We start from the raw sequence: 288,358 nt of genomic DNA, 5'->3' as shown, positions 1-288,358 counted from the left end.
TACCAATGAGCAGGAAGAAAACGTAATTTTTCAACTTGTACCTGCATACTCTACGTCTCTTTCCCAAAATGGGTAAATCGCTCCAACAGCTTTATTATCTGTACTTCAAATCTAACTTCCAATTATTTATTTTAATATGTATGAAAAATATTTTTGCTTTTATTTATTGAGATATAACTCACGTACTATGAAGACTTCCCTTGTAAAATGTACAAATAAGTGTTTTTAAAGTTATTCAAAAGTCTGTTCAATCAGCACCTCAAAAGGAAATCCAGTCTTTAGCAGTCATTTCCCATCCTTCCTTCCTTCCTGCTCATCTCCTGGGAAACCCTAATCCACTTTTTGTTTTAACAGATTTGCCTATTCTGGACATTTCAGAACGATTAAATGGAATAACACAATAGTGGCCTTTTGCATCTGGCTTCTTTCATAAGCATGTTGACAGAATGTTTTCAGGGTTTATCAATACTGTAGCATGCATCAATACTTTTATTTTTATTAATGAATAGCATTTCATTGATTTGATTTATCATACTTTGTTTATTCCTCAGTTGACCATTTGGATTGTGTCTACTTATGGGGCTATTACAAAATACTGCCATTAGGAATATTCATGTACATGTTTTGTGTAGATATATGTTTCCAATTTTCTTGGATATATACATAGGAGTGGAATTGTTAGACTATCTGTTAACTGTACATTTCAAATTTTGAGGAATTATCCAGCTATTTTCCAAAGTGGCTGCATATTTTTACATTTCTACCAGCAGTTTATTGGGGTTCTAATTTCTCCAAACCTGTCAACACTTGCTATTTTCTGTGGTTTTGATTATCATCATACTAATGGGTATGAAAGTAGTATCTCACTGTGGTTTTGATTTGCATTTCCCTGATGAATATTTATGTTGTGTACCCTTTGCAAGCCCTTAGTAGCCAGTTGTGTATATTTCTTGGATGAATGTCTATTCAAATTCTTTGTCCGTTTTTTGGCTATATTATTTCTGTTTTCATTATTGAGTTGTAAGAGGTTTGTAGAAATATATTTGGATCTGTCTATCCAGCTACCTTTCTAATTTTCAGATATTTTCCCTTGTACTCTAGGTTTAATTTTCAATTTTTGGATGGTGTCCTTTGCAGCACACATGTATTTAATTTAGATTTGGTCCAATGTATCTATTTTTTTCCTTTGGTTGCTTGTGCTTCAGGTGTCACATCTAATAAACCATTCCCTAATCCAAGATCACAAAGATGTAAATGTATGTTTTCTACTATGAGTTTTCCATTGTCAACTTTTAGCTATTTGACCCACTTTATTTGGAATTAATTTTTGTACATGTGTGGAGGTAGGAGGTCAAACTTCATTTTTCTGGATGTGAATCCAGCTTTCCCAGAACTGTTTGTTAAAAGAAAATTATTTCCCTGTTGAATTGTTTTGACAGCCTTGCTAAACATGAGTTGCCAAAAAATAGATGGTTTATTTCTGAACTTCAAATTCTATTCCACATGTTTATCCTTATGGTAGTATTACACAGTCTTGATTAACATAGCTTAGAGTACGTTTTGTAACCAGGAAGTATATATTCTCTTACCTTGTTCTTTTTTCAAAAATCTTTTGGCTATTCTGAGACCCTTTCATTTCCATATGAATTTTAAGATCAGCCTGTCAATCCCTTGAGAGATGCCAGCTGGAAATATGATTGTGATTATGTTGAATCACATATGATAAATTTGGCATGTATTACCCTCTTAACAACATTATATCTTCCTATCCATGAAAATAGAGTGTCTCCATTTATGTAAGTTGTCTTCAATATTTTCCAATGATGATTTGTAGTTTCAGTATACAAGTTTTATACTTCTGTTGTTCAATTTATCAATAAACAGTTTATTCCATCTGATATTATTGTAAATGGAATTGTCTCTTAATTTCAGTTTTGAATTGTTTCTTGCTAATGTATAGAAATACCATTGATTTTTGTTTACTGACTCTGTATTCTGCCATGTGTCCCAACTCATTTAATAGCTCTAATAGTATTTTTTAATGTCTTAGAATTTTTTAGATATAATACCTTGCCATCTGCAAACAAACATTCCTTTACTTCTTCTTTTCCTATATGGACATCACTTATTATTTTTTTCTTGCTTAATAGCCCTAGCTACAGCCTTCAGTATTATGTTAAATACAGTGGTGAGTGTGGGCTTCTCTGTACCATTTCTCATCTTAGAATGATAATGTTCACTTTTCACCATTAATTATATAGTGGTTATCTTTTTAAGAGATGCTTCTTGTTTGTTTGAGGAAGTTTCCATCGATTTCTAATTTGTTGAGTGGTTTTGTCATGAAAGGCTTTTGTCAAATGCATTTTCTACATCTCTTTGGATGATCATGTGAAGGTATTTGTTCTTTATTCTATTAAGGTGATGTCGCCTTGATTATTTTTTGTATGTTGCATTCTTGGAATAAATCCTTCTTGGTCATGGTGTATCATCCTTTTGATTTGTTGCCAGATTCTAATTGCTAGTATTTTATTGAAAATTTTTGTGTCTGTATTCACAACGAGTGTTCATCTGCAGTTTTCTTTTATCATGAGTTTTTTGTTTGGTTTTAGTAGCAGGGTAATAATGACCTCATAGAACATACTGAGAAGTGTTTTTCGGATTTCTGTTTCTTCCTGAGTTCATTTTGACCATTTGTATTTTCCTAGAAATTTGTACTTTTCATCTGGGCTATTTAATTTGTTAGCATAAATTTTTTTAGTATTCCCCTTACAATCCTTTTATTTCTATAAAGTTGATTGTAATAGCTTCTCTTCTTCATTTTAGTAATTTAAATCATTTCTCCTTTTCTTAGTCTGGCTAAAGGTTTTCCAATTTTGTTGCTCTTTTAGATAAACCAACCTTGCTTTTGCTGATTTTATCTACTTTTAAAGTTTTATTGGTTCCAGCTCTAATGTTTATCATTTCCTACGTTCTATTTGCTTTGGTTTTAGTTTGCTCTTTGTAGAGATTTTTTTTTTTTTTTTTTTTTTTTTTTATGCATGTGCTTGTTTATGTGTATGTGTGGGTTTAATTTTACAAACGGTATTGTTTTACAGATTTTTTCTTTTGTTTATTTGATAAACTCAACTTTATCTTTTAAAAACCTGTGGAAATCCACTCTGAATGTTATATATTTAATAGTGAATAAATATGCCACATTATAGATAACTCCTTGTAGCAATGTACCTCCTTGTGTATTTTCCTTTACAGGTCCTTGAGATAACTTCTTAGAGATAAAAGGATTCCTAGAGTGTGATTTGGATAACTGTCATTAGTAGGCCCTGATGGCTTTCCCCTTCTGTACCAGTTTGCATTCCTACCAGAAGTGCATTTGAATTCCTGTTTCCTCATGTCCTGGCTAACAATTGAATTTTACATTATTTTATCATATGCTATTTTAATTTCTTAATTTTGGCATTATCAAGATTGTAGAATCTCATTCTTAGTTTAATTTGTATTTCTTAAAATATTATTACAGATGAATCATTCATATGATCATTAGCCTTCAGATTTCTTAACCTCGGAGTTTCTGTTTTTATTCCTTTTCTTATTTTCATATAGTTTGTTATCTTGGTCTGCTGTATCAAGAATAATGAACATTTTTAATTTTTATTTCATGTTAGTTTCAAACACTGAGATATCGTCTCTAAATTTGTCATCCCATACTTTACTATGTCTATGGTGTTGTTGCATTAAACACTTCAAATTTGGTGTAAAGTCATCATTCCTCCCCTTGCTTAAAAGATTATGCCATTTCCTCTAATTATAAAGATGTTTTTCTAGTTTTTCTTTTGTAATTCATGTAGTTCTACATCTTTAATTTTTGGTATATGGTATGAGATATCTAACTTTATTTTTTCTTATATTGTCATCCAAGTTTTTTTAAAACAAAACATTAAAAATATCTTGCATTATTTCACTGATTTGTTAATGCTACTTGTGTAATATAACTACTATTTAGTGTACATCAGTCTGTTTCTGAGATACCTAGTCTGTTCCACTGATTTATTTTATGTACCTTTCAGTGACAGCACCACATGGTGAGGTGAGGTTACTGGTCTGTATATATTATATCATCAGATGGGACAAGTACTCCCTCTTTATTTCTCTTTTCAATTATCTTAACTATTTGTAGATCATGATTCTTTCAAAATAGTTGCATTTGGTTTCTAAACTATTCAATAAAATTTTAATAAAACATCATAAGATGATTAGTTTATAGATTAGTTAGATATTGCAATGTTTGCAATGATAGGCCAAATCATCTACTACTGTGACATATCTTCCTTTTTATTCAAGTCTTTCATGTGTTTTAGCAGAGATTTTAATACATGTATAAGTATTTATACACATATAAAATTGAGTCATGTTTTGATATTTTTCTACAATTTTCTATTATATATTTTCTATTACTCGTATACAGTTATGAGTAACTGTATCTGAAAAACATGTCCCTGCTAGCCATTTTTAAAACTCAGTGTTCAAAAGTAACAATGGCATAAAATGTAAGCTCCACAGGTAATTCTCATATAAATTATGTACCAAGATGATAGAAAATAGACTTGTATTTTCAGCCAAGATGTAGAAATATGAGAATTGCAACAATCCAAGCACAAGATTTTTTTTTTTTTGCAATGGTGAATATCACTACTGTGTAGAAAATCTTAAAAGATTATTTGAAGTAACTTAATAACATTTCATTTTAACTCATGGTTGTGTCATGAAATTACATCGTCTTTACTCATATTGCATTCTTCAAATAGGTGATAAGTTTTTTTTTTTAAATGAGACATTGAATCCATGAGTATTCAAAGAAAGTGAAAAGATACCTATAAGATTAGAAAGATAGAAAGAAAGATACCTATAAGACACCTATTAGACTGACATATTCATAAGAATGCAGAATGGTTATGCATTGCAGTGTTAATAATACAGTGAGTGGTCACTGATAAAATTGAATTAGATAACTGATACAAAGTTATATGCCTAACAACTGATTTTTCTTTTAGTTCTGAATATATACATCCTTCACTGCCTATACCCTACAACTTATTTTTACCTTTTATACTTACACTTACACCTATACCTCGCTTACAACTATATCTACATTTATGAAGAATAGTGTTCAGGAAATAACAGATTATTGGAGAATCTGGAAAAGGTGAAAAAGGAAGATCCAGGGAAAATACATTTTCTATGCCATGATCCCCTAGCTAAGTTTTCATTACTGAACTTTGTACAAAGCTTACTGTGTGTAACTGAAGAAATCAAAAAGAGGAAGAGCTGCAATCTTGGCTAAAATTTGATCCTAAGAACTTGAAAGTGGAATAAAAACTATATGCAACCTATAAATTGCCACTTTAAATTCTTCAGTGTATTTCACATAGAATACGATCATTATGCAGGCTATTTAATTACTCTTGAAAAACTATTGGAAGGGATATTTATTTCTGTAAAAATAAGGAAAAAATTATCGTCTGCAGCAAAAATGTTTGAGACCTAGTAATGTATATTGTAGACAGTCTTGAATCTCATTATCTTTAATTTGGAGAAATGTTTCTTTTGTAAATACCATTTAGTCTGTGCCTGACCTGCATCTATTTCTTGTCTGTGTGGATATATATGCATTCTGGTTCAGAAGGTGACTCACAAGAAATCAAATACCAAGAATTCTGAAGTTGCAGGACGGATGAGCAGAAATGGCTTTGATATCCTACTGGGGCATTGATTATTAAAAGGAAATGAGCTGGATTTAGAGAGATTTCCCTGTACTGTCATACTGATGCATCACATGTGTTATCTAAGATGGAATGATGTGGACTTTGACAAACATATTAATATGTGATTTTTTGGTTCAATTTGACTTTAAACATTTGTTTAAAATTTACTATGTTCCATATATTATGTAAAACACTTTATATGGATTGCTTCACTTAATCAAGACAACAACCATAAGATACAGTTATTTTTAATATTCTCCTTTTAAGTATGAGGAGTATTTAAGTGAATTTTTCTCAAGTGCTGGCAGCTGGCTAGTGGTAGAATAGGATTTAAAACCAGGCAGTTAATTTACAAAAACTGTGCTCACGTACAATATGCAGATTCATTTTTTCCTGATTTGATTGTATTATTGTAACCAGAACATGGCCACTCTCCATGGGTAATGGTGCTTCCACTAACAGCAGCATATATGTGCCAATTAATTTAGAAGGAGGCAGATCTTGTTACAAGAAACAAGACTGATTAGACTAGATAAAAATAGTTGAAGAAATAATTTTATTATGAAAATTTATAAAATATAGCTTGCTTTCTTTCCTTCTTTCTTTTATTCTTTCTTTCATCTTTATTTTTTAATTAAAGGAAAATAAGGCAATTGAATGGAGATGCCAGGTACCTTAGTAAAAATAAGTGAATAAATAAATACCATATAATATAATAAAGCCCCATATAGACATTTTCCAGGTTCAAATATTATCAGCATTTAACAATCTAGTTTCACCTATATAAACCCTGACTCATTCTCCCTCACCCCTATTGTTTTGTTTTTTTGTTTGTTTTTGAGACGGAGTCTTGCTCTTGCCACCCAGGCTGGAGTGCAGTGACATGGTTTCAACTCACTGCAACCTCTGCCTCCTGGGTTCAAGTGATTCTCCTGCCTTAACCTCCTGAGTAGCTGGGATTACAGGTGCCTGCCACCATCCCCGGCTAATTTTTATACTTTTAGTAGAGACGGGGTTTCACCACGTTGGCCAGGCTGATCTCGACCTCAGGTGATCCGCATGCCTCAGCCTCCCAAAGTGCTGAGATTACAGGTGTGAGCCACCGTGCCTGGCCGCTGATTGTATTTTTTAAAGCAATTCCCTGATGTTACATAATTACTTCAATAAATGTTTCAGTGTATACTTCTAGAAGATAAATACTCCCTCCTTTTAAACATTACAATACTACAGTCATTATACCTAAAACAATTTCTTAATCTCATCAAATACATAATCAGTTTCAAATTCATCTAATTGGTTCATTTTTTAAAAACTGGTTTGCTTACATCACAATGCAAATCCAAGAAGAAATGTATTCTTTTTCCTTTGGCTCATTGTCTCTGAGGTAGGTTCCAAGAAGCCTAAGGATGCTGAGGACACACATGGGTTGTGGGAATAAAATGCCATCTACCCAATCAAGATACCTTACGGGCAGGGCAGGGAAAGGTTTTTAAGAGTTTCAGGAGACTGTGGGTGTCAAATGGAGTCCAGCATAGTAATGAATTTGTAGTTAATTACTTTGAGAAATCTTATGCTGTTATTTCTGTATTTTGATGAACACTAGCAAATGTGGCAGCCAAGTGTTGATGAAGTTTTGGGCCATGGGAAAGGGAAGTCTCTGTCTATCATTGAGTAAAAAGGTTAAAGGTATCAGAAACTCAGGGATAGTAAAAAGTAATATTAGTAAGAGTACTGGGATACTAGCCCAAGGTAGAATTTTGGTAGTCACGTGGCATGGTATATACAAACAATACTTGAAATTATGTGAATGCACATACATGAGTGTACATGCCCTCATGTAAGGACTCAGTGAGGGATAATATAGAGAAGGACAAAACACGAAGAGTTAGGGAATGGAGAGCTCTCATGCCTGGTTGTTAAAGAAACATCACTTATCTGAGCATGTCTTGGAAGCCTGAATACATATAGGCACACCCTTTGGAAAGATGGTAATCAAGGCAACTTTTTAGGTGTTGACAGAAGGCCACACACCTGGTCACACAGTGATAGGCCTTGAAGTATCTGTGAAGGGCTTAGGGTTTTGTTTTGTTTTGTTTTTAGACAAAGTCTTGCTTTTCTCCCCCAGGCTGGATTGTAATGGCGTGATCTTGGCTGACTGCAACCTCCACCTCCTGGGTTCAAGTGATTCTCCTGCCTTAGCCTCCCTAGTAGCTGGGATTACAGGTGCCTGCCACCACTCCACCACTCCTGACTAATTTTTGTATTTTTAGTAGAGACAGGATTTCACTATGTTGGCCAGGTTGGTCTTGAACTCCTGACCTCAGGTGATCTGCCCACCTCGGCCTCTCAAAGTGCTGGGATTACAGGTGTGAGCCACCGTGCCCGGCTGGGCTTTGGGTTATTTTTGCTCAACTACCTTGCTCAAAATTTCTCAAACAATATTGGACCCATTTTCCAGGTGTGTAAAATCACTAAATATGAGATGCATAATATTGGAGATGCATATATAATGTGATGTGTTAAATTACACCTCAATTACATTAAATACCAACACATTATAACAACAAAATAAAGCCTATATTAACAGTTTTCTTTTTCTACACTGACCTCAGTATGCTGACAGTTTTCTTGTCCGTCCATCATTTCCAGCACACCATGTTATAATGTTATAAGAATATTAATAAAGGAAGAAGAATGTGTGCTTTTTCCCAAGAGAGGCACATTTATAAAGATTTGAAATTACATTTTATTCATGTAGGTTGCATCAAAATTAGTGAGGTATTATTCATGATTTTAAAAATTGTAAGCCAATCTACTTTCCAGCAAAGACAAGTTGTTAAGTAAACTATGGAGCAACAACCTGATGGGACATTATGCATCAACAAACAGTGAGCATTTTGAAGACTCTGTAAGAAAACTGAAATGAAGATGTAAAACTTTTTTTTAGGGGGTTATAGGAATTTTTGCTTTATTCATTTTACTATTAATGTGCTATAATGTTCTCATAATTAATAGTTATTCAAAAATTAATAAACAGAAGATGAAACTGAATTAGTTTAAGAAATTATTTGTGAAAAAGAAACTTGTTCATTAAGTCTGTGAGTGGACATAATGAAACAGAATATGTTAATTTCAAGCTGAGTATAAACTGACTTGGCCTGAGTCAATAGCAGGCATAATTTTATGTGTTGTGTCTACAATGTATTAGTGAGATAATGGTAGCTATTTAAAGAAATGAGACAGAGACAATTCAAGGCAAAATGAACAATTAATTTAATCTAATAGAAAGTAATTTAAACTATCTGTTTTAAAAAGATTCCCCATTCACAACTTAATTTTTTTTTTTTTTTTTTTTGAGATAGAGTCTTGCTCTGTCGCCCAGGCTGGAGTGCAAAGGCACCATCTCGGCTCACTGCAACCTCCGCCTCCCAGGTTCAAGTGATTCTCCTGCCTCAGCCTCCTGAGTAGCTGGGATTACAGGCGCACACCACCACGCCTGGCTAATTTTTGTATTTTTAGTAGAGACAGGGTTTCACCATGTTGGTCAGGCTGGTCTCAAACTCCTGACCTAGTGATCCACCTGCCTCGGCCTTCCAAGGTGCTGGGATTACAGACGTGAGCCACCACACCTGGCCAGAAACTTAATTTTTTAATAAAACAAACTTTTTAAACATACTGCTTCCATGAATGCTACTTACATGTCAGATCTCACCTCCACAAAATCAATTTTTTACGTTATAAAAATCTAAAGTATAGACAAATATATTTTTTCCCAGTTTTTTAGATATAATTTTACACAGAAAAATTTTGAAGAAAGTACACAGATCTTTCCATTATTATATTTCCAATATTTCCATTATTATCTCCAACTTTTTTACTTTGTGTATGCTCTTTCTATGTATATATGTTTAATATTTTTTCAGAATACTGATACTATATGTTAGTATTTAATTAAAATATATTATGTCATATCTATATATAAATAATATAATTCAATTATATAACAAATATAATGTCTTCCCTCTATACATGTTTTCCAAAAATTAATATAATGTTTTTAATTGTATGCCATAATTAATTGCATAACATTAATATATCAAATAGTTAATATATTAATGATTATATTTTAGATATAATTTAGATTTCAACCAACCATAGATAAAAGTTTAGGGGACTACAAAAAAGGGAATGACTGCACCAAATATGTAAAGACTATTTTTCTTGTTATTTTTTAAAACAATACAGTTTAACAACTTTTACATAGAATTTACATTGTATTAGGTATTATATGTGATCTAGAGGTCATTTAAAATATAAGGGTGGATGGGCATAGATTATAGGCAAACACTATGCCATTTTATATAAGGAAATTAAGCATCTGTGAATTGTGGTATCCTCAAGTGGGGTCCTGAAACCAATGCCCTGCTGATACTGAGAGATTACTCTACATATATACATATACATATGTATGTGTGTGTGTGTTTTCCAGAATATTATTTCCAGAAGACCAAGAGGAGAGGAGAGAGTAATGAAAAAGTTGCAGCTAATATGCCTGGAAAACTCTTAATTTCTATTTCCTAAGATCAAGAACATTTTTTACACATATATATTACAATCATAGCATGGTTACCATGTAGAGTACACTTTGACAGTAATGAGGGATAATGAATTAAATATTGAAAATATTTTCCATAAAGCATTTTAAAATGTAAAGTATGATGATGTTGAAGAACAACAATGAAAAGAAGTATATACAATGGCTTTTTCAAAAAGAAGCAATAAGCCTATGGCTATGATGCACTAGCTGTATATAACAGATCAACCCTTCTTCAGAAGATTAATGGAAAGCTAGTTTTGAAAACAATAAATTTCTTGATGGTATCTTCAAGGTAGCTGGGATTTGAGAGGCCAAGATTTCAGAGAAAAGGAAAGCTCTCTGGGCAGCTAAACGTCCGTGGCTTCTCTTCTTAAAACATCCACAAAACCAACACTAACATAAGTTTAACTTCCTAATTTCAGCTCTTAGCAGTCTCTTTCTGCTGTCAAAATAGAAATTTGGAACTTACAGCACTCTCAGGCAGAGTATTTCCAGGCTTTCACTTGAGGTCCCTGAAAGATCACACTGTAAAACTGATGGTAAATCAGAAAGAAACTAGAACTTACAAAGCTTAAAACCAAGTTTGGTTGTAGAAAAATGATCCACTCTCACTTTAATTGCCTGCTAATACTTACAGAAAATTGCTGGAAAATGCATTATCTTTAATCTCTTATTTTTTAATACACAATGTTTAGGAACTGTTGGAAACAGATAATTGGTGCCATGAAGAAAAGTCAGCATGGAGACAAAGGATCTCTCAGCAAGGCAGTCTTTACTTTCTGCAGAAAGGGTGCCCTTCACAGATGGAACAATAGTGAGAGCACGTTTGAACAAAGGAAAAACAGACATATTTATCCCTTAAGCATTTTGGTCGTCCTTACTTCTGTGTCCTGCATCCATTGACTGGAACTGGACCTTATAGTCTTAAACTGATACCTGATTTGCTAACAACCTGAAACTTTCCTAAATAGGTAAGTGCAAACAAAGAAGGAGAGGAAGTTGCTTATGAAAGGTTTAAGGAAGCAATAACATTTCCAAATAAGGAAGAAGCATAAGCTATGAGCTAAGACTTACCTGGGCCTGTCTAGACATACCTGAGTAAGCCAAAGCAACTAACTGGGCTAAAGTGTAGGAACTGATAGTTGATAGAAGGCTTCAGAGTAAGAAGCTATTATTCCTAGTGTCTATTATTTTATTTTTAAACCAAAGTGAACTTTGAAGAGGAACTTTTCTACTTTCTATAGGAACCAATAAATTTACCTGGAAAACTAATGAACAAGAATAAGTTAAAACAGACAGTAAAAACAGATTTACAAGGTTTTTTTTTAATCTGATATATATTTTAAAGAAAACAACTGATAAATACGTTCAGAAAAATAAATGACAGGATGAAGAACTATAGAATTGAAAACTATGACAAATAAAATTATTAATGAAATATATATAGGATTAATAGCAGGTTATTTATAGTTAAAGAGAAGATTTGTATTCTGGAAAATAGGGCATTAGGACATATTCAAAGTAAGACATGGAGAAAAAAGAGTGAAAAAATATAATAATGACTATAATATCTTAGGTGGAATATACTGATAAGATTTCTTATCTGTTGATTGGATTCACACAAGGCAAAAAGAGAGATAACATTTGGGAGAGATTATGGTTAAGAATTTTTAAATCTGATAAAAGATATAAAGTCATAGATTCAATGAGCTGAAACAAAAAAAAAGGCAGGGTAATTACAAGGAATATCCTACTAAGGCATATCATAGTCAAATTGCTGAAAATAAAAAATATTGAAAAATTTTAGAACCATTTAAAAAAAAATGTCAGATTGCCTTCAAACGTGAACAAAGGACATAGAGCCAATTGTGTAATGAAAAGAGCATAAGCCACAGGAAATGAGATAAAGTCCGAAAAGAAAACAGTACGCATACAATTTAATGCCCAAATAATGTATTCTTCCAATTTAATGTGAAAAAGGCATTTTCAAATCAATAAAAGCTGATAGAATTTATTAGCAGAACTACATTAAAAGAGACATTAAAAAATATTTTTGAGGTGGGAAAAAATAGGATCCCAAATAGAAACAAATAATTACAGGAAGGAGGAAAAATAATGGGAAGGGTAAATAGAAAATGAATGTTTACTATTAAAAATAATACTCATGATGTTTTATGGGATTTGAAATACAAGTAAAATACAAATACTCTGATGGACTTGTGTTTTAGCCATGATCAAATAGATTGGAGGAGACTAAGGCCCCCACTGAAGACAGCTAGAAAAGCTGCATAAAATAGGTTTATTTGTCTGTTTTTAGTAATCTGTTTAAAGGCATCAACTTTGAGCTGGCAAGGCAGCCAGGAGTTGAGAGGCCATATCCTGGGGAGAAGTTTATTGAGACAAACCAACTTCCTGTATGCTAATGAAAATCTCTCAAGGCATTATCCAAATCTTATCACAGGCAAGATGGTAAGGAGCTAGGCATAGAGCATTGCTGAGAGATAGAGAAGCTAATAGAGCTTTAACCAACCTATGGAGTTGTGAGACAAAAAAAATTGCATTTTGGGGTTGCCAAAACAACCAGAATTTAGAAGGTCAAGATCTGATACAGAAGGCAACTGCAGACAAGTGAGAGCAATACTTAACATAGATTTTCTCCTTTAGTCATTTGTAATTAAGCTTCAAAGGCAAATGACAAAATAGCCAAACACAAAGGAGCTTAGAAAAAGAGAATAGTTTTTGGCAATCTCACAGTGCAAGGAAGACAGATATTTGAATTCAGAATTCAAAAAAAAAGAAGGGGCCCACAGAAACACTTGCTGGACTCCTGGAAGGTCACTTAGTAGGAGTAGGGGAAAACAGAAATAAATATGTTCTTTCAAAGGCTGCAGAGCAGCCTTGAATGAGCTAAATTTGTGGCTCCATTGAGATAATCTGCTGCTGTACTGCCATCTAGAGGGCAGAGTTAAGCTTTTCTGAAGGAAGATAACATGCACAGCCTCTAAAATGGATGGCATAAATGCAAATTAGCATTCAATTTAAAAATAAAACATAAAAATTATGCTTTAATTGCAAAAATAATCCCAATTGTATTGTTACTTGAATCTATGTTCCTTGCAATATGTCTTTGCTGTTCCTTCCATCAGGAGACAGAGGACATTTCCCCATCCGTTGTATCTAGGCAGACAATGGGTTGAGATGAGCTGTAATTTATATGAATATGCTGAAAGTGATCATGTATCAGTTCAGGGCTCAAGATTTGTATATTTCTCTCTCTTTCTCTTTCTCCCTCTCTGTCTCTCTGTTTTCGATTTCTATCACCACTACATGAATAGCCTGGGCTAACATATTAGAGAATGAGGGACGACATGGAAGACAGCTCAGAGCCCATTTGCTCTATCTGATCTATTCTAGACCAGTTTAAAGCTCATCTCAAACTTGTGAAAGGGTGAAGCCATGATTGATAGATACACCAACTTTATACCTAGCTGACTACAGATACGTAATGGAATCCAAATGAGATGAGAACTACAAGGAGTTGATTGGTAGATTCATGAGCAATAGGAGACACTCAGTTTTGGAGTTGCTTATAACACAGCAGTAGCTAACTGAAAAACTTATTAATAGAAATTAAGAGAAAAACCAGACATTAGAAACATACCTTTAAACGATCCAGTTATTGAAGATACTAGATATGGGCTTTACAACACCTGTGACTAATATATTCACTAACTTTCAGATTAAGAGCCAAGTTGTCAACAGAAAGAGCAGGAAAAGAGAATATAGTGGAAAACCAACTTTAAATGCAGAATGAAAATATTTCAATCTAGAATTCTACAGCCACTGAAAATATTTTTCCCAATTAAAGTTGAAATAAAAACATCTCTAAGGAATTTAAAAGGCACAAAAAAGAGAGAGATTATTACCTGTAGAACCTCACAAAATTTGAATAAAATGCTAATGGCAGAATACTTCAGTCACTAGGAAAACTTAAAAAAAATACCCTAAATTGCTCACCCCGCGATTGCAGAGAGAAGTGAATAGCAACAGAAATTGTAATATATGGATATAAATGAATAAATATGAAGTATACAAAAATTTAGAAATAATATTAGGTGATGAGTAAAATACATATAAAAATATATGTCAACAATTATACAGGCGAGGGACAAGTGGAGTTAAAGAAACCCCAAATTCAATAAATTCTTGGAACTAGATAAAATGAATACTTATAAATATCATGAGTAAAAGCAGGGGCCTCTATATAGACTTGATTCACACAAATAGTTGAGCAGAGAGTATTTTGAACAACTTTATGGCACTAAATATAAAAATACAGTCTAAATGGAAAACTTCATTTAAAAAGATAATTTATTAAAATCAACCCAAGATGAAATATAAAATCTGTATTACTGTATTTTTATTACTGTGGTTAAATTTATAACTGAGTCTTTTCTGCCAACAACGTGAGGTTGAGATGGTTTCACTGGTAAATATAGAGTTGTTTTCATTCCTTTTTGAATTGCCACTTTCGAAATTTATTTCTTGTGACAATTCTACAAGGTAGATTAACCCGTTTCACAAATTAGGAAACTGAGATTTAAAGAGTGTGTAAATAAAAGTTAGATTTCACTTTATCTAATAATAATAATTTAAAAAAGTTGCTCAAAGAAAACAGAAGTTTTTTCTCTTATGTGACCATGAATCTCAGTCATTTCATTCATAATATGGTATTCGTAATATTGCTTTTCTAAAAGATGGAGTTTTTGTCAGATGGTTTCTTAGGGATCAATAATTCTAGCTGGGAAGAAAAATCAAGTTAGGTTTGTAGTATATAACTTTGCAAATGTCTATTTTGTGTTGTATCATATGTTCAAACTTTTGGGGATTCTTGAGTTCTGTTTGTTTTGTTAAGCTAAAATTTTCTGTGAATTATCAGAAATTAGTTGTTTTCTGCATCTTTTACAGAAACAAGGAACTAAGCCTGAAGATTTTGTGTCCGAGATAGTATTATTAGTATACTTTGTCTCAATGAAAAGTTTACTCCATAATGAAGGCATGAAAGCATACATCCGTTCATTTATTTCACTCATTCAACAAGTATTTTGTGATCATCTACATTGTGATAGATATAGAGCAAACACCTAATTCATGCCATCATGAAGTTTGTCATGCACAGAAAAGGATAGTCATTACTAGAAAAAAAAAATGTTTTTTTTTTTTTTTTTTTTGAGACAGAGTCTCACTGTCACCCAGGCTGGAGTGCAGTGGCTCTCTTGGCTCACTGCAACCTCTGCCTACCGGGTTCAAGCAATTCTCCTGCTTCAGCCTCCAAAGTACCTGGGACTACAGGCATGCACCACCATGCCCAGCTAATTTTTTGTATTTTTATTAGAGACGGGGTTTCACCATGCTGGTCAGGCTGGTCTCCAACTTCTGACCTCGTGATCCGCCCCCCACCCGGCCCCGCCGCCTCTGCCTCCCAAAGTGCAGGGCTTACAGGCGTGAGCCACCGCACCAGGCCCATTAATCAAAATTTTTAAAGTAAATCCCTGTCTCTCAACACTGGTAAGTCCTCTGGAGAAGTGTTTCTCCACACTGGGACAGTGCTAGTGGGAAGGAAGGGCCTGATGTAGCCCAGGGGTCAAGAGAGCATTCACTTCGGCGGGGCGCCTGGCTCACACCTGTAATCCCAGCACTTTGGGAGGCCGAGGCAGGTGGATCACTTGAGGTCAGGAGTTTGAGACCAGCCTGGGCCAACATGGCAAAACCCCATCTCTACTAAAAACAGAAAAATTAGCTGGGTGTGATAGCGTCCAGCTGTAGTCCTAGCGACGCGGGAGGCTGAGGCAGGAGAATCACTTGAACTCTGGAGGTGGAGGTTGCAGTGAGCCGAGATCAGGCCACTGGGCTCCAGTCTGGGTGACAGAGCAAGACACCGTCTCAAAAAACAAACAAACAAAATGAGCATTCGCTGAAACACATCTTTGAAGTAAGATCTGAAGGAGCAGCTCACTCACTAGGCCAGGTGTGGAGGTTGTGGTGGGACAGTGTGGAGCAAAGGAGGAACTGTAGGCCGAAAGGAGCGGGATCTGCGCCGGAGGCACCGTGAACAGTAGAGTGACTGTGGCAAAGCAAACGCAGGGCCGGTGGTTCCCGAATGGGCGAGGGAATGGAAGAGGGTGTGCAAAGGGGCAACAGCGTGACTCCTCATGCTGCAGGTCTTGTCACGTATATCCACTGTGAAGAAACTGTTGTGATGATAAATTAGATGCAAATAATAATACCTTAGTGTTTAAAAGGAATACAAAGGGGGAGGGGAGTTCTTTTGTAAGGCGTATAGAGTAGTAGGCTTGCCACGTGAAGTTCTGGATATCTGCTTCACAACAATGTGAATATACTTAACACTACCGAATTGTACACTTAAAAATGACTCAAATGGCAAATTTTATGTTACTTTTTTAAAGTTACAATAAAAAATGACTGCAAAAAAGGAATGAAAATTCCATTTCCTGTATATTTCATATCACTGGTGATTCCATTACTTTTAAGTGAGGAAAATAGGTAATGTAAAATCATTTTGCTTTGTAATCTCTTAAAAATTAAAATATATAAAGTCTAAAGATATGAAAGAATTTAATAATTTGTGTCTCATATTTTAAATCATAAGCCAGAAAACCTAGAAAATTGAATGATATTATAACATTTTCTCTGTGTATATGCATGATAACTATTTTCTCTGTGTATATGCATGATAACTATTTTCTCTTTAGACATAGTAACTTCATATTTAAAAATAATTTGCAGGTTTCAAAGTGTATTTTATTATTTGGTTGTTGTTAGCTGTAATTGCTTTCTTCCAAAGGCAAATCCCAGCCTCTCCTAATCACACCAACATATAGCTTTGTCCTAGAGGGATATTTTTATTTATTTATTAGAGAGTTTTAAAATAGAATAGTAGTATTTCTTTCTTAGTTACTTATAATGATTGATTTTATATATGTGCTCCTCTTTTGTTTCATGTGCATGTGTTTTTTTCACGTTTAAAAGTTTTTTATATTTTACACATAATTTAAAATAATACATCTATTATGTTTCCTTAAAAAAATCAGTAAATTTATATCCAAGAAAAATAATAGAATTAACATATTTCCATATTTTTCTCATAAGATTATTTCCCATGCACTAACCAAATTTTAAATTTTTGATTCCATTTTAGCATATTCTTGCTCTTGTTATATATTTAAATATTGTCAAACTTATATTTATTATGTTTTCATCATATTCAAATGAAAGAAATTAGTGTTTAAATTTTAACTTACTTTCTTCTGTCTCCATGCTAATTTTTGTTATCATGCAATTTCTACACACATAAAATATATTCTAGGACCATATTATCTGTACTAAGAAAATATTTTCTATTCAGGAAAGCACTCACTGAAACACATCTTTGAATTAAGATCTGAAGGAGAAGGTTACTCACTGGGCCATTGGGAAGGTTGTGGTGGGACAGTATGGAGCAAAGGAGGAATTACGGGCCAAGAGGAGTAGGATCCTCACTGAGGAACTATGAGGGGCAGAGTGACTGTGGGAATGCCAATATAAATGGAAGGTCAATGGTTTGGGGATGGGCTAGGGGATTGGGGAGGGTGTGCAAAGGGGCAATAGCAATGAAGATCTCCAATTCCTTCAGATACATTGATTCTTCATTCTTCCATTTTGGAGGGCATAGAATCCCTTACAATATTTTCTTTAGGATGAGCTCATCAGAACAATATCCTCTGCATTCATAGATATAAATAATTCCTTGTTTAGCATTTAGATTTGATTGATTTGTTGTTTCATTGTGAAATTTGTGATTAACTGTTTTCTTCAAAATTCATAGGAAAATCCAATGTTTTTTATTGTTGAATACCACCAAAAGAATGACTGAAACAAGCCTGACTTTTTCCTCCACTGGGTGACTTAATATTTTCTCTTTTGCCTTTGATTTTCAAAAATTTTGTTACAAATAACTTTGTTATTCATTCAGTTTAAATAGTAAATTAATTTTTGACACATACAAATTATTTATATTTATGATATACAGCATATTATTTTTATATCTGTATACATTGTGAGGTAATCACTGAAATTAACATATTAATCAACTCATATACTTACTATTTTAAAACTTTTGTGGTGAAATCGTTTAGTTTAAATCTCCACTTTCACTTTCTGTGTGCGTTTTAAAACTTTATATTATGTATAACGTCAAATATACACAAAAGAAGAGAAATAATACAATGAATTTCATGTACCTACCACTCAGTTTCAAAAATTATCAACTCATAACCAATTTTATTTCCTACATAGCCCAGTTCACTTCTCTGCTTAATTCAATTTTTTTCTGAAGCAAGTCTTAAACATTGTATTACAAATATTTCAGCATGATTCTCTAAAAGACACTTTGGTTGGCTGCTTATATTAACAGTTGTTGGTGCAAAGCTAATAATCAAAAGCAATATTCTGCAGTTTTTTATTTTACCGTACTTATTGAAATTTAAAAGTTGATATTAAGTATTTGAATATTTAAGTGAAATATTGATAGTGATAACAAATGAAAATTATGGTGAATGTCAAAAATATATGTAAGTATGTGAATTGGATATTTTCATAGAATTTTAATTTTTCTCTGAATCATATGTTCTTAGAAAGATTTGAAATGTTCTTAAACACTATCAGATTTACCCTTTAAAAGTATACAAATCCATGGCCTGTAGTATATTCAGAGTTGTGCAGCCAACATCACTAATTTTACGTTAAATTCACCCTAATAGAAATCCCATACTCTTTAGTAGTCTCTCATTTATTTCCAGATTCCCCATCTCATAGCTTTCTGTCTCTGTAGATTTTCCTATTCTGAACATTCCAGAAAAATAAAATAATATAATATTTAGTCTTTTGATACTGGATTCTTTTACTTAACATGGTTTCAAGGTTCATCCATGTTGTAACCTGTATCAGGCAAAATTTTGCTGAATAATATTCTACTGTATGAATATACCACATTAAAAAAATCCATTCATCAATTGATACACACTTGTGTTCTTTCTACATTTTGGTTATTATGAATAATGTTGCTATGACCGTATCTGTGAACTTCAGCAGTTCGTGTCTTTCTAGGAATTTTTCTGTTTTATTTAGATTATTTAATTTGTTGGAGGATAGTTGCACCCTTTTGGAATTTTACATATCTGCAATATTGGCAGTTACTCCTAATTTTAGTAAGTTGAATTCTCTCTCTCTCTGTCTCTGTGTGCGTGTGTGTGTGTGTGTGTGTGTATGTATCAGTCTATCTAACGGTTTAACAGTTTTGTTGATCTTTTCAAAGAACTAACTTTTGGTTTCATTGATTTTCCCTATTGTTTTTCTAGTCTCGATTTTGTTTCCCTTATAATCTTTATTATTTCCTCACTTCTCCTTGCTGTGGGTTTAGTTTTCCTTATTTTTTAGTTTCTTAAAGTAGAAAAGTTGTTAATTTTAGAATGTTGCTCTTTTAAAAATATATTGGCATTTACTGCTATAAAATTTCCCTCTGAGCACTTCTTTAGATTCTTGCCATAAGTTTTGATATATTGTGAGATATTTTTTATTCATTTCATAACATTTTCTGATTTCCCTTGTAATTTCTTATTTAACCAATTGGTTATTTGGGACTGTGCTGTTAATTTTCAAATGCAGATATTCTGCTACTTAAGATACATCACCTCTTGATAAACCCATTGTAAATTGAAAATATTATAAGTTGAAAATGTATTCAGCACTCTGGTAAGCCCAATATAAAGTCTAAAAATTGTAAGTGGAACCATCGTAAGTTGGGGACAATTTGTATTTGAATTACCCAATTTTCCTTCTGCAATTAGTTTCTATTGTAATTCCACTGATGTCAGAGAACATTATTTTGTATAATTATTTTGTATAATTATTTTGTATAATCTGATATTTTTTCAAAAGCCTCAATAAATTAAAAAATATAAAATTATTCAAAATGTGTCTATCTTGGATATTTTTCCATGTGCAGTTAAGAATGTGTATTTCTGTTTCTGTTGAGTGGAGAGTTCTGCACATCTATTAGATCTAGTTGTTTTTTTTTAGTCTTTATTTACTTGTTAATCTTCTGCTTAGTTCGTTCTATAAAATCACAGTCTTTTAAAACCCTACTGAAAATTCTGAGTAAACTAAAATTAATTATACTAAAATCATACAACGTTTGTAGAAAAAATTATACCTTAAGAACAGAGAAGTAGCCAGAAATCAAAAATAAATATGAAATTACTGAAAAGGATACATAAAAAGAATGTAATTCTAGGTGAGTATGTTACTCTACCCATTTTATTTCCAGAGAATGTCAAAGTTATAAAATAAATACTGTTCCATCTGTAGCTGATAATCAAGAAAATGTCAGATTACCTACATGTTTTGCTTTCTGACCTTCTCAGCAATTGTTTGAGAGTGCCATCAATACATAATTTTTTTTTTGCTTTGCCTTATAGTAACACGCATTACTTAAAGCAGTTTTCAAAGTAGAACAATAGCTCCAAATTTGAATTTTAAAAACTTAGGTTGGTACTGCTTATTAGACATTGTTTTGAGCTGCAGTCTTAAGCTGTCTCAGGTTAGGTTTACCTTCAACTAAATTATTATTAATTGTCTGCCCTAATAACTTTATGATATTGATTTCATAATCAAGATTTTTGAATTAATCAGAAAGTAATTACCAAAGTGAATTCTGTGTGTGTATGTGTGTGTGTGTATGAATTTTGAGGAAAAATAAAGCCAAATAATATGGTCGTACTGACAACAGTTGACATCTTTTGAGGCTCACGATATTTTGGGGCCATTAAGTGAGTGTCTGGCATTTGATCAAACACTAAATCTTGACTTATTGTAGCAGGAACATTTTCTTAAGTTGAAGGATTTTGACAAGAGAAATGTCACCAAGAAGATTTTTTGTCTATAAGGTTTTATCTCAGATTTAGGTGACAGGTAAACCATTCACATATTCTCTGACTTAAAATGATCCTTTTTTTTTCTGATCTTCCACATCTACATAATTACATTTATGGAATATTAAATCATAATATTGGCAATGATAACTTCATCCCTAGTTCATGCAAAACATACTCAGGAATTCTATATAGTGCTCATATAATCAATTAATCACTATCTCTATTACAAGGCTCATTAACAACAAAACTAGAGAATTGTAGCAGTATTGTTTATTTACATAGGTAGTCAATCATTACTTATTAACACACACGTACAAGGACAACAGTTGGAGATGAAAATAGCTGATTACGGACAAGATCAGGAAGCTATGTCTTGGCATCCCAAATGTTTATATGAACTCTCTCTTATGGGAAATGTAGGTGCAATGAAGGGATTTAATTGAATATATTTTATTTGAAAAGTTCATGAAGTCTGAAATATGGATTAATAAACAGATTGATGAAGTAAGACCAGAGAAAGAAAGACTGGTAAGGAGAATGATGCTGTAATACAAAATTAATTTTAAAAAGAGATCATTTTATTCACTAGCATTTTAGCAATGTAGAAAGTGGAATGGATGGGAGGTTGGGTGGTTGATTTCTACATGGGAAGATGGGAATGAAGTCACTATGATGTGATATATTTTCCACTTATTTTTTTAATCTCTTAAGCTTCTTTCTTATCCCACTTCTTCCTTCTCCACGAAAGCTGACTTTTTAGAGAAAGTTCTTCCATTGCTATAGTCCTGTACCTGTAATAATCCTCTTTTCATGTATGAATGAATACAGGTGACAAGGTTTGGATGAAGGACTATATAAACACATATTTTATCTGGTTATCATGTATTCTCTAATTTATTTTAAAGTCAATGTTACAATAAATTTTGATATTTCTTAATAAATGGATTGGCCAAGTCATAATCTGGGCATTTCTTAATTCCTTTTCATTAGTAAGTTATAGTATAATTTGACTTCTTTTTTAAACAAATGGCACAATGAACAGATAATCATTCTTACGTATGTGTCTATGTGTGTTTCACCACAAAAGATTGTGCAGGGATTGGGGTGATGAGAAAGGGGGCATAGAGTTTCATAGTACTTAAAAGTACATGCTTCCTGAGTTTGAATCCTAGCTTCATATTTTACTAACTCTGACTTGAAGCAAGTTCTTTAATCTTTCCATACAGTAATTCTCTCATCTCAAAAAGATATAATACTAGTATCTGCAGAATTTTGTTATGAAGGTTAAATTTTTTAACTAAATTAACTAACTACACTAAACTAGCTAAATTAAATTAGTTAATATTTATAAAATACTTTAAATGTTTTTAATTGCTTTTTAAATAATTTTTAAGTAAAAGTGGAAAAGGCTCTTGGATTTCTTTTCCTAGCTGTATTGTGGAACAGATAATCATCTGCTGAAAAGACTCAAAAGCTAAGCAAAAGGAAAAAAGAAATATCTAACTATAAGTTATTGGCATAAAATTAATAATGTTCAGGAACTAAAACTAAATGACACAAGAAAATCTGAGAGCTAAACAAAGAATTAATGGTAGCTTTCACTAACCCCAATGACCATGAACTTTATTCATGACCTCTGAAAGCATGAGGAACTGAAGAAAAAACCTAGAGAAATAATCAGAATGGGAAGTTTAAAAGAAGACCACTACTAACATAAATAATAATGAATCAAATACTCTCATTAAAAAACAGATTATGAGGCAAGATGAAAACCCATAAGGCAGTTATTTTTTATTTATGAGAAACATTTAAAACAAAAGGCAAGAAAGGTTAAAAGTAAAATGATGTAAAAATATGCTAATCAGAAGGTAATGACAATATTATCTAAATAAAGGGGTTTATTATAAATTATTAAAAAGGTCACTGGGTTCAGAAGCAAACAATTGGAAACTTACCTGCATATCATGACATATGACAAAACATATAAGGTAAATATTATCAGAACTGCAAGGAGAAACTGGCAAATTCATAATAAGAGTGGGTAAATTAATGTATTTATCTATTTTCGTATTTACATATCTCCATTGGGATGTAGATTTCATAAAGCAGAGATTTCTTGTTTTATAGCTTGTGTGTATACTGTACTTAGAACGGTGTCAGGTTTCAGATAGATATTCAGAATATATCTCTTGCATTAATGAAATAATTTTCTTTTAATAGCAAAGAAAAATCTGTTGGGAAGGAAAGCAGCAGGACTGGATGATTTAAGTAAGTTTTAAGAACTGTCAAGGAGGAACAAAATTTAAATTTAATTTAAAAACTATTCTATAAAATAACAAGATTATAAAAATATTCTATATTGTATATACATATATTCATATATTATTGAAAAGAAAACTTCTTACACAAGTTTAAGAATTGAGGAGTATTTTCTAACGCACCAATTGAGACAAGAACATAATATAAAAGAAACAAGTCATGCTCATAAAGACTATATTACTGCCTTAATAAAAAGGAAGCATGCAATTAAATATAACATTTCAAAAATACTCATCAAAATTAAAAACATAGGGAACTTCCTTCAACTAGTATAGGGTATATTTTTTAAAATGTTGAAATATTAAAATTATTTTCTTTGTAATACTTAAATCCATATCACTAACCATGTAACTGCCCCATATCACTAACCATATTCAGAGTAAATGTCCTAAACATATCAATTAAAAGACAGAGATTCTCAAATAGCAAAGCATGCCTTTATGCTGTCAACAACAAAAACAAAAAGTTCTTACACAAAATGACATAAATGAGTTAAAAGACAGAAACACAAATGAAAAACACTAATAAAAATAAAGGTGGAATGGCTTTGTACATATCAAAACATTTCATTATAAAACATATTACCAGGAATGAAGAGACACATTCCATAAAGTGATCAATATAAGAGGACAGAACTTCAGAATTCATGAAATGAAAGCTAGTAGAAATGAAATAAAAAATAGAACAAGTTACAGTTCTGTTTGGAGGTTTCAACACCCCCTCTCATTAGTTGATAAAGCAAGTAGACGGCAGTCAGTAAAAATATTGAAAATAGTATAACACTGTGAACCAACTTGATCTAATTGCCATTTGCAGAAAATTCTACTATAATAAAGAAAATTTATTTTCTTTTTAAGTGTAAACAGAGCATTTACCAAGATAGACTGTACTTAGACACATAGTAACTTTTCAAAGATTGAAATCATATAGAGTATGTTCTCTGATTATAACATAATTAAATTGAAAGCCAATAAAGATATCTGGAAAGTTCTCAAATAATTTAAAAGTATATAAATAAAAAACTTATGACACATTGGTCAATGAATAAGTCAAAAGGGAATTTATAAAACATTGTGAATTGAATGTAATGAAAACACATCAAAATTTGTGGAATGCTGCTAAAACAGTGCTTAGAAGGAAATTCATAGCATTAGACACTTACATTAGAAAAGAAGAACTTTCTGAAATAAATGACCTAAGTTTCCACCTTAAAAAATTAGCAAACAAACCAGATTAAACTCAAAATAAATAGAAGAAAGGAAATAATGTAATAAAATCAGAAATTGGTGAAATTTTAAAAATGCAGCAAAAAAATAAAATCACTGACATCAAAACTAATTATTTGAATAAATCAGTTTAATTGAAAAACATCCATCCAAACTATTTAGGGAAATAAAATGGAAAACTAAAAATGCTCATAACTGTAATGACTAATATTTTAAATGGGTCAATTATTTCAAAGTTAATTTATATCTTTAATAAAATATCAATTCAAATTCTTTTTTTTTTTTTTTTTTGGTGTATATCTTTGTTAGCTGTTCCTAAAATGTATATAAAATGGTCATGGAACAAATGAACCAATGTGGGAGGTTATCGAGAGTTATTGGAGGAAAGACAGATAGTGATAAAAATGGGGGCACATATATTCGGGACTTCCTGAGTCTGTGTCATGTGTCATGGTCCTCACATTTGGTTCAGAATTAATGTCTTCAAATATTTTACAGAGTTTGGCTTTTTTTTGGTCAATATTGATTGGTGCCCAATGCCAGGCCTCAGAGAAAACTCAGGACCTCCTAAAAAGTCACCCTAAATCAGGATTGAGGTATTGACCTGCGCCCACTGAAACTTCCCAACTTCAACTATCTCTTTGGATGAAACTGGTAACTCCTCCTGAGCCCGGGACCTTTCGCTTGGTTGATGGTCCTCTGATTTATTCTGAGCTGGTTCTCTTCCACCAAGTTGTTGCTTAGGATCCTAATTTTGGTTCAGAGGTGCATTTTAAAGAGTCTTCTTCAGTGCCTTTTTCTCCCAAAATAAATCTCAATTGGCTCGTCTGTACATTTGCTTGAGAAACCAAGCTGTCACTTGTGTAAATGAATCAGAGACTGAGATTCTCAGTGCCACTACACTGAAACCCAGACTACATTTCAATTTCTCCCTTAAGGAAAAAAATGGGAAACAAATGATCTATGAATGAGGAAAGACGAGGAGAACAACTCTCTTAAAGGCCCTCTGTTTGGTTTGCTGGCCTCTCTCTCTGCAAGTGTTTGTAAATAGGAAAGTTCCAGGGCATGCCAAGTTTTCTAGGGCTCCAACTGGTTACATATTATGGTTTGTTCTTGTGTACAATTTAAACTGGCAAATTACATCAAGAAAAAATCAGAGCTCAAAAGTCAACCTGCAACTATAGAGTTCCTAACTTCTCTATTTCTCTATTTTCTTTTCTGCCTGCTTTAAATCTGCTGTTACTTTTCTACTGGTCTTGAGAGAAAAACCACTGTTTGTATCCAACTATGTTTTTTTTTTTGTTGTAAACTAGTGAGTTTGTATTGATATCTCATAGGATAGAGTTCTGAAGTAAAAACTATAGAATCTTTGTTTGTATATGTGTCAATGTGTGTTTATATGTGTTTATGTGCGTGTACCTATATTTTATTATGTGCTGTAGCTACAAGGAAGCAAATTGGATTAAAAACAAAGGAGGACTAGGCCAGGCACAGTGACTCATGCCTGTAATCCCAGCACTTTGAGAGGCCAAGGCAAGCGGATCACCCGAGGTGAGGGTCTGAGACCAGCCTGGCCAACATGGTGAAACCCCGTCTCCACTAAAACTACAATTAAATATTTTTCCAACACATGGCTGTGCTGCAGTCTCTGCGAATCTGCTGTGATTCTGGGGGCTGCCCAATTCATGAATATTTATAGACAAATATTTAAAAAATTAAAAAATTTATAGACAAAATAAAGGGTAATAACGTACAGAAATTGGCAGTCAGTTACAGAAACAGCTGGATTGGTTACAGGTTTGCATTTGCCTTATTTGAACACAATCTGAACACTTAGTCTATGAGTGGTTGAAGTATGGTTGCTGCGATAGGCCAATACTTAGTTATTGTTACAGGCTAATACTCGTGAATTAGGTATTCAATTTTGTCTGACTAATAAGCTAGGTTATAGTTCATCCACAAGTACTCAAATATAGAAATATGGAGTCCTCAGGCCGTATTTAGTTTGCTTTAACAGGTCAGATTGGTCAAATGTCAAGTTTAAATCCAGAATTTGTTAGTTTTCCACCTTGATGATCTGTTAAATGCTGTCAGTGGGATGTTGTAATTCCCCATTATTACTATGTAGCTGTATAAGTGTTTTCACAGGTCTAGATTTACTTGTTTTATGAGTCAGAGTGCTCCAAAGTTGAGTGTGTGTATATTTAGGATAGTTAAGTCTTTTTAATTGAACCTTTCATCATGATATAATGTCCTTCTTTGTACTTTATTGTTGTTGGTTTAAAGTCATTCTATCTGATATAAGAATAACAATCCCTTCTCTTTTTCCCCCTGTTTGCATAGTAGATCTTTCTGCAATCCTTTCTTTTGAGCTTATGTGTGTCATTACGTGTGAGATGTGTCTCTTGGAAACAGCAGATAGATCTTATTCTTTTTATCTAACTTGCCACTCTGTGCCTTTTAAGTGGGAGCATTTAGACCATTTATAGGCAAGGTTAATACTGATATGTGAGATTTTGATCCTATCATGTTTAGAACTCCTTTAAGAACCTCTTGAAAGGCAGGTCTAGTGGTAAAGAATTCCCTTAACACTTTCTTGCCTGAAAAAGACTTTATTTCTTCTTCACTTATGAAGCTTAGTTTGGCAGGATATGAAATTCTTATTTGGAATTTACTTCCTTTAAGAATGGTTAAAATGGGCCCCTAGTCTCTCTTGGCTTGTAAAGTTTATGTTGAGATGTGCAGATTAGCCTGATGGGGTTCCCTTTGTATGTGATCTGACCTTTTTCTCTAATCACCTTTAAGATATTTTTCTTTAGTGCTGATCTTGCATAGTCTGGTGACTATATGCCATGGTGATGTTCATTTTGTATAGTATCTCACATGTGTTCTCTGTATTTGTTGTATCTGAATGTCTACCTCTCTAGCAAGATTAGGGGAATTTTCTTGAATTATTCCCTCAAATATGTTTTCCATTTCAAATGTGTTTTACTATTTCTCCTTCTCTCTCAGGAATGTGATGATTTATACATTTGTTTGCTTTAGCTAATCCCATATTTATCAAAGTCTTTGTTTTTTTTTTTAAATTATTTTTTCTTATTTTTTGTCTAAATGGGTTCAATCTAAAGACTAGTCTTCAAGCTCTGAAGTTCTTTCTTCTGCTTGGTCCAGTCTATTGATAAAGTTTTCAATTGTATTTGAAATTCCTTAAGTGTATTCTTCAATTCCAGAAACTTTGATTGATTTCTTTTTAAGATGTTTATCTCTTCCTTCATTTCCTGGGTCACCTTAGAAGTTTCTTTGTGTCGATTTTCAACTTTGTCTTGGATCACAGTGAGTGTTTTTGTAATCCATGCTTGGAATTCTTTGTCATTTCTGAGTTTCCATTTTGGTTATTGTTGAAGAGCTAGTGTGACCCTTTGGTGCTGTTACTACATCTGGACTTTTTATGGTGCCAGAATTCTTGTGCTGTTTCCTTCTTATCTGCAGAGGTGGCATTTCTAATGTTTTGAATTATTTTCAGTTGGGTAGAATTGTTTTCTTTTTCTTTTCTTCCCTATACTATTATTATTATTATTATTTTTCTTTTCCCTTTTCTTCTCCACCTCCCTAGGAGGGGTAATTGCAGAGAATGCTGGGTAGGGTGATTTGGCTTTGCCTCTATAGCCCTATGCACTGCTGTCAGCAGGTTATATACTGGGCTGTGCAATTTGACCTACAAGCCAGTAGATGGTGCTTATAGGTAAGAGCAGGCTGCAGCCCATATGACTGGGTACGTATTTGACCTTTGTTTACTGGCAGAAGCTTTCTGTTGCCTCAGGCAATGAGCTGATTTTGAAATACTGAGTTGTCTGAGCTTTCTGCTCAGCTCCAGAAGGTTGGGGTCCATGGTGGGCAGGCTGGACACAGTGGGTCCACCTACAGGTCCCCCAAGTGATCTGTCCAGTGCTGAGAGAAAATTCAGTGTGTAGTCATCCTGCACCCAGAGATGTGCCTAGACATGGAGTTAGGAAACCTCCTCCACTCCAAGTTCTCTACACAGACAAGGGGGCTGCCTGAACTCCTTATCCAGGTAAGTGGGTGCTACAGATGCCTGGATATTCGCCTGGGCATGAGGTGGAGTGAGCCACCTTTCACCAGAATCTCTACACAGGAGGGGTGGGGTGGCTCAGGCTGCTGATCCAGGTGAGCTGGTGCTCTGAAAGCCTGGAGATATGTCTGGGCAGGTAGCAGAAAGGGCCTTGCTGCATCATGATCTATGTCCAGGAAGGGTGAGCTGGCTCAAGCTGCTGAACCAAAAGACCAGGTATTCTAATTGCCTGGAGATCTGCCTAGGAACAAAGCAGAGAAGACCTCCCTGTACCAGGATCTCTGCATAGGAAGGGTGGGGCAGGTCAGGGTGCTGCTCCAGGTGAGCTAGTGCTCTAAATGCCCAGTCTGCCTGGGCATAGAGCCGAGGGGGCCCACCTGCACCACGATCTCTGCACAGGGCAAGTGAGGTGACTAATGCTGCTGAACCAGGCAAGCAGATGCTCTGAATGCCTGGAGATATGCCTGAATGTGTAGCAGAGAGGGCCCTCCTGTACCAAGATCTCTGCAGAGGAATGGTGGGGCAGTTCAGGGTGTGCCTCCCCAGGGCTGGTGCTCTGGAGCCCATAAAGCAGAGAGGTTCTCATTACACCACAATCTCAGGGGAGCAGGTTAGGGAACCCAGTAATGGGTCATGCAGAATGGTTCCAGGTCATCAAAATGGCCCTGGCTACTAGTCTTGTCATCCAGAAGAAACTGCAGCTGTAGCAGCTCTCTTGCCACCCCAGGCCTGCCATTGGGGAGAATCTAATTCCAGCGCACTAGTGAGGTGCTTTCCACAGTTCTGATTGTGAAGGCCCTTATCCTACTCTAGAGCAGGCACTCCAATCTCTGGTCTGAAACTAAAATGCCTGTGTGGCCACGCCCCTGGGTCATCAAAGCATGGCTCATTTTGTATGCACCTAAATTAAAAATGGCATCGTGCTCTTTGTCCTAGGTCTGGGAAAATGTCTGCAGCTTTTCCTGGTGTGTTTCCCTCACAGCGTCCCCAAACTTCTCCCCAAGTAAGTTTCAGGGATTGGGAGAAATAAAGTGCTCTTGCTTGGCCTAGGTTGCTCGGATCCCCAGGGGAGAGCTGAGTCACAGACGGAGGGTATCTGCCTCTCTCATATATTGGAAATTCACTCATTTTTATCAGCTGGATGCTGTCACAGGGGATCTTTGCAGGCATTCTTCTCCCCAAGATCAGAGGTGTCTTTTATGATTCTGGTGAACTCCCATTTTCCTTCTTCAATTAAAGCCGGCAGAGTTGATCTTTATGCACTATCTTGCTATTTCCAAGTGGTCAAGGCAGGCTAAAAGCCTCTGATTCACCATCATAAAAAAGGAAAGAACTTTAAATGATGATTAGCTTTGCCTAATACTGTAGTTTTCATAAGTAATCTAGGTAAACTATTAAAAAAAGTAAGTTTATTAGGTAAATGTAATGGAATAAATGCTTATGAATGAACTTGCCATGTAATTTAAAATCTTAATGTTGTATTTTAAAATTGTATTACAGAAAAAGTTTTCGAAAAATTAATTATAAAAGGATTCTCATCTATAAAATGCTGATGTGACAGACAATTCAAGATTTCTTACTTCCTAGGTAGTCATAAAAATTTAAGGCTACTAAAAATAAAAATTCCAGTTAATATATAATTCTGCATATAAAGAACACCAAAGTAAGATGTGCTTTGAATAAAGAAAAAAATGATAAGAAAGACCAAAAATTTTGCTGTTATTAAAAGGAACATAATTTGTGTCTAATTCAAAGATTATTTAAAGGTTATTTGTGAAACAAGGTAAATGGAATCAGTAAATAAGAGAGTAGGATAGAAAGTTCTAGCTATAAAGAGGTATTTTTGGTAAGAAACATTCAAAGGAAAATAATTTTCTTTGATAAATAACCATGTATGGTAAGTTTTTGTCTTAAAATAAAATGACTTGTTATTTAAGAAAAAGGTATGATTAGGGCAAAACAGAAAGTCTAATCCTGTCATAAATGGTCTTTGTAATTCACAATAAGGTTCATAAGAAGAGAATTCACAAAAATTTTGTGTGTGATTAAGTTGGCTATTAAGTAAAAGAAATCATTTATAATTGTCTTTTTAGAAACTTGGCTTTAGTATTAAAAATATACTAATACAAAACTAAAGAATTGGTCAGAACAAGATTTTCTTAAGGTATTGATTTACTTTTAATAAAATTTCAAGAAATTTTAAATTTTTTAACTCTGTAATATTTCTTTTTGAAATTTCTCAGATTGAGATCTTAGAAATTCAGCTTTTGCTATATTCTACTGCTTCATCTCTTTTTCCTTTGAGAAGGTCTGGGATGGCAATTCTCCCCTTCAACTTTTGTTGGATCCTGTAACATTTTGTTTTTCCTTCAGTTCCAAATCTGTTTTTATGGCTGCCACTAAAATGTTTTATCTCCAAGGTTGTTTTTTTTTTTTCAAAAAACACAAAAAACAAAAAACAAAAAATATTTTCTTCCAGTATAATTTTGTATTCTTCGTTTTTCTTAATATGCCCAGAGGCCAGGGGCCCTCTAGAGGTTTGCAAAAACAAACAAACAAACAAACAAACAAACAAAACTCATAAAAGAGATTGGTTTGGCAGGGCACGGTGGCTTACTCCTGTAATCCCAGCACTTTGGGAGGCCGAGGCAGGTGGATCACGAGGTAAGGAGATCAAGACCATCCTACTCAACATTAGCCCGGCGTGGTGGCAAATGCCTGTAGTCCCAGCTACTCGGGAGGCTGAGGCAGGAGAATGGCCTGAACCTGGGAGGCAGAGCTTGCAGTGAGCCGAGATGGCGCCACTGGACTCCAGCCCGGGCGATAGAGCGAGACTGCATCTCAAAAAAAAAGAAAAAAAGAGATTGGTTAAGGAGAAGGCATACAGATTTGTTTGTTGTGTTTATGCAGGAGTTTCCAGAATAAAGACCCAAGATACAGAGGAAATTGTCCATTTTTATGCTTAAGTTCAATAAAATATGGACAGCCATGTAAAAATATGATCGAACAAAAGAGTATAATTTAATGCTAGTTAATTGTTTAGGGGAAACCCAGCAAGGTACGCCTGTCTAACTTCTTAACCCCCCAAGCAGGCATTTCCTTCCTTCTGGGTATTGGGATTTTATGGCCTACAGTTCAACAAAAAAGGTCAGATAATTTCTTTAGCGCCAGTTCTTACACAGAAGGGCGGAGGAAGGTTAAGCTTTATGGCTGGCTTTGAATAAAAGGAGTTCTGGATTCTAGGATCTGCCTTGGGAAAGAGAGAATCTAGTTTCTATGGCCAGCCTTGATGGAAAATGGGACTGACAGACAGAAAGGCAGGAGAAAGCCAGAGAAAAACTTTTATTTCTGAGGTTGCTTCTGAGGCTTTCATTTTAGGGTACTGTTTTCTTAGTCCCAACGTATGTGTAAAAGGTTCAATATAGCCAGGCAACTTCTCATGCTGATGCTAAGAGTCACACGTTTCCCTGCTCAAGGTCTCTATAAGGTCCTGTTCGCTCATAATCCTGGACACAATTTTCCTGTGTCTGATTTATTCAACTTCTCTCTTTGGTAGGTTTGACTCTCAGGTTATCCAAATGGGCTCCCCATAAGGAAACACAATCACTGCAGAAAGTATTTTTTTTTTTTTTAAATCTTTTTGGTACCTAGCCTAAGAAACAAAGATTTTATGCTTTATCAAAATAATTCCTGTCTTTTAAATTGGTTTTAAAAAATTACTTAAAAATCTAAACTTTTTAAAAGGGTCAACATTTTTGTATCTGTGTAACTTCCTATATCACTTTTGAAGTATTTTGATTATCACTGGTTAAATAAATGACTGTTATTTTATGATGATCTATGCTTCTATTTTGATAAAATTGTCCTAAGCCTTTTAACATATTTGAAAAATATGCTCAAAAGCAAATACCAAATTAAGTCTCTGACTTAGACTTATTGCCAGAGGCTTATCAAAACTATACAAATTATTCACCCCAAGGTTATAGAACTTTCTTACAGCTTCCCAGTAAGTCACAAATCCCACTAGCACCACCTCATCAATTGAGAGACTTTCTCCAGCTCCATTAAAAAAAAGGTCTTTATCAAATATTGTTGAGTAATCATTGTGCTGTTACATGGCATGGTTTTGACTTCTGGGTACACTGATCTCATCTAAAAGGGAGCACCAACTCCCACTGAATCTTAAACATCAATGCTAATACCTGGAACCAAACTCAAGTTAACCAAAGCCTCACTCTCATACCTGGGAAAACATAACAGTCAAAATAAACTGCTTTCATAGGATACTGAACCGGGCCTGTATACAATGACATAAATACTCAATAATTTTTCTTCTCTCTAATATAATTTATTTTTTGCCTTAATACTAGATAATTTAAATAATTATATTAAATGCTTGATAGTTTTAAATGTTTAACTCCCTGTGAGTTTCCTTTTCTTGCCATAGAGCTAGGCAGGGCTTTATGTCCTCGCTGTTTACAATGCTGTTAATTCTATATGTAGCTTACAAAATTGAGTGAAATAACAAAGATTATCTTTTTCTATCTGACATCTCCAAATTTAAAAACCATTTAAAATCCCACAGGGTTTGATCTGTTTTCATTGCTGATGCCCCGCTGGAAAACTATACAAGCATCTTTCCTCTAGGCCCAGGGGCTATCACAGAAGACAGGGGCGTGTGAGACTGAAAGGGTTGATTTTAAAAGATAAAATTAGTTTAAATCCTCCAAATCAATGATGGGCACACAAATGCCTAAATAGCTGGAAAAATGAGGAGCTTTGCCTCTTGGGCCATTATGTGGTCCCTTTTCCACCACCCCAAACATAAAGAATTTCCTGCTTCCTATAGAATCAAAAGAAAATTAATGAGAGGATATCAAGATACTGGTAACAAAGCCTCCTAGGTATACAGCTCCCAGTTGTGAGATTTATGGAGATATATGTATAACCTTTTTTTTTTTTTATATCAGACACCTTAGGACAAATTACTTAAAAGACTGCAAAAGGGATTATGACAAAAGTCTCTAAATTCCTTTCCATAAAAGGTTTTAACAATATGTTTGTGTTTTGTATAGCTAATTGCTACAACTCTGTAACTAAAACCAAGATTATAGCAGCTCCAGGTATAGAAGTTATAGATAAGTCAATTTTGTAACCTTGTCTTTGGCCTTTGGCTTTTGGCTTTTGTATTACTTAAAGAATTTTAAGGGTTGATGCCTGCCTGTCCATGTCCATTTCCATCTGGCCTAGAATATTTAAATTGGCTACAAGTCTTTTGACTCTAAGTCCATGATATAGAGGTCCCATTCTGAGGGAGAGGGTGGACCTGGGCAGGCAGCCATACCATCCTGGCAATGCTATGGGACAAAATACAAGTTTGGATATTGTTGTTCTTCTGGCAAATCTTGGCCAGTACGAGCAGATCATAAACCAAAAATAAGATTTTAAATCCCCCATCTGATTAAATCTATACCCCTATTGACCAAGGGGATTCCAAAGAAACCCTAAAACACACACAAACACACACACACACACACACACACACGAAACAAACTAGCTTAGGCCATGACAGGAAGAGGGGCTAGATCTACTTCATTGTATCCTCTCTCTTTTGGAGTTCAGACACAACTGACCAGCATTAACATTAAAATAGAGATCCAAGACTAACAGAACAGACTCTTCGTAGCAATAAGATGCCAACTGCAACATGACTGGTATAAATCACATGACAGGTAAGAGGCCCTAAAGGAAATCAGTGTTTTACCCCCAAATACGTTTCTTTGACATATATTGAAATGGCCCTGCAAAACTGTCTCTTGTAAAAAAAATTTGCATTCTGTAGATAATCCTCTTTTCTTTCCAGGTTTTTTCCTGATCCAGGAGAGATTTAACTAAGAGTTTGACACCTTTCAGTGCCTGATAAGAGACATTTACTATCTATTCCCTCTGAAGCCTGCTGCCTGGAGGCTTCATCTGTGTAACAAGAACCTTGGCTTTCAGGACCTCCCTTATCATAATCCCAAGAATCTGTTTTTTCAACTCTTTAGGTAAAGATTAATGCTGAACAATGTCCTGCCTTTCTGGGCTTAATCAATGTAAACCTTACATGTATTGCTTTAGGTCTTTGCCTTTAACTTCTGCCTCCCTAAAATGTACAAAATCAAGCTATAACCCAACCACCTTGGGTACATGTTCTCAGGATCTCCCAAGGCTGTGTCATGGGTCATGGTCTTCACATTTGGCTCAGAATAAATCTCTTCAAATTCTTTTTTTTAACGGAAAGACTAGGGTGTCAATAACAAAGAGTCTACATATAGGGACTCTTTATTACAATTAGGGTACTATAGAAAGTGGAAAAATGATAACACTTCAATAAATAATGTGCTGGGGCAATGAATATGCATATCCAAAAATTAACATGTGACTTTTACCTTGCATTAAACACAAAAATTTATCGCAAGTGGAGTGTAGATGTAAGTTTCAAAGCAACTATAATAGTTCTAGAAGAGAACATAGGAGACTATGTTTATGACTCCTATGGTTAAAATATGTATTAAAAAGGAAATAAATCATGCCTGCTATACAGACTGATAAATCAGAGTAGGTGATATTGTTTGGCTCTGTGTCCCCACCCAAATCTCATCTTGAATTGTAATCCCTGTAATCCCCAAGTGTCGAGGGAGGAACCTGGTGGGTGATGACTGGATCATGGGGGCAGTTTCCTCCGACTGTTCTTGTGATGGTGAGTGAGTTGTCATGAGATCTGATGGTTTTATAAGTGTTTGTGTTTGGCAGTTTCTCCGCCACATGCTCTGTCTCACCTGCTGCCATGTAAGATGTGCCTGCTTCCCCTTCCACCATGATTGTAAGTTTCCTGAGCCCCCCGCTCCTCCAGCCCTCTGGACCTGTGAGTCAATTAAATCTCTTTTCTTTATGAAGTATCCAGTCTCAGGCAGTTCTTTATAGCAGTGTGAGAAAAGACTAATACACTAGGATAAAATTAAGAACTTCAAAAGATTTCATTAGAAGGGTGAAAAGACAGCAAGATAGTGAAGAAAAAGATATCTTCTAGGCATAAATAAAAAATACAAAAAAACAAATTAATACAAAAATGACAAATGGATGGAGTTTTAAAAACCTAATTTATGTAGGAAGATATTTATAGCTAATAAATCAGATAAAACTAACTAGTTTAAGGAAATGGCAAATTAAAATCACATTATGATATCATTAGTCACATACAAGCATGACTACAATTACAAAGACTGGCTGAACCAAATATTGGTGAATAAGTGGAACACATACCAATTCACTGTTGGTAGGAATATAAATTGGTAAAACCAGTTTGAAGAAAATATTTGGCTTTATCTTATGCTGAATGTACATTTGCGCTTCTATGACCAGGAATTCTAATTTCAGGAATATGCCCAACAGAAATGTGTCTATGAAGATACATGTAAGAATGCTTATAAAAGCACTCTTCATAATAGTAAAAAAGTGAAAATAATCTAAATGAATGAAATAGTAGAATGGATAAACACACTGTACTATACATATACACACAGTATGTATTATTCAACAATGAAACTGAACTATAGATAATTAATAGCATAACCTATCTTACATATGATTTAAGCAAGAATAGCTAGCCACAACATCACACAAATTATATGACACCTGTTATTTAAAATTTTAAATCCATATTCTAACTTAAACAAAATAAGAGTAATTATTAATGAATCCTTAAATGATAAAACTGTAAGGAAAAGCAAAGAAATCATTACTATAAAAGACAAGATACTAGTAATATTTTGGGAGGAGGTAGGAAAAATGGAGTGATTTGAGAAGACCCAAGGAAGAATTATCTTGTTTTTTGCAGTGTTTTATAACTTGACTTAGGTTGGGGTACACTGGCACTTGTCTATGTAACACTTTAAATTGCATACACAATTTTCACTGCATTTTGTAGATTAATTAAAAATTTTGAGATGGGCACGGTGATTCATACCTGTAATCCTAGCACTTTGGGAGGCCGAGACAGGTGGATTGCCTGAGTTCAGGAGTTCAAGACCAGCCTGGGCAACATGGTGAAGCCCCGTCTCTAACAAAAATACAAAAAACTAGCCGGGCGTGGTGGTGCATGCCTGTAATCCCAGCTGCTCAGGAGGCTGAGGCAGGAGAATGGCTTAAACCCAGGAGGCAGAGGTTGCAGTGAGCCAAGATTGCACCACTGCACTCCATCCTGGGTGACAGAGCAAGACTCTGTCTCACCAAAAAAAAAAAAAAAAAAAAAAAAAAAAAAAAAAAAAAAAAAATTGAAAAATAAACTACAAGATACATTTTTAAAAATAAAATGATAAAAGCTGTATATTAGGAGTTTGTATAACTGTTAGATAACCACTGTCATTAGCTGGTAAATATTAAGGTGTCAGTATCCTATGACCCAATATTTTCTCATCAAGGTTTACACATCAGAGGAACTTGCTTATTTTCAATAGAAGCATGTACATTCATGTTAATAGCAGATCTCTCTAACAGCTCCTATTTAGAAGCAAGGAAATGCTTAGTGAAAAGAAGGTGATTAAATTACATTATATTTATAAAGTGGAACAACAGGGAGTGAAAGAAATATCTGTTGTTTTGTACACAAATCTCAAGAACGTAGTGTTGGGGCAGAAAGCTCAGTTCAGAGGCAGAGTAAACAGTATATTGTTCAGCAATACAAACATACATTGTGAAACCAAGGGAAAAAAACTGCCTCAGAAAGGAAAAGGAATTAAAATACCAAGGAACCTTAAAAAGATTTAAATTTGGATGAAATGAATGCTCTCTTTCTTAAAATGCATATATGAATTTGAGTTTTTTTTTTAACATTTTAAGCCAATATATAACATACGGCTTTTGTAGCATGTCAAGATTTAAACTGATCTTCTAAAAAATAATATTCCTAGGTCATCTAGCTATTTATCCCCTAATTGCTGGCCATTCTTTACATCTCATCACTAATAAATTACTTAGAAAATAACTTCATATATGTTTTACACATATACATATATCTACTATATATAGTAATAAGGTTGATTATATTTTGACAAATTAACAACTCAGTATTTTTTTCCAACTTGCTTTTAATGAGTTACTGTGCTCAATTATAATGATGAACTCTTTATTAAAAAGCCATTTTATATTGGGGAATAATTTTTCATATTTTTCTATTAATCTTGATGTCAGAATTATGGATGATAATTTAAGGAATCTGAAGGAAACAAGCAATAAATTATTCAGTGAGGCTTTTTATTTTCCCTTATGCATATTTTCAGCACCTGCAAACCATTGATTGGAATCAGTGGGGTACATGTTGTTCATGCAGTCAGAATAAAAGACAAGTGTTTTTATCAAAGGTAGCATGAAGGCCAGTGTTTTATCAAAGGCAGAGAATATTGAACTCTATGTCCACTGAGAAACTTGAGTAATCCTCCCCAGTAACTCAGCCAAGCATATTTGCTTGCATCATGACCTTTGTTTCACATTGTGTTTCCCATTCTCCCTTCATTCTTTTCTGGAGAGCAAATAAATATATTTATGACATACGTTTTCAAAATATGTATTTGGTAATTTGAAGTTGAAAATAGGGATGGAGGAGGATGATTCCTAAGTAGAGATGACATAAGAACTATTTCTGATTTGGTTTATTGCAGAATAACAAATTAGTAAATTATATTCTTTCTTAAATAGTTGCATTACTTACAGCATGTCAACCTGATACTGATATCTCATTTTTTATATTACTCGATTTTAAATCAAGTCCTTTAGAGTAAAACTTCAATCTCTTCTCAACACATATCCCCTAAATTTATCTCTCAATGACCACAAGCAAATTCTCTTGAGTGTTCAAGAAATGTTTGTATTATTTTTCAGCCTGTTGTCCTTGTGTTGCCCTATAACAACTAAAATGAGAATTTTATTTTTTGAACTCATAAAAACAGAACCTAATATAACTTTGAAATCACTCTGCTAATATAGGGATTTGTTGTGGTTGTTGGGCTTCTCTCTCTCTCTCTCTCTTTTTTAAGTTTTTTATTCTAGCTTCTACAAATCAAGATTTTTTAAAAAAAATATTAGTACACAAATTTTAGCCTCTTAGCCAGGCCACTAAGTTATGTAAATATTATTTCAAATATGTACTGGACTGTTTTGGTGTTTTGTCATCAAGATTTAGTTGACATGTAAGTTTTTGTGTGATCTTATTTTGAAAATAGTAGGTACTGAGAACAGAGACCTCTTATCAACATGGCTCTATACATTTATATTATGAAGTAACTTTTTAACGAAATAGAAATCACTATAAACTATAAATAGATAAATTTTAGTATATATTGATATATATAGAGTCACACATCTCTTAATAACAGAATTCTGTTCTGAGAAATGCATCATTAGGAGATTTAACTTTTGCAACATAAGGTGCACTTACACAAACCGAAATGGTGTTGCCTACTATATACCTAGGCTATGTGGAATGGCCTATTGCTCTCAGGCTACAAACCTATACATCATATTACTGTACAAAATACTGTATGTGATTGCAACACAATGGTAAGTAATTGTGAATCTAAACAAACATAGAAAGATACAGTAAAAATATAATATTATAATCCTATGGGACCACTATATTATATGCAGTCCAATATTGATCAAAATGTCACTATGTGGTGCATGACCATATATATATTATAAATGTGTGTAGGAGTGTGGCCTCAATAAACAAAAAATGAAACATATTAATTGGTCATGAAGAGAAAATAAGCAAAAAAATCATTCTTTGAAACAACACAGATGTAGGGGCCTTGCTGGACGCAGGTTCCAAGCTTAAAGGGGTAGAAGCACCTAATGGATAACCAGCACCAAAGTGTTTCCATGTAAGCCAGCCTCATTGTTTGAAGCCAGCAGCTGAGCTTGGGCTGGTCAACAAGGAAATAAAACTTGAACCATAGGTTTTATGGAGTTATAGCTGAAACACCATCCCATGCTTTGCCTTCAACTGAATTTAAAAAGAAAAGCTTTATTAAAACTGATTTAAACCATGAGGTCAATTCCATATCTGAATAATCTTCAGTTTTACTTTCCATTGCTTCTCAGGGCATAGGGAACTGCGGAAAGATACCAGGATCCAACCAAGCTGACATATCTAACAGTAAATACTCATCAGAAAGGTAGTCCTGTAGAATGGTCAATTGGCTGTAAATTTACTTTCCAGGAAAAGTTAAGAAAAATTACTTGCCTGCAAATTTGGTTCTAGGTAGAAGGAAAAAATCTCCCATAAATCTCTTGTAAGAATTTATAATCATAAATGGCCTTCATATGAGTTTGCACTCTAATATTGCCTGGGAGTCCAAATGCCTTAGTTCAAATATTAAGTTTGAACAAATATTTGTTTATCGTGTCTTTAAGTGTCTGCAAGATGCAAATAAAAATCTTCCCTGAGCCCAGAGTCAATCCAAGTTATGAGGAATTTGTAGAAATACATTTCCAAAGATTCTAAGCCTACAATCAAAACTCATACATCACACAAATAATGATGTGTCAATAAGTAAGTCTTGACAGATAACAGGCAATCAAATTAGACATCAAATGCTTCAAATGTCAGAGACAAAGTATAACACTAGTACATATAGGCCAGGCATGGTGGCTCATGCCTGTAATCCCAGCACTTTGGGAGGCCGAGGTGGGGATGTCACCTGAAGTCGGGAGTTCGAGACCAGCCTGGCCAACATGGTTAAACTCCATCTCTACTAAGAATACAAAAAATTAGCCAGGCGTGGTGGTTCACACCTGTAGTCCCAGCTACTCAAGAGGTTGAGGCGGGAGAATTGCTTGAACCTGGGCGGTGGAGGTTGCAGTGAGCTGAGATTTGGCCACTGCACTCCAGCCTGGGTGACAGAGTGAGGCTCAGTCTCAAAAGCAAACAAACAACAAACAAAAAATACTGCACATATGTAAATATGAACTATAAGTATATATAAGCAAAAGGAATACATATATGTATATATGAACAAAGATAAATATGTTAGTTAAAAAGGATTTGAGAAGAAATAATAAATTTTTTTTAAAATAGTAGAACTGATATTTAAAACTCATTAGATGTAGTTAAAAAGATATAGGCCAGGGGCGGTGGCTCATGCCTGTAATCTTAGCACTTTGGGAAGCCGAGGCAGTTGGATCATTTGAAGTCAGGAGTTCGAGACCAGCCTGACCAAAGTGATGAAACACCATCTCGACTGAAAATACAAAAACTAGCTGGGTGTGGTGATGCACGCCTGTAGTCTCAGCTACTTGGGATGCTGAGGCAGGATAATTGCTTGAACCTGCGAGGTGGAGGTTGCAGTGATCTGACATTGCACTCCAGCCTGGGTGAGATGGCGAGACTCCGTCTCAGGAAAAAAAAAAAAAAAAAAAAAAAAAAAGCAGACTATATGTGATGGTTAATACTGAGTGTCAACTTGATTGGATTGAAGGATGCAAAATATTGTTCCTGGGTGTGTTTACTGAGGGTGTTGCCAAAGGAGACTAACATTTGAGTCAGTAGACTAGGAGAGGCAGACCCACCCTCAATCTGGGGGCACTATCTAATCAGCTGCCGGCATGGCTAGGGTAAAAGTAGGCCGAGAAACATGGAAGAACTAGACTGGCTAAGTCGTCTGGCCTCCATCTTTCTCTTGTGCTGATGCTTTCTGCCCTCGAACATTGGACTCCAAGTTCTTCGGTTTGTGGACTCTTGGACCTAAACCAGTGGTTTGCCAGGGGCTCTTGGGTCTTCACCCTCAGACTGAAGGCTGCACTGTCGGCTTCCCTACTTTTGAGGTTTTGGGGCTTGGTCTGGCTTCCTTGCACCTCACCTTGCAGACAGCCTATTGTGGGACTTCACCTTGTGATCATGTGAGTCAATACTCCATAGTGAACTTCCTTTCATATATACATCAATCCTATTAGTGCTCTCTCTCTAGAGAACTCTGACTAATACAGATTTTGGTGCCTGGAGTGGTTCTAGGGGAATGGAGTTTTAAAGATGGAGTTCTTTAGTTAGTTTTGAGTTTCTGGCATTTGCTGCTTCATATGATTATGCCTCAAAATGCTAAGGACTCTACTTCTAATAATATGGAGAACACTGATAATCCTTGGCATGAACTGTTTAGACAGTTTTGCAAAATAAATGCATTTGATACTTTTGACTCACTGCTCATGAGAGGTAAGGAGTTTAGTGACTCTATATATAATATCTTTGACCATATATGGAGAACCAAGGTATATAATGAAGTTGTTGGTTGCTGCTAAGTTCACTAGATAAAGTGGTAAAAGAAAATGATGAACTCAGGAATTCTATCCCCCAAATCCAGAAGCACATACTGAGGCTCAAATCTTCTAAGATTTCCTTGAGTGACAGTCTTATCTCCTGTAGAGAAAGAGTTGAAAGTATAGAAAATCAGACACAAGCTCTTACCATGAGAATGGCTGCCCTGCAACTAAAGATTCATACACAGCCTTGCCAGTTGTCTACTGTTAAAGTGAGGGCATTGATTGAGAAAGAACGGGACCCTGCAACTTGGAATGGGGACATGTGGGAGGACCCCGATGAAACTGGGGGCACTGAGATCCTAAATTCTGATGAGCTTTTATTCTTTTGCCAGATAAAACTTCTAGCAGTGCACCCTGTTGTGCATTTTGCTTGGAAGGAGAAATGGCCGGATTCACAATTATATACTGATACATGAGCAATAGCCAATGGTTTGGCTGGATGGTCAGGGATTTGGAAGAAGCATGATTGGAAAATTGGTGGCAAAGAAATTTGGGGAAGAGGTATGTGGATGGAGCTCTCTAAGTGGTCACAAACTGTGAAGATATTCGTATCTCATGTGAGTGCTCACCAAAAGACGACCTCAGCAAAGGATGATTTTAATAATCAAGTGGTTAAGATGACTCGTTCTGTGAATACCACTCAGCCTCTTTCTCCAGCCACCCCTGTCATCACCCAATGGGCCCATGAACAAAGTGGGCATGGCGGCAGTGATGGAAGTTATCCATGGACTCAGCAACATGGACTTCCATTCACCAAGTCCTACCTGGCTATGCCCACTGCTGAATGCCCAGTTTGCCAGCAGCAGAGACCAATACTGAGCCCTAAATATGGCACCGTTCCTCGGAGTGATCAACCAGCTACTTGGTGGCAGGTTGATTATATTGGACTTCTTCCATCATGGAAAGGACAGTAGTTTGTTCTCACTGGAAGACACTCCAGATATGGGTTTGCCTATCCTGCATGTGATGCTTCTGCCGAGACTACCATTGTGGACATGTGGAATGCCTTATCCACTGTCATGGTATTCTATACAGCATTCTCTCTCACCAAGGCACTAACTTTACAGCTAGAGAAGTATAGCAGTGTACTCATGCTCATGGAATTCACTGGTCTTACCACGTTCCCCATCATCCTGGAGCAGCTGGATTGATAGAATGCTGGGATGGCCTTTTGAAGTCACAATTACAACACCAACTAGGTGACAATACTTTGTAGGGCTGGGGCAAAGTTCTCCAGAAGGCTGTATGCTCTGAATCAGCATCCAATATATGGGACTGTTTCTCCCATGGCCAGAATTCATGGGTCCAGGAATCGAGGGGTGGAAGTGAAGTGGCACCACTCACCATCACCTCCACTCATCATCACCCCTAGTGACCCATTAGCAAAATTTTTGCTTCCTGTTCCTGTGACATTATGTTCTGCTGGCCTAGAGGTCTTAGTTCCAGAGGGAAAGATGCTCCCAACAGGAAATACAACAATGATTCCATGAAACTGGAAGTTAAGATTGCCACCTGACCACTTTGGGATTCTCCTACTTCTAAGTCAACAAGGTAAGAAGGGAGTTACAGTGTTGGAAGGGGTGATTGACTTGGACTATCAAGATGAAATCAGTCTACTACTCCACAATAGAGGTAAGGAAGATTATGCTCGGAAAACAGGAGATCCCTTGGGGCATCTCTTAATATTACCATGCCCTGTGATTAAGGTCAATGGGAAACTAAAACAGCCCAATCCAGGAAGGACTACAAATGGCCCAGATCTTTTAGGAATGAAGGTTTTGGTCACTCCATCAGGTAAAAAGACCACAACTTGCTGAGGTGCTTGCTGAAGGTAAAAGGAATACAGAATGGGTAGTAGAAGAAGGTAGTCATCGATACCAGCTATGACCATGTGACCAGCTACAAAAATGAGTACTGTAATTATCATGAGTCTTTCCTTCTCGTTTTGTTAAGAACATGTTTGTGCATATACACACTTATACTAAAAAGCAACTTCATTTTATTTTCTTTCTTTTTCCTTTATTATGTGACATAAGATTTATGGAGTTCATATTAGCATTTAAGTGTTAACTTTATGTAATAACATTTGGGTTGGAGATTGGTGCATTTCTGGTTATATGAAGGATAGCTGTATTATGTTAGGTATAATTATAACCTTATTACTGTCTTTATTTGACGATTACATATGATTTCAGGAGATGTGTATGGATTCAAGTTGACTAGGGGTGGACTTATGATAGTTAATGTTTATGGGTTCAAGTTGACTGGGGTGGACTTGTGATGGTTAATATTGAGTGTCAACTTCATTGAATTGAAGGATGCAAAGTATTGTTACTGGGTGTGTTTGTGAGGGTGTTGCCAAAGGAGATTAACATTTGAGTCAGTAGACTACGAGAGGCAGACCCACCCTCAATCTTGGTGGGCATCACCTAATCAGCTGCCAGCATGGCTAGGATAGTAGGCAGAGGAACATGGAAGGACTAGACTGGCTAAGTCTTCTAGCCTCCATCTTTCTCCCATGCTGGATGATTCCTGCCCTCAAACATTGGACTCCAAGATCTTTGGCTTTTGGACTCTTGGACCTACACCAGTGGTTTGCAGGTGGCTCTCAGGTATTCAGCCACAGACTGAAGACTGCACTGTCGGCTTCCCTACTTTTGAGGTTTTGGGACTTGGACTGCTTCCTGGCTCCTCAGCTTGCAGATGGCTTATTGTGGGACTTCACCTTGTGATCGTGAGTCCATATTCCTTAATAAGCTCCCTTTCATATATGCATCTATCCTATTAGTCTTGTCCCTCTATAAAACCCTAATACACTATACATAGTTGAAGAGAGGATTTATGAACTAAAAGATAGAAATTAAAAATTTATCTAGAACAAAATACAAAGAAATGAATGTATGGAAAGCAAGGAAAAGAAGCTGATATAATAGAGGATAGAGTGGTAAGTTCAAAGTATATCCAATTTGTAGTTTTAGACTGAAGAGAAAAAAATAGGGGTGGTTCAATACGCAAAATTGGCAAATAATTTTTATGACCAATGAAAGACATCAATTTTGATTCAGAAAACTCAATAAATCCCAATCAGACTAAAAATATATTCACCCAAATATATGATGATTAAAAATGCTTAATATAGAAACAAAGAGAAAACCTTCAAAGGAACTAGAAAAGAATGTACAGATGATATATACAAATGAAAAAATTGAACTGATGTTATTCATCACAATGAAAGCCTAGTTCAAAATTTCTATAATATACTGACAGAAAATAATTTAGCCACCACACAACATATTTATATACAGAACAAATATATCTTTAAAGAATAAAGTGAAATATATAGTTTAGGGGAAACAAAACAAAATTTGGCACCAGTAAATTTTTATCAAAAGAAATTCCAAAAGATATGTTATATGCATAAATGTGATCTCAGACGTAATAAACCTCAAAGTCCCAGTGGACTTTCCTTAACAAGAGACCCTAGATATGACCCTTGAAAAGGGTTTTTGTTCAAATAAATTATAAAAAAACAACCCCCTTCACAACATACAAACAAGAATCTAAAAAGCAAATAAAGAAAAAGCCTATTAAAGTAAAATCCGCATTTTTCCAAATGTAACACCATAAAACATTTTTTTGTTAATCAGTCGTTGTTAATATCTCAGAGAATTCACTTTTGGGAATATGGACTATATTTTCTAATCAAAAGTTTTAAAAAGATTCCTAAACAAGAGCACGGACAAATGAGGGACATAGGAAAGATTAATAGACATGGAAGAAATTTATCTCAAAAAAAAGAAAAAGATTACCTTGGGCAGTATGGCCATTTTCACGATATTGAGTCTTCCTATCCATGAGCATGGTATGTTCTTCCATTTGTTTGTGTCCTCTTTTATTTCACTGAGCAGTGGTTTGTAGTTGTCCTTGAAGAGGTCCTTTACATCCCTTGTAAGTTGGATTCCTAGGTATTTCATTCTCTTTGAAGCAATTGTGAATGGAAGTTCATTCATGATTTGGCTCTCTGTTTGTCTGTTACTGGTGTATAAGAATGCTTGTGATTTTTGTACATTTATTTTGTATCCTGGGACTTTGCTGAAGTTTCTTATCAGCTTAAGGAGATTTTGGGCTGAAGCAATGGGGTTTTCTAAGTATACAATCATGTCATCTGCAAAGAGGGACAATTTGACTTCTTCTTTTCCTAACTGAATACCCTTGATTTCTTTCTCTTGCCTGATTGCCCTAGCCAGAACTTCCAACACTATGTTGAATAGGAGTGGTGAGAGAGGACATCCCTGTCTTGTGCCAGTTTTCAAAGGGAATGCTTCCAGTTTTTGCCCATTCAGTATGATATTGGCTGTGGGTTTGTCAAAAATAGCTTTTATTATTTTGAGATACATTCCATCAATACCAAATTTATTGAGAGTTTTTAGCATGAAGGGCTGTTGAATTTTGTCAAAGGCCTTTTCTGCATCTATTGAGATAATCATGTGGTTTTTGTCTTTGGTTCTGTTTATATGCTGAATTACGTTTATTGATTTGCGTATGTTGAACCAGCCTTGCATCCCAGGGATGAAGCCCACTTGATCATGGTGGATAAGCTTTTTGATGTGCTGCTGGATCCAGTTTGCCAGTATTTTATTGAGGAGTTTTGCATCGATATTCATCAGGGTATTGGTCTAAAATTCTCTTTTTTTGTTGTGTCTCTGCCAGGCTTTGGTATCAGGATGATGTTGGCCTCATAAAATGAGTTAGGGAGGATTCCCTCTTTTTCTATTGATTGGAATAGTTTCAGAAGGAATGGTACCAGCTCCTCCTTGTACCTCTGGTAGAATTCAGCTGTGAATCCATCTGGTCCTGGACTTTTTTTGGTTGGTAGGCTATTAATTTTTGCCTCAATTTCAGAGCCTGCTATTGGTCTACTCAGGAATTCAGCTTCTTCCTGGTTTAGTCTTGGGAGAGTGTAAGTGTCCAGGAAATTATCCATTTCTTTTAGATTTTCTAGTTTATTTGCGTAGAGGTGTTTATAGTATTCTCTGATGGTAGTTTGTATTTCTGTGGGATTGGTGGTGATATCCCCTTTATCATTTTTTATTGTGTCTATTTGATTCTTCTCTCTTTTCTTCTTTATTAGTCTTGCTAGCGGTCTATCAATTTTGTTGATCTTTTCAAAAAACCAACTCCTGGATTCATTGATTTTTTGGAGGGTTTTTTGTGTCTCTATCTCCTTCAGTTCTGCTCTGATCTTAGTTATTTCTTGCCTTCTGCTAGCTTTTGAATGTGTTTGCTCTTGCTTCTCTAGTTCTTTTAATTGTGATGTTAGAGTGTCAATTTTAGATCTTTCCTGCTTTCTCTTGTGGGCATTTAGTGCTATCAATTTCCCTCTACACACTGCTTTAAATGTGTCCCAGAGATTCTGGTATGTTGTATCTTTGTTCTCATTGGTTTCAAAGAACATCTTTATTTCTGCCTTCATTTCATTATATACCCAGTAGTTATTCAGGAGCAGGTTATTCAGTTTTCATGTAGTTGAGCGGTTTTGATCAATGCCATCCCCATCAAGCTACCAATGAGCTTCTTCACAGAATTGGAAAAAACTGCTTTAAAGTTTATATGGAACCAAAAAAGAGCCCGCATTGCCAAGACAATCCTAAGTCAAAAGAACAAAGCTGGAGGCATCATGCTACCTGACTTCAAACTATACTACAAGGCTACAGTAACCAAAACAGCATGGTACTGGTACCAAAACAGAGATATAGACCAATGGAACAGAACAGAGTCCTCAGAAATAATACCACACATCTACAGCCATCTGATCTTTGACAAACCTGAGAAAAACAAGAAATGGGGAAAGGATTCCCTATTTAATAAATGGTGCTGGGAAAATTGGCTAGCCATAAGTAGAAAGCTGAAACTGGATCCTTTCCTTACTCCTTATACAAAAATTAATTCAAGATGGATTAGAGACTTAAATTTGAGACCTAATACCATAGAAACCCTAGAAGAAAACCTAGGTCATGCCATTCAGGACATAGGCATGGGCAAGGACTTCATGTCTAAAACACCAAAAGCAATGGCAACAAAAGCCAAAATTGACAAATGGGATATAATTAAACTAAAGAGCTTCTGCATAGCAAAAGAAACTACCATCAGAGTGAACAGGCAACCTATAGAATGGGAAAAAATGTTTGCAATCTACTCATCAGACAAAGGGCTAATATCCAGAACCCACAAAGAACTCAAACAAATTTACAAGAAACAAAACAAACAACCCCATCAAAAAGTGGGCAAAGAATATGAACAGACACTTCTCAAAAGAGGACATTCATACAGCCAACAGACACATGAAAAAATGCTCATCATCACTGGCCATCAGAGAAATGCAAATCAAAACCACAATGAGATACCATCTCACACCAGTTAGAATGGCGATCATTCAAAAGTCAGGAAACAACAGGTGCTGGAGAGGATGTGGAGAAATAGGAACACTTTTACACTGTTGGTGGGATTGTAAACTAGTTCAACCATTATGGAAAACAGTATGGCGATTCCTTAAGGATCTAGAACTAGAAGTATCATATGACCCAGCCATCCCATTACCGGGTATATACCCAAAGGATTAAAAATCATGCTGCTATAAAGACACATGCACACGTAGGTTTATTGCGGCACTCTTCACAATAGCAAAGACTTGGAATCAACCCAAATGTCCATCAGTGACAGACTGGATTAAGAAAATGTGGCACATATACACCATGGAATACTATGCAGCCATAAAATAGGATGAGTTTGTGTCCTTTGTAGGGACATGGATGCAGCTGGAAACCATCATTCTCAGCAAACTATCACAAGAACAGAAAACCAAACACCGCATGTTCTCACTCATAGGTGGGAACTGAACAATGAGATCACTTGGACTGGGGAAGGGGAACATCACACACCAGGGCCTATCACGGGGAGTGGGGAGGGGAGAAGGATTGCACTGGCAGTTATACCTGATGTAAATGACGAGTTGATGGGTGCTGACGAGTTGATGGGTGCAGCACACCAACATGGCAGAAGTATACATATGTAACAAACCTGCACATTATGCACATGTACCCTAGAACTTAAAGTATAATAATAAAAAATAAAGAAAGAAAGAAAGAAAGAAAGAAAGAAAAAAGAACAATCCTGTGCTTCTAGATGGTGAGGATTATAATGACATAAATCCCACCCCACCATCAATGTAAACATTTAGTGTCAATCCAATAAAATCCCAACTGAGTTTTTATAGATTTTGGTTATTTGATTGACAAATTCATTTTGAGGTATATTTGGGTGAGAATAAACTTTTTTTTCTTAGGAAAACTGAATAAAATAATATTTATATTTTCAGATATAGCATTTCAGGGTTAAGAAGATTTGTATATTGTGGAAATCCTTACCAGATTATATAAGCACAGGGACTATGGGAACAAAATAAAAAGGTAGAGAAAAGCCATCCTTATATAAAATAATTTTACTTACAAAACAAATATATTTGACTTACAAATTAGTGGGAAGCAAATTAACAAATAATGCTCACAGTTTTTCATTAACTACGTATTTAAAAAATAACAGTGTATCCTGTCAAACATCATTCAACCAATAGCTATACATATTATTAAATACAAAGATATAATTTGTATTAAAATGATACAAAAATAGAAGTTAATATGGCTTATCAAGATAGGAAATTCAAGGTAGGAAAAAATAAATGGTAAAGGATTTATTGATATGCTTAATAATAATAAATTCATGCATTTTTCATGATTATAAACAATCAGAAAATGGCATATAAGGAAATAGATTATTATTACAAAAAGGACAAGAATATTTGTTGTTTAAATTCTTACAAACAGAACAAAAGTAACAATACAATTTACTAAAAATATTAGATTTAGACAAACCTACATTTATTTATCCACTTTCTACTTAGAAGTTAAATAAGCAATAAGTATTATTTTAGATTAACTTTGTGCTTCTGGGGTCTGATAAATTTAAAAGCAGATTTAAATTCTGTTTTCAAGTTCACCACTTAGTAGCTATATAAACTAATCTTTATTTTTTTGCATTCTAAAGGAATGGGGATAGAAAAAGGTAAAATCAGCAAGATGTTGCAATAGGAAGCCCTGATCCCTATCACTCCCCACTTACAGACACACTGATTCAACAACAAAGTATAGACAATTCCCTTTGTGGCAAATCCAGAAACTAGTTGAAAGGTTCACAAATCCAGCATGACTGTGAACCATTCACATTGAAACTGATGTAAGAGTTTAAGACACTTTCTCACCAAAAACCCTACTTTTGACACAGCACCAGTGATTAAGAAGAAACCCTCAGCTTCAGTTTTTCTCTGGGAAGAAATAGAAGGACAGGACCTTGCATACAGTGCTCTGAATTTTCTGGGGCCTTCTTGAGGCACATCCTTCTTCTTTGCCTATCTTGGAGTGCTGGAAGGACCTGGCATACTACAGATGCCCAGGGGCTACAAAGACTATGGTTTGAAATAGGAGGCTAGCACATGCTACAGTTTCACATTTCAGCTCAGCAGCTGTTTTCTATCTTGCTTATGTCAGAGCACCAACAGGACTAGCATATTCTAGATGCCTAGGGGCTACTGAAAAGAAACATGGTAGTCTGAACTAGCATGAAAGTTTGAGAGGCCCCCTAGAGTCCGTAGCTAGGCTGATTGGTGAGGGTCTTCACCTGCATGACAACAGTCCCCAAAGACTAAGAGAGGAAGTTCCTTAGCCTGATTTGTTATTGGTCTTTGTACTGGTAGACATCAACACAAGTAAAAGAAAGGAAAAAAAAGGAAATGAATAAACAGAATATGTTATAAACACACAAGATAAATCTTCAGAAATGAAAATATATAACTCACCTGAAAAAGAATCCAAAGCAACCATCATAAAAATGCTCAACAAGTTCAGGAGAACAATACATGAACAAAGAACATTTCAACAGAGACAAAAAATGCAACAAAGTAACAAACAAATCATGGAGCTGAATAATATAGTAACTGAACTAAAAATCCACTAGAGTGGTTCAAGAGCAGACTAGATAGGCAGAAGAAACCATTAATGAATTCAAAGTCAGGTCATAGAAAGTTATACAATCAGAGGAGCAAAACAAAAGAGGGAAAAAGGTAAAGAAAGCTTAAGGTACTTAAGGGGAAATCTCTGAACATACTAATATGTACATTATGAAAATCCTAGAAGGAAAACTAGAGAAAAAGAGGTAGAAAGCATATTCAAAGAAATAGTAGCCAAAACCTGAAAGCTGGGGAAGAAATGGACATTAAAATCCGGAAAGCTCAAAGTATCTCAAATAAGATGAACCCAAATAAATTCACCACGAGACACATTGTAATCAAATTGTTAAAAGCCAAAGAGACAATTTTTTAAAGCAGCAAGAGTAAAGCAACTCATTACATACAAGGAAACTTCCAGCAGATTTCTGTGCAGAAACATTGCAAGCAAGAAGGGAATATATTCAAAATGCTGAAAAGAAAAATGGCTAACCAAGAATATTATACACGGTAAACCCTTCCTTCAAAACTGAAAGATAAAGAATTTTCTGGACAAACACAAGTTGATGGAGTTTATTACTATTAGGACTACCTTACAAGAAATGCTAAAAAAAAGTTCTTCAAGTTGAAACGAAAGGATGGTAAACAGTAATAAGAAAGCACATAAAAGTATAAATCTTTCCAGTAAAGGTAAATATATAGACAAATATAGAACACTGCAGTGTTGTAACAATAATAGGCAAGTAATTTTAAAGCCTAATATAAAAGTTAAATGCAAAAATGTTTAAAAATAACTATGCAGTCATCTATCTGTTCCTGCAGTTTCTATATCTGTGCTTTCAACCAACTGCTGATTAAAAATACTTGGATAAAAAAGTAAAATTAACAATACAACACAATAAAAATAAAAACCAATAGGGTATAACAATTATTTACCTAGCATACACACAGTATTAGGCATTATAAGTGTTCTGGAGATGGCTTAAAGTATATGACAGGATGTGCATAGGTTATATACAAATACTATGTCATTTTTTAAAAAGGGACTTGAGCATATACAGATTTTAGTGTCTGTGAGGGATCCTACATATTGTAGTATATTTGAGTTTTTTGAGTTATGGGTATCCACCTTGTGGATACCAAGGTACAACTATAATTATACAAATATTTGATCAACACACAATATAAAATGGTACATTGTGATGTCAATAACATAAGGAATGTGTGTGAGGGGAAGAGAAATAAAAGCATAGGGATATTTTATGCAAGTTGTAACCAAAAGTGAGCAATGGTGGCTATATTTATGTAAAAAAAAAAGACTTAAAAACCTGTCACAAAAGACAATGAAGGGCATTATATAATGACAAAAAGATCAGTTCAATAGAAAGATATAACAATAATATATGTAACATATAATGTATATGCACTCAACGTCAGAGCACCTAAATATATACAGCAAATATTTATAGAACAGCAGGGAGAAATGGGCAGCACTATGACAATAGTGAGAGACTTCAGTTCCTCACTTTCCATAATGGATACAATATCCAGACAGAAAACCAATGAGTAAACTGTGTATTTACACAACACTATAGAACAAATGAAATTAACAGAGCTAAAGAATATTCCTCCCAACAGCCACAGAATGCATATTATTTTCTGCTACACACAGAACATTCTCTATTGTAGGTCACATGTTAGGACACCAAATAAGTCTTAACAAATTTAAGAAAACTGAAATCATACCAAATATTTTGTATCAAATGGAATAAAATCAGAAAGTATCTGCAGAAGGAAAATTGGAAAATTCACAAATATGTAGATGTTAAACAACACACTCTTAAACAGCAAATAAGTAAAAGGAAAAAACCAAAAGGGAAATTAGAAATCATCTTGAGATCAATGAAAATTAGAAACATTATACCAAAACTTACGGATGCAGCAAGGCAGTGTTAAGAGGAAAATTTGTAATTAAAAAAATGGCTACATTACCAAAAAAAGAGAACTCATTTAAACCACGCAATTTATACTTTAATGAACTAAATAAAATTAAACCAGCCCAAAGTTAGCAGGTGGAAAGAACTATACAGTTTAGAGCAGAAATAAACAAAACAGGGAATAGAAAAATAATAGAAAAAAATCAAGAAAGCTAAGGTTTTTTTTGAAAGGCTAAACAAAATTGACATGCCATTAAGCTATACTAACTTAGAAAAAAAGAGAGAAGACTTTAAATGAGAGGGTTATATAGAACTACTGTAGGCAATGGTGTGTCAAATGCACAATCTAGAAGCAATGTATATATCCCTAGAAACATAGAAACATTAGGAGACAGCAAATTTGAACAGGCCTATAACTAGTCATATGATAGAATCGGTACTCAAGACCTCTCAACAAAAAAATAAGCACAGGACTAAATGGCTTCACAAGTGAATTCTACTAAATATATAAAGAAGAATTAAGACTAATCCTTCTCAAACCTTCCAAAAAATTAAAGAGGAAGGAATACTTCCAAACTCATTACCAGCATTACCCTAATGTAAGCCAGCATTACCCTAAAATCAAAGCCACACAGAGACACTACAAGAAAACTACATGCCAATATTCTTGATAAACATGGATGCAAAAATCCTCAACAAAATATTATCAAACTAATTCAACGGCATATTATAAAAATGACACACCATGATCAAATGGGATTTATCCCTTGGATGCAAGGATGGCTCAACATAAGAAAATTAACGTACTGTACCACAAAAAAAGAATGGAGAATAAAAACTGCATGATCATCTCAACAGAGGCAGAAAAAACAATTTACCAACATCAATGCTTTCATGATAAAAACTATTGAAAAATTAAAAATAAAAGTAAGTTGCCTCCATATTTTAAGCCTATATTTAAAAATTCAACAGTTAACATCATATTCAATAGTGAAAAACTGAAAATGTTTCCTCTAACGTCAGAAACAAGACAAAGATGCCCACTCTTGTCTCTTCTATTCAACAAAGTACTGAAAGTCCTAGCCAGAAAAAATGAACAAAAGAAACAAATAAAAGGCATCCAAATCAGAATGGAAGGGGTAAAGTTATCTCTGTTTTCAGATGACATGATCTTACTTGAGGAAAATTCTAAATACTCCACAAATGAACTGTTAAAACTAGTAAATAAATTTAATAAAGCTGCAAGATATAAATCCACATACAAAATATTTTGTTTTTATACACTAAAAACAAACCAAAAGAAAATAATTTCACTTACAATGGCATCAAAAAGGATAAAATACTTGAGAATAAGTTTAACTAAGTAGGTAAAAGACTTATGGATTGAAAACTACAAAACATAAGGAAAGAAATTAAAGAAGACACAAATGAATGGAAAGACATCCCATGTTCATAGATGGAAGACTCAGTATTTTAAAAAGGCCATACTACACTAAGAGATTTATAGATTATTTTCAATCTCTATCAAAATTCCAGTAACATTTTTTACAGAAATGGAAAAATTATTCTGAAATTCATAGGGAACCACAGGAGACCTGAACAGACAAAACAATCTTGAGACAAAGTAAGAGTCATCACACTTCTTGATTTCAAAATATTTTATAAATGTCTAGTTATAAAAATAATACAGTACTGGCATAAAGATAGACATATAGACCAATAGAACAGGGTGGAGAGCCCACCCTGATCTTTGCAAAAATCAACTCAAAATTGATTCAAGACTTAAATGTAAGACATGAAACTGTAAAACTCCTAGAAGAAAACATAGCTAATAAACTTTATGAGATTGGGTTGGCAATGATTTATTGCATATGACACCAAAAGCATAGGCAACAGAAGAAAAAATGGGCAAATTGAAAAAATGGGATTGCATTGAACTAAGCATCTTCTACATAGCATGGGAAATAGTTAACGAAGTGAAAAGATGATTTACAGAATGGGAGAAAAATATTTCAAACTGTGTATCTGATAATGGATTAATATCCTATGTATATAAAGCTGTTTCAATTCAATACCAAAAAAATAATAACCTGATTAACAAATGGGTGAAAGACTTGAATAGTCATTTCTCCAATGAAGACAGATTGCCTACAGGTATATAAAAAGATGCTCCACATTGCTAATCATCAAGGATATGCAAATCAAAATCACAATGAGATTCCGCTTCACTTCTGTTAGGATGGTTATTACTGAAAAGAATAAAAGGTAACAAATGTTGGTGAGGATGTGGAGAAACTGAAAATATCGTATACTGTTGGTGGGAATATAAAATACTGTTATGGAGAACAATATGGAGGCTCCTGAAAAAAATAAAAGTAGAAATACCATATGATCCAGCAGTGTCACTTTCGAGTATTTATTCAAAATAATTGAAATTGATATCTTTAAGAGATATTTGCACTTTCATGTTTGCAGCAATATTCACAATAACCAAGATATGGAAACAACCCAAATGTTGATGAAGAGATGAGTGGAAAAAGAAAACATATATAAAGTGAAATGTTCCACTGTAAAAAAAGATGGAAATCCTGTCATGTGTAACAACATGGATAAATCTTGTGGCAATTAGGCTAAATGAAATAAGCCGATCTCCAAGGACAAACGCTGTATTACTCCACTTACATGAGGTATGTGAAAGAGTCAAACACCTAGAAGCAGAGAGCAGAATGGTGGTTGCAAGGGGTTGGAGGAAGGGAAAATAAGGAGTTGCTACTCAATGGGCATGAAATTTCAGTTACGCAACATGATTAACTTCTAGAGAACAGCTGTACAACATTGCATTGTGCCTATACTTAATAATACTCTATTATACACTTTAAAATTGTTAAGTGAGCAAATCTCATGTTAAATGTTCTGACTGCAATAAAAAATGAAGAAATGATAGAAAACATCCAAATTTTATTCTATTAGAAATTATGCAGAAATAATTCACTATGACACAAGAGTAAAAATGCAATTTTTATAAATGCAAATCTAAGTTATAAAATATAAAAATATAATTTTTAAATTCAATGGAAAATGTTTCTAAGATCACAGTGAAATGAGTAACTTTAGATATCCTAGCAGTAAAGTAAATGTGTATACATAATCTGTAGAGCTATTTGGTACTATCAAATAATTTATAATATGCCTACAGTTGACCCTACAATTCCATATTTATGAGTTTAAGACATTTCAATTTCAATGTATTTTAAGATAGATTTATTTTCAATAATGTGTATTGCCTTTTTGTAAGAGACGCAACTTCGGATACATGTAGAAATAATTACGGATCTGTGTATACACAGGTTAGTATAGAAACATTGTATTGTAAGACCTAGAGTTTCAAGTGCTGCCTTAACCTCTTAAGAGCCTCACAGCCCCCTCAGAGGCCTAATTATCAACTCCCCTCTTCTTACAATATATATAACCCTACCCAGTGAGAAAAGTTCTCCACCTGGCTAGTTTCTCTGTAAGTTAGACCAGCTGTACTCTACCTGTTCATCAACTTAGGCTCTATCTTCATGCCAGAATGTGGAATTATTCAAACAAAGCAATTACACCCTCCCGCAGGAACCAGAGAACACCCAAACTTGTTCCTATGAATACTGCCTCCCACAGTCCCTGCTTGTTCGCTGTGCTCCTGAGTGCAACCACTGTGTGGCCCTGAAGGGTGTGTGGTGTCCTCCTACCCCAGACTGTGAATATATGTGACTTATATGTTCCTGTCAATCTTTTTTGTCCAGTGCTGAGTGTTGTGTACTCTGTATCTCATATTATTTATGGTGGAAAGGGGATCTGTCTCTCAATAATGGGGTGAATAGGAGGCAATCAGAACAAATACACATTTCCTTCCTCTGTTAGCTGAAAGGACTTAGAATCAATGACGCCTTGGTAGCAAATAGCACAGCCAACACATAGATTTTGGCTTCTAATACTTCTCCAATAAAAGGAACTGGGGTTTTTTGGAGAAGTGATTGATTCTAGATCTGGGGCAAAAAATATACTCGATAAGCCCAGAGCATCCTTTGGTTCAGAAAGTAAGGAAGTGCTTTAAAACTCCACAATGATAGGGCTCCATCAAAGGATGTAGGAAACATCTATAAGAGCTTCCAGTGGTCAAAACTGAAACAATTTGAGCAACAAAATAAATATAGTAGTATTGGATTATAGACACAAAGTCTAAAATAAATATCTCTAAGTAAATATTAATATAAATAACCGGTTGATTAAATGAATGAATAAGAAGTACGTAAATAGGATGAACTGGCCAAATTTTCCATCTCCTGTGCAAAGGAATTTCAAATCATTTATGTAGACACTCAGCCCTCTCAGAAATGGTAAATAACTGACCTTGACTGTGGGCTGCCTATAGTGACATCCCTTCAAAAACACACTATGAACAAGGGCAAAAAAGAGTGTTTTTATGGTGGAGAAATCTGGAAAATAATGGACTCAGGTGATCAGGTAATATCAATAGTGATAAGGCATGTCCATAGTACAGATCAATAGTGATAAGGATAGTCCAGTGAGAATATCACTGTACTCTTCCTCACCACTAAAATCTAACCCCAGAAAGGAGCTTTACTTCTGTGACCTTTCTTTAAAAAATTCATCATCTCAGTATCATTGTGATAAAACCATAATACAAATCCAAATTGAGGGACTTTCTACAAAACTTCTGACCAGTATGCCTCAATGTCCAAGGTAATCAGAAAAAAGGAAAGACAGAAACTGATATCCTTGAGGGGCCTATGGAGATGTGATGACTAAATATACCATGGTATGCTAAATAAAATCCTGCGGGGGGAAGGACATGTGGTAAAAATGAAGAAAATTTAAATAAAGCATGGTCATTAGTAACAATAATGTATTCATATTAGTGAATTAGTTGTGTTGAATATACCATATCGTATTAGTCCATTCTCATGCTGCTAATAAAGACATACCTGTGACTGGGTAATTTATTAGGAAAAGAGGTTTAATTGACTTCCAGTTCAGCATGGCTGGGGAAGCTTCAGGAAACTTACAATCATGGTGGAAAGGAAAGCAAACATGTCCCTCTTTACATGGTGGCAGCAAGGAGAAGTGCCGAGCAAAAGAGGGGAAAGTCCCTTATAAAACCATCAGATCTCATGAGAACTCACTCACTATCACAAGAACAGCATGAGAGTAAGCACCCCCATGATTAAATTATCTCCACTGGGTCCCTCTCATGACACATGGGGATTATGAGAACTACGATTCAAGATGAGATTTAGGTGCGAACACAGCCAAACCACATCACCCTATTGTTAAGGTGTTAACAATAGGGGAAACTGGGTGTGGAAGCTCTATACAGTCTGCAACTTCTTTTGACATCTAAAACAATTCTAAAATAAAACGTTCATTTTAATTCCTGGTTTTGATATTGTACTGCAGCTATATAAGGTTGTCATTACTAAGAGAAGCTGGGTAAAGGACTCATAAGACTATGTACTCTTTTTGCAAGAATGAGTCTATAATTATTGTGGAATAAAAAGATGACAATATTGTGTCTAAAAAATGTATCTTTATTTTTCTAAAACAGTCTGTTAGGTGAACCCCTGCGTTATTGCCCATATTTGATCATTAACCTGTAGAAATGGCAGTTTGACATTCATCACATAATGGAACAATGTTTGAACAATGGAAGGAATCTGGAATTGGTAAGTTTGGAGCACCTCCTCCTTTGCTTAATTTAAATTGTGGAAACTTACAGAGGCTATGACACCAGGAAAGAAGCCTTTTCTTCTGGTCACTTTCTTCCTAAATCCGAGCTGGATTTTACCTGAACAGGTCTTAGACTTGCAGTCTATTCACTTGGGGTATGGCTCAGTCACTTTTAATCTTGATTGTCAGTTCATTTGGTTTTGAATTCTCTGTTTACTCTATTGCACTGCTCGAAGAACCCTGTAGCATTCTTTTGATCTGATACTATAGTGGCCTCAGGAAAGGCGGTGATTTTTCTGTGGCCCTATGTGCTGTCAAGGTACACAGAGAGAGTTCTGCTTCTCCTGTACCAAAATCTGGAGTGGGAAACTTTGCAGTTTGTCTCAACTGCTGTGTGACTAGCCCCAGTTGGGTCCTTGCTGTCTCACAGAACCTTTGGGAAATGGAGCATAACATTAACCTGAAATTTCTGGAAATGTCTACTCAATCTTTGTTTCTCTTCAATCTTTCCTCCTCCTCGCACCATTCTGAGGACATTTTATCTAAATATTTAATAATCTTACCTTTGATTTATAGAGTTTTTTTTTTCATGAATCCTCTCAGAGCCTAAGCTTTTGAAAATCACAATATATTTCTTTGTCACTGATAATTTACCTTCCTAAAGCAATAGCTACGGCATAGTTTATTTGCTGGAATGCAGTTGGATGGGGGCCAAGGGCAAAGAGTAACTAGAAATAGCAACGAATCCTATCATTCGGTGTTTCAGAATTGGACTGTGCTGTATTTCTTCTTCTAGCAAATATTGACATGGCAACAAGAAAGACTTGCTGCTATTCCAGATCTGTACTTTCTTTCTGGCTCCGCAGGCTCTCACCTCTGAAGCATACAACTCCATTTCTAGCTCTTCTCTGGGGGCTCAGTAAGTTTATTCTCATAATAAAACCCTAAAAAAAACCTACATTTGTCCTTTCTTCCTAAAATCTGACAACTTCTTTTGGTGGGCGGGGGGTAGCGTGGGAACCTTAATAAATATTTCAGAAGCGTTCTTCTTTGGGAGTGTTCTTAGCTAGTGTGTCGTGGGGGAGGCCCATCTTTCTGCCTGTGTAACATTAAAACAAAAATGAGTAAATTCTAGTCTCTTCCTTCTGTTATTTGGCCTTGATGAATTACTTTTCTTGAGGATCCAGCAAATATAGAATATTGATTCAGGTCATAAAGAAGTTGCTTCTAAGGCTTTCAAACCCACGAATTTTATCACATTTATCAGTCTGAATGTTTCATAAATTTTCTCTAAAATTGACTACAGACATTAATATTTCATTCAAACAGTTTGTTCAAAACACAGAATGCATTATTATTTTCTCTTCTAGATTTACTACTTTTATCAACAGATTTCAATACTTAAAAAATTATTAGTTAAATTTTCACAGCATTGTGGAAATATATGAATATTTATAATATGGATAAAATTACTGTGCCTCAATATTTATAGAGAAAATGCCTATGATATCCATGACAATGGTGAAATATTCCATCTGTGTATGATGCTGGTTAGATGACAGTGATTTTCCTAGTTGCAGTCCTTTGTCTTACTTTCCCCAGGCACTTCTTTGTTGGTTTAAGTTTATGTTCTTATAGTTGCTTCAAATTGGACTCACAGTAATGATACTCACTGAGTTCTTATGTGTTCAAAAAATATATATAGCATTTATACTTGGAAAACAACTTGGCTGTCTATAAAATACTTGGACCAACTTTATTTCTTTGAGAATCTTGAAGGTGTTATACCACCGTCTCTTAGAATTTAATGAAAAATGAAATTTGAGGTGAACATGATCTTTTCTCCTAGTTGCCTAAATTATTATTACTTTATTTCTGACAGTTTACATATTTATTATAATACATTCAGGGCAAATTATTCTGCATCAGTTTTCCTACCATATGGTATGCTCTTTGAGCATATAGATCTAAGGATTCTTTTAATATATTTAAAAATATTGATTTTGCTCTACTGTTTTGGCTTTCTTCTTAGGGACAAAGTATCTTCTGTGTGCCAGTTCCCCTGAGCCTGTCTTTTATATCTATCCCCATCTCCCTAGCAGTTTTAAACTCTTTTTCATATCATTTTGCATACTTTTTTATAGGTTTCATGTTGTATTTTTCACAGTGTGTGTTTTCCCTTGCATTCATTGTGATTTTTTTCCCCTTCTTTCTGGAATGGTTTTATTTCTACTACTTTCCTAAGTTTTGACAGTTTATCTTTTATCTTCTCCGGATGACCCATTATTTCTGTCCTGAATTTTAGCTCTTCCAACTTTTCTTCCTAAAGGCAATTGTCTTCTGAAATTTGTATATTCTGGAGAAAATATTTAGATCTAATTATATCTTCTGTATGGCATACTTTTAAAATAAAAAGTCTATTGTTATAAAGCTTTAAAAATATTTTGCTCGTTTTTTTCACATATTGCGTTTGTATTGATGCCGTGGCAGTTTCTATTTTATCACTGGCCACTGAAGACATTGAAATTGAATTTCCTGAGCTTGCCATTTCTATAAATGGTGGTTGCGCAGGAAAGCCTCATGGCCAGGTTGATCTTCCAAAAAGCTGGAAGCACTAAGTACAACTCAAGCACCAAGTACATTTCCTCTTCCCTTGACTAAATGAGGCACAGGAGGACCAGCACCAAGTACATTTCCTCTTCCCTTGACTAAATGAGGCACAGGAGGACCACTGGCACCAAACTTGCTTACTACAGTGCCAACACTGAAATAGCCCACCACATCAGAAGAATGCAATACCGGTGCTCAGATTTGCCTTCACTTTGATGATACTTTTCCACTCTCTGTACTTCTTGTCCTCGCTTGCTCTCAAGAGGATCCCCCAATCTAGTTACTTTTGGCAGGCTTTATGTGTGTTGCAAAATCTGTCGTTTTTATCTGTCTCCTAGTTTCACCATAAATGGTTTTCCAGGGTTTTCATTCTACATTCTGCTTTTGGATGATTTCTAGGCAGAGAATGAGAAATGCTGACTCATCCAGCTATGCTCCTACCATAAGTTCCAACATTGCTATTTTTAAATAGGAAAAGTTTGAATACACAGAAAAAAACATATATATAAAATGAAAATTTCCCACTCTGTAAAACTCATGTAGAGAAATACGTAAAGACATAATAAAATTAAGAGTGTATGTGTGGTAAAAGCTGGTTTCAAAATCTTTTCCATATGCCATGAAGTAAGCAAAGGTATAGAAAAAGTTTTGAGAGTTATATATAGAAAGCGTGAGGGAAGAAAAGATATGATACCTTTCCTCATCCATCATAAGGGTCACTGCAGACACTCACTATAACCAAAGACATGTTAACAAGAGAAAAGCATAACAAACTTTTAAAAACTACATTTTATATGACATGGGAGCCTTCAGAAATGAAGACCCAAAACCCCAAGAAAACTGTCTATTTTTTGGCTTAGGTTCTATGAGGAATGGACAGTCATGCAGAAATGTCATTGGACCAAAGGGTATAATCTAATGGTCATATACAGGAAACCCAGCAAGGCCTGTCTGGATTCTTCTTGGCCTCTCTGTGTAGCATTCCTTCCTCCTGCGTATGTCACAGGACCCCTCTGGAATAAGGGTCTTCAAGGGAGAAGGGAGAGAGTGACTTCTCTTGTTTTTACAGCTAGATTTGGGAGAGGGGTCCTAGTTCCACCTTGGGAAATGGAAATCTGGTTTCTATGTATTGCTTTGGGGAGAAAGAAGGGAAGGAAAGAGGAGGATGGGAGAAGGTCAGAGAGACCTTGCTTCTGAGGCTGTTGCTGAGGACTTATAATCTTCCATTCCAAGTACGTAGCATGTCAAAGCACTATACCCTCTGAGCCCCAACAAAGGCAATGATGATTTAATGAGTGTTTTTAATTACATTATTTTAGATTCTTCTGAATGATATAATTTTCAGAATTTTGCTTTGTTTTAAGAAAAACAAGTTATGATAATGCATTTTACAACAAATGCATTTTATGCAATTTTATTTATGGATATATTCTTATTTTTTTCCTTTATAATTTAGATTGTTACTGTTTTCTTCTGTTCATTTCAAGACAGCAATTTGTCACTCCAAATTTAGATTAACTTATATCTTCATCTAATCTTGGTGGTTTTTATGTTTCAATGCTTCCTCATTTTTTTCTTTTTTTTTTTGAGACAAGATCTCACTCTGTCACCCAGACTGGAGTGCTGTGGCATGACCTTAGCACACCACAACCTCTGCCTCCCAGTCTCAAGTGATTCTCCTGCCTCAACCTCCCGAGTAGCTAGGATTACAGGCGCGTGCCACTACTGCCTGGCTAATTTTTATATTTATAGTAGAGACGGGGTTTCATCATGTTTGCCAGGCTGGTCATGACCTCAAATGATCCACCCACCTTGGCCTCCCAAAGTGCTGGGATTACAGGCGTGAGCCACTGCGTGGCCCAATAGAAAAAGTTTTGAGAGTTATATATAGACAGCGTAAGGAAAGAAAAGATATGATACCTTTCCTCATCCATCATAAGGGTCGCTGCAGACACTCACTATAACCAAAGACATGTTAACAAGAGAAGAGCATAACAAACTTTTTTAACTAACATTTTACATGACATGGGAGCCTTCAGAAATGAAGACCCAAAAACCCAAGAAAACTGTCTATTTTTCTGCTTAGGTTCTATGAAGAATGGATAGTCATGCAGAAATGTCATTGGACCAAAGGGTATAATCTAATGGTCATATACAGGAAACCCAGCAAGGCCTGTCTGGATTCTTCTTGGCCTCTCTGTGTAGCATTCCTTCCTCCTGCATATGTCACAGGACCCCTCTGGAATGAAATTTTAATTCATAAATTTACCTTATTATAGATATTATTTATAATTAAATATCTCAGCATCATTTATTAGATTATGTTTGATTTTTCACATTCATTTGAAATACTATTTTTCCTACACATTATCAGTAGTTCTCAATTTTTTTCTCTGATGCAACTGTTTAATGATATTTATGCCATCACAAATGATATCGCACTGTAACCTGCTATGTACATAAGGCGATTCCCATATTTGCAATAATTGGAAGATGTACTTATTGCATCTTCATCTTTTTTTCCTCCAAGATCAGTGATGTACAATAGCTCAGAATCTATAAACCAGGTATTTATAGATTTTGTTTTGCCTTTGGTCTTTTTATTGTTTCTACATATTTAATAAAATATGGATATTACATTCTTTTGGAAGGTTTTTTTTTTTTTTTTGAGATGAGGTCTTGCTCTATCATTCAGGATGGAGTGCAGTGGCACAGTCACAGCTCACTACAACCTCAACCTTCTGGGTTCAAGTGTTTCTCCCACTTCAGCTCCCCCAGGTAGCTGGGACCACAGGCGCCACTATGCCTGGCTAATTTTTAATTTTGTAGAGACAATGTCTCCCTATGTTGCCCAGGCTGGTCTCGAACTCCTGGGCTCAGGTGATCCTCTTCTCTAGGCCTCCCAAAGTGCTGGATTTACAGGCATGAGCCATTGCACCTGGCCTAATTATGATAATTTTATGACATGTTGTCATATCTGACAGAGTGAGATATCCCTTTTGTATTTCTTCAAAATTTCATTGAACCCAAGTCTACAATTGTTTGGACAAGATTTGACATTCGAGAGATAATTCTTAATTTATTAAATAATTTGTCTGAACCATTAATGGCAAACCGATATTTTCAGAGTATTTCTTTTTTCTATTCAAGAATATTGGCCTAGTGCGGTGGCTCACGCCTGTAATCCCAGCACTTTGGGAGGCTGAGGTGTGCGGATCACGAGGTCAGGAGATCGAGACCATCCTGGCTAACATGGTAAAACCCCGTCTCTACTAAAAAATAAAAACAAATTAGCCGGGCATGGTGGCAGGCGCCTGTAGTCTCAGTTACTCGGGAGACTGAGGCAGAAGAATGGCATGAAGCCAGGAGGCAGAGCTTGCGGTGAGCCCAGATCATGCCACTGCACTGTAGCCTGGGCGACAGAGGGAGACTCTGTCTCATAATAAATAAAATAAAAATAAAATAAAAAAATAAGAATATTGGATGTATCTGCATTTTTCAAGCCTTCTTTTATGGCACTTAATAAAATTGTATAGTTTACATTATTTTCTTTGACATAATAGATATTTTATAATATAATGGGTTTTCAGATTTTCTTTTAAGAGAAACTTTCCTAAAAGTATTATAGACTGGACTTGAGAGGAGCATGACTAAAAATAGGGCAGAAAAAAATATTTCCACGATTACAATAACTCTAACATGAAATAGTAATGGGCTAAAAGTGAATAAAGAGTGGTAGTAAGGAAAAAATGGCATTTGTGAGCAGCGTTCAATTAATAAAATCAATAGGACATGGTGATTGTTGAGTGTGGAATGGAAGAAAGAGGCAAAGTCAACATCGATCCCTAAGTTGCTAGCAAAGTTCAGACCTAGGTTTCAGAAATAAAAACATTTCTTCAGAATAGGTTGGGTTTACAGTGTATGGTAGGGCTTGTAGGTGAAGATTTCGGTAGGTAATTAAATATATTATCATCCTATTGATCTTGGTTTAGACCTCAATGTCTTCATTTGTAAAATAAGGATGATTACAGTTACTTCATGGAGTTTGAGTGACGATGTGAAACACACTTCGGGTTTCACTTTTTCCTCCCTTCTCCTTTTGATGTAATTACTCAGCTACCTTTCAGCTGCAAAGACAAGAAACACAAGGGAATATCAAATTAAGTAGAATAGCCAGTTTGCCCGTCTGTCTCTTCAAAAACTGCAGCCTCTGACATAGACCAGTATGTATTGTATTTATATTTATCAAGCCAGTTCAAGCCAATTTATGTAACAACAATATGGACTCATTTTATTGCAGTATTTGACCATTTTTACTCATCCAGTAATTTTTTTTTTTTTTTTTTGAGACGGAGTCTTGCTCAGTCGCCCAGGCTGGAGTGCAGTGGCACGATCTCGGCTCGCTGTAAGCTCCGATTCCCGGGTTCACGCCATTCTCCCGCCTCAGCCTCCTGAGTGGCTGGGACTACAGGCGCCCGGGACTACAGCTACCACGCCCGGCTAATTTTTTTATATTTTTAGTAGAAACGGGGTTTCACTGTGTTAGCCAGGATCGTCTCGATCTCCTGACCTCGTGATCCACCCGCCTCGGCCTCCCAAAGTGCTGGGATTACAGGCGTGAGCCACCACACCCAGCCCATCCAGCAATTATTTGATTATCTTGAAATGGCGTTTGCAATAATAAAGTCCATATGAATGGTTTGTTTTGGAAAGTAAAATAGTTCTCAGCTGTGTGTACATGTAAATCTGAGCTACACTGTATTTTTTAAACAGGACTCATACCTTGTCATTTTAAAAGCCGCATTTCCACAGCAGCTTTATTTTCTTTCACAATGTTTATGTCTAACTCCTTCATTCTATCTAATTCCATAAAAAATAGTTTGCAAAAATTCATCATGGTCATCCAATTTAAATTTTTGTATGTGTGAACATAGACATTTTTCCTATCCTTAGTTTGTATGATTCTGTATGACTTGTGAATTATGTTCAGCTGTTGCTCCAGTGACAATATAAATAAAATCTTATTTTAAGTCTGAAAATTTGCAAAGAGAGAGAAAATTTAATATTGCCTCTCTAGAAATTGACATGATACAAGAATGTAATTGATCTTGGATACTTGAGATGAAGTATCCAATAAACCTTGGATAACATAGCTGACCCTGAGTTAGTCAAAAGAAACCACTATCTGTTCTCAGAAGTATCAATATACAATCATACCTTTTAATGCTTTTTATGTCTTAAGTGATCAAAATACAATTTTAGGCAGCAAATCATGGCAGCGGGAATTGGGACTCATATAAACAGAAATAAAGAGAGTATTATTTTTATATTTTTCAGGAGTTTGGAAATTCTGATATTTTTTACACTATTATAGAAAAATATACTTGAAATTTTGCTTTTAAATGTACTGGCTGCTATTTTAAAAAGCAGTGAAATGCATAACTTAAAATGCTATGATAATAATGATAGTAATAATAAAACCAAACCTAGTGAATCCATAGAGACACTATAGGGAAAAAAGACTTAGGGCATGCACAGTAATTAGAAACACAAAATGAGAATGAAAAATAATTCCAAAAATATCAAGACTCATAACAAATAGAAGGAAGCTAAAACCACTTAGTGAAGTACAGATGTCAGATCATATTAAACAAACATTTAAAAATAATATTTTCTCTCAACAATCAAAAACTATGTAGAAACTTGGAAAACAAAGATACAAAACAGTTAACTGCAGGAAAAATGCTATTTTTTATATAACAGGACAAAGGAAGCTGGTGTATACACATCAATAAAAGACCAAATAGATTTGAATCTGAAAAACATTAAAAATGAAAGAGGAGACAATTTTAATCAGTAAAAGGCTTCTCTTTCTCAAGAAGAGGAGCTTGTATTAACCCAACAACCTAAATTTGAAATCCATATAACAAAATTTTGCAGAAATCAAGATGAAGTAAATACATTTCATAAAAGAAAAAAGAAAGATAAAATTGCAAAAGATACAAATTACAAAGTAGTAACTTTGCGTCGTGTGTGCATGTGTATGTGTGTACACTTCTAACACACAAAATATACAAAAATGCTAATAAAATCTCAACAACAGAATCTCAAATTATTGCCAAAACAAATGACAAAAGGTAGTCAATGTTACCTGACCGCAAACCAGCTAAGGAAAAGAATTATCAAAATTGAAGTCATTTGGAAACCACCAACTACACGTAAATGCAATGCATAGGCTCTAAAGTGATAGTTGAAATTACAGATATACATTTACATACATATGTATTAATAAGTACTTATAAGTTTGTATTTATGCACTTTAGGCCTTTGGGCATCCTATCCCCAATGTGTATCTTTGGACATTTTACCCCCTAAAAAAATGTTGAAGTCTGCAAACAAAAAGATTTATCCGGAATTGCTGCCGTACTTGGCCAAAGTGGAGAGGGAATTAAAAGAAAATGAATGTTCAGTGCTTAATGCCAGTTAATGGATTAATCAAGAAACAAAGACCAACATATTCCCCATACAACAAGGGTTAGCACAAACCTCTCCTGTGGGGAAGAGTGAATAAATGGCTGGACAGTGGCCAAGAATTTTACCGTAATAGAATTCTTTCCATATGAGAACCTAACACCAAAGGAAAGAAGACTCCTTCACAAAAATTCACTGTTCATCATTGTTTTCTCTGCCCTTTATTAGCTCTGATCTTGCTATCTCTGCTTAGACTCAATTGTCATTTGGTTAGAGAACATTCTCAAGTATTATTTCAGGTAAGAAACATGGTGGTTCACTCTGAATCCTGCAGAATCCAAAGATAACTTTTGCTCAGAAAGATGAAGAATATCTAGACCACAGAGAGAATTGTTATATTGAGTAACTTTTCCTCTGTGGGTTTAAATAAATTTAGACATACACAAACACACATATGTAAAATATGAAGAAAATTATAAACTCCATGATAACTTGCAAATTTTTGCATATGAAACTAGTCCTATATTGAATTAGTTTCCTTCGTAATTAGCCTGGATAGAATTATACTTAAATAAGTCCTGATTTCTAGGGACAGTGACCCAGCATCCCATCCAGTTACTATCACTTGATAGCATCCCGATTTGGAGAACAAATTAAATGGTGACTCTAGATTTCTTTCTTCATTTCAGGAAAAGTGTTTTCTATTGCTTCTTTAAGTATTACTTCTATGATAAGAATTCCAGCTACTCACTTGCTAAATTCTCTTTATCTGACCTCTAAGTCTTTTTTATTTAATTTGCTCTAATGATAATCTGTATTTTGTGGGGTTTTGGTTATTTTAAGTTATTTCACTAGTGTATCAAGATTCAGTAACAGTCATAGTGCTTTTTGATTTTCTTATTGAAAAAATATTTTAATTTGTACTGCATTTTGACTCCTTCCTTTTTCTTTTTTGCTTTTAATATATTTCCTTTACCATTCTTATTTTTTTAATTAACTTTTATCTTTATAAAAATAAAATATTACTAAGAGGCTAATATTGTAAAACAATAGGTCCCTACTCTACCTCTCCTGAAAACCTAGGCCTGACACCCTGAGGCAATCATTTCAACTCTTATAGTATTTTTTCCTATTTGCATTTATATTTTTAAACAATACACCTGTACTATTTTGTGTTGCTTCATAAGTTGCTTGTGTGTGTGTGCTGTATACAGCTGTAGAATACAGTAATAAGGAGCATGGTGCTTTGAGCCAGGACTGCTTCAGTGCAAATCCCAGTGCCACCACTTACTTGATGTCTAATCCTGAACAAGTTATTTAACCAATTTGTCTGCAATTCCCTTATCTATAAATAAGAATGATAATATCACCTAATTCATGGTATTGATGGGAAAATTGCTTGTTATGTTCACCAATATATATTACTAACGCATTTTCTCTAGCTATTCTCCAATTTTTGAACTCTATTCTATGTGTTCCTTTCTCCTGTAATAGATAACAAAAATTCTGACACTATATGTTGTTTTTCAGGGATGTTTACTTTTATTCTTGTTAGAATGCTCCAGGAAACCACTGAGTTTATGCTTCACGCACCTGCTTTTCATCTTGAAAACAAAATGTGTTGGACAATTTTGTCTGCTGTTTTCTTCTTGGTTTCTTTTGGATTGACATTCCTCTACCACAATTTCAATAATATCTGGGGAGAGAGAAAAGATAAACATATGTTCTCAATCTTCCATATTCTGAATGCAATATAATTAAAAATTATTTCATATATACAGATAAATCTAAAATCATGACATATGATGTAGTATCTATAACATTTTTCTCAAGTGAAACAACATTGAATTGTTTTTCACAATCTCTCTTTCAAGAAAGTGGTGAGTCTGTACTTTTGACTGAATTATATATATGCAGTTTTCCCTGGAGGTGGTAAAGTTTTCTTGCCATCACTGCTCTAGACAGTTGTTAGAATAAGAAGAGAAGGGAGCTGGTGCAGTTGGATGGAAGCAGAGGGAAGAAAGAATGTCTAGGAGGAAGGTTAAATCAAGGATCTCAAAGTTGCATAAAAACGATAGCATTATTGCCTTTAAAATAGCATTGCCGGCTGGGGGGGGGTGGCTCACGCCTGTAATCCCAGCACTCTGGGAGGCCAAGGCAGGTGGATCATGAGGTCAGGAGATCAAGACCATCCTGGCTAACACAGTGAAATGCTGTTTAAAAAATTAGCAGAGCGTGGTGGCGGGCGCCAGTAGTCCCAGCTACTCAGGAGGCTGAGGCAGGAGAATGGCGTGAACCTGGGAGGTGGAGCTTGCAGTGAGCCTAGATTGTGCCACTGCACACTCCAGCCTGGGCAAAAGAGCGAGACTCCATCACAAAAAAAAAAAAAAAAAAAAAAAAAAAGCATTGCCAGGGCTAGGTGTGGTGGCTCATGCCTGTAATCCCAATCCCAGCACTTTGGGCTTCCCAGGCAGTCAGATCACCTGAGGTCAGCAGTTCGAGACCAACCTGGCCAACAAGGCAAAACCCCTCTCTACTAAAAAAACAAAAAAAATTTAGCTGGGCATGATGGCAGGTAACTGTAATCCCAGCTACTTGGGAGGCTGAGGCAGGAGAATTGCTTGAACGTGGGAGGCAGAGGTTGCAGTGAGCTGAGATCATGCCATTGTACTCCAACCTGGATGACAGAGTGAGACTCCGTCTCAAAATAATAGCATTGCCAGGACTAAGTTAGAAATAAAAGACAATATGCTAAGTGTAATTGAGTGATTCTAAATTAAAATTAGAAACAAGCAAATCATTGGTTAAACAGAAAAACATAGTGGTAAAAGGAAGATGAAAGTTAAAGTCACAAATTGAAGATGTAAGAAGCTTGGAAGATACATTGGGTTTTAGTCTAATGGGGATTTGGAAATGTATTTTACTTGATATTTTGTATTGTATAGAGCACCCTTGACATAAGTAACTCCATCTTACATTCCAAAAGGCACCTTGCATACAGATGTTTTGCCTAATCAATAAAGACTGCATCCAACCGAATAAGCATGTAATCAAGCATACTCTTCCACTATCAGTCCTCACCAGAGGCCTCTGGTCATAAAAAAAGCAGGACTTCACCAGCTTGGAACGGCCATCTTAACAGACATTGTTGTGCTGTCACTTGTAATAAGCACCTGGCTTCTACCACTGCTGAAGGCTCTGCCCACTTCAAAGACTCTTCCTTGCAAGACTGACAGATCACCTGGCCCAGACCAGGATATTTGTTTTGCTCAGATTGCTTTCTGTGGACTGGTTCATTAACCCTTTTTCCTATCCTTTTCCTCCTGATGTTAAATGTTACTTCATTTGTGATGGAATGTTTAATCTATAACATTTACACATTCATTAAGTATACTATTATGTTTGATTTGCAGTATTGACTGACTTGGGGAATGGCTTGAGCCTGTGTGCCCACGGCTTTGACTACTGAGTGAATGGGAAGTACGAAGATTTTCCTCCTTTAGAATTCCAGGTAGCTTATGGCTTTTATGATTGAGATAGCACGAATGAAAGTCTGACACTGTGGAAAGACACAAACATATGTGGACCTGATTACTTCTGACCTTGTATCGCTCATGATAAAGATGGAGAAAATGAAGGTATAATTTTAGCATTTTTCAGGAGTCACTCTGGAACAAGTTGTTGTTTCATCCCCATATTAAGTAAGAAACAAGTTAAATGATTTTCCAAAAAGAATGTTTTGTATTTGAATATAGGAGAGAATAAGAACATACGAGGCAGGTGGGTTAAAAAAACATGAAAAGCAAATATTGGCTTGGATTTTTATTTCCAATGAATCTTAATTCCAGAAAAATAAAAGGCAAAGCATTTATTGCATTGTAATGTGAGAGTAGAGCTTAAAGAGGGTGGGTGTCATTTACAACAGTCATGTTGTAAATTGAAGTCATAAGTCTTCATAAGCCCGTCACAGGACGGGCTCTGCTACTGGTGATTATTGAGGCCAATTAGTACTAGAATATGGATGTTTAATTTTAGTCATCTTATTTCTTTACCTATACACTATAATAAAATATTTTCACAAGGCAAGTGGAAAACCCAATCTGACAGCGATTTGTAAAGTTACTCTAGGGGAGAACAGAAGGTGAATTAGGGAACTAAATCCACATGTGGGGACTACTTTCCAGATTTCAAGACTCAGGGCAATTGCACTGAAATTCAAAAGAAGCCTGGCATGTGCGATTACAATCAAGATGAAACCAGTATAAGACTTCATGCACAATTTCCTGTTTGCCTGATAAAATTTGAAAATAAAATCAGTAGACAAACCATATATGACCATATTTTACATGCAATTAACGCTTTAGGGTTTTTAAAAAAGTATTTCTATCTAACCTGTGAGATAGTTCCCAGAAACAAACAAAACAACAGCAAATTTTAGGAAGAATAGGAACAGTCTCAAAGATTCAATAGAAACATTATTTAAAAACACAGAAAATACATGACAAGATTTATAAAATTTGCATATGTGAGAGACCAGCTAGATAGCAAAGTGAAAAAAGATATAGAATGGAGAGGAAACTAAGGCACAGTCACATTCTCAAGTCTAATTGAAATATTTATTGAAGAATCATTGTAAATCCAGAAATTTTGGATCATTGATATACTGGAAAAGTTATACACTATTCAAAATTTGCCACCAGATGTTGATCAGTTCTTCCCCAAACATGCTTATAAGATTGTATCCCTTATTGGGACTACCCTATCAATTGTTAATGATAATGGTAATATACTCCTCAACTGTTACTGCTACCATGACTATTGCCACTGCTGCTATTCACTCCCCTCTAATGCTTTTATTCCTTTTGCTGTGCGATACATTTGACATATATTACCTCTAATTTTATCATTAACCACTACACCCATGTAGACTTGTAATATTCTAGGCAATCTTTTACATGTTGTACATAGGCTAACTTATTTAGACATCACAAAAAGCCTATGAGGCAGAATCTGTCATTTTCCCCACTTTATAGAAGAAGAAACTTAAGGCACGGAAATTTCTTTGAATTGGCTCAATGGCACACAGATAAGAAGACAGATTATTTAGTATCACTACATTAAATCTAAGGTAACTGTCATAACATGAAACCGAAGACTCAGAGATGTGACTTGTCCAAAACCACACAACAAGCAAGATATCTTCTCAGGCTATTGTCCTGATATAAATGAGTTCATGCACAACAAGCAAGATATTTTCTCAGCCTATTGTCCTGATATAAATGAGTTCATGCAATCCAAATACTGAGATATCTGCATTAAACAGATCTTTGTTCTCCTCTTGGCTGTGATATTTCAGAGCTATGAGAGTTTTGTCAAGTTATGTGAACTTTCTAAGCCCTCATTTCTATTCTGTAGGTTAAGACATCAGTGCTTAGATTACAGAGTTAGGAAGAATAAATAAACTGTTATCTTTAAAACACTTACTACAGCACCTGGCAAAACATGTTTTTAACACATTCTACATCTCTTATCCCTTTCTTTTCTTGTCACCAGCCATGGGACCCAAGAAAATAAGAAGCAAAAGCATATGTCATATTCTGCTTCTTTGTTCGAAATGGGTGCAATTTTGCCACAAAGGCCTGGTTGGGGGAAAATATGAATAAAAAGCTTTTCCCTGAGATAGATATTTTTAAGTTAATTTTTTTAACTTGTCAGAAAAAAGTGTATCTCAATTTAGATGCAACCTTTAGACAGTGCTATTTATACAAATAATATCAGGCGTTCCAGAACAAATAACGTGACACCGATATCCATGATTATCATTAACCTTAATCAGACATGGCAAGCTTGGAAATTCTGTGACTCCAGGAAGACGTTCTCTGATTAGCTCTGCTCAGCAGTAGGTTTTCCTAGGCTGCACGTGAATAGCTCCATCCCCCATCAATGGGAAAGGGAAAGTCAGGAAATGTTATTTGTGAAAAATGGAAGTTTATGAATGGACTGGCCACAGTGTCTACATTAAACAAACATAGCACATTGATTGGGGTGGCTGTCAAGTAGTTTTGATGGATTATTTTTTTCTTCATTTTTCTTTGAGAAGGATATATTGGTTTAGCTCACTGCAAAGCATCTAAACACGCTTGTAGATAATTTCTTTCTTGTTAAAACAAACAGCCTTGCATGTTGTGGCCTATAGATCAACAACCATGGATTTCCCCAATAATTTATCCCAGAACCACCTATGGTTGGCGAGTAGCTTTATAAAAGAGATATAATGTCTGTTCTAAATAGATATACATTTAAACATTAATTTCAATCATTGGAAACTGAACTGAATAATGTATGTACCTAGTGACTGGAGGTGTTAAAAATAGTGACATGAGGAATTTCAAAATACTTAATTACTATTTTATTTGTGTAAAGAGTAGAATACCTTAGTAGGGAAGTACAGATGATCAGAATGAGCATGTCATTTGGAAAAAAATAAACAAGCAAACTGGGCTTTAAGTTAGAAGGCTTGGATTCTAATTCGTCATTGTAACTAATTTACTGTGTGAGCAAGTAACATTTGCTTGACAGGGTGCTCTAACCTTATTTGTAAATATCCTGTGGTTAAACTAGGTTATTTTCACCTCTAAGTTGTCCCTTCACGTCTGTGCTCTTACGAGTCTTTTATGTGAAGAAATGTTGATCTCCCAGAGAATGTGCATTTATTAATTAATAATTAAATAAGTTCTTCTTAGGTTTTGCTAGGTTCTCTGAAATGATGAAAAATTTTCCCTGATCCTTATTTTTTTCTATAAGAGATTGACCCTTTGACCCCTTGTAGATCTAATGCTCATTTTCTAGGAGAATAATTCATTGAGGACACAGAAATATAGTATAATTTGCCAAAGGAGAAAAAGAGAGAAAGAAAGAAAAGTGTGAAAAAATAAACTAAGCATACATAAGGGCTTCCAAAATATCTTTTTTATTTGTCAACTTTATCTTAGATCATTAAAGTAGGAATACAGGAAAAGGGAAAAGAAAGGCAGGCATATAGCTTTTTTGTTGTTTATGTTAATTATAGATTTTCTTTATGTTAATCATAGATTTTATTAATGTACCTCTGATAATGATATATGTATAAAGTATGTGTTTATATAAAATAACATTTGATGAATTACAAAGTGATTCAAAAATTCTAGAATATTTGTTCAAATAATGAAAATATAAAGAAGAAAATAAAAGTAAGCAGTATTTTGTTACATCAAAATTACCACAGTAACATTTTGTTGCATTTTCTTTCCTTCTTTAAATATAGGAATTGCATGCTACTTTAAAACTACTTAAACTCATTTTTTCCAGCACATTCTTTAAGAAAATTATTAATATTAGAAAAAATTAAAAAGTTGGAATAGAAAAAAAACAACATACTTTGATACACATTTTTAACAAAAATGAAAATATTAGGCATATAATGCCTTTTTGACTTAACAATATGACATCACATTTTCATATGAGTAAGCATTCATTAATATTATTGTTAGAAATGTACTCTATTTTATCATTGCAAAATGGATTCTATCCTCTTACTATGCTGATATATGGACTCTTCACAGTTCTAAAGATGAGACAACTTTGGCTCTGAGAGATTGTTTCGTGTGTTTTGCTGTTGTTATTTGTTGTATGTGACAAACACTCATGTAAGGAATTAAAATCATGTCTTACACTATATTCTCTGTGTTAATCCCTACTGAGATTCTGATGGCAAGACATTCATGCATTTTTAATGTACCTATGGTTTATATGTAAATGTCTTTATAGTTTTGCTAAATACAATTATGTCATAATATTGCTTATTTTAAAATGTGGCCATCGTTATTTTAAATTATTTTTGTTTTTATATTTTATTGCTTCATATTGCTAACTCCAAATCAATATTGATAATTGGATTATGTCCTCCCATACCTTTCTCCACTTTCATATAATTATGTATTGGTTATTTCATTTGATTTTAAATCAAGGAATATATCTTACATATACATTTCTACAGCTTGCTTCTCTCAATTCACAGTAGATCATGAACATTCTTCCCAGTAAGTTAATATGAATGTAGTAAATTCTATATCAGTTTGAAGTATAAAATTATTCTTCACTTAAGGAAGTTAACATATAGTTGGATAGTTTCAAGTTCATTCCTATACTCTAATAGATACTCTAACCATCACTTCATTTTGAACAAAGTGCTAGTTGGGGGAAAGTGTCTTATCATGGAGTTATATCAATCAGTGTTAGCTGGGATGTTTATAGAATTTGTCTTCTGGGAACTTTAAAGAGAGGTTAAATTTATTAGAGATTGGAAATGATTCCAAAGAGTATAACCTCGCGAGTTTAATTGTTGGAGAGCATGATGCACATGATTTTTGAAAAATCTAAACTAACAGGTAAAATAATGGTTGTTTAGACTATAGAGCTACTAAATATTGACCTGATTTGGAGGGAGTGGGGAACAAATTGTTGGCACATGGGTATTTTTGTCTTGAGGAAAAAAAACAGAGTTTCAAAAATACTATCTCACAAACACAATAAACAGTGGTAAAAAGCATATATTTTGTTTCTGGGCATATACTTAAAAGAATTGAAAGCAGGAAGTCAACGAAGTATTTGCACATCAATGTTTGTAGCAGCATTATTCACACACAATAGCTAAAATGTGGAAGTAACCTAATATCAACAAATGAATGGATAAGCAAAATATGATATATACATACAAGAAAATATTATTAAGCTTTGAAAAGGAAGGATATTTTGACACATAGTACAACATGGATGAAATTTGAAGACATTATGTTAAATAAAATAAGCCTGTCACAAACAGACAAATGCTGTATGATTCTCTTATGTGAGATATGTAGAAAGTAGTTTAATTCACAGAAACATAAAGTAAAATAGTGACTGTCAGGGGCTTCAGGGAAAGGACAAAAGTTTAATGGGTATAGAATTTCAGATTTTCAAAATGAAAAAGTTTTGGGAATCTGTTTCACAACAGTGTGAATGTACGTAAAATCTTGGAACAATACACTTAAAATGATTAAGATGGTCAATTCTGTTTGCCTCATTAAAATAATTTTTAAAAACCATAGCAGCAGAAAGCAAATCAATTTCTTTGAGCTGGTGAAGTTAGGGAGGGTTTGACTACCAAGGGGTCTGAAGGAATATCTTGGTTCTATTATGGTTATTCTTCCTCAGGTGTTTGGAAAAGCATATAGAATTGTCAGGCAAACACTGCATTTTACTGTATTTAACATATACTTTAATTTTAAGAAGTATAGGCACTGGAAAAAATATATTATTCTCGTGAATAAAATTACTTTATGAAATATGAGCATGGAAAAACAGTATTTTGAAATCAATATAGTTTGTGTTTTAATAAAAAGTTAAATGCTATGTTTGTATTTTTTTAATGTTTACATGTATCTTTGTAAAAGGAAAGAAAATAAAAGAAATTTAGGAGATTCTTTTCATTAGAAATGCATATTTCTTCTTATAGGTAGGCATATAGGTGGAATTAGTATACTAAAATTTATTTAACTATCTAGTTCTGATTGTTAGTTAATTTGATGCAATTATGTTGTCACTCCAAAAAAATACCTCCTATTAATATTAAATATAACCTTCTATACTTGTGTTTTTACTGACATGGTGTAAAGTCCTAAGAGTAGAGCAGTAGATATATAGTGTTATGCGATAGCTGTATCTTTTCTTTTCCCCTTTACTGAAGTATAATTGGTATAACAAAATCAACATATAATTGGAAATATGTGTATGCTTATGTAACCATCACCAGAATCCAGGTCATAAACCTATCACTTCCAAAAGTTTCCTTGGTCCCTTTGTTTTTTTTCTTTTGTGTGTGTTCAGTAAGGACCCCTCACATGAATTCTAATGGCAGGGTCCCCAGTATGCCCTACATTGGGCCAAGACCTACTTTCATTATCACTGTATTTTTTTGTTTATTCTCTGTTCTGTGGTATAAAGATATTGTTGAAAATGTAGAAATGGCTTGCAGCTATGGGTAAAAATGATGAGAAAAAGAGAAAGCATTAATGTTTAGCTATAGCACAGAAAGTCAAGATGTTGGACAAACTAGATAGAGGTGTAAGTGTAAAATATCTTATAGAAGAGTACAGTGTTGGAATGATCATTATATATGACCTGAAGAATCCAAAGGATAAACTGTTGAAGCTCTATGCTGAAAGTGACAAACAGAAGTTAGTGAAAAATAGAAAAACAAGGCATAAAATTAAAATGAAGATACTGATCTTGTATTGAAAGACTGGATTCATCATTTCCCAGTGAATATATGCAGCATATTGGTGCACTGATCATAAAACAAGCAAAGATCTATCATAAGGAACTGAAAATTGAAGGAGAATGTAAATATTCTACCAGTTGGTTGCAGAAATTTAAGATAAGATACAGTATTAAATATTTAAATTTTGTGATGATAAAGCCCCTGCAGGTGACAATTCAGCAAAGAAATTCATTGACAAGTTTTTCAAAGTCATCACTGATGAACATCCGATGGAAGAACAAGGCTATAATGCTGATGAAATATCACCTTTTTGGCATTACTGCCCCAGAAAGAAAGCTGATGAGACAGCCCCTACAGGAATTAAGAATGCCAAGGACAGAATAGCTGTTCTGGGATGTGCTAATGCAGCAGGCACACATAAGTGTAAACTTGCTGTAGGAGGCTAATGCTTGCATAGTCATTAATTTCAAGGAATGAATATCTCACAAGTCTATTATTGTGCTGGGAAAACATATAGATAACCAGAAACATCTTTTCTAACTGGTTTCACAAACGTTTTGTACCAGCAGCTTGTACCAGTGCTCACTGCAGGGAAGCTGGACTAGACAATGACTGCAAGATTTTTTTATTACTTGAAAACTATTCTTCTCATCTTCCAGCTGAAATTCTCATAAAAAATAATATGTATGCAAGTAATTTTCCCCAAAAGTGACTTTATTCCTTCAGCCATGTGACAAGGGTATCCTTAGATCAATAAGATAAAATATAAAACACTTTCTTGAACAGCACACTAGTAACACTGAACAGAGGCATGAGTACAGAAGGTAATCAAAAGGAGTTCAGTGCAAAGGATGCTATATGTGCTGTTGCCAGTGCTTGAAATACAGTGATTGAAGACGTAGCTGTGCATGCTTGGCACACCCACTAGCCTGACTTTGCTCAATGATGATAAAAACAAGGTCGTGACTTTAAAGGGTTCTGTATGTCAAGTCAGAAAAAAATAATTTTTAACCTCCTTACACATGCAAACATATACCTTCAGGGTCTGTAAATAAGCCAGAAGTGCATATTGAAGAATTTTTAAAGTTATTAATGAAGCTCCAGTTTTTCATTAATTTACTGGTGGTAAAATAGCCAAAATAATTCTGAATTAAGGTGATTGTGGTAACAGTGATGACAAAGATGATGTTAAATATTGTAGAAAAAATGCTGGAAAATATGGAAGTGACTTGGGAACCAGGTAACAGGCAGAAGTTGGAACAGTTTGGAGGGCTCAGACAAAGATAGAAAGATGTGGAAACATTTGGAACTTCCTAGAAATGTGTTGAATGGTTTTGACCAAAATGCTGATAGCGATGTCAGTAAAGAAATCCAGGCTGAAGTGGTCTCAGAGTAGATGATGAACTACATAATCAGAACTGGAGTAATGGCCACTCTTGCTATGCTTTAGCAGAGATACTGGTGGGATTTTGTCCCTGCCCTAGAGATCTGTGGAACTTTGAACTTGAAAGAGATGACCTAGGGTATCTGGCGGAAGAAATTTCTAAGCACCAAAGCCCTCAAGAGGAAGCAGAATATAAAAGTTTGGAAAATTTGTAGCCTGATGATGCAATAGAAAAGAAAAACCCATTTTCTGTGCAGAAATTCAAGCCTGCTGTAGGAATTTGAGTTAGTAGTGAGGGACAAAATGCTAATTTTCAAGACAATGGAGAAAATGCCTCGAGGGCATGTCAGAGACCTTAATGGCAGCCCCTCCCATCACAGGCCTGGAGGCCTAGGAAGGAAAAATGATTTCATGGCTTGGACCCCAGGTCCCCATGCTCTGTGCAGCTTGAGACGTGGTGCATGGCATCACAGATGCTTCAGCTCCAACCATGGCTAAAAGGTGCCAATGTGCAGCTTGGGTCATTGCTTCACAGGGTGCAAGCCCCAAGCCTTAGCAGCTTCCATGTGGTGTTGAGCCTGGGTGCAGAGAAGTCAAGAATTGATGTTTGGGAATCTCCACCTAGATTTCAGAGGATGTATGAAAATACCTGGATATCTAGGCAGAAGTTTGCTTCAGGAGTGGAGCCTTCATAGAGAACCTCTGCTAGGGCAATGTGGAATGGAAATGTGTGGTCAGAGCCCCTACACAGAGTCTCCATTGGGACACTGCCTAGTGGAGCTATGAGAAGAGACCCATCATCCTCCAGACCCTAGAATGGTAGATCCACTGACAACTTGTACCATGTGCCTGGAAAAGCTGCACACACTCAATGCTAGCCCATGGAAGCAGCTGGGAGGGTGGCTCTACCCCGCAAACCCATAGGGGTGAAGCTGCCCAAGGCTGTGAGAGCCCACCTGTTTCATCAGTGTGACCTGATGTGAGACATGGAATCAAAGGAGATCGTTTTAGAGCTTTAAGATTTGACTGCCCTGCTGCTTTTCAGACTTACATGGGGCCTGTAGCCCCTTCATTTTGGCCAATTTTTACCATTTGGAATACTGTACTCCATTGTATCTAGGAAGTAACTAATTTGCTTTTGATTTTACAGGCTTATAGGTGGAAGGGACTTGCCTTGTCACAGGTGAGACTTTGGACTTGAACTTTTGGGTTAATGCTGGAATGATTTAAGACTTTGAGGGACTGTTGGAAAGGCATGGTTATGTTATGAACTGTGAGGACATGAGATATGGGAGAGGCCATGGATGGAATGATATAGTGTGGCTGTGTCCCTACCCAAAATTTTATCCTGAATTGTAATCCCCATAATTCCCATTATCCCCACATATCAAGGGCAGGACCTGGTGGAGGCAATTCAATTATGAGATGGGTCAAATGGTATTTCTGCTTCTAGATTTTTGAGGAATCACCACACTGTCTTTCACAGTGGGTGAACTAAATTACATTCCCACCAACAGTGTAAAAGTGTTCCTTTTTCTCTGGAACCCCATCAGCATCTGTTGTTTCTCGACTTTTTAATAATTGCTATTGTGACTGGCATGAGATAGTATCTCATTGTGGTTTTGATTTGAATTACTCTAATGATCAGTGATGTTAAGCTTTTTTTCATATGTTTGTTGACTGCACGGATTTCTTCTTTTAAGAAATGTCTCTTCATATCCTTGCCCACTTTTTATGGGATTTTTTTTTTTATTATAAATTTGTTTAACTTCCTTCCTGGATATTATACCTTTGTCAGATGGATAGCTTGCAAAAATTTTCTCCCATTCTGTAGGTTGTCTGTTCACCCTGATGATAGTTTCTTTTGCTGTGCAGAAGTTCTTTATTTTAATTATATCCCATTTGTCAATTTTTGCTTTTGTTGCAATTACTTTTGGTGTTTTCTTCATGAAATCTTTGCCCATGCCTAAGTCCTGAATGGTATTGCCTAGATTTTTTTCTAAGGTTTTTATAGTTTTGGGTTTTACATTTAAGTCTTTAATACAGCTTGAGTTAATTTCTTATATAAGCTTTAAGTAAGGGGTCCAGTTTCAACTTCCTGCATATGGCTAGCTTTTATTCCCAGCACCATTTATGGAAAAGGCAATCTGTTCCCCATTGCTTGTTTTTGTCAGGTTTGTCAAAGGTCATAGTTGTAGGTGTGTTGTCTTAGTTCTGGGTTCTCGATTGTGTCATCGGTCTATGTGTCTGTTTTTTCACCAGTACCATCCTGTTTTGGTTACTGTAGCCTTCTAGTATAGTTTGAAGTCAGGTAGTGTGATGCCTCCAACTTTGTTCTTTTTACTTAGGATTGAATTGCCTATCGAGTCTCTTGTGGTTCCATGTAAATTTTAAAATACTTTTTTTTTCTGATTCTGTGAAGAGTGTCAATGGTAGTTTAATGTAATCTATAAATAACTTTGGGCATTATGGCTATTTTCATGATATTGATTTTTCCTATCCATAAGCATAAAATGTTTTTTCATTTGTTTGTGTCCTCTTTAATTTCCTTAAGGAATGGTTTGTAGTTCTCCTGGAAGAGGTCCTTCACTTCTCTTGTTAGCTGTATTCCTAGATATTTTATTCTCTTTGTGGCAATTGTGACTGGGAGATAATTCATAACAAATTATGAATTAGAAGCTCTCTGCTTGTCTGTTGTTGGTGTATAGGAATGCGTGTCATTTCTACATGTCGATTTTGTATTCTGAGACTTTGCTGAAGTTGCTTATCAGCTTAGGAAGGCTTTGGGTTGAGATGATGGGGTTTTGTAAATATAGGATCATGTCATCTGCAAACAAAGACAATTTGACTTCCTCTCTTCCTATATGAATACACTTTATTTTTTCTCTTGCCTGATAACCCTGAACAGAACTTCCAATACTATGTTGAATAAGAGTGGAGAGAGGGGGCATCCTTGTCTTCTGCTGGTTTTCAAGGGGAAAGATTCCAGCTTTTGCCCATTTGGTATGATATTGGCTGTGGGTTTGGGTTTATCAGATATGGCTCTTATTGTTTTGAGATATGTTCCTTCAATACCTATTTTATTGAGGGTTTTTTAACATGGAGGGATATTGAATTTTATTAAAGGCCTTTTCTGTATCTATTGAGATAATCATGTGGTTTTTGTCTTTAGTTCTGTTTATGTGATAAATTACATTTATTGATTTGCATATGTTGAACCAAACTTGCACCCCAAGGATGAATCCAACTTGATCATGGTGGATAAGCTTTTTGATGTGCTGCTGAATTCATTTTGCCAGTATTTTATTGAGGAAGATTTTTGCATCAGTGTTCCTCAGGGATATGGGTTTCTTTTTTGTTATTGTTGTTGTATTTCTGCCAGGTATTGGTAGGATGATTGTATCTCTGCCAGGTATTGGTAGGATGATTGTATCTCTGCCAGGTATTGGTAAGATGATGCTGGCCTCATAAAATGAGTTAGGGAAGAGTACTTCCTTTTCAATTGTTTGGAATAGTTTAAGTAGAAATTGTACCAGCCTCTCTTTGTACCTCTGGTAGAATTCAGCTGTAAATCCATCTAGTCCTGGGCTTTTTTGTTGTTGTTATTGGTAGGCTATTTAGTACTGACTCAATTTCAGAAATCCTTATTGATCTTTTTATGGATTCAGTTTCTTCCTGGTTCAGTCTCGGGAGGGTACATGGATCCAGGAATGTATTCATTTGTTCTGGATTTTCTAGTTTATGTACACAGAGGTGTTTATAGTATTCTGTGATGGTTATTTGTATTTCTGTGGGGTTAGTGGTGATATCCTCCTTATTTCTGATTGTGTCCATTTGATTCTTCTCTCTTTTCTTCTTTTTGATTCTAGCTAGCAGTCTATTTACTTAATTATTTTTTTCAAAAACCAGTTCCTGGATTCATTAATTTTTTTAAAGGGTTTTTCATATCTCTAGCTCCTTTGGTTATGCTCGATCTTGGTTATTTATTGTCTTCTAGCTTTGGAGTTTGTTTGCTCTTGGTTCTCTAGTTCTTTTAGTTGTGATGTTAGGTTGTTGACTTGAGATCTTTCCAGCTTTTTGGTGTGGTCGTATAGTCCTATAAATTTCCCTCTGAACACTGCCTTAGCTGCAACCCAGAAATTTTGGTATGTTGTCTGATTTGTTCTCATTTGTTTCAAAGAACTTCTTTATTTCTGTCTAAATTTCATTATTTACCCAGGGATCCCTTAGGAGCAGGTTATTCAATTTCCATGTAGTTTTGTGGTTTGAAGTATGTTTCTTAATCTTGAATTCTAATTTAATTGTGCTGTGGTCTGCAAAACTATTTGCTATGATTTCAGTTCTTTTGTATTTGCTGAGGAATGTTTTGCTTCCAATTAAGTGATCAATTTTAAAGTAAGTTTCGTGTGGCAATGAGAAGAACATATATCTGTTGTTTTGGGGTGGAGAGTTCTGTAGATATCTATCTGGTCCACTTGATCCAGAGCTCAGTTCAGGTCCTGAATATCTTTGTTAATCTTCTGTCTCGATAATCTGTCTAATATTGTCAGTGGGGTGTTAAAGTCTCCCACAATTATTGTGTAGGAGTCTTTTTGTAGGTCTCTAGAAACTTGTTTTATGAATCTATGTGCTCCTGTACTGGGTGCATATATATGTAGGATAGTTAGCTCATTTTAGAGAATTGAACCCTTTACTATTATGTAATTCCCTTCTTTGTCTTTTTTGATCTTTATTTGTTTAAAGCGTTGTGTCGTAAACTATGATTGCAACCCCTGCTTTTTTCTGTTTTCTTACTTGCTTGGCAAACATTCCTCCATCCTTTTATATTGAGGCAATGTGTGGCTTTGCATGTGAGATTTGTCTCTTGCAGACAGTACACTGATGGGGCTTGACTCTTTGTACAGCTTGCCATTCTGCGTCTTTTAATTGAGGCATCTGACCCATTTACATTTAAGGTTAATATTGTTATGTGTGAATGTGTGAATTTGATTCTCATTATGATGCTAGCTAGTTATTTTTCAGACTTGTTTATGTAGTTGCTTCGTGTTATCACTGGTCTGAGTACTTCGGTGTGTTTTTGTAGTGGCTGGTGGTTTTTCCTTTCCACATTTAGTGTTTTCATCAGGAGATCTTGCAGGGCAGGGCAGGGCAGGGCAAGGGGTGATGAATTCCCTCCGGGTTTGCTTGCCTGAAAAGGATCTTATTTCTCCCTCAGTTATGAAGCTTAGTTTGGCTGGGTACGAAATTCTGAGTTGGAAATTTTTAAGTTTAAGATTGTTGACTATGAGCCCCCAATCTCTTCCAGCTTGTAGGGTTTCCACTAAGAGGCTTGCTTTTAGTCTGATTGGATTCTCTTTGTAGGTGACCTGACCTTTCTCTCTGGCTGCCCTTAATGTTTTTTCTTTCAATTACATTTTGGATAATTTGAGAATTATATGTCTTGGGGTTGAACTTCTTGTGGAGTAAGTTACTGTGACTCTCTGGATTTCCTGAATTTGAATGTTAGTCTATCTTGCTATGTTGGGAAAGTTCTCCTGGATATCCTAAAGTATGTTTTTGTACTTGATTCTATTCTTCCCGTCCCTTTCAGGTACCCCAATAAGTCATTGGTTCAGTCTTTTTACATAATCTCATATTTCTCAAAGGTTTTGTTCCTTTTCATTCTTTTTTTCTGTATTCTTGTCTGCCTGTCTTATTTCTGAAAGTGTATTAGTCCGTTCTCATGCTACTATGGAGAAATATCCAAGACCTGGGAATTTACGAACAAAAGAGCTTGTATTGATTTACAGTTCTGTATAACTTTGAGGCCTCAGGAAACATACAATCATTGCAGAAGGCACCTCTTTACAGGGCAGCAGAAAAGAGAATGAGTGCCAGCAGAGGAAATGCCAGACGCTTATAAAACCATCACATCTCATGAGAACTCACTCACTATCATGAGAACAGCATGGGGGAAACAACACCCATGATTCAATTACCTCCCACCAGCTCCCTCGCATGACATATGTGGCTTATGGGGATTAAAATTCAAGATGAGATTTGGGTAGGGATATAGCCAAACCATATCATTCCACTCCTGGCCTCTTCCAAATCTCCTGTCCTCACATTTCAAAACACAGTCATTCCTTTCCAACAGTTCCTCAAAGTCCTAACTCTTTCTAGCATTAACCCAAAAGTCCAAGTCCAAAGTCTCATCTGAGACAAGAGAAGTCCCTTCCACCTATGAGCCTGTAAAATCAAAAGCAAGTTAGTTACTTCCTAGATACAATGGGGGTACTGAAGTTGGGTAAATACACCCATTCCAAATTGTAGAAATTGGCCAAAATGAAGGGGCTACAGGCCCCATGTAAGTCTGAAATCCAGTGGGACAGTCAGATCTTAAAGTTCTAAAATGATCTCCTTTGACTCCATGTCTCACATCCAGGTCACACTGTTGCAAGACAAGTGGTCTTTCATGGCTGTGAGCATTTCCGTCCTTGTGACTTTGAATGGTACAGCCCCCCTCCCAGCTGCTTTCACAGCTGGCATTGAGTGTCTGCGGCTCTTCTAGGCACATGGTGCAATCTGTTGGTGGATCTACCATTGTTGGGTCTGGAGAACAGTGGCCCTCTTTTCACAGTTCACTAGGCAATGCTCCAGTGAGAACTCTGTATGGGGGCTCTGACCCCATATTTCCCTTCTGCGCTACCCTAACAGAGGTTCTTCATGAGTGCTCTGCCCCTGTAGCAAACTTCTGCATGGACATCCAGGCATTTCCATACATCCTCTGAAATCGAGGTGGAGGTCCCCAGACCTCAATTCTTATATTCTGTGCACCTGCAGGCCCAACACTATGTGGAAACCACCAAGGCTTGGGACTTGCACCTTCTGAAGCAATGGCCTGAGCTGTACCTTGACCCCTTTTTGCCATGGCTAGAGTGGCTGGGATGCAGGACACCAAGTCCTGAGGGTGGACAGAGCAGGGAGGACCTGGACCCAGTCCAAGAAACCATTTTTCCCTCCTAGTCCTCCAGGCCTGTGATGGGAGCAGCTGCTGTAAACGTTTCTGACATTCCCTAGAGTCATTTCCCATTGTCTTGGAAATTAGCATTTGGCTCCTTGCTAATTATGCAAATTTCTGTAGCAAGTTTGTATTTCTCTCCAGAAAATGGGATTTTCTTTCCTACTGCATTGTTAGGCTGCAAATTTCCCAAACTTTTATGCTCTACTTCCTCTTGAATGTTTGCTGCTTAGAAATTCCCTCCACCAGATACCCTAAATCATCTCTCTTTAGTTCAAATTGTGTTGAGTTTGTTCTTACTTTTCTACTTTTAAAAAATACAGCATTAGGTGGCATATTTGAAGTTTTTTGTTTTGTTTTGTTTTACTTTTTTGCTATAGGCATTTATTACTAGAAACCTCCCTCTTAGTATTGCTTTTGCTGTATTCCAGAGGAGGTGTTTGTCTGTGTCATCTTGTAACTCACTGAGCTTCTCTAAAACATTATTTTGAATTTTTTTATTGGGCAATGGAGTGTTTTCTTTTTCTTTAGGTTGGTTGCTGCAAATTATTTATTTATTTATTTATTTGTTTATTTACTTATTTATTTTAATTGTATGTTTCTAATTCTTCATGTTCTTTGTAGCTTTGCTTTGGTTTATGCACATTTGGAGAAATAACCCACTCTTCCATTCTTTGTCAGCTGAGTTTAACAGGAAAAGACCTTTACCATTTAGCACTACTGGAAATTCTGGACCTTTCTTCCTAGCTGTCCTTGGTACCCAGACAGAGTGTCATTTATGTGGTGGAATTTCTGTGGTACCTGCCTTTATTTTTCACAAAAAAACTTTAGTAAATAAATATACAGTCTATTTATTCTAAAGAAATTTCTTAAAGGTGGACCCCAAATTGGTCAGGATATAGTTATGAAGGACTTTTTTTCATTCCATCCATCCTGAATTTTGTCCATCCCAAGGCTGGAACTTTGACTACATCTTTGTCTTGGAATCAAGAGCAAAAAACCATGGAAAAGATGCTGTGTCTTTTTTTTTTCTCATGATATCTAAAATAAATAGGTATTTATATTAAGGACTTTAACATTCAGATTACCGAATTTTATTTTAACATAGTTGGGTATAAAATAATTTATATAAATTTTCACCTTTCTCTTTCTATTTTTAGCTATGCTAAATCTAGGATCCATTGGTGAAACAATCACTGCCTTGGAATAGTTATTTTTCTTGAAAACCAGTAAGGATATGAGGTATTTCTGTGGGCTGAAATGTGTGCAAACAACAACTTAAGAGAGAGAGAGAGAAATTTATTGGTGAAAACATAGTCAAGATGAAAGAAAGCTGAAGGATTTTGAAGCACAAACTATTTGGAGTCATTAGAACCATGTTACCTCTCTTACAAATCTACTGATTTGTGTATTAATGTAGGACAGATTTCAATTTTATGCTTAGAGAATAGATAAGATCATATTTAAAATCCTTCAGACTTAGCAAAGAAGGCTAAATGGATGCAATGGCTTTAAACATCTTTAAATGGAAGGAGGCCATTCTGCAGTCACAGATGAGAATATTTTACCAAAGAATTAAGAATGTTCTAAAATGGATTAAGCATTGGACCAGGTAATGTAATGTGCTAAGTTTAAAGAAACATATAGTTGGCATGGCACGGTGGCTCATGCCTATAATCCCAGCACTTTGGGAGGCCAAGGTGGCTGGATCACCTGAGGTTGGGAGTTCAAGACCAGCCTGTCCAACATAGAGAAACCCTGTCTCTACTAAAAATACAAAATTAGCGGGGTGTGGTGGTGCATGCCTGTAATCCCAGCTATGTGGAGGCTGAGGCAGGAGAATCACTTGCACCCAGGAAGCAGAGGTTGCGGTGAGCTGAGATTGCACCATTGCACTCCAGCCTGGGCAACAAGAGTGAAACTCTGTCTCAAAAAAGAAAGAAGGAAAAGGAAGAAGCATATAGTTATTTGTCCAAGGATCATAAACTAGTCAACATCTATAGGCAATATTCTTAAAGAGCTCTCCCCACATAAGCCAATATGCTGTTATTAGTGGATAATATTTATTTTGCATGAAAGAGAGGACAGGGAAATTTATTGTTATGCTGCAGGAATACTTTGAGTTAAAGGTTATTAAAACAGAGACGCATGATTGGCTGTAAGTGCAATAACTATTATTACAGTGAATGTAACATTTATATTATAAGGGAAATTAATACAGAAAAGACAGAATCTCTAAGTGTGATGGGGATAGGAAATGTAAGAAAAAATATAAGAGAATGCTGAAAGAAAAAAGAGATTACAATCTTCTTTGACCCATTCTTCAAAAGTAGTTGTTAAAATTTTCTTATAAGATTTATTTACAAAATATGTATTTGTAAAGCAAAGGAGAATAAATAATTATATGCCGGGAATTTGCATCAAAATTGAGGCACAGCATGTCTAGAGAAATGGAATAGAAAAGAAAATAATATGTATCAGTTATATACGATCTGTTAGGCACACAGATATGTTTCATAATCATGCCATCTGATCTTAGAAAGATGGAAACTATTTTGAGGAAGTCATTAATATTTTACAGAAGCATTTGTTTATTTGTATTTTAAAAATGTTATTTTATTAAATTTGTAACATACAGGCCCACTGAACAGATCATATTTCTTTTATATATATGTGCAGTTTTAAGTGTGCACATACTGTAAGTAAATAATTGTGGTCTTTAAAATGATAGACAAACAGATTTAGCTTCTATTTTTCCTTAATATTAAGTGGTATCTAGCTTGATGTTTTCCATTCATCCTATCCAAATATCCCACTAGAATAGATATTAAATACAAAATAAAGAATAGGAAAAAGAAAATCAGTAACACCAAAACTAAGAGAAAATCTGAGAAACTGGGAGCCATATCCTCAATTTTCAGCTGAGTTAACTGAGTAAAAGCTACTGAAAAGGTATCTCATGAGATTAAGATGATATAATGAAACAATAATAACTAAGAATTTCCCCCAAATTAATATAAAACCAAAGCCACAGTTTCAGGAAGCTCGGAGATCATTAAGCAACAAAAGTGCCACATACACACAAAAATTATGCCTGTATGTATTACATTTAATCTTCAAAAAATCAGTGACATAAAAAAACTCTTGAAAGAAGCCAAAGTAGGGGAAACTTTACCTATAAAAAAGCAAAGATGAGAATTATATCTGACTTCTCAGAAACCATGCAAGTGAGAACAAAATGGAGTGAAATATTAAAATAAGAGGGGAAAAAACTAACAAATTATAATTCTTTACTCTGAAATTATGCTTCCAAAATGAAGAATAAATAAAACTTTTGTCAGACAAATAAAAATTGAGGGGAGTTTTAGCCAGTACATATGCCTCACAAGAAATGTTAAATGTTCTTTGGAGAGAAGAAAAATGATACAGGTCAGAAACCTGGATTTATGTAAAGAAAGAGCATTGGAAAAACAATTAGTGAAAATTAATAAAAGCATTTTATTTTTCTTATTGTTGATTGATCTAACATAAAATAGTTTGTTCAAAATATTAATAGCAACAACATATTGAAATATGCTTATTTACAAGTGAAGTGAATGACAACAATGATACAAGGAATGGAGGGAATTATTTTGTTAATATAAGGTACTCATAGTACCTGTGACGTGGTATAGTGTTACTTGAAAGTGGATTTGGATTAGTTATAAATGTTACAAACTCTAGGACAATCAGTAAAAAAAGTATAATTGGTATACTAGAAAATGAAATGCTATAAAATTCTCAATTCAAACCACAAAAGTCAGAAAAAGTGTAGAAGGCCAAAAGAGGACCAAACAACAAATAGAATGCAGTCTCCAATATGATAGATATTAATTTAACTAAATCAACAATAACTTCAAATGTCAATGGTCTAAATCGGCAATTAAAAGATAGAGATTGTCAGAGTGGATCCAAAAGCAAGTTCCAATTCTCCACTGTCTAGAAAAAAACTGATTTTAATATAAAGATACATATAGCCTAAAAGTAATAGAATATGTACCATACAAACACTAATTTAAAAAGGAGGAGGTAGCTATATTAATTTCAGACAGAGTAGACTTCGCTACCAGAAAAGTTTTAAGGACTAAAAAGAAACATTACATCATGATAAAGGGGTCAACACTCCAAGATGACACAGTAATTCTTAATGTTCATTCATCTAAAAATAAAATTTCAAAATATGTGAGGCAAAAACTGATAGAACCAAAGAAGATATAGATGAAGCCACTATTACGGTTGGAGATTTTAATACTCTTCTATCAGAAATGGACAGACAGCAGGAGAAAATCATAAGGACTTAGTTTAACTTAGCAGTACCACCAATTAACTGAATGTAATTGACATCTATAGACTATTTCATCTAACAACAGCGATTACAAATTTTTCTCAAGTTCTCATGAAATGTCCACGGAGATAGACCACATGCCAGGCCATTTACCCCAACAAAAGTAAGAAGAAAGGTAAGAGTAGAAGTCATATAATGTCTTCTCTGAGACAACAAAAGCAATTAAACCAGAAATCAGTAACAGAAAGACAGCTGATGCTTTAGACAAAATGCTTGTGTTCCTTGAAGATTTATATGTTGAGTTTTAACATCCAATGTGATGATATTAGAAAGTGGAGCTTTTGGGAAGCGATTGGGTCATGAGGGCAGAGCCATCAAATAGGATTAGTGTCCTTGTAAAAGAGACACAGAGAAGTCCCTTAACCTTTCTGCATGTGAGAATATGGCAAAAACATGATTGTTTATAAACCGGAAAGCTAGTTCTCACCAGATGCTGAATCTACCAGCTCCTTGATATTGGATTTCCCAACCTCCAGAACTGTGAAAAATAAACATTGTTTACAAGTCACTCAATATATGGTATTGTGTTAGGGCAGCTTACATGGATTAAGATAGTTAGAACATCCAAAATGCTTGGATATTAAATAACACACATCTAAATAACACAGGGGTCAAAAAAGAATCTCAAGAGAAATTTTCAAATATTTCGAACTAAACAGAAATGAAAATACAACTTATCACAATTTGTAGGATGCAGCAAAATGAGTGCTTCAAGGGATATTTATAGCATGAAATGCGTATTTCTGGAAATAAGAAGAAATAAGAAGATCTAAAATCAGTCATTGATCTTCCACCCTAAAAAGCTAGAAAAAGGAAAGCCAATTAAATCAAAAGTGGAAAAGAAAAATAAAAACTAGAACAAAAATCAATAAAATTAAGAGCAGGAAATCAATGGAGACCATCAACAAAACTCAAAGTGGTTGTTTGAAAAAATCAATAAGCCTTTAGTCACACTAAATAAGAATAAAAGACAAAAAACAATTGCTAATGTCAAAATTAAAGAAGGAACATCACCATAGATTCCATGAACATTAAACAAATAATAAAGAAATATATGAATAAATTGACGCCCTCAAATTTGATAATTTAAATGAAAAAGACCAATTACTTGAAAAGCACAATCTTCAAAAACGCATGAAAGAAGAAATACATAATCTGACTGGGCCTACATCCATTGAAGTATTTGAATCAATAATTAATAACCTTGCAAAAGAAAAAGTACCAAGCTCCAGTAAGTTCACTGGTGAATGCTATCAAACACTTAAGAAAGAAATTATACCAATTACCTACAATCTCTTCCAGAAGATAGAAGCAGAAAGAATACAGTTTGAATATCCCTTATCCAAAATGCTTGAAACCAGAAGTATTTTGGATTTCAGGTTTATAAATGTTTGCACATACAGTTGTTCCTTTGTATCTGTGAAAAATTGGATTTAAAGCCTCTCACAAATACCAAAATCCAAGGACTTTCAAGTTCCTTACATAAAATGATATAGTATTTGTTTATAACCTATGCACATGCTCTTATCTACTTTAAATTATCTCTGGATTACTTATAATACCTAATACAATGTAAATGTTACATAAATAGTTATTATTGTTTGGGAATAAGGACCACAAAAAGTCTGTATATCTTAATACAAACACAATCCTTCTTTGTTTTCAAATGTTTAATATTTCAAATATTGATCGAATTTGCAGATGTGGAACCCTTGGAATGCAGAGGTCAGCTGTACATAATGAGATATCTTGAAAATGGGACCCAAATCTAAACACAAAATTTATGTTTTATATATGCCTTGTACATATAGTCTGAAAGTAATTTTATACAACACTTTTAAGTAGTTTTTTACATGAAACAAAATTTGTGTACATTGAACAATCAGAAAGCAAAAGTGTCACTATGTCAGTTACCCATGTGGACAATCTGTGGTTGTCTGGCATCGCCATTATTCCTGACCTTATATAATTTATATGCTGCTGATAAGCAATAATTTTCTTACACTTATTCACCAATAAGCACTTAACAGTAGAAAAATAATGGCATAACATTAATACAGTGAAACAATAATGTGTTCATGGTAGTTACACAGCACAGTAGCATCATCAGAATACCTGTTTCGACTGTTAAAAACAATAGATAATGGCAGGCTTCAGGTCTCCAACCAAGATGCTGTACTTTGATTCAAAGACTGTACAATGTGTCTTTTTTAGGTGAGAAGAGCCTTCAGAAGCAGTTGAGGTACCAGAAAGGGGGTCCTCTAAGGGTGGCTTTTAAAAATGTTTCCGCCAGAATAATCTGCCTAACTTACATTTTTTAACTTTACAACTGTCTTTAATTATATATACTGACATGATTTCTTGTTCTGCTATGAATGCACACTGTTCCTATCCTTCAATAAGCCCATCACACATTTTTACCATGTCATCTTGTATTAGCCTGTTCTCACATTGTTTTAAGGAAATACCCAACACTGAGTAATCTATAAAGAATTATTAGAAGAAGAGAAATAAAAAAGATTAGAGCAGAAATAAATAAAATTGAGGCTTAAAAAAATACAAAAGATTAATGAAACAAAAAATTACCTTTTGAAAAGATAAACAAAATCAACAAATCTGGGGCCGGGCACGGTGGCTCATGCCTGTAATCCCAGCACTTTGGGAGGCTGAGGTGGGCGGATCACGAGGTCACGAGATCAAGACCAACCTGGGTAACACGGTGAAACCCCATCTCTACTAAAAATACAAAAAGTTAACCGGGCGTGGTGGTGGGCGCCAGTAGTCTCAGCTACTCAGGAGGCTGAGGCAGGAGAATGGCGTGAACCCGGGTGGTGGAGCTTGCAATGAGCTGAGATCGTGCCACTGCACTCCAGCCTGGGAGACAGAGTGAGACCCCATCTCAAAAAAATAATAAATAAATAAATAAATAAATAAATAAACAAACCTTTATCCAGATGAAAGAAACAAGATAAAACGCTCAAATAAATAAAATTAGGGATGAAAAAGGAGACATTACAACTGAACCATAGAAATGTAAAGGATCATTAAAGCCTATTATGCAGCCAGGCGTGGTGGCTCATGACTGTAATTTCAACACTTTGGGAGGCCAAGGCATGAAGATCGCTTGAGTCCAGGAGTTTGAAACTAGCCTGAGCAACATAGGGAGACTTGTGTCTCTACAAAAAATAATACAAATAAAAATTAGCCAGGCATGATGGTGCATGTCTATGGTCCTCGCTACTCGGGAGGCTAAGGTAGAAGGATTGCTTGGGCTCAGGAGGTCTGCAGCGAGCCAAGATTGCACCGCTGCACTCCAGCCTGGGCAATAGAGTAAGACTCTGTCTCAAAGAAAATAAATTTAAAAAAACAAAGACTATTATCAACAACTAACTATATGCCAATAAATTAAGAAATTTAGAATAAGTGAATAAATTCCTAGATACATAAAACCTACCAAGATTTAACCATGAAGAAATCCCAAACCTGAACAGACCAATAATAAGTAACAAAGATCAAAGCCATAATAAGAAAGTTCCCTTTGAAGAATAGTCCAGGACCTGATGGCTTCACTATTAAATTCTACCAAACATTTAAATAAGAACAGAGCTACAAAGTACTACATATCTGGGGAGTGAAATGTTTTCTTCGACTCAGAACTTTCCTGAACCTAGAGATGCTCTCAGCAATTACCACTCTTCCTACCAATGGTTTCATTGAAAGATCAAAAACAAGAAGTCTAAGTGCAGTTATTTCAACATTAAAAATAAGACTATGTAACACACCAAAAAACGTAAAATAGAAATAAATCCAGATTTATTTCATAAATAGCTGCTGGGTCAGTAACCTGCACAGCATTTCTGAAGGTCTTTCTTTTACATTATTGGTGCAGTGAATATTGGCACACTGTTTTCTTTTTTCTTTTGTTTTAGACAGAGTTTTTCACTCTTATTGCCTAGGCTGGAGTGCAATGATGTGATCTCAGCTCACTGCAAGCTCCGCCTCCCAGGTTCACGCGATTCTTCTGCCTCAGCCTCCCAAGTAGCTGGAATTACAGGTGCGCACCACCATGCCCAGCTAATTTTTGTATTTTTAGTAGAGACAGGGTTTCGCCATGTTGGCCAGGCTGGTCTTGAACACCCGCCTCGGCCTACCAAAGTGCTGGAATTATAGGCATGAGCCACTGTGCCCGGCCAGCACACTGATTTTTTAATGGCAATTCTAGATACATGTTTCCTTTGATTTAACAATTGCTCTTCTAGGAATTGAGAACTTGGTACAATGTAGGATATTACACTATTGTTTCAAAAGGGGTATATCATATATGTAAGCATTAGGCATATTTATAAATTATCTAAATACTAATACAAGGAAATGATCTGCTCTTACAAATGATTCTGTAAACTTTTTGATATAGAAATATTTTTGCAGTATATATATATTTTATATGCCTCTTTAAATTTATTTTTATTTTATCTATTTGTGTTCAATATATTTTGATACACACACACAGTGAAATAATTAATAAGGTCAAACACATTTCCATAGTTATCATCTTCCATAGCTATGTTTTATTGGTGTGTGGCAAGAGCACATAAAATCTACTCTTTTACCATATTTTTGGTACACAGTACATCATTATTAAATATAATCTTTATGCTGTATAGAAGATCACTAGATTTATTCATCCAACCTAACTGCAAATGTGTACCCTTTGACCTACTTCTCATTTCCTTTCCCTCTTTCCCCCTGGGAACCATTGTTTTACTCTGTTTCTATTTATTATAGTGTTAAATTTTATTTTTTAGATTCTGCATATAAGTGAGATCATACAGTATTTTTCCTTCTTTTGTTTGGCATGTTATCCTCCTAGGTTCATCCATGTTGTCACAAATGACAGTGCCTCCTTTTAAAAGGCTGAATAATATTTCACTTTGTGTGTGTGTGTGTGTGTGTGTGTGTGTGTGTATATATATATATATATATATCACAATTTATTTGTCCATTCATCTATTTATAGTCACTTAGGTTGTTTCCATATCTTATCTATTGGGAATAACGCTGCAATGAACCTAAACGCGCAGAAAATGGCTATGAGGTGCTGATTTCATTTCCTTTTGGTATACAACCAACAGAGGGATTGCTGGGTTACAAGGTAGTTTGTTTGCTTGTTGGTTTGTTTTTAAGAAATTCTGTACTGTTTTCTATAATGGTTCTACCAGTTTACATTCTCATTAACAGTGTATAGAGGTTCAATTTTCTCATAGTATATTTTTCGTGGAAAGATGTATGATATGGTTTCTAAAGAATGATCATCTGCATATACCTGTATCTATATATAATTCCATAGGCGTCTAAAGGCATGCATTATAAAATATTAACAGAATAATCTCTGAATATTAGACTTTATAATTATCCAAATTCCCCTTTATTTTCTAAAGGTAAACCTCTACTAATTTAATAATAAAATACAGTAAAGAAAAAGATGAATAGTTCTAAAAATTAGTTCCCAGGGGTGAGAATTACTGAGCAAAATAAAGAAACAAATTTGAGGTCATCAGTGGGAATCTCTGTTTTTTGCATGGCTTCTCAAGAGTAAGCCTGACTCCTTTTTGGTGGAATATCTCGTCCAAAATGCCTTCAGGAGTGAGTAACATTCATTTCTGAATTAACTTTCAGTTTTCTGGCAATTGTTTGTATCAGACTTAATTTTCAGTGTTTTAAGTCTTGTGTATTTACAGCATCAGTTGCAAAACTTCTTGGGCATGATCCAGTAATAAAAGCATGAAACTAGTCACAGGATGTGGTCAGGTATTAAAAACACACTATTCAGCTGACATACCTGTGTTTTAAGAACACTGTGGTCTCCAGAGCTATAACTCTGAGTGATTTATTTTCTTTCTCCTTTAATTTTCAGGTTTACAAACTGATGTTGGAACAGTTCCCTTGTATACCATTTATAGTAAGAAATCCTTTAAGGTTGAGCTTTTCTCTAGTTGGCCTCTGGGTAGTTAAGTTTTCCAAGAGAACAAGTTTGAGGGCAGATAAACACATTCACATGTTTAAACTTTACTTAACTTTCACTCTATCAGTGTATCTTCACTCTGCTTTAGTTCCCTCCCCCCGGGCTTACATTGCTTTTTTGGTAGAGTCAGGGTGCTATGGTTTGAACGTGTTCTCCAAAGATCATGTGTTGGAAACTTAATCTCCAGTGCAACAGTGTTGAGAGCCGGGATCTTTAAAAGGTGATTCGGTCATGAGGTCTTTGCCTTCATGGATGGATTAATGTTGTTATCACAAAGGTAGATTAGTTATAGTCATAATGGGTTCCTGACAACAGGATGAGTTTGCTGCCCTTCCTCTCTTCTCTCTCTTTCTCTCTCTTACTTGCTCTCACTTTTTCTGGTGTGCCCTCTTGTCCTTCCACCTTTCATCATGGCATGAGGCAGATTGTTGCCAGATACAGGCCACCTCAACCTTGGATTTCCCAGTGTCCGGAACTGTAGGAAATAAATCTCTGTTTCATACAAGTTACCCAGTCTCAGATATTTTGTTATAGCAAAGCAAAAGGGATTTGAGACAGAGGGAGACACTTTATTTTGTACATGAGTCTTTTATTATTCCTTCTCTTACACTGAGAATTATGTAATACTTTAGGTTGGCTAGCAATAGTATAACATGTTACAAATATTAAACTGTAAAAATTATAAGGGTTACTTTTGCTGAGTTATCATGGTAATGAAACAATAGAGATTTAAAAATATGCACATAATAACAATAAGAAGAATATGGCTAATATTGGTTAATGAGATTTCAAAGTGATTTCTAAAGGACGGAAATTATAAAATAGACTAGAAAAAAACTGGGCTGAGGCTGTGTGGACATAGATCTACCAATAAGTACATCTGAGAGGCTCTCATCTCAGAGTGATAGAGACAGGCAGATAGAAGCAACAAAGATGAGTTTCAAACTTCTAAAATTCGGTGTTAGTACTGGAATACAAAGCCAATGAAAGCTCAGACCACAATTCAAAACAAGTAATAACAATGGGAGAAAAAAATAAGACATATCTGATATTGTCCACATCTCTCTAAGAAGAATTCTAGAAAGAGAATGAGAATACACATGTAAACAAATTATACAAGTAATAACAGAAGATAATTTTCTTTAAGTGAAGACCCATGTTTCCAACAATTGAGTTGTATTAAGAAGTGACAGATGATGAAAAGGATGGAGTCGAAAGAACTTTAACAAAGACACACCCTCATAGAAGTGAAGAAAATCAGATTAAAAGAGCATTGTAAAAGTTTGTGGGAATAATATGTACAGACAGGCAGCCCTCATTACTAATGAATTCCATATTTTCACAATAACCTATTCACTGAAACTTATTTGTAACCCCCAAGTTAATACTCACGGTATTTCCTTGGCTATTCATGGCCATGCACAGAGTAGCAAAAAAATCTGAGTCACCATGCACACATTTCCAGCTCAGATGAAAAGGGTGATACACTGCCATCTTGTTTGGTCTCTCATCCTATAAATGAGCGTCCTTTGTTCAGTCTATTTAATGTCACAGTTTTCAAATGTGCATGCTTTTTGTTGGTAATTACACTGTTTAAAATGGCTCTTAGGCGTAGTGCTGAGGTACTGCCTAGTGTGCCTAAGTGTAAGAATTCAGTGACGTGCCTTATGGGGGAATATGCATATTTAGGTAAGGAATGAGTTATAGTGCTGTTGGCCATGAATGTGATGTTAACGACTCAACAATATATATTAAATAAGCTGACTTTAAATAAAAACACACATTTCCAAAAGGTTATGTATTGATTGATGAACATTTTGTGACCAGAAGCTCACAGAAACCTAACCTTGCATTTCCTCTAGTTGCAACTTTTCCATAGTCACCAGTTTAGTGTTTATAGTAATTTCGTAGAATGTAACTCCTGCAAATAACAAACATTGACTGCTTGTCACTCGAAAGGGACAGGCATTAGATCTTCTTTCTATACACTTGATAAATCAAAATGTTGAATACAAAAAGTTAGGTTGTACCTTGTATCTAGCTAAACTATTAGACAATTACGCACTCAGAATAAAGATTTTATTTTTCATTAAGTAATTGAAGATATATATATTAATTAAGTAGAAGAGAGATACAAGATCCAGAAAAATGAAGAACAAGGTCTGGAGTTAGAGACCAGCCTGGTCAATATGGTGAAACCTCATCTCCACAAAAATGCAAAAAGTAGCCGGGCATGGTGGTAGATGCCTGTAGTCCCAGCTACTCGGGAGGCTGAGGCAGGAGAAACTCTTGAACCCTGGAGGCGGAGGTTGTAGTGAGCCGAGGCTGGGCCACTGACCTCCAGCCTGGGAGACAGAGTGAGACTATGTCTTTAAAAAAAAAAAAAAAAAAAAAAAATGTGGCAGGAACAGAAAGTGTACTTAATCTCGATGCCGGGATACTCTTTTTCTATTAGTTTAGGGCTCATAAAATTAACGCCATAAAGAAATGTATAAATAAAAATTCTGATCCACTAAGGAGCTCTTAAATGTATTACACAAAGAACTATAATAAGAAAGATATAATTTATTAGAACACACTTTATAGTAGTCCACCTGACTTGGTTGTGATAGTAGATACTTGTTTTAACACTCTTCAATAAAAAAGTAAAATTTTATGTGTTGGACATTGAGAAGCAGAACCAGAGGAGAAAAAGTTAAGGAATAATGCAGGTATTTATATGTATGTGTGTGTGTATATAAATATTAAACTTAATAAATATAGGAGTATAGATATTATTTGATATTATTTAAACTTATAGAGCTAATCAATAGAATACATAGTTCCAAATGTAAGTACATATTCACATCCAGAGTCAAACACATGGGAATGTACATTTCCAAATACAAGTATTTTTAGGATAAGAGTCAGGGGAAAGAGAGGATAGTATAGGTGACCTAAGTTATATTGTATCACAAATGAAAGTTGATAGTTGATAGTACACAAAGAAAAGAAAACATGGAACAGAAATTAATGTTTTATATAGATGTGTATGTGTTCATATATTCTCAGATATATACACCAGATGAAGTTGAAAGTATATACTACGGGCAAAACAATTTTTAAAAAATAATATTTTTTCTTCCTTAATGGGGACTGGATATTAAGAGTGTTTGGGACATTGTTGTGAGGTTTGCTGTTTAAAATAAGCTCTTTGTCCTCTTTAACATGTTAGTATGGATCATCTGTCACAATTTAAAAATATGTGCTAAGGAGTCTTCTGCTTCTGTCCAAGTGAAGTAACAGAAAAATGATTTACCCTATTGCATTAAACAATTTTAAAAGTGGGAGAAAATGAGAAGGGAGAAGGCACAAATTACTGCTATTAAGAATGGCAAGGGTAGCATTTATTTTATAAAGATTATTAAAAACTTTATGAGATGGATAAATTTCTGGGAAGACACTAAGTAGCAAAGCTCAAGAAAATATAGGTAATATGGGTAGCACTATATTTAGTAAAGAATTTCAATCTTTAATTCAAAATCTTCCAGAAAGAAAGTTTTAGCCTCAGGTGGGCTCCCTTGGTTAATTCCACCAAACATTTAAGGAAGAAGCAATACCATTTCCACCAGAAAAATAAATTCCAACTGTGAGGCTGGAATTACCCTGATAAAAACAATATAATGAAAGAGAAATATACACACCAGTGTTCCTTGTGAAAATATACAAATACTTTTAAAAATATGTCAAATCAAATCCAACGATTGTAAGAGGTATAATGCATCATCATTAAGTGACTTCTATGCTTGGTTTACATTTGAAAAACAAGTAATACAAACAATATTCTTATCAATATTGATAGATTGAAATTTAAAAACAAAGATAATTAATTTGATCATCTTAATATGAACTAAAGAATGTTTGTAAAAACTCAGTATCGAAATCAAAATTGCTGTTCTTGATTAGGAAAAAATGCTATCATCAAATTAAGCACAGAAATAAACTTACTCAACTTGATCAAGGGCATGAATGGAAAGCTAACAGTAAAAGAATACTTAATCATAAAAGAACTGAATTCATCACCACTAAGATCAGGGAAAAAGCAAGGATGTCCAATCTCACCACTCGTAATCAAGATTGTTACACAGGATGTCCTAGGCTGTGCAATAAAAGAAGAAAAAAAACCCTATGTTTATATTTTTATAATTTATATTTTAAAAATGAGTTATAATTTAAATATTATCCAATTTACTTTTTTCTAGGAAATTTGGAATTATGAAACCAACATCACAATCCAATTTTAGAGTATTTTCATTATCCTAAAATATTTCTCAATTTAGTTTTTCTATGTATAGATTTGTCTTCTGGGGAAAATTCATATAAATAAAATCATACGATATGAGGTCTTTTTGTTTTGCTTCTTTCAATTAGTCAAAAAGCCTACATATGGTGGAATATTATCAGGTAATGAAAAAGGATGATGTATGTAGGCTTTTTGACTATTCTGAGTCCCTTGGAATTCCATATGATTTTTCTAATCAACTTGTCAATTACTATGAAGTTAGCTGGGATTCTGATAGGAATTGCACTGAATCTATAGATAAATTTGGGGAGTACTGTATCTGAATAGCCGAAAAATATTAAGTCTTCTGATACAAAAATATAAAATATATTTCCATTCATTTAGATCTTCAGTAATTTATTTCAGTAATATTTTGTAGTTTTGAAAGTATAAATTTTGTACTTTTTCATAAATTTATCTTTATGTATTTCATTCTTTTTGATGATGTATTTCTTCATTTTCTGATACTATAACAGAATACCACAGACTGGGTAATTAATTTTAAAAATAAATTAATTTCTCACAGTTCTAGAGGCTTGGGAGTCTAAAAGCATAGCATTGGCATCTGGTGAGGGTCATCTCATGGTGGAAGGTGAGAAGGTAAAAATTAGCATGTGAGAGAGAAAGTGTAAGTGGTGTACTCCCTTTTATTACAACCCACTTTCACAAAAACTAACCCTCTCTGGCAATAATGACATTAATCCATTCATCAGAGTTTTGTTCTTATGACTCAATCACCTCCTATTAAGTTCCACCTCCTAACACTATTGCATTGGGGATTACGTTTCCAACACATGAATTTAGGGGACACATTCAAATAAAATAGCAGATGTCATTGTAAATGGAACTTTTTTTTTTAGTGTTCTTTTTGGATTGTTCAAGTGTATAGGAAGAGTTGATTTTTGTATGTTAAACTTTTGCCTTGCTGAACGCCTTTATTAGTTTGAATAATTTTCTGATAAATTCCTTAAGTATTTTCTATGTTCAGTATTTGTCACCTGCAAATAAGGATAAACTTCTTCCTTTCCATTCTAATCCTTGCTTGCTTTCTCTTTCTCTCTCCCTTCCTTCCTTCCCTCCCTCGCTCCCTTTCTTTTTCTCTTTCTTTCTTTCTTTCTTTCTTTCTTTCTTTCTTTCTCTTTCTTTCTTTCTTTCTTTCTTTCTTTCTTTCTTTCTTTCTTTCTTTCTTTCTTTCTTTCTTTCTTTCTTCTTTCTTTCTTTCTTCTCTCTCTTTCTTTTTCTTTCTTTCTCTTTCTTTTTCTTTCTTTCTCTTTTTCTTTTTCTTTCTTCTTTCTCTGTCTCTCTTTGTCTCTCTTCTTTCTTTCTTTCTCTTTCTTCTTTCTTTCTTTCTTCTTTCTCTCTGTCTCTCTTTGCCTCTTTCTCTTTCTTTCTTTCTTTCTCCTTCTTTTGCTTCCTTTCCTTTCTCCTTCCTTCCTTCCTTCCTTCCTTCCTTTCTTTCTCTTCCTTCCTTTCTTTCTTTCTTTCTCTTTCTTTCTTTCTTTCTTTCTTTCTTTCTTTCTTTCTTTCTTTCTTTCTTTCTTTCTTCTCTCTCTCTCTCTCTCTCTTTCTCTCTCTCTCTCTCTCTTTCTTTCTTTCTTTCTTTCTTTCTTTCTTTCTTTCTTTCTTTCTCTCTCTTTCTTTCTTTCCTTTATTTCCTTTCTTTCTTCCAATTACCAATTTTTCTACACAGGACCTACAGCACACTGTTTAACTGACATGGTGAGAGTGGACACTCTTTTATTGTTCCTAATATTAAGGGGACAACATTCAGTCATTTACCATTAAGTATGATGTTAGCCGTGGGTTTTTTAGATTCTTGTTATTAGGTTTTTGACATTTCCATCTACTATTAGTTTTTCATGAAAGGGTTGTGGGTTTTTTAAAATGACTTTTCAGCACTTACTAAGATGATCATGCAATTTTTGGTTTCTATTCTATTTGTCTGATGCATCATATTCATTAATTTCCACACATTAAACCAGTCTTCAATTCTGGGATAAATACTGCTTGTCATGGTGTATAATTCTTTTTAAATGTTGCTTGGCTCAGCTTGCTACACTTTTGTTGAGGATTTTTGCATTTTTATTTGCAAGAAATATTGATCCATAGTTGACTTTTCTAGTATATCTGTGTCTAGTTCTGTCGTTAGGGTAATGCTAGACTCGTCAAAACACTTAGGAAGTGCTCTCTCCTTTTCTAGTTTTATAAAGTGTTTATTAAGAACATGTATTAATTCTTTATTGTTAGAACACACTATTGAAATCATGTTGGCTTGGGTTTTACCTTGTGTGCAGTATGTTGTTTACTAATTCAATTTCATCATTTGTTAGAAGTCTATTCAGATTGTCCATTTCTTCTTGAGATAGTTTTGAAGTTCGTGTATTTCTCTGAATTTGTTAATTTTATTTAAATTACCTAATTAGTTTGGCATATAATTATTAATCACATTCCTTTATAATTCTTTCTATTTCTGCAAAATTGGTAGTAATGTTCCCTTTTTTATCTCTGATGCTAATAATTTGAGTCTTTTCTTTTTTTATAGTTGATCTAGCTAAAAAAATTAGTGGTTTCAATCTTTCTAAAGAATGAGTTTTGGTTTATTGATTTTCTCTCTTTTTTAAAATTATGTTTCATTAATGTTTGCTGCCCTTTTATTACTTTCTTGTTTCCACTTGCTTAAGTTTGGTTTGAGCTTATTTTTCCACTGGCTTAAGGTGTTAGGCTATTTATTTCAGGGTTTTCTTCTTTCTTAATCTAAACATTTATAGCTATAAATTTCCAAGTACAAATGTTTTTGTATGATTGTAATGTACTTGTGTGTGTGTGTTTGTCTTGACTAAGTTTTGAGGCCCTGGTTGTATGCCAGTCAGTTCCTCTTTTTGCCTGCGCTGATTAAGGCCACACCCCCAGCCACTTTCTGTATTGGTCTCTTACACTCTGGGCCACTATACACTGGCACTAATCACCTAGGGCTTGGTACCAGACACCTAGAAACTGCTGTAGGCCCGCGAGTCCCCTGGAATTATTCACAACAGCCAATTCTAGGCCTGCTTACCCTGCCTCACCCATGCCTTCCTGTGGAAACCACAAAAAAGGGCTTGCCCACAGGTCACCTCATCTTGGTCTTCTGACTGACCCCAGTGCTTCCCCTGAGTGGCCCTGTATGGCATACTGTGGTCTCCCTAAGAAGCTTGTGAGTATAACAAAACTGCAAACACCTTTTTGGCTTCTTTCTCTTCATGTGCATCCAGCTTTCTCATACCTCACCCAAGATAATATGGTAAAAACAACTGGTGAAGCAAACAGGGTGTTTTGATCTTGGATGAAAGAGAAATACCACTAGATGGTGTCTGGATTTACTGAGAGGTGGAGGCAGCCTGGGAGCAACTGCTGCCTGCTGGTAAGCTTGCGCTTGAACCACTGCCACTGTGCATGATTTCATGTTTTGCCATCATTTCCAATCCTAAATTGTGGATCTCATAAACTGTGTTCTCCTTGAGTTTCTACAACCTAAGCACGTGTCTGCCTCCTCTCTTAGTCACTGCTTCCTGAGCCTCCAGAAGTGAAGGTTCCACATCGACAACTTCATTCTTCAAAAGCTCCCCCAAAAGGAGAGAAAAGGGACTAACCCCCTTGGACCTTATGATACCCCCCAGTCAGCAGAGTGGGCTGTGCCCCAAATAGCCAGGCATATCTGAACCAAATTCGAATTTCTTGTTGCCTGATGTAGTGTAGTAACAGCAGACTGCCCACAGGTTGCCTGGAAGTACCAAGAGTTGCATGAAACTGGCAAAGGAGCACCCTAACATGGGGTCCTTGAAAAACAATAGTGTGCTGTCGGGGCTGGTGGTTCCTCTGCTGTTGTTTACCTTGTATCCGATGGCTCTCCATCCCTATAGTCAGTGGCCTATTGGTACACACATCCATGGAAACTAGCAATTCAAAATTTTATGAAGCAGGAAAAGGAAAAAGATCATCTTATCCTTGCTCCCTGTTGGAAAATGTAAAAATCTAAGTCATTTTGCTCAGGCACTCCTTACTGTTGCAGCCTATCAACCACACTAAGAGCTTGTTATTGAGATCAAATGGCCTACAGGTTTTCTCTAGAAGACCTGGATGCTGGCATTTACTTCTCCTAGGTTGACAGGGATGCCTTAGAATGAGAATCAGCACTTTATGAGTAGACTTATGGGGACTACCAGGAGTAAGTGGTGAACATTGAAGGGATAAAACTGGTTTGGAACAGACAAAATATGTTTAAATTGGACAAAATATTTGAATAAAATGAAAGAAGACATATTGATGGCAAAAATGTGTTCCACAAGTCATTAGTCATTAGGGAAATTTACATTAAAACCACAATGTTATATCATTATAGAGAATAAACTGACTAAGGAAAAAGTGCTGACAATACTTAGTGCAGGCAAGAAAGTAGGATCACTGAAACTCATACACGTGACAGAAATAAAAAATTATACCATCTCTTGAAAGGCTGTTTGTCAGTTTGATAGAATCAGGGGTCTGTCTACTCATGCTTCTCCATTTTTAGGATCCTCATGAAAGATTTCGATATCTCACCTTGAATTGTAACAATCCCCACGTGTCAAGGGTGGGGCCAGGTGGAGATAATTGAATCATGGAGGTGGTTTCCCCCATACTGTTCTCCTCGTAGTGAATACATCTCACGAGATCTGATGGTTTTATAAATGGGAGTTCCCTGCACAAATTCTCTCTTGTCTGCCACCACGTAAGATGTTGGTTTTGCTCCTCCTTGCCTTCCACCTTGATTGTGAGGCCTCCCCAACCATGTGGAATTGTGAGTCAATTAAACCTCTTTCCTTTATAAATTACCCAGTTTCAGGTATGTCTTTATTAGCAGCATGAGAACAGACTAATACAGATTTCTTGATTTCTATAGGTATCTGAGCTTGAAAACTGATGGCCTAAAGTCACTCAACACTTCGGGCAATGTTGAGTGATCAAGGTAAGAGATTATATTTGGGTGTAGGCCAGTTTACAGCCAGCATCCTTGGATTGCTTTTTTATTTTTTTCCTGGAACTTCCTGTGGGTTAAACATGTATCTATAACTGTGGCTATAGATATAACTTTTATGTGAATAATGTATGTGTTAGAGGTGAGGGGCATTGTTAGTATGCAATAAAAAGATTGAAAGATAGGATTTTGGCTATGCTTATGAGGATTAGTGCATTGAGTAATTACAGATGTCACAATGATTTAGAATGAGTACAAAAATCAATGTTAGGCAAACTATTCCTCTGTAAACATTAAAATTCTGCTTTGATGTGATAACAATCCTTAATTAAGATGTTTGTAATCAACTTATTTAGTCATCTATAGTGAGTTAAGCTTAGCAAGGGCAACATGCAGTATGATTCACTGGGCTGTGAGAAAAATACTGTATTAGTACAATTTTTATTTAATTTTAACTTAAAAATAATAAGCACATTAAGTTAGGAAGCTTGCTGGTGAAGATTTGAGAGCTCCACAATCCAGAGCTGTTGATAACACCAGCAGGAGTCACAGGCTTACTACTGCTGAACTGAAGCATAGTAAAGTATACATGTGCTTTGCAAGATATAATTATGGATTTTATTATCTAGTGTTGACCCTCAAAAAATAGAAAAGTGGTTTAAATAGATTCCTACTATTGTGAAACACAAGAAAATGGCAGAGCTAATATGAGTAATGTGAAATGTTTATAACCCATATTAAGTCATAAAAACAATGGCAATCAAAATGCCTGATAACACATTAAGTCAAAAATTAAATTATGAAAGATATTATTTTACTGTATAAATTCACATTTATTTTTAGTGTTGATGACCTTGCCTTAGTTAACATTTTGACTAGAGTTAATATAAACATGGTAGAGATTGCTAGCTCTGCATCAAAGACTAGTATTATTCTGTAGTTTAAATTGTTGCTGAGAATACATTATAAGCCAAGAAATAGATTTCCAAGCCCACTTTGCCAATACAATATTAGCAAAACTGATGTATGATCCCTTTTGCCCAGGCCTAAAAAAGTCTTTTCTTCCACCTATTGGATGCAGTCAATGTCTAGGGTGGCCATGAAAGTCCTATGTTAGCTGGGGCTTCCACATGAATAGAGTTCTTTCCTCTCCTAGCCCCTTTCCCAGTACAATCTGATTTCATATGAACAATAAATAAACATGTATTTAGTAAGCCAATAAGATTTCAATGTTATCAATAACTTTTATATTTATTTTACCAAATATGTAGCTTGCATTAAATTATTTCATAATGAGATAATTTGTATAAGTTTTAAAATATAAGCACCTAACACATGATAATCAATATGTATTTATTTTCAGCAACATTTTAAGTCTAGATAAATTCCTCCAATGCTCTGCAAAATTTCCTTAAACAATGAGAAATGTGAAGAAACATATAGATAGAGTTCATAGGAAATGGCAGCAAAGTGCCTTGTTTCTCTAGATACTGTTGAACGGGCAGAGAAAAATTTCAAAAGTTTGAAAGAAATATGTTTAAAATAATACATAGTGTGAGAGGTTCCAGAGATGGATAAAAGTACAGATTCCTAATGTGCTTTAGATTTTGGCATTTGCTACTCTGTGTTTCTAGAAAAGATACATAAGACAACTATTCTTGTGAGCCACTAAGAAAAAATATACCAGGAAAACCAAAAGTGTATCCATAAATTTTTTTTCTACTTTTATGAGAATAAACAAAAAGACTTAAAGAAACCTTTTTTTGAGAGATAAGGTTTATTTGCATCATTCATAGACAATCCTGAGCAGCAAGTATACATAAAGTACTAATGAACAAAATTCTACAAGAAAAGCCAATATTGTTTGTTTGTTTTATTAAAAATGAAGCCTTCTTTTTAACTAAGTGGAGAGTTACTCTGAAAATCTTTGTGCCAGGCAAGAGTTCACTGGTTACATTTCAAAACATTCTTGAACTGGGTATTAATTTTTAAGATGTAAGTCACTTCATGTTATAAATTTACTGATTTTATTTTGTGTTGGGATAAGTAAGTATCAATTGTAAGGTATACAGCAGATATTTTTACACAATTAAGAATGATAATAATTAAAGCTTATATACTGTTACCTATGCTTCTGACACTGTTTAAAATTTTTTTCTATCAATTTTATTCAATTAAATTTACACATATTACAGTGCACCAGTGTTTGAGAGTATCAGCCTTTTAAATGTTTCCTTTTGTAGGGGATAGGTACTAGTACTTGGTTGTGGTTTTAATTTACATTTCCCTGGCAATTAAAGATGTTAAGTATCTTTTTATATGTTTATTTGCCATTTGTTTATTTTGCTGTGCAGTAAAATACTTTGTGAATTTTTAAAAATTAGGTAGTGTGCTTTCTTATAATTGAGTTTGTCGACCTAAAAGGAAGAGGCTGAGGCACAAAATATAATTTAAAGCATTTACTTGAGCCAACGTAAGCACAGTTTTCCAGGGGCTCATATCCAAGTATATTTAGATAAGAGCTCTCTTTAGCCTTTGTTAAAAGGAGGTTTCCAAAGGCCCAAATCGAGGACAAGGAGTGGGTTGGTACAAAGTTGTTTATCAAGAATCCTCATTGGTTTACAAAAATAACATTGATAAGTTATTGGCTATATGTTGTTAATCTAGGGGTATGGGTTATAGTGTCTGGTGGGGGCATTGTTAGTGTACTTTATCCCTACTGTGGCAATAGCAAGCAGTTTCAAGAGATGAATGCATAGTTGAAAAGCGGGGAAGTAGGACAGGGTTGCTGTCTCATTTTAATGCTTCTCTGGGATACTTTAAAAGAATTCACACTCTTCAGATAAAAGTTCCTTTCTTTTCGCAAGTTGTAAGAGTTCTTTACACTTTGTATACAAGCATTTTGTCAACTTTATATGATGCAAACATTTTCTCACAGTCTATGGCTTATTCTTTCATGTTAATGGTTGACTGGAAAATGTTGATGAATTTCAGTTTATCATTTTCTTTTGGTACACATGATGCTGAACCATAGGTCATAAAGTTGTTCTTCTGGGCTAGAAGTTGTATAATTTAGCTTTAAGTTTAGGTCCATGAATCACTTTGAGTTTACGTTGTTTATGGTGTGAGAAATGCTTGAGATTTTTTGTTTGTTTTTTGATTTTTGCTTCCAAAGGGAAAACTATTTCAAAATGGATAGGAGACTTAAATGTGAAATATAACACTTACAAAACTTGTAGAAGAACGCATAAGAGAAAAATGTGTCACTTTCACATTGGAAATGAATTTTTGATACTTTGGCCAAAGCATAAGGAAAATAATTTATGAACTTGATTTTACCAAAGCTTTTACCCTGTGATACATTGGTAGAGGATGAAAAGATAAATTTTGGCCTGATTGCTTATATTTGTAAATCTCATATCCAATAAAGAACTTATATCTAGTATATATAAAGAGCACTTAAGCATCAATAAAACAGCATACAATCCAATAAAAAAAGCAACGTATCTGAACAGAAACTTTATTACATAAGTTATATGAATGCCAAATAAGCCATAAAAAGATATTCAATATTATTTATTACTGGTGAAATGAAAATTTAATTGGTCATGAGATAATTGAGAATGGCAGAGTAAAGAATTTTGAAAAATTTTTCTCTCATCAAATCAATGAGAACATTGACAAATATTGTAAAAATCAACTTTTTCAGAACTTTTAAAATTAACTGGAAATTACGCCTGGAAAATATTTAGAAAGGACTTATTCAAGAAAAATAGCTGAATCTAGGTAAGAACAGCAAATTATATGGCAGTTTGACACTTTAATTCCATTCCTTTTTTGAGGCCTTGAAAACCAACAGCATGATAAAAAACAGGAAAATCTATCAGTCACTGGCAGAGGCTGATGAGGTTTGAATATCTCAAAAACCACATTTCCAGAAAATTGTATTCGATCTGTCAGTTCCTTGGAAAACTCCACTGAGATACTGCCCTGTGCTAACAGTCTTTTCCCAGGAGCATCTGTATACAAACAAAGGAAGTAACAGTAATAACAATGAACAGTGAGGAATTGTTCAACATTGTTGCTTGGTGAAGTAGCAATAACAGCTGCAGTGAATAACAAGTTGGCCAAAAAACTAAAAATGAAAAGCTAGAAATGAGATGTCCATAGGGTCTTTGAAAAGCTCTGGCATATTTCTGGAATTAGAAGGTCACATTTATGTGTAGTAGTGTTTGTCTCATCAGGGATGTGGAATACCAGGAAAGACCTGAGTATGTCCTCAGTTGTCACCTCTGGCTGATCTTGAAGCTCTGCACAAGCAGTACATGAAGGTGAAAGCAGAGCTGTAAACTTGGTGCCTGAGCGTAGAGAGTGTGCACCAAAATGTGATGCAAAGACTCCTAGTAAAACCTTGCAGACTTACTGGTTCCAAGCATTTAAGGAAATCTCTGTTCAATCATTAGCCCAGTACTAAGAGAATTGAATACTGGGGGAGCCACACAAAACAAATAATGCAGACTTATAGAATTAGTTCAAGAAAAGTCACTAAACAAGCAAACAAAAACAGTAAAAACCCTTGGTGGAGAGGGAATCTAATTTTCAGAGTATTATATTGTATTATATTATATTACATTATATTATATTATATTTTTCTGAGTCGGAGTCTTGCTCCATTGCCCAAGCCGAAATGCAGTGGCAACATCTCGGCTTACTGCAAACTACACTTCCCAGGTTCAAGTGATTCTCGTGCCTCAGCCTCTTGAGTAGTTGGGATTATAGGTACCCACCACCACACCTGGCTAATTTTTATATTTTTAAAATATTTATTTATTTATTTTTGAGACAGGATCTCACTCTGTTGCCCAGGATGGAGTGCAGTGGTACAATCTTCTCTCACTGCAATGTCTGCCTCCCAAGCTCAAGTGATTCTCCCACTTCAGACTTCCAAGTAGCTGGAATTAGAGTCATGGGCCACCAGTCTGGTTAATTTTTGTATTTTTAGTAGGGACAGGGTTTCGCCCTGTTGGCCAGGCTGGTCTCCAACTCCTGACCTCAGGTGATCCTCTTGCCTTGGCCTCCCAAAGTGCTGGGATTACAAGCATGAGCCACCATGCCCAGCCTAATTCTTGCATTTTAAGTAGAGACAGGATTTCAACATGTTGGTCAGGCTAATCTTGAACTCCTTACCTCAGGTGATCCTCCCTTAGCCTCCCAAAGTGTTGGAATTACAGGCATGAGCCACCACACTGGCTTATATTATTTTAAATGTCCAAAGTTCAATAAAAATTATATACATGCAAAGAAACAAGAAAGTATGTCTCACACACAGGGGAAAACAGCAGTTAATAGAAATTGTTAATGAGATCACCCAGATGTTGGACTTAGAAAAATACATGTAAATCAACGATTTCAAATTTGTCTGTATTAATTTGCTAGGGCAACCGTAAAGAATACCACCAACTGGGTGATTTAAACAACAGAAGTTCATTGTCTCATAGTTCTGGAGACTAGATGTCTGAAATCAAGGGATTGGCAGGGTTGGTCCCTTGCTGAAAGCTATCATGATAGGATCTATTCTTAGTTTGTAGATGGCGTCTTCTCCTTTGGTCAAAATTTCCTCTTTTTATAAGAACATAAGCCACACATTTAAGGTATACAAGTTGATCTTTTGATATGTATATACATTGTGCAAAGATCACTACAGTCAAGAAATTAATATATCCGTCAACTCATGTAAGTAAATTTTTTGTTTTGTTTTGCTTAATGAGAACACTTAAGATGTACCTGTAGTGACTGTTCATAATTTTATGCTGCCTCAATATCATTTAAATATACAGGTTTAACATTTTCATGCCAGAAGCAGGGCTCAGTTACCCCTGACACAGTTTCCAATACTATATCCCACCCAAATGGCTCCAGCTGCTGGCTAGAGATAAAAAAGTAAAGGCATCTCTCCTGCCAGGCAAGCTGGGCTCCTTGTTTTCCCTCTGATTTCTTTAAATGGACGGTTTAGATATTTGCCCATGAACTTAAAATGACAACCTCTCAGTCACAGAATGACCTCCTGCCTCCCAAGGAGGTGGGATTACTGGTGTGAGCCAATGCCCCAGCCCTGAATATGTTTATTAAAGATGTTCATTCAACTTGTCCCAAATCATTTAGGTAAGTGGAAATGTGATGTTAACCCAGGCCACTTGTGTCCTAAATCCATGCCTTTAATCTCCTTCTGGAGATTAAAGATAGATATCAATGTTCCTTTGTAGCCTTCCTTGTTGTGTACGTTTCTGTGTATGTGTGTGTGTGGGGGTGGAGGGGCAGGCGGGGAGTGAAGGGTGTTTAGTTTTAATTTAGATGAGATTATGATTTTCTCAACTTTTTAGCAATTTATCATGGATTATTTTTACCTAAATGCCTCTTTCAATTTTACAGATGTAAATATATTCCTTTAATTCTGCATCAAAATAATTATATGTAAAATAAAATACCAGGAAAAAACCTAAAAACTTGAAGTAGGAAATAACATTCATTGAATTCTTTCATTAAATGCTTATTTATATGAATTATGATGTTCTACTTTTCAAAACACCAAATCCAGCAATTCAATTTCTGGCCTCTAAAACTTACGATCTAAGGTTTCTTTCTAAATATACATTGAAAATAGTGTTGATTTTAGGGAGTCATTTTTCTCCTCTATAGCAATGATTCAGTGAATAATTTTAGCAGTATATTTTCCTACTTTTATCTTCATAAGTAAAATAGAAAATCAGCTTGTTCATACATGCTGCTTATGAGAGTTTTAGAAAATCTTAATGCTACAGACACCACAAATATGTAGACAGATCACTTGCCTCTTCACCTTTTTCCTCCCCATTTTTCCCCTTTTCTTGAAAATTACAGCTTGCCTTGGACTGTACCAGCTGGTGCCATTTGGGATAATAAAATAGCATGAACTTGGGTACGATAATTTATTACATTTATGTCATGACTTTTTTGGTACTATAGTTAGCCTGCCAGAGCCTCAGATTTTCTCCTCTGCTTTAATTTGTAAATTGGTCGTTAGTACCTGCTTTATGTGGTTATTAGGGGCAATAAGGAGATATTTAAAGCACTAGTTAACAGCCTGGCACATGACTGGTTTTTCTTTAAGTTTGTCCCTGTCTTCTTTCTTCTCAGTTTGTCTTCTTCCATTATAGCATAAGATGATCCATTATAGCCACTTCTTCATAACAGCTTCTTAATAGTTCATATTTTTAAATGAAGCAAATAGTGGTTTTATTCCATTAAAAAGGGCAACTTTGAGAGGTGAAGCTAGCTGGACTTCCTGGGTCCAGTGGGGACTTGGAGAACTTTTCTGTCATACAAGAGGATTGTAAAATGCACCAATCACTGCTCTGTCAAAACACACCCAATCAGTGCTCTGTAGCTAGCAAGGAGATTGTAAAATGCACAAATCAGTGCTCTGTAAAAACAAACCAATCAGAGCTCTGTAGCTAGCAAGAGGATTGTAAAATCCACCAATCAGTGCTCTGTAAAATGTAACAATCAGCACTCTGTAAAATGCACAAATCAGCACTCTGCAAAACGCACCAATCAGTAGGATCCTAAAAGTAGCCAATCACAGGGAGGATTGAAAAAAGGGCCCTCTGATAGGACAAAAACAGAACATGGGAGGGGACAAATAAGGAAATAAAAGCTGGCCACCCTAGCCAGCAGTGGCAATCCACTCAGTTCCCCTTCCATGTTGTGGAAGCTTTGTTTTTTTGCTGTTTACAATAAACCTTGCTACTCCTCACTCTTTGGGTCCATGCCATCTTTAAGAGCTGTAACACTCACCACGAAGGTCTGCTCCATTCTTGAAGTCAGTGAGACCATGAACCCACCAGCAGGAACAAATCCTGGACACAATTTGTTTAGCTAACTGGTTATTAATTTATTTATGTATATATTTGCAAACTGGAGTTACATACCAAATGCCAAATTTCATGATAGTAAAGCAATTAAATAACTCTACTTAGTGACATGTAGGCAATTAACTTCTGAATTCTTTGAACATAAAAAAGAAAATAGTATTCCAGTTAACAGCTATAGGACCATGAGAAGGAAAAGTGAAAACTTGAAACATGACAGGTTATGGTAAAATAATTCAAAAAGCAAATACAGTTTTAGTTTTATAAAATTGTGTACCATGACTTCAGCCAAGTTCACAGGTAGAGTGAGAAAGTTATAAAAATGTTTATTTGTTTCAGTCAAAACAAATATAAAATGAAGAGAAATATTTGTGAACAACTAAAGTGCTTAATACTACTTATAGAACAATAAAACATGATGTCAACAGGTGGTAACCATGAGTATTTTCTGAATAGGAATGCTCATAAATCTGAGAACCATCAGATTTATATACATTTATATTCTATACATTTTCTTTGTAGTTGATACATTTTGATTTTATGTATATCACTGGAGATAAATCCACAACCTAGACACGTTAGGATTTTTTTTTTCTTTTCTATGTCAGAATGAGAAAGGGGATTTTAGTGGGGAGTGGAGAGGGAAAGAGAAGTGGTTGTTACTTATAAGATCTTAAATAAATTTTATTAGTGTTGAAGAATGTTTGCCTAGATTAGCGTGTGTGTGTGTATGTATGTGGCTGGCTCTATGAATCCATAAAAGAGTGGATATCAACTTAGATTCCAAGCTGCCTCCAACTACTCATTCTACCACTTACAAGCCACGTGACCTTGGGCAAATTAATTTATTTGTTCTTTAGTTAAGTCACCTGTAAAATAGAAAATGCATTGGCACCTACCCCATAAGATAAATTTTTACACAGGTAAACTACTTAGAACAACAAATATGCTATAATAATTGATACGGTTTGGCTCTGTGTCCCCAACCAAATCTCACATTGAATTGTGATCCCCAGTGTTGGAGGTGGGGCCTGGTGGAGGTGATTGAATCATGGAAGTTGTTTCTAATGGATTAGCACCATCCCCCTAGTGCTATCTCATGATAGAGTTCTCACACGATCTGGTTGTTTAACAGTGTGTAGCACCTCCCCCGCTTTTTCTCTCTCTCTCCTGTTGGCCGTGTAAGATGTTCTTGTTTCCCCCTTTGGCTTCTCCCTGAAGCACCCCCGGCCATGTGCACTATATAGCCTGTGGAAATGTGAGTCAATTAAACCTCTTTTCTTTATAAATAACCCAGTCTCAGGTAATTCTTTATATCAATGGGAGAATGGACTAATACAATAATTATTCAGATATATTAACATATTGGTTTTGTAATGATTATTATTTCTCATGCTTCTCTGTCCTGTGCACCATCTCTTCAAATTCCGATTGAATATTTATATCAACAACATGAACATTTTAGCCATTACATTTAACCTAGAAATCTTACTTGGGTATATTATTCTACACAAAGCCATCATTCTTGAGGAGGTATTTATAAGGTATTCTATTACATAAAGAATCATCAAACAGTTGCCAATTGGAAAATGAATTGATATATTGTTGTCAGTTCATATTGTGAAAGTTTAAAAATAAATGGCTACGTTTCTGTATTGACTCAGAATGTCTGGATATACTGCAGTAACAAATAATCCCCAAATCTCCTTTTCTGAAAAATAGCAATGCTTCTGATGCATGTCACCCAGAGTGTCTGTCATCATCTCAAATGTTGGCTCTCTCTGTACAAAAGGAAAGAGAGAACGTAGGGAAGTGGCCACTTGTCTCATCTTTAGAAAGGTAATGTGTAAATTTACCCACATTTTATTGGTAAGAGGAAATAAAATGGGCATACATATTTTCAAGTAGATGAAGTTCAATCAATCATAAAGGAGAGGAGAAAGAGCCAGAATATATGTGAAAATGCTAAAAAGTACCACTGTTTATATCAATTGACCTTGAGGAATGGATATTAGAAATGTAAGTTGCCAATTAATTAGTATCCTGTCACCTAATAAAATTAGTTTGTCACTATATATGTTGTCATTAACATGGATAAAAATGCAAAGACAATTATTGTTCTGTTTCTTTATACTTTTTCCTTTTGTATCTCTATTGTAGGGAACATATCTTTAAGAAAATAAAAAAGGAGAATAATAAGTAACTAATTTGAATCAGTAATAAAATGTCTCCCATTAAAGAAAAGCCCAGGACAGCATTACTACAGAATTCTATAAAACATTTAAAGTGCTAATATCAGTTTTTCTCAAATTATTCCAAAAATACTGAAGGTGAGGGGATTTTTCCAAATGTATTCTACAAAGCCAGAATTACCCTGATATCAAAAACAGAGAAAGCCATAAGAAAAAAAAAAAGAAAAAGAAAAAGAAAAGAAAGCCACATGCTAATATTCCTCATGAAAACAGACGCAAAAATCTTGAAAAACATACTAGCAAACTGAATTCAACAACACATCAAAAGGACTGTTCACCCTGATCAAGTGGAATTTATCCCAGGGATGCAAGAAGGTTTCAACATATGCAAATTTATGAATGTGATATATCACAACAAAAGAATGAAGGACAAAAAATGTATGATCACTCAATAGATGCAGAAAAAGTATTTCATAAAATTTAATGTGTCTTCATAAAACCTTTTAACAGAGTAGGTTTAGAAGGAATGTACCTCAATATACTAAGGCTATATATGACAGAACCACAGCTTACATCATACTGAATTGAATTGAGAATAGCCGAAACCTTTCTCTGTAAGATCTGGAAAAAGAAAAGAATGCTTATTTTCATAACTATTAATTGATGTGATACTGGAAATCCTAAGCAGAGCAATCAGGCAAGTGAAAAAAATAGAGGGTATCCAGACTGGAAAGAAAGATATCAAATTGTCCCTGTTTGCAGACAACATGATCTTACGCGTGCACACACACACACATATATATCCCCAAAGACTCCAGCAAAACACTCTTTGAACTCAATAAATTGAGTAAAGTTGCAGGATACAAAATAAACAACAAAAATCAGTGGTGTTTCCATCCACTAACAGTGAGTTTCCTGAAAAAGAAATCAAGAAAGCAATCCCTTTTACAATACCTACAATAAAACACCTAGACATAAATTTGACCTAGATGGTGAAAGATTTCTACAATGATAAGTAGGAAACATTGATGAAAGAAATTGAAGACGACTCAAAAAAGTGGAAGATACTCATGTTCATAGATGAGAAGAATTAATATTGTTCAAATGTTCATACTACCCAAGTGATCTACAGATTCAATGTCACTGCCATACTGCCATACGAGTAGATACATAGATGCATAGGATGGAATAGAAAGTGCAGAAATAAGCTCACACATCTACAACCAAGAGATATGTAACAAAAGTCCGCATACATGCAATGGGGGAAAGAACAGCTTTGTCATTAAATGGTGCTGAAGAAACCAGATGTCCACATGCAGAAGAATGACACTAGAGTCTTAATCACTCATCATATACAAAAATTAACTAAACATTGGTTAAATTCTTAAATTTAAGATTTAAAACTGTGAACTACTTGAGAAAACGTAGGTAACAAAGAGGAAAAGCTTTTTGTCATTAGTCTAGATGAGATGTTTTCAGATAAAACCTCAAGAGCACAGGCAACAAAATCCAATATAGACAAATGGGCTTACATCAAACCAAAAAGCTTCTTAACAGCAAAAAAACAACCTACAAAATGAGAAAATATATTTACAAGCTATACATCCGGTAAGAGACTTATATCTAAAATATATAAGCACTCGAAAAACTCAACAATAAAAATACGAGTAATCCAATTTAAAAATGGACAAAAGAAGACCTGAAAAGACATTTCTCAAAAGAAGACATACAAATGGCTGAATATATATTAATAAATGTTTGACATTACTAATCATCAGAGAAATACAAATCAAAACTGCAGTGAGATATCATCTCACTCCAGTCAGAATGACTGCTATCAAAAAAATCAAAAGATAACAAGTGTTGGTGAAGGGGCTGAGAAAAGGGAACTCTTACACCCTGCTGGTGGTAACATAAATCAGTACAGCCAAATATATGGAAGGTCCTCATAAAATTAAAATATAACTACCAAATGATCTAGGAATTTCACTGCTGGATATATATATATATACACAAAGGAAATGAAATCAGTGTGTTGACAAAATACTTGGATTCCCATGTTCATTGCACTATTATTCATAATAGACAAATATGAAATAAATCTAAATGTTCATTAATGGATGAATGGTTAAGGAAAATGTGGTATAGATACCCAATGGAATACTATTGAGCCATAAAAAGAATGAAATCTTGTCATTTGTAGCAACATGAATGAACACGGAGGGTATCACGTTAAGTGAAACAATCCATGCACAGAAAAACAAATACTGCATAATCTCACTCATGTGTGGAATCTAGAACGTTATTCTCATAGAAATAGAGAGTAGAATAATCATGTCAGAGCATGGGGAGTGTGGTGGGGGCAACTGGGGAAAGACTGGTTAATAGGTACAAAGCCACAGTTAGATAAGAATAAATTCTGGTGTTCTACTGCATAGTAGGCAACTAGAGTTCACAACATATTTCAAAATAGCAGGAGGAAAGGTTTTTGAATGTTCTCATTACAAAGAAATGATAAATGTTTAAGGAGATGAATTTGCTAACTACCCCTTTTTGATAATTACATAATGTATACATGTATTGAAACATTACATTGTATCCTAGGGATATGAACAATTATTTCGTGTCAATCGTTAAAAAGAATCAAAGTGCAGGTTAAATGAAAACTTTTTAAAATGTTTACTGTATGGCCTGGGTTTAAATTTATCTTAAGAACATTATATGGACTTATGTGCAATATAAATTGTATTAAACAGAAATAGGGTTTGAGTGGACCTTAAATTTTCAGAGTCTCTGCACTTACCCTGCCCACTTTGGCACCAAGTTGTTGTATCCAATTTTTGGTAAAGTCCTTGAAATTCACCCAATTCTTAGAATTTTCTAAATTTGATGTTAGAGTCCATGCTTTATAAAAAATAAAAGGATTAATTGAGACTGACTATGGAATGAGAATTGCATAAGTGATTCTTTACATTAGATTTAAACATATTCTCTATATGGATTGCATGGTATACATTCATACTTATACCTAAAGAAATCCACACCAAATACAGTGGAGGCAAAAGGCTAGTTCTACCTGGTGGTCTAAAACATGGAAATGTTTCAAACTAGCAATTCCATTTAAATGCAGTTGAAAGAGATAGAAAGGCAATGTGGGCATCTAGTTGGATGGGATTAACCCTGGGCTATGGAGAAAGAAAACTGCTTGCAGCAATATATTGAATTTTTAAAACAGTGAAGTGGGATCATGGCAGGAGATGAGTTTGTAAGGAACGCTAAATAATAGAAGCAATTTAAATACCACAATCAGTTTAATGTTTGTACTTCTTTGCTTATGAAATAAATATAAAATTTACTGTAGCCTCATTATTATCATTCTTCATAAGATATTTTGTTTCATTCTCCTATACAGATTTTTATAAGACATTAACATTTTTAAATAAAACATTCTCAATGGTACACCTTTAAAGTTCTTTTTTCATTCACTAATTTATTGATTCAACAAAATATTCAGTGCAGATTTTTAAATTAAAAAAGCAGAGTTCCATTCTTTTCAGTTTCATGGTGTTCTTTATCTCCACTGATAATATTTTATCAGTGGGCCTACTTTGGCCTCTCAAAATGCTGGGATTACAGGCATGAGTCACCACACCTACCTGATAATGTATTGTTACGCGTTATAGGAAATAACCTCATATATATATATATTCTTTTCTTTTTTTTTTTTTTTGAGACAAAGTCTTGCTCTGTTGTCCAGGCTGGAGTGCAATGTTGGTGCAATCATGGCTCACTTGCTGTCTCAACCTCCAGGGATCAAGGGACCCTCCCACCTCAGCCTCCCGAGTAGCTTGAACTAAAGAATGAACCACCATGCCCAGCTACGTTTTTATTCTTTTTTTTTTTTTTGGTAGAGACAGGGTCTTACTATGCTGCCCAGGCTGGTCTTGAATTCCTGGGTTCAAACAATCCTCCTACTTTAGACTCCCAAAATGCTGGGATTACAGAAATTAGTCACCACATCTACCTGATAATTTTTGTTTTGAATTATAGGAAATAACCTCTTTCTTTACCTCTTGTAAGAGGTAATCTGTCTCTACAAAATATTTCAAGTTAAAATTTATAACTTTTTTCTGATTGGTTAGACATAACCAGCAAGTCCTTGAATCCACTTATGTTGGGTCTCATGCAGTATCTTATAGAATAATGTAAAAAATGGTGTCGATTATCTCCCAGGAAAATTTTTGTATTTCTATACTATTTTACTTGAAAATTTATGTTACATCACTGAGTCCTTATAGATGGTGTTATGGGGTGACTTGTGTCACCTCAAATACATATTTTGAACTCTTAATCCCCAGAACCTCAGACTGTCACGGTGTTTGGAGAGACGGTCTTAAAAGAGGTAATTAAGGTTAAATAAAGTCATGTGGACCGCCTTAGTCAAATCTGACTGGTGTCATCATAAGAAGAGGAGATTTGGACCCACAAGAATAGACACCAGGGACACATGGATGTGGTCAAAAACCATGAGAAGACATAACAAAAAGGCACCCATCTACAAGCCAAGGAGGGAGGCCTCACAGGAAACCTTAATCTTCAGAACTGTGAGAAAATACATTGGGTTTTCTCAATGAGTTGAGGTGAGGTTGTTCAAGCCACTCTGGTATTTTCCCAGTGCAGCTCTAGTAACTGAATATTGATGGGTATGTAAAGACTTTTAGCCAAAACAAACAAACACGTAGCACAAAGCACTGCTTTCTTATTATGTAATTAATTAAGTTCAGTAAAGTGCAAGACAAAGTTAGATTTTCTACAATGAACATGAGCTTATTCCACATAACAAATTACACTTTTGAAGGGACCTGGAAAGGAAAAGATTGGTGACCACAAGGAAAACGAAAATTAGGGCAGGTCAAAACCAGAAACACCATAACATTAACAAGAAAATCTTGGAAACCATGAAAAGAAAGTGGTTGCTCAGGGCGAACTTTCCATTACACTGGAATTTTTGGCTACATTTAAGGGCAAAGCATAGGTTGGTGGGTTTTTTTGGGATTTTTTCCTAAAGACATGCTAAGGAACTTTTACTTTTGGAAATAAAGTGGCTGCAAAGGGAGCTTCAACAAAAGCTCATTTGGAGAATACTAAAACATTGCTAAAATATTCAACTTATTTTGCTATTGTTCAGTGAAGTGTTTCAAACTTTCCTACTGAGCACTTCATGTTCAATCCCTAATGCAAATAGATTCAGTTCCAATTCATTTCATCCCCATGTTTTACTTATTTGTATCCTACTGAGCGATTTTTGATGCCAGATATTCTCTTTTTCTCCTACATTTTATATTTTATCTTTTCAATTTCCCACTGAGGAGTTTGCTAGATATCCTGTCTAGCAATAAGTTACATTTAAATAAGTATCATATTTTTGGAATTCTAATGGTCAGTGACCATTCAGCTGAAAAGATAAAAAATTATCTTTAAGATATGCACAAAGGAGTTATAAATGTGATAGATTAGTTCTGACCTTTTAATAGGATTGATTACACTATATTTTAAAATAATCCCTTAAAATCTCTGAATGTTGATGGCTGCTCATAGAAGAAAGTTGTGTTCTTTATGAGCACTACCAGATATCTATTAGTAATTAATGCTGGATTCTCATTAATGATACACAAAGGAATACATTTTGAAATTTATTTGAAAATCTAATCAATCGAAGCTTTTTTCATGTAGGAATTATACTGAGAAAATCCTCTTTTATTCACTCATATCAAAAGTGGCAGATATCTGAATGCTGGCCTAGTGGTTTTGCATTTCTCTGTGCTTTCTGTTAAACTAAGTTCTAAGAAAGCTTTCAGTCACAACCTATTGTTTGGTAAGAAATCTTTAGAAAACAGAAGAAAAGAAAAGCAATGTATTTAAAGAAGAAAAAAGATGAAATTAGATGGTGAACTTTTGAGGGAATATTAGTAGAGAGGATAAATTTCTTGTTACCTGGGAAGCAGTGCTTTCTTCATTAAACTTACACCCATAATAAAAATCCAATTTGTTTACTACTATGATTGTAATATGTATTTCCTAGGTGACATTGAACTAGAACTACAAATAGGATCACAGCAATAGCCTTAGATAGTGTAACTCTAGTTTTGCTTTTCTTCATTTTGTAGGAATTTTACCATCCCTTTAAATGACACCTTCAAAGTTTTCTTTCTACAATTATTGCTCAAAATATGCCACCACATTTTAATTTATTTTATATTTAAGAAAGAAATTTCTTGTTCAGTAGGCAGGAGAGTGCATTTTAAAAGACATTGTGGTTAATATAGCATGTGACAGCTTATGTCAATGACCAAGGGAGATAAATGATTCAATAGAATGGGAGGGCTGATTTTTGTACACAACGCTATCAAAAAATGACTTGACAAGAATTATTGGAGAAAAGATAGAGATTAAGATTAGAGGACATGTATTTTATTGGACATGAGTGACAAGAAACAATTATAAATATATTGGCATATATTCCGATTGGTAGGTGTGGTCTTAGGTACTAATGGAAATTATCTTCTAATTGTTCAAATTTTCCTTCAGGGAAACCAAAGCCATGTTCTTTAGAGATGAGAGACTATGCCAAAGGAAGTGATATAAGATTGAGGAGAAAGGAAAAAAATGCATAGTCGAGCATGGAGATTGAATCCATTAGGAAGTTGAGATCTGATTATCCAGTGCCATGAAAGGCCCACATCATAAATTTAGAGTCCATTCAGCATGGTTAAATGTTTTAGTCTAGAACTACTCAGTTGTAAGACAACAGGCAGAGTGCAGGTGAATGTGGAGATTTGTTGCATGGGTATGACAAAGAGAGTCAGAAGATTTGAGGATGTTTGCATGGGAGGGAGTCATCAGGCAATAAAAGCTGAAAAAGGAAAGAGAGGATGTAAGAAAAAAGAAGGCAGTGAAAAGGTGGTAAATCAACAAGAAGAGGTGATTAGTTTATAAAAGTGTCACCTTTATTGGTAATGACAAAGTCTAAGAAGATATGACTATGGGAGTGACTGGTGAGGCCAGATGTATAGTGTCATGATTGAGGGAGAGGCCAGGATGTAGGAAGGATGGTCTATATTAGGATTTCTCAATGTGAACACTATTCACATTTTAGGCTGGATAATCATTTGTTGTGGGATTTCATCGTGTGCATTGCAGAATGTTTAGCAGAGTCGCTGACTTCTACTCACTGGATGTTAACAGCATCACATCCCATGCCCCAGTTGTGACAGCTTAAAATATCTCTAGACATGGCCAAATGTCTCTGAAGGAGGGCAACTCATTCCCAGTAAAGAACACCATTAGATATACATGCATATCACCCCAAAATGAAAATTGAAATGAAAATCACTAAGAATGAAAACAGGAGTGATGTTACAGAGTGACAGTAAGTCAGAGTCCAAAATTAAAAATGAAGATGTTACTGTTGGATCACGTGAGATTTAAATCAGGAATGTTGAGAATGGTGAATGAGAAGGGAGAGGGTGGTCTAGATGTGTGGAAACGAAAACCTCAGTTCCAGGACAAGAGATAAGAGGACACTGAGAGAGAAAAGAGCAATTATTAAAGATATTCTTGAAAGAAAGGGCTGCAAGGGAATCTCTATACACAGAGGAGAGTCAGACACAGTAAGAGAAGGAAGAAAAGAAAATATGCAGAGAGAAGGTGAAGGCTATGAAAGATTTTACTGATGATGAAAATAGAGTATCAGAAATGTGCAGTATTGTAGCAGGACGAGCCACAGACAAAACCTCTCAGACACTGAGTTGTAGAAGGAAGGGCATTATTCAGCTGGGAGCATCGGCAAGCTACTGCCTTAAAATCCGAGCTCCCCGAGGGCACAATTTCTGTCCCCTTTAAGGGCTCACAGCACTAAAGATTTCACGTGAAAGGGTCGTGATTGATTTGAACAAGCAGCGGGTACGTGACAGGGGCTGCATGCACCGGTGGTCAGAGTGAAACAGAACAGGGCAGGGAGTTTCACAATGTTCTTCTATACAATGTCAGAAACACCGGTTTCTAAGTCATGAGTTGATTTGTAACTACTGGGTTTAGGCCAGGCAGGCCCAGGCCTGGTTCCGGGCCTGGCGCCAGGCTGCCTGTCTTTGGTTTTACTTCATTGTTTTTTCTTAAAACAGATACTGAGTATAAAACAATATAAAACAATATGAGAGGGTCTGTCTCTTTCCTCAGTATGAGGGTTCAGGAATCAGTTAGGGGCGAGGGACAGAAAATAAAATAGTGTGTAGAGGGGTTTCTGAGAGTTAGGGCTCTAGAAGAGGAGGGAAGTGACCTGGAAGGTTTTGTAGTCAAGGTGTCCAAGGATTTCTTTTAGGTAAACTAACCACTAGTTTAAAGAAAACGTTTTGTCTTTGTTAATGATTCTTCCCCCTCTCTTTGTAACTGAAGGACCCCCTGTATCAAGTGCTGCTGATCCCTAGGGCGTGAATAGTCTTGTACCAAAGATATATTTAACAGATAACTTTCCATGTAAAACAGAAAGGAGACAGGTCCTCTATTGACTTGACAGGGTAGGGGAATTCAAATTCTTTTACAGCAGTTAAATTGGAAGAGAGAGAGAGAGAGAGAGAGAGAGAGTGTGTGTGTGTGTGTGTGTGTGTGTATGTGTGTGTCTAGAGACCAAATTGAAATTATGTAAGGATGAAAGACACTAAAGATAGGACTGAAATGAAGGGGGATGGAAAAGTGTAAAATTCATTATGGGATAAGTAAAACAGGAGAGAAAATTAAATAACTAGTTGTATATTTGCTAATATATAAACAGCAAATCTATGCTAAAGGATTTTAGTGATACGTGAACATACTCGCTTTTAAAGAGTGGTAAATAAATTTGAAGAATAAGCAAAGCAACTTAAGGCAACGCTACAATGAACCTGTGTGTATCATGTGCCCGAATGGCATAATAACTCTGAACAATACAGTTCTTTTCCAATTTATTTATTTGTAGGAATATGTTTCCAGAAATCAATGATTGAAAAGTTATAATTTGACAAAATGATTTATAGTTTATATGAAAGAGAAACAGGCTAAAATTTTTGAGGAAAAATAAAAGTAGAGAGTACTAACACTTTCAGATATTAAATACTAAATATATATGTAGAACAATTAAACCAGTGTGCTTTAATAGGCCAGTTGAGTGGGTTTTCTAAAAATAGATCACAGACTATCCCAAAGATATAAAGCAATGGGATTTGGTATAAGGATATAGAGATCAATGAAATATAACTGACATAAAATCAATGCAATGGAATTGTATTTACCCAGAAATAAACCTGTGTATTTGTAGTTAATTGGTTTTTTGGCAAAGATGCCAGGATGACTAAATGCAGAAAGAAGAGTCTTTTCAGCAAATAACTCTGGGACAACTAGATAATCACAAGAATGAAAATGTACCCTTTTTAAATGCCATATCCAAGAATTAACTCAAAATAAATCAGAGATATAAATATAAGAGCTAAACGTATAAAGCTCTTAGAATAAAAGACAGGAGTAAATTTTCAGGACCCATCTTCAATGGTTCTTTAGATATGACATCAAAATCATAAGCAACAAAAGAAAAATTAGATAAACCAAATTGCATCAAAATTAAAAACTTTTGTGCTTCAAAGGATACCAGCAAGGGAATGAAAAGACAACACACAGAATTGGAGAAAATATTTGCAAATCATGTATCTGATAAATGACTAGTGTTTAGAAAACAAACGACTAGATAATACAAGACAAATATCTTATTAAAAATAAGGAAAGGATCTAAATATCCAAAGAAGATAGACAAATAGTCGGTAAATACATAAAAGGTGCTCAACATTGTTAGACGTTAGGAAATGAAAAATCAAAAACAGGAGCTACCACTTCACATCCATTAGGAAGGCTGCAGTAAAACAAAGAGAAAGAGAGAGAGAGAGAGAGAGAGAGAGAATAGCAAGTATTGGTGAGAATGTGAATACGTTGAAACTCTCATTAATCGTTGGTTGAAATACACTGGGGCAGCCACTTTGGGAAACAGCTTGGCAATCCTTAAAATAATTAAACATAGAGTTACCATGTGACCCAGCAATTCCACTCCTATGCATACAGGCAAGAGAAATGAAAGTATGTGTACACAAAAACGTGTACCTCATATTCACAGCGACATTATTCATAATAGTTAAAAAGTAGAAATAACCCAAATGTCTATCAACTGATGAATGGGTAACATAAGAATGTAATCTAGTAATAAAGAAGAATAAAGTAGTGATGAGTGCTATATGCTAACATGAATAAACTTTGAAAATATTTGTGTAATTACGTAGTGAGCATATTATTTCTCTAATAGTAGCTTTGTTTCCTGACTCCACCTCACAGATTCAATGGTACTGCCCAAAATACAGGAAATGTTGTTCCCTATTGCACTGCTGAATGGCCACGCTATGAACTCTCATTGCCTCACACTTCAGTGAAAGAAATAATCACTACTGAAGGTAATCACCTAACTAAATCTAGTTGGTATTCAATTTTTAGAACTGCTTTATGTCATTCAAAATAATGGATTTTAAAAAGTCAAACAAGATTCTATTCATGTTTCTCAGGAAAATCCTATTACTTATTTTTTAAATTTTGTTATATATTTAGAAATGTTCTTTTGTCCTTAGTTTACAAAAAAGATATTTTAAAACATTACATTGTATACGTGGATTGTCAAGTCATCATTGTAGTTTTTTCTTTATATGTGTTATGTATTTGGAATTAATATTACTAATCACATAAAAATTTATACATCAGTTAAAATAAACAATGGGAGTGGACTTCCAGTTTTAACACCCACATGTAACAGGCTTGGAAGTCATTAATCCCATCTTTACAACAAAGAAACACTTGACAAACTGAAAGTCAATAACTTTTCCTGGACCCTTCAGAGAACTGATGTCAAAAGGCTAATGGCTGACCTGAAAGGTGGAGAGAAACTCACTCAGAGTAACATAATTGAGATCTTCTTACCTAGAAGAGAAGCCAAGAAGCCATAAATAAGTAGGGACACACATATGATCACTTTGGCAAGTTACTGGAGGCCAAATGTGTGGATGAGCCTGACAGTGGGAAAGTCCTGGGAGCTGCAGTCCCAGAAGGCTTCTTTTGTGGTCATTACCTTCAGGAACTCCCCAGGGCTTTCATGGTGAAGATTTGACAAAGATATTCTGGCAGGTCTGACAGAGAGAGGGAAGCATAATTATTGTGAAGTATATTCTGACCCTTCTTCATTAAAATGGCCTTATTTCAAAGCCTACTCCATCTGCAGGAATTTTACAACTCCTGGGCTTCCTGTCTCATCTAAGGGAGAAATATATCATAGTCAACAGGGACCAAGGATTCAAGGAAATGTATTTGAAATGCCAGGGGAGACAATAGGGGGTTGGGAAAGAACGGTATCACTAGAGAAATATGAATGAATGTCACAGTCCTGAGATATGAGTAAATGTCACAGTCCTGAGACACACACTCACAAAAGACTGACACTTAGTAGAAATATTACAGAATGCCCCCCACATCCCACACCTTACTACCACACCAAAAGGGCCCCCGTACAATAACAATGGATTATGTAAGAAAAAGTCGAAAGATAAATGCTTCTTTCTACAATGGTGTGTACTTATAAAGCCCCAAATCACAAGAGGACCAAAAAATAAAAAATAAAATGAGGAAACTAGAAGACTTTGAATCTCTGACACCTGCATCTACAATACACACTAAACACACCCTAAAATAGCCAGATCAACAAAAATCTTTACACTATACAATGTACTTCCATTCCTAATATCTGATATGTTTGAATTTCAGCAACAACAACAAAAATGAGACATATGAAGAGGCAAGACAACTCATATTCTAGAGAGACAAAGCAATAATCAAAACCATATTCACATATAACACAGATATTAGATTTATCAGAGAGGTAATTTCAAATAACTACAATTAACATGTTAAGAGTTCTAATGGATAAACTAGATAGCCTGCAAGAGCATATAAGTAATATAAGCAGAGATGTGGAACTTGAAGAAAGATTTTAAAAGAACTGATAGAAATAAAAAATTGTAACATAAAATAATGCCTTTGATGGGCTTATTAATAGACTTGATATGGCCAAAAAAAAATTGGTGAGGTTGATTGACAATAAAGACTTCTTAAAACTGAATTGAAAAAAATATTAGAAAAGCCAAGCATCCAACAACTGTGGAACTGCAAAAGGTGTAAAGTATGCCTAGCTGGGTTATCAGAACTACAAGAAAGAGACAACAGAGGAGAAACATGTAAAATAGTAATGGTGACATTTTTTTCAGAATTAAGGATGGACACTAAACTTAAATGCAAAACATAAAGCTATCAATCTATTAGAAATAAACAGAAGAGGCCGGGCGCGGTGGCTCAAGCCTGTAATCCCAGCACTTTGGGAGGCCGAGACGGGTGGATCACGAGGTCAGGAAATCGAGACCATCCTGGCTAAAATGGTGAAACCCCGTCTCTACTAAAAAATACAAAAAAACTAGCCGGGCGAGGTGGCGGTCGCCTGTAGTCCCAACTACTCGGGAGGCTGAGGCAGGAGAATGGCGTAAACCCGGGAGGCGGAGCTTGCAGTGAGCCGAGACCGCGCCACTGCACTCCAGCCTGGGCGACAGAGCGAGACTCCGTCTCAAAAAAAAAAAAAAAAAAAAAAAAAAGAAAAAAAAAGAAACAAACAGAAGAATATCTTTACGACCTAGGGCTAGGCAAAAAGTTCACATACGTGACACCAAAAACACAATCCATAAAAGAAAAATTGGCAAATTGGACCACATAAACTTAAAATTTTTTTCTGTGAAGGACCCCGTTATGAGACTGAAAAAAATACGTGAGAAAAAATACCTGCAAACCAGATATCTGATAAAGGACTAGTTTCTAGAATATATTTTACAAAAACTCAATAGTAAAGAAATAAGTATTCCATTTAAAAACTGGGCAAAAGACATGAACATTTTACGCAAGAGGATGTTCAAATGGCATATAAACAAAGGAGACCATGTTAAACATTGTCAGAGGACTTTAAGAACAATAATTAAGGGTGCTGTGGAAATATAGGGTACTTTAAAAAAAAATACAAAAATAAACACCTCCCAATAGGAAAGCAGTTTATTGGGAACTATGCATACTACCTGTTTTTGGCTTGGGTTAATATTTGAAAACTCAAAGGGTTTGGTTTTTAAAACCCATTAGTGCTGGCTGCTAATGGCTCATCAGTGATTATCTCTCCACAAGTTTCCCTAGGCTAAAGAGAGTATCCTTGCCAAAGGTTGCCTCCCTTAGAATGGGACAAGGCAGCCTGTAGCCAAAGATGAATAGTTGTGTGGGTAGAAAGGACGGAACTCCTTGCCTCAATTGGGATGATTCCTGGGGGCCAGAACTCCCCATGGGATCTGCTGAGGTCTTTGTTGTGACTGCATCCCGTCCCATCTTAGAGACATCTCTATGGCACGCAAAGGCACTTTCTGTTGAGATGGGAGGTTTTGTCCAATACCCTAGAGAAAGGGCTTGGCAGGAATAAGAAGACCTAGTCAATACTACAGGATAATTGATCTCTTCCAACTCTAGCTCATAAATCCAACTTACTATATGGTGGCCAATATCTTTTGCCATTTTTAATATTTTAGTTTACTTTAAAATTGTTTTTCTAGTAATGTAAATACGCATAATTTGCAGAATAGCCAACTACATTTGATGAAAGAACTGAACTGCCTGTACTTTCCTTAATTGTATTACTTGTTCTACCTTACTTTGCTATTTCAAAATAAATTCTTTTTGTCAAATTAGTGAGATAATTTTCCCATCATATTAGAATAATGTTATCTAAACCTAATGATTTTCAATGCTCATTTTGAAAAATATTCACTTTGCTACATTTTATTAGTAGGTATTTTACAAATTCTCCATTACTACCTAATTATGCAAAATGCTCTTGCCTACTTTTCTTATTAAAGTCAGGTTTCAAAATGAATTCAAAACCTTAGCATTTAAAAATAATTATTAATTTCATGCCTACTTGCTTTCTATGTGTTTTACTCCTGATATATTTATACAGATCCTGCCTATTCTTTTCATCCTTTAAATAGCATTAACTGTTTTTCACTGTTCTCATGTTTATTTGCGGATCTCAAAAATTGTCTTGCATCCTAACTTTCCTCCTCTAACCACAATAATCCCGATTTTCATCATTAGGTTTTCAAAAGATTACTTTTTGGAACACTGAAAAGGATATTTGGTTTTTCTAAATTATACACTTGAGGAATATACATATGTTACAATTGTGTAAACATGGGTTTTTCTCTCCCTTTATCTACAGAAATGTTGGCTAACATCTGCACCAAGTCCATAGTCAAAACATCACTTTCTAATGTCTTTAGATAGTTTTCTAACATTTCAAACCGTTTAACACCAGAAAGTGATTTAAAAATTATTTATTAACATAAAAATTATTTATTCCATCAATAGGTGGGTATTTCTGATTTATTTTTTAAATTATCCTCTAATTATCCTTATTTTTTCTCCTTAAAATCAGATTATTTAAGAAATATATACATCATAAATGTATTTTCTGGTATTCTTCATGTAATATTGAGTTTCAGGGCTAGAAAGGACTTTAAAAGTCCTCCAATTATATCACGATACAATGCAGTTTGCATTCTTAAGAAACCCTTAGCTGGCTAGGCATGGTGGCTCACACCTGTAATCCCAACACTTCGGGAGGCCGAGGCTGGTGGATCACGAGGTCAAGAGATCGAGACCATCCTGACCAACATGGAGAAACCCCAACTTTACTAAAAATACAAAAATTAGCTGGGTATGGTGGCATGCACCTATAATCCCAGCTACTCTGGAGGCCAAGACAGGAGAATCACTTGAACCCAGGAGGTGGAGGTTGTAGTGAGCCGACTGCACTCTAGCCTGGGCGACAGAGCGAGACTCCGTCTCAAAAACAAAAACAAAAACAAAACAAAACAGAAACCCTTAGCCTCAGGCTCCATTCACACACTCACCTCTCATATGATATTGTAATTGCCTCTTAAGTTTTTTCAATTTTCCATGCTGGCATCAGTCAATCTCCCAAATGCAAATGTCATTGTATGGCATTTGTTGAACGTTGTTTATTGTCCTATTTCTACATTTTTCACTCCTTCTGTATCTGCAACTTTAGCTGTACAAATTTACATTTTTCTCTATAGTTCTCTACCCAAAGATAGAATATTTTCATGAAATAACTCTATGATCTTATTGTCAGAGACAAACTTTGAGCTGTTACATCAGTGAAAAAACTCAGGTGGTCAATTCCAATGGTTGGATGTAGAATAATTGCCTATATCACTCTATGTCCAAGTCAGGCATTTGAAAGAAAATAAGAAAAAAGAAGCACAGATCTCTAAAATAGATATGCCATGATTGAAAGCATCCCAACCTATGCATGCATGAAAGGGGAGTGACATAGTAGGGTAGGAAGGAATATAGGAAAAAATGTTTGTTTGGATGTCCAATTTTCAAGCAAGTTCTTCCACTGAACTATTCAGTCTTCTGAATGCTACTTGTTTATTAAATTTTTATGATAAAATACATATAACATAAAATTTATCTTTTTAATATTTATACTTACGTTTTTTCTAATAGCTTTATAGTCATACACCTCATTTTTAGGTATTTGATCCTTTTTTACACAGTTAATTTTTATGCTGTGATATAGGATCCTACTTCTTTCACCATGGATATACAGTTTTCCCAGAACCTTTCTCAAAAAACACTCTTTTCTTCATTGTATGGTCTTGACATCCTTGTTGAAAATCCATTGATCTTAGATATATGGGATTATTTCTGAAAATATTAATTTATATGCCAATCCTTATGACAGTACCACATAGATTACTGTAGCTTTGCATTAAATTTTGAAATTGGGAACTCTAAGTCACCTAACATTGTTCTTTTGTTTGTTTGTTTTGCGTACTTGGGGTTCCTTGCAAATCTACATGAATTTTAGAAACAGCTTTATCATATCTGAAAAACAAAGGCTGGCTTCTGGGTCAAGATGACAGCCTAGAGCTGCTCACGTGCACCACTCCCATGGACAGGAAACAAAAGGGCCAGTGAACACTGACCCTGCAGGCCAGTCCCCTGAGAAACCATGTCAGGACCCAACAAGGTAGCAGGGGACTCAAAGAGCAGAAAGCACAGCATAGAGCCAGGAGAACCTCTGCAATATGAGAAGGAAGGAATGAATGAGAGCCCAGTGGGGGATTCACATTCTCCACAGGGACTTGTGGGAATGTGAGAATCCCCCTGTCACCCCTGTGCCCCCTCACTATGCTTCTAGACTGAGGCAGAGTACTTCCCAGATGTTTTGTGAAGGAAACTTTTGAGTCCAAGGGGACATCTATAAGGCTAGGCCCCAGAGAAACTAGTGCTGGTACCATAGTTGCAACAGAGGCCACAGTTGCAGTACAGTGCAGTGCAGTACCTGTGAGGAGTAAGATTGCTCCATCCCTCTTGCCGGACAAGGCTTAGCACTAGCTTTTGGTCCAGTGTTCCCAATTCTGTCTGAACTGAGCTAGTAGCTACAGCCTCTGTTTTCCTACAAAGCACTTGGATGGCAGGGCAGGTGACCCCACTCACCCCTGTCACTGGAACCCAGACAGGCAACACCTGCTGGAGCTTCCAATCCAGTGGTCCTACTTTTGTGTGGATTCACCTGGAGAGGGGCATGCAGGCTCCTGCTGTTCCAGGAAACACATGGATAGCAGGGAGAGTGACCCAATCTACCCTTACTGGTAGCCAGGTGGTTTCACTTGCTAGGACTTCCAGCCCAGCAGTCCCTCTTCTGCATGAACTCAGCTGGAGAGCACAACCTCCTGTTGTCCTGGAAAACACCCAGATGGGTAACTCCATCCACCCTCGCCTCTCATAGCCAGGCAAGACATGCCTGCTAGAGCTTTTAGTCCAATGGTCCTAATTCTGCCTGTATTTACTGAGGGATGTAGCTTCTTCTTGCCCTGGAAAAACCCAAATGGCAGGGTGGGAAACTCCAGCCATCCACACCTCTTGTAACCAGATAGGCCACATCTGCTAGACCTTTCAGCTCAGAGGTCTTGCTTCTGTCAGAACTCTGTTGGCAGGTGCAACAGTGTGTTCTCCCAGGAAACACTTCAATAGCAGAATAGGACTGAGCTGGCAAGGATATGACCTGTCTGCCAACTGTAGCCCCTGCCTAAGGAAGACCTATGGACCAGAACATCCAGCAAAATAAACATAGGCACAGTATCAGTAATCAGAAGTGCTCCTCCTAGATTCAGGAGTAGATTAGAATCAAGCCAGTTGGCTGAAACCACCTTGTACAACAATCGAACCCCCAAGGGCATCAAACAGGATAAAAGCATGAAATAAAACCCACCCAAAGAACAACACTTCAAAGGCTGAAGGAACATTAGCCCACACAGATGAGAAACACACACACACACACACACACACACACACACACACACACACAGTGTAAGAATTCTGGCAACTCAAAAAGCTAAGTGTCCTCTTACCTCCAAATAACCACACTAGTTCCCCAGCAATGGTACTTAACCAGGCTGAAATGGCTGAAATATCAATAATAGAATTCAGAATATGAATAGGAATGAAAATCACCAATATTCAGGAGAAAGTTGAAACCCAAACCAAGGAATCTAAGTAATACAATAAAATATACATGAGATAACAGACAAAATGACCATTTTAAGAAAGAATGAAACTCTAAACTGATAAAGCTGAAAAGCTCACTTCAAGAATTTTATAATACAATTGCATGTAGTAACAGTAGAATCAAACAAGCCAAGGAAAGAATCTGAGAGCTAAAAAGATAGGTTCTCTGAAATAACTCAGTCAGACAAAAATAAAGAAAAAAGAATAAAGAAGAATAAACAAAAACTGAGAAATATAAGACTATGTAAAGAGAGAACAAATCTTTGATTCATTGGCATCCATGAAACAGAGGGAGAGAAAGCAAGCAACTACAAAAGCGTATTTGAGGATGTTATCCACAAACATTTCTCCAACCTCACTGCAGAGGCCAACATTCAAATCCAGAAAATGCAGAGACACCCTGAGAGATACTATCAAAGAAGACCATCTTGAAGACACATGGTCATCATATTCTCCAAGGTCAAAATGAAAGAAAAAAATGTTAAAGGCAGGTAGAGAGGAGGAGCAAGTCATCTACAAAGGGAACCCCATTAGGCTAATAGTGGCTCTTTCAGAGAAACCCCACAAACCAGACAAGATTGGGGGCCTATATTCAGCATTTTTAAAGAAAATAATCCACCAATACTTTCATGTCTTCCCAAACTAAGTTTCAGAAGCAAAGGAAAAATAAGATCCTTTTTAGATAAGCAAATGCTAAGGGAATTTATTACCACTAGACCTGCCTTGCAAGAGGTCATTAAGGGAGTACTAAATATCGAAAGGAAATACCCTTGCCAGCCACCACAAAAACATAGCCAAGTACATAAACCATTGAAACTGTAAAGCAACCACACAATGAAGACTGCATAATAACTAGCTAACAACAGGATGACAGGATCAAACCTGCACATATTAATATTAACTTTGAATGTAAATGGGCTAAATGCACCAATTAGAAGGCACAGAGTGGCAAGTTGGATGAAGAAGCAAGATCCAACTGTATATTATCCAAAACAGACCCATCTTACATGAAATGACACCCATAGGCTCAAAGTAAAGGGATGGAGATAAATTTATCAAGCAAATGGAAAACAGAAAAAGACAGGGATTCGAATTGTAATTCCAGAGAAAACTGACTTTAAACCAACAATTATGAAAACAGGGAAAGAAGGGTGTTACATAATGGTAAAGAGTTCAAATCAACAAGAATACTTAACTATTTTGAATATGCACCCAACAAAGGAGCACCCATATTTATAAAGCAAGCTCTTAGAGACCTACACAGAGACTTAGATAAGCACTCAGTAATAGTGGGAGATTTCAATATTACACTGATAGTATTAGATCATTGAGGCAGAAAACTAACAAAGATATTTGAAACCTGAACTCAATGTTTAACCAAATGGGTCTAACAAATCACTACAGAAAGATCCACACAAAACCAACAGAATATGTATTATTCTTATCTGTACATGGCGCATATTCTAAAATCAACCACCTAATAGAACATAAAACAATCCTCAGCAAATTGAAAAACAATGAAATCATACCAACCACACTCTTGGACCATAGCACAATCAAAATAGAAATCTATCATAAGAAAATTGCTCAAAACCATAAAATTACATGGAAATTAAACAGTCTGCTCCTGAAAGTTGTTTAAATAAACAATAAAATTAAGGCAGAGATCAAGAAATTCTTTGAAACTAATGAGAATAAAGATACAATATATCAGAATCTCTGGGAAACAGCTAAAGCAGTGTTAAGAGGGAAGTTGACAGCATTAAATGCCTACATAAAAAAATTATAAAGATTCCAAATTAACAACCTAACATCACACTGAGAGAATCTAGAGAAAGAAGAGCAAACCAGAGAATCTAGAGAAAGAAGAGCAAACCAACTTCAAAGCAATCAGGAGGCAACAGATAACCAAAACCAGAGCTGACATGAAGGAAACTGATTTTTAAAAAATACAAAATATAATTGAGGGCAGGAATTTGTTTTTTGAAAGAATAAATAAGATTACCTGACTGCTACCTAGACTAATAAAGAAAAAAGACAGAAGATTGAAATAAAAGCAATCAGAAATAAAAAAGGAGACATTACCACTGAGCCTGCTGAAATACAAGAAAACACTCAGAGACGGCTATGAGGACTTCTATGCACACAAACTAGAAAAGCTAAAAGAAATTAATAAATTCTTGGAAAAGTAGAACTTTGTAATATTAAACAAAGAAGAAACTGAATCCCTAAACAGAATGATAACAGGTTTCAAGTTTGAATCCATAATAAAAAGTCCACCAACCAGAAAAAAAGCCCAGCACCAGATGTATTCACAGCTGAATTCTACTGCATGTATAAAGAAAAGCTGGTACTATTCCAGTGGAAACTATTCCAAAAAACTGAGGAGGAGGGACTTATTTCTAACTCATTGGTATCCAGCATCACTCAGATACCAAAACCTGTCAGAGGCACAACAAAAAAAGAAAACTTCAGGCCAAACAGAAACGCAAAGATCCTCAACAAAATGCTAACAAACTGAATTCACCAGCACATCAAAAGCTAATCCACTATGATCAAGTGGGCTTTATTCCTGGGATACAAGGTTGGTTCGACATATGCAAATCAAATCAATAGACGTGATTTATTACATAAACAGAACTAAAAAGATACCACATAATCATTTCAACAGATGTAGAAAATTATTTTAATAAAATTTAATATCTCTTTATGTTAAAAAAAAAACCCTGAACAAATTAGGCAATTCAGGAGCATGCCTCAAAATAATAAGAGCTGTCTATGACAAACCCACAGTCAACATCATACTGAATGGGCAAAAGCTAGAAGCATTCCTCTTGGAAAGCAGAGTAAGACAAGGACGCCTGCTCTCACCACTCCTATTCAACACCGTAATAGAAGTCCTAGCCATAGCAAGCAGGCAAGAAAAAATAAAAGCCATTCGTATAGGAAGAAAGAAAGTCATGCTATCTTTGCTTGTAGATGATATGATTTTATGCATAGAAACTCCCTCGTCTCTGCCCCAAAGCTCCTAGATGTAATAAAACAACTTCAGCAAAGTTTCAGGATGCAAAACCATTGCATAAAAATCAGTAGCATTTCTGTACATTAACAACTTCCTAGCTAAGAACCAAATCGAGAATGTGATCCCATTCACAATAGTGACAAAAAGAATAAAATGCCTAGGAGTACAGCTCACCAGGGAGGTAAATGATCTCTACAATGACAAGTATATAAAACTACTCAAAGAAATCATAGATGACAAAAACAAATAGAAAAACATTATATGCTTACTATTTGGAAGAATCAATATTGTTAAAATAGCCATACTGTCCAAAGGAATTTACAGATTCAATGCTATTCCTATCAAACTACCAGTGACATTCTTCATAGAATTGGAAAAATCTATTTTAAAATTCCTATGGAACCAAAAGGGAGCTTGAATAGCCACAGCAATCCTAAGCAAAAAGAACGTAGCTAAAAGCATCACGTTATCCAACTTCAAACTATACTGCAAGGCTACAGTAACCAAAACAGCATGGAACTGGCACAAAAACAGACATATAAACCAGTGGAACAGAACAGATAGTCTAGAAATAAAGTTGCACACCTAAAATTGTCTATTATTCAATGAAGATGACAAAAATAACCAGTTGGGAAAGGACTCCCTCTTCAGTAAATGGTACCAGGATAACTAGCTGGCCATATGAAAAAGATGGAAACTGGACCCCTTCCTTACACCATATACAAAAGTCAACTTAAGATGGATTAAAACTTAAAATGTAAGACTTAAAAGTATAAAACCTCTAAAATATAACTTAAAAAATACTATTCTGGATGTAGAGCTGGACAAACATTTCATGATGAAAACTCCAAAAGCAATTTACTACAACAAACAAACAAAAACAAACAAAAAACAAAAAACAAAGTATGAACGAATTAAACTAAAGAGCTTCTGAACAGCAAAACAAACTATCAGCAAAGTAAATAGTCTACAGAGTGAAAGAAAACATTTGCAAACTATGCATCCAACAAAGTGTAATATCAAGAATCTACAAGAAACAAACTAATCAACAAGCAAAAAACCATAACCCCATTTAAAAGTGGGCAAAATAAATGTACAGACACTTTTCAAAAGAAGACATACATGTGGCCAATAAACACATAAAAATTCTCAACATCTCTAATAATTAGAAAAATGGAAATCAAAATCACAATGAGATACCATCTCACACCAAGAATGGTTATTACTGAAAAGTCAAAAAATAACTGATGCTGGCAAGGTTGTTGAGAAAAGAGAACACATACACTGAGGGTGGGAATGTAAATTAGTTTTCACTAACCTATACATTATGGAAAGCAGTATGGCAATTTCTCAAAGAGCTAAAAACAGAAATCCCATTCCATCCAGCAATCCCATTATTGGGTATGTACCCAAAGGAATACACATTGCTCTACCATATAGACACATGCATGCATATGTTCATCACAGCACAATTTACAATAGCAAAGACATGGAATCAACCTAAATGCCCATCAATGATAGACTGGATAAAGAAAATATGGTACATATACACAGTGGAGTACCATGCAGCCATAAAAAAGAATGAGATCATGTCCTCATGGATGGAGCTGGAGGCCATTATTCTAAATGAAGTAATGCAGAAACAGAAAACCAAATACTGTATGTTCTCATTTATAAGTGGGAGCTAAACATGAATGCAAAGAAGGGAGTAGACATGGATGCCAAGAAGGGAGCAACAGACACTAGGGCATTACTGAGGGTAGAGGTTGGGAGGAAGGAGAGGATCAAAAAACTACTTACTGGGCACTGTGCTTATCACCTGGGTAACAAAATAATATGTACTCCAGACCACCGTGACACACAATTTACCTATATAACAAACTTGCACATGTACTCTTGAACCTAAAATACTAATTTTTAAAAGACTTGGAAGAGAAATTCCTCATGATTTTGGGAAAGCAGGGTTTTTCAGTTAAAATGTCAGAGTGACCCTTTGCTCTGGCTGATTCACTGAGCAGCTGCACAATCTCCCATTGACTTATGTGCATATCCAGCCTAGTATGGCTTCACTGTTGTTATAAACAAGCACAGTGCCTTAAACTAACAAATGGCCACATTATTAAATCAATTGTTCTGAACGGGGAAAAAATTGAGAATAAAGAAAAGATTATGCTGCAAAAAAAAAAAAAAAAAAAAAAAAAAAAGAGCCAATTTTGATAGGCACTGAATTAAAAGTGTGTGGTTCAATTTGGAGTATTGCCATCTTAATAATATTAAATTTTCCAATTAATGAATAAGTGATGATGTTCCACTTATTTAAGCCTTCTTTATAGTTACCTAGCAAAATATTAGTTTTCAGTGTAAAAGCCTTATATCTTCTAGTTAAATGTACTCCCAATTATTTTATTCTTTTGATGCTATTATAAAGGGATTTTTAAAATTTTCCATTTTGAATTCTTCATAGCTAGTGTATGCAACCGATTTTTTTCCTTATAAAGGTTTAATTTTAGATATTTTAGTTTTCAAAGAATTTATAATTGACATATAATGATTGTTAATTTTATAGGGTAAAATGTGATGTTTTGGTACATATATACATTATATAATGATCAAATCAAGGTATTTAGTATATTTATATCCCTAAACATTTACCATTTCTTTAGTATGAGAACATTCAAAAAATTTTTTTTTTTTTTTTTTTTTTTTTTGCCATTTTGGAATATACATTATTGTTAAGTCCAGTGATCCTATTATGCAATAGAAACACCAGAGCTTATTTCTCCTATCTAACTGCAGCTTTGTACCTGTTGACCAAGCTGTCCTCATCTCCCTCTCCCAACCACCCTCCCCATTCTCTGATAACCATTATTCTACTCCCTTCTTCTATGAGAACATTTTAGATTCCATATATGAGTGAGAACATGCAGTATTTGTTTCTTGGTTTGGCTTATTTACTTAATATAATGTCCCACAGGTTCACATGTTGCTAACCATGACAGAATTTCATTCTTTTTTATAGAAGAATAGTATTCCATTGTGTATATATAACAAATTTTCTTTAATTGTTCATCTGTTAATGAACATTTAGGATGATTTTATATCATGGCTATTATGAATAGGGCTGCAATAAACATAGGAGTGTAGTTATCTCTTCAAAATACCAATTTCATTTCCTTTGGCTACATACCCAGTAGTGGTATTGCTGAATCATATGGTAATTCTGTTTTTAATTTTTTGAAGAACATCTATACTTTTTCCACAATCGCTGTTCTAATTTACATTCCCATCAGCAGAATGTAAGGGCTCCGCTTTCTCCACATCCTCACCAATCCTTGTTAACTTTTGATTTTTTTCATAGCATTCATTGTGACTAGATCAAGGTGACATCTCATTTTGGTTTTAGTTTGTATTTCCCTGATGATTAGCGATGTCGAGCATTTATTCCTACATCTATTGTCCATTTGCATGTCTTCTTTTGAGAAATGTCTATTCAGGTCTTTGGTCCATTTTAAAATCAGGTTATTTGTACTTTTGTTGTTGGGTTGTTTGAGTTCCTTATATATTTTGGATATCAACTCTTCATCAAATGTATGATTTCTCATAGGAAGAAAGATAAAATGTGGATGGGCCGGGCGCGGTGGCTCAAGCCTGTAATCCCAGCACTTTGGGAGGCCGAGACGGGCGGATCACGAGGTCAGGAGATCGAGACCATCCTGGCTAACACGGTGAAACCCTGTCTCTACTAAAAAAAAATACAAAAAACTAGCCGGGCGAGGTGGCGGGCGCCTGTAGTCCCAGCTACTCGGGAGGCTGAGGCAGGAGAATGGCGTAAACCCGGGAGGCGGAGCTTGCAGTGAGCTGAGATCCGGCCACTGCACTCCAGCCTGGGCAACAGAGCGAGACTCCGTCTCAAAAAAAAAAAAAAAAAAAAAAAAAAAAAAAAAAAAAAATGTGGATGGGGGAGAGGGTTAAAAGAGAATGAAAACAGTGGGGCTGTAACCTTCTCACAACCATAACATACTCATACCTGGCACAGCACAGGGCACAAAGTGGGCTCTCTTTTATAGGTTGTCTCTTTTGTTTATTGGTTGTTTCCTTTGTTGTGCAGAAGCTTTTTAGTTTGAGGTAATCCCATTTGTCTACATTGGATTTTGTTGTTTGTGCTTTTGAAATTTTATCTCAAAACTTCCTGCCTAGAAGATTTTCCCCTATGTTTTTTCCTACTAGTTTTGCAGCTTCAGGTCTGAACGCCTTTAATCCATTTTGAATTGGTTTTTGTATATGGTGAGAGATAAGGATCTATTTTTTTTCCTACTTATGCTTTGTTCAGTTTTTCCAGCACTATTTATTGAAGAGATTGCACTTTTCCCATTTTGTGTACTTGGTACCTTTGTTGAAAATCAATAAACTGTAAATAAGTGGGTTTGTTTCTAGGCTTTCTATTTTGCTCCATTACTCTATGTCTGTTTTTATGACAGCATTTTTGTCCTTTGTTTACTATAGGTTTGTAGTATGTTTTGAAGTTGGATAGTGTGATGTCACCAGCTGCATCTGTGTGTGTCTGTGTGTGTTTCTGAAGACTGCTTTGTGTGGTCTTTTTTTTTTTATGGTTCCATAAAAATTTTAAGATTTTTTTCTATTTCTTTGAAAAATGTCATTGGTACTTCCATAGAGATTGCATTGAATTTGTGGATGACTTTGAGTAATATGTACATTTTAACAATATTTTTACAGTTTATGAACAGGGAATATCCATATTTTTCTATGTCTTCAGTATTTCATCAATGGTTTATAGTTTTTATTATTGAGATCTTTCATCTTCTTGGTTAAATTTGTTCCTATGATTTTTTTTTGTGGCTCCTGTATGATATGGAATTACTTTCTGGATTCATTTTTCAGATAATTTGCTATTGGCATATAGAAATGCAACTGATTTTTGTATGTCGATTTTGTACCCTGTGACTTCAATGAATTTATGTATTAGGTGTAATAGTTTTTGGTGGAATCTTTGAGGTTCTCTGTACATAAGATCACATCGTCTGTAAACAGGGACAACCTGACTTCCTCCATTTAAGGTTGGATGTCTTTCATTTCTTTCTCTTGCCTAATTGCTCTGGCTAGAACTTACAAGTGATTTTTGTCTGTTGGTCTTCTCTCTTGTAACACTGCTGAATTTATTAATTAGCTCTAATAAGTTCTGGTATAAATCCTTTAGAATTTTCTCTATGTAACACAATGTTATCTCCAAAGACAGTTTTACTTTTTCCTTTCTAATTTGGATGCTTTTTATTTCTTTATTTATTCTCTCTGTTCGGCACAAAACTACCATTACATGTTGAAAAGAGGTGAGAACAGAGGATGCTCTTGTCTTGCTTCTGAACTTAGGGTAAAGTTTTTCTCCATTTGATTATAATGTTAACTATGAGTTTTAAAATAAGCAACCTTATAATATTGAGAAATTATCTGTGTATTACTAGTTTTTAAGCGGGTTTTTTCATGAAAGAGTGTTGGATTTTGTCAAGATTTTTTTGCACTAGTTGAGATGATCATATATATATATTTTAAATTTTTCTTTCATTCTAATGATATGGTTTATTATATTGATTTCATTCATTCTTGGAATAAATCCCACTTGGTCATATTATTTTAATATGCGGCTGGATTTCTTTTGCCAGTTTTTATTGAGAATGTTTTGCATCTATATTCATAAGGGATTTTTGTTTGTAATTTTCTTTTCTTATGTCTTTGACTTAGAGTAATGCTGGCCTCCTAGAATGAGTTAAAAAGAGTTTTATTTATTTTTTGGAAGAATTAATTTAGGATTTCTGTTAATTCTTCTTTTAATGTTTGGTAGAATTCACCAGTGAAGCCATCTAGTCCTTAGCTTTCCTTTGTTAGGAGGTTTCTGTTTTCTGTTTTTATTTTAGACCTAGGGGGCACATGTGCAGATTTGTTTCATGGGCATATTGCATGATGCTGAGGTTTGGAGTATAGCTTCTGTCCCTTAGGTTGTGAGAACAGTACCCAATAGGTGCTTTTTCAAACCATACCCCTTTCCCTCCTTCCACCCTCTAGCAGTCCTAGTGTCTATTGTTCCCATATTTACGTTTATTTCTGTTCAATGCTTAACTCCCACATGTAACTGACAATAGGCAGTATTTGGTTTTCTGTTTCTGCATTAATTTCCATAGGATGATGGCCTCCAGCTGCATCCATGTTGCTGCAAAGAACATGATTTCAGTCGTTTTTGTGGCTGCATAGCATTCCATGGTGTACATGCACCACACTTTCTTTATCCAATCCATTTTTGATGGGCACCTATGTTGTTTCCATGTCTTTGCTACTGTAAAGAGCATGGTGATGAACATGCAGAGTGCATGTGCCATTTATTGATTTATTTTCCTTTGGTTATATAATCAGTAATGGGATTAACAGGTTAAATGGTAGCTCTGTTTTAAGTTACTTGAAAAATCTCCATATTGCTTTCCACAGTGACTGAACTAATATACATTCCCACAAAAAATGTATAAGTGTTCCCTTTTCCCATAGCCACCAGCATCTGCTTTTTTTTTTTCTTTTACTTTTTAATAATAGCCATTACAACTGGTGTGAGATGCCATCTTATTGTGGTTTTTATTTGCATTTCTCTGATGATTAGTGATATTAGCAGTTTTTCACGTGTGTCTTGGCTGGGCTGCTTGTATGTCTTCTTTTGAGAAGTGTCGTTTCCCTTCTTTTTTTTTTTTTGAGACGGTGTCTCAGTCTGTTGCCAAGCTGGAGTGCAGTGGCGTGATCTCGACTTATTGCAATCTCCGCCTCCCGGGTTCAAGTGATTCTCCTGCCTCAGCCTCCCAAGTAGCTGGGATTACAGGTATGCACCACCACACCCAGCTAATTTTCGTATTTTTAGTAGAGACAGGGGTCTCACCATGTTGGCCAGGATGGTCTCAATCTCCTGACCTCGTGATCTGCCTGCCGCGGCCTCCCAAAGTGCTGGGATTACAGGTGTGAGCCACCGCGCCTGGCCCTTTCCCATTTTTAAATGAGGTTGTTCATTGCTTGTTGATTAAATTCCATATAGATTCTGCATATTAGCCTTTGTCAGATGCATAGTTTATGAACATTTTCTTCTACTCTTTAGGTTGTCTGTTTACTTTGTTGACAGTTTCTTTTGTATGCAGAATCTCCTCAGTTTAATTAGGTCCTACTTGTCAATTTTTGTTTCTGTTGCAATTACTTTTGTGGGCTTGGCCGAAAATTGTTTGCCAAGGGCAATGTCAAGAAGGGTATTTCCTAGGTTTTCTTCAAGGATTTTTATAGTTTAAGGTCTTACATTTAAATATTTAAACCATCTCAAGTTCATTTTTGTGTGTGGTGAATGGTAGGGTCTAGTTTCGTTTTGCATGTGGCTAGCCAGTTATCCTGGTACCATTCATTGAATAGGGAGTCCTTTGGTAGGTTTCTGATCACTGATTCAATCTCATACTTGTTATAAATCTATGCAGATTTTTTTTTTCCTCTGGAGTTAGTTTGGATAGCTTCTGTGTTTTTAGGAATCTGTCCATTTTACCTAGGTTATCTATCATAGTATTTTGCTATAAAACTTTTTATTTCTGCAAGATCAGCACTAATGCCTTCACTTTTATTTCTGATGGTGGTAATTTGATTATTCACTTGTTTCTAATTCAGTCTAACTTAATATTTGTCAATTTTACTATCTTTCCAAAAGACAACTTCTCATTTCATTGAATTTCGGTGTTGTCCTGAATTCTCTATTTTGTTCCTATCTGCTCCATTTTGTTGGTTTACTTACCCTTTCTTCCCTTCTGCTAGCTTTGGTTTAGTTTGCTCTTTTTTCCTAGTTCTTTGAGAAATAAAGGTAGGTTATTAATTTGGTATCTTTCTTCATTTTTAATGTAGGTATTTACAGGTATAAATTCCCTTCCAAGACATATAAAGCTAATACATTTTGTATGTTGTATTTTGCTTTTGTCTCAAAATAAAATATTCCCAGTTTCTCTGTGATTTATTCTTTGACCATTTTTTGTCTGAGTGTATTGTTTAATTTCCACATACTTGTGAATTTTCTAGTTTTCTTCCTGATATTGATTTCTAGTTTTATTCCAGGTTATTGGAGAATAAACTTCATATGTTTTCAAAATTTTAAATTTTGAGATGTATTTTGTGACCTAATATATAGCTACGTTAAAAATGTTTTATGTAAACTTAACACAAAAAGTATATTTGCTCTGATTTGATAAGGTGTTTTGTACATGTCTGTTAGGTTCTAGTTTGTTTACTGTGTTTTTACAATTCTGTAGTTTCTTATTCATGTTCTTTTACAATTCTTTATATATTGTTAAAAGTAGGATATTGATATTTCTAACTATTATTGTAGAAATGTCTGTTTTCCTCTTTACTTTTATCAATTGAAAGGGCTCTGTTGCTAGGTGTCTATGTGTTTGTAATTATTACATCTTCTTGGTGATTGACCCTTTAACCAACTTGTACATTTTTTTATCGCCTTTTATAATTTTTGATGTAAAATCTATTTTGTTTGATATCATTAAAGCTACCCTAGCAATCTTTTTGTTACTATTTCCATGGTACTTTTTTTTATCATTTTGCCTTCAGCCTATTTGTGTCTTTGAATATAAAATAAGTATTTTAGATAGAATATCGTTGAATGATTGTTTATATTAAATCTACCACTCTTGTCTTTAACTAGAGAGTTTAATCAATTTCCCTTTAATGACTAAGAGTGACTTACTGCTTCCATTTTGCTCTTTGTTTTTATATGTCATGTCTATTTTTTCCTGTTTCCTCCTTATTGCCTTCTTTAGCATTAAATTAATTTTAATTAGTAGATTTTATATTTAGAACCTTTTTAGGTTAGTAGAAAAATTGAGCTGGTAGTGCAGAAAATTCCCACCTTTTCCCTCATTCATAGTTTCTCCAATTTTAAAAACCTTGCATTAGTGTCATACATTTGTTACAGTTGATGAACCAGTATTGATACATTATTATTAACTAAAGTCCATAGTTTATATTAGGGTTCACTCTATGTGTTCTATAATTCTTCTACTTTTGACAAATGCATAATGTCACATAGTCACTATTATAGTTTTATACAAAATACTTTCACTTCCCTAAAACTCCATGTGCTTCAGCTGTCTATCTTCTCTACTTTTCTAATTAAACTTGCAACCAGTGGTCTTTTTACTGTCTCTATAGTTTTTCCTTTTCTAGAATGTCATATAGAACCATATAGAACCAATTTAAAATGGCTTGTTTTAATTAGAAGTATGCATTTAAGCTTCCTCTATGTCTTTTCATGGTTTCATATAGCTCATTTCTTTTTATTATTGAATAATATTTTATTTTATAGCTGTACCAGAGTTTTTTTTATCCATTCAACATTTGAGTAATGTGTTGCATGCTTTCAGTTTTGGCAATTATGAATAAAGTTTTTGTAAGCATCATTGTCTTTTTATTCTCTTAACAGTGTCTTTCACAAAGCAGAAGTGTTTAAATTAATGAAGTCTAACTTACTAATTTTTGTTCATGGATTGTGCTTTTGGTGTCTTACCTAAAACACATTGTAAAACCCAAGGTCATCTAGATTTTCTCCTGTTATCTTCTAGAAGTTTTATAGTTTTGTGTCTTACATGTAGGTCTATGATACAGTTTGAATTAAGTTTTGTAAAAGTTGTAAGGTCTATATCTAGGTTCTTACATTTTGCTTTTTGCCTGTGAATGTCTTGTCACAGCATCATGTGTCAAGGAGGCTTATTTTTCTCCATTGAATTGCCATCACTCCTTCATCAAAGAGCAGTTTACACTATTTGTGTGAGTCAATTTCTGGGCTTATAAATCTGTTTGAAGGCCCTTTATTTTCTCTTCCTTTACAGTTTTCATCTTTCAGTGGTAGTGTTTCCTTTTGTTCAGGTGACAGCGTCATGCTTTTGTTGTTGTTTCCTCATGTTTATCAACTTATTGTAGAGGCAATGGAATGACACAGGAAAGAGTGTGGGCCTAGAGAGAGAGATTCTTTGTTTTAAGTCCTGTCTCTGCCACTTAGTAGCCATGTGAAGATGTGGAGGTGACTTAACTAATTCATGAAAAAGAGAATAGGAAAATGTATTTCAGAAGGCAACTGACATGATTAAGTTGAAGGTAATGGACTGGGATGTTGGGGAACTCCTCTTCTGCAAAGACAAGGGAAAGAGACATGAACGGTTGTGAGAAACTTGACTATTAAGGCTCAGTTTTATAAAACAAAGGTGGAACCTGGGATATCTTTTCAGCTACCTTGGTCTGGCTCTTTTAAGTCAGATTTTTTTTCCTTTTTTTACTTCCTTTATATTAAAATCATGAAAATAATTTTTGTGTGTGAATGCTAGGATTTTATAAAAACATTCGGCTTCATCAACATCTTCTGTTCTGTATCTACATGTTACCTGCTTTGTGCTTGGGGTTCATAAAAGTGAAGGAAACCTGGTCTTTAGGTCTGTGTGATTATTTCAGAAAGTATCTTAGCTGAGGAGGAATTCATTGTATTCAAACAAGGCACTATGCATTTGCCAGAAGTGGAACATTTCTGCCAACTCTTAAATAATCTCACTGTAAGAACAAAAATAAGATTGTTTGTAAAACTGTTGTAGCATGTTTCAAGGGTGGTAAAAATTCCCATGCTTTATGTGCTGTTAATTCAAGATCTTGGGGAGATTCTTTGTTAGAATAGGTAATCATCAATCCTTTAGATTTAGCTAATTGACATTAGCAACTCCCAACGGGCTTACTTTCTGAAGTCCCAATAGATAAACCCAATGCCATGTATCATATTGAACCATTTTATCTGTTGTGCATTTCTGCTTTCAGTGTCATTGGGATGTTGCCCATTTTCGAAGGAAGCCTCCATCTGTAATGAAATGTCATTGTTAACGAAATCAGGAAACCTTTAACGTTATTTAATCTGTGTAAAAGAAAATCAATATTTAGAGTGGAACGTGTCAAAGAATGTATACCTGGGTAATTCTGACAATTTAGAATATTAAAAAATTAATATTGGCAATATTTTTTGAACTCTTAGTAAGTTAAATGCATCACTCTGTCTTTATATATAAAAATAAGCCACTTTCTCGTTGCATTCAGCTTTTTGTTACAGTGTTATACTATGTTACCAGTGTATATTAGATCCAACCCAATATACTACTAGACAGTAAGTGACTCAAAAACAGATATAAAATAGAAGTACCACAGAAAGATTGTGATTTAGAGTCAACATTTCTGTTATAAAATGTAGATAAAACTATCCTTTCAGTATCATTTTTATGAATTATAGAATAAGGTGTGAAATAATTCTGTAAGAAATTGTGCATTAATTAATATATTAATTATAATGTGATAGTCTGGCTATCACTGTAATCTGATTGAAGTTATATCTGAATTTAAATGTGAATCTTGCATTTATTATCCACATACTTTTTTTCTTTTAAACTTTCTTTTAAACAAATGATTTCATTACCCAGGTAGTGAGTATAATATCAGATCTTCACCCTCCTCTCACTTTCTACCCGCAAGTATCCTCTCATGTCTATTATTCTAATCTTTGTGTCTGTTGGTACTCAATATTTAGCTCCCACTTATAAGTGAGAACCTGTGTTATTTGGTTTTCTGTTCCTGCATTAATTTGCTTAAAATAATGGCCTCTCTAGTTGCATCCATATTACTGTAAAGGACAGGATTTCATTCTTTTTGGCTGCATAGTATTTCATGGTGTAAAATACAATATCCCTTCATGTTAAAAACCCTCAGCACACGAGGAATTGAAGGAACATAACCCAAAACAATAAGAGCAATCTATTACTCTCATTCTGAAGCCCACATTGAACATCATACTGAATGGGGAAAAGCCAGAAACATTCCCCTTGAGAACCAGAACAAGATAAGAATGCTCACTCTCACCACTCTGTATCAATATGGTATTGAAAGTCCTGGCCATAGCAATTAGGCAAGAGAAAGAAATAAAGTGCATTTAAATAGGAAGAGAGGAAGTAAAATTATATCTATTCACAGACAGTATGACTCTATAGAAAATCCCATAGTCTGTCCAAAGGCTTCTAGAACTGGTAAACAACTTTAGTAAAGTTTCAGTATAAAAATATTCAATGTACAAAAATCAGTAACATTTCATATACAACTAATGTCCAAGCTGAGAACCAAATCAAGCACACAATCTCAGTCATAGTGGCCACAAAAAGAACAAAATACCTAGGAATACAGCTAATCAGGGAAGTGAATGATCTCTATAATGAGAATTAGAAAACATTGCTCAAAGAAATTAGAGATGACACAAACAAACGAAAAAATCTTCCATACTAATGGATTAGAAGAATCAATATTGTTAAAATGGCCATACTGCCCAAATCAATTCATAGATAAAATCTTATTATATCAAACTGTCATTTTTCACAGAATTAGAAAGAACTATTCTAAAATTACGGAATTTAAACAAGCCAAAGTAGCCAAAGTATCCTAAGCAAAAGGAGCGAAGCTGGAGGCATCACATTACCTGACTTCAAGCTATACTGCAAGGCTACAGTAACCAAAACAGCAGTTTGCTGATACAAAAACAGACATGTAGACCAATGGAACAGGTTAGAGAACTCAGAGGTAAAGACATACACTTTTCTCGTAAATTTGTTTGAGTTCTTTGTAGGTTCTGGATATTAGCCCTTTGTCAGATGAGTAGATTGCAAAATTGTTCTCCCATTCTGTAGGTTGCCTGTTCACTCTGATGGTAGTTTCTTTTGCTGTGCAGAAGTTCTTTAGTTTAATGAGATCCCATTTGTCAATTTTGGCTTTTGCTGCCGTTGCTTTTGGTGTTTTAGACATGAAGTCTTTGCCCATGCCTATGTCCTGAATGGTATTACCTAGGTTTTCCTCTAGGGTTTTTATGGTATTAGGTCTAACATTTAAGACAAATAACCCCATCAAAAAGTGGGCAAAGGATATGAACAGACATTTCTCAAAAGAAGATATTCATACAGCCAACAGACACATGAAAAAATGCTCATCATCACTGGCCATCAGAGAAATGCAATCAAAACCACAATGAGATACCATCTCACACCAGTTAGAATGGTGATCATTAAAAAGTCAGGAAATAACAGGTGCTGGAGAGGATGTGGAGAAATAGGAACACTTTTACACTGTTGGTGGGATTGTAAACTAGTTCAACCATTATGGAAAACAGTATGGTGATTCCTCAAGGATCTAGAACTAGATGTACCATATGACCCAGCCATCCCATTACTGAGTATATACCCAAAGGATTATAAATCATGCTGCTATAAAGACACATGCACACGTATGTTTATTGCGGCACTATTCACAATAGCAAAGACTTGGAATCAACCCAAATGTCCATCAGTGACAGACTGGATTAAGAAAATGTGGCACATATACACCATGGAATACTATGCAGCCATAAAAAAGGATGAGTTTGTGTCCTTTGTAGAGACATGGATGCAGCTGGAAACCATCATTCTTAGCAAACTATCACAAGAACAGAAAACCAAACACCGCATGTTCTCACTCATATGTGGGAACTGAACAATGAGATCACTTGGACTCGGGAAGGGGAATATCACACACCGGGGCCTATCATGGGGACGGGAGAGGGGAGAGGGATTGCATTGGGAGTTATACCTGATGTAAATGACGAGTTGATGGGTGCTGACGAGTTGATGGGTACAGCACAGCAACATGGCACAAGTATACATGTGTAACAAACCTGCACGTTATGCACATGTACCCTAGAACTTAAAGTATAATAATAATAAAAAAAAAAGACATACACTTACAACCATCTGACCTTTGGTAAAGCTGACAATAACAAACACTGTGGGAAGGACTTCCTATCAATAATTGGTACTGGGATAACTGGCCGGCCATATTCAGAACATTGAAACTGGACCCCTTCCTTTTACCATATGTGTTAGTTCATTTTCACACTGCTGATAAAGACATACCTGAGACTGGGCAATTTACAAAAGAAAGAGGTTTATTGGACTTAGAGTTCCACGTAGCTGAGAAGGCCTCACAATCATGGTGGAAGGTGAAAGGCAAGGAGGAGCAAGTCACATCTTACCTGGATGGTGGCAGGCAAGGAGAGATTTTGTGCAAGGAAACTCTGTTTTTAAAACCATCAGATCTTGTGAGGCTCATCCACTATCATGAAAACAGAGCAGGAAAGATCCACCCCCATAATTCAGTCATCTTCCACTTGGTTCCTCCCACTACACATGGGAATTGTGGGAGTTACAATTCAAGATGAGATTTGTGTGGGGACATGCCAAATCATATCACCATACATAAAAATCAATTCAAGATGGATTAAAGGCTTAAATGTAGGACCTCAAACTATAAAAACCCTAGAAGAAAACCTAGGAAATATCATTCTGGACGTAGACCTGGGCAAAAATTTTATGACAGAGTCTCCAAAAGCAATTGCAACAAAAACAACAATAGATAATGGGACCTAATTAAACTAAAGAGCACAGCAAAAGAAACCATCAACAGAGTAAACAGATGGCATTCAGAATGGAAGAAAATATTTGCAAACTTTGCATCTGACAATGGTCTAGTATCCAAAATCTATAAGGAACTTAAACAATTCAACAAGAAAACAACAACAACAACAACAACAACATCCCCATTGAAAAATGGGCAAAGGATATGAACAGAGACATCTCAGAAGACATACATGTGACCAACAAGCATATGAAAAAATGCTCAACATCACTAGTGAGTCATTAGAGAAATGCAAATCAAAACCACAATGAGATACCATCTCACACCTGTTAGAAAATCTATTATTAAAAAGTCAGAAGAAACATACATTTTAAAGACTGCCTAACCTATTTGACCAATGTATACTTTAGTAATAGTCTTTTAAAATAAAGTTATGAAGTTGCTATGGCAATTAAGAGAGAAAGTGTGTGAAACATTCTAATATATCTCATTAAATACATCAGGGGTCAAATAGTTCATTTCTCTGCACATTCTTCACTTATTAATCGTAATAGTTTTAATGTCAATATATACTTAATGAATAAGTAACTGAGCAATTAGCATTTTTTTCTGATAAAAATGAAGATTATCTAATGATCTTCAATGGCAATTATGATAGGCAGAACTTAGAATACAATATAACAAATGTAAAAGGAGACACTGTATTTCAGAATCATAAATATTTTAAATTATTATAAAGCATAATTAATTTTATAAAGAAATCCCTAAAATCCCAAATCAAGATGAAACCAATGAATCTACCTGTGACATAGTTGAAGGTATAAGCACTTTCAGAAGTTTCAAATCTCTGAAATTTTCTATATAGCTGTATTGAGTTATGTTTAAAACAACCAAAAAGAAAAACCTGCAAAAAAATTCAAAATTGTTTGGAATAAACATATTGTTTTATGTTGTTATTGTGAATTCATATTGTTATTCTGATACTATTGTGGGTGTATTATGGCATAAGAGAAATGACTCTGTCAGTTCCGTTGAGAACTAGGATTTTCAGCACAAGAAAAGAAAGAGAAAAAATAATATTTGTTAGGCTTGTAAAACCCTGTATTCCTGAAATCAATTCAGAAGTATAATTATTAATTCATATTAAGTTTATTCCTTAAAAATTTGATTTCCTAGCTCTATCCACTGAAACTACCTAGATACCATGCCTATTTCAGTAGCAAAGAGCATCCCTAGTGCCCATATTGTAAATTCTAAGTACAATTCTTCACTAAGACGAGCTAACACTTCTTACACAAAAAGCTATCTGGGTCAGAGCAAGAAACGTACACGAAAGACCTATGACATTTCATCATACTGCATAGCAAGGATGTACTCAAGGACTTTTACGAACATAGCTAAAAAGATTTAATATCCCATACAAGGAGAATCTCTGTAACCAATGGTGAATCAAGTTTCAGCTTCAGTTAGCAAATGCTGCCATCAATTGCAGCCCCTTTGTTAAACCCCATAATATTATCACAAAGTAATAAAACAATAGACCCATTGATTACCTTTGAGAGATACTAATTGTACAACTCATCAATCAAAAAATGTGTAAATAAAGGGAAAATATCAAGTGTTTAACTTGTGTCTTCTTGTTTTTGCCTGGTTATCCTTCAAGGCAACCAACCAGATGATGAGTACAAATTTATCTTTAAAGAAGCATTCCAGATAATAAATGAAAAAGAAACAGTAAATAAGAACATGACTATTTTTAACACATAATAAAGGATCGGTGAATTATTTAACAGGCACTAATATCACACACATATAAAGAGTGTTATCTGGATTATGTGCACTCTGTTGGAAGAGAACAACCTATAAAGAGTTATTGCAAAAAAAAGCCAGAATCACATAGAGCTTGATATATATGTTTATTACAAATAAGCAAACAGAGGAAAAATGATGAATGACACCTTGGAGATGTATCAGAAAAAGGCAGGCCATGAGATACTCTACAAGACAATTGACCTTTTTGATATCAGAAAATAACAGCTAGAGAAGATGGAATATGGAGTAAGAACCTGTAAATTGAAAGAGACTTAACAGATGTCAAGTAACTGCATCCTATAGACCTTCTTAGATTGTGACTTAAATAAACTGTACAAAAATACTGAGTTTATTTGTATAAGACTAATGTTCCTACCAAAAAACCAAGTATGGAAACGGAAAAAAAAAAAAAAACGCCCGAAACTGTTTAAGGCAATAGAGAGTAACCAATATAGTCATTACTTAAAGGCCTACCATTTTGAAAAGCAGCAATTACATCTAGTACTGGCAAGAATGTAGGCTAAATACAACACTTACGTCCTGATGCCTAGGATAGAACTGATGTAACCACGCTGGAACTTCCAAACTAAACCTATGTATACCCTATTACTGAGTGCTATGTGAAACTATCTAAATGTACATCAACAGGAGGACAGACTAAGAATAGAACTGATGTAACCACACTGGAACTTCCAAACTAAACCTATGTATACCCTATTACTGAGTGCTATGTGAAACTATCTAAATGTACATCAACAGGAGGACAGACTAAGTAAATAGACTATTTTGTAGTTAGAAAACAGAGCAAAGATAAAGAAAGAACTATGGCTTATATGCAATACCATGGATACAACTCAAAGGCAAAATGTTGAGCAAACAAAACCAGGCACAAAAGAGTAAAAACTGTATAATTCTAATCATCAAAAACAAGCAAAACTAACATAGTGGTATTTGAGGTCACAATAGCAGTTCTCTATGAATATACGACATTTTATTGATGGGACATGAGGAAACCATCTGAATAAAGGAAATATTGTAAGGTTTGGTGGTTTCATGGCATTTTGACAAGGGAATGAATAAATTAAAAGAAAATGTAAAATCAAATAAATTATGAATTAATTTGGAAAGTTGAATTCTGATTAGACATTTGATTTAAGAAACTATTGTCAATTTCAAAAGTTGAGATAATGGTGGTGGTGTTATATTAAACAGGTTCTTGCCATTTAACTATACACATTTAGATATGTACAGCTCAAATGGTATGATATCTGGGATTTGCTTAATGATAATCTGAAAACAGAGAGTCCCAAAATATACAAAGCAGACAGTGACAGCATTGAATGGATAATTAAACTGTTCAACAAGAATATTTGGAGATTTTAATATACCAAATTCAGTAGTGTTTAGAACAACTACACAGATCAATAAGAAAAACAAGACCTGAGCAACACTATAAACCAGCTAGACCTATCAGATACTTGGAGAGCACTTCATGCAACAAGATCACAAGAAGCATTCCCAGCTGAACCATATGCTAGGCCATAAAACCGGACTCAACTAACTTAAAATACTTGAAACCATGCAAAGCACATGTTTTCTAATTATTAAGTAGTTAGATAAATATAAGAAGCTGGGAGAGGATGAGAGAAGAGATCAGAAGGGCTGTCACTAAGACAGGTCCTGGCCCACCTAAGTTCAGCGCCAAGATCACCCTAACTCCACCCTAACAGATGGAGTTTGTGGTAAAGTCTGTGGCTAGTGATAGAGGTAGGAGACAGCCAAATGCTGCCCAGGACATTGTACACAGGGGGCTTGCCTAAACGTGCCCATGGTGAAAAATTCTGTCCCTTAACACATGTGTAGTAAGGGAAATAAATCAATGTGGAGTGGCTCAGACTAAGGGCCTGCACGTGCAGTGGGAGAATGGGGTGGAGTCACCCGGAATTTGCACCTTATGCAAGGGAGGAGCAGGGCCTCTTCAGTGCACATGTGGTGGCCTGGTGTCCAATTCTTTAAGTTGGAAAACCTGGGGGCAGGCCCCTCTTTTTGTTGAGAGTGTTCCTTTTTGCTTAATAATTCTGCTCTCTTTGCTTTTCAATGTGTCGACATGCCTAATTTTTCCTGGTTGTGAGACAAGAACCTCGATTTTAGCTGAACTACAGAGCAAAAAGTCCTGCATCACTAGCACATCCTGGAGAAAAAAAGAACTGGAGCATGGATTAACAATCCCCTAAAGTGGCATAGACCCAGTCCATCTGGGCTGGAACCCCAAGTAACCCTATCCTCATTATACAGTGATTATAATAAAATATACATGTGCTTTTGCCCCCTTGAGTGGGCTTTCCTTAATGAATTACAAATAAAAACATGCACAATTTAACTTCTGTTATATAACCACAAACTCCCCATCAAATGACATCATCCTGCTACTCAAACCCAGTCCAAGCCTCACCTTCTCCCCACAAACTGGATAAAAGCACCCTGAACTCTGTAAAGAGGGTCTGGTTTCTGTGAAGTGAAATCAGCCCACTCTCTCTCTGAGAATTTATTACTGTGCTTTAATAAATGTTGCGTTGAGCTTGAATTTTGGTGTTAGTTTGCAATTCTTTGCTCACTACCACAAGAACTGAGATTGCTGATCCAGAACTCTAGCTCTGTTGATCTCCTCGGTTAAAGAATTCATCCTAATGCAGAATCCCCCAGTAACATAACCACAATGCAATGAAATTAGAAATTAATAACAGAAGTAAACCGGGATGTTTGCAAATATGTAGAAATTAATAACCCACTCCTAAATAACCAATCTCAGAAAGAAATCATAAGGGAAATTAAATTAAATGAATAAAAATGGAAAGTAAAATTTACAGGATTAATTAAAAGAGTGCCTACAAGGAAATTTACACCTGCAGACTCCTATTTTATTTTTTTTAAAGAGCTGTATCTCCTCATTTTTCTTACCCCCCTCAGTTCCTGTAACCACCTTTCTACTCTTTGATTTTACGTGTTTGAATTTTTTAGATTCTACATGTAAGTGCGATCATGCAGTAGTTTTCTTTATCTGCCTGACTTATTTCACTTAACATCATGCCCTCTAGTTTCATCCGTGTTACCTTAATGACAGGATCTCCTGTTTAAAGCTGAAAAAATATCTCATTGTATACATATATATTATATATAAGATACAATATGTATACATCTATCCACATTCCATTGTATATACATTACAGTTTCTTTATCCATTCATCTGCCAACAAACACTTAGATTGTTTCCATATTTTAGCTAGTGCCAAAATATTAGTTAACCAGATGAAATGGACAAGTTTCTAGAAGGATACAAATCATAGCAACAGACTCTAGAAGAAACAAAAAAATCTGAATATGTGTAACAAATAAAAAAACTGAGTTAGTAATCAAAACATCACCTGAAATAAAAGCCCAGAGTCAACTTCATTAAGGAATTCCGTGTCCAGAATTTACTCCTTTTGGTGGGTTCTTGGTCTCACTGACTTCAACAATGAAGACGTGGACCTTGTGGTGAGTGTTACAGCTCTTAAAGATGGCACACCTGGAGTTGTTTTTTCCTCCCAGTGGATTCATGGTCTTGCTGACTTCAGGAGTGAAGCTGCAAACCCTCGTGATGAGTGTTACAGCTCTTAAAGGTGGTGCAGACCCAAAGAGTGAGCAGCAAGATTTATGATGAAGAGTGAAAGAACAAAGCTTCCACCACTTGGAAGGCGACCTCAGTCGGTTGCTGCTGCTGGCTGGGGTGGCCAGCTTTTATTCCCTTATTTGGCCCCGCCCATGTCCTGCTGATTGACCCATTTTACAGAGTGCTGATTGCTCCATTTTACAGAGCACTGACTGGTCCATTTTACAGAGTACTGATAGGTGCGTTTTTACAGAGTGCTAATTGGTGCATTTACAATCCTTTAGTTAGACACAGAGTGCTGATTGGTGCATTTACAATCCTTTAGCTAGACACAAAAGTTCTCCAAGTCCCCACCCGACCCAGAAGCCCAGCTGGCTTCACTTCTCAACTCCACCAAATATTTTAAGACAAACTAACACCAATCCTTCCTGAACTCTTCCCAAAAATAGAGGAGGGACACATTTCAACCCATTTTATAAGGCCAGTGTTACCTGACACCAAAATCAGGCAAAAACCTTGAAAAGAAAACTGTAGAACAATAGCTCCTATGAATATAGACACAAAGATCCTCAACAAAATACTTGCAAACTGAATCCAGCAACACATATAAAGGATGATATGCCATGACCAAGTGAGATTTAGAAGACACAAGATTGGTCCTACGTACAAAATAAAGTGATTTAATACACTGAATTCATAGAATAAAGGACAAAAAATCACGTAGACATATAATATAGATCAATGGAATGCAATTTACAGTTCGTAATAAATACATACATAGAACTAGCCAACTGATTTTCAACAAGGATCCTGAGACCATTCAATGGGGGAAAAATAGTTCCTCGAAAATGTAAGGAAAGATTATTCGGCCGGGCGCGGTGGCTCAAGCCTGTAATCCCAGCACTTTGGGAGGCCGAAACGGGCAGATCACGAGGTCAGGAGATCAAAACCATCCTGGCTAACACGGTGAAACCCCGTCTCTACTAAAAAATACAAAAATCTAGCCGGGCGAGGTGGCGGGCGCCTGTAGTCCCAGCTACTCGGGAGGCTGAGGCAGGAGAATGGCGTAAACCCAGGAGGCGGAGCTTGCAGTGAGCTGAGATCCGGCCACTGCACTCCAGCCTGGGCGACAGAGCGAGACTCCGCCTCAAAAAAAAAAAAAAAAAAAAAAAAAGATTATTCATGTAACCCAACCATTCCACTTCCAGGACTAAACCCGAAAAAGTTGAAAATATATGTTCACATGAAAACCTGTACACAAATGTTCTTAGAAAACAAATAAGTGGAAACAACACAAATGCCCTTCAATTGATGAATAGATAAAATATGAAATATCCATTGGAATGATATGAAAAGCATGAAGTACTGAAACATGCTTTAATGTGGATGAACTTTGAAAACATTGTATTAAGTGACACACTCAGAAGCAAAATATCACATGTCATATGATTCTATGTATATGATGTTCAAAGCAGACAATTCATAAACACAAAAATAGGCTAGTGGCTGCCAAGAGTTGGAGGGAGGAGTTAAAGAGAGTCACTGCTAACAGCTATACAGTTTTTTTTTGGGGGGAGTGATGGTGACATCAAACTAGTGAACATACTGAAAACATACGAAATTATATATGTTAAAAGAGTGAAATTTATGATGTATGAATTATGTCTCAATATAACAAAAATAATATGGACTGGGGTGTTAGATTCTGGAGGACCACAAATTAAACAAGATTGATAATGAATTAATCACTTAGGAGACATGATAGTAAGTGTACATGTTTCCATTGTATTATTATTTTAACTTCTGTGTATTTGGAAATTTTATGACAAAAATAAGTATTTAAGTAGCAAAACATTATTTGCAGAGGTGGCATAGAAATGTGTAAATATTTAATTCCCATAATGGTTCCTAATTTTGTAATACTTACACTTATACTAAACATCCAAATAGAATTGAAATGTTGTAGCTAATTCATTGGAAAATGAAAGCTTTACAAATGAACCAGCAGACACCTAGAAATCTTGATTCTGGAATCTGGACCTACATAGTCTATTTATCACTATCATTTCAATTCCTCTTTATGTCATCCCATTATCTATTTCATTACCCGTGAAGATTTTAATCTATGGTATCCTGGCCATTTTACATATGAAATTGCTATATGCTACATTCCACCTATGAGTTTTAAAAATATTTTGACAGAAAGTATATAGTGCATTTTTAAGATGTTTTGAGTTTTGTCTGAGAATCAAAATCTAATAGAAAAAAGTGATAAGCACTCTAAAAATTTTTACATCCAAATAACAAAGTTAATTTGTTGACCATAATTGTAACATAACATAGCAATAAAGTAACTCTGTAATTCTGCTGATCTTTACCTACCCATATTATTTAAATATATGGATGAATGAAACATTTATATCTAACATACTAAGATTTCAGCCAAGTGGCAGGCACATTTTATGAAAAATGAAAAATTTATTTGAGCATCTGCCTGCTTCCAAATAGCCAGATGTTTTTCATTAGACAACAAAACTTCCAACAAATTTAACTTTAATACCTTTATCACCCATCAGGAGATTTTAATCTCTCCTTCTGAATAATCAAAACCAAGCAACATGCATAAACACTAAATTAAATGTCCAGCCCCTCAAAATGTTACGGAGTCTTTGGTGGAGTTATTGTATCACTTCCAAGTTAGGTACATCAAAATAGTATTTGGAGAGTTACTGAAGAATACCTTTACTTAAGCTATTTTGTACCTGGCAGAATAAAACTGGAATTGCATTCCTCATTATATTCTTTATCACATGGTTACCTAAATTATACATAAATGAATTACATAGTGAAAGTATTTTGGAAAGATAAAGTGAACCTTATTAAATACCTCTAATTTTCTAGGTACATTGCTAATCGATATGTTTTAGGATCACCTGCATCATACATACCCGAGGTGGCAATTTTAAAGTGTACCACTGCAGACACAGTGAACCAAGTCTCTAGAGAAAGGCTGCAAAATTGCATCAAAAAGATGGTGAGACTGAAGCACTGTGATATTTCACATTTTTAATAATTAGGTTTTCACCTCTGATAAACATGCAAGTAAGAAAAAATTAGAGATAAAGAAATAAAACCTCAAATTTTATCTTACAATTGGACCTGGTAAATGGCAGATCCAACTAAAAACAGTGTCTTCTGAGTTCTAAAACATGTGAAGTTTAATCTCTACACAGATAAATTTTGTATTATATATTCTCGAGAAATGTTTTATATCTGTTTGTTTATAAGTATATTTTTGCTTTTTGGAACAAAGTGAAGCAGTTTTTATTTTTACATAGTTGGTTATGTTCTTTCTCTTAAAAAATCATCTTTGAATTGCAAATAGAGACATCATTAATGAGGTTAGCAAGTGGCATTTACTTTTAAGTGTGCCACATGATATGACAATTCAAGCGTATATGTTGAATTCTGAGATCTTGAGCTGAAATTTAAAGGGAGAAAATAAATCAAAATTCAAAGCATAATATACATTAGCTTTGAAAAGAAATATTGCCATGAACAAGCCAGAAACTCTGCTACATTTCTAAGACAGTTCAATTATGTTAAAAAAAAAGGCAAGTTAAAAAAGTTTGACACCATTTTACATTAATTTTAAGAACATGCAGCAACACTGTGGTTTTTGAATTCATGCATTTCTGTTAGGTTCATAAAAATGCATGTAAAAAATATGTACCAATTTCAGTGCAGAAAATAGTGGCTTCCCCTAAAGAAGACTGAAAAGTTGTGAAAAAATTTCTATCTTAAAATTCTATTTAAAAAAACAACAACCACCTAGAATTGAATACAGCAGCACATACATTTATTAAATGTGGATAGCAAGTAGGTGGCTATTAACTGCGTTTTCCTTCGCATTGTACTAGATACAGCAGGATCCTTTCCCTAGTAAGCAGTTGGGAAGGCTTTTATGCTGTTTAGAGAGAGAAGGCATTTCACTCTTAGCTGACATGAGAATCATGGAGAAAACTTGCTCACTACAACAGTTAAATTTTTTAATCCATTACCGATTTGGGGTTAGAGCCATCATTTCCTTCTCACAGATATTTGAAGCTCTAGACAAAAAAAAAACCACTGTTAACATTTCAGGGCCCCAACAGAGCCTGGGAAGACCAATGGTCAGTCATCAGGGGTCAAATAGCAACCATAGGAAGGATTTCAGGAGCTGCAGGGACTACTACACTACAGTAGCACTTCATGGGTCATGCCCACATACACTCTTCACTTCTACAGATAATGTGAAATACAGCAGGATATTTGTCAAAGCACAGCGAGCCCAGGATCATTTCTACCAGTGCCAAAAGTGAAGCAGCTAATTTGGGACTGCTGGGATTGTTACAAACTAATTTGGACTTCGTAGCAGAGCAATGTGATTCTTTGCTCAACCAAGTCTCCCTCTCCCTTAGGGAGTCAGTTTAGACACATATCACAGAGCATGAAATAAAATCTGTGAGTGCATCAGGGTGAAAGAAAACTGGTGTCACTGCAGTTGGAAAATGGTCTATCATGAAGCCAGAAGTATAGGCAAGAGACAGATTGTGCAGAGACTTGTGGACAAGAAGTGACTTGTTACTTATTCAAATAGCAAAGGAAAGAACCATAGCAGTTTAAGCAAAGGAAAGATACAGACAAACGGATACACCAAAAGATTAAATTATTCCCTGAAGATCACACAGATAAATGGTAAAGAGATATTCAAATTAAGAAAGTCTGACTCTGGAATCCACTATAACTACCAAGTGAATTAAGAATTTAGACATCCTTAGGAAGAGAATCTTTCTGACTTGATGATTTATATGGGGTGTAAGGAAGAAGGGAATGTCAAGAAGTTGGGAAACATAATTCACATTTCTGGTTCTGTGCAGACTCATTTCACATGTTTTTTGCTAAGATTAGAAAATGTGTACATAATACCAAGCAGTGCATGGGGGACTCATTATCAGAAAATACAATTTATGAATGTAGTTTTCAGATCCTTTCTTCTGTTCCAACATAATTTTTTTATAGGTCACGTAGTCAGTAAGCAAGTGGTTTTTCTGGTTTCCAAAATATGAACAGATGACAGCATTCCTATTTTTAAAATTTCAACTTAATATGAAGATCCCACTGTGAACTCATTTCTCACATTGCCTATCATTTATTTTTAATCTAAGTGAATTAAAAGCCATAAAGCTGAAAATATTCTTAGTTCATTCATGTTCTTTTACAACTCAACTCTACCCGTTCACCAGTCTTGTCACTTCTAACACGTATATTGCTTGGATATCCCTGTCATTTCCATTTCCGCTGCATTTATATTGAGCTTAAAAATAAATAAATAAGAATCTTAACACTTCTCTCATCTAATTATGGTCTTTCAATACACCCACCGCTTTCAGGCAAGAATTACAAAACATTATTATTCTTCCCATCAGGGTTTTCACACTCTGATCCCAGTTTACTGCTGTAACCCAAGTCCCATTGCTCCTTCCTTCATGAAGTGTAGGCTTTGTTTACAAACCAATTTCATGTTTCGTATTACTATGCCACACAAAGCCTTCTACAACATCACATTGATGGTATGAATTAAAATCTTTACCACAGATAGTAAGGAATTTCCATTCTATGGTCCCTGAGTAACTTTATGATGTCTTTTTTTTTTTTTTTTTTTTTTTTGACAGAGTCTTGCTCTGTCGTCCAGGCTGGACTGCAGTGATGTGATCTCGGCTCACTGCAAACTCCACCTCCTGGGTTACAGAGATTCTCCTGCCCCAGCCTCCCAGGTAGCTGGGATTACAGGCGCCAACCACCACACCGACTAATTTTTAAAGTATTTTTAGTAGAGACGGGTTTCACCATGTTGGCCAGGCTGATCTCAAACTCCTGACTTCAGGTAATCCACCTGCCTTGGCCTTCCAAAGTGCTAAGGTGACAGGCGTGAGCCACCGCCCCTGGCCTATGATATCGTTTTATACCACTTTTGATCTCTCTCTTGGTGCTCCAGAAATACCAGAATTCTACCTGTTTCTTGAATACATCTTTATGCAATGGTGAATAAATGACTGGACCCCTTGTTGTTAGTTACTCTTTATGCCTGTAAAATGTCACCTCTACATAGCCCATCCCTTCACTTCAGTTTGCTTTACTCCAGCATGCCTTTTTCTTTTCTCCCTAACTGAAACATCTCCATCCACTTATGTTGCATGCATTACAACTTGATGTACTATCTGCACATGTCAATGGAATGCAAGTTTCATTAGAGAAGAGAATTTTTCTGTTTTTTTTTAACCTCCATATCTCCACTCAAAAGAGTATCTGGCAAAGATGTTCTCATACATTTTTTTGACTAATGAATGTACCACGATGAAAGAACTGGCCAAGAATTGCAAGGGAAAAATAAAATTTTAACCATCTTTTGTCATGGACATAGAAGTTAAATTCCTGAATCAAATATTAGCAAATGAAACACACACACAGTGACTAATTAAAATTTATCTGGAAATGTGGCGATGGGTTAATATCAGAAAACCAATGTATATAACCTACCATATTAATAGATTAAAGGAGAAAGTATGTGCTAATGTAGTGAAAAACAAAGATATTTCAAAATTGAAAATTAAAAGTATTGGGCAATATTTAATAATCAATATGTAAAAAACCTTACTACATTGGATAAAAGAGGATGTCTTTAATCTAATAAAAGGCATTTATCAAAGATTCATAATAAATATTATAGTTTATATTACATATTTAAGTGCATTTCTTATTAAATCGAGAAACGAAATAGAGATATCTGCTATTTCCACACTGATTCAATCAATACAACATTGGAGACCCTTGGCCATTCAGTAAGATTATAAGATATAGAAAGAAGTAGAAATTAAACATGTAAGTACTAAAAAGCCCCAAAGCTTTCCTAGTTATATTGATAGAGTACAGGATTCTTTATATGAAATAGAAAATCTAAAACTCTGGCAAATAAAGAGTTTAGTGTTTCTATGTGTGTGACTGAAAACTAATTTAATATAACACAGTGTAATAGAAAATGTGATCTCATGTGATGCCCATAATATGGTACTTAACAAAAGATCTTTTTGTGTCTACCAAAAACCTCTATGGAGAAAAGTTGAAAATAACTATATTCATAAGTAAGAAGATGCAATACTATAAATATATCCCCAAATTAATTAAAATTTAATGCATTTTCAATTCATATCCTATCTATTTTAAAAAAATGTCTGTAGTTTCTGGGGCACAGGAGGTCTTTGGTTACTTGGCTAAGCTTTTTAGATGTTTGAGATTTTAGTGCACCCATGACCCACACAGGGTACACTGTACCTAATATGTAGTCTTTTATCCCTCACCCCCTCCCAACCTTCCCCCAAATGTCCCCAAAGTCCACTGTCTTAGGCTTATACCCTTTCCTCCTCATAGTTTAGCTCCCACTTGTGAGTGAGAACATAAAAATATCCTATTTTTTTTAAAGAACTAATTTTGTAAATCCTAACGTTTATACGGAACAGTGCAGAGAGAAGAATATTTATAAAATTTTGAAGAAAAGCAAACTACAAGGTCTTGACTTAATGACAGATTTTTATAGTGATAACTCTTGAGACAGTATTTAACCATAGATAAACAGTACAAAGTAGAAATCTCAGAGACAAGTTCATGAATATGTGGGATATTGATGAATTAATAAACAGGCATAACATGTAAAGGCTGTTGAATCCTTTTGAAGGATCTAAAAACAAATTTTATTAGAAAGAAAATGTATTTTTCGATGGGGTTGTTTGTTTTTTTCCGCACGTTATCCACATGTACCCTAGAACTTAAAGTATAAAAAAAAAAAAAAAAGAGGACTAAATAAAGGTAATTAATTCTGAAAAAAAATAACAATTTAATTTTTTAGAGTCAAAGAGTCTAGCAGTATGTATTGTTAAATGTATAATAGTATATCCTTTCTATATTTATATAAACTCACAATATATATAATATTACGCACAATGATATTTAATAAAATGGAACATATTTATGGTTAAAAAAAAAAGAAAGAAAATGTATTTGCTTTTTTTTTTGCTTGTTTGCTTGCTGGTTGATTTGCTTAGCACTGGAATGTCTTGGAAATGTTCACTGCAATTCTTTAAAATAGATGGTGTTTGCTAATTCAATCTCTAATAGTCTGTGGTAACACACACTTACACATTCCCTCCATCCTTAGGAGAAATTCTGAGACAATTCAAGAACAAAATTATTTCTTTGTAGAGTCAGGACTACTGAATCTTAGAATCCCCCCCTTTCAAAGGCTCATTCCCTTTGTTGTTTTGCCTCTGATGCAGTGTGATAGAGTTCAAGAAAATATTGATGTGTGGGAGACCTAAAATCCTTCAGGAAACAGCCTACGAAGAGACAAAGAGGAAAATTTTACAATCTTCTTTCATTCTAAGAGTTAACATAACGGATAAAAATAACGTTCTTCAAACGTCAATCCATTTCATGGATACGGAAAATCTAAATGAAATGCTGAATCAAATATCTATGGTTGATAAAAGTGTATATTTGGCAGTAGTTTTTTGTGCTCTATGTAAAATTGCTGATCCCTCTCATGATAGACAATATCATTTCCAGTTTTGAAACTGGAAAACTGTTGCTATCAAGGTGTATTAAATACCTATGCTCACATATTTACATGAAAAACCTGGAATTTGATTTCGAGTGGCCTGTCTTCAAAGCTTGTACTATTTCCCTCCCAAATACAAATTTATGATGGAAGGATATTCTTCTTTAAGAAAGAACAGCATCTTTGGAAGCACCTAAGTTTAACATAGAACGGAGTGTCATTTCTTTCTGCCAATTAGGTCTATATATATCCCATGAGGAAAGGATGACATCCATAAGCGTATAAAATTAGAAAAAATGACTCAGTCTTGGCAAGAAATATTAAAAACATTTTATTTTGTGTATTAATGTCATCACACCACTTAGAAGTCAGAACAAAACCGTGAGTCCAGGAAATGGATGACTCAGAAATAAAATCCCTATCATCCAGCAGGTGAAGCACTTACCATATGAGGAAAGTGGTACATTTCCCTAACTCTATCCTATAACAATTTCAGATACCTTTTGTTTGACATTTTCACATTTCTCTAAATTGTAAGTTGGGGCATCAATCAAAACATATAAATTGGTGTTTAAAAATTAAATATCTAAAGGATAGATAACATTAAAAGTTTTCTTTTAATGTGGAAATATAAAGAATTTCCAGGAACTATAGAAAACTGAGCAATTGCATCCAAATTTGCTCCTCATATATGGACTTGGAATACTTTATACAGTATGAAAATAGAAATTAAAATCCCAGCACATTGGTAGGCCACAGTGGGAAATGTAGCTTGAACCCAGGAGTTCCAGACCGGCCTGGGCAACATAGTGAAACCTCATCTACACACCTACACCCACACCCACACACACACACACACAAATCTATCCTAGTGCTAGCGATTAGAGAAGGAGGATCTCCAAGTTCTGAAAACCTCATTTAATTTATTTTAATGCAAAGATAATGTCACACTGAAAGAAGAGTCAATACATTGGGTCAAACTGTGTTTTAAGTGAAAGAGAACTTTATAAAAATGCACAAACTTTTGCTGTGACTGGACAGGTCAGCTGTGGGGAAGTTGGGTTAAATATCAGGATAAATATCGGGCAGCATCAATGTTTCTGAAAAGTACCTTAGGTAACAACATATTCCTCCATCTTATGATTGGCACTGAAAGCCGTGTGTGTGTGTGTGTGTGTGTTTTGTTGTTGTTGTTGTTTTCTGTTTTTGTTTAGTCAGTTTACTTGCTGGCTGTCCTGACAAACAAAGAAAGGGCAAAGGCATCCTTGAGCAGAGAGAGAAATTATGAAAGTTATGAAAAGGAAAAGAAATCATTCAGAATATAAGAAATCCCCTTTCAACTCCAAAAATAGATAAGTACAAATTTTTTCTCCAAAGAAAATAAATAGAAAAATTATCTGTCATAGGAAAACCAAGAGAGGATCAAATTAGGAACCAATATATCTACATATGTTCAAAAAAGTAAAAGAGAAGATCACTTTAAACATTTTGGTGTGAAGCTTCCACACCAGAACAAAAAACATTTTGAAAAGAACAATCAAGACTACCTGAATAGACATAAAAGAAATTTAACAATATCAGAAGACAAAAATGAGATGAAGTAATACTACATTAGAAAGGACCTTAAGTGCACATGATAAAAGCAAAGAAGAGAAATAATATACATATGCAAGTCAAAAAACAGGTTTTTAACAATAAGTTAAATGTGAATATGAGAATTCTCAACATATTTTTTCTAATTTAACTTCATTGTGGTCAGAGAATATATATATTCTGCAAAATTTTTAGTTATTAGAAATATATTGGGACTCTATGACAATTTATGGTTAATCTTTACCGGAAAAAATGTATCATATACATTTTAGAAGAATATCTATTCTGTAGCTGTTGGGTATGTGTTCTATATAAGTCAATATCAAAGAAATGAAAACATACATCACAGAAAAACCTGAGCACAAATATTCATAGCAATGTTATTTACTTTAGCCAAAAGGCTAAAAAAAAAGTTTCCATCTATTGATGAATGGATAGATAAATGGTGGCATATCCATATAATGATTTATTACTGGACAATAAAAAGGATTGATACTGACATGAACTACAACATAGATGAACTCTGTGCTAAGTGAAAGAAGCCAATCATAAAAGGTCATATACTGTATAATTCTATTTAAATAAAATACCCAGAATAGGTAAATCTGTAGAGACTGAAAGTAGATTGGTCATTGCTTATGGCTGGGTAAAGATGGGGAAGGGGATTAACTGAAAATGATTATGCAATTTCTTTCTGGGTTGACAAAAAAGTTCAAAAATGACATTGTGATGATGTTTGCACAACTGTGAAATACAACTAAAAATATTGACTTGTACACATTAAATAAATGAAAGGTATGATATGCGCATTATATTTCAACAAAGCTATAAAGAAAAAAGTTAATTAGGTCAATGTATTTGATGTTCACTGAAGTATTCCATATGCCTAATGTAGTCTATTTTATATGAGATACTTAGAAAGGAGGCTTAATATTGCTATGTTTTAGAATTTTTCTAGTTATCCCTTTAGTTTTCTAGTTTATGTTTCACATATTTTGAAGTTTTTTAATTAATTTAAATATAGGGCTATTAGGTGGTTAAATAAAGCTTTGAAATTATCATCAAATGACTAAAAATATATATAATGATATCAAATATATAACATACAATATGCTACATAATTTCCAGTTATATTACTTTGTAAAATGAGGATAAGTAAAATATTTAATACTTAGTTTAATGCTTAGTAAAATAAGAATAAAACTCCATATATTTGTATTAACAAGATTATATACCATTTTCAACATATATGCATTTGATAAGGATATATTAAAACACACAAAGAAGCACATAAAAGGTCTTAACAGACAGCTATGTGATTCATCATGTATAAATATTTGTATGTTTTTCATTTAGAAAAAATAAAAATGTAATTACATTTAAAACCCTCAAATTAACATAATTTTACATATGTGCCCCTATACACATATCCTGGTAAGAAATTGAAATATTAAATTTTGTGTTGAATTTTCTGGTCCCCTTGGCAGTTATATGCCTTATTTAAAAATTAACAATTTCAATTAGTAATATAGTTTTTAAGAGTAAGGAAAGCACGGTAAAGAAATTTGAGATTCAGAACAAATTAAACTCATTCCTTATTCCACTAACATTTCACAAACATCTTTTTATTTGATTTATGATACTCTTTTTATCTGTTTTATTGTTTCGTAAAATATAATTTCATTCAAAAATGTAGGTTTTTACCTTCAATATTACATTGTAATATTTTACCCATATTGTTACTTATTCTTTTCAAATATTAGCAATACATATAAGGTTTAGAAATGATTAAATTTATTTTTTTGATTTTTTTAGTTTTTTGCTCTTTTTTTGTTGTCATGTGTTTTCTGAGACAGAGTCTCACTCTGCTGCCTAGGCCGGAGTGCAGTGGTGTGATCTTGGCTCACTGCAATGGCTGCCTGCCAGGTTCAAGCAACTCTCGTACCTCAGCCTCCTGAGTAGCTGGAATTACAGATGCGTACCACCGCACTCGGCTAATTTTTGTATTTTTAGTAGAGGTGGGGTTTCACCATCAGCATTGGCCAGGCTGGTCTCGAACTCCTGACCTCAAGTGATCTGTCCACCTCGGCCTCCCAGAGTGCTGGAATTACAGGCGTGAGCTACTGCGCCTGGCCGCTTTTTTGTTCTTTAAATAGTACTATGCTGGACGCTTTTTTAAATCCTAAGCATTTTTGTCCTATATTTAGTTTTTTTTTTTTTTCTTTAATCTCAGAACTACTTTTCTTGTCCTCTATTTCTTGGTGAAGTACTGCAGATGCTTAGATGTCTACAGCAGTTTATTAAGGAAGGGTCTACATCGAGTGGACTACAATGAATAAACCTATATTTATACACAAATTAGTTATTTAAAATTTGAGATCAAGAATCAAGTAAGAGTAACGTTTTTAAAAAACGTATTAGCTACTACTTAGATTAAACCCCAAACCTATATATAAATATATGTAAGCACATATATATAATGCAAATACAAATTTTTATGTGTCTGTGTATTATCACTACTAGAATAAAATCAATGTGTCTTCATATATATTTGGGATCAGGAGGGACATTAATATTGTTATACTATTGATAACAATATCAATTTTGGTAATGTAAAAGGTTGGCATTAACTCTGTATTAACACCCTGTATACATTTATTTGTGGATATAAATCCATTACAGGTCAATGAAATACTTTTCTTTTAATAATTAAGTACTGTATTATTTTTATAGGTAGATAATTCCAATATATTTTGGCATTGAAATTTCAGCCAACAAAAAAGATAATTTAGAATATTTTGTAAGACTCAGTATGAGAAATAATTATATTACTAGTAATCATTAATTAAAATTGAGGTCAATTTTATACAAAAGTATTTAAGAACTTCTTTATGCATTTCTTCATAAGAATATGACATGGTTAGTTAAATATGTCATTAACATTTAACTGTTACCAATATTGCACTTACATTTTACTAAGATTTAACTAAAACTTTGTTAAATAAAATAAATGTATCCCTCATTTCACAAATGATTGGCAAAATGTATCAGCCTTTTAGGACTTCATTAAGCCTAAATGACTTATTATAAAATTTATTTTCTTTTGGCTTGGTTTAAAAAGTAAAATTTTAAAGATGACAATAGACAAGATAAGTGTATAGGAAATGGCAATGAATTATTATTTATAGCATAATAATATATATTGGAAATTGTAGTAAAAGACTTCAGTTCTACTCTTACTACACAAAACTATGTGAGTACACAAGAGGAAACAGTTCTGAACATGGAAAAATGTTTATCCTCTGGAGACGTAAAAATGCAGGCTAAATGAACTTAGGTAAACTTTTACAATTATAAGTCAGAAATCAAATAATAACATAATCCAGTGTTAAAAGCGTTTGTTAAAATTGTTACACACTGTTCTGTAACATGAAAATAAACACCAGAAGGCAGAAGTTATTGATAATTTCTCTGAAATTGTGAATGCTCATTTGTGAATCTTGTCCTAGAGTCGATAACAGTAAAGACAACAAAAATGTACACTCATCAAATATAATTAAATGTTTGTAAAACTAATGTATTATTAACCAAATATATATCACAATCTGAAAAAAAGAAACGATTACAAATGTTTAACTAGATGTAGTAGAATCAAATTATTATGAAAGTTGTCTCTCAGACTAATGTAGTGCTTAGCAAGATAATTGCAAACATTATGCTTCATCACAGATAATTTTTACATATTAATATTGGAAATGTAATATAGTATGTTCACTACAAATTCAACCGCATAGATATATCTCTAAGTGATTATATACATAGATGAACATAAAGCAAATTATTAGATCAATGGAGAAATAAGGAAAGAGAGAATTGAAATGACTAATATAATATCAACATAATTATGTTATGGTGATTAAGTTATTGATTCTTGATATGTTTCAGCAGTTTTTAATTACACTTTTGAATTAAAAAATTAAGCTAGGTAATACGATGCACCAACAAAAATTTAAAAGTAATAGAAAGAAAACAGTTAAGTGAATGCCCAGTTTTTTGCAGTTCTCATTACGTTTTTGTTTTGCAATTCAATTAAATATTTTTGTTGGTTTTCACAAATAAAACTGAATGCATTTTTAAAAAGCACACAACTAGCTTGTAGGCAATTACAGAGATTATTTTTTCAACTATATTTCAGACTCTTACTGCATGTTTTCAAGCAATGTGCAGAAAAGGTGTAAACCAAATCTTCAGCAATTATGTGAATTAGCAAAATAAATAAGGTGATTACACACTGTTACTCATAAAATAGTGTGTTCTTTCTACTTTAATTTGAAATATGGAATCAAGTAACTATATCACCTTTAGGAGAGCTATATCTTAACTTTCATATAGACAATTATACATCTCAAACAGTATCTCTCTTGTAAAAAGAAATTCTCCAGTTCAGATTGTTTTTATAAGGACTTATAAATAACTTGAGATCCTCCTACAGAAAAAAATATCAGTTGTATCAACAAAAGGCATATTGAATGCTGATAAGCTAAACTGAATCTACAGAGCTGAGAAAAGTTTAAATCAGTCTATTTTGATAGAATATATATGGAGGAAAATCATTTATTAGAATTGTATTCAAAATGACCAATACTTTTCGTGAAAAACTTAATTTCTGGGAACACTTTTTAGGAACCAAAAAAAAAAAAGATTATTAGTTGAATTACATACTTTAGGTCTTTTATTAAAAATTCTATGTATTTTACAAGAAAATGAAAGTGTTCTGGGACAAATTTTTTAACAATATACCAATTTTTGAAAAGCAGAGGATAATCTCATTTTAGCTAATATATTTTTTAAACAAAGAAAAATAAATCTAGATGTAGGAATTGCACAAGTGATCTTAGGTGTGAATACAATTTTTTTTTTATTTTTGAAAATTTTGTTTTTTGTGTTTTCTAATTTTCTGCAATCACCTTTACAGATTTTCTGATAATAAAGTCATTGATGCATCACAATATAGCACAGGTTTTTGTGCATAAATGAGAATCTTGAAGGATTTTTAAATTTTGTAATATCATGTGTAGGTATTTCTTTACTTTTTACTTTTCTTTAAAAATAAAATTATGGGTCGGGTGTGGTGGCTCACGCCTGTAATGCCAGCACTTTGTGGGGCCGAGGTGGGCAGATCGCCAGGTCAGGTGATGGAGACCATCCTGGCTAGCACAGTGAAACCCCGTCTTTACTAAAAATACAAAAAAAAATTGCCAGGCATGGTGGCAGGAGCCTGTAGCCTATAGTCCCAGCTACTTGGGAGGTTGAGGCAGGAGAATGGCATAAACCCGAGAGGCAGAGCTCACAGTGAGCCAAGATCACACCCACTGCACTCCAGCCTGGGCGACAGAGAGAGACTCCGTCTCAAATCAATCAATCAATAAAATTAAAAAATAATTATGATACAAGAATTTTCTACTCAGCCGAGAACTACTAAATATGAACAAATGAAAAAACTGCCACTCACACAACCTCACTAAAAAAAAAAAAAAAAAAAAAAGAATTGAAAAAAGTCCTTTACCTATGTAAAATCAATTCATAATTTAGGCTTTAATAAAATGGAAGATCTAAAAGAAGTGTCTGTTAGTAATTAAACAAATATATTAAATGTAATGTCAATTAACCATGTTGGTAGAAAAACTCAATATGATAATAAGAGATAAAACAAGAGTAAGAAAATACATTCTCATCTTATAGTTTTAAGTTTTGAGGTTATTACAAATTATGGTGTGTTGGTTTGGGGTTGGAAATAATGGCATGTTAAATTCCTCGTTTTTCAAGGGTACTGTAAATTGATAATGCATTATCCTTGTAATTGTTTTCTTTGCAAAATAAGGGCTTAAATAAACTTTTGGGCTATTTCATATAAATATTTTACAAAATCACGTTAAGAAAAAAATTTAAAATTACTGTGGGTAGGAGAAAAGAAATAAGCAAAAAGTTACAGATTTAAAACATTTTTAAAAGGAAACCACCTTACATTGACTGATTCCCTTTATAAAGGTTGTTTGTTAGAGCAACGGGACCCGAACCAGATTAGTACAGATTGAGGTGGCTGAGAAATACAATCAGTGAGTATAACTGCATCTTTCAAAATTTAACATAGGTATCTGGATGGCACTAATCACTATTTAGAAAAATCATACATTTAGAGCTATATTCAAAATTTTTATGAAAACACATTTCAAAAGTAATAATGATTTAAATATTTAAAAAATTTAAATATAATCTGATCTCAGCCCCATTTGATATATTGAAGATATGGTAGGCCTCCACCAGCTGCTCCAAATTTGACAAAAATGATAAAAATACATTTATAAAAATAGTGAAAAACAAGTAGAGGTGCTCTTAGTTTACCACAGACAAAGCAAAGCCTGAAAGACAGCTGACAAGATCTGAATGAAGCACGGAATCAAGCTCTAAAGAGCTGGGAAAGTACTACCGTAGAACGTAAGACCTTTATTGGCCAATACATGGAATGTTGAGTATGCACCTGGGAGAGGAGCAGAATCATCAACTCTTGTTGGGTTGTTCCAACAAAAGCTGCTAACAGTGTCAGCCCATCACCATTACCACTCAGTCTCCTCCAGCTAGATAAGCAGCATCTGGTAATGGGATTTTGGTGCTATAGTGACCAGAACTTACCCTATATTTCAGCGATAACGAATTACTTAAGATATGTATAAAATCACTGTGCAATCTTTTTATTTAAAACTATAAAATAAATGAAAGATTACAAAACTAGGACTGACAAATAGAGACATTTGCCATGTTTCTAAATGTAAGGATGTAGCAATTATTAGTAATTAGTAGTTAATATAAATATCATATATTTAATATGTTATACTATATAATAATGTAATATGATCCATTAGATTTCTGTCAAAATCCCATCTCGAATTTTCACTTAACCCAACAAATGAATTCTGATAGCAATGTACAGAATTACATATGGAAGACGAGTTCAGTATTAAAATGTTGTTGAAACTATAGCAGGCCTGTATAAGTACTGCATAAATATTTCTTCAGTGAAGGCAAAAGTTAATAAATCTCTGCTTAAAAGTGTTGTTACGAGTGTTAATTGTGATAACATATTTGGAAGTGTTTCATAAGTTCTATTAAACTGTTATTGATATCATTTTTAGCTTAATTGTGGTTAGGATTATTTTTACTACAATTACAGGTTAGCCTGTACAAATAGGAATAGTATTTGTTCTTGGAAACTGCATATATTTCTGAAAAATTCTTACCAACCATGTCTCCTCCTAGATATTGTCCACAGGTTTTTACATAACATCAGTTTGAATAAGGTATAGTTTTAAAACAATGTACTTCCTTTATAGGTAAATATTCAAGACAAAACAAAAAAGAATTATCGTATTAACTTACTTCAAGTTAAATAAAGAAATCATGTCTTTACAAAGTTGATCTAGCTAAGTAAAAAATAACAAACTAACTCATTCACACATTTACTGTTGACATTGATAAATATTCCAGGTTATGATTTACAAGGTAAATTATAATCATGAGGTAATTTACCTTGAGCAGTACAGTCTCAAGTATAAATGGGTATCACGGTTTAGGGGAAAAAATCAGAATATATGACAATGAATCGAGAACAAATGATTTGGTTAGTAAACTTACCTACACTTGGGTGTGATTCTAACGTATTCTTTATTTACTAATAAAAATCTTTACTTTTGATTCTAACAAAAAGTGAAGTGTTTTTTAAATGTAAATGCCTTTTGAAATTTAATGTTGTCCTTTAAAAATTCTTTACACATTTTTTATTTTTAAAATCACACATAAATTCCAGTACTTTACAATTTTTAATCATTATCTCCCAATTCAAATAATATTAGAGAGATTTGTTTAAGTTCATTTATGATTTTACAGATTTATGTCAAGGCCATTTATTGTCTAATTTTTAACATCCTGAAATGTGTCACCTAGATGTTCATTTGTTTAGGCTTAAATGTTTGAAGTGTTTATTCCTATCACTTCTACCTTTATCACTGTGTGGCTTATAAATTCAGATGATAATACTGATTGCTACATCATTTTAAAAGAAAACAACTCTTGTTACCACCTATCTTAAAAGCAGGTCAATAACTCGGCTGTTGTGATGCTGTTGTAGGTTTCATATACCTCTTTATTTATTAATGGACTTGGAACTTCATGTTCGAATTACTTCTATGTTTGAAATACTTGAAAAGGCTTTTCTTATTTCCCTTTGCCATCTGTCAGTATTTTGTTTCTTTTGACCCAATTCACTATAGCGTTCACTAATAGACTCAACTTATTTTAGGAAGCCACTCAATTACTAAAATTTGGAGCCTTTGGTGCTTTATTTTGTGGTTTTGCAAGCTTTTAGAACTCTATCAAAATCATAAACAGCATATGATAGATCCAAGGCAAGAATAAATAAAATGTCAAGTTTCAAAAAATTTATAACACAAATAGATTATATTAATTGAATAAAATTACAATATTGAGTTTGTTACCAGGACAGCAAATTATTTTTAATATTTTAGTGTATTCTCTTTTGGATTTCAGTTAATTTACTTATATAGATGAATTGGTGGTTCCTACATACCTTAATAATTATACTTAAATGTATATGTTCTTAAAAATTTTTTATATGTTCATTTTACATATCAATATATGATGACTATTTTTTATTTAATACAAATGTTTTCATTAGGATGCAAACTACCTGGACACAATGTTCTTCCTTATCTCAAAGGTTTTCCCTTTTGCTATTAGCTGAATCTCTTCCTAAGCTTGCACTTTCTCTACTCTGATGTTACATGCAAAATTCTTACTCTTTGACGCTCAGATCTGATGCCATTTTTACCCAAGAATTATTCTAATATAGTCCAACTGCAATATATCTCCATTTATTTGCTCCCATGACATTTATTTCCTCAATTTTTATCCACTAGCCTATATTGTACTAAAATTTTTATATTTAGTCTATTTGTGGTCTGATTGTATAGAATTTCTTATGCCATGGTTTATCGATATTTGTAGTTATCAGACCAACTAGTACAATGTCTAGAATATAGTGGATAATCAATAAATTCTAAACCATACTGAGTTTTGCAAAGGATTCCAAACAAAATTTTGAAACTTCTGCATATTAAAAATGTATACTATTTTAGAGTTATACAAAATAATTAATGGCTATAATCTATTATTTTTTTAAGGTGTTAGAGTTCATAAGTTTATTTGAGGAAATATTCTCTTTACTACATATTTTATAATATGAAAAAAATGCATAATTAATCTTTCCAAAGCACACAGTTACAGATAATGTCATTGAAGTTGCTAGAGTCATTTTGGGGAAGAAGAAAAAGTGACAACCATCTGGAAAAATTAGACTACAGTGGTTGCATTCTGTAAGGTGGCCTCATTTGGTGTCAAATTAGAGCACTCATCTGTTAGACATCAAGACTGTTTTCAGCCAAATGTGTGACATCACGGGCATATGTAGTTTAATCACGTTGTCAGTCAAATAGCTCATTAATAGGAAGAGAACTATTGGGCTTATGTATAATGAAATGTGACACTGACAGCCAAGCTGCTTCTCAAACAACTTATTCATATCTGCTTCTTAAATTTGCTATGAGGAGGAAAATCCCAAGTTCAGTGACTCAAAAAAAATTCTTCTCCCATTCCTTGGACCCATTTTTGCTATTTCCATTGCACATTTGTAGTTCTAATTATGAATTTGTAGTAATGCTCCTTATACAGAAACTCAACATTGTGATTCCATCATTTTCAGTTGCTGTATTTCCACTCTTTTAAGAAGGCAGAGGGAGATATGGAGGAAAAGAGGGAGAAAGGAACATAAGAGGATTTGGAGATCAGTCCTAACTCTGTCAACTTAAAGCTTCCACAAAGGAAAAAAATTGACATTCATTGGTGACAAAGAAAATGTCTGGCAACTGCTTTAAACACCTTATCTAATTTATTTTTTCTAAATTTTACGGTGTAGATATTGTCACCATTTGATAGACTGAAAAAAGAGGATCTAAAATGATTAATAAATTGCTCAATATTTCAAACATGAACATGGTGAGGAAAAAACTCAAAGTAAATTCTTTAGAGGTTTTGCTATTTCTGCTCTGCGGTCTTGTTTCTAAACTGTTGAAGAATTATGTTCCACACTGAACCAAACTCCCTACTTCTTAAAGTACATCATGGAAAGCTAGAAAGGGAAAGGGAAAGACTCAAGACAAGTAGTCTGGGCAAAAATGAGAAAAAGCCATTGCGAGGTGTTACATTACTGGTGTAATATCCTAACTGACATTTTAGAAAAAGTACCTGACTCAGTTGTACCTATTCTTCCAGATTTGACCAAAAAAAGTGCTCTGACTGTGCATTTAATACATATTCCCATGCAAGTACAAGAGAATGAGAATAAACATTAATTACTTTAAATTATTATTTTATTGAGGATGGTCACATAAGGAAGATGAGTATTTTGGTTTAAATTATGATGGGATGCCACTTTTAAAATGTAGTTTAATAAACATGCAACTTGTTAAAAGATATTGTTCGAACCTATATGCTTAATTCTGTTCATTCATAAATTCCCTTAAAATAAATGTACTAGAAAGTGAAAATAAATCTGTCCTGTCTATTCAAAATGGAAGGTGAGAATGGATATCATCAATAGACGGGTGGTAATGCAGATAGGATTGTACTGAAGGAAGTACTGAAAAGCTGATAATGTGAAACGTAAAAGATATCCTGCATGAAAGTATGTGAACAGAATATCTCAGGAGAAACGCAAAACAAAACAAAAACAGAAACAAAAGCAAGCAAACATAAAGTGGTAAAACAACCAAGTTCAGAACAGAAGGTGCCAGTTCAAACTGTGAAGCTTCAAAAGGAAGAATTGTGTGAGGTATTTGGCCAGCGTGTTAGCCCAAATTTAGTTCAAGTATGGATGGCTGTGCAAAAGGAAGGCACTGCAGCACAGAGTTCTCTGTGAGACCTGTGAAAGTGAGATAGGCCCTAAAAGAATTAGATTTCTACAATTAACATGGAAAACACCACTCCTGAATCAGTGAAGTCCTTTGCAACTGGCTGGCTGGTCTCCTACTTCTTCCTTGCCTCCCAGGCAACAGAATGCCAATACAGAAAAATAAAATAGATAAGTGTAAATATCTTCCTTTCCTTTCCTAATAATTTATTCTAAAACACAGGAATAGAAAGCCACACCAATCTAGAAAGCAATTTATAAATTCATAAATTTTCATGTCTCACTAGTCTAAAAGGAGGACACTATTTTGAAAATTCTGTAATAGTTACCTCCAATAAAGTAGGCTTACTCCAAGTAACAGGAGGAATCCTAAACATGTCTTAATGTATTATGTAAGACAATCAAGAGAATGTTGTAATTGAAAGTGGATATTTGACATCAAAATAAAATTTTTACACACATAGAATGATTTTATGTCATGAAAACCATACACAGCAGGAGCTCAAACAAATAAATTTTAAATCAACTAAAGAAATTCCAAAAACATTTTTATGGGTAAAAAATAAATGTAATGGATGTAATCTGAGGAATGTGAAAATCTGAGATACCAGTAACCCCTGAAGAGAACAGAGCCTGCTGAAAAGTACTAAGTGAAGAATTATGAAAAGAAAAACCCGCAACACTGAAAAACAAAACTCGAGGAAAATGGAATCAAAAGGTGGCCACTTAACAGAGAAATTAGTGAAGATTTGATATATCCAGAAGATAATGGCAAGATTTTGGGATTTCTATAGAGAGTAAATATCTGAAAAGCTGTATATCTAACATTAAATAGGTTGACATAAGATTTCTTATCTTCAGTGTAAGATTTTAGAAAGTAGTACTTCAGAAGTTTCTATGACAATACATTTTAACTTTGTTTTATAATATGATTGTGCTGATTTTGCCTGTCACCATATTAAGCTATTTAGATGTCTTATCCAATTTAATTGGCCAATAACCCTTCTTGATTAGTTGATTTTTAAAATCCCCATTATAAAGATGAGAATATAGAGGCTAAAGAAGATAAAGTAGTTTCATGAATTTATACATATAGTATGGGGAAGAGGCAGGATGCATATCCAAGCCAGATTAAATTTAGAGCCTGTGGAGCTAACCACTACACACTAATACTTCTCAGGCCCATGAAAAATACGTATCTTAGAAGATAATAAATTTAACAATAAAATAATTTATACAATAAAGTATTATTTAAATCAAAATTTTATAACAAGGTAGATGGAATCCACCAAATCTATAAATGGTGTAAAAATAAAACTTAAATTAAAAAAAAAACACAAGTAGAGAGACAGAATTCAAATAATAAAATTGTTTTCTATACTATAAGGATAAACCAAAATGAAATGGCATTAATGTATAAAGAGCTTATATCTATCTGAAACATTATAAATGTATAAATAATTTTGTATATAGAATATTCATATTTGTGTGTGTGCATATATATAAACTCCTAGCTTAAATAATAAAAAACCTACATATGCAAATATAAAAGTTTTTTTAGATTCAATTCCTGAGCATTTGTGTATGCTTTGGGAGAATAGGCTTGCTCATATGTTTATTGGAATTGTAAGTAGGTTCGATCTTTCTGAAGAAAAATTTGGCAATGAGCAAAGTAATGCCCCAAATAGATCCAAATACACGTGGGGTTTTAGTTTAAGGTGGTTCAAAAATAGTTTCCTATGGATATAGAAATTCAGTAGAAAATGAAAGTAACATTTTCAAATCAGTAGAGAAAAGAGAGATAATTCAATAACCATTGCTGGGGAATAGATTAATAAATCAGGATTTCTATCTTACTGCTCAGAAATGTCTTCACTTCTCAATCATCATAAATAATTCACCAGTGCTATTTATGAGCACTCTTATTTTTGAGCACTCTTATGATTCCCTTTTAAAAATTAATAATGATCCATGTGAAAGCAAACATATAATATTTCAGTTGTTAATAAGTTGTAATACAAACAATAAAAAAATAGCCCAACAAGGCAAAGAAAGTGTATTGTTGGGAGAGGTGCTTTACATAGGACAATGAAAGACTGCTGTTTGAAAAGACTGCAGGGAGGGCGGGAGGTACCTGATGTCTGACAGGAGCTTTCCAGGCAGAAGATCCTGAAGGCAGAGGAAGAGACATGTCAAGAGTGTGGCACAAGGAGGCCTGCTAATGGGAGAGGAAGGGGACATGAAGGCAGGATAGCCAGGATGAGATGACTCAATGCCCAAGTAAGGATGTTAGATTTGGCTAAGAATGAGACTTTTTGTGCAGAGGAATATTATTTGGCATATGCTTTAAGAGTGTCTGTTTGGAATAGACAAGTTAGAGGATGTCACAATAGCCCAGATGAGACATAAAAATGGTAGATCATGAAAAAAGGTTTGATTCTGTATATATTTTGAAAGTGGGGCTAACAGAACTGGTTGATGGATTAATTGTGGAGTATGTATAAAAGGGAGTGAATTAATTCATTTTCACACTGCCATAAAGAACTACTTGGGGTTGGGTAATTTATAACGAAAAGAGGTTTAATTGACTTAAAACTGACAGACTTGGGAGGCCTCAGGAAACTTAGAATCATGGTGGAAGGGGAAGCAAACATGTCCTTCTTCACAAGGTTGCAAAACAGAAACAAGTGCAGAGTGAAGGAGAAAGAGTCCCTTATAAAACCTCAGATCTTGTGAGAACTCACTCACTATCACAAGAACAGTATAGGGGAACCACCCCCATGATCCAATCACCTCCAACAAGGTTCCTCACTCAATATGTGGGGATTATAACTCAGATAACTCAGGTGGGTCACAGAGCCAGACCATATCAGGGAGGAAACAAGTTTGACTCTTGACAAGAAAGATCTAATATCATTAATCTTAATTTGCAAAGAGAAGCACACCACACAAATACATACACACACACACCTCACAGTACTAAAAGTGATTTACTTTAAACAACTGACTATACATACCCAATAAACACAAAAATGATGCTCAGCATTTATGTATCAAGGAAATATAAGAATGTAACAAATAATAAATTATTTGATGATACCCATGGCTGGCAAGGCTGTGCAGAAACAAACATTCCCACACATTGTTGATCAACGGTTTATTGTAAAACACTTTTGTGAGAATATTAGATAACTGTTCTCATATTTAATAGATGTTTACTATTTGATCTGATAATCTCAAGACTAGAAATTGTTGCTAAAAAAATCACAATTGGCAAGAATATAGGTTATTAATAAATTTCTGGGAGTATAATTGACAATGTCCTCTAAAACATTTACACTCAGTCATTTTTATTTTTTTTAATTTATTTATTTATTTTATAAGTTTTGGGGTACATGTGCAGGATGTACAGATTTGTTACTTAGGTAAGCAGGTGCCATTATGGTTTGCTGCACCTATTAACCCATCACCTAGGTATTAAGCCCCGCATGCATCAGCTCTTATCCCTTATGCTCTCCCACTGTGCCCTCCCCTGACAGGCCCCAGGAAGTGCTGCTCCCCTCCCTGTGTCCATATATTCTTATTGTTCAGCTTCCACTTATAAGACAGAACATGCAGTGTTTGGTTTTCTGTTCCTGCATTAGTTTGCTGAGAATCATGGCTTCCAGCTTCATCCATGTCCCTGCAAAGGACATGATCTCATTCCTTTTTATGGCTGCATAGTATGCCATGGTATATATGTACCACATTTTCTTTGTCCAGTCTATCATTGATGTGCATTTGGGTTGATTCCGTGTCTTTGCTATTGTGAATAGTACTATAGTGAACATACATGTACATGTATCTTTATGATAGAAAGATTTATATTCCTTTGGGCATATACCCAGTAATGGGATTGATGGGTCAAATGGTTTTTTTGGTTCTACATCTTTGAGGAATTGCCACACCATGCCCATTCAGTATGATATTGACTGTAGGTTTGTCACAAATGGCCCTTGTGTTTTGAGGTATGTTCCTTCAGTACCTATTTTATTGAGAGTTTTTAACATGAAGAGATGTTGACTTTTATACTCTTACATTCTCCTTGGCACAGACAAGACTCAGGGGTGCTCTAAGTTGTGAACTTATTCAGACATGAATTTGTATCTTGATTATAACATTTTGAGGCTGTTTGAACCTTAGCAAAATGCTTACATTTCTCTATCTATGTTTATTTAGTAGTAGCCTTATAAGATTACTGTTGAATTAAATAAAATCATGAATATAAAGTATGACTGGTATACTATCTGATACAATGTTATTATTCAATACACGGTAGCTATTATTGCAGTACCTGTGGTGGCCTGAAGCATGATAACATGGTTTGGCTCTGTGTCCCACCCAAATCTCATTGTAATTATAATTTCCATTGTTGACAGAGGAGCCAGATGGGAGGTGATTGAATCATGAGGGTAAATTTCTCCTTACTATTCTCATGATAGTGAGTGAGTTCTCATGAGACTTAGTAATTTAAAAGTATGTAGCACTTCCCCACCCCTTTTTTTCTACTCTGGCCATGAAGGATGTGTCAGCTTCCTCTTTACCTTCCACCATGATTGCAAGTTTCCTGAGGACTTCCCAGTCATGCTTACTGTACAGCCTGGAGAACCATAAACCAATTAAAACTCCTTTTGTTTATAAATTATGCAATATCAGGTATTTCTTTATACCAATGCAAGAGCAGACTAATACAGAAAATTGGTACCAAGAAGTGGGGCATTGCTATGAAGATACCTGAAACAATGGAAGTGGCTTTGGAATTGGGTAACAGGCAGAGGTTGGAACAGTTTGGAGGGCTCAGAAGAGGACAGGAAGATGTGGGAAAGTTTGGAACTTCCTAGAAAATTGTTAAATTGTTGTGACCAAAATACTGATAGTGATATGGACAACAAAATCCAGGCTGAGGTGGTGTCAGATGGAGTTGAGGAATTTATTTGGAACTGGAGTAAAGGTCACTCTTGCTATGCTTTAGCAAAGAGACTGGCAGCATTTTGTCCCTGCTCTAGGGATCTGTGAAACTTTGTACTTGAGAGTGATGATTTAGGGTATCTGGTTGAAAAAAAATTCTGAAGAGGAAGGTGTTCAAGATGTGGCCTAGCTGCTTCTAACACCATATGGTCATATGTGTGAGCAAAGAGATGATCTGAAAATGGAACTTATATTTAAAAGAAAAGTGAACATAAAAGTTTAGAAAATTTGCAACCCGACCATGTGGTAGAAAAGAAAAATCTATTTTCTTGGGAGGAATTCGAGCCAGCTGCAGAAATTTACATAAGTAACAAGGATTCAAATGTTAATAGCCAAGATAATGGGAGAATGCCCAGAAGGCATTTCAAAGACATTCACGGCAACCCCTCCCATCACAAGACTGGGAGCCTAGGAGGAAAGAATGGTTTTGTGGGCCAGGCCTAGGGCACTGCTATTCTGTGAATCCTTGGGACATGGCACCCTGCATTGCAGCTGCTAAATCTCTAGCCATGGCTAAATGGGCCCAAGGTATACCTTGATCTGTTGCTTCAGAGAGTGCAAGCTATAAAATCCTTGGTATTTTCTATGTGGTGATAAGCCTGCAGGTGCACAGAGTGCAAAAGTTGAGCCTTGGAAACCTCCATCTAAATTTCAGAGGATGTATAAAGATGCCTGGATGTCCAGGCAGAAGTCTGCTGCAGGGGTGGAGCACTTATGGAGGACCTCTACTAGGGCAGTGCAGAGGGGAAATGTGAGGATGGAACCCCCACACAGAGTCCCTACTGGGGCACTGCCTAGTGGAGCTGTGAGGAGAGGACCACCATCCTCCAGACTCCACAATGGTAGATCCACTGACAGCTTGCACTGTGTGCCTGAAAAAGCCACATGCACTCAATGCAAGTTCGTGAAAGCAGCTGCGAGGTATACCTTGCAGAGGTATAGGGGTGGAGCTGCCCAAGATCTTGGGAGTTAACTCCTTGCAACAGTGTGGCATGAATGTGAGACATAGAGGCAATGGAGATTATTTTGAAGCTCTGAGATTTAATGATTGCCCTGCTGAGTTTAGGAATTGCATGAGGCCTTTAGCCCCCTGTTTTTTTGGCCAATTTTTCCCTTTTGGAATAGGATCATTTGCCCAATGCCTGTACCCCCACTGAATCTTGGAAGTAAGTAACTTTTTTTTTTTTTTTTTTTTTTTTTTTTTTAATTTTACAGGCTCCTAGACAGAAGGGACTTGCCTTGTCTCAGATGAGTCTTGGGACTTGGACTTTGAGTTAATGCTTGAATGAGTTAAGACTTTGGGAGATTGTTGGGAAGGCATGATTGTGTTTTGAAATGTGAGAAGGACATGAGATTTGGGAGGAACCAGAGAGGAAATGATATAGTTTGGCTCTGTGGCCCCACCCAAATCTCATGTCAAATTGTAATCCCCAGTGTTGGATTAGGGTCCTGGTGGGAGGTGATTGATTCATGCGAGTGGACATCCCCCTTGCTGTTCTCATGATAGTGAGTGAATTCTCATGATATCTGGTTGGTTAAAAGTGTGTACCACTTTCCCCTATCCTCTCTTCCTCCTTCTCTGGCCATTTAAGATGTACCAGCTTCCCCTCTGCCTTCTGCCATGATTGTAAGTTTTCTGAGGCCTCCTCAGCCATGCTTTCTGTACAGCCTGTAAAATGGTGAGCCAATTAAACCTCTTTTTTAAAAAAATAAATTACCAGGTCTCAGATAGTTCTTTACAGCAATGTGAGAACAGACTCATACACCCATGCAGACTCTAGTGTTTATGAATTTCTTCCTTTGAAAATTTTCTCTGCCCTGAGTACTTGAAATTTCTGGAAACTCTAGGTGAATTGTTTTACTTCTAAGGAGGAATTCAATAGAATGATCACTTAAAAAGAGTAAAAAATGCATTATAGAACATGACACTTTGTCTCTTCCTTGCTTAAAAGATGAATCCATTTTCCCATGTCTCAAAAATTCTTGTTTGTATGTATACAAAAGCACTTGTTCTTTCTGCATAATACATCTTATTACACCAAAGCTACACATTCTAATATTTGTCTGATACTTTTATGTTTCAAATATTCAAGTTGTGAGTTTAGTACAAAAATGTAAGTTTATATGTGATCTTGAAAATAAGAAGGAAATTACTGTAAGCATCTTCAGCTTAAAAGTTTTATATTTTATCTGAACATAAATTGCACTTGGCATGAAATAAGAAGCTGTAATTCTACTCCTTTAGTATTACTCTGAATTTACGCTCAGTCAAATCTTTGTTTAAATTAATCTCCTAAAGAAAAGAACAGGCAATAAATCAGTTAAAAATAAATATAATTATAAAATCGGTGTTTTTCATTTTCAAAGGATTCTTGGCCCCATATCAGAAATCAACAAGCAAAGGCAATCACCTCTATTATACTTCAGCATTTTGATTCAGTGCAGGCATTAGTTATGAAGGGTTGGGGGAATTTAGAAAGAGAATACTTAACTTGGGCTGGGGAAGGATAAGTGAAATCTCAGTAAAGGAAATGATAAAACATAATCTGAAAAGAGAAGGGATCACAGAGATGGCAAGATAACAAGAAGTATGGAAATGTTGATGAGAGGCATAAGGGCTCTTTAAACTGGCCCAGAGAGATGACATGATATGAATTATTTTAAAGAATTAATTTGTATCACCAATACCACATAGATAAATGAGTAACAAATAAGCAGTAGGATTTAAATTAAAATATGTGTGCTCGCTTTAAATTTATTTTTAACCTCTTGGAAAAAATATTTTTCACAGTAAGTGACTTGACTGTTTCTGAAGATGCCATAGAATTGATGAGCAAATGCCAGCCTGTCTCAAGCAAATTGTCAAAGCTAAATGGAGTAAGTGTTTAAAATGGTCACTCAGGCAGAACCATCTGCTTATTAAAGTGTTTGCTTGAGAAGCCAGGTGCTGAAGTGCTAATGCATTTATTGATGACATGCAAATTTGTTAAATATTGAAATCTCCTTTATCAAGATGTCATAGTTGTCGTTCTTCTCCTTCTTCTTTTCCATTCTTTTCTTGCAACAGTGGAGAGAACAAATCACAAAAGCTGGAGTTCAGCTTTGATCTATGAAAAAGCTAAATAAAGCAGAACAAAAGATAAATAATATAGAATGTGATGAAATAAATTAAGCATTCTCCACAAGTAAGCTGTGCTATTTATTCATAAGGGTACCAAGAAGTTGATTTCATTGTCCCCTATGGAGACTCTGTGACAAAATATCTGTTACATCAAACAATAGTTTATTGCAAAATAGGAGTTATTTCAGCTAGAATTTTATGGTTTTAAGATCCTGGTTCAATTATTACACCATATATGAAGTAATTAGGAAAATTGGAGGCTTTAAAAGAAATAAAGGTAGGATAACCACCAAGAGTGTAGGTAGTAATTAAAATAGCTTTAAACCATTAAAAGTGAAATTGTTAATTGAAGAAAATATACCATGTGTTCTTCCTTCTAGTTATAACCAATGCTAATTACTCTCCATAACTCTTTCCTGTTCTGCTCTTCTTGTGTATCACATACCATAATTCATTTTGGAGGGTGAATAGTAAGCCCAGGTGTCTATATCTTGTCCTCTCCTTAAATGGATGGTTACCATCTACCCGTAGGCCCTCTAGTGCAGTATGGAAAGTGCTATGACAGAGGTACAAACAGGTTTAATAAAAGAAAGGTCTGCAAGAAGAGGAGACTCAAGTTGAATTTTAACAGAGGAAAGGTATTCAGTAGTAGAGAGTGTGGAGTAAAGGGCCACGCAGAGGGCAAAATTACTAAGGCAAAGACATGTGATGGAACACAGTAGGGTTGAATACCATTTAGCACTGTGGTTAACAATGAACTATCTATGGTGACCAGAGATATGGCATGTAATAAGGCTGAAATAATGAATGGAAATAAACAATTTTGAAGGGCATGTTTGACATCCCCAGAAAAGGAAAATATATGTTGTCATGATGAAAAATAATAATTTTGGGATTTCAAACAAGGTGTTAATATGATTGGACTTGTATTTAAGATGGGCTACAGTGGCAGGTATGTAATATTTGTATCAGGGATGCAAGTGATATTGAAAATACATTAGAGATAGTAATCTAGGAAGAAAGAATCTTAGAAATCCAAATGAAGATAATTTATAATTGTTCCTTAAAAACACAGTCTCCAGAAAATATATGCAAATATGTGATTATGTAGCAATTTGTTAATTTTAAAAATAACATTAATTTATGAAATCTGGTTACATAAACAAGAATGCAAAGGGATTATTATTGGGCAATCTGGACATATTTATTATATTTAATATTTTAATGATAAAAACAGAAATAACATGCCAATTAAACTGTAATATGGAAGAGAAATATACCTCATAAAAAAGGCTAGATTCTTAAAAAAGCTGTGTAAGTGTGAAATATAAATGTCAAAGGAAAATTCAAGGTGTAAAAGTAGCACTGTTAACTTAAAGATATTGTAAGGACATTTTATGAAGTTTTTGTAGCATGGCTTTCCCAGAAAATCTGTATTTAAAATATCTAGAATGATAAGAAGACGTAAGCTGTCATAGACTATATTTTTTAGTAATCAGACCTGCAAATATGACTGTAGATAGCTTGGCCAATCGTAGCTTTCATTTACATATAATGTACTCTTGTTTAAACTCCAGTTTGCTGATTTTATAAACAATTAAGAATTCTGTTTTCTTGCAGATGATCCTTGAGTGGTTGATTTATTTTCCAAAACAGGAGTAATATTTATTTAGTTGGGAAATACTGTGTGAAAAACAGAGTAATGAAGTACATGTGATTTAATTATGGACTTGTTATTTAATTAAGGACTATTCATATTATTATGATCACTAATGTTTAAAGTTATTAATAATTAAAATGCAACACTCTAGGGTCATTATTGTTTTGTCTCTTTCTCACAAACATGTTTTACACCTGTTAGAAAAGCTTGTTGTCTCCACCTTCAAAATATCCACAGATTCCATTGACTACAATGCTCACCATGCCATGAGCTTCCATCATGTTTTTCTGGATGACTGGCACAATTCTTCTAACTTTGTTTCCCTCACCTCATGAGTCTATAATCTATAGGGCAGCTAACATGATCCCTTAAAATAGCAAATCCTTTCATGTCATTCTGCTAGTTAAAAGCTGGCAATTGCTTCATATTTCAAGCTGTTTTAAAGCCAATGCACTTAAAATTTTCTACAAAGGTCGAGTGCGTTGACTCATGCCTGTAATCCCAGCACATTGGGAGGCCGAGGCAGGCAGATCACTTGAGGTCAGGCATTCAAGACCAGCCAGGCCAATATAGTGAAACCCTGTCTCTACTAACAATACAAAAATTAGCTGGGCATGGTGGTGCACGTCTGTAGTACCAGCTACTCGGGAGGAAGAGGTAGGAAAATCCCTCGAACTTGAGAGGCAGAGGTTGCAGTGAGCCAAGATCATGCCACTGCACTGCAACCTAGGCCAGTGAGACCCTGTCTGGGGAAAAAAAAAAAAAAATTATCTACAAAGCCTCAGTTTTCTTTTCTTTCGAACTTTTTCTTCTACTTTATCCTTTGCTTACTTTGGTCTAGATTCTCTGGCATCCTTAGAGTTCTAACTTTTCAGGCACAGTCTTCCTATCGGATTTTTGCATTCGTTATTTTTTCCGTGTGGATTTTGTACCTCCAGAAATCTGTCTATAAACCTCCTTATTTCCTTGAAGACTTTGCTCAGATACGACTTCTTCCTGATTATTCACCCTACATTAAATTGCACCCTCAGCACTTTCAATCTTTATTTCTCTGTTCTTTTTTCCCTCAAAGCTTTATTATCTTCTAACATACATTAATTATTTACTTTTTAATGTATATACATATTTATCTTCTATTCACAATGGTATGCAATGTTCACAATACAGCAACTTACGACTGTTTTATTCACTAATGTGTATCAAATATTTATAAGAAAACCTGATACATTATACTGATACATAATAGGCGCTCAGTACATATTTGTTGAGTGAATTTAAACAAAACAGCATTATATGATTTTCTGAAGCTCCTAAATTAACCAACCCTGAAACTGCCCTAACTCTGGCCATCTTATAAGGTCATAACTTCCTAATTACTTGAGAAGTTGGTAGGTGCTTTATTTTACCTACAACTGAAAATACTCAAACTGATATAGAAGAATTTTGACTGGGACATATTGTTCTGATATTGGACTAATAATATGATTACAAAAACAAAGTTTTAGAGTCTTTGACTTAGCATAAGGCACAGGGAATGGAGACAAATTCCAAGTACATTTTACATGTAGAATTGACATGACATGTGGAAAGAATTAGGAGTATTGCAAATAGTCATAATAAATGTATGATGATAAGTAAGATTTCAAAGCCTGGAAGTAGATAACTTAGCAAAAGAAGTAATTACACAAACTGGAAAGGGTGGACCTTGGAAAAATCTGAAATTTCTGATTGTTTAAGTAGGAAAAGACATCTGAGAATCTTTCCAGGATATCTCTTTTGTGATTCTACTTAATTCAGAGAAATGAGATAATCTTTCGTTAAAAATATTCTTCAGCCTAGGTCATAGGAGAAAGCAAGGGTAAACAAAAAGTTTAAAATGCACTGATGATTTTGCACTCATGCATTTCTAAAATATATATTAAATCTCCAACATCACAACTCAAAAGTACTAATTACATTAAAACAATAAATCATCATTTTTATGCAATTATACCAGACCAGTGATGTTTCAATCAGATGCCACTTCTGATAACAGATGTCACAGATGATATAATGAATTCTTGTGACTGTTTCTGACAAAATAGTTAAAACAATCTCCAATCAGTTCTAATCACATACAGCTGTTTTTCACAATGCACAAAAGACAATTTTCTTTACTTCACATGACAACAATAGCTATTTTCTTAACTGTTTTGAAACACCTGAGAACCCAGAGCCACTGAAGTCATTTGCTGTATTGATGATCACAGACCAATATTTTGGAAAGATTTGGAACCACATCTTGTTATCCGTGTACCTATACTCATACATATTCTATACTCTTAATAGAACTTTGTGCATTGTTTTATACCTTTTCTGCAAAATACATAACCTGGAATATTTTTCTTTCTTTCTTTCTTTTTCTTAGACAGAGTCTCATTCTGTCACCCAGGCTGGAGTGCAGTGATGCGATCCTGGCTCATTGCAACCTCTGCCTCCAGGGTTAAAGCGATTCTCCCACCTTAGCCTCTCAAGTATCTGGGACTACAGGCACAAAACATCACATCTTGTTACTTTTTGTAATTTTAGTAGAGATGGGGTTTCATCATGTTGGCCAAGCTGTTCTCTAACTCTTGACTTCAAGTGATGCACCCTCCTCGGCCTTCCAAAGTGCTGGAATTACGAGTGTGAGCCACCATGTTCGGCCGATATTTTTCAATACTATGTGCTCCTATGTGCTATTTCCTAGTTAAGTCATGTAATACCTTGCTCCTCTTCTATTAACATAATATTGAGTAACTGTTCAGTCCACATAAAGAGTGAACGACTCCATGAAGTGGTATTTAATTTCACCTGTTACAAATGGTATGATCCAACTAGCTGAAGAATGGAAGAATCAGACAACTAGCATTTAAATTCAGAGCCCAGCACTATGCTAGCTACCACGAAAGATACCAAATATATAAATATCATCTCAGATATTTGAGCTTAATTCAGAAAGTAAAACTCAGCATTATGGAAAGATGTAGTAAGCCTAAAAACCATAGTAGTAAAGAATTGTGATGCAATTGTCCGAAAAATTATCACTGAAGTGATTTTAGACTGATTCTTGACTTAGTTTCTGTTCCTAATTCTAATTTATAAATATATATTTTGTAATTTTGAAGCTTCAGAGCTAAAAGGTAATTATAATGGGTCATTAAGATTAAGGATGTCAGTGCCTAGGATAGGATACATTTTAATAATTAAATTTCTAAAATATTTATGGATAGAATACTTCAAGGAGATTAGAAGCATCAAGATAGACTCTCTGAGGTGTGTGGTCATATGGTATCTGGATTCAAATAACTCTCTGAAGTTTTCTGAGATACTGAGAAAGATGGTGTATTTAAAAAGCACAAAACCAAAAAGCATATTTGGAGAACTTTTACAATGTCAGCAGGAATACAAAATATCTCAGGTTTGCACATACCTGAATGTAGATTATGAGCAGATTATGGAGTTACTTGATAAGAAAATAAATTTATTATTGACATATAAAATAAATCCAAATTTTGTGATGTTGAGCAAGAAAAGTTTAGAAGAAAACTGGTGCTGAATAAATAATAATTATTAGAAAACACAATGAAAGAAAGTGGATGAAAAGGATAAACCTATAACACAAAAATCTCAAATTGAAATGACAAAGGTTTTGACGTAGATGATGAAATGGAATCTAAATACAATAAATTCATTTGTCAATTCAGTGGAAAAATCATTGAATATAACCTGATAAATAAACCAGCCAACAAACAATTCCAGTCACTGCTACATCCCACTTTAAATTATTAAATATAGCAATCATAAAGAAAAACCTAGAAAATAAGATTGTGAACACCTGAATACCAACTACCTAGCTTTACAAATTATTAATCCTTTTTAATATTCTATGTTTTTCAAAATAAAATACTAAATTTAAATTTTTTGTGACCTGTTGTAAATGCAGCTTCAAAAACTCCACTGAGATGGCAAAAAATTAACTATTTTAAAAGACAAATCTACCACAAGTAAAATAAAATTTGGGAAAGTGGGTCAAAAAATGGTACGTAACATATCAGATAAGAAAGGATTGAGTGTTCCAGGAGTAGGCTCCAATAATCAAACTCGATGTAGCTACAGAAAATTTCAAACATTCGAGAACTGAACATAGCGATACCCTAGAGGGAAACTTAGAGCTTTAAGTTTATTTATCAGGAAGACATGCAAATAAATAAGAAAATATGGCCCACATACAGAAAAAATAGCAATCAATAGAAATTCCCCTTAAACAAGCCCAGATGCTGGACTTACTGAATAAGCCCTTAAATCAACTTCTTGAAGTATGTTCAACTTCTTGAAATATGTTCTCTTTAGCCAAAGAGAACCAAGGCTAAAGAACCAAAAGAAAGTACAATAATACATCTCAGTATGTGCGGAACATCAATAAGGAGATAGCAATTATGAGAAGAAACAAAAAACTGGACATTTTAAATACTAACATTTGGCAACCTTGGAAATTAGATTCTCCCTCTTCCTTAAGTTTTGGTGGTGGTGTTTGTTGTTGTTGACAGTTCACTGTGGCTCCTGAAGTCTCTACTAGTTAGCTCAGTGGTCAGCTAATGATTTGATGGAGATTTACGTAAATATCTGGAACAAAAAAGTCCTCATCCATGCTGAGTGACTGTGTGTCTTGGGGCAGAAAAGAGTGGAGAGACAATGAGGCCAAGTATATATTCACCACTGAACTTAAATTGGTATTAATCTGAATCAGATTGTTGTATGTTAAGATGTTAATTTAAATTCTCAGGTCAGCTACTAATTAAAAAAACTTAAAAAATAGAGTATATCAAACAACAATTGTCTTTTTGTATTGATCTTTTGTTCTATGACCTTGCAGAACTCAGTTTTACAAGTTGTTGATTTGTTGGTAATTTGTTGGGATTATGTATCATGTCATCTGCAAAGAGAAAGTTTTATTTCTCATTTCCAAATGTGAATGTCTTTTATTTTGTCTTCTATTTAGTATATATATATATATACACACACACACACACACACACTAAGTAGTATATATATACACATATATGTATACTAAAATATACTGCATATTATATATTTAGTATATACAAATGACATTTGATATGTTTTTAAATACAATATAATATGTAGATTGTATTTTAGCATATATGATATATAGTATATATCCTAAAATACTCTATATATTGTATATCCTAAATATATAATATATAGTATATTTTTGTGTATATATGTACTAAATATACTAAATATATTTAATATATTTATTTAGTAAATGTATATATACTAAATATGTCTAGTGTATTTATATAGTATATATAAACATATGTTAAGTGTATGTATATATACTACATTAATACACATAAACACACACACATACACATACATATTTATATATAGAGAGCGTGAGCAACAAGATCTCATTCTGTCACCCAGACTTGATTGCAGTGGTACAATCATATCTCACTGCAGCCTCCTGGGCTCAAGGGATCCTTTCACCACAACATCCAGAGTTAGCTTATAATTTAAAAAAAAAGTTGACTTTTAAAGTATTCTATTTCTCCTTTCTTAGTTATGATAATTTTCACATTTCCTTCAGGCCTTTAATATTGTTGGCTTATATTGGAGAACTTAAACCAAGTAATCCTCTGTCTCTGGGAGTAGTAGTGTTTCCCACCCACTGCTGCAAACAGGAATCATTTTCGATTCTGTGCTACACAATTTTAGAATGCCTTTGCTTCCTAGTTTTTAAAAATGAATATCACTGAGATCAGTAAAAAGTAAACTGCTTGCTGTAAGAAACACCTGCTTATGGAAAATACGGTGTGAACCAATTAACCAAAGTACCAAACTTATTAAGAGTAATAGCTCTCCCATCAAGACTTGCTCTAGACTCTCACCTCACTGTACACACCAATAGCCAATCCAAAGCTATTACACCAACAATATCACTCAATCCCAAATCATTCCCACCTTATAAGTCATACTTTCAAAATTATTCAGCCCACGATCTAAAACCCTGTAAATTCCTTTCTATGTTTTCTTTTCTAAAATTATTTCATTTCATATATTTAACATCTGCAATGAAGTGATTACTACAGTCAAGTAAATTAACATACTCATTATCGCACATGGTTAAATATTTTGTGATAAGGATATCTAAAATCTACTCTCTTAACAAATTTCAGTATATACTAAAATATTATTAAATATAGTTATCATGTTGTACACTGGATCATTCAGCTTATTCATTACGTCAATGAATTCCTCCAATTCTCCCATCCTCCTTACCCCTGATAATTACCTCTCTGTTCTCTATTTCTATGTATTCAAGATAGTCACATTGGTATATAGTTACAGAAGTATAACAATAGATAGATGTTGTGGCTATCGTAAGACAATCGACCTCTTATATCTATCAATCTGGTATTTAGTACTTAAAAGTTCTCTAATGCTGAAACATCTTTCCTTGTGTGTACATTTTTTCACATTGCTGAATTTGATTTACTATTGCAAGTATTTTACAGGTGAGATGAATCCGTATTTTCCAAATTTGAAATTTCATTTTTCAAATTAGGTATCTAGTTTATATTAACCTCCTAAGTGTTTTAATTAGAATGTTGTTCATTATTCTCTGAAAGAGCTTGCATAACAGTTTATTTGTTTTTTGAAGATTTGCTCAAACTTGTGTATAAAGTCATCTAGTGGCCTTTTAGAAGGGATGATTCTGACACAAATTTGATGTCATTTTTAAATTCATTTACAACTTTTATTTTCTTATGTATTTTAGTACTGTATCACTTTAAAGCATACCAACATATTTTATTTTGCTATTCTTGTGTTATATTAAAAATCTTTACTTTTGACTGTAGTTATGTCCTTTGAATTAGTTCAAACTATCCGTGATGTTTCCCTGATTCTTTATAAATATTGCCAGATATTGATTTGTTGGAGTGAAAGGGAAAAGGGATGAACTAGTCTCAAAGAATAAGCTCTTTTGGCTTTGTTCACCCTTTCTTTTCTTGATTTCATTTTCTACTTTACTAATTTTACACTTATTTTTATATCCTCCCTTTTACTTTTCTTAGGTTTGTTATATTATTCCTTTTATAAAATTGTTTTATTAACACATGTACTTTAAAGTATTAACTTACTTCTAAATGCCACTATGCAGAAGCTTTTTAGTTTGAAGCCCTTGAGTTTTCATGTGTGATAATTTGCTACCAATATGTGTATAATCTGTAGATAACATTGTATGATATACTTTAAAGTATGAGTAAATTGTGAATAACATGTGTTTATTGTATGCCTTTTATTTATATAGTTTTATTGTACACAAAGCGTATGGTATTGAATGAATTATGTGTAATTGCATTCCATTCAGTGCATTAGGTTTTATCATGTCAATTCTCAGAAATTTGTTCCATCGTGACATTTTTTCTAGACAATTTTATTTTTTGAATTCCATTTGATCATGAAATGAATGTGCATGTATATAAATACATATATACATTGTAAACAAATTTATGCATATGCAAAATGGATAAATACATGTATTATGTATAAGCATGTACACGTATATAATTAAGCCTCATTGAAATTATAATTGTTAATTATTTTTAAAATGGTTCCCTTTTAAACCACTTGAGGTATGATTGACATATAAACAATTGTACATATATAATGTATATATCTAGATGAGTTTGGGAATATGTACACAATCGCAAAACCATCCCCGTTATCCAGGCCATAATCATATGAGAGGCTTATAAATGGAGTTTATTACAAGTCTGTGTTAATATCACAGTAGGACCAACAAGTGTAGACTATTGTAAGAAAACCATCCTGATAGCTGAAGTTAGTAAGAATGGATTGTGGGTTAAAATGAGAATTAGTTTGAGAAGAGATAATATTTTTAAAATTTAAATTGTTAAGGAAAATTATCTTTGATTTCCAAGAAATATTTATTGAAAACATATGTCTGGAAGAAGCTATACTTGTTCTGAGGGTATAACTGTAAAACAGATAAATATAATAGCTAATGACCACTCTTCATGGAAATTTAATTGTGAGGGGAAAGTTAAGCATTGAAAAAGTAATCATCAACGGATAAATTAGACAGAGAAATAGAAGGTGCTATGAGACTATATGGCAAAGGAAATTAATTCGTTATTGAATATCAGTAAGAACTTTCCAGAGTAAGTGATAATTGAACTCTCAAGTTAAAAAGTAAATAATGGTACTACCTAGGTTTTCCTCTAGGATTTTTATGGTATTGGGTCTAACATTTAAGTCTCTAATCCATCTTGAATTAATTTTCGTATAAGGAGTAAGAAAAGGATCCAGTTTCAGCTTTCTACTTATGGCTAGCCAATTTTCCCAGCACCATTTATTAAATAGGGAATCCTTTCCCCATTTCTTGTTTCTCTCAGGTTTGTCAAAGATCAGATGGCTGTAGATGTGTGGTATTATTTCTGAGGACTCTGTTCTGTTCCATTGGTCTATATATCTGTTTTGGTACCAGTACCATGCTGTTTTGGTTACTGTAGCCTTGTAGTATAGTTTGAAGTCAGGTAGCGTGATGCCTCCAGCTTTGTTCTTTTGACTTAGGATTGTCTTGGAGATGCGGGCTCTTTTTTGGTTCCATATGAACTTCAAAGAAGTTTTTTCCAATTCTGTGAAGAAGCTCATTGGTAGCTTGATGGGGATGGCATTGAATCTATAAATTACCTTGGGCAGTATGGCCATTTTCACGACATTGATTCTTCCTATCCATGAGCATGGTATGTTCTTCCATGTGTTTGTGTCCTCTTTTATTTCACTGAGCAGTGGTTTGTAGTTCTCCTTGAAGAGGTCCTTTACATCCCTTGTAAGTTGGATTCCTAGGTATTTTATTCTCTTTGAAGCAATTGTGAATGGAAGTTCATTCCTGATTTGGCTCTCTGTTTGTCTGTTACTGGTGTTTAAGAATGCTTGTGATTTTTGCACATTAATTTTGTATCCTGAGACTTTGCTGAAGTTGCTTATCAGCTTAAGGAGATTTTGGGCTGAGACAATGGGGTTTTCTAAATATACAATCATGTCATCTGCAAACAGGGACAATTTGACTTCTTCTTTTCCTAACTGAATCCCCTTGATTTCTTTCTCTTGCCTGATTGCCCTAGCCAGAACTTCAGGACATAGGCATGGGCAAAGACTTCATGTCTAAAACACCAAAAGCAACAGCAGCAAAAGCCAAAATTGACAAATGGGATCTCATTAAACTAAAGAGCTTCTGCACAGCAAAAGAAACTACCATCAGAGTGAACAGGCAACCTACAGAATGGGAGAAAATTTTTGCAATCTACTCATCTGACAAAGGGCTAATATCTAGAACCTACAAAGAACTCAAACAAATTTACAAGAAAAAAACAAACAACCCCATCAAAAAGTGGGCAAAGGATATGAACAGACATTTCTCAAAAGAAGACATTCATACAGCCAACAGACACATGAAAAAATGCTCATCATCACTGGCCATCAGAGAAATGCAAATCAAAACCACAATGAGATACCATCTCACACCAGTTAGAATGGCGATCATTCAAAAGTCAGGAAACAACAGGTGCTGGAGAGGATGTGGAGAAATAGGAACACTTTTACACTGTTGGTGGGATTGTAAACTAGTTCAACCATTATGGAAAACAGTATGGCGATTCCTCAAGGATCTAGAACTAGATGTACCATATGACCCAGCCATCCCATTACTGGGTATATACCCAAAGGATTATAAATTATGCTGCTATAAAGACACATGCACACGTATGTTTATTGCAGCACTATTCACAATAGCAAAGACTTGGAATCAACCCAAATGTCCATCAGTGACAGATTGGATTAAGAAAATGTGGCACATATACACCATGGAATACTATGCAGCCATAAAAAAGGATGAGTTCGTGTCCTTTGTAGGGACATGGATGCAGCTGGAAACCATCATTCTTAGCAAACTATCACAAGAACAGAAAACCAAACACCACATGTTCTCACTCATAGGTGGGAACTGAACAATGAGATCACTTGGACTCGGGAAGGGGAACATCACACACCGGGGCCTATCATGGGGAGGGGGGAGGGGGGAGGGATTGCATTGGGAGTTATACCTGATGTAAATGACGAGTTGATGGGTGCAGCACACCAACATGGCACAAGTATACATATGTAAGAAACCTGCACGTTATGCACATGTACCCTACATCTTAAAGTATAATAATAATAAATAAATTAAAAAAAAAAAAAGTAAATAAATATTAGCTGAAAGTAAAGCTTGGAAGCAGTGTTTGTAGATGAAAGGGGAGTGAATTAGTTTAGGGACACAGATCAGGTTATTAGGTTTTCTTGATGTGGAGGGCCTGGATTTGGATTTTGATCTTAGACTTTTATCAGTACTCATCTTCGATTTCTAGTATTGCCTCCAAAAATTTTTTTTTTTTTTTTGAGATGGAGTTTCACTCTGTTGCCCAGGTTAGAGTGCAATGGCACAATCTCGGTTCACTGTAACTCGCCTCCCAGTTCAAGTGATTCTCCCACCTTCTCTCAGCCTTCCAAGTAGCTGGGATTACAGGCATGTGCCACCATGCCTGGCTAAATTTTTGTATTTCAGTAGAGACGGGGTTTCACCATGTTGGTCAGTCTGGTCTGGAACTCCTGACCTCAGGTGAACCACCGCCCTTGGTCTCCCAAAGTGCTAGGATTATAGGTGTGAGCCTCAGCACCCGGCCTCCAATAATTCTTAAATGGTCAGTTGTGGTTGGAGAGAAGGGTGGTGTGATATTCCTCGAATGTTACCATTCTATGCTCCGAGGAAAGACAATGAAAAAAGTTTAGGGGTTTTTAAAGAAAGGATTGAGATAATTAACCCAAGAGTTTAATCTGTAGAGAAAAAGAAATGAAGACAAGATGGTTATTAATAAGAATATAATGGAGTCAATGAGCAGACGATACCAAGGAGGTAGAAGAAAATATGCAGTTAATTAAAATGATATGTATTGTAGTTAGACAGGATTGTTTTAGTGAGAATTTCTGAGGTGGAAACATTTCATCAGATGTAAATCCGGCCGGGCATGGTGGCTCACGCCTGTAATCCCAGCACTTTGGGAGGCCGAGACGGGTGGGTCATGAGGTCAGGAGCTCCAGACCATCCTGGCTAACACGGTGAAACCCTGTCTCTACTGAAAATACAAAAAAAATTAGCCGGGCGAGGTGGCGGGCGCCTGTAGTCTCAGCTACTTGGGAGGCCCAGGCAGGAGAATGGCGTGAACCGGGGAGGTGGAGCTTGCAGTGAGCCAATATCGCGCCACTGCACTCCAACCTGGGCGACAGAGCGGGACTCCATCTCAAAACAAAACAAAACAAAACAAAAAAACAGATGTAAATCCAGGATGTGGACAGAAGATTTGGTAGCAGGAGTGGAGTGCTTCAGAAGTTAGTGGGAATGAAGAAGTCTGAAATAATAAAAAATAAATGAAGTCCAAATGAGAAAGACGGAAAGTTTTGGCAGTTTATTCTGTTTTCCAGGTTAAGGTTGACCTTACTCTGCTATACGAGGATGTGAGGAGAGAGTATAACAGAAAGCTAGGATGCAAAGTTGATGTATTGCAGAAAAGGCAGACTGAAGAATAATATAATCACCCAGAATTAACCTCAGAGGAATGCAAAGATGTCTTTATAAAAGAAAGATAATTATTTCATTAAACAAATATATCATGTACATCTACAGAGAAATAATATGATTAAACACAAATGAGAAAATATTTTTTGATAGAGACCATGAAGGAAGCTAATACTGTAATGACTTAATATAATACAAGGCCAGGCATAGTGGCTCATGCCTGTGATCCCAGCACTTTGGGAGACCCAGGCGGGCGGATCATGAGGTCAGGAGTCTGAGACCAGCCTGACCAACATGGTGAAACCCCGTCTCTACTAAAAATACAAAAATTTGCCAGGCGTGGTGGCACGTGCCTGTAATCTCAGCTACTTGGGAGTCTAGGGCAGGATAATCGCTTGAACCTGGGAGGCAGAGGTTGCAGTAAGCCAAGATTACGCCACTGCACTCCAGCCTAGGTGAGAGAGTAAGACTCTATCTCAAAAAATATATATATACACACATATATATAATATAATATAATATAATATAATATAATATAATATAATATAAAATGATGTGACTTGTTAAGTCGAATGTAATATAAGAGGAACGATCTTCTAATGGTAACATCAGGCAGGGAAATAAGAAAAGGAAATATAAACCTTTCAGTCTTGTTTTACAGGGCATGAGAAAATACACAAGACACATTTGAGGGGACTGGAGGGAAATGGTGTCATCAAGAGAAACAAACAGGTGATGAAGTCACCAGTAAGTAGGCTAAGAACATAGAGTACTGTGATGATCATTAAAGAGAAACTCTAAACAGAAGGGTTCATGAAGGAGTAAATTAGTGGGAGGTTTGGCTTAGAGAGTGTAGAAGTTTGTGCTGGACATAAAGCATGAAATACAAGGATAAAGAGCTTATCAGATTTAGTTGACAGGTAGGGTTTACAATAATAAATGAGTATTCAATATGAACTCTAAGGATTCTGCTATATTCTGCAAAACATTCTTAGAAGTTGTGTTTTTGATATGAAAATGGCTTTTTCTTTAGGACTTTGGAGTAAGAAAGGGCATAGGACTGTATGGAAGGGAGAAACCTAAGCAGCAGGTCAGGTGGATGTGTCATTTAGTGCCTCTCAATCTGATAGATGCAAAGGGTGAAAGACATAAGCTGTGTTCACTTATTCAGTAGACATTACTGAATACCTACTGCAGGGTAGGCCCTGTATAAGCGTTGAAAATACAACTGTCAGCAAAACCAACAGAAGATCATTATCCTTTCATCCTGGAGAGGAAGGACAGTCAAAATATATTATAAAGATGGAAATATGTGTTATGAAGACGTGTTAAAACACTAAAGGGGAGAGATATTGACAGGGTTGGTAGAAAGTTGTGAGAAAGCTAGGTGGCAGCGGGTCCCCAGAAAAACTCCAACTGGCCTGCGCACTGGGAGAAACGCTACCAGGCTGGAGCCACAGAGGTCCGTGCCCTTGGCAGTGGGGAGGAGCCTGGGCCCTTCTCTTCCTGCGTGGAACCTGAAATTCAAGCTGCAAGGCAGGAAGAACTCTAGCAGGGAACTCTGGTCTTGTGGAGAGTGCATGTTCCCCACTTTTCTTCCCTTTTACCAAATAAAACCCCACTTTACTCACGCTTCAAATTGTCTGTGAGCCTATGTTTTCATGGCCGTGGGACAAGGACCCTGTGTTTAGCTGAACTAAGGAAAAGTCCTTCAACAGTTGGTTTCTTACTATGTGATCCTATAAAGCACTCCACCCCTTCCTGACCACCACCACCACACACATGTTCATAAAGTGACATCTGAACTCAGAAAGACTTAAAGCAGGTGAGAGGGAAATCACAGTGATATCTAGAAGAGTGGCCCAAGCAGGTCAAACATCAAGTGCACATTTCCAGGGGTTAAAGAATGTTTGGAGTGTTCAAAAACCAGAGTCCCACGTCGCTGAAGAGTGTGTGAAAGAGGGAGTGGGAGGAGTCGAGGTCAGAGAAGTAGGAGAATAGTGTGAAATCCTAAGGGGATGTTAGATCCATATAATGACTTTAGCTTTTACACTGAGTAAGGTTGGAAATTGCTGGAGTATTTTGACCAGGTAAGTAACAGCACAGTTTTGTTGTTATTGTTTTTTTTTTTTTTTTTTTTTTTTTTTTGAGATAGAGTCTCACTGTGTCACTCAGGCTGGAGTGCAGTGACTTGATCTTGGCTCACCACAACCTCTGCCTCCTGGGTTCAAGATATTCTTGTATCGCAGCTCCCCCCTGCCCCACTCCCAAGTAGCTGGGATTACAGGTGCCCGTCACCATGTCCAGCTAATTTTTTTTTTTTTTAATTTTAGTAGAGGCAGGGGTTTCACCATTTTGGCCAGGCTGGTTTGAACTCCCTCCTTCAGGTGATACACCTGCCTCAGTCTCCCAAAGTGCTGAGATGACGGGTGTGAGCCACTGCACCTGGCCAGCACCGTTTTGTTTTACTAGGAAGGTTCTGAGTCTGTGGTCAATTTAGGCTCTTGGGGAGCAAAGGGAGGGGCAGGGATTCTAATGACAATAGTAAGCTGGGAGGAGATGATGGAGCTTGGTTGAAGGTGAAGTGGTGAAAGCAGTTTGAAGTGTTTGGAGCCTGAATGTATTGTGAAAGTACAGCCAACAAGATATGCTGATGTTCTGCATGTGAGAAAAAAAAGAATGAATTTAGGAAAGATACCAAGGTTTTGGTGTAAGCAATGGCAAGAATGGCTTACTCTATGTTAGGCTATTCTTGGAATCTCTTTTGTATAATTCTTTTGTATGCCTTGGTGTTCTTTTGGAATGAACACCGTTTTCCATATCTGATCTAAATGTCCTCAGTCCTTATAAGAAGTTGTTAATTGATGTCTAATTATTAATTATAAAGAGATAGTGGTAGATACAAAAACTAATAAGTAGAAATGAAACTCAAACTGAGTAAATATTAATTTTGACCCCATCCCCTAAACATTATAACTTTCTCTACTTAAAAAATCAGATCAAATTCCCACATCTAAACAGTGGGGAACTTGAGAACTATGAAATTAGAGCCATGGATATATTGCAGGATATATTGCTGTTCCTACCAGAACTACATCATTCTGTTTTTTAACCTGGTGACCCTTCCAGTTTACCATGTTGGTTGATTTACTACAGAACATTTTGTTACTCTGAATAAGACTGAAAGTTGCTGGAGTATTTTGACCAGATGAATACCACCATTTTGTTTCAAAAAGACAGCTCTGGCTTTGTCATGCAGTCTCCAAATTCGTATATTTTCATCCACTTTTGTTTGACTTGTTTCTTATGACTTTGACTTGTTTTGTTTGACTTGTTACTTATATTTTTATTTTCAGAAAGCCTAGTGTTTGTAATCTTACAACACAGGAATTTGTAGGATTCTGAAGTTTGTGCAACACAGAACTTAAGCTTTTCTCATCTCTCAAATCAGTCTTAATTTTTCTTAATATTATAAGAATCTTCATAAGCCTGAAAGATGATTTAATAGCTCATATTCTTTAAAATTATCATATAGTGCTTCTGTTAAAGGTTCCTAAGATCATCAAAGACCAAAACACTATCAGTTTTCAATCACCTGTGCTAAAGAACAGGTACTCTGCAAACTGTTTCACAGAAATTCTGTTCCAGCATCAAAGAGACTGTGAATATTGCTGTGAGTAAACCCTGGGTACTTTCAGGTACTGTGGAAACTGCTGTATCTGGGGGACTCTCTGTGACTTACCAAGCAACCTACACCAAGTCCTGGGCAGTTTGTCTCATCTAGCTTGAAACCTGGAGGTCCAGACTTAGGAAAAAATCACCCTTTAGATCAGCTGTTTTGGATCCCCTGGCATAATTGCAGATTAGTTACAGATGCTCTATTCCAGCCACAAATTTGGAGCTCATGGGGAAACGTGAAGAAAATGGAAAGAATCAGAATTTCTGGCTGCTGTGTAGTGCTCAAGCCTCTACCACAGCTGCTATAATTAGGCCAGATGAGAGGGTTTGGACATGAACTTTCCAGTTTTCTACCTGGCATTTCTTCCTTGTTCACAATATTAGCTCGTATGACAATCCTGTGTCTCCAATATTGTACCCAATTCTCTATCTCCAATATATCATATGCCAATCCTGTATCTCCAAATATGTTCCTGTATCTCTAAATATTTTCATAAGAGTTGCTATTATTTAGGCAATTTGACTTTTTCCCAATTTTATTGAGATATAATTGACAAATAGGGCTTGTATTTATTTAGGTGTACAACAAGATGTTTTGGTATGTGTATACAGTGTGAAATGATTACCACTATCAAGCTAATTAACACATATATCACCTCACATAGTTACTATTTGTGTGTGTGAGAGAGGACAAACTTCAGATCTTTCTTTGAAAAGTTCAAGTATAAAATGCACTATTGTTATCATGTTGTACACTAGGTCTCCAGAACTTATGACTGAAATTTTGCTCTCTTTGACCAACATCTCTCCATTTTCCTCACCCCATAGTCCCTGCTAACCATGCCTCTATTCTCTATTGCTACAAGTTTCACCATTTCCACATTTCATTTACATGTGGAATCTATTTATAATAAATGAAATCATACAGTAGTTGTCTTTCTGTGTCCGGCTTATTTCACTTAGCATAATGTCTCCCAGGTTCATCTGTGTTATTGAAAATGACAGGATTTCCTTTCGTAAGGCTGAATAATATTCCATTGTATGTGCCTGTGTATATGTATGTGTGTGTAGAGAGAGAGAGAGAGAGACAGAGACAGAGAGAGAGAGAGAGAGAGAGAGAGAGAGAGAGAGAGAGAGAAGAATTTGAGAAAGATTGGTATTAATTATTTAAATGTTTGGTAGAATTTACCAGTGTTGCCATACATCCTGAGATTTACTTTGTTGGGGAATTTTTGATTACTGATTCAGTCTCCTTACTCATTATTAATCTTTTCAGATTCTCTATTTCCTTATGATTTTGTGTTGCTGGTTGTATCTTGCTAAGAATTTATCCATTTCTTCTACTTTAACCAATTTGTTGGTGTATAGTTGTTCATAATAGTCTTGTATTTGTGTGGTATCAGTTGTAATGTCTTTCATTTATGTTTCATTTATTGGAGTCCTTTCCCTTTTTCTATTAGCCTAGCTAAAGGTAACCATTTTTATGAAAAAAAAAAAAAAAAAAAAAAAACCTATATTTTTCTATTTCTTCACTTTCAGCTGATATGTGCCTTAAAGCTAAAGTGTGTCTCCCACAGGTAGCATATAGTCGGATCTTGCTTTTTCACATATTCAGATCCTTTGACTTTTAATTGGAGAATTTAATTCATTTATAATAAAAGTAATTTTTTTAAAGGTAAAGACTTACTATTGCCATCTTGTTGTTTTCTGCCTTTTTGGTGGGTCTTTTTTTTCTCTCTCTCTTTCTCTTGTTTCTTCCTTTGTGATTTGACAATTTCTTTTGCAGTGGTATGTTTTCATTCCTTTCTTTTTATGTTTTGTTTATCTACTACAGGATTCTTCTTTGTGACCATAATGAGGCTTACATAAGACATATTACTGTTATGAACGTCTATTTTAAGCTGATAACATCTTAATTTCAATCACAAAGAAGTCTCCACTTTTACTTCACGCTCTCCCCATATTTTATGTATTGATGTCAAAATTTGCATCATTTAATATTGTGTATCCATTAACAAATTATTGTAATTGTAGTTATTAACTTTTATTCTAAAGTTCACTGTGATTTACTTAGCACCATTACATATTAGAATATTCAAAACTTGAATATGTACTTAAGTTTATTGTGAGTTTTATACCTTTATATATTCTCATATTGCTACTTAGCATCCTTTTATTTAAACTTGAAGAACATCTCTTAGCATTTCTTATAAGGCAGGTGTAGTGGTGATGAACAACCTCAGTTTTTGTTTTTCAGGGAAAGTCTTTATCTTCCATTCATTTTTGAAGGACAGATTTGTCAGGTATAGTATTCTTGACTGGCACTTTTTCTTTCAGCATTTTCAATATATCATCCCATTCTCATTTTGCCTGCACGGTTTCTCTGAAAAATTCTGATTGCCTGGTAGATATTTCCTTGTATGTAATGAGTCTCTTTTCCCTTGCTGCTTTCAAAATTCTCTTTAGTTCCTGATTTTTGACAATTTTATTATAATGCGTTTGGTAAAATCTGCTTTAGGTTGGACCTGCTTGGAGACCTTTGTGCCTCATGTACCTGAATAACTATACCTTTTGGCTGATTTAGGACATTTTCAGCCATTATTTTTAAAAATAACCTTTCTGCTCTTTTCCATCTTATGTCCCCTTAGTGAAATCCCATAATGTGGGACAGCCTCTCCCAGCCACTCAGTTGCGTTGGTCACTTCAGTAATTGGATGAGGCAAGAAATAATTGGTTCTTCTGGGAAGCATTCCACAAGGCTGGGGAGGTGGTGATCACTCACTATGCTCGCTCTTTCCACTGCGGGTGAAATTTCAGATGGAATGTTCTTTCTTGGCACTGTAACTGTGCCACCTTGGAAAGGGGTGACACAGGTAAGATACTTTTTTTTAACCCTCTTCAGTGTAGCTATTCCAAGAATTTTTGCTTCAACAGTGTGTTGGAACTTTTCCACTGTACCCTCAGATTCCCACAGAAGTACACTTGTCAATAGATAGTTGTCAGAATCTGTGCTTCTGCTGGGGAATGATGGTAGAGAGTGCTTACTCTGACATCTTGCTAATAACATTTCCTCATTTTAGCATTTTGAAGTCAGTAATCCTGCACTAGGATTCAAGCATGTGTATAAATCTGCAGCACTTTTATTTGTAGGTAGACAGGAAATATTTATTTTATCATAATGTTAATTAATATTTAGTTGTTGCCAAGAATACAGTAAGCTGATAATATATCTTTATACTCTGATTATCACAAAAGGGTCTATCACAATAAATCATTTTTCTTATTTAAAAATAGATCTTTGGAGTTTTTCATCTTGTAACTATTCAGTCTCCTAACTGACAAAATCACAGTTTTCAGGTGGACATTAAAATTTAACATAATAAAGTGCTATCACATGCTTCTATCTTTAATTAAAATACTGATAATTAGAAGCATATTCTTTTTTTTTTTTCTCTGTCAGACCCCTTTATTATAAAATGTTTTATTGCTTCTTTTTTTTTTATTATTATTATTATTTTTTTAAATTTATTTATTATTATTAAACTTCAAGTTGTAGGGTACATGTGCACAACGTGCAGGTTTGCTACATATGTATACTTGTGCCATGTTGGTGTGCTGCACCCATCAACTCGTCATTTACATCAGGTATAACTCCCAATGCAATCCCTCCCCCCTCCCCCCTCCCCATGATAGGCCCCGGTGTGTGATGTTCCCCTTCCCGAGTCCAAGTGATCTCATTGTTCAGTTCCCACCTACGAGTGAGAACATGCGGTGTTTGGTTTTCTGTTCTTGTGATAGTTTGCTAAGAATGATGGTTTCCAGCTGCATCCATGTCCCTACAAAGGACACAAACTCATCCTTTTTTATGGCTGCATAGTATTCCATGGTGTATATGTGCCACATTTTCTTAATCCAATCTGTCACTGATGGACATTTGGAAGCATATTCTTAATGAAGTTGGAATGCAACCTTTTAAATGTACAGACAAAACAAAAGTTGTTTGATACACAAGAGTCTATCTCAGTTTTAAATGTTTATTTCTTTCCTCTACATTTAAAAAATGTTAGGATTACATTTCAGAAACTTTGAGTAACTGGTCCAAGATTACACAATAAGTGAGAGATCTGGGATTCAAAATGAAGAACTCTTGGGTGTAAGAAGCCTAGAATGCTTCCTTATCCTACCCTGTCTCTCAGCTGCTTGGTTGGGGATTTGTAGCACATGTGTTACAAACACTTCTTGCCTCTTGCCCAAAACACAGTACAAATCCAAACTGTGCCTTATATCACTCATTCATGCAGCCAATGCCTACATTATTGATTTTTTGACTCAAAAGACATGCAACTGATAATGTTCATCTACCAATTATAATCAAAGAAAGAAATGTCAGGAAGGATAGAGAAGATATGCCTTTGGTACCCCTGCAAAATAAACATGCAAGGAGATTTCCTGGAACTCATTGACACATTAATAGTTACGTTGGATGTGTGGAGAGATTACTGGAATGACTCCCTGCTGCTCCTAGCTGACCTTTGAACAATTGCTGGCATTATGACATGGGAAGAATGAACCTGGAGATACTGGCTGCTGATCTTTCTGGCTATCCTAATCAGTCTAATACCATTAGAAATAAGAACAAATACATTGATAATTTAATACATAATGTGAAATTAAAATATGACCTAATACATTTAAAAATTTTGTATTTTGTATCATGTTAGATGATATTAAAAGGAAAGCACCACATCAACCCCAAACCCTTGAACCAGAAATAGTCATCAATATTATGAGGCAATTATTATTTGAGGCCTATATGTATGCAGATAAGTAGACAGGAAGACAGATGAAGGTAAGTTAGGAAAAGTACAATAAATGTAGCTTTACTCCAATTGAGAGGAACAAATTGCTGATGTAAAACTAATCACTAAACTTAGATGTCACCTAAAGGAAATGTGTCATTAAATGGTGTTCTAAAGGTAATGAAGAAAAAATGATTTTTTAGAACATTGTTATTTTAATCATATGGTTTGACTTTAGAGAATTATCTATTATCTACCTTCTATAAAATATCAAGAAATTAGCACTTATGTTACCTTTCACCTTCTCTAAACTGTCATTCAAAATATTATTATTTTTATATATTTTAAAATATTATAAGTAAGTCATTATCCTTTCATTGCCAAGATTTATAACATATAAATTCTGTTTCACAAACATAATTTCTTGGTTGTTTAGCCTTACTTCTATATTCACATAAACTAAATGCTAATCTTCTATTGATTTACTAATGTCTTGAATCCTGATTTTTAAAAAATTTTCTCATAAAGTATTTTTTCTTCATGCAGTACTCATATGTGGAGTTAGCCTTATTTTACTTATTTTTTGGAATGCTTGAGAACACAGGTCAAAAGAGCGTATACAAAAGAAAACTTTACTGTAATTTTTTTAATTTAAAATTTCATTTTCTATTACCTTTGGGCATATTTTAAAGGTTTCTACAGGTTTTAGAATGCACTTTTATTAACATAGACAAAGTTCATAGTTATTGATGAGTTCCCATAAGTCATTTGGTGTTTTGACTGAATGTATATATTAAAGTTATAAATATATAACTTATTATGTAAAGAATGAAGTCACACTTATTTGCCTCCAAATTTAGAAGGCACACTTCTTTGGGTCACAATTCTTTGCCTGGGTCATACTTCTTTGCCTCCAAATTTTGTGAGCATGGTAACATTTTACAGTTGTTTTCTGGGACTGAATGTTGGTGGAGAACTCACATGCCAGCTTGACTTGGTTCTCTCAGTAAATGACAATTTTTTCTTCATTATTTGCATCTTATGTTAGTATTTGCATTTCAATAACCTAAGTAGGATATATTTTCTTGTTCACGATTCTCAATTTTTTTCCTGAAACAAATAATATTCTTGAATTACAGAGTCAATTCTCATTTCAATAATATACTATTATGTATTTCGTTTTTCTTTTATATGTTTTCTGAACTTTAAAAAATTTTAGGGTTAATTATTCTAAAATTTGATAGTCTTATTCTCCACTTCTTTTGTGTTATCTCTTACTGGTTTCAAATTGTTATTTTTCTCAGCATTCACTATAAGTATCTCGAGTCATTTATTATTGCTGTAATTCAATTTTCAGTAAGATTCCATTTGAATTTTCTTTTTAAAAAATATTCAATGGTTTTTTATTTTTAGTATTTATATTTTCTCAGAGTTGAGATTATGTTTTTACAATTTTTACTCCTTTTACTCAAAATTGTCATATTTTCCATTTTATTCAATATTCTATGCCATTATTAAAAATTTTTAATTTTAAAATATTTCTAGATTTAATAGAAAAATTGAAGAGATAATACGGAGATCCTATATACCTTACACCTATTTTCACTTATTATTATTATTTTTTCCAACTTTTATTTTAAGTTTAGAGCTATATGTGCAGAATGTACAGGTTTGTTACATAGGTAAATGTTTGCCATGGTGGTTTGCTGCACACATCATCCCATCTCTCAAGTGTTAAGCCCAGTATCCACTAGCTATTCTTCCTGATCGTCTCCCTCCTCCAACCGTCCATCCTCCGACAGCCAACAATGTGTGTTGTTCCCCACCATGTGTCCATGTGTTCTCATAATTTAGCTCCCACTTATAAGTAAGAACATGTGGCATTTGGTTTTCTGTTCCTGTGTTAGTTTGCTAGGAATAATGATTTCCAGCTCCATCCATGTCCCTGCAAAGAACATGATCTTGTTCCTTTTTATGGCTGCATAGTATTCCACAGTGTATATGTACCACATTTTTTTATCCAGTCTGTCATTGATGGTATGGCATTACTTTTAATGACTGCATGATATTTCATCATATGCAATGAACCAAGATTTACCCATCCACCCCGAATGTTGATATTTAGATTGCAAAAAGTTATAACTCATTCCCATTAGATTTTCTGTTTGTTCACTTTTTCCAGTCAAATTATTTTCTTTATTTTTTTTAAGAATTGATTTTTCTTTATTTTTTGGTTATTTTTATGGTTTCAGGTCTTAGATCGCCAGATCATCTGTTTGCTTGGGCTGAGGTTGCTTAGTCTTTTCATATCATTTCTCTTTCTTAGTGAAAGTGGAGCATCACTGAGAGAGAACTTTACTACTCTATTTAGAGCTCTCTCCACCCCAAGCACTCTCCATATATTACCCATTTATTTTTCATTTATTTATTTGACAATATCAGTAACTCCTTTTATTTTAGATTATATTATTTTCAGCAAATATGTATTTTTTAATTTCAGTAGATTTTTGGGGAACTGGTGGTGTTGAGTTACATGAATACATTTTTTAGTGGTGATTTCTGAGATATTGGTGCACTCATCACTCAAGCAGTGTACATTGTACCCAATGTGTCGTATTTTATCCCTCACTGCCTCCACCCTTTCCTCCGAGTCCACAAAGTCCATTGTATCATTCTTATGCTTTTGCATCCTGATAGCTTAGCTCCCATTTATAAGTGAGAACATACCATGTTTGGTTTTCCATTCCGGAGTTGCTTCACTTAGAACAGTGTTCTCCAATTCCATTCAGGTTGCTGCAAATGTCATTATTTTGTTCCTTTTTATGGCTGAGTAGTATTCCATGTTAGATATGTATTTTCTTTATCCACTCACTAATTGATGGTCATTTGGGCTGGCTCCATATCAAACCGTGCTACTATACACGTGTGTGTGTGAAGGTATATTTTTCATGTAATGACTTATTTTCCTCTGGGAAGATACCTAGAAGTGAGATTGCTGGATCAAATGGTAAATCTACTTTTAATTCTTTGAGGAATCTCCACGCTGTTTTTCATAGTGGTTATACTAGTTTACAGTTCCACCAACAGTGTAAAATTGTTCCCTCTTAACTGCATCCATGCCAACATCTGTTATTTTTTTTGGTATGACCATTCCTGAAGGAGTAAGGTGGTATCACATTGTGATTTTGATTTGCATTTCCCTGATCATTAGTGATGTTGACTATTTTTTCATATGTTTGTTGACCATTTCTATATCTTCTTTTGATAATTGTCTATTCATATCCTAGCCCACTTTTTGATGGAATTGTTTGGTTTTTCTTGCTGATTCCTTTGAGTTCCTTGTAGATTCAAGATATGTTAGTTCTTTGTCAGATGTATAGATTGTGAAGATTTTCTTCCACTCTGTGGGTTGTCTGTTTACTCTACTGATTATTTCTCTTGCTGTGCAGAGGCTTTGTAGTTTAATTAAGTCCCATCTGTTTATCTTTGTTTTTGTTGTGTTTGCTTTTGGGTTATTGGTCATGAAGTATTTGCCTAAGCCAATGTTTAGAAGGGTTTTCTCCAATGTTGTCTTCTAGAATTTTTATGGTTTTAGGTCTTAGATTTAAGCCTTTGATCCATCTTGAGTTGATTTTTGTATAAGGTGAGAGATGGGGATCCAGTTTCATTCTTCTAAATGTGACATGCCAGTTATCCCAGAGCCATTTGTTGAATGGGGTGTCCTTTCCCCACTTTCTGTTGTTGTTTGCTTTGTTGAAGATCAGTTGACTCTAACTATTTTGATTTGTTTCTGGGATCTCTACTCTGTTTCATTGGTCTATATGCCTTTTTTTATACCAGTACCATGCTGTTTTGGTGACTATGGCATTAGAGTATAGTTTGAAGTTTGGTAATATAATGCCTTAAAATTTGTTCTCTTTGCTTACTCTTGCTTTTGCTATGCAGGCTCTTTTGTGGTTCCATATGAATTTTAGGGTTGTTTTCTAGTTCTGTGAAGAATAGTGGTGGTATTTTGATGGAAATTGCATTGAATTTGTAGATTGATTTTGGCAGTATGGTCATTTTCAAAATATTGATTCTACCCATCCATGAGTATGGGATGTGTTTCCATTAGTTTGCGTCATCTATGATTTCCTTCAGCCATTTTTTGTAGTTTTCCTTGTAGAGGTCTTTTACCTTCTTGGTTAAGTATATTCCTAAGTATTTAAATTTTTGTAGCTATTGTAAAGGAGCTGAGTTCTTGATTTGATTCTCTTCTTGGTTGCTGTTTGTGTATGGCAGGGCTAATGATTTGTGTACGTTAATTGTGTATCCCCAAACTTTGCTGAATTCATTTACCAGTTCTAGGAGTTTTTTCGGTGAGTCTTTACAGTTTTCTAGGTATACAATAATATCATTTGTGAACAGTGACAGTTTGACTTCCTTGTTACTGATTTGGATTCCCTTTTATTTCTTTCTCTTGTCTGATTGCTGTGGCTAAAAGTTCCCCTACTATGTTGAACAGAAGAAGTGAAAGTGGGTATCCTTGTCTTGTTCTAGTTCTCAGGGGGAATGTTTTCAACTTTTTCCCATTCAGTATAATGTTGGCTGTGGATTTGTCATACATGGCTTTTATTATCCTAAGGTATTTCGCTTCTATGCCAATTTTGTTGAGGGTTTTAATCATAAAGGGATGCTGGATTTTGTCAAATTCTTTTTCTGTGTCTATTGAGATGATCATGTGATTTTCATTTTTAATTCTGTTTATGAGATGTGTCACATTTATTGACTTGCATATGTTAAACCAGCCCTGCATTCCTGACATGAAATCCACTTGTTCGTTGTTTACTATCTTTTAAATATGCTGTATAAATTAGCTAGTATTTTGTTGAAGGTTTTTGCATCTATGTACAATTGATCTGTAGTTTTCTTTGTTGCTATTTCCCTTCCTGGTCTTGGTATTAGGGTGCTTTTGGCTTCATAGAATGACTTAGGGAGGATTCCCTCTTTCTCTATCTTTTGGAATAGTGTCAATAGGATTGGTACCAATTCTTCTTCAAATGTCTGATAGAATTCAGCTGTTAATTTGTCTGGTACTGGACGTTTTATTTGGTGGTGACTTTTTAGTTACCATTTCAATCTCACTGCTTGTTATTGGTCTGTTCAGAGTTTCTATTTCTTCCCAGTTTACTCTAGGAGGGTTGTATATTTCCAGGAATTTACCCATCTCCTTTAGGTTTTCTAGTTTATGTGTGTAAAGGTGTTCGTAGTAACCCTGAATTATCTTTTGTATTTCTGTGGTATCAGTCGTAATATCTCCCATTTTGTTTCTAATTGAGCTTTTTAAAATTTTCTCTCTTCTTTTCTTGGTTAATTTCACTAATGGTCTATCAATTTTATGTATCTTTTCTAAGAATAAGCTCTTTGTTTCATTTGTCTTTTGTATTTTTTTGTTTCAGTTTAATTTAGTTCTGCTCTGATCTTGATTATTTATTTTCCTCTGCTGGGTTTGGGTTTGGTTAGTTCTTGTGTCTCTAGCTCTTTGAGGTGTGACCTTAGATTGTCTATTTGTATTCTTTCAGGCTTTTTGATGTAGGCATTTAATGCTACAAACTTTCCTCTTAGCAATATTTTGTTGTATCCCAGAGGTTTTGTTAAGTTTTGATAAGTTCTTTGTTTAGTTCAAAGAATTTTTAAATTTCTGTCTAGATTTTATTGTTCACCCAATGATCATTCAGGAGCAGGTTATTTAGCTTCCATGTATTTGCATGGTTTTGAGGATTCCTTTTAGAGTTGATTTCCAATTTTATTCTACTGTGGTCTGAGAGAGTACGTGCTATAATTTAGATTTTCTTAAATTTGTTGAGACTTGTTTTGTGACCTATCATATGGTCTATCTTGGATGATGTTCCATATACTGATGATTAGAATGTATATTCTTCAGTTGTTGGGTAGAATGTTCTGTAAATACCTGTTAAGTTCATTTGTTCTAGGGATAGTTTAAGTCCATTGTTTCTTTGTTGACTTTCTGTCTACTCCTGCTCACTTTTGTGTCCTTTTACATGGAATATCTTTTTCTGCCCCTTTAGCTTAAGTTTTTGTGAGTCTTTATGTGTTAGGTGAGTCTCTTGAATACAGTAGATACTTGGTTGGTGAATTCTTATCTATTTTGCCATTCTGTATCTTTTAAGTGGAGCATTTACATTCAGCATTAGTATTGAGATGTGAGTTACTATTCCATTCACTGTGCTATTTTTTGCCTGCATACCTTGGTTTTATTCATTGTGTTATTGCTTTATAGGTCCTGTGAGATTTGTGCTTTAAGGTATATTTTGTGCTATTTTGGTATATTTTGAGCATTTATTGCAAGATTTAGAGCTGCTTTTAGCATTTCTCACAGTGCTGGCTTAGTAGTGGCAAATTCTCTCAGCATTTGTCTGAAAAAGACTGTATCTTTCCTTCGTTTTTGAATTTTAGTTTCATGGAATGCTAAGTTGTTAATTGTTTAAGGATGCTGAATATAGAACCCCAATCCTTTCTAGCTTGTAGAGTTTCTGCTGAGAAATCTGCTGTTAATCTGATAGGTTTTCCTTAATAGGTTGCTTGATGCTTTTGGCTCACAGCTCTTAAGACTCTTTCTTTCACCTTGACTTTGGATAACCTGGTGACTGTGTGCCTAGGTGATGATCTTTTTGCGATGAATATCCCAGGTGTACTTTGAGCTTCTTGTATTTGGATGTAAGGGTTTGACTCTTCTCATTGACAGATGTCTAGATCTCTAGCAAGGCTAGGGAAGTTTCCATGATTATTCCCATAAATATGTTTTCCAAACTTTTAGAATTTTCTTCTTCCTCGGGAACAACAGTTATTTTTAGATTTGGTCACTTAACATAATCTCAAATTTCTTGAAGGCTTCGTTCATTTATTAAAAAATTATTAGCCATTTATTCTTGTTATACTTCTCAATACCTCTCAGTACATGAACTGTCATTGAAAAATGAATTAATTAGTACACTTATTACCTTTCTTTTCTCCCCACCCCTGCCACCTTTAATATTTAAAGTTAAATTCCTTAGTGGAATAACTTATTTTACCAGTGCCTTGCACAAAATAGTTGCTTAATAATTTTGGTGTTAGTAAATTGTTGACAGAAATCCTATACAAGTAAAGGAAATGTAGAATCTTCTAGAAATTGAATATTATATTCAAAAGTCTGCTTTTTCATCCAATTCACCAATCTTTACATTTACCTTATATGTCAAATATCATTCTAAACCTGTTAGCTAGAGACTAAAACATTTGTCCAAATTAGTGATTCAAAATAACAACTGTGTAATTCAAAAGTCCTGATTTTTGTTTATCTCACATCAGTAAGCTACCAATATTTATAGATAAGGAGAAAGAATAATAAAATAATATTTTAAGATGACTTTTGCATTTTATATTAAGTCAATTTCTTGTAATTGACCTAAGAAGAAGCTATTGTTCAGAGTCTCTAATTCTACTTTTTATAATTGGATAATGCAATAAGTAAAGCAAAAAAAAAAAAAAAAAAAAAAATTAAAAGATGACTTTTAAAAATAATTAATTATAATTAATATTTACCAAATACATGAACTAGTATATGAGAAACCTTCAGAAACTGGAAAATATAAGCACCTTAAAGAAGACATTTCAAAGAAGTGATATTCAAAGAAGTTTTATAAAAAGAGAAATACAAATGGTCAATTATCATACACAAAGTTTTTTAAGCCCAATGATATGAAAGAGATGAAAACTGAAATAATTTTCCCTACCACATTGAGGATTTTTATAGTTCTAGGTCTTACATTTAGGTATGTAATCCATCTTGAGTTAATTTTTATATGGTGAGAGACAGGAGTCCAGTTTCATTCTTCTGCATATGGCTAGCTAGTTTTTCCAGCACCAATTATTGAATAGAGTGTCATTTCCCTATTGTTTATTTTTGTTAACTTATTAAAAAATCGGTTTGTGGAAAGTATGTGACTTTATTTCTGGTTCTCTATTCTGTTTTGCTGATCTATATGTCTATTTTTGTACCAGTTCCATGTTATTTCAGTTATTATAGTGTTGTAGTGTAATTTGAAGCCAACCAATATGATGCCTCCAGATTTTTGTTTGTTTGTTTGTTTTTGCTTAGGATTGCTTTGTCTATTCAGACTTTTGGGTGTGGGGGTTTTCATATAAACTTTAAGATTGTTTTTTCTAATTTGTGATATTACTAGTTTGATAGGAATTGCGTTGAATCTGTTGATTGCTTTGGTTAATTTGTTCACTTTAATGATAATCGATTCCTTTTATCCATGAGTGTGGGATATTTTTCCATTTACTTGTGTTGTCTACAATTTCTTTCATCAGTGTTTTGTAATTCTCCTTGTAGAGATTGTTCACCTCTTCGGTTAAATGTATTTCTAAGTATTTTTTGTAGCCATTGTAAATGGAGTTATTAATTTGGTTCTCTGCTTGAACTTTATTAGTGTGTAGAAAAGCAACAGATTTTTGTATCTTGATTTTGTATCCTGAGACTTTACCAAAGTCACTAATGAGGTCTAGCAGTCTTCTAGATTAGTCTTTAGGGTTTTCGAGCTATATTATCATGTTATCAGCGATAATTTGAGTACTTCTTTTCCAATTTGGATACCTTTAATTTTTTTTCTCTTACCTGATTTCTCTGTCTAGAACTTCTAGTATTATTTTGAATAGGAGCAGTGAAAGTGGGCATCCTTGTCTTGTTACAGTTCTTAGGGGAAATATTTTCAATTTTTCTTCTTTCAGTACGATGTTGGCTGTTGGTTTTTCATATGTGTCTCTTATTATTTTGAAGTACGTTCCATCTATGGCTAGTTGGTTGAGGATTTTTATCATGAAAGGGTGTTGGGTTTTATTGAGTGATTTTTCTGCATCTATTTAGATGGTCATATGGTTTCAAAACATCTTAAATACATTAAAGTATGAACTCAGGCTTATTTAATTTTAGGAATAATTTTACACTGTTGGTGGGAATGTTAACTGGTTCAGCCATTGTGGAAGACAGTATGACAATTCCTTAAGGATCTAGAACCAGAAATACCATTTGACCAAGCAATCCCATACTGGGTATATATCCAAAGGAGTATAAATTATTCTACTATAAAGACACATACACACATAAGTTTAGTGCAGCACTATTTACAATAGCAAAGGCATAGAACTAACCCAAATGCCCATCAACGATAGACTGGAGAGAGAAAATGTGGTACATATACACCATGGAATACTATGCAACCATAAAAAGGGTGAGTTCATGTGCTTTGCAGGGACATGGATGAAGCGGGAAGCCATTATCCTGAGCAAACTAACACAGGAACAGAAAACCAAACACCACATGTTCTCACTGGTGAGTGGGAGAACACATGGACACAGAGAGGGGAACAGCACATAGCAGGGCCTGTTGGGGGATGGGGGGTGAGGGGAGGGAACTTAGAGTGCAGCAAACCACCATGGCACACATATACGTATGGGACAAACCTCCATGTTCTGCACATGTATCTCATTTTTTTTAGAACAAGTAAAGGAAAAATAATAATAGAATAAAACAAAAAATAGAATGTAGTCTGTTAATGATGTTTTATGTAGCTATTCAATATTGTTTTTTATATTGATCTAGGGAAATATTAATAACTCTATACTATGACATTATTTAAAGAGCATTGGACAAAATTTATAAATTATTAATATTTTTGTCAGAATTGTGATGTTAGCCTTTTTCTTACATCCAGTTTTAAATTTTTCTAGGAAGGCTATTTATTTTGCAATAAGATATGTATATGTTTCAATTTTCTTTCCACTAGTCGAAATCTTAGACTTTCAAATGGTTCTCAAAATTTATTTTAAATTGAATTAATCCTTGCCTCTTACGACATGCATTTACTTATGTGTTTATTTTTACCTTTTTAAGTCACTTACCTTTACATCTTTCATTAGGATAAGTGACTCAGTTTACATGGTTTCTCACCATTCACTAAAGTGTAAATTAAAAAAATAATAATTGTGGCAACAAGGCTCTTTATATAAATTAATAAATGTATATATTATAAGATTTTGATTTTTAAAAATTTATTTTATAGGTTATATTTTTAATATGTTTAATGTGGAGTTTGCTGTTAGCTAACTGTATTTTTGCTACAGTATTCATCAAAATTCAACTAATTTTGCATTGCTTTTCCTTAAGCAGCTGTTTTCTGTCTTCCTCATTCTCCATTAATAATCTTCTGTGTTTCATCAGATGCAAAGCATTTTCCTTTTGTGGCCTAGAAACATTTTCAAATACACACTAACATTATGCCACAAAAGCATTTTATAATAAATAGCCCATGTTTTACAAGGTGTAGCATTTTCTTCTGTTGTGTATTTACAATGGCTACAGTAATGCACAAAGATTTCTCAAAGACATCTGTGAAAACTGCTTTGTTAATGTATATCCACATTTCAAGCAATTTCCTCTCTATCATGTCAGCATTGTTGAAAACATGTGTTAGAGGTTGTCTCACAGGTCATCACTCACTCTGTTGGACTGTGGAGAAGAGAAAGAATGGCAGGACTGTGAGTCCATAATATAAGAGGGACTGTGGTTGGCATCAACCTAAAGTCAGCTTAAAGTGTAATTTTTAAAAATTAAAAAGAAAAACTGTTAAGTTGTTTTCCAGAATGACTGTATCATTTTACAGTCTCATTGATAATGTATGAGTGATCAGTTTCTTTACATTCTCGCCAACATTATGTTTTCTATATTTTATTTTAGCCATTTTGATTGGTGTGTGGTTTGGCAGTTACGTGAATATTTGTTGCAGCTTTATTTGTAAGAGCCAAAACTCAGAAACAAACCAGATGCCCATCAACAGGTAAGTGGTTAAACAAATTTTGATACCTCTACTCTATGGAATGCTACTCAACAATAAAAGGGAGCGTACTATTGCTACGTGTAACCACTTGAATGAATCTCAAGGGAATTAGACCAAGTCAAAAAAGCTATCTACTATATTATTCTATATGACTATATGATTCCATTTAAATACATTCTTGAAATGGCAACATTATAAAAATGGAGAACAGATTAGTGATTGCTAGAGGTTAATAGAGAACATAGGCATGGGAGGAAAGTGAGTGTCATTTAAAAACGGCAGCATAAAGAGTCCTCATGATGATGGAAATATTGGAAATTATGACTATTTTGTTAAATATATAAACATACACATGTGATAAAATTTTATAGAACTAAATACTTGTGCAGATACACACAACAAGAAAAATTGGCAAAATCTGAGCAAGATCAGAGTATAGTACCATTGTATCAATGTCCATATCCTCATTATGGCACTATACTATAGTTTCACAAAATATTATCATTGGATAAAGTATACATGAGATCTCTTTGTATTGTGCCTTATAACTATGTGAATCTACAATAATTGTCATATAATTTATTTAATTATTTTAAAAAGTTCAAAAGAGAGTGACCACTCAATCATACATAAGTAGCTTATAAGAAGATAGTACATCAGTTTTCAGGAGTCCTATATGTGGTGGACTCTACATTTTCCAGGACTCAGTCATGACTTTGGACATCATCTTTCCCAGAATGGTAAATTTTAAATTCTTAGTAAAGCTTAAGGTAAACTATGATATAGACGTTCTGTTCTGCTTACCATTTTCTTTACTTATATAGACTTGTGTTTGCTATTCGATTTTCTGTTCATTCCCTTAACATACAGGATTCAGTTAGAGAAAATAGTGAAATAAAGCTCCTAGTTTTTTTATTTAATAAAGAGAATTAGTTATGTAAAACACATTGGAAGGAGATAAGGGGGAAAAGGATTTTGGAGGAGAAAAAATAAACAAAAGAGCTCTCTAGAGATTAGTAACTTCAGGAAACCACTGCCATTCCTAGAACTGGAAAAGGTGAGTAAAGAAAGGAGATGGTGTTGGTAGGACCCCAGACATTTGGTTCTGCACTACTGGGGTCTGCCCAGCTAGTCCTAGAATGGTAAGGAAGGATCCACCTTCAATCATAGTAGAGCTCCCTATATGATCCGCCAGAAAGGAAGGTCTGGTTGAAATTGTGAACACAGAAGGAGGTAACTACTTTTATAGGTGCCTCTAGAAGCAAATAAAAGGAAGGAGAAACTAGCTTTTCTTCTCTTCCTACTTTCTGGTCCACTGTGTTTTTTCCTACTGGCAAAGTCTGGTAACTAGCTGTCAGGTGAGCATGGACAATGTAGTTTGCAGACTATCAGACTTAGTGTTACAGACAAATCTTAGTTGAGATCAGTGCATGTCAAGCTGAGAAAGAACAGGAGAAAATAGACAAGATTATCTTTTACATTTATTTATATGTAAATAAATATTGATAAAATATTAAAATATTTAACGAATTATACAAAAATCAGAAGGAGGACATGTCGTCTTTTAGGTTCTATGAATTTGAACACTACTAATACCAACATGGGGCTATGTACATATGTGTGTTCATATTGTTGAGCATAACTTACATGTACCTCTTTTACTGAATAAAGATATATCTTCAGCAAATGTCTTCAAACATTGGGATGTTAGCTCTTTGGAAACACTAAGGTGTTGTAAGGGGCATATAAGCATTGGTTGTTTCAACACTTTCAATTTACAAATCTTCAATTTCAATATGTATCTTTTCTTAAAATTGAGATGTTCCAGAGTGCTCATTCTGGAAATGTCTCAGGTTAGCTCTCCCTTATCTCTCTTTTCACCTCATACTTTTAGCAATATACAAAACAAAGGCAAGCCTTATCTAATTTGTATTGTCGTGCATTGCATTTCCCTGGAGGTTATAAATTCATATTCATGCTTGCTTGGATGTAAGTATCCTAGTCTCTTTAAACCTTTGCCAATTTCTTTCTCTATGCTTCCCAAGCCCTTTCTTGATTACTGAGACTATTTTAAAGATATTACTATAAATAATAGCTTTAGCAACCATTAATACACCTTTAATAAGCCCCACACTAACTAAGGACTAAAAGTCTTACCTGCTCTGTGCTATTAACTTACACAAAATAAGTTTCTGTCATAAAAGCAGAATGTATGCACAAAAGCATCTATGGTATCAGAATATTTCTAATATTCCACCTGGAATTTATAGTCCGGAAATTTAGAAAGCAACTACATCTATTTAGGATTAGCTTACATAAGGGTTTATTTTTATTACATATATTATTTTCAACCATGAATTAAAATTATTAACATATATGTAATTATTATTAGGTGTCACATTTGTCATTTCTTGTTACATCTGTTTTAAAAAATTTTAGAGGGCGGAGCAAGATGGCCGAATAGGAACAGATCCAGTCTGCAGCTCCCAGCGCGAGCGACACAGAAGACAGGTGATTTCTGCATTTTCAACTGAGGTACCGGGTTCATCTCACTAGGGAGTGCCAGACAATCGGTGCTGGTAAGCTGCTGCAGCACAGCCAGGGAGAGCTAAAGCAGGGTGAGGCATCGCCTCACCTGGGAAGTGCAAGAGGGAAGGGAATCCCTTTTCCTAGCCAGGGGAACTGAGACACACAACACCTGGAAAATCGGGTAACTCCCACCCCAATACTGCACTTTACCAAGGGTCTTAGCAAACAGTACATCAGGAGATTATATCCCACACCTGGCCTGGAGGGTCCCACACCCACTGAGCCTCGGTCATTGCTAGCACAGCAGTCTGCCATCTAACTGCAAGGCAGTAGCAAGGCTGGAGGAGGGGTGCCCGCAATGGCTGAGGCTTAAGTAGGTAAACAAAACTGCTGGGAAGTTTGAACTGGGTGGAGCCCACAGCAGCTCAAGGAGGCCTGCCTGTCTCCGTAGACTCCACCTTTGGGGACAGGGTACAGCTAAACAAAAAGCAGCAGAAACCTCTGCAGATGCAGACGACCCTGTCTGACAGCTTTGAAGAGAGCAGTGGATCTCCCAACACGGAGGTTGAGATCTGAGAACGGACAGACTGCCTGCTCAAGTGGGTCCCTGACCCCTGAGTAGTCTAACTGGGAGACATACCCCACTAGGGGCAGACCGACACCCCACACCTCACACGGTGGAGTACACCCCTGAGAGGAAGCTTCCAAAGCAAGAATCAGAGAGGTACACTCGCTACTCAGCAATATTCTATCTTCTGCAGCCTCTGCTGCTGACACCCAGGCAAACAGGGTCTGGAGTGGACCTCAAGCAATCTCCAACAGACCTACAGCTGAGGGTCCTGAATGTTAGAAGGAAAATTAACAAACAAGAAGGACACCCACACCAAAACCCCATCAGTATGTCACCATCATCAAAGACCAAAGGCAGATAAAACCACAAAGATGGGGAAAAGGCAGGGCAGAAAAGCTGGAAATTCAAAAAATAAGAGCGCATCTCCCCCTCCAAAGGAATGCAGCTCATCACCAGCAACGGATCAAAGCTGGACAGACAATGACTTTGACGAGATGAGAGAAGAAGCCTTCAGTCCATCAAACTTCTCAGAGCTAAAGGAGGAACTATGTACCCAGTGCAAAGAAACTAAAAATCTTGAAAAAAGAATGGAAGAATGGATAACTAGAATAATCAATGCAGAGAAGGCCATAAATGAACTGACAGAGATAAAAACCATGACACGAGAAATACGTGACAAATGCACAAGCTTCAGTAACTGACTTGATCAACTGGAAGAAAGAGTATCAGCGATTGAGGCTCAAATGAATGAAATGAAGTGAGAAGAGAAGTCTAAAGAAAAAAGAGGAAAAAGAAATGAATAAAGTCTTCAAGAAGTATGGGATTAGGTGAAAAGACCAAATCTACGTCTGATTGGGGTGCCTGAAAGTGAGGGGGAAAATGGAAGCAAGTTGGAAAACACTCTTCAGGATATCATCCAGGAGAACTTCCCCAAACTAGTAAGGCAGGCCAACATTCAAATTCAGGAAATACAGAGAATGCCACAAAGATACTCCTCGAGAAGAGCAACTCCAAGACACATAATTATCAGATTCACCAAAGTTGACATGAAGGAAAAACTCTTAAGGGCAGTCAGAGAGAAAGGTCAGGTTACCCACAAAGGGAAGCCCATCAGACTAATAGCAGATCTCTCGACAGAAACTCTACAAGCCAGAAGAGAGTGGGGGCCAATATTCAACATTCTTAAAGAAAAGAATTTTCAACCCAGAATTTCATATCTAGCCAAACTAAATTTTGTAAGTGAAGGAGAAATAAAATCCTTTACAGACAAGCAAATGCTTAGAGATTTTGTCACCACCAGGTCTACCCTACAAGAGACCTTGAAGGAAGCACTAAGCATGGAAAGGAACAACCGGTACCAGCCATTGCAAAAACATGCCAAAATGTAAAAGACCATCGAGGCTAGGAAGAAACTGCATCAACTAACGAGCAAAATAATCAGCTAATATCATGATGACAGGATCAAGTTCACACATAACAATATTAACCTTAAATGTAAATGGATTAAATGGTCCAATTAAAAGACACAGACTGGCAAATTGGATAAAGAGTCAAGACCCATCAGTTTGCTGTATTCAGGAGGCCCATCTCACATACAGAGACACACATAGGCTCAAAATAAAGGGATGGAGGAAGATCTACAAAGCAAATGGAGGACAAAAGAAAGCAGGGGTTACAATCCTACTCTCTGATAAAATGGACTTTAAACCATCAAAGATCAAAAGAGACAAAGAAGGCCATTACATAATGGTAAAGGGATCAATTCAACAGGAAGAGCTAACTATCCTAAATATATATGCACCCAATACAGGAGCACTCAGATTCATAAAGCAAGTCCTTAGAGACTTACAAAGAGACTTAGACTCCCATACAATAATAATGGGAGACTTCAACACCCCACTGTCAACATTAAACAGATCAACGAGACAGAGAGTTAACAAGGATATCCAGGAATTGAACTCAACTCTGCACCAAGCTGACCTAATAGACATCTACAGAACTCTTCACCCCAAATCAACAGTATATACATTCTTCTTAGCACCACATTGCACTTGTTCCAAAATTGACCACATAATTGGAAATAAAGCACTCCTCAGCAAAAGTGCAAGAATGGGAATTATAACAAACTGTCTCTCAGACCACAGGGCAATCAAACTAGAACTTAGGACTAAGAAACTCAATCAAAACTGCTCAACTACATGGAAACTGAACAACCTGCTCCTGAACGACTACTGGGTACATAATGAAATGAAGGCAGAAATAAAGATATTCTTTGAAACCAATAAGAACAAAGATACAACATACCAGAATCTCTGGGACACCTTTAAAGCAGTGTGTAGAGGGAAATTTATAGCACTAAATGCCCACAAGAGAAAGCTGGAAAGATCTAAAATTGACACTCTAAGATCACAATTAAAAGAACTAGAGAAGCAAGAGCAAACACATTCAAAAGCTAGCAGAAGGCAAGAAATAACTAAGATCAGAGTAGAACTGAAGGAGATAGAGACACAAAAAAACCCTCCAAAAAATCAATGAATCCAGGAGCTGGTTTTTTGAAAAGATCAACAAAATTGATAGACTGCCAGCAAGACTAATAAAGAAGAAAAGAGAGAAAAATCAAATAGACACAATAAAAAATGATAAAGGGGATATCACCACCGACACCACAGAAATACAAACTACCATCAGAGAATACTATAAACACCTCTATGCAAATAAACTAGAAAATCTAGAAGAAATGGATAATTTCTTGGACACTTACACTCTCCCAAGACTAAACCAGGAAAAAGTTGAATCCCTGAATAAACCAATAACAGGCTCTGAAATTGAGGCAATAATTAATAGCCTACCAACCAAAAAAAGTCCAGGACCAGATGGATTCACAGCTGAATTCTACCAGAGTTACAAGGAGGAGCTGGTACCATTCCTTCTGAAAATATTCCAAACTATAGAAAAAGAGGGAATCCTCCCTAACTCATTTCATGAGGCCAACATCATCCTGATACCAAAGCCTGGCAGAGACACACAAAAAAAGAGTATTTTAGACCAATATCCCAGATGAACATCGATGCAAAAATCCTCAATAAAATACTGGGAAACCGAATCCAGGAGCACGTCAAAAAGCTTATCCACCATGATCAAGTGGGCTTCATCCCTGGGATGCAAGAGGTTCAACATACGCAAATCAATAAACATAATCCAGCATATAAACAGAACCAAAGACGAAAACTACATGATTATCTCAATAGATGCAGAAAAGGCCTTTGACAAAATTCAATAGCCCTTCATGCTAAAAACTCTCAATAAATTTGGTACTGATGGAACATATCTCAAAATGATAAGAGCCACTTATGACAAACCCACAGTCAATATCATACTGAATGGGCAAAAACTGGAAGCATGCCCTTTGAAAACTGGCACAAGACAGGGATGCCCTCTCTCACCACTCCTATTCAACATAGTGTTGGAAGTTCTGACTAGGGCAATCAGGCAAGAGAAAGAAATAAAGGGTATACAGTTAGGAAAAGAAGAAGTCAAATTGTCCCTGTTTGCAGATGACATGATTGTATATTTAGAAAACCCCATCATCTCAGCCCAAAGTCTCCTTAAGCTGATAAGCAACTTCAGCAAAGTCTCAGGATACAAAATTAATGTGCAAAAATCACAAGCATTCTTAAACACCAGTAACAGACAAACACAGAGCCAAATCATGAATGAACTTCCATTCACAATTGCTTCAAAGATAATAAAATACCTAGGAATCCAACTTACAGAGGATGTAAAGGACCTCTTCAAGGAGAACTACAAACCACTGCTCAGTGAAATAAAAGAGGACACAAACAAATGGAAGAACATACCACACTCATGGATAGGAAGAATCAATATCGTGAAAATGGCCATACTGCCCAAGGTAATTTATAGATTCAATGCCATCCCCATCAAGCTACCAATGAGTTTCTTCACAGAATTGGAAAAAACTGCTTTAAAGTTCATATGGAACCAAAAAAGAGCCCACATTGCCAAGACAATCCTAAGTCAAAAGAACAAAGCTGGAGGCATCACGCTACCTGACTTCAAACTATACTACAAGGCTACAGTAACCAAAACAGCATGGTACTGGTACCAAAACAGATATATAGACCAATGGAACAGAACAGAGTCCTCAGAAATAATACCACACATCTACAGCCATCTGGTCTTTGACAAACCTGAGAAAAACAAGAAATGGGGAAAGGATTTCCTATTTAATAAATGGTGCTGGGAAAATTGGCTAGTCATAAGTAGAAAGCTGAAACTGGATCTTTTCCTTACTCCTTATATGAAAATTAATTCAAGATGGATTAGAGACTTAAATGTTAGACCTAATACCATAAAAACCCTAGAAGAAAACCTAGGTAATACCATTCAGGGCATAGGCATGGGCAAGAACGTCATGTCTAAAACACCAAAAGCAATGGCCACAATAGCCAAAATTGACAAATGGGATCTAATTAAACTAAAGAGCTTCTTTTGCACAGCAAAAGAAACTACCATCAGAGTGAACAGGCAACCTACAGAATGGGAGAAAATTTTTGCAATCTACTCATCTGACAAAGGGCTAATATCCAGAACCTACAAAGAACTCAAACAAATTTACAAGAAAAAAACAAACAACCCCATCAAAAAGTGGGCAAAGGATATGAACAGATATTTCTCAAAAGAAGACATGCATACAGCCAACGGACACATGAAAAAAATGTTCATTATCACTGGCCATCAGATAAATGCAAATCAAAACCACAATGAGATACCATCTCACACCAGTTAGAATGGTGATCATTAAAAAGTCAGGAGACAACAGGTGCTGGAGAGGATCTGGAGAAATAGGAACACTTTTACACTGTTGGTGGGTTTGTAAACTAGTTCAACCATTATGGAAAACAGTATGGCGATTCCTCAAGGATCTAGAACTAGATGTACCATATGACCCAGACATCCCATTACTGGGTATATACCCAAAGGATTATAAATCATGCTGCTATAAAGACACATGAACACGTATGTTCATTGGGGCACTTTTCACAATAGCAAAGAATCAACCCAAATATCCATCAGTGACAGACTGGATTAAGAAAATTGGCACATATACACCACGGAATACTATGCAGCCATAAAAAAGGATGAGTTTGTGTCCTTTGTAGGGACATGGATGCAGCTGGAAACCATCATTCTCAGCAAACTATCGCAAGAACAGAAAACCAAACACCGCATGTTCTCACTCATAGGTGGGAACTGAACAATGAGATCACTTGGACTCGGGAAGGGGAACATCACACACCGGGGCCTGTTATGGGGAGGGGAGCAGGGGGCGGGATTGCATTGGGAGTTATACCTGATGTAATGAGGAGTTGATGGGTGTTGACGAGTTGATGGGTGCAGCACACCAACATGGCACAAGTATACATATGTAACAAACCTCCACGTTGTGCACCTGTACCCTAGAACTTAAAGTATAATAAAATAAAATTAAAAAAAATAATTTTAGTTTACTTACAAAATCGAAACTGGGCAGAAACTATGATATTTCTAATATCAAATAGTTATTTTGGTCCCAAGTTCACCTAGTTTCAATTCCATTTATAAGATTTCTCTAAGTGAAAAATTACAGTTCTTTGGTAAGTCTCGCTTAATCCACAATGTATTACTTTCTAGAAACTGACAAAAATGATTTATGACTGTGTCACAAACATTTCTGCAAGACCTATAATTTTCAATACTTTGCTTTCAGCAAATTGAGTAGTTGGAGAGCACCTAATTGAGTTATCAGCTGATTAAAATCTTTTTGATGATATACCTTTATGCAATATGTAATTATAACTCAGAAGATCTTTAGAGAACTGAGTAACATTGTATTGTCAAATGCCATCTAATCCAACCATACATATAAATGTTCTCAGTTTTAAAATATATAAAAAAGAAAATAGGAATAATTGTTAATGAACTTTATACCGTTATAGAAGTACTTTTAAATTGTTTTAATATTACACTGACACAGAACAAAATATTTATTGCTCGTGTTCACAGAAAATTATTTAAAATTTTTCAGTTCAAAAAGATTTTGTTGATTTCTATGATGGCCAGATCAACAAAAAAACTTTCAAAAATAAAAATATTTTGTCTTAGAATACAATTTCAATAACTTCAATCTCCACCAAACCTTCAGGCTATGGGTGGTGACATCTCTGCTGAGACTAGTTTCAAGTTCATGAGTTAACACAGAAGGTCTCCCAATACCTCCCATACTTTTATAATTAAAATTTGGTAAATATGCTATCCTTGAATCTGAATGGATTATGTCTTAGGTTTCAAATTTGGGATTCTGATTTAGATGATATGAAACTGACACTATGTGAGAGACTAATACTTTTTCAGTATTCATTAATAATAAATAAAATAGACCAAAACAAAATAAAAAATAATAAAATAGACAAACCAAAACGAAGTTGCTGGAATAAACGCTTTGAAAATAAATACGTAATAGAATAATAGATATGGAAAGGCATTTAGGGAGTACCTACTCTACCAACTGCTACTGCCTCTATAATATTGTATGAAATGTTTTCTTTATTTAAAATTTATATTCAACAGTAACAAGCTGAATTAGGACACATTGTCTAACTGCCATCAATGGAAATTGCACTTTTTGCATAATCAATTCAAGAAAAAAATTCTTTACTTCAATTAAATCTAAGTTGTCAAAATTTAAAACGCAATAAAATTAAAACACTGTATAAAATGACAATATTTAAAGCTTTTAAGATATTATATGCATGTATGTATTAAACTGGACAGAGGAAAGATCAGGTTTCTGCTGAGACTAGATGACCCAGTGCCCTCTCATCCTTTGAATTCTATTCAAAGCATCCCCTGAACCTCTACCCTTCTTTTATGTAAGGAGAGGAATAAAGAGATGGTTTCTGAACTTTTGTTTTTCAATCCTAGTAACGCCTTTAGAAATCTAATGCTCTCTTTAAATTGTGGGAGCCCTTGTCATATATGTATTTCAACTATGAGACTTCAGCTGCATAAAAGTATGATCAAGGAGGAAACATACATTTTGGCATTCTGTTACATGTATGAATTGTACACTGCTGTTTTTGCATAGAGAAACGATTTATAAGCAGGAGCATATGAATCCTACTTTTATTGTTAAATACAAAATCTCAGATTTAAGTGACTTAACTTTCTGAAAAGCTACCCTAACACCTATGAGAGAGAAAGGTGAATAAGCAAAATGGGTCATATGAACAGTATAAATGTTCTATTTTATATTTAAGACAAATGATAAAGAAGTGGAGACTCTATGTAACAGATTTATTGAGATATAATTTATATACATTTGACCCTTGAACAACCCGGGTTTGAACTGCACAGGCCCACTTATACACTGGATTTATTTTTAACCAAATGGAGATTAAAAATACAGCATTTGGCTGACCGGGCGCGGTGGCTTACCCCTGTAATCCCAGCACTTTGGTAGGCCAAGATGGGCGGATCACGAGGTCAGGAGATCGAGACCATCCTGGCTAACACGGTGAAACCCCGTCTCTACTAAAAATACAAAAAAACTAGCCAGGCATAGTGGCGGGTGCCTGTGGTCCCAGCTACTCGGGAGGCTGAGGCAGGAGAATGGCGGGAACTCGGGAGGCGGAGCTTGCAGTGAGCCGAGATCGCGCCACTGCACTCCAGCCTGGGCGACTGAGCAAGACTCCATCTCAAGAAAGAATAAATAAATAAATAAATAAATAAAATAGAACATTTGGGATGGCCATGATGATTTATGCCTGTAATCCCAGCACTTTGCATAGTGGAAGGATCCCATAAGTCCAGTTGTCTGAGCCCAGCCTGGACAACATGGTGAGACAGTATCTCTACAAAATACAAAAAATTAGCTGGATGTGTGGTGTAGTCCTTGCTACTGAGACGGCTGAGGATAGAGGATGGCTTGAGCCCCAGGAGTTCGAGGCTATAGTGTGCTGAGATCATGCCACTGCACTCCAGCCAGGACAACAGAGTGAGACCCTGTCTATGAAAGCAAGCAGGCAGGCAGGTGGGCAGGCGGGCGGGTAGGCGGGCAGGCAGGCAATTACAGCATTTGCAGGAGGTGAAATCTAAGTATAATATGGCAGGCCAACTTTTTGTCTATGCAGGTTGAGGATGCATGGATTTTGGTATACACAGGGTGGGTAGGGTTTCCTTTTAGTGAAAGTAATTTTTCTCTGGTGATATGATTTAGTTTCTTGCTTTATATTTCGTGTGTGTTCGTTATGTTTTTTGGTTTGAGGTTACTATGAGGCTTTCAGATCTTATTTTATAATCTGTTATTTTAAGCTGATAACAACTTACACTGTTTGCACAAACAGGCAAGCAAGCAAAAAGAAAACTTATATTCTAAGCCTTAATTTCATCCCTTTGTGTTTTAACTTTTTGTTGTTTCTTTTCATATCTTATTGTGCTTGTCTATGTCCTGAAAATATGTTGTAGTAGTTATGTTTGATTGGTACATCGTTTAGTCTTTCTACTTAAGAGAAGTTGATACATCACAATTACAGTGTTATAAATTCTGGGTTTTTTTTTTTTTTCTTTTTCTGTGTACCTACTGTTACCGGTAAGTTTTACAGCTTCAGATGATTTCTTGTTGCTCATTAACATCCGTTTCTTTCTGATTGCAGTACTCCCTATATCATTTCTTGTAGGACAGGTCTGGTGTTTATGAAATCCCTCAGCGTTTTTAGTCTGGGAAAATATTTCTCTTTCATGTTTGAAGGATATTTTTGCCACGTGTACTATTCTACAGTAAAAGTGTTTTTTTTTTTTTTTTTTTCCCCATCAGCACTTTCCTCTCTCCTGTTTTGTAAAGTTTCCACCAAAAGTCTGCTACCAGACATATTGGAGCTCCATTGCATGTTATTTGTTTCTTTTCTCTCGTTGCTTTTAGGATCCTTTCTTTATCCTTGACCTTTGGAAGTTTGATTATTAAGTGTCTTAACGTGGTCTTTGTGTTAAATCTTGGTGTTCTTTAATGTTCTTGTTCTTGGACATTGATATCTTTCTCTAAGTTTGGGAAAGTCTGTTGTTATTTCTTAGCATTAACTTTCCACCTCTATCTCTTTCTCTACCTCCTGTTGAAGGCCAATAACTCTTAGATTTGCCCTTTTGAGGCTGTTTTCTAGATCTTGTAGACATGCTTCATTGCTTTTTATTCTTTACGATTTTTTTCTCTCTGACTATATATTTTCAAATAGCCTGCCTTCAAGCTGACTAATTCTTCCTTCTGCTTGATGAATTCTGCTATTAAAAGACTCTGATGTGGCCAGGTGTGGTCACTCACACCTGTAATCCCAGCACTTTGGAAGGCCAAGGCGAGTGGATCACCTGAGGTCAGGAGTTCGAGGCCAGCCTGGCCAACATGGTGAAACCGTGTCTCTACTAAAAATACAAAAAATTAGCTGGGTGTGGTGGCAGGGGCCTGTAATCCCAGCTACTCAGGAAGCTGAGGCAGGAGAATCACTTGAACCCAGGAGGCAGAGGTTGCAGTGAGCTGAGATCATGTCATTGCACTCCAGCCTGCACGACAGAGAGAGACTCTATCTGAAAAAAAAAAAAAAGAAAAGAAAAGAAAAAAGAAAAAACTGATGCATTCTTCAGTATGCCCATTGCATTTTTTCAACTCCAGAATTTCAGCTTATTTTTAATTATTTCAATCTCTGTTAAATTTATCTGATTGAATTCTGAATTTCTTCTGTGTTATGTTGAATTTGACTTTCCCCAAAACAGCTATTTTGAATTCTCTGTCTGAATGGGCATGTATCTCTATGTCTCCAAGATTGGTCCCTGGTGCCTTATTTAGTTCATTTGGTGAACATTATGTTTCCCTGGATGGTCTTGACACTTGCAGATGTTTATCTGTGCCTGGGTATTAAAGAATTAGATATTTATTGTTGTCTTCTCAGTCTGGGCTTTTGTGCAACCCTCCTTCTTGGGAAGACTTTCCAGATATTTGAAAGAATGTGGGTGTTGTGATCTAAGCTGTATCTGCTTTAGGGGGCACCCCAAGTCTAGTAATACTGTGTGTGGTTCTTGCAAACTCATAGAGTCACCTCCTTGATGGTCTTGCACAAGATCCAGAAGAAATATCTGGAATACGAGGCAGAGACTCTTACTCTGTTCCCTTACTTTCTCCCAGATGAATTAATACAATAAGAGACATAATCTGGTAGGTTCTGAGCAAACTGGAGATGGGGGTGGAGTGGCACAAGCACTCCTGTGGCTGCCAGCACTAGGACTATGCTGGGTTGGATCTGAAGCCAGCACAGCACTGAGTCTTGCTCAAGACCTGCTGTAACCACTCCCTGGCTACAGCCTATGTTCACACAAGGTCCTGGGGCTCTACTATTGGCAGGTGGCAAAGCCAGCCAAGCTCGTGTCCCTCCCTTTAGTGTGACAAGTTCTCCCAGGCCCCAGGCATGTTCAGAAGTGCCATCTTGAAACTAGGGACTAGATTCAAAAACCTTAGAAATCTACCTGGTGTTCTATTGTACTGCAGCTGAGCTGGCACTCAAGCAAGACTTAGTCCTTCCCACTCTTCTTTTCCACTTCCAAAGGCAGAGGATCCTCACCCCATGGCCACTGTCACCACACGTCAATAGGGTATAGGGTATACTGCCAGACTATGATGAATATTCCCTTAAGGTCCAAGGGCTGTTCAATCAGCTTGTGGTGAATGCTGCCTGGCCTGGGACTCACTCTTCAGGGCAGTGGGTTCCCCTCTAGCCCAGAAAAGGTCCAGAAATGCCATCCAGGAGCCAAGTCATGGAACTGGGGACCCCAAGAGTCTGCTTGGTGCTCTACCCCCCTATGGCTGAGCTGATACCTAAGGTACAAGACAAAGGCCCCTTTACTTTTCCCTCCACTTTTCTCAAGTAGAAGGAGTCTCACACCATAGCCATCATAGCTGGGAATGTGCTGAGTCTTATCTGAAGCCAGCAAGGGAAATTACCTATAAGTGGAAATAATAACTCTATGTTTGACATTTTGAGAATTTAGAATAATGTTTTCCAAAGCCACTATACGTTACATTCCTACCAGATTATGTGTCTTATTATATTATTGTATTAATATTATTTATTTTATTGTTTGATTTAATATGCTAAATCAACCCCCCCCCCCCCCGTTTTTTTTTTTTTTTAGACAGAGCCTTGCTCTGTTACCCAGGCTAGAGTGCAGTGGTGCGATCTCAGCTCACTGCAACCTCCACCTCCCGGGTTCAAGTGATTCTCCTGTCTCAGCCTCCTGAGTAGCTGGGATTACAGATGCCTGCCACCAGGCCTGGCTAATTTTTGTATTTTCAGTAAAGACAGGGTTTCACCATGTTGGCCAGGCTGGTCTGGAATTCCTGACCTCAGGTGATCCACCGGACTCAGCCTCCCAAAGTGCTGGGATTACAGGTGTGAGCCACTGCCCCCGGCCATCAACTCTTTTTCCCTGGAATAAATCCCACTTTTCCAGCGTGAATAATTCCTTTTACATGTTGCCGGATTCAGCATGTAATATTTTACAATTTAAGAATTTTTGAATTAGTATTTATAAGATAGACTTTTAGACATATGTTTCATGATGGCCTTATCTGATTTGGGTATCAGGGTAATAGTGGTTTCATAGAGTGAATTAAGATTGGCTGCTTCTTTTCCATATTTTTGGAAGAGTTTGTGGACAAACGATATTGATTTATCTTTACATGATTATAAAAGTTCACCAGTGAAGCTTTTTGGACCTTGTTTTATTTGTACAAGAGCTTTCAAATTACTAATATAAATGGTTTACTACTTGTGCATCTATTCAGAGTCTATATTTCTTTTAAACTAAGGTTTAGTAGTTTATTTATGAATTTCTCCATTTCATCTAAGTTGTCTAATTATTGAGATATATTTGTTCATACTACTTTGTTTTTTTCTATTTTATTATTTATTTGGTTTTTGTTTATCTATTTTATTTATTTATTATTAACGGATACTGAAAAATTATTAGTCTCTCACATAGTGTCAGTTTCATATCTAAATCAGGATCCCAAATTTGAAACCTAAGGCATAATCCATTCAGATTTAAGGACAGCATATTTCCCAAATTTTAATTATAAAAGTATGGGTGGTATCGGGAGACCTCCCGTGTTAACTCACGAACTTGGAACTAGTCTCAGCAGAGTTATCACCACCCATAAGCCTGAAGGTTTGGTGGAGATTGAAGTTATTGGAATTGTATACTTAGACAAAATATTTTTATTCTTGAAAAATTTTGTTGATCTAGCCATCATAGAAATCAACAAAATCTTTTCGAACTGAAAATTTTTAAATAATTTTCTGTGAACATGGACAATAAATAACATGGTGGAACCCTCTCTCTCCAAAAAAAAAAAAAAAAAAATCCTTTCCATTTCTCTATGATCAGTAGTGATGGCTTCTTAATTTCAGTAATTCAAGTTTTCTTTCTTTTTAGATTTTTTGTCTTTTCATAGAACTTTTTGGTTTTATATTTGCATTGTTTTTCTCTTGTTTATGACATTGATTTCCACTCTAATCTTTACCATTTCCTCCCTTCTGCTCATTTTAGTTTCAACTTGTTCTTTCAGTGTGTTGAAATAGAAGAGTCCATTATTGATGTGAGATCTACCTTCTTTTTAAATACAGATTTATAGCTCTAAATTTCACTACAGTCACTTAACTGCATGCCATAGATTTGGTGTGATATATTTTATTTTCATTTTTCTTAAAGCAATTTAATGTGATTTACCTTGTGATTTCTTCCTTGACCCATTGGTTATTTAGAAATGTGTTATTTACTTTTCATATATTTTTGAATTTCTGAAAATTCCTTCTGTTAGCGAGTGGTAATTACATTTTAATTTGAGTAGAGAACATATTTCATATTAATTCAATACCTTTAATTTTACTGAGGCTTTTATATAGCCTAGCATGTGGCCTATGCTGGAGAATATTTCATGCGTACTTGAGAAGCATATGTGTTCTGTTTTGTTTGTTTGTATGTTTGTTTTGGTTGTATGCTCAATTCATGCCTGTTTCAGGCCTTTTATTTTCTTATTCATCTTTTGTCTAGTTGTCCTGTCCACTACCTAGAGTGGAGTATGAAGTCTTTATTATTGTTGAATTGTCTATTTCTCCCTTTAGTTTTACTTCGTAGTTGGGAGTCTATTGTTAGGTGCATATTTTTAGAATTGCTGTATATTCTTGATGTATTGAATCTTTTTATCAATATGGAATGTGTTTCTTTAATAATTTTTTATTTAAACATCTATTTTGTCTAATGTTAATTTAGCCACACCATCCTTGTTAATGTTGCAGTTTACATGATGTATATTTTCTATCCATTTATCTTCAACTCATTTGTTTCTTTGAACCTAAATTGTGTCTCCTGAGGACACCAAATAGGTAAATGTTATTTTTTTATGATGAGCTGACAGTCTCTGCATTTTGACTGGACTGATTAATCCATTATTATTTAATGCTATTATTGTACAGTTAGATTTACCTCTGCCATTTTCTTTCTGTATATGTTTTATGTCTATCCCGTCTGTATTTCTTTTTGTTCATTATTTGATTATTTCATTTTAATACATTTAATAATTTTTTTACTCTAGGGTTTTTGGTTATTTTATTAGAGATTTCTCTAAGGCTTACCATATGTATGTACGTGTGTGTGTGTGTGTGTGTTGTGTGTGTGTATATATATACTTATTAGAACCTACTTCAGACTTATACTAACTTAATTCCAATGAGATAGAAACTTTCCTCCTACATACTGTACATATATCCTCCTCACTTTTTTGTGCTATTTTATACATTTTACTTTGCACACTTATATATAATACATATGCAAAACACTGATTTCATACAATTATATGCCTTTTAAAGAAGCTAGGGAAAAAAGAAGAACATGTATGCATTTGCAATATATATTTATAGGCTTATATTGGCCATATCATTGTTTCTGGTTCTCTTTATTTTTTTCTTTGGATTCAAGTTACTATCTGGTGTTATTTCTTTTCCTCCACAGAACATTGCTCACAAATGACTGTTTCTGATGACGTTGTCAAACATATTATATTTCTATATGCAAAAGTGTCAGCAATGCAAATATAGATATATATTTTATACATTTGCTTTTTTAATCAAGTAAGGGAAATAAAGTAGAAATTTGCAATTATACGTTTCTCTATAATTATCCATGTAGGTACCTTTACTGGCACTTCTGGATTTTTATGTGGCTCCAAATTACTTTCTGGGTAACCTTCTCTCAACCTTAGGAACTTTCTTTAGTAGTATCTTGTAAAGTGGCTCTGATAGCAAATAAATTCTCTCAGGTTTTTGTTTTTGCTTGGTTGGGATTGTGTGTGTGTGTGTGTGTGTGTGTGTCTGTAAATGTCTGTATTTTGCCTACTTTTCTGTGAATATAGAATTCTTTGTTGACAGACTTTTTCTTTCAGCCCTTTGCATGTATCATTACCTGTCTTTGGCTTCCAGTGTTTCCAATGAGAAGTTGGTTTTTATTATCATCAGGGGTCCTTATAATGTGATAAGTCATTTTTCTTTTACTACTTTCAAAACTCTTTTGTTTCAGAGATTTTATCATGATGTGTCTGGGTATAAATCTCTTTGCATTTATCCTACTTGGAGTTTTTTTTGGCTTCTTGGATGTGTAGACTCCTTTTTCTTTTATCACATATGAGTAATTCCCAGCCATTATTTCTTCAACTATTTGTTTATGTTACTTTCTGGTACTCCCATTATGCATATTTTGGTGTGCTTAGTGATCCATATTTCTCTGAGTCTCTGCTCATTTTTCTCCATGATTTTTTTCTGTTCTTCAGAATATACCATTTTTATTGAACTATTCTAAAGCTGTTTCTTCTGCCAGCTTAAATCTACTGTTGAGTTCCTCTAGTAAATAAATTGTTTTATCCACTCTAACAATCTCTGTGTTTTAATAGGTGTTTTTAGACTATTCACATTTTAAATGTTATAAAAATGTTATACGGTCATTGAAATGGATTATTATCTACCACTTTTATCACTGTTTTATATTCACTGCAATAGTTCATCATTACTTTTTCCCACATTTTGCCCGTCTTTTGGATCTTAATTGAGCATCTTATATGACTAGTGTGTCTACTCTCTTATCAACAGTGCTTTAAACTTTTTTTCATATTAAGCTTAGACTATGCAATATACATTTTTCAAAACGTGTTATTTGTTAAAAGCAGTTTAGGTTCATAGCAAAATTGAGAGGAAGATAACATTTTCCTACATAATCCTAGCCTTCACACAGGCATTGCCTCCATATAACCAATATCCCCCATTGGGGATATCCCCCATTAGGGTGATACATTCGTTATAATTGATGAACCTACATTGATGTATCATTATCAGCCAAAGTCCAAGGTTTACATTAGGGTTCACTCTTGCTGCTGTACATTCTATGAGTTTGGACAAATGTGTAATGACATGTGCCCATCATTATAATATAATACAGAGTATTTTCACTGCCCTAAAAATCCTGTGTTCTGCCTCTTCATCCCTCCCTCGCCCAACCCTGGGCAACCACTGATCTTTTAACTTTAGCCATAGTTTTGACTTTTTCTGAATGTCATGTAGCGGACTCACACAGTATGTAGCCTTTTAGGTGATCTTACTGCACTTAGTACTAGACATTCAAGTTTCTGCTATGTCTTTTCATGGCTTGATAGTCCCCCCCTTTTTTTTAAGCACTGAATAATGTTCCATTGTTTATATCTACCACAGTTTATTCAGTCACCTTTTGAAGGACATGTTGGTTGCTCCCAAGGTTGGAAAATTATGAATAAAACTGCAATAAAAATCTATGTACAGGTTTTTGTTTAGATGTCAATTTAACTTAATTTTTTTTTTTACTTTTTTGAGACAAAGTCTCACTCTGTCTCCCAGGATAGAGTGCAGTGGTGTGATCTCAGCTCACTGCAACCTCCACCTCCTGAGTTCGAGCGGATTCTCCTGCCTCAGCCTCCTGAGTAGCTTGGATTACAGGCATCTGCCACTAGGCCTAGCTAATATATATTTTTTGTTGTTGTTAAGAAAAGACGGGGTTCTACCATGTTGGTCAGGCTGGTCTCAGACTCCTGATCTCAAATGATCCACCCTCCTCGGCCTCCAAAGTGCTGAGATTACAGGAGTGAGCCACCATGCCCGACTGGACATCAATTTTAAACTCTTTTGGATGAATACCAAGGAGTGTAATTGCTGCACTATATGGTAAGAAAAAATTCAGTTAAAAAAAAAAATCTGTCACATTGTCTTCTAAAGTGGCTGCATCATTTTGTATTCCCACTACCAATAAATGAACATTTTTGTTGCTCCACATTCTAACCAGTATTTGGTGTTATCGTTGTTCCTGGTTATGGTCATTCTACTAGGTGTATAGAAGTATTTCATTGCTATTCTAGTTTGCATTTCCCTTACAACATATGTAGAAATGTTTTAAATATGCTTACATGCCATCTGTATATCTTATTTGAGGAAATGTCTGTTATGTAGCCTATTTTTTATTGCATTACTTCTAGATTCCTATTCCCCATTCCAAATGTCTGTTAAGATATGTAGCCTACTTTTTATTGGGTTACTTCTAGATCCCCATTCGTCTACCTATTCAAATATCTCACTGTTCTGATTACTGCATTTTCTCAAAAAGCCTTAGAATCAGATAGTGTCAGTCCTCCAACTTTGTTCTTTAATATTGTCTTGTCAATTCTGTGTCTTTTGCCTTTCCGTATCAACTTTATAGTTAGTTTGTTGATACTGAAAAAAATAACTTGTTAGGATTTTGAATGGGATTGCATTGAATCTACAGATCATGTCAGGAAGAACTGATATCTTGACAATATTTATTCTTCTTTTTGATAAACATGAAATATTTCTTCATTTTAATTTTTCTTTGACTTTATTAAATAAAGTTTTGTAGTTTTCTGCGTATAGATCCTGTACATGTTTTATTAGATTTTTAACCAAGTATTTCATGTTTTGGGTTCTCATGTAAGTAATATTGTGTTTCTAATTTCAAATTGTCCATTTTCATCACTACTGTACAGGAAAGCAATTGACTTCTGCATATAATCTTGTATCCTGCAGACTTGCTGTAATTCTTTATTAGCTCCAGGAGTTTTCTGTCAGCTCCTTCAGATTTTCTACAAAGATGATCACGATGATGTCATCTGTAAACAATGAGATTTTATTTCTTCCTTCCCAATATGAATACATTTTATTTCCTTTACTTTTTTATTGCATTAGCATGAACTTTAGTATGATGAAGAAGTGCAATGGTGAGAGGAGACGTCCTTGCCTTATTCTTGATCTTAGCAGGAAAGCTTCTACGTTTCATCATTAAAGATGATGTTCGTTACAGGGTTTTGCAGACATTCTTTATCACGTTGTGGAAATCCCCCTCTTACTTGCTTACTGGGAGTTTTATTATAAATAAGTATTGGATTTTGTCAAATTCTTTTTCTCCACGCTATAGTTGATTTAGTTATGTGATACAGTTATGTGATTTTTGATATAGTTATGTGATTTTTCTCCATTAGCCTCTTTATACTTTGATAGATTTAAGTTGCTAATATTTCATTGCAGATTTTTAAACCCATTTTAATATGAGATATCAATCTGTCATTTTCTTTTTTTTGTGATGCGTTCATGTGTTTGAGGTATTTTTGTAATGCTGACTTTCTAGAAGGAATTAGAAAGTATTTTCTCTATTTTTATCTTCTAGAAGAGATCGTAGAAAATTTCTTTTCTAAAGGTTTCGTAGAATTCACAGTGAACCCATTCAGGCCTAGTGCTTTCTGTTTTGGAAGATTATTAATTGTTGATTCCATTAATTTAATATATATAGGCCTATTTAGATTATTTATTTATTTTTGTGTGAGTTTTTGCTGATTGTGTCCTTGAAGGATTTGATCCATTTTACATAACTTATCAAATCTGTTGGCATAGAGATGTTCCCAGTACCTTTTATCATCCTCTTAATGTCTATGAGGTCTTAGGTTATGTCCTCACTTTCATTTCTGATATTAATAATTTGTGTCTTCTGTGTGTTTTTGTTGTTGTTGTTATCTGAACTTGAGGCTTATTGGTTTTATTGATTTTTATTAATCATTTCAAATAAATAGTTTTTTGTTTTGATTTCCCATATTGATTTTCTGTTTTCAATTATATTTATACTCTACTTTCTATTACTTATTTTCTGCTTACATTGGATTTTATTTGCTCTTCTTCTAGTTTCCTAAAGTAAAAGCTTAAGTGATTAATTTTAGATCTTTCTTCTTTTCTATTATATGCATTCAATGTTACAAATTTCTCTCTAAGCACTAAGTTTACTGCATTCCCCAAAAGTTATATTTTTGTTTTACTTAGATCAAAGTTTTAAAAAATCTTGAGATTTCTTCTTTGATCCATGTGTTATTTAGAAGTGTGTTGTTTAATCTTCAGTATTTTAGAACTTTTCATCTCTTTTCTGTTATCAAATGTTAGTACAATTTTATTGTGGTCTGAGAACAGATGTTGTATAATTTCTATTCTTAAAATATTAAAGTATGTCTTATGTTTAGAATGTGGTCTGTCTTGGTAAATGTTCCATGCGAGCTTGAAGAGGCATATTCTTCTGTTGTTGGATAGTATTTTATATCTAGTTGTTTATGAGTTCATTGAGTTCAGCCACGTCCTTAACAGGTTTTCTGCCTGCTGAATCTGTCTGTATCTGTTAGAAGGGTGCTGAGGTCCGCAACTACAATAGTGGATTTATTTATTTCTCTTTGCAGTTCTATCAGTTTTTGCCTGATATATTTTGATGCTTTGTTGTTAGGTGCATATACATTAAGGATTATTATGTCTTCTTGGAGAACTGACTCCTTTATCATTATTATGCACCGCTTAATCTGATAAATTTACTTACTTTGATTATTTTCTGTTTAAAATGTATATAGTGACTTTCACTTTATTTTGATGAGTGGTAGCAGGGTGTATAATTCTCCATCCATTTGCCTTTAATTTGCATGTGTCTTCATATTTAAAGTGGGCTTCTTGTAGACAATAAGTAGTTAGGCTTTTTTCTTTTTGTTTTCTGTTGTTTTTTTTTTAGATGGAGTCTCACTGTGTTGCCCAGGCAGAGGTGCGGTGGCCCAATCACGACTCACTGCAAGCTCCGCCTCCTGGGTTCCGGCCATTCTCCTGCCTCAGCCTCCAGAGTAGCTGGGACTACAGGCACCCGCCACCATGCCCAGATGATTTTTGTATTTTTAGTAGAGGCAGGGTTTCACCTTGTTAGCTAGATGGTCCCTATCTCCTGACCTCGTGATCAGCCGGCCTCGGCCTCCCAAAGTGCTGGGATTATAGGCATGAGCCACCACGCCTGGCTAGGTCTTTTTTTAATTCACTCTGGCAATCTTTCTTTCAACTAGTGAATTTAGACATTTGACATTCAAAATCATTATTGACTTTGTATTAGTGTATTGAAAATGTAGTTGGATTAATATCTACCATATTTATTACTATTTTTTATATATTGGCTTTGTTCATTGTTCTTTGTCTTCCCTCTTTTTCTGCCTTTTCTTGTTTATTGAGCATTTTACATATTTTTTCTCTATTTTCTTATTGTACAGTCATACTTTTTTTCTATTTTCCTTTTTTTGTGTAGTTGCACTAGAGTTTACAATATACATTTACAACTAAGTCCACTTGTCTTGCATCTTATAATGAAGAATATGTAAGAATTTTCCTGTGATTGTTATCCTTGTTTCTCTAGGTAAGGTAACTTCTTTTCTTCTTTTTTTTCCAAGAAATGTTTTAATCATTTTTTTTAAAGTTTGAATATGATATGCTGGTATTTGCAGCTATAATTTTTTATTAGTACTGCTTTTGCTGCATTGCTTAAGTTTTTGTATGTTATGATTTCATTTACATTTGTTTCAAGATATACTAAGTTTTCCTTGTGGTTTCTTCTCTGAACTATTAGTTTTTAAAGAGTATGTGGTTTAATTTCTGGATTTTCTAGTTTTCCTTCTGCTATTGATTTCTGGTTTCATTCCATTGAGATCAGAAAAGATGCTGTGTGAATTCAAGTGTTTTCAAAATTTATTAAGTCTTGGTTTGTGACTAATATATGGTCTATCCTGTAGAATGTTCAATGTGCTTTTGAGAAAATGTAAAATCTGTTGTTGTTGGTTGGAGTGTTCTGTATAACTTTATTGTTCTTTGTCTGATTGTTGAAAGTGGGGTATTGAAGCGGAGTATTAAATGTTTTATAATTATGTGTACTATTATTTTCCAGGTGTCTTATTTCTTCCTATGCACTCTGATTTCTACAAATTAGAAAATGTTTAGCTGTGTTTAATTTAATCTAATTAATATGAGATGTAATATGTACACATGGATATGTGCATACATACCTCTTGAGAAATAGGAGAAGGGTGGTTTTCATCATTAGATAAGATATCTTACAATTATATGAAAAAAAGCATAGGCTAATACTAAAAAATAAACAAGGATAGAGGAAGCCAGACCCAGCACACACTCCAGAGGAAGGCTGTAGGTGATGTGGGACAGTGTTTCCTAGCTGCAGAGAGGTTCCAAGCTCTGTGTCCACAAGTCCAGAAAACAGCAAGTACCACAAGTAAGCAGCTACAGAGATTAATCAAAGGAATATACATGAAACAATTTGGTGGAACCTCCTTTTTCAAGTTCTTTCCCGGCCCTTCAGCCTTCTACACAAAGAAATTAGAATCCAAAACCAGATATTTTTCCTCTGTAGATGATCTTCCTTGGGACATTCAGAACTCCCAGAAGAAGATCTGTCACATGCAAGAAAGCATTTCTTATTTCAACGTGTTATAGAGTCATCTGTTTGTCTATTCCTGGTCATCATATCCCCAAGTAAGAGTGTCAAGACAATGAGCACTCTAGAATATATTCTATTACACAATTTTCAAATCTAAAATATAGAGAAGGTGCTGAAGATGTTTTTCTTTTTTGGAATGAAGTAACAGATTGTCAACAAAGAACCAGACTGATGTTTGACTACTCATCAGTAAAAATTACTGCAACGTGATGGGTCAATGACATCACAATTCTGAGGGAATGTTATTTTAAGCTACATTTTATACTAAATGCCAGACTGTTCAAGTATTTTTTGAAAAACAGGTTTTATGTCATGAAGGGAGTTAACTCCTAATAAGCTCTTTCTGAAATCTGCTACGTATCTTACACCAAACTAAGCAAAGTTAAAGGAAAAAAAGTTGATGATGGACTTCAAGAAATAAAAAAGTGAAACCCAAGAAAGAAACAGCATAAGATCCAAAAAAAAGTGGGAAGAAAATGGAGGAAGGAGCTGACCTAGAAAACAGCTCAGACATCTAGAACAGGGAGCCCAGAGGAATCAATTCAGTTCCAGTAGACAATTGATTTACAATAAGAATAATGTAACTGTTGAATTTGACAAATATTGAGAGATTATTGTGTTGCTGCTCTTGGTTTTTGGTACAGAGCAGTGAACAGGCAGAAAAAACGTTGACTCCTTTGAAAGTATTTTAAGTACGGTATTTTTTTTGACACTCATCCCAACTGGTTTATTGCAATTCAGTTCTGGCGCTAGCCTCCCGAAATTAGCACAGATGCCACAAGTTAAAAGACACAGTCCTCAACAAGTCTTTCCTTAATTTAGATGCCATCCACAAGTGAAGTCCCTAAACCACCCACTCATCTGACCAATTGGCTACAAATCTAGGGTGTTCCCATGTTCCCCTTCAGGTTAGATAATTCACTAAAATGACTCACAAAACTCAGGAAAGTGCTACATTTATTATTACAGTTTTATTATAGAAAATACAAAGTCAAGAATGGCCAAAGAGAAATACATAGGGTGAGGTCTGGGAGGATTCCAAATGCAGAGCTGCCTGACCTCTCCCTGTGGAATGTGGTTATGTTACCCTCCTGGTACATTAATGTATTCATCAACCAGGAAGCTCCACCAAGCTTTGGTGCCCAGAAGTTTTATTGGCATCTCATTGACGTTTTGTCAATCATATCACATAAGGAAAGTTTAACTCATAATTAATACCTAAATACAATGTGACTTTTACTCTGAAAACTTTTACATAGGCATCCATTCATTTAAGATTTTTCTTCCCCTAAAGAATTTATTATAGTGGATGCTGTGTTGTGCTGCCCAGACCCTTACTTTAAGGTTGAGCTACTCATTTTCTTAGATGGTTGCAGTGTTCCCCGCTGACAGCAACAAATACTTCCCTTTAAGAGAATTGTCTTGTGCTTAAGGTTGCTGTCTTGCTCAAGGTTAAAAAGTGTCTCTGTGAAGAACCAGCATTCAATGACTGGCGATGTTTCAATAAAGTGTCTTGGACCTTTGATTTAGTTAGGAACAATTTTAAAGGGACAACCCAGCTCCAGTGATCTCGGAGGGACCAGCTAACATCTCTGTTGCAGCTATAATCATGCATCACTTAACGATAGGGATACATATGTTCCGAGAAATTCATCATTAGGCAATTTCATAATTGTGCAAATGTCAGAGAGTGTACTTACACAAACCTAGATACATAGCCTAGTGCACACATAGACTATGTGGTATGGCCTATTGCTCCTAGGCTAGGTCTTCTACAGAGTACTACCATACTGAATACTGCAGGCAGTTTTAAGATAGTATCTAAACATAGAAAGGGTACAGTAAAAATATGGTATAAAATATTTTTCAAAATAGCACACCTGTATAGGGAATTTACCATTAACAGAGCTTGCTGAGCTAAAAGTTACTTTGGATGACATAGTGAGAGAGTGGTAAGTGAATGTGAAGGCCTAGGACATTGCTGTACACAAACACTACACACTTAGGCTATGCTACATTTATTAAAATACTTTTCTTTAAAAATACGTTAGCTTTCACTTACTGTATGTTTTTACTTTATAGCTTTTAATTTCTTAAACTTTTTGATTTTTTTGTAATAGCACTTAGCTTAAAACCCAAATTGTACAACTGTACAAAAATATTTTCTTTCTTTATACCCTCATTCTATAAGTTTTTTTCTATTTGTAATTTTCTTAAAATTTTTACTTAAAATTCTTTTTTGTTAAAAGCTAAGACACAAATACACACATTAGCCTAGGCGTATAAAGGGTCTGGATCTTCAATATCACTGTCTTCTACCTTTTTATGTCTTGTCCCATTGGAAGGTCTTCGTGTGCAACAACACACGTGGAGCTGTCATCTCTTATGAAAAAATGCATTGACAGCACCTACCAAGAGACAACCCCTTCTGTAGTCCTCATATTGACTACCTATCCTGTAGTTCTCAAATGACTGAGCTATTGCATCAACCAATGCAATCTCTTTAGTAAATAACTCAACCTAATTTACCACCAGATACATTGTAATAATCGTCTTGCTTCAGTTGTGGCAGAGACTATCATTATTCTACCTACCAGAAACCCTGGGGTTTGCTGGAAAGAGATGCCTTAGGTTGATATTTCATAAACAGATTTTGAAGTGCAGATTTTTGTGCAGGAAGATGATTAGGGAGTACAGTCAAGAACAACCCCTGAATGAAAGAAAAAATGAACACAGAGAGAAATTGAACTGTAACGTAAAATCATGTGTTGCGTTAAAACATTTTGGTCAACAATAGACCACATATAGGATGGTGGTCCCTTAACATTACAATGGAACTATAAAATTCCTGTCATCCAGAGGTGTCCTAGCTATTATAATGTCATAGCATATTGCATTACTTACACGTTTGTGGTGATGCTGGCATAAACAAACCCACCGTACTGCCAGTCATATAAAAGTATAGTACATACAATTATATACAGTACGTAATACTTGGTAATGATAAGTGATCATGTTACCGGTTTATGTATGTACTATACATTTTATTCTTATTTTAGGGTATACTCATACTTGTTAAAAAAACATATTAACCGTGAAACAACTTCATGAAGGTCCTTCAGAAGTTATCCGAAAAAAGACTTTTGTTTCTTTCCATTTATCAAACTAGATAAATTGATGAATCTTCAGTTTGCTGATTCTTCTACAAACTCATATCTGCTGCTGAATTCTCTCCAGTGAATTTTTAAATTTCAATTATTGTAGTTTTCAACACCAGAATTTCTATTTGGTTTGTTTTTGCAGTTCTTTATTTTTATTTATGTAGTTATGTGTCACTTAATGATAGGGATACATTCTGAAAAATGTATCGTTAGGTGATTTCATCATTGTGCAAACATCATAGAGTGTATTTACATAAACCTACATGGCATAGCCTATTGTACACTTAGGTTATATGGTATAGTTTATTGCTGTTAGGGTACAGACCTATAGAGTAGGTTACTGTACTGAATACTTCAGGCGATTTTAACACAATGGTGAGGGTATTTTGAGATATAGAAACATACAGTTACAACACAGTGTTATATTCTTATGAGGCCACCATTGTATATGTGGTCTATCATTAACTGAAACTTCAATATGCAGCAGCACATGACTGTATTCTCTATTTGGTGAGACATTCTTCTCATGCTTTCCTTTAGTTTTTGGAACTTTTTTTTTTTTTTTTTTTTTAGAATTTTAAGTATCTTTAAAATAGCTGATTTTAATTATTTGTCTAGCCAGTCCAGTGTCTCCGCTTCCCCAGGGACAGCCTCTACTGACTACTTTATTTTTGTGCGGAGCTTCAAGATCAGCCAAAGGTGAGTGGTTGAGACATTTGAGTGACTCACATGCATTCACGTCACCACTCTAGGCATGTGTGTGGTCTTCTGTATTCCCAGGAATGTATTCAATATTTTCCAAGCTTTTACTCGACAAAGCATTTCATTCATCAGTTCTTCCTCCCAAGCTGATTGGTTAGTCTGTAGCCTGCACCCGGTGCTGGCTATTGCCTTGGACATCAGTAACTAAAACATTTGTCTGTACAAACTTTTGACGCATGCCTCTCAGGCAGCAGCTTCAGCACCGGGTGACTTTCGAGTTAGTAGACGTAAAGGCAAGTGTTCGACCCAGTCTTATAGGGTGCCACCAGACAGATAATTAATAATACAGTAAGTACAATTCTTTGTAAATCACATTAACTTTGTTCACTCCAACACCAGGAGTGTGGGCTGTTATTCAAAGTATGGGTGAACTGGGCTGAGCGGGTAGGCAGGGAGTGAGGCTAGAGTTAAGTCAAAATGCCACAAAACTTGCTACTTTTAGTGAAATTCAGCTAATTTTCTTGACTAAACACTCTGTTGGCTGTTAGCAGCTGGTGTTCGTTTCCAGATTTCTGTAAAAGTTGGTGTTAACAGGTTTGCCACTATTGCTTTTATGAATGAGAAGTTGGTGTTTCTTACTCTACCATTTTTACCAATGTTTTTATAAGCATTTTTACTGGAGGTTCTACAGTTAAACACAATACACAATGTCCACAAGGCAATGAATATTGAACTATTTTCTGAAAAAAAAATGGCATCATGACTCACTTGCATTTTTAAACAATATACACTTGTAAAATTAGACAACAAAATTTGAATAGGCAAAGAAAGATGAAGTGGTTTATAAAATATAGTTTATATTATAATGAGGGTGTTGTATTTCACAATAGTGTGGTTTACACAGTGGTGTGTATTGGAATGAGGATGTTGTAAAGAGGGTGACGAACAGTGTATTGCCTGAGATTTTCATCAAAGACATTTGTCTTTTATAGCACATATATCAGTAAGGACACTGCAGAACCGGTAGTTCCATATGAAGTTTATGTTAGGCATTTATGGTTTTTAAAAATGTTATCTCATTAACATTTGGAATTAATAGTAAATTGATATTGATTCAAAAATATAATCTGTTCATTTAAAATGATAAATTCAAGGCCATGTTTCAAAGAACAATGTTGGGAAGAATAATACCTTGTAGAAAAATAAATAAATGCAATATTAATTCTTAAGTTTAATGCTTCCATTCATCAGGGAGTTACGTTAGGCTTGAGAAAAGCATGTCTAACGGAAAGAGCTTTTTAGCCATCAGCAAGAACAACTTTGAAGGTCCTGAATCACTGTGCGAGACAGACTCCTGGACATCAAGCTTTCTTTCCTCCTGTTTTACGTATTTTATTCTTATAAATGAAACAACATCAATGTAAACTCAAAGGTATGTTTTATTAAGAGAATAAAAGGCTATGCCACCCCTTAGCCTGTCTGTCCTCACAAGTAACCCTGCACTCTATCACGGGGAGCAATATCTTCCAAATCTTTTGCAAGTGGCCTACCATTTATTGATTAAAATTATCTCTATGTTTCCATAGTTACTATTTCAGGTAACTTTTAGAATCATTATTGTCAATTTCTAACGAAATTCCATTTTGGGACTTGATTGCTGTTGAATTTATAGATGCCTTTTTGGAAAATTGATGGCTTTATAATATTAAGTATGCCATTCACATATGTGATTTATCTTCTCATTTCTTTATTTTATTATTTCTCTAGTAGAGTTTTATAATTTTATCCATTCTGTTTTTTCACATATTTCATTTGGTACTTTGTAGTTCCCTTGTTCTCTCTTTCTTTCCCTCTCTCGTCACCTCTCTCTCTCCCCCTCTCTCTCTGCTTTTCTTAATATAACTTTCTTTCTTCCATTTTCTAAATTTATAGATAGTAATTGATTATGCTTTATTATATCTGACAGATTGTAGCTCTTTTATGTTAGTTTTAATAATTTGTCATTTACTTACAGTTTATATGAAGATAATGATATCATCTATAAAAAATTTTTGCCTCTTTCTCATTCCTATTATCCTCTCTTCCTCATTGTCTTATTTCTTTTCAACCTTCAATATGTTATTGAATGAAATAGTGAGATTATGCTGGACATTCTTGTCTTATTTCTGATTTTATAGAGAAAGCATCTAAATTTCAAAACAGTGTAATATTCATTAAAGCGTTCATATGTGTGTGTATATGTATATATACACACACACGTATATATTTCTAATATAAACATATTTTCTTTTTTTTTTTCTTTTTTTGGAGACAGGGTCTCACTGTGTTGCCCAGGCTGGAATGCAGTGGTGCGATCTTGGCTCACGGCAACATCCGCCTCCTGGGTTCAAGCGATTCTCCTGCCTCAGCCTCCCGAGTAGCTGGGATTACAGGCATGAGCCACCATGCCTGGCTAATTTTTGTATTTTTAGTAGAGATAGAGTTTCACTATGTTGACCAGGCTAGTCTCGAACTCCTGACCTCAAGTGATCTGCCTGCCTCGGCATCCCAAAGCGCTGGGATTACAGGCATGAGCCACCGTGTCTGGTCTATAAATATATTTTCAATCAAGATAAACACTTCTACTCTTTTGTGTTTTCAGTAATCTTAAACATGAATTTTAAACCATCTTTAAAATTCCACATAAATTCATTATTCATCACAATTCACAACTAAATATATACATTTTAAAATATATTTCTCACATTCACTGAAATATATTAATAGATATTGCATTCTTGACCTCTTCTTATTCTCTTAAATAAATCTTAATTGGTCATAAAATTATATATTTGAATATATCTGTGTATTTAATCTGCTTATTTTTAATATTTTTGAATCTTTGCTCATAGGTGAAATTGGTCTATCATTTCTTATTCCTGTGTGTCCTTGAGCAATGTGAGCTCAAGGGTTACGTGAGCTGTAGAAAAAGAATTGATGATATACCACAGTTGTAGAGAAGGTTCAGAGGGGCCTGCAGTGACTTTCTCCTCTGGTTGCTTGGGCTGTCCTTCTCTGTGAGCGGCCCTCTTGGTTTCTCTAGAGCTCCTTCTTCCTCATATTTACAACTTGCTTGTAGAAAGCCAGGGTTTTTCTGCTCTCATAGTTTTCAACAGTCCACTGAATGTGCATTTTGTTGAAATTCCTAGAATATATTTGACACATGTATTACTTTGTTTTTCAAGGAACCATCATAATTTCTGGTACATCATGCTTCCTCATTTTTATTTTCAAAGAGTTTTGCAGTCATTCATTCAAAATATGTTCTCCATCATTTATGAGCATTTACTTTTGAATAGATTTCTATCACATTTAAAATAGAACAGAACCCTCAACGGGCTTCAGGGCCCTATGTCATTTGGCTCTGTCTAGATTTCCAACCTCATTTCCAAATCTTTCTCCTTTTCCACTCATTCAGTTCTTCCCACACTGTCCTCATTTCTATTTCTCAGCAGCTAAACAAGGTCCATTTGAGAGCATTTGCACTGTGAATGTCTCCGCTTGGAATGTTCTTTCCCCCTGTCTTTTTTATTGTCTTGCCTTAAAGGTCACCTTCTCCAAGGGTACCACCCCAAAAAAGTCTATCTAAAAAAAATCCCTACTCATCACTCTCTTTTTTCCTACTATTCAATAATTGTTTAATGGACTTAACATCAGCAAACACTTTGAAATAGAAATATATTAATTTTCTTAATTTCTGTCTACTTTACTAAAGGTAAGAATTAAGGCAGGACATTTGTTTGTTCTGTTCATTCACTTACGTTTGCTCTGTTCGCTGTGTACCCATACACAAGCTCAGCTACATTATGGAACCATGAAGGAGCTCAAAATAGACTACATGAATTCAGGGAAGCTAGGGTGAGACAATAATAGAAGATAAAGGAAACAATAAGATAGTATATTGCATATAGCAAGCACTAAATATGTTTGCTAAATAAATAAAGAAAAGCTTTAGTTTGTACCTAGGTTATATCTTACATCAAAACTTTTTATTTTATTTTATTTTATTTTATTTATTTTATTTTTGAAACGGAGTCTTGCTCTGCCACCCAGTTTGGAGTGCAGTGGCACGATCTTGGTTCACTACAAGCTCTGCCTCCCAGGTTCACAGCATTCTCCTGCCTCAGCCTCCCCAGTAGCTGGGACTACAGGCTGTCACCATCATGCCCGGCTAATTTTTTGTATTTTTTGTAGAGACGGTGTTTCACCGTGTTAGCCAGGAAGGTCTCGATCTCCTGACCTCGTGATCCTCCCACCCCGGCCTCCCAAAGTGCTGGGATTACAGGCATGAGCCACCATGCCCAGCCTCTTACAACAACATTTTTAAAATTCAACACTGTGACACTTAACTCAAAGAACAATAATTTACACTTCAGAATTAGTGGGCATAGGAGGCAAAAAATACATTACTATCAACTGACTCTGGAAGTTCAATCATTATCTTAAATACTTAAAGTAGGAAAACTGAGAATGCATCTGTTGTCTAAAAACATTAAAATCACTCATTAAATTATACTCTTTAAACTTTCTGCTGACTCCAATAGTATTTCATTTAGATTGGACCTCTAAGTTGTTAGTCATATCTATTGAACTCCTTTGTGTAGCACTTCTACTATTCATACTATTGTTACCGTTACTTCATTCCCTTTGCTATTACCAATCCTACTATTATTACAAATATTACTGCTACTGCTGTGGCTTGTTTGGCGTAACATAAAGGACATGCAAGAAATAATCACTTTCATGGTTTATTTTCTATCACTTATTCCAATTATTTTAGCTTTCATGACATAATTACATAAACAGACATAGTATAACTTATGAAGACAAATAAAGCTAGTTTATGTGTGTGTAAAGTTTTTAAATGCATATGTACATGCTTATGAAATCATTATTACAAGCAAGATAATGACTATATCCATTACCCACAAATTTTCTCTCATTTTCTGTTTTGATAACTCCCTCCAAAACCTCTTTCTGCCCAGGATCCCAAGGCAAACACTATTTGCTTTCTGTCATTATTGATTAGTTTGTTTTTTCTGGAATTTTATGTAAATGATATGATACCCTCTGCATTCTATTTTTCTTCTAGTTTCTTTCACTTAATATAATTAAATTGATCTCCATCTATGATATCATTTTTATCAATAATTCACTCCTTTTTATTGCTCAGTAGTGTTTCCTTTTATGGAAACACATTTTATTATGCACTAATCTCTTGATATGAATTTGATTTTATTTTGGTTTTTTTTTTTTTTGCAATTGCAAATAAAGCTGCTATGAATGTTTGTGTGAAAAAATCTTTTTGGCCGGGCGCGGTGGCTCACGCCTGTAATCCCAGCACTTTGGGAGGCCGAGGCGGGCGGATCACAAGGTCAGGAGATCGAGACCATGGTGAAACCCCGTCTCTACTAAAAAATAGAAAAAAATTAGCCGGGCGCAGTGGCGGGCGCCTGTAGTCCCAGCTACTGGGGAGGCTGAGGTAGGAGAATGGTGTGAACCCGGGAGGCGGAGCTTGCAGTGAGCCGAGATTGCGCCACTGCACTCCAGCCTGGGCGACAGAGCGAGACTCCGTCTCAAAAAAAAAAAAAAAAAAAAAGAAAAAATCTTTTTGCAAACATAGGCTTTTATCATTCTTGGGTAATACGTAGGAATGAACTGGCTGGATCATATAGTAAATATACATTTAACTTTGTAGAAAACTTTCATACTGGCTTTCTAGGTTATTGTATCTTTTCACTGTTCTGCCAGCAGTTGTGAGAATTCCTGTTTTTCTGCGTCTTTCCCAACCTTTGATTTTTTTTTTAGTCTCTTTAATTTTACTCATTTTAATAGGCATGTCGTGGTAGTTCACTATAGTTTTGTAAGTATTTTTTATTAAAGACTAATGATGTTGACATGTTTTCAAGTACTTATTTGACATTTGTGTGTAACTTCTTTGGTGATGTTTTTTGTCCAAATTGCTCCTTTTAAGAATTGAATTACTTGCTTTCTTGTTATCAAATCCTGAGAATTGAAAAAATATTCTGTAGGTAAGTCTTTTTTTCAGATATGTGGTTGGAAGTATTATCTCCCAGTTATTCTCCTTATTGTGTCTTTTGAAAATTAGATATTCTTAGCTTTGATGAAGGCCAATGTATTATTTTTCCTTGTGTGAATTGTGAGTTGCCTAATTCCAGATCACAAAAGTTTTTTCTTATGCATTCTAGCAATATTCAAATTTTGGACTTTTTATTAGGTCTATTCTCAACGTTTAGTTTTATATATATATACACACACATATATGAATATTCAATTGTTGCAACACTGTTTGTTGAAGAGACTGTCATTTTCCCACTGTAATGCTTTAGCACATTCGTCAAAAATCAATTGATAAAACATTTGTGAGTCTATCTCTGAATTCTCTATTCTGTTTCATTGATCTGTATGTCTATCCTAAAAAGTGCCACATTTTCTGATTAGTGTATCTTTATGGTACTCTGAAATCAGGAAATAAGTCCTCCAACTTAGTTCTTACAAAATTATTTAGAGTATTTTTGGTTCATTAAAGTTTTATATAAGTTTTAGGATCTGTTTTTCCATTTCTCCAAACAACCCGTCAGAGATTTCCTCAAATATTTGTTGACTTTCATGTGGGGGTTCATCCTGGAATTTACAATTAACTCTGAGTGCTAACCCCATTTCAGGGACTGTGGGAGTAAGACAAGACTTCTGCCTGGCTAGTGCCAGTACTCTGGGCATGGCAATTTCAAATGTAGGTCACTGCTCTGCTTCTCTGATTCGCGAGGACAACCTGACATCTCCTGCTTACATGTGTCCATGGAGGAGTTGGGGTCTGGTGTCTCCTTCACATATTGTTAAGCATCAACAGAAAATGTTTTACATACCTGGCTTAACTCCACCATACACTCTGTTGTTTGCCAATATTTACCTCTATGTTTCTGTTTTAGATCTTCATGCAGTTCTTTCTGTAAGTTCATTCTACTGTATTTTGGCATGTGCTGTCTGTCTTTTGGAAACTACTGATATGTTTTCATCCGTGCTTATTTTATATTTCAGTATAATCTGAAATTCATTATTAAATATTTTTCCTTTCATTTCTAGAGAGTTGAGAATGAAGAAAGAGGCTCCACTATGTGATCAAGCTGTCATTTTGGTCTGATTCACCTACACATTATTCTTCACATTAGCACATTCATTAACATGTCAACAGAAAAATGAATGCTTTTAGTTTTACATTAGTTTTGTGTAAATGTGATCATATTCTTTTCTTTGGCTCTTTTTTTCTTGTTTTGTTTGCTCTTTGTATTTAATTGTTAACAATGAGTCTTGAAGACCTTTCCATGTCAGGATATTTATATCTACATTATTTCTAACTGCTAAAGTATTCCATGTTGTGAAAATAATATCATTTATTTAACCAATGCCACATTGTTGATCATTTACATCACTTTATTTCCTTTGCATAGTATGAACAATTTTGTAATTTAAATATGAAGTTGTACATATTTGTGTCCATGAAATAGCATTTATGTAGACTACGTATTAAGGAAATGAAACAACCTGGCCAAATGTTTGTTCATGATCATTTTTACAAATATTTCTAATTTATTTCAAAACTATACTATAGCAATTTTCTTCTTCTGGCAAGACTGTATCAGAGTGTACACTATTCCATATTCTCATCAATAGTTTTTTTAATCCATTCAAACATATATTTAGTGAATATTTTTATAATTCAGACACTATGTTAAGCCCTGGTAAATGTCAGAGAAGGCAGCTATTAATCATAGTATTCCTTACAAATGTAAAATTGCTATTTCAATGATAATGCAATATAAAGACTCAACATTCCATCAGGGCACAAATGAGAAGCAATCAATCCAATAAGAGGATAATGCAGGTTTTCCTAAAATTGCATATTGTCTATACTTTTAAATTGCTAATAAGAATTGTATTTTATTTTTAATTCATATTTTTAGGTGAATAATAAAGTTAACATCCTTTCATAAATTTATAAGCTATTTCTATTTCCCACTGTGACATGCCCATTAATATATTTAGCTGTAATTCTAATGAGCTGTATGTAATTTTAATATATTTTAAAATTTTGTTACAGTAAAGTATACTGTATATCAATGGCTTTTTGTAAGTTGCAAGATTTATCTTGATTAGTTGGAAATCTTTAAACTTTATTTATGGTAGTTATTTTAGAAGGTTAATATTTAACAGAGTAAAGTATGTCTTTTAATGTCATCTTATATATTAGAAATATATATTTTATTTTTCTCTAATATGTTTTATTTTCATGTTTCATTTTGTCTGTTGTGTAAAATAGAGACCTAAACATGCTTTTGCCAAATATACATAATTGTTCCAAAAACTAATTGAATAACGTATTGTTTTACTACTGTATTAATTTTTGCCATCTTTAAAATGGAAAATTAAACTCCCAGGATATTTTACCCAGCTGAGCTCTAGTCATACTCCTCATTAAAAAAAGAAAAAAATCTTCAACTATTTGTTTTTGAAGTCTCTAGAAGTGAATTCTGCAGTAGAGAAAATTTCTAGGAATAGCCCCAAGATTCCACATCTCGAATCCCCGGAACCTGTGAATGTCATGAGATATCACTCCTGTGATTGTGTTATATTATATGCCACAATTGATCTTAAGGCATATGAGCCTAATTTAATACTACAAACCCCTTACAAGTGGAAAATTCTGACTGGTAGCAAGAGGAATGTGAAAAGAAAGGCAGAGAGGGAAGACAGAAGGGGAAGACAGAAGGGAAATTTAGTGATCCTTAACACAAGGAGGACTTGACGCATCATGGCTGATTTGGAGATGGAGATGGCCATAGGAGAAGGAATAGAGGTAACTCACAAGGGCAGAGGACATCCTGTGACCAACAACAAGCATGGGAATCTGAACGTCCGTTCTATCATGATACGGAACTGAATTCTGTCAACAACTGAATAAGCTTGGAGGTGGATTTTCCCACGAAATGAATTCTCTAGCATCGTGAAATCCTGAGCAGAGAACCCAGTTGAGTCGCTTGGAATTCTGACTTTCAGAATTTTTAAACTGTTGGTTTTTTGTTTTGTTTAAATCAGCTTTATGGAGGCATAATACACAAATAGGAATTACATATGTTTAAAGTATACAATTTGATGTTTTAATACATGTACATAATATATATTGCAGAATAATCACCTCAATCAAGCTAATTAACATATCCATCACCTCATAGAGTTACCTTCTTTGTGGTGAGAACACTTAATATCTACCCTCTGTAAATTTCAAGTATACTGTACAGTATTGTTACCTATAGTCACCATGATGTACAGTGGATCTCCATAATTTATTCATTTTACTTAACTGAAACTTTATATCCTCTGACCAACATCTCCCCATTTTCCCCTCTCGCCTGCCCCTGGCAACCACTATTCTATTCACTGTTTCGACAATAAGTTTCACTATCTTAGATTCCACATATCAGTGAGCTCATGTGGTATTTGCTTGTCTGTTTATGGCTTATTTCATTTAGCCTAATGCCCTCCGGGATCATCTATGTCATCACAAATGGAACAATTTCCTTCTTTTATCAACAAACATTTAGTTTGTTTTCATATCTTGGCTTTTGTGAATAATACTACAGTGAATAAGGGAGTGCAGATATTTCTTAGAGCTCCAGATTTTATTTTCTTTGCATATATACTCAGAAATGGATACGTGTTAGTTCTATATTTAATTTAATTTAATTTAATCTAATAGCCATCCTAACATACGTGAGGCGATGTATTACTGTGGTTTTGATTTGAAATTCCCTGATGATTAGTGTTTTCACATACCTGTTGGCCATTTGTATGTCTACTACTGAGAAATGTCTATTCATGTGCCTTGTCCATTTTTTAAATTGGATTGTCTTGTTTTTGTTGTTTTGCTATTGAGTTGTATTATTTTCTTATGTATTCTGTATGTTAACCTCTTATCAGACACACAATTTGCAAAAATTTTTCTCTCATTCCATAGGCTGCCTTTTCACTCTTGATCATTTTCTTTGCTTTGCAGAAGCTTTTTATGGATGGAGTTGTACTTGTCTATATTTACTTGTGCAGTCCGTGCTATTGGTATAATAATAAAAAAATTGTTGACAAGATCAATGCCGAGAAGATTTTCCACACATTAATTAGTGTGTAGTAAATTATTTACTCAGAGTTAGAAAACTAATACGAGGTTGATATTTCTAAATGATGTATTTTATTAGCACCTACTCGCTTATCCATTTCAGATATTTTTGGTTAATATTCTAATATTATGATGATAAGATTAGTATATTTATATCACTATCAACATATTGTCTTCCTGCTTCCCAATGTAGACAAGTATTAGTTTCCTTATCCCTACTGGTCAACTCTTCAAGTGGTTACAGCATGTATAGACATCCATTCTTTGTTCCATCACTCACAGGGAGAGTGGTATTCGTGGAAAATTTTTAGTTTATGTTATTATTTTCTATAGCTTTCTTTCATTTATTATTTCTCTCCAGTTATGTGTTAGGAGGTTAACATTTACTTTCTATTTTACAACCATAATGAAGTTGTTTGCTTCTATTTTTGGTAGATTATGAAATTTGAAAAGCAATAACAATATTGTTTCTCTGCAAAACATATTTACTGCACAGCCAAGAAGTGTATTTGTATATAATTCCTTTTTTTGAGGACCCAAATGTCATGATTTCTGAGTACTAAAGGAAAAATATTCCCATATTCAACTGTGAATCCATACTTCTATTTTGCCATCTACCAGGTTCCCCTCTCTCTCTCCATGTATACATATATGTATTACTATGCCTCAAATTTCTCCCAAGGTCTATTTGGGATGTTCCATTAGTGTCCCTTATTCATGAAAAATTGTTCTCTTTTCTTCTCTGTCTGCCTGAATCAATCTGAACAGCCTGTTCTCTAAGCCTGTTGTGCAGTTATTTCTAGTTACAGACCATCTCTTAACCACTTAAATGAATAGGCTATTTTCTGGATATGTATTTTCATTTGCTGTTCCTCCAGATTCACTGTCCATTAATATCTATCTCATTGCGGGCCGTGGGAGACTAACTTTTGTGGTCAACTTTACAAATTCCTTTGCCCTTGATCTTCCTGCTGAATTGGCCAGGAGGAGGCAGCAGCAGTAGTATTTAGCACTAGCAGACCAATTCTTCAAGCTGGGAGGCAGACTCAAGTGTTTCACCATCTCAGCGTAGGCAAAGCTGTGACTGACAGGGCTTTACAATCCATACGGATGCACTATTTTTTTTTTTCCTAAGGAGAATTGTGCCATGATTTTGAAGTCAGAGGGAAAGTTGTGGGCTTTACTTCTCATCACTCAATTTTGTATCTATATAAAATTTTGAAGATTGTTTAACTATATATATATTAATTGTTAACCAGTGATGGGAAAATCTTCTTTGTATGGCTTCTGTAAAGAGAAAATGAGATCTCACTTTAAACATCTTAGATGATTTCTTGGTACTGTAAATGGCCCAAAAATGTTTGCTAATGTTACTGTTGTTGATAAGTGGCCTCTTATATCACAGTTTCCTTTCTTGTACAATGTGGATAGCAAAAGTTTTTTATTGAGTCTGAATAATGTAAGCAAGGTTTGAGGTAAGATTCAAGGTGTATTACATAAAACAATAATTAAATAAATGTATTACCCATCTGTCTTCCATGAAGGCCACCAAAAAAGTATCTTTCTCCAATCTACAACTACCTAAACATGATTGCTAAATACTGTCCTTATCCCTGGAATATGTTCAACTCAGTCAAAACATGAATAAATGGTGATTAAAGGTGAGAAATAAAATTAATTTAGAGGAGCTTAGAAATGACAGCTCTACTACGTTGTTACTGCTTTCGTCACCCTGTCGTGAAACAGAACACCAGAACTGACCCTTCTTGTCCCACTGTAACTTTGCATGCATTGACCAACTTCTCCCATTCTCCTCTAACCACTATTTTCCCCAGCCTCTCAAAACCACAATTCTACTCTCTATTTCTATGAAATCCACTTTTTATATTAGTGAGACTTTTTATATTAGTGAGCTTATGAAATGTTTTGTTCTTCTTTGCCTGGTTTATTTCACTTTATGTAATATCCTCCAGATTCATCACTGTTGCCACAAATGACAGGATTTCATTCTATGTTATGGCTGAATAATATTCCATTGTGTGTATATATACATTTTCTTCATCCATTCATCTGTAGATGGGCATTTAGATTGATCCCATATCTTGGCTATTGTGAATAGTGCTACAATAAACATGGGAGTACAGATATCTCTTCAACATACTGATACAATTTTTTTTTGGCTATATACCCAGTCATGAGATTGCTGGATTATATGGTAGTTTTATTTTTAATTGTTTGAGGAAGCTTCTTACTGTTTTTCAAAGTGGCTGTACTCATTTACATTCCTACCAACAGTGTATGAAGAAGGTTCTCTTTTCCACATCATCTCCAGAAATTTTTTTGGTCTTTTTTGATGAAAGCCATTCTAAGTGGGGTGAGGTGATAGCTCACTATGCTTTAGATTGGTATTTCCCTGCAAAGATAATGTAGTGCATATTTCAAGATAACTAGGAGAGAAAATTTTGTATGTTATTACTGCGAAAAAATGTTTAAAGTGATGCATATGCCGGTCACCCTAATTTGGTCATGATACAATCTATACATGCATTGAAACACACTATACCCTACAAATAGCCACTAATATGTGTCAATTATAAATTTAAAAAATTAGTTATTTTAACTTTTTCTTGTTATTCTTTATATGCAGTCAAGAATTATTAACTTTCCCTTTCCAGCTTTCTAAACATATAATCCAAAAGATGGATGCCTATGATTCTTTTACAATGAAGGTGGCACCTTTGTGGTTGATACCTTCTTCAGGAAGCCACTGTCCAAATGTTTAACAAAGATAACATAAAGACATTACTTTTCTTTTCCCGTTATGAACATTTTCAACATCACTGAAATACATCAGATATGACTTTCAATTGTGTCTGCTAGTAACCATCCCAATTAGTAATACAATTCATTTACTATGGTAAAAAATATAACATGAAATTGCAGATTTTGTATATGAGAAAAATTCAGGATGTTGCAGTTTATCTTTTCTTGTAAGGTACTAAGGTTTTGAGGATTTTGCATATTTAGTTCTATCCATTAACCTTTCTCTCAGCCTTTGTCTTCTTACAGTGTTCTGATTCCCAGAAAACAAATTAAATCTTTAGAAGACTGAGAAAATAAGCATTAGTTTAATATTAGATGAACAGACATAGTGGAAGAAAATGAAAAGGCAAAATAGATTTACAACTAAAATAGTTCAGGGATTTAAAAAAGCAACATGAAGTGGGGATATTACCATTGATTAGTGAGCCAGACAACACCAGACTTAATCATAATTTTGTTAGTAAAGAGTTGTATGATTTTGATTTTTAAAAACTTCTCCATACTTTTCTCATCTAGTAAGAGAAGGAAGGGAAGGATGATATATAACATCCTTTTTAGGTCTGAAATTAATTTATTATTTTTTTCACAAGTATTTTTTATCATTACTATGTTCTTCACAACCTTCCAAATACTAGGAATTTGGAAGTTATAATCCTGCTGCAAAGAGGATTACAGTCTAATGAGAAAGTCAACCATGTCAAAGAAAGTGATATAGCATGAAAACCAATTAAAATATGCACATTGTTATATGGGAAGGACAGAAGATAATGGATTAGGAACAGAGTTGGGAAGGGCTTCACATGTAAGGTAAAATGTAAGCCCCTATTAAACAGAGAAGGAGAGAAGGCTTTTCAAGCAGACGAAGCAGCAAGCTGTGGTCCATGGGGCTGGGAGAAAAATGAGGTGCTTGGTAGTGCAGACCCTTAGTAGACACTCAATAAAAATCTATGTAGCAAATTCTGGAAAATACAGCCGGAATGCGAGAATGGCAGGCAATGAGTCTGTACAGAGAGGACTAGAACTAATCATGAATCCCCCATATACCAGGCTATATATTTTTAGCTTCATCTCATGGGCAGTTGAGTAAACATAATGGATTTGAGTTTCAGACATTTTACTTGGCAGTTATATGAAGTCTGTTTTGGAATCAAGTAATACTGAGTCAGATAAGAGAGCATTCAAAAATTGTCAAGCAAAAATTAAGGGTATATTTTGGGGGGACTTAAATGTGGTTTCATGAACAAAAATACACAAAATAATTATATTAATCAATATAGAAACATATTTTTCTCTCGTGGTCATCAATGTTTCCTAGCATTATTATCCAACATGTCCATCTACACAGGCACAATGCAGCCCAGACATTCAATGACACATTTAGAGTCTCCCTTATTGTGATTGCTAACACGAACCATGGTCATCTTGCTGATATCATCTGTGAAAAATTACGTCTGATTTTAAAATATAGGCCAATTTTTCACATATTCTAAATTTTATTTTTGTTTAATGGAAATCATTAATTTTTGTTGGACAGTAGAGGGACAAAATGGCTCTTCACATTGTCAAGGCCACAGGCTTTGTCTCTTTGGCTGCCCAACTACCATTCCCAATCATCTCTTGTGCTATAGTGCTAGTTGCAGCTCTTGCTATTTGGGTCACACTTCAACCAGTAAGAAAAGTAAAAGGAAGGAAAATAGCACTCTCTCCTAAAAGTCGGTCTTCTGTGTCATCATACAACTACCCCAGGAGCCAGAATTTTATCACCAGAAGCTACCATGAGGGTAGAAGGTATATAAAGATTTTATTCTCAAGGCCATAGATAATAGCGAATATGGACGATTCTAGCATTTTAGAGGAAAATAAGCATTCACTACCATAAAGTTTGAAGTAAAAAAACATCGCAGTGAGAGTAGAGACAGGGCAACACACTCAAAGATTAATTTGAAGAAATGATTGGCAAGACTTGGTAAATTAAATGTGAAAAGTGAGCATGAAGAATAAAAAGTTTGCTTATGATCGCATCTTGCCTCATTGTGTCGTGAGAGGTGCTGTTAACTGAGCTGAGTTTAGAACGAAGAATATAAAGTGGGAGGACTGGCTTTACACTTTGGGTGAGAATACAGTAATATATAGTTGTCACACAGTCATCCAATGAAATAAGAAAGTAAAATAATTTGAAATGGATATTAGTAAGAAGACAAATAAGTAGGCATAGTGTTTATTGAAGGTAGAAGGCTCAGAAGAAAGTTTTTACTTACCCCGACCCAAAACAGTACAATATTTTGGGAGAGCTGTTTTTGTTCCCTAGCATTCTAATACAACCGTTTCATCTACACAGGTAAAATGCACCCCAGATATTCCGTGACACATTTAGAGTCTCTCTTATTGTAATTGCTAACAAGAATAAGGATTATTTTGCTGATATCATCTGTGAATAATTATGTCTTATTTTAAAATGTAAACCAATCTTCCATGTATTCTAAACATTACTTTTGTTTAACAGAAATCATTAATTTTTCAATAAAACCCTCTGCTTGTAGCACAGTTAACATTGTTATTTGTTTTACAATCAAACCATCCACCATCTTAGTCCTATTTTTATTGCAAATACAACATTCTGTTTAATTCTTTGAGTGTGTATGTGTGTGTGTGTGTGTGTGTGTGTGTGTGTGTGTGTTTCTTTATGGAATCAACTATAAAATATGCCCTGACTCTTTTAGAAGATTGAAACACTAAGATAAATAGGGTTTAAATGCACCAATTAAAGAAGCTATTATAGAGTTCACTTACATCAGAATCTTCACAATTATGCTTGGGGGTCCTTTTTTTAAAATCAATTTTTGAAATGACTAGTGTGAGAACTCACAATTGGTACCTCAAGTCAGAAAACACTCCCTCAGGACAACAAATGAGTTTTTGGAACCTCGTGTTTTTATATGACGTATTACCATAAGTTGTTGTGCTGGTATTTGAATGTGTTGTGTTCATTTCCAGTAAACATACTATGTGTAATTTTACATGGCATTCAACACTTTTAGTTGTAGGGGTATAGGAGATAAGGAAAGTATTATATATGCTTGTTAATTTTTTTAGACTACGCAATATTTACCCACTGAATGTATTTTGATCCCATGTGGTTACAAACACAAGAAAATTTTGAATGTGTAGGAGGAAAGTTTATAGCACAGGCAGAATTTAACTTAAGACATAAACCTCAGTTAAATTAAAAGTCATGAAAAGATATATCAGTGAACAGAAATTGGAAGGAAGATGTTAACTCTTTAATGAGTACAATCTGATCAATTATCACATTCTTCATGAGATAGAATAGGTTAGTATTTTGTAAGTCTGGAAAACATTTTGAGAAATCATCAGGCATTGATCTATATATGACTATGGATCTCAAACTTTAGTGTGCACCAGAATAACCCTGTTAAAATCTTGTTAATATACAGATTGCTATGGCCTACACTCGGATTTTCTGATTTAGTATGTCTAGGGTGGGGCCTGATAATATGCATTTTTAACAAGTTCCCAGGTGATACTGATGCTGCTGGTCCAGGAATCACTTTGAGTAGTACTGTTCTTTCATGGGCTGTACATAAAATGGACAAAATGTAAGCTAGTGCCCCTGAGAGAGGGCTAGCTTGCTTTGGTTCTATGAATATCAATTTGAGATACTATGTCATATTTGATGTTGCATTAACCTTCTTGTTAAATTTTTTAATGAAAAATATCTCAATAAATTCTTAGATTTTTCTAAGAGAGAGGGCCACTGGAGATATTTTATTTAAACTTGGATGATTTAATTTATATAGTCTATTCTGTGATTAAATTAAGTTGATGACATTATTTCCTCTAAATACTCCATAGGATCATAAAAATGTTAAGCATTGTTTTAATTTTTAAATAAATAGATGATAAATTTTTACAGAAATATCTGATTTATCTTATTGGATAAATTTAGAATTAAAAATTTTTTTGATGGAACTGTAATGCTTAAATGCAATGTCTACTTCCTGCCTCTTATGATAATAGTTCTCACTATTATAAAAAAAAAAAAAAAGAGTTGTTCATAGTAGTAGAATCAGAACTGCCAGGAATTACAGAAAGTGTTATATTTCAGAGAAAGGATTCTGACCTATATAAGACTGAAACATGAACCTCCTGCCATGAATTCTGGAACAGTGCTTTCTGAGGGCTATTTGGACTTTGAAGAAATATAGGGATAAGCAAGTATTCTCATTTTCCCTCGTTCTTAACTCCAGTACTTTAAAATAAGTAAGCAAACAACACCACACACAAGAAAAACACCTATATTGATACTAGGATAAGCCTACATTACATATTTCAAATTATACTGCTTGGTGCAATATAATTTAAATCAAATTAGAAGAGGGCTTGAAATATATTAAATTTTGTCATTGGTTGCATACTACCTTGGTATACATATTGAATTATAAAATCACAAAAGTCCCATGTTAGGATAATTAATGTAAACAGTCCCTTTTCAAAATAAGGATAAACATAATGAATTTAATATCAAGGGCTGAAGTTGCATTCATATAATATTAAAGAGAGGTAATAATTTAGAGTCCATTTTCTTGCCAATCTTATAAGCATAGCAGCACTGGGAAAACAGTTTTCGCTCATTCAAACAAAACATTTAATGAGCACCTACTATAGTCCATCATTCTGGAGATAAAGAACAAAAGTTTTAAGTCACCGTCTTCATAGAATGTACGTTCTGGCAAAGGTAGTTAAGGAACACATGTATGAAAATAAGAATGAGCACATCACAAGGCTGACCTATAACAAAAATTGAGTAATAAGATAGAAAATGCTATTTTAGATAGGACGCCATTGATATGTCATTCCTGATGAGACCTGAACCATAAAAGAGAGCAATGCAAAGATAAGTGAAAAGCGTTCCAGATCAATGGAACAACTGGTTCAATAGTTTCCCAGCTTGGGGTCTTTATACTCACAAAGAAGTCCAGCAAGCCTGGACCATGACGAATAACACAGTGTGGGGGATGGAACTGTGGTGAATCACAGGTACCACATCACATAGGACATTATAGATCGACCATGAGAAGGGTTTTGGACTTCATTGGAAATAAAATGGAAATCTACTAGATTTATATTTTAATCAGAAAGATATGATAAGATTCAAATTGTTAAAAAGTTTATTCTGTCGACTGTAGGAGGAACAAGACAAGAATCATTCAGCCTGGTAAGGAGGCATAAATTATTAAGATACAGTAGAACAAAAGAAGAAATATATAATATGTTTAAAAATGGGGAGTCATTCAAAAGCAAAGTAGTACTAACTGATTTTAATAAGCTTAAATTAAATTTAGGTACTATTTTAGTAATTATCCTTACAACAATATTAATTATACTTATGGCTTTCTGCCAATATCTCATTTGGCTTTGGTAGTGGAAGCTAATTGCAGGTTGATAAGAAAAGAGCATTCTGACCTTGTAAATGAATTCTTATTTTAATCGATCTCTGTATAACCAATAATCAATGCAAGGTAATACAATTATACAGACGTTGACTTTTTTTATTTTTATAATTGATTAAAGACATCTTTCGTAGGGGATACCATGAACTTTGAGTAATTTAACAGCAATTTTTTCCAATATGTGGAATTAATTATTTAATAATTCACTAGCTGATTAATGATCAATAAGCTAATCTCAGTTTAAACCCATCTGTAACACTTAATGATCCTTAACCATATTTCACTAAAACTCCAAAATGAAATAAAGACCTCTATTATGAAGTTGATTTAGGCCTTGTCTATTCTACACTCTCCAATGAAAAATGATGGTGATACACAGTGTTCTCCCAGTGTATCTTAGAACCAAGAATAAAATTACTTCCTAAACAAGAATGAGTTATGGGATTTAGTTCTAGCTTTGGCAATGATTCATTGGATAACCTTGGGAAAGTTAGTTCAACATTCTCATGTGGTTTCCTAGTTGTAAATGGGGATATTAACCGTTTGCCACTGAAGTTCTAAGCCTGACTTATGGGATAGTAGTTGCTTACTAAGAATTTTAAAATAAAATGGCGAAGCTTGTGATAAGCTAGATATTCTATTACAAATACAAATAAACAAACTGAAATATATAAGATAAATGAAAACAGGTTTAAAAGAGTTTATGTTCCAGGTACTAGGTAGGTTGCGTGCAGAATAGCAAGAGGAACAAAACACAGTTGATCTCAAGGACACCATTTTCAAGCCAAAGAGATAGGTTCACATAAAAAATAAATTTATAAACATTGTACATACTACTGAGAATGACTGACCATTAGAGTATGAGTCATGAGAGGGTGGACTTCATGTGTCCCATTCAGTATTTTTAACCCACCACTTGGAATGGTGCCTTGTTTTTTTGGTGATTCAATATTTATTTATTAAGGGAATATTTACAGGATCTCTACTATGTATCAGGCACAGTTCCAGAGCTGGGGATATTAGCATTGACAAGTTAACACCCCCGACCTCAAACCCTTATTTATATCATAGTAAGGGAGACAGGCAACAACAAATAAATGAAATATGAGATATAATATCAGGTAAGTGCTTTAAAGAAATGTTGTCACAGGATGAAACTGAGTGTAAAAGCCTACTATTTGAGCTACATGGAATACAGACTTTTTTTGAAGAGGTCACAATTGAAGAGTGGCTTAAAAAATATCAGTGACTGAAACCTGAAACTATATGAGGAAAAGGTACTCTATGTACATCGTAAGTACAATGTATGGTATGTACTATGATATAAAGTGCACTTTGCCTAGAAAGTACAAAGGCCCTGAGGTGGGAAAGACTTTGGCATACTTGAGGAATGGGATATTCTTGTAGTTTATGGTAAGAGCCACATTTTGTCAAAGTGCAATCAGAAAATGTTGGAGGACTATGAGCAAGGGAGTGACATGATCTGATTCAGGTGCTTAAAATATCACTCTGACTTCTCTGTAGCAGACAGACCCTAGGTAAGCAGTAGTAGAACAGTGAAACCTGTTAAAATGTTGTTACAGGGATCCAGGTAAGGGACCCTAGCAGTTCCTGTGGAAACCACTGATGTGATAAAAAGTGCTCAGGCATGCCATTTATATTTGACATATACCTTGAAGTTAGAGCTAATGGGATTTGTTATGGATTGGATGTGAGGTATCCCAGAGAATGAGGACTCAGATGCCTACTTTCATGTTCTGAGCAATTGGATAGGGGGTTGCCATTTTGGAAGGATCAGATTATAAAGAGAAATAAATAAAAGATCAATTTGTGAAATATTAGAATCGAAAAGCCTTTGAAATATCCAAGTGGAGATTTGGAATATATTAGTCTGAGGCTCTAGGGTAATATTAGGCTAGAAATGTAAATTTCATAGTCATTGTCATATAGCTGGTATTAAAAGTCACAGAACTGGGTGAGGTTACCATAGAGGAGCTTAGAAAGAGAAAGAAATGTAAATTGCAGGGAAATTCAACAAAGTAGACTGAGAATGGCCAATATAATAGGAGGAAATCAATTGGTGAATTGCACCCTGGAAGCCCAATGTTGCAAATACTCTAGGAAAACGGCACCCATGTGAACTAGACACAGGAGAAATATAGACTATTTACATTTATTCCTTGTTTTTCAGAAACTCTTCTTTAATGGGAGCAGAGGCATCAAAATAGACACAAAATTTCAAGGATGAAACAATATCAGAGGAAAGAAATATAACAAACTATTAGGAGATAGAAAGCAGAAAGGTAAAAGACAACCTAGCATGTCAGAAGGAGAGATGTAATGTATTGGAGAAACCTACAATCCACGTGTATTAGGCCATTCTTGCATTGCTCTACAAACATACCTGAGACTAGGGACTTTATAAAGAAAAAAAAAGTTTTAATTGGTTCACAATTCTGCAGGCTTCACAGGAAAGATGGTGCTGGCATCTGCTCAGCTTCTAGTGAGGTCTCAGCAAGCTTTTAATTATGGCAGATCATGAAGGAGAAGCAGGCATGTCACATGACGGAAGCAGGAGCAAGACAGAATGGGAGGGAGATGTCACACACTTTTAAACAGCCAGGTCTCACAGGAATTCACTGTTGTGAGGATAATACCAAAAGGATGGTGCGGAACCATTCATGAGAAATCCACTCCCATGATCCAATTACTTTCCAATAGACTGCATCTCCAATACTGGGGATTACAAAGCAACAAGAGATTTGGGCAGGGACAAATATACTAACTCTATCATTCCATCCCTGGCCTCTCCCAAATCTCATGTCCTCACATTTCAAAATATAATCATCCCTTCTCAATAGTCCCACCAAAGTCTTAACTCATCCCAACATTAACTGAAAAAAATCCCAATTCCTAAATCCAAAGTCTTGTCTGAAAATTGTCAGGTCCCTGAGCCCATGCTAAGTAGTCATATCCCCTGTGACCTGCACGTATACATCCAGATGGCCTGAAGCAACTGAAGAACCACAAAAGAAGAGAAAATAGGCAGTTCCTGCCTTAACTGATGACATTCCACCATTGTGATTTGTTCCTGCCTCACCCTAGCTGATCAATTGACCTTGTGACATTCCTTCTCCTGGACAATGAGTCTCAGGAGCTCCCCACTGAGAACCTTGTGACCCCAGCCCCTGCCTAGAGAGAAAAACCTTTAACTGTAATTTTCCACTACCTACCCAAATCCTATAAAACTGCCCCACACCTATCTCCCTTTGCTGACTCCTTTTTCAGACTCAGTCCGCCTGCACCCAGGTGAGTAAAAAGCTTTATTGCTCACACAAAGCCTGTTTGGTGGTCTCTTCACATGGATGTGTGTAACAAAAATGAGTTCTGTCCATCTATGAGCCTGTAAATTCAAAACAAGTTATTTACGCCGAAGATACAATGGGGGTGTAGGCATTAGGTAAACATTCCTATCCCAAAAGGGAGAAATCAGCCAATCGGCCAAAAGAAAGGAACTACAGGCCTCAAGCATGTTAGAAATGCAGTAAGGCAGTCGTTAAATCTTAAAGCTCCAAAATAATCTTCTTTGACTCCATGTTGCACACCCAGGGCACAGTGGTGAAAGCAGTGCACTCCTAAGGCCTTGGGCAGCTCTGCCTTTGTGGCTATTCATGGTTCAGCCCTGAGGCTGCTCTCGTAGGATGGTGTTGAGTACCTGCAACTTTTCCAAGTGCAGGTTGCAAGCTTCCAGTGGATCTACGATTCTGTGGTCTGGAGGATGGTGGCCACTTCCCACAGCTCCTATAGGCAGTGCCCCATTGGAGACTGTGTAGGCCTTCCAATCCCACATTTCCCTTCTGCACTGCCATAGTAGAGGTGCTCTGTGAGGGCCCAATCTGCCTTTGAACCCAGGCTATTCCATACATTTTCTGAAATCTAGGTGGAGGAGCCAAGTCTCCACCACTCTAGCATTCTGTGCACCTACAGGGCTTAACACTATGTGGGAGCCAACAAGGCGTATAGTGACTTGAGCTCTCCAAAGTGGCAACATGAGCAGTATCTCGGGCCCTTAGAGTGGAGGCTGGAATCAGAGTGACTAGTATGTGGGGAACAGTGTCTTGAGGTTGCACAGGGCAGCTGTGGTCCTGGGACTAGCTCACAAAATGATTCTTCCCTTCTAGGCCTGTGATGGGAGGGACTGCCATGAAGGTCTCTGAAATATCTTCCAGGCCTTTTCCCATTGTCTTGGATATTAACACTTGACTCCTCTTTAGTTATGCAAATGTGTCTTGCTTGGATTCCTCTGCCAGAAGTTTTCTTTCTTTGCCACATGGCCTGACTGCAAATTTTCCAAACTTACAAACTCTGCTTCCTGTTTCACTATAAATTCCAACTTTCAGTCATTTATTTGCTCCCACATCTGAGTGTAGGTTGTTAGAAGATCTCTTGAACATTTTGCTGCTTAGAAATTTCTTCTGCCACATACCCTAAACATCGTTCTGAAGTTCAAACTTCCACAGAGCCCTAGGGCAGGGGTAAAATGCAGCCAAGTTCTTTGCTAAGGCATAACAAAAGTGACTTTGGTCTGGTTCCCAATAAGTTCCTCATTTCCATTTGAGACCTACACAGCGTAGACTTCAATGTTCATGTTGCTATCAGCTTTTTGGTTACAACCATTTAACCAGTTTCTAAGATGTTCCAAACTCTCCCTCATCTTTTCTTCTGAGCACTCCAAACTCTTCCAACCTCTACCGGTTACCCAGTACCAAAGCCGCTTTCACATTTTCAGAATTTTCAGGTATCTTTATGGCAATGCCCCACTCCTCAGTACCAATTTCCTATATTAGGCCATTCTGGCATTGCTATAAAGAAATACCTGAGACTGGGTAATTTGTAAAGAAAAGAGGTTTAATTGGCTCACGGTTCTGCAGGCATTACGGGAAGGATAGTTCTAACACGTGCTCAGCTTCTCGCAAGACCTCAGAAAGCTTACAATCATGGTGGAAGGTAAAGGGGGAGCAGGTATATCTCATGGTTAAAGCAGGACCGAGAGAGAGAGGGAAGTGCCACACACTTTTAAACAGCCAGATTTCATGAGAACTCACTATCATGAGAATGTCACTAACAGGAGAGTGGTAAAGCATTCATGAGAAATCCATCCCCACAATCCAATTATTTCCCACTAGGCTCTACCTCTAATACTAGGGATTACAATTCAACATAAGATTTTGGTGGGAACAAATATACAAACTTTATTACCATTGAAGCAGAGAAGAAGACCAGAAGCAAGCTGTTTAGCACCACAGAATTCAAAATAGCTCAGGAATTATAGCCAAAAGGCACCTGTGAGAATATGGATGGCTGGTATAATAAATGGGGAAAAAATTAAAGAAAATTGAATTATAGATTAAGAAAGCATTGCATAGTGATTAAGTACACAAAAAATACACAAGTTAAAAAAATCACAATAGGCCATGCGCGGTGGTGGCTCCCGTCTGTAATCCCAGCACTTTGGGGTTCAAGACCAGCCTGGCCAACATGGTGAAATCCTGTCTCTACAAAAATACAAAAATTAGCCAGGCATGATGGCAGATGCCTGTAATCCCAGCTACTTCAGAATCATTTGAACTTGGAAGGCAGAGGTTGCAGTGAGCCAAGATTGTGCCATTGCACTCCAGCCTGGGTGACAAAGCGAGACACTGTCTCAAAAAAAAAAAAAAAAAAAAAATTTAAAGACATTGGGGAGAAATATATTATGTTAGGCTTACAAAAATATGAATTCACAAATCGGAAAAATTATCGGAATTCTCACATGGTCATTGGTTCAGGCTTTAGAAAATCTGTTTGAGATTTTCAACCTAGAATTCTCCTACTAGGAATTCCACACTAGAATCCAGTCAAGCTATGAATTTGTATGTGAGTATGTTTGATCAAGGAAGTAGAACCACTTGAGTGACATAAATAAAGTGATACACCATAAAGATTATATTGTACACAATTGTGGGAGCTAGTACAGAAATTCATGGAGTTCTGTTGCTCCTGTGTTTATGGTGGGCCTGAAGCTACAGTAGATCTGCAGGACTGACAGGAAAAAAAAAAACTGGATAGGAAGCACAGAAGAGCACGAGAGAAATTAGAACCCTCATTGTCTCCCACTGTGTCCAATGATGATGTAGGTAATCTGCAAAAGACGCTGGTACTCAATACATCAAAGCTGCATTTGCATCTGGCCCAGGAGTCCAAGAAGCTGAAGGAAGGGATCAGGTGGGAACTGGCAAAGCTGGAGGCCCAACTGCAAGGTAAGGCAGGGGATGAGTTACAAGATGCACGAGCTGCAGTGGTGTTCAATGTTCTGCACTACCCACAGACTGAAATAACTGCTTTTTCACTACCACTTCCAAATCTCACGCAAGATTTTTTTTCTCAGCTTGTTCTAATCTAGTATGTGAGAGATGGGAGGAAAATGTTATTCCAGTTGTATTAATCCATTTTCACACTGCTGATAAACACACACTCGAGACTGGGTAATCTATAAAGAAAAAGGGATTTAATGGGGATGGGGACGCCTCACAATCATGGCAGAAGATAAAGGAAGAGCAAAGGGATGTTTTATGTGGTGGCTGGCAAAGAGAAAGAATGAGAACCAAGCAAAAGGGATTTCCCTTTATAAAACCACCAGATCTCCTGAGACTTATTCACTACCATGAAAATAATATGGAGAAAATCGCCCCCATGAATCAGTGATCTCCCACCAGGTCCTTCCTGCAACATGTAAGAATTATGGGAGCTACAATTCAAGATGAGATTTGAGTGCGGACACAGCCAAACCATATCACCAGGTTAGCCAAGTTCTGATTAGCAATAACCCACAAAGGATGTATCATAAGCCTTGTCAGACATTCCAGGTCTTAAAAAAACAAAACAAAACAAAACAAAAAACCATGCACTCTGTTTCTGTAAACTTCTGGACAATATACTCCATTGAAGCTAGAGTGTAAACCACCATTAAGGAAGATACAGAATTCTGAACACAGAAGATCCATACATCAGAGAGGTTATAGAAATCCTTGGGAAGATGTGGAGGAATGCTCAAGAACAGTATCATGTTTCAGAGTACCTAATCCAGATTAGGGCCAAAAGGACTCTAGGACAGTATCCAGGAAAAAATATTAGAAATGGCAGATTTTCCCAATATGTTTTAATCATGTTGAGAGAAAATTTAATACACTGGCAGAAATCTTAGGAATGAATTAATAATAGATATGTGGAAAACTGATCAAACAAAGAAAAGAGAAAAACAGACAATATAAAGGACACCAGAAAAAATAGAAAGTGACTCCGGTGCGATTAAGTTTTTAAATCCCAAACTAATGTCAGTAAATATTACTTAAACAAAACATATGATGATATTGGGAAGATAGCATAGAAGAAATTCGGCTTTTGTGAGTGTGGCCTGGATAATTGTTACCAAAATGCCAGGGTTTTGCTCCAGGAACTGTTGCTTGCCACAGAGAAAGCCAGTCACTGAGACAACAATTCTTGCTAGAGAAGAAAGTGTTTCATTAGTGTTATAGCAACCAAGAGAACAGAAGATAAGTCTCAAATTCCTCTCCTCTGCCAAATAAAGTTGAAAGTTTATACAGTGCGGAAGGAGGGTGCCATGCAGGAAAATAGAAACTAGGAAGGGGTAAGGAAGGCAAATAAAGGATCTGGCCTCTCATTGTCTGGATGTGACGATCTGGTGAGTTTCAGTCCCTTGGCTGAGGGTCAGTTTCCTGAGGAAAGAATTCACATGAGACAAGTGTTTCAAGTCTTAAGACAGAGAGGGTCAAGTTCTATGTTTATTTTAAAAACATGTAAATACCAGTTGGATGGGCCCATTGGACCAGTTTCATAGCCAAGACATAGGAAAAGATCATGGCATTTAGAAACAGATGGAAAAATAGAAGAAATAGCTAAAAGCATTGAAAGTGATCATCAGGGTGTGACAGTGAATTGTTAATTATTGTTGAAAACGTTGTTAAAAATATTGAGCTTTAAAATTATATACTTAAGATTTTTTAAAAATGGGGGAAAAAGGCAGCATGGAAGAACTCAGCTGCTGAGAGGTCTCCCACTGGGATTGGCAACACGGAGGTTTCAAAGTTCGTGACTGTAGTTTCTTCAGAAAAATGTGAAAAAAAGCCAGAGTTATTCGTGTGCAGGGGCCACAAAAACAAAGTGGAAATAGAAGGGCCTCTTTTCAGGGAGTTTTACATAAAAGGGAGAGGAGAGATGACAATCTCTCTCTGATAAAAAGTGCTTTGATTTATTTTTATTGGTAGAATTATTTGATTAAGAAGAGGATACTGCAACTTGTTTATATGCTGCTGGGAATAAACCTGAAAAGAGGGAGAGAGGAGGAGAGGGGCAATGACCACAGGAAGTTCTATAGATTGACAAGACAAGATAAAGTCGGATTGTGTTCACTGAGTGATGAAAGTGTTGGCCCATCTCTCTCAGCCTGTTCTAATTCATCAGTCTTTCACCTACACTCTGCAATAATCTCCGAATTTGTCCCTCTATTTCTTCTCTTGTTTACAGCAGTCTTATCCCAACACAGCAGCCAGAGTGGTTTACATTTAAAATGTAAATTCAGATCATGTCAGTCTTCTGTCTTCAACCCCACAACCACTTCTCACTGGGATTAAATTCAAAACTCTAATATTTGCTTATATATGTTTCTGGAATCTGGTTCCCAATCACCTTGCTGATCATTTCTCCTCTTATTACCATCAAATCTCCTCTCACTCCCTCAACTTCAGCGTCTCTAGTCTTCTTGTGAAATTTTGAACTTGCCAGGAGATAGCCTACCCCTTGGCCCTGCACTTGTTCTGTCTTTGTTCTTTACTCTCTCTCCTAGTGTCCATATTGGTCACTTCGGAGCTTTGCTCAGATGTCACCTTCTCAGTGAGGCTTTGTAGGATTATCTTCTCTAAATCAGCAGCACTGCTATCCCCTTCCCCACAAACCTTCAATCCCGTGTCCCTATCCTGTAAACATTGAATTGCCTTTTGAAAGTTGAACGTAAACACTGCAGATTCATTTAAAACTTGGGTCATACATTTTAGGTGTGATTAGTCAATGTGTTTGGGTGTTTTTCTCCAGCTACATCCAGGAATGGAGAAACAAGAATGGATTTAGGCAGGATTGGGGTTTGCAAGAAAATAAACACGGATATAAAAATGGCAAAGGAGCAAGACTGAAAATGATGGTTGTGATAGTGGACCATCTAACCCAAACTATGTTGTGGGGGGGTGAGCATTACATAGAAAAATTGTGATAGGGTCAATGGTGGTCCTGGTGGAAGTTAGTATTGGAGACTGAATGAAATAAAGAGACACTAGTAGGAGTTTGGGATGTTTTACACTGGAGTGCTATAATTATTGATAATGGTGAGCTCCAGGGTTATATTCAACTGGTAATGAAAGAATGCCTCATGTAAGCATGCGTACAACTGTAGTAAACAGATTGTGCATGCTCCCCTCCCAAGTGCTAGCAGGCCACTGTGCATGGGACAGCCCACCCCCAGGGAAGAATCAGGGGAGAAGGGACGCAAGACCCCAGAACCATGCCAACATATAAAATCCCAAGTCAAGAAGTCAAACCGTGCACTTGTCTTTCAAGTCAACCATTTGACCCTCTTCCGAGTGTACTTTCCTTCCTTTTGTTCCTGCTATAAAGCTTTTGAATAAACTTTTATTCCTGCTGTAAAACTTGCCTCTGTCTCTGCTTCGACCTATGCCTCATTGGTCAAATTCTTTCTACTAAAGGGCAAGAATTGAGGTTGTTGCACACCCATGTGGATTCACTGCCAGTAAAAGAGGTGAAAAAGAAAATAAAGAGTGGAAAAAAAAAAGAAGTATATTTAAATAACAAAATATTCAGTCACAGTGGTTTTCAAATATTCACAATATTCACTACACAGGTAAGATACAATGGCCACTATTAAAACCCAGCTCTTCTGGCTCCTGTCTAGTTTGATTACTAGTATCCTCCTGGCTAAATCATCCAATTTAATTGGCATGAGAAAGGGTTAAACATCAGTTGGCAAATGTAAAACGTTTCAAAGCTTCCTCAAAAGAGACATCTATAAACACTGAAATTATATTGAAATGACTTACTTACAGGTATTATTTTCAAAGAGCATGATTATTTATATAGCAATATTCTGGCAGAGAACCACATGCCACCTGTTTTCCTCTCTCTACGAACAGGGACAAAATACTGAAGTTAGTTTGCAATTAACCACTTTGATCTACTTCTGGCAATGCATTCTTCATCATCTTCATATTATAATACAAGTAGCACCTCTGAATTGAAGGCATTTAACTAAAGAAGAAAGCATAAACACTCACACACAGAAGGAGCAGTAGCAAATTAGAGCAAATTAGCAAGCAAACTATAAGAGGCTGCTTTAGAGCACTGAAATACAACTCGGCTTAAATTAGTTCAACTAAATTTATTTTATAAAACAACTTAACTCATACTTGCTTTAGTCTTAATTTCTAACTAATGTTAAGAGATTCTGCTGATGCCACTGATGAATAACAAAAGCACAAGTTGATGGGTAAACATAATTAATAACCATATTCAGTATCTTTGTAAACTAAAAGGAAAATAAAATTTGCAAAGGAATACAATACGAAATTAGCCATTTTATTAAGGCAAGTATAGAGGCAAAAGTAAAACTGAAATAAAAATCTCTTCTGTTGACAAATCAGGTTTGTTCGGATAAAATAATTGAAGCCAAGAAACAAGGTACTTATTATTTCTACGGTACTGTTATTAAAATGTGGTTTTGTGATACCAGATAATATAAGAAAATGGAATCTAAAATCTAGCCTTTCCACTTCATGTTACTATTATTAAGAATATAAATAATGAATAAAAGCATATATATAAATAAAAACATATATATACATTTCATATATATATATATATATAAAATAGTACAGGCAAACAATAAACAAGAGAAAACTCATCACAAGACATGTTTCATTGTGACCAAAAATTGATGAGTCCATTTCTAAATAACAGTGTCCTTTGTTGATCTTGAACTCTTGAACTCTATCAAGAAATGGGAGAATTTAAATGCTGACATCAATTCTCATAAATTGTAGACACCATGATAGAAAATCTCTTGGTGATCAGAAAGGAATTATGTAGAAATGCCTAGTGAGGGTTTGGAAAACCTGAATGATACCAGGAGCTTCCTGAGATTTGTTTATGGTTGTGTTGGTGATACAGGTTCAGATGTGGGTAGCAGTTATAGCTTTTTAAAAATGTTCATAAAATATACATTTCTATGAACCATTCTGTTTTGTCATAAGAAAAAGCATAATTATGAAAGTCTAACCTTCCCCTTTTTCTCCAATTAAAAATGTAATCGCAAATGTAATGTGGAAAATGAAATCCATTTAGAAACTTCAAGTGAAAGAATAGATAAGTAATATAAATTATATATTACTAAAGTTAAGGAAAGACTTGTATCGGCTGAGTTAAAGCACGGTTAACAAAAAGAAAAATCTAGACATAGTAGTGATATTTCAGAACTTAAAGGATAAAAAATAAGCAGAGAGAGGGCAAAAATTTCATGAGTAAAGATAAAATTGGCATCAGATACTTATCTCATTGACAACAATAGTGGTTAAAATATAATAGTTTCAAAATTCTTTAAAATCCATAAACAACCTCAGTAGCATTCAAGGACAAGTGAAAAACAAAAACGTTTTTGGTTGTTCAGAAAAACAAAGCACTACAACAGGTTTTTGCTTCAGCCTTGACTCATCAAATAAAGGAGAATTCAAGAAAATGATGTAGGAGCAGGTGGTTTATTGTGGGGAAAAATGACAAGGAGCAGAGTAGGAGACAGGAATGAAGGCAGAAATTAGAGAAAGACAATCTAGGGATGCATTTTTTATTTTGCATTGAGTAAATTCTTATTTCAGTAACATAATGAGTTCCAGTATTTTAACTGCAGAGTTCAATACATTTTAATTTATGTCTGCACCCATGTAACTAACACCCAGTTAAGATAAAAATTATTTCTAGTATTGCTTGTGGGGATGTTTTCCTCGTGGCTGAAATTTTCCATATTCCAATTATTTCTATATATTTCCCCTGGAGTTTAAATTCTATGTACATCCCAGCATTCTAATTTGCATTATTATTGATGGGGTTTGAATATTTCAGTTTGAATATTCAGTTTGAATATTTTCTGGTGGCCTATATTCAATATCATTATTTCTATTTTCTGCTGTTAAATCCATCCACTAAGTTCTTAACACTGTGGATTTGAATTTTTGAATGTTGATTTCATACTTTTTTGTAGATTATAATTTTTCTATCAAAATGTCTACTTTCTTCCATTTTGTCTATCTTTTCTTATGTTTTCTTTAACCTATTTAAGATCGTTATTTTAATATCCTTCTCTGCAAATTCCAATATCAAAGTTAACTGTTGGTCTCTTTCACTTGTTGATTTCCAATCAATTTACACTGTTTTTTTTTTTTTATTAAGTCTTATAATTTCTTATTGAATGTCAGTCACGCAAAATTATGAATGAAGAATTATAGAAACTGTGAAAGATCTTATCCTCCAAGAGGTTAAATCTTCTTTAGTCAGGAGGATCACCTTGACCCTATAGAGAGTTACATTCAGGCTTCATTACAACCGATTTGTTTAGTTTTGCCCTTATGCCTAGGTTTCGGTCTTTCAGGATTTCCAATAAAAACCTGATGTTTTTACCAAGCCCCTCTAACTTGGAGGAATTTGTACTTCAAAACACTTGCTTTCCAGTGGTGGCAGTTCCTGAAATCTTTGCTGTGCTTTCCAAAGGATTTCTTGAAGCTGCAGCTTATTGCTTCCCTTTGGATTTCTTGAAGCTGCACTTGGCAAGTGCATAGTTTATGAGTTAGATAACAATTTATGGGGAATTTTCATGTAAATTTGGGATTTCTGTGACTCTCTTGGGAATTTAAACATATCCCCCAACTCCCACCCTCAGTTCCCTTATTACCCCAATTTCCAGCCATTCTTGCATGCCTAACATCTTACCTCCTTCTTCAGTCTAGTAAGATTGTCAATGTCTGCCTAGATTTCATCTTTCTGAGCACAAAGGAGAAAGTCCAGGTACATCTGGAATACACCATGCAAAGTTTTCTTTTTTTAAAGATCAGATTATCCCTAGTTTTTGTATTCTTATATTGGTCTCCAATGCCTTCATTTTGGGTTCGTAATTTTTTCCCCATAATTTGTTCAGTTTTTGTAGGTATTGCCAGCATTAGGGTTTGTCTAAAGTCCTTCATTTCTTATCAGTCACCAAATCCAATTTCTTTGCTCATTAAATATCTTCTAAGAATCTTAGGATTGACTGGGCGTGGTGGGTCATGTTTGTAATCCCAGCACTTTGGGAAGTGGAGACGGGCAGATCACAAGGTCAGGGGTTCAAGACCAGCCTGGCCAACACTGTGAAACTCCATCTCTACTAAAGATTAGCTTTAGTAGAGGCATGGTAGTGCACAGCTGTAATCCCAGCTATTCAGGAGGCTGAGGCAGGAGAATCGCTTGAACCCAGGAGGTGGAGGTTGCAGTGAGCTGAGATCGCATCATTGCACTCCAGCCTGGGTGACAGGGCGAGACTCCATCTCCAAAAAAAAAAAAAACAACACACCTTAGGATTCTCTTCCTTCCCACTCCACTCCACTGTCACACTACCCCTGTGAAAGCTTCCCTAAGCTCCTGCCTACATTTTTACTAGGCATCCTGCCTTCTCTTTTTTGCCTCCTACACCCTACCTTTCTTTGCATTGCACTCAGAGTGTGTCCTTCAAGTTGAATTCTAATCTCTTAACTCCTGTCTCTCCACTATTATAGGTAAGTTGATAATTGATTTGAAATGATTTTTTTGTCCATGGTGTAAATTGTGACACTTTTTCAAATTTTAGGATATATCAAATGTCCTCGAAATGTCAGACTTTTCTGGAATAAATTATATTGAAAAGATCTGATTGGGGGATGTAGTTATCAGGCAAAGATTTAATTCATGCTGAAGAGTCCTCCTGTGTAGGAACTAAGTAAATGTTCCAATGAGGTAACACCAACTACCCCTCAGCTGGAAGTAGCAGCAGTTTAGAAGAAAGATGGAAAGTAAACTGGGGAAAAGAAAAATATTTGGAAAACTATGCCCCGTATGTGGCAGCTGGGGATAGGAATGGTGTCTGAAGATAAACATAAGCATTGGTGTAGTAACCTTCCCATAATGGTTCTCACTGAACCTCTGCAGCAGAGTTGCAGAGCTCCTATAGTTTTAGTTCCTTCAAAGAAGTTTCAGAAAAAGTTATGCCAAAGGGTCCACCTTCAGATGGGTTCTTCCTTTCTCCCCAAAACATGTATAACAGACACAGCTTAACTTTCATAATGACCAGGGTGGCAAGACTGTGTGGCCCAGGGAATAGCTGCTGGTGAAAAATAATGATTAACTTACTTTGGAAATTACATTCTCTGGACCCTACACTCTGAATGGTTGAAGTGCTACTACTAGGCAAAACATCAAACTTCCCTTACTTTGTATTGAATTAACAAAACGTGATTCCTTAAGGTCAACTACACCTTATTAAGTATTTAAAATCTCAGAATATATTAGTGTTCTTTTTATATTCATTGTCTTGAAAAACACAAAATCTTTGATGAATTCATCTGATGTAACTGTAACAAAAAGGCATTTTAAAATGAGTACCAGAGAACTATACTGCATGCATAGAGCATTGAAATATTACTTTTTCTTCAAATAGTTGTACATATTTACCACCTGATTTTCATCAAATATTTGGTGTTTTCCTTTACCTTAAAATAACTGTGACATATTTTAATATCTTGCTTTTCAAACCAAATAATTTGCTGACTCCGCAGAACACATTTGTAGATAATACTATATTGAAATTGAAAAGTTGTCAATATCTGATCATGGACACCAAGGTGATTTTTAAAAATATATTTATGTTTAGAGTAATTTTTGGTTCACAGCAAAATTGAGCAGAAGGTACAGAGATGTTTCACATGTTCCTGGCTCCCACATATGTACAACCTCCCCTACTATCAACATATTGCATCAAAGTGGTGTAGTTATTACAATTGATGAACTTACATTGATGCATCATTATCACTCCAAGTCCGTAGTTTACGTCAGGGTTCACTCTTGATGTTATTCATTCATGGATTTGGTCAAATGTGTAATGACTTGTCTTCAGCATACAGAATACTTTCACTTCCTTAAAACTCCTGTGATCCCCTTCTTCATCCCTTTCTCCTTCCAATATCTGGTTCCACTAACCCTTGTACTATTTCCATAGTTTCGCCTTTTCCAGAATGTCATATAGCTGGAATCATATGGTATGTAGCCTTTTTAGATTGGCTTACTTCACTATAGTATTTGATGTTCATGTATGTCTTTTTATGACTTGATGGCTCTTTTATTGTTAGGGAATAATATCCCTTTGTCTCGATGTACCATGGTTTACTTATCCATTTATTACCGAAGGACATTTTCATTGCTTCAGGTTTGAACAATTATGAAGAAAGCTGTTATAAACATCTGTGAGCAGATTTTCGTGTGGACATAAGTTTTCAGCTCTTTTGACTAAATGACAAAGAGTAAGATTGCTGGATTTCATGGTTAGAGTAGTTTTAGTTTTGTAAAAATGCCAAACGTGTTGCTGAAGAGAAGATCTTCAGCATCTTCTTGGATGTACCACAGTCTGTTAAATCGTTCACCTGTTGAAGGATATGTGGACTCTTTCTAGCTTTTAGCTATTAGAAATAAAGCCCCTATAAAAGGTTTAGGTTTGCATGTGAACATGAATTTTCATTTTTCTGGGATAATTACTGAAGGGTTCAATCCCTAAGTTGTATGACAATTATATGTTTAGTTTTGCAACAAACTGCCAAACTGTTTTCCAGGGCAGGAGTACCATTTTCCATTCCCAGCAGTAATGTCTGAGGGATGCAGTTCTCTGCATCTTTACTGGTATTTTGTGCTGCCACTTTTTTTTAGTCATTTTGATCTGAATGTTGCGATATCTAATGGTGGCTTCAATTTGTTTTTCCCTAATCAGTCATGATCTGAACATCTTTTCATATGCTTACTTGCCATCTATATATCCTCCTCAGTGAAACGTCCATTCATGTCCTTTACCATTTTACAAATTGGATTGATTCTTTTACTGTTGAGTTTTGAGAATTCTTTATACATTTGCTATGGTCCTTCTATCAACCTCCTACCATGCACACCACCTCCACTCAAATGCTGCCCTTTTGAACACAGAGAATTCTCATATATCTGCGGGATTCAGTAAGAGTCTTCTGATCTTCACATTCCTTTCTCCTCTATCAGTTTGAAGTTTAGAAACTACCCATTACTGATATACAGAGTTTAAACTATATTTTTCGTAGATCTCAAATCTTCATAGTGTCATTTATAGGCTAAATTTGTAGGAACTATTAGTATATGTTTCTTCTTTGGATTCGTTTTTAACCCTGATTAATTTGGGAAACAGTCACATGTGTTTTGTATAGGTACGTGAAGAATCTCTACACATCCAGGGATATCAGGACTAAGGTAAAAGTAATTTTAATCTCATTTGTGTCTGGTGAGATTCTTTTACTTTTCTTTCTCAATATTTCATCTCTAGTTGCTCAGTGTCTTCAGTTTCCTTGAAACCTGGAGTCCTACCTGAATATATTTATTTCCCTTTCTCACATAAAAAATAGACATATTTGTTATCCAGAAAATGCTGTATATGTTTAATTAAAAATACATAGCATATATGTTTAAACATGTTCATTCATATATTTAACTATATGAGTTTTTCTATATGAGTACATATTTGTATATTTTACCTACCCTTTATTCTAAGTAATACGTTCGCATCAATTCATAACAATAGTTAATAATACTTTTCCCACATCCCTATCTACACACATACAAATATATCTCTAAAATTCTCTAGAGCAGAAATAAGGACTTGTAGGAGCCTGGTGTTTGCCTCTACAGTCCTTTTTCTATGCAAATTATACCTGTACTCATATACATCTAATCTTATCTTTATTTTTTCACATAAATGGAATTAAACATTTTTCTATACTCTTCTTTCTAGTCCATAGCAAGCTCTGGAGGATAACTTCTTCGTTCCTGTTGGTACTTATTCAAAATATAGTTTGTCTCTCAATTACTTTACATTGTATTTTATGTCCTTTAGCAAAGTTGTCAAGTTTTCTACTTATGCATTTCTTATTGCTATGTTGCTAGCTACTATGGTATCGGTTGTTCTTTTGGAAAGAAATGACTATGTTTTGCTGTATTTTCTTATTAATTATTGTGATTACAATGATCTTTTATTCTAATTGGCTTACAAATATTCTTTATACATTAAGTAATAAAGTGTTCCAAGAATATTGCAACTAGTTTGCTTAATTAAGACATTTAATTTTAACTTTGAGTATGATTTCTATTTTATACAAAGAATGTAAACTTATTGAATATTTTAATTTTCATTTCACGTTTACTTTATATTTTCACTATATTAAAGTATTAGTGCATAAGCAAAGTGAACAAATCATAGTGATGCAGCTTTATGAATTTTCACAGTGAGCCCACTTATATAACCAAGAAATAGAGTGAGAAATAAAACATTACTATTTGAGAAGTTGAGAAGATCCCTTCATGGAACCTCCTAGATATTCCTTTTCCTCAAAACTAAATGCTATTCAAAGTTATAAACTAATAAATTAGTCATATCTGTGTTTGAACATTATATAAGTAAACCTTTGTTACATAATATATACTGTGTAGTGATAACAACCACACCATGGAACACTACTCATTAAGGAAAAGGAATGACCTATTGATATGAGCAACAAGTTGGGTGATCTATTTGGAATCGTACTGAGCAAAGAAAGCAAATTTCAAAAAGTTATTTATTGCATGAGGCCATTTATACAACATTCTGAAATGATAAAATTTTAGAATTGAAGAAAGAATAGTGATTGCTACATGTTTGGGATAAAGTGGGAAAAGGCAGGAAGAATTGGTGTATGGTTATAAAATGGTGACAATGGGATCCTTGTGGCGATGGAACTCTACAGTGTCTTAGCTGTGATGGGGAATACACAAAGTTGCACGAGTGATACAATTCAATAGAGCTAAACATCCATGGAGACACACACAATGAATAAACTAAAACTGGGGAACTGAATAAGATTAGTTTAATATATTGAAGTCAGCATTCTGTTTGTGATGTTGCCCTATACTTTTACAAAATGTCACCATTGGTGTAATTGTGTAACCATGTAAAATATACACTGCTCTTTCTGTGTAGTTGTTCTTAAGTTTGCACATTAATCTGCAGTTATCTCAATACATTTTTCTAAATTAAAATAATGTATTTTTTTACATTTAAAAAATCAAATGAGTGTTCTTTCATTGTTACCTCTTGAACAATTCAATCCTAAATCCATTAATTGGGAGTGATCGAGGTAGGTATCTCCAGTTGACAGTTGGTGAAAACAATGGCCCAAAGCAAGATGTCAGAGCTTGATCATAGTGAGAAGTATACCCTTGGTAGGCAGCCTGATATAAGGTGTCAGAGAGTGAGCAGGATGAGGAGGGCTTCCACATGTCTACTGTGGTGTGTCAAAGTCCAAGAAAGTAAGGAGAGTGTTCACATCGAAGGGCTGACCTGGTGCATGGTGCCAGAGCCCCAACAGGGTAAGAAATTGTCCATGTTGAGGAGTGGCCCAACATGGTGAATTAGAGGTCACAAGGAAATATAATTGAATAGGTACATATTGGGGAATTTCACATATGTTATAAGGATAACAGCAGCTTTATTTTTCAGCTGTCATCAAAAACAAGGTACAACTACCAACAAGAAAATGTAGAAAAGGCAAAAGCTAAATTACATGCTAAGGTATGGGATAGGAATTGAAGTTATTATTTTGAACTCATGTATATAGGTAGAGAAATAAATAGAGATGAAAATGACTCTGTGTTGACCTTGGAGTAGTGACATGTTAGTAGCAATGAGCACACATGCCATCTAAATCTTGGTTTCTAAACAACATTCATCATTAAAAGGAAACATGGCCCTGGAAAAGTATCTGATTTCAAGACAGCCGAAGAGAAATTACAAAATGCACTTACGACACGTTTTACACCAGAAAGTAAGAATGTGTTCAGTGAGTAATAGAGGCATTTCAAAAAGACACAAGAATCACTTTAAATAACCTTCCCCTAAACAAATTATAGACAATATGTTTATCAAAATAATAATAGTAATGAATTATAGTCTACTGAAGAAAATAAATCCATGAATCCTGGCAGATATTAGTGATCCAAGTAGAAATCATTCATAACAGGACAAATTTAAGTCTTTGTTACCAGACAGGATACAATGAGAAGAATACCACATCACACTTGCTGAATTTCTGCCAAATTATATTTATTAGTCTGTTCTCACGCTGCTAATAAAGACATCCACCAGACGGGGTAATTTATAAAAGAAGGAGGTTTAATGGACTCACAGTTCCACATGGCTGGGGAGGCCTCACAATTGTGGTGGAAGATTAAAGAACAGCAAGGGGAATCCCTATATGGTGGCAGGCAAGAGAGAATGAGAGCCAAGTGAGAGGGGAAATCCCTTATAAAACCTTCAAATCTCATGAGACTGATTCACTTCCATGAGAACAGTATGGGGGAAACTGCCCCCATGATTCAATTACCTCTCACCAGATCTCTCCCACAACACATGGGAATTATGGGCGCCACAATTGAAGATGAGATTTGGGTGGGGACACAGCCATACCACATCAATATAGAACTTGAGTTTCATCATAAGGCAACCCATAATTAGAAACCAAAATTGGGCAACATTCTTAAAAAGCAACTGGCCTGTAATTTCCAAAAGTGTTAAAGCATAGGAAAACAAGGAAAGACTGAGGAATTGTTCCAGTTTGAAGAGAACTAAAGAGACATATTAAGTAAAACGAGTAATCATGAATTATAAAGAAATTATTACTTTACATAAATTAATGGACAATGAGTAAAACTTGAGTGGGGCATGAAGCTTAGATGGAACATATGGTTAATGTCCATTTATGATACCAATTCTTTTTATTTTCGCTATGTAGGAGGATATTCTTGTTTGTGAAAAATATACAATAAAGTTTTGAGGATAATGGGGAATCAGGTCATTACCACATACTCAGATAGTTCAGGAAAAATGTTCTTTGACTGGAATTACAACTTTTGTGTAAGTTTCTGATTTCAAAAATTCTGAAGGAAAATACAAAAACTAATATCTAAACACAAAACCACAAGTGAGATCACAGAAGTGTGGGCCTGAGTTTGTAAGTAAGAGAGAATGCAGCAAGTTCAAAATGGTTCAATCTCCTGTAACATGAATAATTAGCATATATAAGTAATGAAGTTTATCCATCCACTATGCCTTACTTGGTCTGCCTGAGACACTGATGCTTGGAAGAAAATCCCAGGTCTGGAAGAAAGGGAAGCTCCTCCTGGTTGGGTGCTATTTTAAGCTAATTTGAATTTCTGGCAATCATGATAGCCTGAAGCTTTGATTGATCTCCATGGACCCTGCTGCTATCAAGATGGGTAAGAGACCACCAAAATATTTTACTCAAAGACAAGAAGTCATCAGAGATAATGTCTGCAAATGCTCACACTGGCAATAGGTGAGGCTGAATGAATATTTGATGTTATAATATCATCCTGCCTTTTCTGGGTTGTTCAAACTATTGTTTGCAAAATTTTATACGTAGTGAAAATATAAGTATTTACAATAATATATCACAAGCATTTCTATTATCCTGGTAACTTTAACACATATGGATTTGTGTTTATAGTTTCTCAGTATGTAGAGGCAGTCAAGATCTATGTCATCTACCCAAACCAAAAACAAACAGCTTTGGCCAGGCACGGTGGCTTATGCCTGTAATCCCAGCACTTTGGGAGGCCGAAGCCGGTGGATCACGAGGTCAGGAGATCGAGACCATTCTGGCTAACACAGTGAAAACCTGTCTCTACTAAAAATACAAAAAATTAGCCAGGCGTGGTGGCGGGCACCTTTAGTCCCAGCTACTCGGGAGGCTGAAGCAGGAGAATGTCCTGAACCTGGGAGGCAGAGCTTGCAGTGAGCCGAGATTGTGCCACTGCACTCCAGCCTGGGCAACACAGCAAGACTCCATCTCAATAAAATAAAATAAAATAAAATAAGATAAAATAAAATAAAATAAAATAACAGCTTTATCACATTTGAATTTTCTTTCTCTTGCACATTTATCAACAGAAAATGAATATATTTTCATATTCTCATGAGGATATTAATCATTGATTTTGTAAATCTTCTGTGTGTTGAACTAAATGTTTATTTGGAAGTTATTGGATGTTATCATGATTAATGATGTATTTTAGTGTATTTCTAACATTGTAATTTTTGCTTTGTGTATGTTCACTCTTTCACGGTGAAGTAATTACCCTTATTTTCTAGGTTCTTTGTCAAAAATTATTGAACCAACTAAAATCAATGGTATTGATTTTTTTCCACTACTGATTTTATGTCTCATCTATTTGTATTTCCAAACACATTTTCTATTTTGCAATTTTTTCTTTTTTTTTTACTAAACATAGCACAGAGGACCTCTAGATACAAAAATAGTTTCTAAATATCCTCAAAGTATCTTTATTTCAATGCTGACTTAAATGTGTACAATGATAGATCTAAAGTGATTTTACTTTGGAACGTTGAATGTTTCTTCCAGTGTCTTCTATAATTTTTTCTAATTTTCTAAACATGTCTTATAAGAGGTCTAATGCCAATGTGATTTTAACTTTTTTTCTAAATAGTAATTTTTTTTTGTCTTTTGGAGATATTAGAAATTTCTCTTTAACTTTGGAATTCTAAAATGTCATTAAGTTTTTTTCAGTTTTTTTTTTTTTACTTTAAACTCAGAAAAACGTTGGTGCTTCTATGTGCTTTATGTCTCTTCATTTCTATACTTTATTTTAATTGATACATAATCATTGTACATATTTATCAGGTACATGTAATATTTTGATACATGCATACAATGTATAAAGATCAAATCAGTGTAATAGGTATATCCATCATCTCAGACATTTATCATTTCTTTGTTTTGGGAACTTTCCAAATCTTTTCTTTAGCTATTTTGAAACATACAATTATTGTCCCCTTTCCATTTTGACACCTTAGTTCATATTTCCTGCT

This window comes from Chlorocebus sabaeus, chromosome 9, assembly GCF_047675955.1.
Source record: "Chlorocebus sabaeus isolate Y175 chromosome 9, mChlSab1.0.hap1, whole genome shotgun sequence".
Classification (NCBI taxonomy): domain Eukaryota; kingdom Metazoa; phylum Chordata; class Mammalia; order Primates; family Cercopithecidae; genus Chlorocebus; species Chlorocebus sabaeus.
The sequence above is the reverse complement of the archived record's forward strand: the minus strand, read 5'-3'. Positions refer to the sequence as shown.